The sequence below is a fragment of the Scomber japonicus genome, chromosome 18 (assembly GCF_027409825.1).
Source record: "Scomber japonicus isolate fScoJap1 chromosome 18, fScoJap1.pri, whole genome shotgun sequence".
In the NCBI taxonomy this organism is placed as follows: domain Eukaryota; kingdom Metazoa; phylum Chordata; class Actinopteri; order Scombriformes; family Scombridae; genus Scomber; species Scomber japonicus.
In genome coordinates, this window is record NC_070595.1 from 7745532 (window position 1) to 8006963 (window position 261432).

Below are 261432 nucleotides of genomic sequence, written 5' to 3' on the forward strand. Positions count from 1 at the left end.
TACTCTTCCACCCTTTCAGTCAGGCTCTGTGGTGCAATCTGCAGTGCTGTTTGTGACTGAGTAGTCAAACTCTGCCCCCTGCTGACCAAATCACAGTACTGCACAGATAATAAAGATGTTTGTCTTTAAATATTCAGACCTGGATGCTACAAGTCTGACACATTCCCTCCAGGTTTCTGTTTTCTTGGTTACTAGGTTAATGTTTTGAACTAATAAAACACATTTAGTCACAGCTGAAATATTGAAACTGGTCGGAACCAGTACTTGCTCTTTTCTCTCTATTTCATGTGCTCAAACACAGCAGACAATATTACAAGCAATTACATTTTATGGTCAAAGACCAAGGAATGTTTCCTGTATTATGATGAAGCTTACTTAGCTTGCTAATTCTAAATATAATACATAATACATAAAATATAAATGTAATTATAGGTTACCCTAAATTTAGCCAGAGCCAAAACCACTGTGGTTAGTGTGTAAAGTAACAAACGTACCCTTACTCAGGATTTGGGTTTACAGAGAAATGTGACAGTTTAGCCTTATGAGAATAACATGGAACAACCTTAATATCTACTATTCATTAATCCATTTTTGTTGCTTATCTGGGACAGAATTGTGGGCTGCATCAGACTGAGTGAGGAAATGCAGACATCATTCACCCCAGCAACACCCTCCAGCTCCTCCTGGGGGATCCCAAGGTGTTCCCAGAGCCAGAATAGATATGTAATCCCTCCACCATGTTCTGGGTCAGCCCCAGGGTCCTATCAGTTGGAAGTGCCTGGAACAGCCAGGAGGCATTCTAAACAGGTGCCCAAATCACCTCAGCTGGCTCATTTTAATGTGAGCTGTGGCTCTACTCCGAACTCCCCCCGGATGTCCGAACTCCTCACACTAGCCAAGACACTCTCTGGAGGACACTCATTATAGTCACCTCTATCCGTGACCCATGAGGCAATCCTGAGGTCCCCAAACTGGACACCCTTCTTCCTGCTGCACATTAAGATTATGTCCATGAAAATAAAAAACAGAATCAATGGAGACAAGGGAGAAATCTGGTGGAGCCCAACACCCACTGAGAACAACTCTGGCTCACTGCCGATAATACAGACACAGCTCTCACTGCGGTTACATAAGGACAGAATGGCTGGAATAAACCCTGCTTCCCCTTCCTGAGTCGCCTGACGGTTTGCCAGAATTTTGAAGCCAACTGAAAGTCCTCCATGACCTCACCAAACTCCTCAAACACAAAGGTTTTTGTCTCAGCAACTACCTGAGCTTCTGCCCGGTTGACCCTTCATTACCCTTCTGCTGTTTCAGGAGACCCCTGGGCCAACCAAACCAGTCATGGACCTGGTGTCCACGACCTTCGGCTACAACTCTGAGCAGCTGCCCCCACAACTGAGTGGGTCCTCAACATAGCCCACTCAGACTCCATGTCCCCAATGCAGGAGAAATTCTTCTGATGTCTACCGTATCATCCTAATAATAAGTTGATCAAAAAAAGAGAGCGACAAAAGATAATATTAATGAAGAGATGTTGATTTAATTTCAATTTCTAAATATATTTTAAAGCCTTCATGCTGAAGACAAACATCTTCCTTGAAGATAGCAGGTTGTAGTAATAATACTTCACCTCTTTCTCCTATGAAGGGAGACAGTTTGACATCATTCCCTATTTTGCTACCTTGTCCACAGGTACTTTCCATCAATGCATTTAAATTCAATCCTAAGCGTACACTTGCTGCACCATTGTTAATTCTCAAAATGTAATCGTCATTTACTGCTTTTTGCAATTATACTTCAATACAGTTCTTCCCCTTTTAATAGATGTAAAATGATGTCCACAAAATGATAATGAATCTGTCCAAAACACAATACTCAACACTGCTCACTTGAGTAAACTATTGAGTGTGTATTATGTATGTATTATTTGATGAGTGATGGATTTCAGACACAAGCAGAGAACACAACAGCCCCAACACTGACTGTGTCTAAAGAATATTTTGTTATACAGGAGCAGCCACTTGTATGCGCTGAAATTCATGTCAATACAATACCTAATATCTGAGCAATTATTACAATCTATGGTGAAACTAGATCATCTTACTGCAATGTCAAGTAGAAAAGAAAAATGTTTATGGACTATATTTGGAAATGTTTGTTGGACCAGTTGAATCCTATATTAAGGTGGGTGGAATTAAATGTTGTGTAACCAAGAAGCCATGCACTAAGAAATTGTAGAGGCACGAATGAATGGCTTTATTGATGATAATAAATCAAACCCTTTATAGACCAGTTAACAATAAATTTCAAGTAGCTCCTTCACAAGAAGGTCACTCCAATGCACCAAAGTCCACTTATGAACAACTTGTTACCAGATTAGAGCTCTTCTCAGGGCTTGATTGACTCTCCTGTTGCAGGAGGAACAATTTATTTTACATACTGTATAGAGTTTTGTGACATTATGTAACTCCCAGCAAAGTTCACACAGCTCCAGTCTCACTAGAGGTCTAATCAGCCAGAGTAAATTAAATTACTTGTATGTGTGCATGTTGGGTCATTTACATTTACAACTGAGGATGATAACGGATCTTAGAAAGATATGTAGGAGTAATTTTGATCATATAATTTTGTTTGCGTACATTTGTGTTTGTGTCTGTTTGTGCACGACTCTAACTGGTTAATCTAACTCCTCATGAAGGGTAAAACCTCTTTATTCACTTTACATGTATAATAAATCATGAATAAGACAATAACAATAAGAAAAACAAGATTACAGTGTCTAATTTTACCTGAAACTGTGACTTCATGATGATAATTGTCATTGCACCTTTTCAGAAGTTGCTGAGGAGAGACACAAGAACAGTTTAGAATATACAATGTTGTACATCTACATGTTTTTTTTGTCTTTGTCCCAAATGTTAAAATAATCCAGCACATTTGAATGTCTTTAGAGAAACCTCCACCTCCCCCATTTTTGCAAAGTTCATCTACAATCTATGGTAGATCAGCAACTATGTTGATGATCGATTAATTGTTTTGATTCCTTTTGTAAGAGGAACATTTCCAAATTCTCTCCTTCCAGCTTTTTAAAAATGTGAATATTTTCTGGTTTCTTTAGTCTTCTATGATAATCAACTAAATATTCTATGGTTATGGACTTTTGGTCTAGGCCAGGGGTTTTCAAAGTCTGAGACTGTGGGCGTCCCGTCACACAAAGCTTGGCACAAAAAGGCACCTGCCAACCCCTCCTTAGGTTTGCTCAATTCCTGAATACCTATAGGATCATGATTATATTATTTGATCCCAGAAACACTCAACAAATGAACCAAGATAGCGTTGCTGTTTTACGTACTTCATACTATACACCTAATACATAAAAAGTCTGTCCTCAGACATTTATTAGTTTCTAACTCTGTTAAAGTGGGAAAAACAGTAAAATCACCCAAACTACTGCATCTCTGAACTACCCATTTAACCAAATCTATGTGATCTCCTTTCATTAACTAATGTAATGACTGATGTAATACTTCTTTCACTTTCATTCATTGAGCCTCCTCTGAAACTGTTTGGAGCCCCCGTGGGGAAGCCCACCTCCCACGTTGAAAGCCTCAGTAATAAATGATAAAATTACATGATTATCTTAAAAGGAGTGGTGTTATATTGGAGATATCTTGAATTACACTGTTCCTTACCTGTTAGCCTGTAGTTGCAGACATCTTGGATTAGTATTTTTACTGCTTATACATGATTGTGACTATTTTAACTCATTAGTAGAAATGTATAATGTGTTTAATGGAAGGTGACATATGTTGGAGGCGCTTGCCATATTCGCGTTTTACGACACGAGATCTCGCAGATTTCCACAGAGCTTTTTTTTTTCTCTCAGCAGCAACTTGTCACCAAAGATGGCGATTTGCTGAGTGCTCATGGATACACACATTTCTCGGCTAGTTGTTATCTTATCAGAAACGACAACTTTAGAAGCAAATTAACTGCTTAGCGAGCAACTATTTTTCCATCTGAAGCACAGCTGAAGCAGCCGCCGCTACCATGCAGATCACGCTAAAAACACTGCAGCAGCAGACAATTCAAGTGGAGATAGACCCCGAACAAACGGTGAGTAGCTATCAGCTACCAGCTAACTTTAGCCACTAGCTGCGGGAACTGTGTCTTAACTTTGCGCGTAGACCCTATAGCTTCAATTGATATTGACAAGTAAGACAAATGTATATATATTTGGCTAAAGGGGTACCCAGAATAAGTCACGCGTTTCCATGTTAGCATCCCACTTATTAGCAAGTGTTAGCTAGTTAGCTCGCTAGCTGCCCGTTAACAAAGTCATTGCGACGGGATGACAACGAGTATCTCGTCGTTTCAAGTTTGCGTGTTACTTTGCTTTCAGTGCTTTCCCTTAATATCTTATGTGAACTAGATTGAAACGCGACAACCAGTGAGTTGGAGGCAAAAGTGGCCACAACGCTATTATTGCTAATGCTAATGCTTATGACACTGCTAATTACGCTTAGCCTTATTGGCAGCGAGCCTGGCTAAGAGAACATGAGTTAGCACTTCACTACTTGTTATCCACACAATACTCCCGCTTTATAATACTGCTAAATTTCAACTTGAATTTTACTTAGCGTAACTTGAGCCTCGTCCGTATGTGTGATACACTGAAATGAATGAAGCCAGAGTGAATGCTCACTTCTGAATCAGCTTTATTGGCCAATATGTTTACGCATACAGGGTTGACTCCAGTTTAGTGGTTTTTAATATGCGCGCACACATAAACAACACTACAATCTAAAGAAATATACACACAATATGTATATACAGGTGAAATGGTTTCAGTGAACTGTAAACAGGACACAAATAGTGAAAAGAGATCAAACAGTGCAGAGTCTTCCTGGCTGTCAAGTTAATGACATTGTCAATGGTTCATTTAGATAGATTTTTTCATAGGTCATATGACTTGACAAGGTCAGAGATCAAAGTGGAAGATTGCCATCTAACACAGAGTAGAGGGATAATCACGCTCAGGAGTCTGTTTGCATGTTGATGGTAATGGAGTCTGTTCCTCTCTTCGTTATCAGGTGAAGGCCTTGAAAGAGAAGATAGAAGCAGAGAGAGGAAAAGACAACTTTCCTGTATCTGGGCAAAAGCTCATATATGCAGGGAAAATCCTGCAAGATGACACACCGATTAAGGACTACAAAATCGATGAGAAGAATTTTGTTGTAGTGATGGTGTCCAAGGTGAGATGATTTCATAATACTTAACATGTGACATTAGCTTTTATAGGATGATGATATGAATTTTATCCTACTTTTTAAAGCGTTTTACTCTTAAGTTGCTAGTCTAACTGGTCTTTAACTGGCTATAAAGGCTAAGCCTGCAGCAGCCGCCTCGCCTCCTGTCTCAGAAGCACCCAAGCCCCCTGTACAGGACTCTGGCTCCACGTCAACAGCTGTCCCGGCCACAACCCCAGCTTCAGCCCCCGCCGCAACCCCCGCAGCTGTCCCCATTCCCCCCGAGGAGGCCAAAGAGGAGCCCAGCGCCGCAGCCACAGAACCACAACAACCAGCCAGGTAGCTGTCAGCTATATAAGATTCAAGAGTTGCTGTCATATTAGAAACAGCGGCACAATTGCAAATTAACTGAAGTTCTTTTTAAGTAGAATTCAAAATAAAATAAAAATGATTTACAATATTTTTCAGTGGTACACTTGAGCTGTGGTATGACAGTTAGGTGACCTTTCTCATCCTGTGTTTCATTCATTTATAATAAACTCTTTATATTACAAGTCTACTGTCTAGTGTCAACTCTCCTGTCAGTTTAATATGAATTTGTAGCATCCACCATGTGCACAGTTACCACAGCACTGTTTACTGTGCAGTGATTCTATTAACTGGGACTATGCAGGTGGCCTTGATCTGTCACCCAGATTTATTTTAATAAGTAATTGTTCAACACAAGTCCTTCAGAGGGTAGGATTCAAGAACATAACATCATATCATACGGTACCTCTTTTATTTAATAGCTTACACTATGTTAAGTTGAACACAATAGATCAACTGTAAATGTAACTTATTATTTATGTAATTACATCAATTAAATCGTTTCTTCAGAGTCATAGACGTTTTTTGTAAGTTGATTTTTTTCCCCATTACTTCTGTGTTGTAGCTCCAGTGGTGCGGGTCAGGGCTTGGATGCCTCTTCAGCGTTGGGTAAGTCCTTAATAAATCAGTCAGGCTCGAGTCAAATGTAACACAACAGCAGCTGGAATGGAGCTCTAATGGTCTCAGTGCAGTAGTTTGGCTATTTGTTGTTAAATGCAAATAGTACAACAGAGGCTGTAAATGTAAATCCAGGGTTTTACTCCTGTGCCAGATATTGTTACTGCTGTCAGTTGGGGATTTTACAAGCTGCAGTGCCATACATAATATCACTTCTAAATTTAGCCTGTGACAAAAGTATGCGCCCCTTATTGTGGTACCACAGAGAGCTAAGGGACTTCCCGCTTGGGCTCCTCATGCGTAGATGATGTACATAGCAGAGTATGTAGGAGTGTGGGTCATGCTGCTATTTAGGCCCAATTTGTATGTTTGAATGATATCAAATGTCTTGCTTTTTTCTGATGTCTGTTAGTGGAAATCGAAGGCTTAGTCATGTTGCTATAGTTAAATCTTTGAAATGCTGTCCACCAAGTTCAGCGACCTCATGGCAGGCAAAGTTTGGAATTGTTCAAATTAGCTATTTAAGTTCAGCATTTAATGTCAGTTTTTTTGGCACTAGCTACATCTAAATATTTCTTACAAGGGGAATAATATAAAAATAGACTTCCTGTTGACACATGTCTAAAGTGGTAACTTTGCAAATATTGAAAATATGTCGGGTCAATAACCATGTCTTCTGTGTGTTTGTGTTTTCAGTGACTGGAGCCGAGTACGAGGCGATGCTGACAGAGATCATGTCCATGGGTTACGAGAGGGAGAGAGTGGTGGCAGCACTACGGGCCAGTTTCAACAACCCCCACAGAGCTGTGGAGTACCTTCTCACTGTGCGTCTCTCTCTCACTCTCTCACTCACACACACACACACACACACACAGAGAAATGAATGGCTATATTTCAAGAGCACCACTGTTTAAATCAACTAAATGATCCCTGAAGTCTCCTAACTTGCGTCAAAAGGAAGAACCACATCTCCCCAACTCACTGGCCTCCCTCCACTGGTTACCAGACAACTCTACAGATGATTTTGAGTTTAGTTTTCTTTGGACCTCTATTTATGTTTCTGACCCCCCTCAGCACATAGTCCAGGTCTGAATCCATCAGATCTTCTGCCAAGAGTGAAGTTGTGTTGAGACTGAAAACAGCAAAACAAAACTGTAAATTGAACAAACAGTCAAATTATCACCTTATTTAGACTTCTGTCTGCACCTTAGCGTGTGGTGTTGGTTTCAGTCTTAGTTAGAATTTAAATGACTCTCCGGTGGTCTGCCAGCTGCTGTCAATCAATCACGTGTGCAACCCTCTCACCTCGCCATCCTGCTGACACAAAAAGGAGCATTTCTGATATTTCTGCAAAGACCTTTCCTTATTTGAATAAAATAAATCTATTATAAATATTTAAGAAAATAGCTGACTATGAAAACACGACTGTAAGCCTGTTATTTAAGTGTATGTAAACACACTGATTGAGTCTTGACACAGAGCTGCTGAAAAAAGTAAACAAAGGATTTTCCGAAAGGTTAAACCTGGCTATGTGACATCATCCAGAAAGTAAAAAACAGTCATGTTTACCGTTTCATCTTCAGAACAACAACCCTACTGTCACCTGTTGTTTGGTCTGAACTTGACATCAGACTAAGGCTGCTCAATTAACCGAAATTTGATCGTGATTACGATTTAGGGACCAAACGATCTCAAAACTAATAAAATCGAGGGGAAACGATTTTTAATAATAATGAGATAGCGGTCAATAACAAAGGTTTTATTTTGAAAAGCTTAGACAGGAAGCCACCGGAGCTCCATTAGTTGTAAATAAAATAAAAGTGCAGAGTTTCCAGCCTGCGTCAGACGATGCTGAGTTTACTGACTAATTATTAAAAACCAGGATGTGATGTGTGAACTATCGTCATGGTAACTCGCTTAAGCGGCAGATAAGAGGCTGCTGCTTGGAGAGAAAATTAATTAAACCGAATGGACAAGAAATGTCCAATAAATGTCTAATAAATGCAGCATGTTTCTAAAGTTAAAAAAAAAATCGTTTTAATAATCATGATTTCAATTTTGACCCAAATAATCGTGATTATAATTTTTTTCCATAATCGAGCAGCCCTACATCAGACTGTGGAAAACCATCACTGACAAGTCTTTCTTTTCTCTTGGATTTTTATAAATATATATTACAAGTTATTGATTGAAGTCATTTGATCAGTGAGTTTGTCATATTGTGATCAGACTGTAGTAATCTAATATATAGAAATAATGAAATCTACTAAAAATCTAATAGAAAACAGCCTCTGCTCTGTTCCTGCATGTTTTCTATATCATACCTTCACACATCTCACTGAGCTCCTCAAACACCAGCTGCCACTACTCTGCTTTGTCTAGTTGCTACTTCTACAAACAAGTCACATTTTGAAAGGAGATGACTAACCGAGCTGATGGTCATGATATGAATCATTATGAGCCGCTCTGTGTGTCATGATTTAGTATTAGTGTAATTAATCTAGTGCAGTGGTGACAGAAGAGCTCTGTTCTTCTTAAACTGAAATTATGATCTCTGTATATGTGAGGGTCCGCTATTATCTGTATAATGTATATTTTGTCAGGTTCTGTGTGACGGAACATGTTGTGACAGTACAGACCATCCACGCTGTCTTCCTGTGGACGCTGATCTACTGCACATGTGTGGAACGCTTCCTCCCAGCAGAAAACAGTATAAAGAGAACTGCTCGGTCTCCCTTCATTAGGGGAGAAAAAACCAATACGGCTGTAAATAAAACAATTGTCCCAAAGTCCCAGTTCTCTGTCTGCACTGTGGCTGTAGCGTAAACTACCCACCACATCCACACACTAAAAGACACATGGGTACCACTGTGTTCACCGCTGCCTGACGTTTACAGTACAGCAGTATTTAATTCAGCCGGGGGAGCCACACACATGTTGCAGCTAATTTATGAAGGCGGTGTGATGCTGACAGGAAAGTTAGCGAAAGCCAACATAAAGTGAGTTATGCTATTGTTAACCGCTAATGTGACTTGAGCCCAGATGACATGTGTACATCGAGCGAATATGTTCACTTCTAATTGCCAAACGTCCATGTGCTTGACACATGTCACACATTTGGGTTTGTTCATGCTCTTTGGCAGCACGTGTGTGTGTGTGTGTGTGTGTGTGTGTGTGTGTGTGTATGTATGTGTATGTGTGTTTCATAGTTGTATTGTTGTTGTTTTTTCAGGGTATCCCCAGCAGCCCGGTCCAGGAGACTAATCCCCCGGTGCAGGCCCCCGCATCTGGACCCACAGAAGCTCCATCTCTAGCAGAAGGTGAGACACACAACTCATTCTGAGCTAAATGTAGATCCAGTTATTTACACGTCTCCGGCTCTCTGCGCTGTCTAAATATTAAACACTCATACTGGTTGAGTGTGAATTCTGTCAATCTCTGGCAAACATCCCACATTTACTCTCAGCTTCAAATAGTATCCATGCATCAGCACTATACATTTACACACCTGCATGCTGCTGCAGGATTCAGATAAGATACATTTTAGACAACTAAAATACTAGTTATTGCCTCACTTGGCACAGCAGTGACTCATCATATGACTCATTAGTCAGTGAATGTGTGGATTGCTGTTAAACCTGTTAGATATCATCCAGCCTGCACCTGTGTTTGATATGTTATCACTGGTTGTTGTGGCCACTGGCTTCTGTGAGAGTGGATCAAAGCTGCATGTTTGGAGGACTCCTGCAGGGATTTATGATCAGCATGGATACCTTGTGTATACATAAATGCATATATGAATATTTGCCCCTTACTTATCATTATTAATTATGTTGTTCATCACCAGGAGAGAACCCTCTGGCATTCCTGCGGACCCAGCCCCAGTTTCTGCACATGAGACAGGCCATCCAGCAGAACCCCGCTCTGCTACCAGCTCTCCTCCAGCAGCTAGGCAGGGAGAACCCTCAACTTTTACAGGTAACACACACACTTAATATGTTCAGGATGTTTCCCCTCTGGCCATCTCTACTTAAATATCAGGTTATTTTTTTCTGTGCACTCGCTCCCTCAGTGCAGTTAACATGGCTTCTTTATCTCAAATCTTCTCATCAGCAAATCAGTCAGCATCAGGAGCTCTTCATCCAGATGCTGAACGAGCCAGTAGGAGAGGGGGGAGACGCGCCGGAGGTCGGAGAGCTGGGGGCGGCAGGGGAGGAGGGCGCGCCCGTCAACTACATCCAGGTCACACCTCAGGAGAAGGAAGCCATCGAAAGGGTGAGTGACGAGTGACGAGTGAAGATCATAATACGTCTTTTTTTCTCCCTTTTTTATAAAAAAGTAAGTTGAAGACTGTGTGGAGTTTTTTTTTAAACGTCTTCCTCTCTTCTCTCTCTGTTCTTCATCTTCTTTATGTGTCCTTCTTGACTGTGAGCAGTTAAAAGCGTTGGGTTTCCCTGAGGCTCTGGTGATCCAGGCCTACTTTGCCTGCGAGAAGAACGAGAACCTGGCGGCCAACTTTCTCCTCAACCAGGGACTGGAAGACGACTGAGCGAGCAGAGATTACTGCCTTCCTGCTCCTCCCTCCTACACCACCCCCCCTCCCTCCCCCCTCTTCAAAGACTGCACCCCCCCAACCCTCCCCCCCTCAAATTTACTGTACAGCTACCAACCTCAGCTCAACCCAACAAGGAGGGGAGGAAAGGGGAGGGCCAGCAGGAGGGAGGGAGGGGAGGGAAGGATGGTGGGGAAAGGGGGTGGTGGGAAGGGAAGGGAAGGGGTGGGTTGTGGGGGCATGGCAGGGGTTGGCGGGGGAGGTGGGTTGGGGTCGGGTGTTACACGCTTATGAACACAAAGCGGAAGTCGCGTGCAGAAAAGGTCAGACTCATTAGATTATTGGTGGCGGAGGGGTGGGGGGGGGGGGGGGGGTGAAAAAGTGGACGAAAAGCAAAAAAAAAAAAATATCCACGTGAATTCCAATGGAATGTGTGGGGGTTCGTTTAGAGGGGGACAGGACAGGGGAGGGGGACCTATCATTTTTTTTTTTGATTTTAGACGCGCTTTGTGAACATTAGGGGAAGGGGAGCGACATGGGGAGGGAGGGAGGGAGGGAGGGGGGAGGGGCTGAAGGGGTTCTGCGACGAGTGTGCGTGCGTATGTGTGTGTGCGAGTACATGTCCGCGTGCCTGTGCAGATGGATGCGATACAGTTAAAGCTGAAAAAAAAACAAGAAGAAGAAAGAAAGCAAAACAAAAGTAATCAATTTGCATTATCTAAGTTTGTTAATGCTGTAGCTGGATTGTATGGAAGCACATTCTCCTCACTGCACTTCTACGACATTATCAGTGTGTGTAACTTGCTTGTGTGTACCTCTGTAAGCCTCTCTCGTTATGTTACGTCCAATAATGAAAAATTGGCAGAGAAGGACTTCTTGACCGTGCTGCCCTTTTTTTTTTTTTTTTTTTTTTTTCTTTGTCTGATATGATGTTGCTGGGGGAGGGAGGAGGAAGGGGTAAAAGAAACGGGAACTAAACTGACACATAAGTATCTGGTCATTCTTTTTTCACTTTGTTACCACCTTCCATCTGTCCTGCCGTGGCGTGACAGCCAATCAGAATCCCTGCAAACACCGTGCCTGTCTGTTTAGGTAACTTTTAAAATCTGGTGCTAATCAACACTACCCACCAAACATCTACTGTGCAACTTACAAGCATCAGATTTTTATCCTTCTACTAGTAAGATTGAAACAAGCAGCAGCTAAGCAGTCAAAGCAGTTTTTACAGTCTACAGAAACGTGCACAGTGAAATTCTTGATTATCAGTAGATGCAAAAAAAACGCAATAAAAAACATAAAAAACCCAAAACTCTCTGCAACTTATCCGTTGTTCACAAAAACAGCCGTCGCTCTTCTTTCTCTTTTTAGATCGTCCTCAGTCTGTGGGACGTTTCTTTCTTAACTGACGCTCTGACAACTTAACTACTTAACCAAAATGATTCAACGCCCGCACACTTAAACATAAAGGTGTCATCTGCAAATATGTTATTGCAGGTAAATGTGTGTTACTGCTCGGTGAGGTCTAAAAACATCAGCATGTGGGTTTGTTTTTAACAGTGTCACATGTGATATCAAATCAGCAGGATCACACAACCATGTCTGTTTTGTTTTTTTTCTCTTTATTTTTCTTTTATTTGTCAATTCTTAACAGGTCCCGAAAGATGAGTTAAGAATAAACAACTTTATACAGTTCTATGGTTACCGCCATGTATTTGTACTAACATGCCTGGTGTGTCTAGAAAAAGCAGATTTTTTTTTTTTTTTTGCTTTCAGATGTTCCAAAAGCTGAAGCTGAAGGGTAAAAGAGGGGTTCTAAACAGTCCCCTCCCCCCTCTCTATAGAATCTGGAATCAAATCCATCTCTAATTTCTTTTAGAAGATAAACATACTGTATCTTATCTTCCCAAATAAAAAAGCAGTTTGATTTGATTGAATTTGCGTGCTTACAAAGCTTAGATTAAGTTCTGAAATAAAAAGAAAAATGGAGCTAAATTAACTTTGTAATTCTTCTTTGGGATTGTCTAATTTGCTTTACATTAAATGGCCAATACAGCTACTTATGCTCAATTTACAGCAAATATATGCACAGATAACAGATTGATTGTGCACATTGAGGCTCAACTACACACAAAAACATGTATGAAGAGAGGATCTAATTCTACTGTATGTGCAGATGGGCTGATGACTGTATCATGAAGCTTGGCCTGGTTGAAGTGTGTGAGGTGAGGATGTGCGGCAACTTGTTTTTGACTGCTAATGTGGGTCCATGAACAGACGATAACTGTATAAGGAAAAAAAAAAACTCCAACTCATTGTGTATGTGTGAAGGCAGTTTGTACTGACAACTGTCCTACAGCATCAACATGATCTTAGACTATGCTGTGCTATATTAAATATCAGCAGTCTTTCAGGCCTTTGACTCTTTGTGCCTTATTAGTGTCATCAATACATCTCATTCACAGTCTGAATACTCACCTGGTCAACAGGGGCCTGCAGCACTGTGGCCCTCTGGTGGATTAATGTGGTCCTGCTATCCCAGGATGCCATGGAGTAAAGTCAGGGTGCACCATTTATGTGTGAAATCAGTATTAGTTTCCACTTAAACTGATTTGTACATGAACTAAGAAACCTAGAACAACATGATGCAAACATGGCACCACCATAATAAGTAAGATAAGGTCAAAATACCTAAAAATTGAAGAAGTAAAACTATACGAATGAATGAACTTACTGCTTCTCACTGGCTACATGCTCATTTGAAACCTTCTAGTCTCCAGAAATGAGTTGTGTCTAAACAATTCATCCTTCTACCTGGAAAGTTTCTTGTGCTTCCATTCCCAGAGGGCCACATAAAGAAAGAGAGCTGGCAAAGGTATTAGCAATAAGACAATTTAAATGCTAATTGAATAATGAATCGCCATTTAGAGTAAAAAAATCAGCTATAATTAAGATATATGGTACAAGGATTAGCCAGTTCAAACCTGTAGTCATTGATTTAGTAGGCCTCTTGAGAGCTTCACAAGCTATAAACACAACACTTACATATTATCACCTGATAAAGCTGATGAGGTGAACATGTTGGCAAACTGCATCTTTACACATTCAGCTGACATAGCACAGCATTAAGTTGGATAATGACTGGTGTTTTGCTCCCAATGAAAGGATGTAAGTGCAGCTGTTTAGGTCTCCAACTCCTGAGGGAAACATTTGCCTCTTTAGCTTAAACGCACCTCTATTTTCACTAGCTAATTGCTAACTTAATCTAACATTTGGTATTGGACGTGTAGCATTTCTCAGGGCTTTCTCACCGACAATAATTGCATGATGCATCTTCAAAGTACGTGAATGAGAACAGGCAGACTGAACTTAAACTGTAACGTTACAGGAAGTCAAAACAAAGTGCTGTAAGAAGTGGAAATGCTGTGTCGAGCTGAGAGGAAGTGAACTGGATTGAGTCAACATTTTCTAGGAATTTGTCATCGGGAGCAATGATTAATCACATTATACATAGAACTTTGACTCAGTGTGCATGTAGAAATATCCAGAAGTGCACCTTTAAAGGTATATTTTCTACCTCAGAATACAACTGCTACTTCATTTTTAAAAAGAGCCTAATATCACAGTTCAGCACACTTTCTACTTTCTTACTGCAACAATCTGATAAACAGGAAATGCCGGCAAATAACTGGTTGAAAATAGTTTTAATAGTCATTTATTTGTAGTTTGCTGTTGTAAACACACTGAGTTCTAGAAATGGGCCAGACTCAGATCCAGGTTCCTGATAATCATAACTAATATAGTCATAAACATTATGGGTAACAGCTGATCCAGGGGTTCATCCAACTGTCTTCACAAGGTTGTTGGAAAGTAACAAAGTACTGTTGCCTAAAAACTATTGAGAGGTACTTCTCTTACTTTATAATTTCACTCCACTACATTAACTTGACATCTGTACTTAGTTCTCATATTAAGAGGTTCCATTAAAAAGGGGGCCTCATCTCTTTGGCTTGTGACTTCTTCCTGTGGCCTTTTATCACAATTAAGATGTGTATGAGTTGTTAGCAGTTCCAGTGAAGCGGCGTTTCCCCACGAAAACCTGATTATTATGAGGTTAAGTTATCCCATATTTCACTAAAAAGTAAATATTGGATGAAGTCCCCCCCCAAAAAATAAATACTCATTTCTATGGTAAGGTCTGTTTTTTCTTCTTTCCTACCTCATTAATTATCTCCATTCACAGTGTGGTCCATTATTTTGCAGATTAAGCACTTTTGTACAGCAAGATGTTGGAAATCTTCTAGCACTACTGTTCCAGCCAGTAAAGTGTACTTCTCTGTAGTCTGTAGCACTGGAGCCGCTGACACCAACACACTTAATAAACTAATTAAGAAGACTTGCTCTGTAATTGGCTGCAAACCAGACATTTTTGAAGTAGTGGTGGAGAGGAGGACACTGAACACTGCTCATCCACCGCTGAACTACCAATGAGAGTCGACACAGGCAGGTTACAGTCAAGAACATCCTTTTATTCAATCAAGTGTTGCTCTTTTCAAACTGTTTTTTATTATTATTATGGAAAAGAAACTGTAATTAACACATGCATTTCACCATGGGCTCTGGGAGGTGTGTCTGAGGATGGGAGGCTGATGCGAAGGGGAGGAGGAAGAAGAGGAGGAAGAGGAGGAGGAGGAGGAGCACCAGTGATGGGAGGGGTTACAGGTCAGAGGTGAGGGGTTCGGCCGGCCAGGGGGGCTCAGTCTACACGTCACTAAACACGGCCCGACGTCCTACAAAACGTGTTAAAAACAAACAAAGCCAAAAGGAACATAAAAACGGCGGACGGCCAGGCCACAGGGCCAGACTGGGCTCTCTCGCTCTCTTGAACGGTGCAGGTGCATTAATCTGTTGACACCCTCCCTTAACAACACACACACGCATGCACACACACACACGCACACACACACACTCTCTCTCTCTCTGCTCCCTGCAACCTGTTCATCTCTGATATGGCTTCTCATCTGTGGCGCTTTCATTTGTCAAGGCTTGATTGATAATACTGCTGCTGGCTTCATTTGCTTGATGAAGAAAAAAAATAAAAAGTTGCATATATGCTAAATAATTTTTTTTTTTTTTTTTGCAGGGCACAAATCTGTCATTAAAACCTGCACTCGTTTGTTTTTTTGCTGGTGGAATTTGAAGGTGCTTTTTTTTTTTTCTTCTTTCTTTTTCTTCTATAAGTCACCAAAGTAGCTTTTTTTTTGGAGCCATACCACTTTGGTCAACTTGATTTTAGAATGGCGGTGAATCAATGTGTAACATTTCTCATGATTGTGCTAAATCTGAGCCTTTTTTTTTTTAAAGTCTCCCCGCTGTGGAACCAGTCCGCTTGATAAGGTGCTTCGAGTCATTTCAGTTTTTTTTCTTTTTTCTTTTTTAAATAGCTGGTCTCATTCAACCACTAGAAAGGTGCATAATTGACGGTCTCAATGCAGCGCCTTAATGCTGCCTAAGATACTCAGTAAAAATGACAAAAAAAAAAAAAAAATAGAGATATCAATAAGCAAATCCAAATTCAATTATAAAAAAATAAATAGATAGAAACAAGGATTACAAACAAACCTGCCTATACTAGCAGTCCTACTGGCCGTCACCCTCACCACCATAGTGCTGTAGCCTCTCCACCACTGTGAAGGATTGATTTGTCCTCTGCTGCTCCCAGGAGGGAGGAAGAGGAGGAGGAGGTGGGGGGGTAAGGTGTGTGTGTGAGAGAGTGGGGGGGGGGGGGGGGGGTTGCTATTTCATTTACCCCTCTGCTCTGACAGCCCCCGTCCTCAGCGCAGCCCAGAGCCCGGTGGTGTAACTTGTTCACTTACATTAGCTGTTGAATGGAGAAGCTGAAGAAGATGGGTATGGTAATACAATGTGAAGCATACAGACAAGAATAACATGTGAGCTAACTGCATTCTGCTCAGACAAAAAAATCTTTGAGTATTCTTTTTTTTTTCCTTTTTTTTGTTTTTTTGTTTTTTAAAACCCCGCCGTTCAGAGAAAGGGAAAAAAGGAGAAAGGTGGGGGGGAGGGAGGAAGGGAGGGAGGGAAGGAAGGAAGGAAGGAGGGAAGGAGGGAGGAGAAGGGGGGTGGTGGAGAAGGAGAAGAAGGAGAAGGAGAAGGTTACGCGGCTACAGACTACTCCAGTGTCCAAGATAGACAGAAGACAAGATACAGAGGAAGAGAAGCGTCTTTTTTTTTTGGGCTTTTTTTTCTGCTTTTCTTAATTATTCAACAATAAAAATAGGAACTAAATCACACCAATTTCCTTTAGTACTATGTATACTGCTTTAAAAAGCTCGAAGAAGAGGAAGAGAAAGAAGTGGATATAGAAGTATGAAGGAGGGGACTTTTTTTTCTTTTGAGATGGGCACTCAGGAGTACAAGATGGAATCTGTGAACAAAAGGCACTTTTTAGGGACAACCTTTAAGATGCTCTGAGTCTATAACACTACATCACCAAACAAATATTTATAATCATTTACAGTGGGAGATGGGGAATCGGAAGGGGGGGGGAAGAGGGGAAGTGTGTGTGTATGTGTGTGTATGTGTGTGTTTATGTGTGTGTGTGTGTATGGGGGGGGGAGGGGGGTTCATTTAGTTAGTGAATTGATGACAGCACCACTCTGAGCTGGTTCTCTCTCTCCATCAACCAGATAGACGTTTACACCAAATAGAAAAACTAGCCAGACAAGACAAATTATCATTTTTCTTTTCTTTTTCTTTTTCTTAAAATTGGGAATCCGTACTTGTGCATCTCCCAAAATTGGGGAAGATCTTGTCTTTGTCCCATGTTAGGGTCACTTGTGTTGGATACAAGTGTGTGGTGTAAAGGTTGGTGGGGAAAAATGCCTTTTGTCACAACAACCTTTTCATACAATGAACCCCTCCCCCCTCGGTAAATACAAAAAAGAGAAATAGAATAATGCATGTTTTCCTAAAATTTGCTTTTATGATAACACTTAATTTTGTTTATTATTATTTATGTATAATAGAGATTGAATGTACTTTATTCTTTAGAAAGCACCAGTTTTTATAGTGATATATATTTTGAGTTGCAAAATTGTTCCTTCAGCCCTCCCACATGTTGAAAACAAATCACTAGAAATGACGTTTTTTCTTAAAAAAGTGATAAAAGAAAAAAAATGAATAAACAAAATAGGAAATTAATAACAATTTCCCCAAACTTACTTACAAAGACTGGGATTTTTTTCTCTCTGCCCTTATATTTAGAGTCCCAGAGCATGTGGACTTGAAAAACAGACAAAAAAAAAAAACCTCAGAGGGTTTTCCCTCTTTTCTCGCAACACCCTCAAACAATCGCTAACAAACAAACACAATTCCTCTACCAAGGCATTGCACATGGCTCAATCAACATACATCATTTAGGTTCAAGAACAATACTTCCCATCAAAACAAGAAAGAAAAAAACAACACCTAATCTGTTCTTTTTTTTAGAATTTTTTTTAGATCCTCGACTACGTTATCGTCACTGTGGTTGAATCTATTGTTGCGTTTGTTGCCATGGATTTTCTTTTTTCTTTCATGTCGTTTAATGCGAGTGTGAGTTTTAGAGACTGGTACTTTTAAGCTCAAATCAGCTGTTTTCGAGATGTGCGATGTTCGCCATGCTTCAAAAAATAACTAGACTGCCACAGAGCTTATCTTGCAAATAAAAAAAATGTATATATCTATAAATATATATGTGTATTATATATAAAGATGCTTGCGATTATCTAGTGAGCTGTCGCCGTTTTTTCCTCTCCTGACATAGATTTTTTTTCACCATTCACTATAGCTTATATGTGAGAAAAAGAACCTGAATTCATGTTTGACAAATTGCATAATGGGAATACAGAGGCACTTCCATAGATTAGAAAAGAAATCACCTTAGCCATCGTTAAGTCAGCAGAGCTAGTTCTCTCTACGAAGCTGATGAGATGGTCGCCAGTCGTTTGGCCAACTATGTTGTTTCCCTGCAGTGAAGAACATGGCCAGGCAGTCCAGTTATTTTGTGAGGTTGGATGGGTGGTTTTGAAATTGAACTTTTCATGTTTATCAGGAAATAAGTGAGTCAGTCTGAATATACGTACGGGCTTGTGATATAAAACCATTAAAAGCATAAAAGGCCTCCTCAGATTGTCTACGTTTAAGACTTCCCTTTGAATTCAGTCGGGCAGGGCGGTGTGTGTGTTTGCGTTAATCGTGAGTGGTCTTCATAAATCGGTGTGTTTAAGAAGTGGCGATCTGTGCTCTACAAGTGGTGGTCGAATCTAATGTCGTTCTCGACTAAAAAAAGAAAACTCACAAGGTTGGCTGGCATGATTGTTTTAGTGCAGTTTTGATCATTAAGGGCTCATCGATTCACAATAGCTAGAGGGGGGTGGGGGGAGTGCTGGTGTGTGTGTGTCGGTGGGAGGTGGATTACCATAGCAACCAATATCCTTTACCTGATCCTGTGCACCCCTAATTACAAGAACAAAAAAAAAAAAAAAAAAAACTAAGTGGGCACATGGGTGATCCTCTTACTGCTAGCCTAGAGGCCCTCGTTCCCTCTCTCCGAAACAGCCAGATATGTCACATATTCATTTTGCTCCGCAGTGTGGCTCCCTCTGCTCTTGGAGCAGCGGCCCGTCTGGGAGTGTAAACAACAGGGTAAACTTTAGGGAGACAGAAAGAAGAGCAACTCTCTCTTTTACTCTGGGTCCCATCTTCAGCAACCTTTCCCTCCATTGTTCTGCTTTTTTCTATCAATCATTATCAATCATATCACCACCGCTACCCACCAGCCGTGCCTGGGTCAAATAGTAGGTTTTTCTTGACCAGTATAATGGTTCAGCAGCCGAGGTCCCAGGAAAAAAAAAGGTTCCTGTGATTGTCAAAACCTTGTGTTGTGTCGCCCTACAGTACGATATGTGGCAAATATGTTATCTGGCACTGAGAACAAACAAACCATGTTAATGGAAAGGTATGACAGTTCTAGTAAATATGCTCATTCAACTTTCTTGTCAAGAGTTAGATGAGAAGATTGTTACCACTCTCATGCCTGTATGTAAATATGAAAATACTATAAGTAGTTGGTTAGCTTAGCTTAGCATAGAAAATGGGAACAGGGGAAGCAGCTAGCATGGCTCTGTGCAAATTTAACACAATATGCCTGCTAGCACCTCTAAAACCCACTAATAAACATGTTATATTGTTTAATTCATACAAAAAACAAGTAAAAATGACAATTTGCAGCTTTTGGTTATGTGCCAGAATATTTCTTGGCTGGGACTAGTTGCCTGGTCTCCACCTTAAGTAAAATCGCAAATTGTTGTCTCTACATTTGAACTTTTGTACATATTAAGCACATTAAATGTAACATTAATGAGTTTTAGAGGTGCTAACAGGCGCATTTTGTTACCTTAAGACAGAGCCAGGCTAGCCGTGTCCTCGGCTTCTAGTCTTTATGCTAAGCTAAGCTAAGCAGCTGCTAGCAGTGGCTTTATATTTAGCACACACACAAGACAGTTGTATCAATCTTCTCGTCTAATTCTTTGTAAGAAAGTGAAAGTGCTTATTTCCCAAAATGTCAAACATTTAAGTTTTTGCAAGTACTATTTGATCACGGGTCAGCTAACCACCCTGCTTCAACGTCCCACTTCTTACTGTGTTTCTCTATAAGGTGCTGTCATTCAAATACAAAACAATTATAAAATAGTACAAATCCAAAAGGAATAAATTCAAATAAGAGAACACACAAGAGATAACAAAATCATTCATCTACATTACAAGAGGGCAAAGGGGGAACCAATAGCTGCTGTCTATAGTCGTGGAAACTGTCATAAATGATGTGCGCACACTGATTTTCAGTATGTGTGTGTGGGTTGTAGGTTTAGATATCTAATCAAATAGGTAGAGAGAGTTCACTGGGCTTACCGTATGTGCATATAAAATGAAAATATAATAATACAAACACCACCACCTATAAATACTACAATCTAAATGGTGAGACTGGGCAACTGTGTGTTTTCAATTGTACAAACATGCTGTGGTCATGGCACAGATTGTGTGATCGTTCTGATTGGACTTCCCGGTACAAAGTGATTGTTGCACGGGGATATGTGAGAATGAGCGGAGGCCAATGATTTGTCGAACTGACGATGGGGATTGAGGACACGTGAAGGCTTCTTGTACCTTGGTTTTTCCTCTTTAAAACTCTTAATAGGCAAGTATGGTTTACCTCCCATGCCTTGTAGGTAAATAGTGCACATCGTTAAGATTAGTGTTAATTGATTCAGCTTGTAGTGCAACCCTTAATCAAGATATGTTTTGGCATGGTCTCTCTCTAGTTAGTAGTAGGGTGAAGGGGGTTTTATAGAGTCAATGTTCATTCAGAGGGAGAGTAACATTGGGCAATTTGATTTAGTTTTGGGTGATGACAGACATCACAGGAGCATGGACTGCAGCTTTCATTGGAAACCAAATTTGTGTCTTTGCTTTGATCAGGCTGTGGATTCATCATCGGGGGTCAAGCTGTGTAGCTGAAATGTTTAATCTGTGTGGTGGAAACCTGATTTTGTTGGACAGTTGATTTTTGTAGCCATTCGTTGCACAATGCGTCCTTGTGAAGTAGGAGAAGTTGACCGCTTTTTCCTCCTCAGGTTCCTCCTGCGTTGCTGCCATGTTGTGCTGGTTCATTGGTTTCAGGAGAGATACCTGCTAGCTGCTTGCTGCCGTTTGTCCCCTTATCCTCCACTATCCTTGCATCCTCGTGTCCATCCGTTCATCTTTCCATCTATCCATCCTTGCTCGAAACGGGTCCTCCCTCTGACTGGGTAAATGAGTCCAGAGTTCCTCTAAAAGCGTCATGCTGCTGAATTTTCCTGCGTTGCTTGGTTATATTTTATGTTAGGTGAGACATACTGTAAGGGCCGGTCGGTGGGTCGGTTGGAGGACAATTATCATCCTGCGGGTTGTTTCTCTGTTTTTCTATTTCCGATTGTAAAGAAAGAATTCTAGTTGCTGGTTTGCACACAGATCTTGTCAGAGGAACCAAGACTGAAAAAGAAATTGGAAAAAGGGTGGGGGTGGGTGGGGATAGTGGTGGGAATGGGGGGGAGATTACATTAGAGTCAAAACCGGTAAGATGTGCACACATGTACATACACAAAGAGTGAAAAACATACCAGCAACACCCTAACCGTGTCAGAAAATACTTCTTTTTTTTGTTGAAAAGGAACACTGTACATTAATCAACATTCAAACAAATGTAAATGTACACGAGTTAGCAATAGGGCTACTTTTCATTAGTAACATGAGTGGACAGGATCCAGTAGCAGATGATTCATGTACTTGGCTCATTGATGAAAAGCCAGAGGCACAAGCCTGTGTACATAAAAATGTAAGGAGACAAATTCATTTTACGATGCGTGATATTTTACGATTTGTGGTCAGTGTGAACACCCGTAGCAAGCTAAAAGGCTCATTGTGACAATGTTATCATACTATTGTATTGCAAGTAATGTTTACCAGGTTTACCGTCTTAGTTTAGACGGTAAACATCAACCTCTGGGGATACTAATAGCACCATAATCCACTGTCGAAACAATCCACTTTTGGTTTATACTGCTTGTGTGTAATCTCCTGACAGCCCACAATCATATACAAAAACACATATTTAAGACTTTTGTGAGTGAAATCTAACTTTTAATGCATTCTAAGGCCCTTATTTTGAGAAAACTGAATTTAGTGCTTTTTCAGACATTGCAAGACAAGTAGATGACCTGTAATTAGGTGTTGAGATATTTCAGTCCGGACCAAAGAGGTGGACTGACTGAGTTAGAGGCTGGCACTGCCATTTGTAGAGCAACGCTGCCAACGTGTCTCGTAAAAAGATGTAATGTAGTAACAAGACAACATCTCAAAAAGCACTATGACAGATTTCAACTACAGAAACTGTTGTAGTGCAAGGTATTTTTGTCATTTTGTCCCTGTAAATGACTCTGTACACTATGTTCATGGAGGTTTCTACAGTTCTTAATTACAGTGAGTGACAGACCAGTCCTCTGGGCCACCAGCCCAGCTACTGCCACCAATTCTGTCCATTTTTGGAGTGAAGTACAGTATGTCTTGAATTTGGCCAAGCACTGAGTGGCTCCTAATGGTCAAGCAGCAGCAGGAGGATAGCAGTCTGGCGCTCCCTGTCACTTGCACCATCTTCACGTTGGCTTTCTCCCGCTCAGCGTGAGCAGGGAGCAGAAATGGGTCACCGTCGCTGTTGTTGGCTGCCCTTCTTGGCCTGCATGATCTAGCACTGTGGGCCAATGTGCCAACATTCTAGAAGTCAAGCCTTGGAAACTACTCTGAGCCTCCAGGGAAGCAGCCTTTTGTTTTGTTTGACTCTAACAGGTCGCATGAATACCCCCCTTCTGCCCTTCTCAGCTACCCTACTCCCCTGGGCACTGTCCCAGCAGGCCTTGGGCATTGTAACTTCTCCCTTCTTAGTTACTCTGCCTCTCTCTCTGCTTCTGTGTATGCTCTTACTAACGCACACACCGACACACACACACACAATCCATCTATCTCCCGTGAACACTCCCACTAAATCCTTGGCAGCAGACAGTGACCACCCTCTTTTCTTTCCTGGCCCCCCACCCTTACCCCCTCTCGAGCAACCCCTTCTCAAATTCAAGATCAACTGGCTATGACATCATGTCTGGTTGCCAGGGGTAACGAGACGGCCCGGGACGTGACTTCTGTAAGTGCCGAAACTCTGTCGCTCTGTTCCCTCCATTTCCGTCTCCTCTCTGCCCCGTCAGTATCTTGTTTTTCCTCTCCCCTGGCTGCAGCATCTTTCTTTTGCCACTAGAGGGCACCTGGAGCCCATCATTACCAATATGAACTATCCATCCTTTCCTGTATTCACTGGATACACACTTCTGACAAGATTTTTGTCTAGTAATCAATCTTTTTTTTTTTGTGGATCATTATTCTTTCAGTGTCAATTTCTGAGAGGCATGTGCAAACAATTAATGCTGTGTGTTTTGAAAAGTAAAACCATACTTCAGACATTATGTCTCCCTCAGCATCAAGCCTCAATTAGCTTTATAAGAAAAGCAAAGCAGGATATAAAGGAAAGCATGTGTGAAACAGAAACAGACGTTTATCCAAGATACACTACATGGCCGAGAAATATGTAGATAGCCATGTCCTATTATTTATTTGTGTTTATACTGTTTTTTCGGTGGGGGTAACACTTCAGGTACCAGTGAAACTTCCAGATTTGGGAAGTCCAATTTGAGTAAAAGATCCATGAAGTAGACGGTTTATCGGATGCCAAAAAGCGTACAACTATTCAGAGGTCAATAGTAGAAATACAGCATTCTTCTAACAAAGTAGTCTACCAGATATCTGTGCTTACATGTATTTGATTGGTGTTGTGGAAAAAGTTGCTGGACTACCCTGTGTTTTTTTGGTGGAGTCCTCTGTGTTGGCAACCCCACTGCATTACCGAACCAGCCAAATGAATGAGCAGGGTTGCGTTATTTCACACAGGGCTGAAGTTGGTCTAAATGTGACCTTATTGCACAACCTCAGTGGTCAACCTCACTAATATTCTTGTTTCTGAATGAGAGTAAATCCCTGCAGTCAGGTTCCAAAATCTTGTGGAAAGCTTTCCCAGATAAGTGGAGGCTGACAACAACATATCAAACACTTTATGGTTTTGGAATGAAATGCTCAACAACCACTTTTTATGGCAGTAAAATGTGGTTGTCCATATACATTAAGATGTGTATAACACCCTGGGATGATAAGAAGAGTCAGAGTTATAGTAGGTCATTCAGAGTAATCGTATATTAGTAACAAAGAAGGCATTAGGAAAATGAGTAAGACTCTCCTAAAAGTGGTGGAGAAAAGGAAATAAAGAGTGCAACGAGAAAGAGAGAAAGGGGATTAAAGAGTGGAGTATAACGAGTGGAGGGGCAGAAAAGAGCAGGAACGGGAAATGGAAAGGGAAGAAAAGTGAGAGAACGGAGGGCAGAGAAACAAGGGAGGGATCAGCAGAGCAGTTTCAGATGGTTTCCATGTGTTGAGGAGCAAAGCTGAGCTGGCTCCAGGCGGGTGTGGTTGGACACTAATGAGAAAAGTACTGGTGGTAATGGAGGAGGCATATGAACGAGGCGCGGAGTGGTGAAGGGAAGGAACAGAGAAGGTGAAAGAGGGAGAAAGTAAAAGGCAGAGACAGAGAAGATTAATAAGAGGGAGGGAGGACAGTGGAGGAGGACAAAGCTAAAAAAGAGAGGGAAACTGAAGTAGGGGAGAGGGGAAAGAGAACGGAAAAGAAAGGAGGAAGATTAGAGGTAGCAAGGAGAGGGAGTGAAAAAGGCGGCGAGGGAGAGGGCCTGCTGCCTGAAGGGTAGGCTCCATATGTGCCAAATAAACAGTTGAGCACATATGGTAAACCACACACGTACAGTAAAATACAGATGTACAAATGCACACATTGATGGTGCGCTGTGGGATGGTGTGAGAGGAGAGGTGGAGGAAACTCAGCAGCAGGTTTTTAGGGAGTGAGGGAATAAGAAATATTTTGGCGGGCATCCATACAGTTAATACGTTTCCTGAGTTTGACCAGTAATCACAATCAAAACAGACGAGTTTCCTCCCCGCTTTAAACACGCGGAGACAAACTGTCAGTACTGTATGTTCTTATCCCTATACTCCTACCTGTGTCTGCTGCGGGATGTTCAGAAAGTTGTTGTCCCGTGATCCGATGCCGACAAACCTGTTGGGAGCTGTGGCGCCTGGCGTGGAGTATGCTAAAGAAACAGAATAAGAAGAGAAGAAGACATTAGTGTGCACCAAGTCAGCACTGCATTACTCTGTTCAATCTTATAGTAATAGATCCATATTTTAGGAAACACCTTTTGCTTTTTTACTAAAAGTTAGCTAAGAAGATTGATAACACTGTGTGTGTGTGTGTGTGTGTGTGTGTGTGTAGTAAATATAAGGCCAGCAACAGGTTAGCTTAGCTTAGCATAACGACTGAAAACAGAGGAAAGGGCTAACTTAGCTCTCAAGGTAACACAAATATTGTTACTACCACCTCTAAAGCCCCCACCACAGTGTAAAAAGGACAATTTGTACACATTAAATCAGAGAGTTAGATGAAAAGATTCATATCTGTACTGTAAATGTGACGCTATAGCCAGCAGCCAGGTTAGCTTAGCTAAGCATAAAGACTGAAAATAAAAGGGAAACAGCTAGTCTGGCTCTGTCCAAAAAAATCCATCTGTATTTATAATGCTCTCTAACATGTTATAATTTACTTGTTCAATCTGCACTAAAAACCAAAGTGTAAAAAGGAGACTCCAGAAAGTAACTGCTCCTGGCCAAGAAATAGTCTGACCGCCTATAAAACCACAACATGTGTTTTTTGCACTTTGGTTTTTGTATGGATTAAAGAAACAAGATATAATGTGTTAATTAGAGAGCTTTAGAGGTGCTGCCAGGAGGGTTTCGCTCACTAAAATAACCTAAAAGACTGCCGGCTATAGCTTCATATTTGCCATAAAGACACTGAACTTCTCCTCTACCTCCCAGTAGGTACATTTCAAACTATTCCTTTAACATGTAATGGCGTTCAGTAAACCTACTTGATCTGTGAATTTCAGATACACGCATTTCGTACGACAGAAAGTACCACTTTATATCATTGAGGTCATCAAAACCCCATAAAGAAGTTTGCCAAAATCTGGAATGCAAATTTAGATGTCCCAGAGAGAGCACTGAGGATTAAATATCCTGTTGATTAACTCAGTTGGAAGTGATTGAGCACACCAGAATCCTGACATTGAGGATCAGTCAGGGACATTTAAAACCCAATGGCATCAAAGTCTCTGACAAATTTAGGGCAGTTTGAGGTACCCAACGGACTCCAGAATTTGAATCTCTCTGAGGATTCAGGCTGCTGTGTGCAGACTTGTGCATATGAAAGTCTGTTTGTGTGGGAGAGAGACAGAAAGGATAAGACGAAGAGAGACAGAAGAGACTTTGAAGAGTCAATGGCATGGACATATACAGTATACATCCATGTATTTCTAAGAATTGGGATAACATACATAAGACATAAAAGACTTTGAGACACTGACTGGGGGGTAAAACGAAAACACTAAATTTGAAGGAAAGCTAAAAAAAAAATAAAAATAAAAATAAAAATGCTCCATCCAGTGCCCCTCCTATCTCAGGTGAGGAAGACAAATGTGTTGTGACACAAAGTCCCACGATTGGACTGAAATCACTCCACCTTAAATAAACACCCTATTCTACTTAACAGTCACCAAACATACAAAATAAAACCCCACCAAGAAGCTAAAATCAGCTCAAGCAAAAGGAAAATATGACGGAAATTATTCCACCAATGTCCCACTTTCTATTGGAATGTTTTGGAGTCCTTAAAAATTAACTGCCCTAAATTTGTGCCCTTCACAGATAAGAATTAATGATCAAAATCTCAAAGTTTGAAGTTTTTCACCAGGTTTGCTGATGAGTCCAGCAGGGGGAAGAAAGGAGTATTTAGAAGGAGCTGGGGTGGTGATGCAGCTTCCACACCAGAGAACGCAGAACAGACTCAACATGTAGAGCCAGTCAAACTGACGGGGGGCCTATTACGGAACCCAGATGTGCACCACAGAAGTTCATTGTGACGGACCTTTCTCACCAAACCTCTGGCGGCCTTGATCTACTCTCGTGAGCTTCCATAGTCCTCCAAAGGTTAAGGGAGGTGTGATGTTGGGTACACAGGAACAATGATGGCACGGAGTCGAAGGAAGAACAATGGCAGGGGTCTTTTCACTGAAGAGGGTTGAGGGTTTTGTTTTGTGTTTTTTTTTTTTTTTTTTTAATAGATTTTTTTATGGTTGGTTTGGTTTTGATAACGGTCTCTGCGGGGTCACTTACACGGTGATGCGGGCGATGAGAGTCCGCCGTCAGGGGGCGTGCTGTTGGGTTTAGAGTCGGGCATAGGGAGGGGCACTGGGCGGGCCACTGGGGGAGGTGGAGGCAGCAAGAAGGAGCCTGGCATTTTGCTCTGGCCGCTCCCGTTTGGCTGCAGACAACACAAATAGGGTCAGGAGGGCGACATGCGGCAATCCGCAGACACGGAATGAAAAGAGGACGCAGCTTTGGGAGGCCAGGTCCAAAAAAATTAATCCATGACGAAGGAGGAAGGGGAGGAAGCGATGGTGGAAGGAGGGAGAGGAGGTGGTGGGAAACAACAACCAAAGGGATGATGTATGTGGAACGGCATCTTTTATGGAGGTGTGAAAAATAATAATCACCACAGGGTTTGATAAGAGTGGGTGAGACTGGTGAGAGGTTCCACAAGGGTGGGCCGTGGTAGGTCGAGGAGGTGTGGAGGAGGGAAGTGAGCAAATTATTTGATTGGGTTCGTCCAGAAGATGGCAAGAAATCAAAACCATGGGAGAATACTCTTCTACACAAGCACAACACCATCAACAATACCAGCACCAAACAACCAAACTCCAACTAAAATCGTAACAGCTAGAGATGAAAACAGAAACACGATGACACAACACAGGACGGGTATGCTTGACTGAAGTGTGCTGTGACTGATTCACTCTCGTGCTGATGGCTGTAACTTCTGAGGGGTTGGGTGGAGCAAAAAATAAATAAAAAAGGGGGGAGGATGGGGAACGTCAGGGTCTGAAACAGCAAACGGCAAAATGACATCGACAAGACAGTAACAAAGATTTGTAGACCAGCTGAATAAACAAATGACTAGTGTGTTCACATGTGTCAGGGTAGGCTTTGGGCTGTTTTGCTGTGTATTTCTCTATATTGTATGTGGATAAGCTTTTGGCATGCACTGTCCACTGAAAGTTATGATATTTCATATAATTATAGTCATTTGCACTGTGGAACCATGCAAACAAATGTGCTCAGTATAATTGAGACTGCTGACCTTTCTAAGATAGTAATACATGGAAGCAAGAAAGGTACAATTCTATTAGTAACCAATTTGCTTTGAAATTCAACCACTAATAATTCTCATGCAGCCTTAACATTTAGAGCATTTAAATATGTTACTTTGAAAAAAGTTTAATTTCCTCTCTTTAAAATTTCCAGAAAGTACTTTTTAAGTTATAAAATTTCAAAATCTTTTAAAAGTTTTTTTTAAGGTTGATCAATTCAGCCAAATTGTGTCCAGCATTCACAAAACTCTAATTTGATCAAATTCAATTAGTCTAATTCTAAAAATAAATAAAAATGTTTGTTTTAAATTAAATTGGTTAAACTCAGAAACAGAGCTTCTAAATGAAAAACTGAAACATCTGGGCTGTTTGAGGATAAACCAAACAAGCCTGGAGGTATTGATGAGACCTCCGTGCTATGAGGTTACGTCTTGGTGGTCACATGATCCGAGAAAGAAAAATTCTGCTGGGTGACTGGAAATGCTCAGACTTTCTGAATATGCTGAATGTGGATTTCTTTCTTTGTTTTTCTTTATTGCACCACTTTTAAAAAATGATGGAAATTAAATAAGTGAGGATTTCATACATTCATATGGTTTGTCAGTATGTGGTTTTCAAAGTAAAATATTTCAGTTTCCAACATTTTGAGGTATTTTAATTTCAGCATTAATAAGCTGTTTTTTAAAATTCAAATATTTTGGTCCTTTTTTGCTTCCATACTCACACTTTTCCGCTAGCATACGTCTTTATTTTTCTACTCTCAGTGGTAAGTTAGTATCTTTTGGAATTGCTATGACACTTTTATGAGCTTCATAAATTGTTACTTTCAGAAAAATCTTTTACAGTCCTGCAAATACTAATGCAAGCTAGGTGCAAGCTGTGGCACATCTGCATTTTCTTTATGACATCATTTCAAGGTAGTAATCCTCTTCCTCCTCTCTGGCGGTCAGTCTTACCTGTCCGGCGGCCTGCCCCGAGCCATCAGCACAGACAAACTGCACAAATTCCTTCAGGGGATCCTGTCCAGGGTGGTGGTGGTAGCGGATGGTTGGGTGGGTGAAATAGGGGCTAGACTGCTGGATGATGGAGGGAGATGGGAAGTGCAGGGCCGAGGCTGAAGCACGGGGACTCCCTGCGAAAAGAGACGTTTGTGTTAGAGGAACACGAGCAGAGAAAGATGAGAGGGAGAGAGAGAGAGAGAGAGAGAGAGAGAGAGAGAGAGAGAGAGAGAGAGAGAGAGAGAGAGAGAGAGAGAGAGAGAGAGAGAGAGAGAGAGAGAGAGAGAGAGAGAGAGAGAGCGAGAGGAGGACATGAACCACTGAATTCTTACATATTCTTACAGATGGGACAGATGTATTAAGTGATTAATGAATGATAGCAAGATCACATCACAACTGGAAACCATAAAGTTTAGACCTTGTATTAAAATGTAGAACATGAAAAGAATGTTGTTTTTCCAAGAAAAGCTGATTTCAAGTTAATAGCTATTAAGGGCATTGCTCATAATGTTTTATGATCACGCCAGTAAATCTATACAGCTTTATGGAGGAGATTTACACACACATTGCATTCATATGTGCACACTCAGCGACCACATAGCAAGTCAACACCGTTTACTTATGCACATGCACAGGTTCACACACACTGCACACACCTGAATATACACAGATTTAATAGATGAAATCACTACATTTAAAAAAAAAAAGAAAAAGCACAAAGAGATCATTGAGCACTGTCTTAAATTAGCAGGTCTTAATGCCTGCATACCCATGTGCTGTTTTGAGGGTGTGATTCATTGGCACTGATGTTATTTGACATTCTGATGGTAAAGCCGTTTTTTTATCTGACTCATGTTGTTTCTATGACAGACTTAATCTGTATATTCCTGCTGTATGTCTAAATTGGTTGGGTTTTTTTTCTTATAATGAGCTTTGGAGCATCATATCTGCACATATATGTGGTGTGTGTCTGTGTATGACAGGTGCGGGGATACAAAATATGTGAATAATTAATAAATAAGCAGCTAATAAGCTTATAAAAAATGTTTTGCTTCACAAGAAAAGAACAAGGAACATGGACCAAACAGAGCTGTTTGGTCCATGTGTATGTGTGTGAGGTGTGAGAGGGGAGCAGTTGGTTAAGCCTTACTACCAAACACAAAGCCCTCTCTGTCAGACCTATATCCATTACTAAATCTCCTTGATTTGTATTAGAAGCCTGTTCTCCTCTTAGCTGTGCCAGTCTCACAACCCGCCACCCCCGCCCCCCATCCTACCCAGGCCCCCCAGCTGCCCATGTAGGGCTGCCAACACTCTTTGGTGCTTGCATCTTATACATTGTGTGTGCGAGTGCACTTCATAAGGGTGCCAACCCTGGTGCTTTACCCCCTAGACAGAGGCCTATGCCTCTGAGCCTAGCAACACCTTGCTCCCATGCCAGGCTGCCTGCTCCCCTAGTGGAGCTGTCTCCCTGCTCCTATAGTCCCCTAACTAATCCCATTAGAGGCTGGGTGAAGGCCAAACACTCTGGGGGTATGGGGGCGGGTTAGGGATGGGATAGAGTAGTGGTGATTGGAGGAGACAGGGTCAGAGGGAATCCCTACACCCCTACCTTCTCTCTCCTCCTTCTAGAGGACAGCTGAATGTGGTTGAAGGGACAAACTCCGCCAAAACCATCTCCTTGCACCACCACCGCTGCTAGTGGCTAGCCCTAGCATGCTCCCATAAATCCCCTTGGATCATGTCTTCCACAAAGAACAACAACAACGCTGATGATGTGGTAAGCACTTTCACGCCAGCATGGGAACAACCCCAACATGCGCTCTGTAAGAGTTTGTGTACAAAGAAACAAATCACAACTATATAAATCACAACTGCTGGCCAAAAAGAGCATGAGATATTGTGTGCACATGTGTGCATGTCAGTGTGGACTTGGATATGTGTGTGGAGATTGGATTTGCTGTAGCTACATCTCAAGAGGCACAGGGTCTGTCAACAACCACGGAGGAGGGTTTAATGACACAGCGGTCAAACTCATTGCTTCACATCTGCTCAGTGGCTTAAAAAGCCTTTGATGTAGGCTAGCTACACAGAACTAAAGCACATGGGTAATTATCTCCAGCGAGCTCCTTCACTGGGTGAGTTCACAAATGTGTCCTTTCCAGAAAGTAGAAGGAAGCCTCTTTCTCGATCTGTGCAGTGATGATAAAATTAAGAGAGTGGTGATTTATTGTCATAGCTCCTTCGGCTCTATTTGATATCTGATGTTATCATGAGCTGCTTGCTTTTAGCCTGCTGGAATATCAGCTGGGTCACACATCGCCTCAGAGCAACAATTTTCTGCTCTTTCCAGTGTGAAGAGTAAAAACATGTGCTTACTCACAGTGGAATCAATTAGGAGATCCCATAGTGTAAAGAAAAGAAAGTTCATCAAATATAAAGAATATCAATATATAAAGAAGAAGTAGAAAAGGACTACAAAGAAGATAGAGAATAATGAAATAGAAAGACCCACGATCGGATCAGCCTCTTTGGGGGGCAAAAATTAGTTGCACCAAGTCCCTTCCCACATTCTATGCAAAATGTACAGTAGTCCTGTATTATTGAAGGCAAATTGATACAGATATGCATCATGTGAGCACTGTGTCAAGTATTTTGACGCAGGGACCCCATTAACCCCAAAGATGAGGCTTCAGGACCCAATTTAAAGGTGCACTCCATTGATTTTACACATAAAGTTCAGTTTGCTAGTTATGAGGAGAACTACTCAGCCTGTGGAAACTGTTGTATAATATCTTGTGTGGAAGTGGAGGAAGCCCTCCTGAGTGTCATAAAAATTGAACATGACGCTTAGTTTGAGCTTGAGGCTTAAAATGTTCTCACAAACTAGACGTGTGGAGTGGATCTAATAAAAGACACAACTCAATTGCTTATGGGAATGGTAGGATCCTGTGTTTTTCAAGCATGACCCAAACTACAGAGTAACACTCAGGATAATTCAGCATTGTATGTTTTGAATTATTGTGAGTCCGCAGCCTTGAAACACTGCAACACTTTGGGGTACCCTTTACAGTCCTGCTCATACTGCACCATACTTACTTTATTGATGAACAGTCCCAAATTCCTACAGAAAATTACAATTCATCATATTACCACATACCAGTTGTCACACGGTGAACCCTTTGGGGCTTTTGGGGCCTCTGGAGATCTTGGGGTCCCAGGCAGTTGCCTACTTTAACCAGCCTGGTTAGGACCCATGCCAAAATTTTGTGAATATTCACTAAAGGCATAGATCAGTCAAGTGATATACCATAACTTACAAATGTATACCAAGAAAGTGCACCAAAATTCAAGATTTTAATAATGCTGTTCAGTCATCTTTAGTATTTAAAATATTCCACTCTAATAAAATAAACATAAAATGTATATATTTAGGTTTGCTTATTTTATTTTAGGCTAGTTGGGAAATTTTAAATAGTTATTAACCATACTTATTTATTATACCTTTAAATGCATCATTACTTATTAGCATTGCATTATTAGGTCTTCATTTTGTCTTGACATCTACAAACTTTGACTTGTTGCAGAAATTGTCTATGAGTAAGCAACACTTGATTACAGACAGTTCCTATGAACATGTAACACCTCCTGAAGTGTGCGGTCAGAACAGTTCCCATCATAAAGGACAACTGACACTCGTGCAGTTAGAGAAGTGACAGAACAGGCCGCAGCAACCACCTTGATAGAAAGAAGAAAGTCATCTACAGAGATGAGATCTAGACATGAACGACCACCGACCATCCACCAACAGACAGGCGCAGAAAAAAGTCACACACCCACACCCAGACTCCCTATAGAGCTCCGTCGGCACCCTTGACCTGCACCCTGATGAGGCCAGAACAGGCGGAGGAGGAGGCGGAGGTGAGCACAGCTATACCTGCCAGCTTTAAAAAAAAAAAAAAATCCAAGCCACTCTCATCTCCCAAAGACAACGCTCCCATCTTTGTGCCGGTGGAGGGGGGCGGGCGGGTGGGGGTGGGGGAGTGGAGGGGTAGGGGTGGGGGGGTGGGTGGGGAGTTGTAGGTCCTGAAGTAGTTGAGGTGGGTGGGTAGGAGGAGATGGTGAGGAGGGGAGAGGAGGAGAGGGCGATCAAGGGAGGGGAGGGATCGGGAGCTGGGTTGGTCTCACCTGGTCTCACTCCCGCCAGCATTGGCAGTGGGTGGTGGGTGAACGCCATGCGGGGGGACCTCGTCTGGGAGGACAGGGCGCTGAAATCGAATTTCCCCGGCTTCTTAAGAGAACCAGGCGATGAGAGTCCTGGTAAAAAAAGGGGATCAACAAAATGGCAGAACAGAGACGAGGTTTTAATTAAACATGGCTGCGTTTGCTTACTTTGACTCTAAAAAGAAAAAAAAAAAAAAAAAAAAACTTATCAAGACTTTTTTTTTTTAATTTACAAGAATCGAATGATTATGATCGACTGAAATCAATGGATTGATCAATTGATTCATTCATTGATTCGTTGATTGGTTTAACATACAGATGGGTCGACTAATCTCACTGTCCAATAGTAGTCTGATACGTTTGGGTACAGTCAGCGGGCTGTACCATGTCTGTCAGATTCAGGGGTGACAAGGTGTTGGGGTTGAGCGGGAGGACGGGCATTGAGGGCAGGGTCCGATGAGAGGCCATGTTTTAAAGCAGCAGGGGGGGCCGGGGAGGGGTTTAGAGTGAAGGAGGGGGGTTGATGGGAGAGAGCGGGGGGTGGGGTGGGGGGCACAGTGTCAGGAGAGAGAAGAGCTGGGAGATGCGATGGCGGTCCAACTATGGTCGCCGCTGTAGTGCGACATCGAGAGCCATTGAAAATCGATTGGAAGATGGCTCCTCTTTGTGAAGCCTTTTTAAAAAAAAATAGCAGATCCGAACTAATCTGACTGATCCCAGACCAGGATGATCTCATAGCACCCCCCGACGGTCCATCCTGGTTTTAAAAGAAAGCAGCTACAGAGCGGCGCGGGAACACAGTCAACAAAACACGCCGAGCAAACTACAGCACTCACTGCAAGTTGTCAGGATGCCTCTTTAGAATGAATGGGATTTTGGACGGACTCATATCTGGGGCAGACTGTGTTTTTCCAAGCCAAAGCCAGCATGAGCTACACCACTACATATAGCTGCAGAAGAGCGTGCCAAAACATACATCAATGGATTCCTCTGATGTAGTGCCCTTATGCTTATCTGACTGTCAGGTATTTTATGATTCTGCCTTTAAGACATACAGTATTTCATTTAAAAAAAAAAATTAAAAAAAAAGGAGCTTGACTTCACACACACATACACACACACACACACACACACAAGCTGTTCAGGCTGGGTGGCGAGCACCGGGCAAACTGCCAGTAAAGGCTGGATGGGAGAGCTGCAGAGAGATGGAAGGAGTTAAGCGGTGGAGGAGCGGTGACGGCATGGCCGACACACATAGACAAACATTAAAGTGTCCCCCTCTGTCTATAAATGTCGTCTGAGGCTGAAGGACTGCATGAAATATCCCTCAGTTTGGTAAAAACGGGCACACTAAGTATAGGCCGGGCTCACCAGCGGACCAGAAACATGGCCAAAAGTGTGAGAGCTACAGATAAAAGAGGTTCTCTTCTGTGATCAAGGCCTCGTGCGGTGGGCACTGAGGGAATTTATTTTGATGTATGGTAATCCAAAGGCGCAATTTAGAATTTCAGGGTTTGAGGAGCAGCGCCAAATGGTGTATTTGACCTCTGCTGGGAACCACAACGTTGAATATAAGATGAAATAAAAGGCTGGAAAAGAACAATCCATAAAACAGAGAATGATGAGGAAGTGAAAGTATAGAGAAGTACATCAGCGAGGATACACAGACCTCATTATACTTTCTTCTGGAACATACTGTGCTTGTGTATTGTTTGCATCAGATTTGCTTGAAGAAGAAAAAAAAAAATACAGCGATAAACAACCTTGGCAAGCAAAAGCCTCATAAAGCACTAAACGACACAATATTCACACATATAAAACAAACACACTCAAATAAAGACGTGGGTAATTTCACCATGGCCCAAAGAGATGTGGAAATAGATTTTATGAGCTCAGCGTATAAAGTCTAGCAGAGCAGATTTCTGAAAAGCTTTTTTTTTTTTTAATGCTACACTGGGAAATGTTTTTTATCACTATTTACCCACAATGCTCATAGGCAGCATGGGCGCAGCTGTGCTTGTGTGGGCACCGATAAGTATAGAAAAAAAAAAAAGGTGGGCGCCGGCTCTTGTGTTCAGCGAGGCACGTCATGTGACTCCACATGTAGGTGGGAGGAGCGGACACAGTAATCATTTTTATTTACTGTTGGAGAGTTTTGTTGTTCTGTTAAAATGTTATATGTTTGTAATTCCATGTGTTTTAATGACAAGATACTTCATACACTGTGAGTGGGTTTTTTTTTTACCATTTGGGCTGCTTTAGTGAGAAATGATGCAACAATTCCTACTTTCTCTTCAGATATAGATAAAATAAGACATAAAGTGACCTATATAGTATGTACTGTATGTGTATTTCACACATAGAAATTCATTCTGGGCAAAAAGGTCAGTGATGTTGCATTGTAGGTAACGAGTCACTGAGTCAACACCCTTATAATAAAGGAATAGATGAACATTTGCTTCAGACAGTGCATTAGTAGCATAGGTTTGTCATCCATATGGCTCAGATATTTCACTTCCTATAATGTGTTTTGAATCTTGCTTGGTAATATATTACAACCTATATAAGCTATTTATTGTACAGTGGGTTCACCTGCTGCTGCTGCAATGCATAACTTTAAGGAGCAGAGTAACCTTTCCTCTACAACAGCTGATAGTAAAAACAGAGTTCTACTGTCAAACTCTATATCATGGATGGAATGAGAAGAAAACTTTTGATATCCATGGGGGGGGGGGGGGGCTTTAAAAAATGAAAAGTAACAGTACTCATTATGCAAAAAGGCCACTTTCCTAGTATTATGATATCTATATTACATTATTGCATATAAAGCTATTGTTGATGCATATTTGTGTAGTAAGTAGAACTATTATTATAAAGGGGCACTATACCATAAGAAGTACTACTCAGTGGGTGGAAACAGGTGTGTGTCTTCTATGGGTCTGGAGGTGGGGCGGTGGGCCTAATGATGTCATAGTGATGTCTTCAGGTTCATCTCAGCTTAGCCATGAGAAAGCTTTCATTGCAATCATAAGTGGAGATCAAGGAGGTAAGGGTTGTCTAATGAAAGGTTTCTGTGTGGTTGCATTATGGGAAATGTAGGATATAGAGACTTTTGGAGCTTGACCCATACTACAGACTATAAGTCAGAGTATCTCTGCCTCTGCTGTTCAATATTTACCATTCCTTGTTTTTACTCTGTCTCTTATGAGTGCAGTAACTTTATGGAAGTGCAATACTAAATCAATGGAGTGCCCCTTTAACGACGTATTATACACTGTGTTAGTATTTGTGTGTAAAGCGTTGTAACTAGGCAGTATAGCTATCACATAAAAGTAGAAGAGTAACAAGCACAATATTAGCCTCTGAAATATAGCAGACATAAAATAAACTGTTTTACTATTGTAATTGTTAATACACACAGTTTTATATGGAGAATGTGTAATGTGACAATAAAGACAAACTGAATCCCAACATGTTGTGCCTCCACTTCCTCTGTGGCACATATAGCAGGGATGACTGTGTGCCATCACCATCATAAGTTCAATTATAACCAGCTTATTATGCATAAACAGCCTTAAATTATACATATTGTTTTTAGTCTCTGTGATATTCCCTAATTAGTTGCTATCTTGCTGAAATATCTGGTGCTATGTGGCTTCTCAGTGAGGAGCAGCAAATGAGACCCAGATGCCCAATGAAAGCTTTGTCTGATAAAGCTAACAGAAGTTACTCTGATCTCTCTCTTAATCTGTGTGTGTGTGTGTTTGTGTGTGTATATGTGTGTGTGAGCATACACACACACACAAACACACACATACACACACAGTTGTTTGTTCTACATTATTTCTGTGTCCTGCTCCTGGCACACTGCACAAGCAGACTGGCAGCCAATTGCTCCCATGACCCTCTAGTCTTGCCACGCTAACAAGCTGGCGACCACACAAACCCCTATCTGTCACAGAACGGGTCCGCGCACACACACACACACACGCACAAAATTCACACGCTCGTCACTCAGGTTAGCAAGAAACAACAATGTACATTAACAGAAACTGTGTCCCTCGTTAACTGACTGCCTCACACACCATTAGCACCTATAAACACTGAGGTATTGTGCTTCAGGCAAAGCAAGGACACCTTTGCAACACCGCAGCCACACACACACACACACACACACACACACACATATCACAGTTTTATACCCGTGACACCAGATAATTAGCTGAAAAGTCTCTGTCAGTATCACACATACTTAGGAAAAACCTTCCTGAAATCCCCCCCCCATCCTCCTCCACCTCCTCCTCCTCCTCTCCCCCACCTCCTTACAGTACAGTTGATAAGCAGCTTTTTTCCCGCCGCTGAGCAGCAGGAGCAAGCAGGCAAGAAGGAGAGAACGGAGCAGAGCGGAGCGGGAGACAGCGGACTTAATGATGAATTACATGATCACCTGCTATGCCTCAGAGCTTTTCATTCAGGTAGAGAATCACCTCCGGAGCAGGCAGAGGTGGAGGCCCTTCCCTCCTCCTCCTCCTGTCCTCCGCCCCTCCTCTCCTCTCTCCTCTCTTCTCCTCTCCTCTCCTCGTCTCTCACTCCCAACACCACCACCACCATCACCAGAACAGATGTCTGCTGTAACCCAGTAGCTCCCTTCGCTGTCGACACATGGAGGCGCCATCTGGACCGGAACGTTGCTCCTCTTCAGATTGGGGATGTGTGTGTATGTGTGTGTGTAAATGTAAATCAGAGAAAAAGACTGTGCTTAAATTTAGTTTTTTTTTTCTTCTCCCCCCGCGTGCACACCCGCATACCATTTGTAAATGTGCGTGTTAGTGAGTAAGCATGTCTCGGAGACAGAAGGCTCCTTGTGCGTCGATGACACACCTGAGTGCCTTTAGTCGTGTTTGTTTGGGTCGTGTGCTGTTTTTTTCTGAGGTGGGTTGAGTCAGGCCTTACGGCAGGTGGGGACGTCGCTCGTCGTCTCTGTCTAAACAAGCGGGGCTGGATGGAGCCGGCTAATGCTTCTACTCAACAATCCCTCTTTCACACACACACACACACACACCCCTCCACTCTCCTCCTCCTCCCCCTCCTCCTTCTCCTCTACGTCTTTCATCGCTTGCCTTCTCTCTGAGGCCTCGACAGCAAAATTACAGCACCCGGAGCACTTAGCTGCATGTTGTTGACAAATTCACACCGCCTCGAAAAACTGTGTTTGCATTCATGTGGTGTGTCACAACAAAGCGGCTGTTGAATATGATAATGCACATAGTTACACATTTAAAATACAGTGGACTTGGAGTCAGACAGTGTGTGTCAGTGTTTTTTTTTTTCTTCTTTCTTTTATCGCACCAGGGATGTCTTTATCCTCTCCAAGATGTCTGATTTATTTCACAGATTTACAACAACATCTTTGAGGCAGACAAGGCGGTGAATGTTATGGAGCTACTGGGCTACCAAAAGGCTTTGGTAAACCCACAATGGACAACAGCAGACATCTGGTAGAAACACAACCCCACCCAGTGGCAGCATAGCCAGAGAACAAGACACAAGAGAAGGATGGAGAGGAGGAGAGAGAAGAGGAGGAGAGAGGAGGAGAGAGGAGAGGAAAAAAGAGAGGAGAGGAGAAAGGAGAGGAGAGCAGCTCAGAGAATCCACAGGAATTGCAAACAAACTTTACAAAAAAAGACAGAGCGAGAGAGAGAGAGAGACAGAGAGAGAGAGAGAGAGAGAGAGAGAGACAGAGAGAGATATGTATACAAGTTGAGGGTGGTGTGAGTTGAAGTAGAGCATGTATACATGTACACAGTATAATGTTTAATGTTGTTCTAACCATGGTAAGGAAACTGCACTCCATCGCTCTCATGCTTAATCTTCCTCTCCTGCACACTGGCCAAATGGTGCTGCACTGAAAGGCCAAACAGGGGAGAAGGGAAGAGTTAACAATGGAAGAGGGGAGGGGGGAAAAAAAGACAGAGAGTAAAAAGAGATGGAAAGAATGAGAGGGAGAGAAAAGAGGTGGCGGTTAAATAATAGGCAATCGGGGGATTTTAATGTTATATAGTGCAGCAAGTGTCGCTGGCGGTATTAAAATGGCAGCATGTGAGTGGGAGTGAGTTACACAGTTAAATCGGAAAATACATGAAAATTTAGCAATTTAACAGAATCCCCCGAAGTCAAATACTACACCCGAGAGATATGCATGAAGTCTATTAAAAACACATTTGACATGTTACCCATACTCATGATGGTTAAAAGTGCTGTAAGCCAAAGGGTGAGTGGTTATGATCTCAGAGGTGAATGGGTGATTACACTGGCTCGGCTCTGCTGTGATACTTAGGAAGATAAAAGAGAAGGATTTGGATGTTAAAATGGCATTTTGGGAAATAAGCTTATTGGCTGTCTTGCCAAGAGTTAGATTGAAGGATTGATACCTCTCTTGTGTCTGTCTGTGCAGTAAATATGAGGCTACTGCCAGCAGTTGGTTAGTTAAGGTTAATGTAAAGGCTGGGAGCAGCTCGCCTGGCACTGCCCAAAGGTAACGAAATCAGCCTATGAGCACCTTTAATGTTGCCTTTACACAGAAAGTGCTTCAGCTGCAATCTTTAGCCTGCTAGCATTTAACTAGCGCATAAACATGGAGGTAATTACATGGACGCAACTACATGGAGGTAACTACAGTAGCACATACCCATGGTGTTAAACTACAGTAGCACGTCCATAGAGGTAACTACTAATTGTGTGTTGAGGCCTGAGCACTCAAACTGTGCCTAAACGCATCCTGTGTAAACAGACAAATATAGAGCTAGCCGCTACTGCTGCTCTGCTAACATGCTACTCATCCTAGTCTCCTGCATGCAGGAGTCACATGAATTCTTCTCATAATGATTAAGTGTATTTCCCAAAATGTTAGACTATTATTTTATTATGATATATAGAAGAACAGAACAAATAAACATGCCACTACACTAGCCTGAAATATTTTGTTTTTCTTAATAGCTTTACTCAGACAGTTAGCTTAACTCTAATGACCAAAATCAAAACACAGACAGGGATAATTCAATGGGATTTTTTATATTGTACTCATTGTCTGTTCATTATTGTTGTTGTTTGATGGTTATGTGGTTACTGCTGGCTATACAACAAATTGCCCCTCGGGGATAATAAAGATATCCTTGATCCTTGATAGACTTTACAATCACACACTCACACACAGACACACACACACACACACATACATAAGCTACACGCAATCCTGGAGTCACACTCAATAAATGTTAGTGCTAACGGAAAACAAAAAAAATCCGTCTATGCTACTCTTCTCACTGACAAGTCAGACAACAAACACTATAAACAGTTCAGTATGCTCAGTTTGTGGTCTGGATAAAAGGTCAGTTCAGCCAGAACAAAAAAGAGACTCGTATTTTATTTGCCAAAGTTTTGAGATATACGTCAGTAAGACTTCTGCCTCCACCCCATCACAACAGTGGTGTGATGCTCATATAAAAAAATAAAACGTTAGACTGGAAAAACTCCACAGTAACATGCCATTTGAGAAACAATGTTCCAGCCTCTCAGGATGATCTTCAGACCTCACTGTGGACATTTTTTCATAATGATATTTTTTTTGTTTAATTTGAAAATAGTCTCCAATGTAGACTGTTCACAGTGAGGTCTATGGGTGGGACACTGTTTTCTATACAGAGACGCTGCTGTTGAATTTGTCCAATGTCATGTTTCAATGCTTTTGGCAACACAAGTAGCATTTCTGTCTCTTCCATTGTACTGGGGTGTTGGCTGAAGGTTCGGCGACAGCAATCTAAAATCCCCTGAAAATAAAACCAAAACTATTTGCATGGTCAAACCACGAGAAGTAACTGAGAAAAAATTTGCTTTTAATGTCTTTTAGGCTAAACTGGCCCTTTAAGTTCCTGCTGCATGTGAGAGAAGATGCTATAACCTGACCGAGCATACTGACGGTTCCTCTACTTCAGACAGGCCTTGCTCTGCTCGGAGGGGTTTGGGGGGGGCTTATATATTAGGTATACGGTTGTAAGTGGAATTGTAAGTGGAAGTGGGTGAGAAAGAGAGTGGGCGTGATGGTGGGGGGAGGGGGGCAAGTGATGAAGAGACGGGTCAACACAGCTCAGAGGAAAAAAGGGGGTGTGTTGGTGGAAGGAGGAGATGGTGGAGGAGTCGAGCTGGGGCTTTTGGTCCATGTCAAGTCAGTCAGTGCAAAATCAACTGTGTTGAAATATAAAGGCATAGTTCAACATGTTGGGAAACATGCTTATTTGTGTTTTTACTGAGAGGTAGATGAGAAGATTGACACTGCTGGCATGCCTGTACGATAAATGCGAGGCTTCAGCTGACAGCTGGTTAGCTTAGCTTAGCATTAAGACAGGATAAAATGGGATGGGGAAAGAGCTCACCTGGCTCAATCTAGGTAACAAGACTTGCCTACCAGCACCTCTACAGTTTACTAATGAATACATTATATATCTCTTTTGTTTAATCTATCCAACCAAACTAAAATGTCAAGAAGTCACTGCACCCAGTAAAGAAAACCCTATAAAATCACATCATCATATTTTTACACTTATATAGATGTAACATTGTTAATTAATGAGCTTTAGAGATGCTGGAAGGCAGATTTTGTTACCTTTGGACATCATGAGGCTCGCTGTTTCCCTATGTTTACAGTCTTTATGGTAAGCTAGGCTAAATTGTTGTTGAGCAGTGACATATTTAGTGTCAGTCTTCCTATCTCACTCTTGGCAATAAAGTAAATAAGCATATTTCCCAATATGTCAAACTATTCCTTTAACATTAGAGTGAAATATTTGAGTATTTCAGAGTGAAATATTGAGGTTTTCAAATTCAATGTAAAGCCAATACAAGCCTAAAGAGAAGCATATTTTTTCTTTTTTAATGTGACTTATAAATCTGTTAATTGTTTCAACCTCTGTGTGACTTGATGTGGACCTCGGCCCAGCTCCTGGAGAGGCAGAATCTGATGGAAAGCTTATGGCGGAATTACCTGCATCTACATCATTAGGCCAACCGCTGGACTGAGAGCTGCTGCCAGCCGCCGGGGAACGGCCTGAGTAGAAGACATCGTCCACCGGGCTCTCCATCTCGCTGTCGTCAATGGACTTGCGCTTGTTGGAGCTGAGAGGAAAGGAAAAGAGAGGAAGGAGTTTGTTTAGTTTAAGAATGAGAAGTATAATGAGGTTAGAGGGATGTCTTTTGTTTTTATTGTTTCGTTTTACTTGAACTTGCATGTTAGCTTAAATGCCAAAAAGGCACAGAGAAATGCACACGTATCATTTGAGGGACAATCGAGGACAAATGTGAGTGCTTATTTCCCCTGGAGTCAGGCATGTGTCTGCATAAAATCAAGAGGAATGAAAATTCAAAATGTCAAGGTTTCCCTTCAATGTTTTGTTTTCATATTATGTTTTCGCCACGGGGGACAAAGCAACACAACTGGAGACAGCCAGACAAACATAAGGCCGGAATTTATTCAACATGCTGTATCCATACTGGCCTCGAGCAGCCGCACGCTAAAAAACTCAAGCGCAGAAAGTGTGTACAGTGATGCTGGAATGCCTTCTTGTGCACGTTTGCAGATTCTTATAGACTCATACATCTGTGACCAATAAAATAAAGGGGGTTGTGAACATACAGCGTTTCACCGCGGATCCCAAAATGTTTACATGTGTGCGCTCTGGGTGTGTGTATCTGTGCGACAGCGTGCGTGTGTGGCTTTTGTGCAAAGTGTGATGCAGGGGTCTGTGTTACATTAGTATCAAGGGAGATATTCTGTAATGTGTAACTACCTCCGTGGGAGACTTGCATAAAGCTCCATTTCAGTCCTGCAGCGTAAGATGAGCGGGAGAGAGGACGACGGAGGGAGTCGGGGGAAAAAAAAAAAAAAACGGAGACAAAAGACACAAACACAGACAGTGTGACGGACAGATCGGTGGGAAAAATGAGAGGGAATGAGGAGGATTAGCAGTGAAGAAGGGAAAAAAGGGGAGGGGGGAGAAAAAAGGGAGAGAAAGAGCACAATCAAAAAGCAGAGCAAGCTAAGCATCAAGAATACATTAGACTTAAAGAGGTTAGAGAATTAAGAAATGAAGAATATTAGTACAGGAGAAAATACATTGTGAGCATGTGTGTATTTTTAGTGTTTAGCATGTGTGTGTGTCTGTGTGTACCTGGTGGAAGGGGTGGAGGTGATGGAACGCCGTCCCAGGGTCACCTGGTTGATGTTATAGTAGCCAGGGCTGTCCAGATCAGCCAAGGAGAAGTTGGGACCGGTCGCTGTAGCCACTGGAGCTGAGAAATGCACACAAACAAACACACACACACACACAAGAAGAGACACATCACATATACATATAATACATATATTAACAAAAACAAATCAGCTACATACTGTAAATAATGACTTTATTTTCTTGAAGGATGACAGGTGTTATTCTATTTTTTTTTTTTTTATTGTTAGAAATTGCCATGAAAAGACCAAATCAAAAATGTGTTAAAGGTGCCAGTATACTCGGCCAATGGTAATGGTAAACCCCCTTTCTCCTAAACCTTTCCAACAAAAATTTGTACGATTTTCCAAAATGAGATCGACTTGAACATCTCTCTCTAGCTCCGTTTTTTCTTTCGTCACAGAATCGTTCATATCACTTTTCACGTGAAATAAAATTAAAACACTATGAATGTCTTCCAGGAGACCCTGTTTGAAAATGTGCACTATTATCTACATATTTCAATGTTCACAGGGTCAGTTATTCACATTTCACTCTTTCTTTAAGCGTGACCAAGCACTCCAAATTGCAATAAAACACTTTTGACTTCCGATGTGGTTTAACAACATTTCGTACGAACTATTTTCGAGCCGCCACTTAGCCCAGCCGGTCTCTCATGACTTTTCCGTCTTCCCTTCTCCGTTTTGTGGCTGTCGGCCTCAAAAAGCCTTTTTCGTTTCTACTTCACATGTCAATCTTTCAAAGTGGCTCACGAATATATAGTTAATTACAGCTGGGCAGTGTAGTTTTAACGTTACACAAACAGTGCGTTCGTTGGGGACTATTTTCAGCGGCGGATTAAAACACATTCGGTGCACTGGTGAGTATTTAAGTATTTACAGCGGCAGGGCGGTGTATGTAGGCCTGACTCAAATAAACTACAGTATCCATGTTCATCATAATAATAAAAGAACATGTCATTTGGTGTGGCTCACTCATGTTTTTGAGGACAATAATGGACTTCTGTGGTGCAGAAGAAGACACTATATGAACCTTTTCATTATTTTGACAGTAAAGAAAATATAGAATATCACCAACCTTGTGTTTAAAGTGTAATTTATCCCAAAAAAGTAAACCCTCCCAACCAAAAATGTATATTCTTTGTATATAAGGAATGCCACTGTGTATAATTTTGCTATTAAGGTGTTATAACATATAACATAAGTGACTGTCCGAAGTGTGATGACAGGAAGAATGTGTTGTCTATCGTGTCAAGAGTTTGATGAGGAAATTATAGCTGTGACTCACTCTGTGACACGCGGACCAGCTCGGCTACGTTCCACACCCCTGAAGTCACAAAGCAGTCCTGGAAACTCAAGTGGCCTGGGTAAAAAACAGAGAGAGAGGGGAGGAGAGAGAGAGAGAGAGGAGTGTGTGAGGAAGGGGACTACAGGGTAGATGCATATACCAAACATGCAGAAAATTACATGTGCACATGGATGCACACACAGTACGGTACAGAATTCATCAGTACACACACACACACACACACACACACACACACACACACACAAAGGGAGCTGAAAAACATGTGTGTGGAAAGGCTCGACACACTGCTGGTGTCATCCAGTGGGACCATGTGTTTTCTATAAGATACAACAGGCCTTTTGGTTTGGACATTGTTTTTTACTGTTGACAGTTCAACACACGCAACCAATCAGGTCGATGAAGAGAATACAATCTCCACACAGACAGCTGTATCATGTAGCGTGCGCTGCGTGTTATGATCTTTATGTATATAACATGCACATGTATATCAAAGCATATATGTAGGGGTATAATAATGCGTAACAGGTATTTGACCAGTAATAAATACACGCACACACACATGCACGCAAACACATACACATATTCTTGTACTTTTATTGTTATGAGTCCATTAATACTGTAACCTCAACCTTAAAAGAAAAAAAATGGTTTAGTACAACTTGGATGTTAATTTCACATCTCTGGCCATCTTATCGATGAATTATGACCACTACTTTATACTTACCAGAGTAATTGCTGAGATGTGGGAACACGATGACATTGCTACAGCAAAGTAGCCAAGTTCATGCATCATGAAGCACTGGCTTTTGTTTCTGCTTCCAAATAAGTCTGACTCATCAGAGAGTTTGTTAAAAACCTGTACGTTAGCCTGACTGCTCAAGTTTCTTGTCCTGTCTGACTCTCTTAAGCTAATTTACTGTATTCCCAGGGGATAGCAATGACCTGTCATTATTAATAACAGGAATTACAGCAAAAACTTCAGTAAAGACCTGAGTCTCTTTACACTTTAAACCCTTTTGACTAACATCCACTCTTCTAACCTTCATTTTAACATGTATTTTTATATGTTTCTACCTTTAAAGCTATCTATACAGTAGATGATATTTTGTACTAATAATGAATCACATGACTAGTTTTTGTGAAAGTAGAGTAGTGATGAACTCACAGAAAATTCAATTGTGTTGTTCCCCACTTCTCTATATACTGTAGCTTTACAGCTTCCTCTGTTTTCCTCTAAAAAGCCTGTGTAAGCTATGCTAAAGTTAGCAACTAGCTGGAAAACATTGTAGACTGAGAGCCAAATATTTCCTTTAAGAGTTATTGGAAACACAAACAGAGCTAAAAAAAAAAAGAGAGAGAGTGAATATTGGACTTATATTTGCTAACACAGCTTCAAATATATGCTAATGTTATGTTGTACTATGTGTCTGCTGGATGTGTAAAAAGGCAACTGTTAGCTAACACGTTAGCCATGAAATCTTAAAGGTGATACTCAGCTAAATGCTACGTCTATTCTTAAATCTGACCTGAACTTAGGATAGCTGATTGATCTGAAATAGGTTCTCATGAGGCCAAATGTACTAAAACACACACACACACACACACACACACACACACTTCAGTCAACATTGACATTCTTTATAATGCAGGTATCCTGTGTAGTTCTTAAACTATGTTTGTGCTCCTGCAATACAGCGTGTGTGCCTCTCTAAGTGAAGTTTGTTGTTCAGTGTAGTCTATAATGTCCACATCCATGATATCCACGTCTATATGATGTGTGTATAAATCCACACCCTTCCTCCTTCCACCCCTCTCTCCCTCTTTTATTCCATCCCTCTCTCCAACTGTCCATCACTTCTCTCCTCAATGTCCTCTTTACCCCCTCACCTCTCATTTTCTTTTCAAACCCCCACCCCACCCGCCCTTTCGCTTTTCTCCCCTTCTCAAACCCCCTCCCCCCACCCCCACCACCCCTTTCTCTTTTCACTCCATCCCTGTCCGGGTTAACCGCAGCGGGGACAGCGCATGAGGTCAGTGCTCTGCTCAGCAGCGGCCATGTGGTTCCCATCTTCCAATAACGTCAGTGTGATTTATGAGTGGCCCGCCACAATCCCAGCACAGCCCCACGCTACAGTACCATCAGCTTTCCTTACCATAATAAACCTCGACCCAACTCTGCCGGGACACACTCGCACACACAGAGGGCTGTATGGAGGAGTAGTGTGCGTACATGTGCGTGTGTGTTAGCCTCTGTAGAGATGACTGCATGTATGAACGGGGCTGTTTGACACATTTTGAACGATCAGCTTGACACACATTGTATATAGCAACTTACCATTTGGTGGGGGCTTGACGTCTGTGTCTCCTTGCTGGTTTGAGCTGTCTGATTGTCCTGATTGTTCTGAAACAGAGAGAGAAAGAGAGAAAAGAAGTCATGGTTAGTCAGGTGGACAGATGTCTGGACACTACCCAAGGTGAGGGGGCAGGTTAGCATCAGAGGGAACTCTTCAGAAAACTCGATGGGAAATGGCGCCTTCTTTCATTCTTTCCACTGAGGAGAGACAGACATGGGACCGAGATTAAAGATGGCTGCATATTTCCGCTCAGGTTGAGCCTCGGTTGAAAGTCATAAAACGGCAAATCAAAAAGTTAATATCCTTACTGCTGGAGTCTGCCACGCTGCAGAAATTGTTTTTCCAACTTACTCGAAATAGAAATAGACGAGTTCAGTTTGGAGTGTCTTTTAAACTTTTTATACTTTTTGTTTTTGCTTTTTTCGCTCCGTTCACTCTTTCTACACTTTTTTTTCCTAAGCTCTACCACCCACTCAGACATACACCCACACTATTTTTGTTAAAAAGTGAAAGTTCAATAGAGTGTTTAAGGTCTCTTTTAAGTTCAGGGCATTGCTTGGATCACCTTTACAGAACCACTCATGTCTCTTTTTGTACATTTCTTTCAGGGACTCCCGTTCAAAACGTCCACACACACTATTTTAGGCCTGTGACAGAGTAATTTGGGTTAAGCGGTCCAAAAGAAGAAACCTCAGCTTCTCCCGCTGGTGACTTCTAAGTTGAAGGGTGATTGTACAATGTACATTTTTGGGTTGTAGGAATTTGTTTGGATTGCATCTCTTGTGTGTGTTTACCTAACATCTATAGGGGTGGGCGGGCAGGCAGAGAGCCGCCGGCTTCTGCTAGTTTTGTTTGGCCTGCTGGCTGCCATTCTTCTTCAGATGCGTAATGCAGCCTCGTGGAGTTTTATGGTTGTATCATATATACCATTCAGGCCAATTACCCCACAGTGCTGAAGCTTTAAGGCCGTCCTGGGCCAAGTCTCCCTTCGCCCGAGCGTGGCCCCCTCTCACAGCCAGTACTAGGCCCCCCGATCTCAATGTCCTCTAAGCCCAAATCAGCGTCCTAATCTTGGGTGGCATTAGAGAAGTACGTGCCAACAAAACTGCTGCACTATTCACCCCGTCTGCCCGATGCCAAAACCAAGAAAACAAAAAGAAGACAAACAAAAATCACCTCATCACTCTGGGTCAAGAAGAAAGAGGGGAAACACACATGGATAGAGTTTCTTTTTTTTCTTTTTTCCCTCGCAAACACTCTTCACTCATTCTGCCCGAGTTAAGAGTCCATCTTCACGTCTTCCTCCCTCAATTCCTCCCTCTCTCTGCTTCTCTTTCTCTCTCGTGCTGTCGCTCTGTGGAATCCTGGCAGCCATCTTAGCGCTTGGCAGCCATCTTAGCTTTGGCGGTACCCATGCATTCCTGCTAGCTGACGGCACACCCACACACACACACACACACACACACACACACACACACACAAATAGACACACACATGCTTGCAAAGCACACTCTCTCTCTCACACACACACACACTCTCACACACATACAGACCCAGTGGTCTTAAAGATAAAAAGACCTACAGAGGATATGCAATGCTAACCGAGTGAAGATAAAACCACCGGGATGTTTGTCTGCAATCCTGCGAGTGTCGTGTTGCCCGTCTGATAGCATTTTATTGAGTGTACGAGTGCAATGAAATTGAGAGACGATCACAGATGTCAGACACACTTATAAAGTATAAAGGAGGACTGAAACAGCAAAATGAGGGAATCATTCGATGATGAACTGAGAATAAACGAAGCCCGGGGGCCTTTCTTATCGCCGCAGCCTTCAAAAACCCGACAATTCTGATCATGCGTTTCACGACGAGCACGAACCGTTAAAACCTGTAACGCCTCTGAAAAAGAAATATCTCCCTTAAACACTATGTGACAGTTTCCAAGCCAAAAAATTCAGGGCCTAGTTGTCATGACAACAGGAATAGCACACCACAGTTAAGTCCCTAATGATGAGTGGTTGTCGAAGCCTGTGTGTGCATATGTGTCGCTGTTTGCCGGCAATTAGTTAGAATGAAGATAGTAATATAGGCAATTGGCGTTGGCTCAATTTGTTGTTTTGTGTAAGTATTTCTTGGCACCGAACAGAGCGGCGGCCGCTGTGCTGCACTATAATGAGGCTTTACTTTATCAGTTTTTCCTGCATTTTATGGTGTTGAATCAATGGCAGTTATATTATCAACTAAATGTCTGAACTTGGTTTTCAAGATGTGAGAAGAGATTGATCTTTTTCAAATGGAAATGGTAGAAGATCGACTTTCAGATCAGTTTAAATGGAGCGATCTTAAGCTCCACTGCGAGCTGCCATCTAAGTGAAATATCTACAATGCTGGTTTTTAATGTGTTGCCTCTGGACGAGAGTTGTGAGCAGATCAACTGACGAGTGATGTTTTCCTTCTCTGATTGTTTCATTTGAAGGATTTTGGAGCAATAAAAAGGTGGAAGTGAGCAGTGTGAATGTTTTCCTTTCAAATCCGTTTAATCATTTGGTGACACTCCAGACTTCTTTTTTTTTTTTTTTGAGTCCTGACCCTCATGTTGAGAAGCGTTGTTCTACAACAATGAATGGTTTGTTGAGTATATAGTGCTGCAACCTAATGGCTTGAATTCACTTTCAATAATGATGATGGCCCAGTTTTTGCGGCCAAAAATGATGCTGATGAGAGCATCGAAACTTAAACGAAACAAAAACTTGAGCTGAAACACCCAACAGTCTGTAAAGGTGAGGGGAACTGCAGTCAGGTGATAATTTTCTACGGGCTTGTTGCTAGGGGCAACCTCTTTCACACTGCACATCATTTTTACCCTTTTTAAAAATACGAATATTCATCCCAGCTGCTTTGAATGCACCACTCCATTTGGGTTTGCTGTAATAGTTATTTTTTGCCTTCTTTTATTAATTATGCCTATGACTCTTCTTACTAAGTGGCAGTAATGAGCGCACTTCAAACCAACCACTACTGAATCTCAAAACAGGAAGGAGCAGCATTGTCTCCTGTGCATAGATGGGACCTCACACCCCAATCTCCTGGCAATCATTTCAAAAAGGTCCCGCCTGTCCATCTGTCTCAATAAGTACATCTATTACGGGTACAACAAGACAGACTCTGGAGATGCATGTTTATTTACAGGCATGGCAACACACAGGTGAGCATTAGCAGTGAGTATATGATGTACAGGTGGTGTTAAAGTTACCGAGAGGCTCTCAGCGGTTGTGTGCTGAGTGACTGCAGGTGTGGAACAATTATACCCCTTGAAGAATGAAAAGTGGGTTTTCATTCTTGCGGTGCATCACGCCATTTATCCCCTGATTGCGTTATCACCTCATCCTGTCTTTTAAGTGCACCTCCCTCTCCATTCCCTTTATTTAATCTGCACTACACCTGCACTAACAACTGGTTCTGTTGTTTTGTTGATGTGTGTGTGTGGATGGTGTGGTGCATTCTGTTTTCTTCTTTACATGAAGGTGCAAAGCTTTACTGAAGGGTTGTCAAATTAAATGCATACATTCCATGTCTCCAGATGGTCTGATAACCACTTTATTTACATGTATTTACATCTATTTTGACTAATTATCGACAGACTGATGAGGTAGAAGGAATGGAAACAGGAGAGTGAATAATGCTAATCTTTACAGTTGTATGTATTTTTAAGTTGATGGAGGAGAAAGAAAGGGAGTATTAGCTTACTGATTCTGACAGCTGAAGTGAAATTATAGGCTAATATAAACAGAATTAACTGATTTCAACTGATTGTTAGCTGGCACGGAAATACTTTTAGATATTGATAAAAAAAACACACACATTTCCTTCACATTTGTCTCACTAAAAAAATGAAGGGACATGCCAAGAAGTGCTTTCATTCTTAAAATCTCACTGAAATACTATTTGCCAACAACTACACTTTGCATGTATCTAAACCACTATTAAAATGCTGGTCAAATGTTCTCATTTTTTGTAAAAACAACAACAAATTGATTTCCTGGAAAACTGCTTTCATTTTTGGTATTGGAACATTGAACTACCTCATGCAGTGAACTATCTTGGACTATATGGAACATTAAACTATCTTGGACTATGTGGACCATTGAACAGTCTTGGACTATCTTGAATGTTGAACTATCCTGGATTATGTGGACCATTGAACAATCTTGGACTACCTGTAACACTGAACTATCTAGGACTATCTGGAACACTGAACTATCTAGGACTATGTGGAACACTGAACTATCTAGGACTATCTGGAACACTGAACTATCTAGGACTATCTGGAACACTGAACTATCTAGGACTATCTGGAACACTGAACTATCTAGGACTATCTGGAACACTGAACTATCTAGGACTATCTGGAACACTGAACTATCTAGGACTATCTGGAACACTGAACTATCTAGGACTATTTGGAACACTGAACTATCTAGGACTATTTGGAACACTGAACTATCTAGGACTATCTTGAACACTGAACTAACTATCTTGGACTACCTGGAACACTGAACTAACTATCTTGGACTATCTGGAACACTGAACTCTCTAGGACTATCTGGAACACTGAACTAACTATCTTGGACTATCTGGAACACTGAACTCTCTAGGACTATCTGGAACACTGAACTAACTATCTTGGACTATCTGGAACACTGAACTCTCTAGGACTATCTGGAACACTGAACTAACTATCTTGGACTATCTGGAACACTGAACTAACTATCTTGGACTATCTGGAACATTGAACTATCTTGGGCTATTCAGAACATTGAATTTTATATTCAAACAGAATGACATATTTAAATAATTGGGGTAGCAGTGGCATTACCTTAGTCGTATGGATGAACATGGTAATATTTTCTCTATGTATTACTATTATTATGAATATGCAGTATGGCTCACAGATTGGATGAAACGGTGTTACAATCCACATATATGAAACCATTTCAATCTAAATCTATTTACTGGTAGTCAACCGAATTTCATTTATTTGATAATAAGTAAAGGTTTGGTTTTTCGGTATTTGGTATCATCTTTTATTATGATCAATTTAATCATTTTTGTTTAAGTTCTATTTGAGGGCAGAATTCTGTCCATCATTCCCCTGTACTGTTTATTCCAATAAATCACACATTTGGCCAACTCATGATGTCTGCTGACTGTGGCTACATGTGTGCAGGTACAATATGTGTATGTACATGTTTACCAGTGAAGCTGCTGCCATTTCTACATGCACACATGTGTATTAAGGGGTTTGTGTGTGTAGTCCTTGGCAGGGCTACAAGTATACATGTAAATATATTATTCATGTAAATGTGTGTGTGTGTGTGTGTGTATGTGTCCATTAGGTGTCCGGAGGTGCCTTTACAGGAATAATGTGAGCTAGGGGGGGTGCATCAAAAGGACAAGAGATGCTCTACTCCCACTGTGAACAATGGTGAGGCTGTGTATTATTACTATTATCCCTCTGCTACTGCTGAAGCTCTATAGACCACCAGCAGGGACGAATCAGTGCCAGCAGGCATCTCTTGTCCCCACAGGCCTGTGTGCATACGCCCACACCTATAACATACACACACACACACACACACACGTTACACACAGGCATCACAGGCATGACACTGGCTGGGATAACCACAAGAGCATTTATTAAAATGCTGGTTCAGATGATTGCATGTACACACTGAACATGGATACACATGCCTCCAAAGCACACACACACACACACACACACACACACACACACTCACAAACACACACTCACACACAAACGTTTAAATACAGATGAATCACCCTTATCTCGTGCACACAGTCGCCCCAAGGCCCCCTGCACACGCCCCGACAGAGATAATACAGCATAGACACACACACACACACAGGCCATCAAATATACCATGCAATCGCCCTAAACACACACACACACACACACACACACACACACACACACACACACACACACACAGTCAGTTCATTTTGTTGCATGGTCAATATACAATCTCTGCTGATATACTCCAAGTTTGTGAGCACAAGTTAACACCGGTTATACATTTATCACACTGCAGAGGCTAATATACACAGAAGCTAATAACTCACACCCAGGCTAATGTACACACATCCAAAATCACACTTACTCAATCGCTCCATTCATCATATACACACACAGACCTGGAAACAACACAACGCCACGCACTCATACACTCACACAAACACAAGTGCAAATCATTAAGAGACACTTGAATGTAAAATTACATACACATGCTCGCTCGCGGGCGGCCGCTGCCAGTGCTAATGGACTCATTTACCGTGCGCATATTCATATACGAGCGCACACTGCACACACACACACTGCATTTTTTTTGTTTTGTTTTTGTTGTTGTCGCTAATTTACCAAACAGCTCAGAGTGTTTGTTTGTGCATCACGAGCACACGTGAACAAACAGGCCCTCTGTAATCTAATGCGCACTAACTGAAGGGGGATTTTTCAGGCTTGGTGATAGACTGTATTAAAAAAAAAAAAACGACATCATCTCCGGTCCAACACCCGCTTTGGATGTTAAACTTGACGACGGTTGGAAGGAGGGAACTCACTCGAGCGTGCACTTTTTTTTATTAGCGGGTTATCCTCATATTCAGAGTTTAAAACTAGCTTAAAATGGACACGGCTCATTTGATTCCAATGAAAAATTGCTCTCAGATGCATTTTCTTTAATATTTCCTTCTGCGGATCGTTACATGTGCGGATAGAGAGAAGAAGCAGAGCTGTACCTGCCTACACTCAAGTAGCTCATCTGAAAAATAAAACATATCCTCCTGACCAGATTGACACAAACAAACACACACACACACATGCACACACACACACACACACACACACACACACAAGCAGGCTGACACACACTGGGCAGATATTTTTAGCGAAGGACAGAAGGTGGGTCGAATATAAATACAAAACAGCTGTCCAGATGTTGCTGAAATTCCTTAGAGTTTTGCGTCTGATTCTGCATCGATGTGTGCGGCTGGATGCGTGAGTGAGAATGACAGAAGGCAACAGTAAAAAGGCTTAAAGCAGCACAGCAATCCTCTATTACTGACAACATTTAAAAGGATCAGTTCTGTTTATTTCAGCTTGGGTCTTAATTTTGGAGCTTTTGTAATCATTTCTATTAGTGATAATAGCAATGGACTGCCCAAAGTAATCACTGATTTGGCAAAGAACATGAGCGATCATCTACTCTGTAAAGACCAAGCTACATGTATCTTTATGTGTTTTTCACTACTTTGTTGAGTTTTTAAGGAATGAACAACCATATTTGGAAAAAAAGCTACTCCCTGATTTAAAATTAGGGAGGAAGAAGGATTGTAAATTTTGAGGAGAGTTCAATGAGATGCATGATACCACTCTCGTGCCTGTACCAGTAAATATGAAGGAAGCACCAGTTAGTTTGGATTAGTATTAAGACTGGAAACAGTGGGAAACAGGATGTGTTAAAAGCTTGCAAATGAACACATTATATCTTGTTTGTTTAATCTATACAAAAATGTGTGAAAATAGTCTTACAAGGCGTTTATGTGCTCAACTATTTCCTGGGCGTACATACAACACACAAGGGAAATAACACCAGTCAAGATGAAAAAAACCTTCCTGGTTAGAAATGTTTTTAAGCATGGAGTCTCTGTGCTGTTGTCAGATAGTTAAGAAAGTGTGTTCCACTCCTATAAACAGTAAACTCTGAGCGCTTTCTAAAAAGTCACAAATCAGGGGTGTGGAGTGTAAAAAATGTGGGTATTTAACATTGTGGGTAAGGAGGCTGTAATAAGTGTTATTGAGCTGCATTATGGGAAGTGTAGGATGCAGCCATAAGAGTTTCTGTCTGCATCTGCTACAACTATTGTATTCATAAAAAAAATGTTCCGGCTGTTCCAAGCGCACGCCTCTCTTCATGGTATGCCAAGGCAGCATTAATTCAGCACGCTGCTTCAATGGTCGGTGTTTAGGATCTACTGGTGATTGTGGTAACTGGTGACTTTAGGCCGAGTGCATTGTGGTTGCTAGTAGAGACGGCAGCTGTTGAAAACACACTGCACGACACTGCTCTGCTCACTCCTTGTTATTCTTAATGTGGGAAACAAAATTTATAGATTAGCAGTGTAGCAGATTTTATACCATTATATTCTGTTAGAAAATTGACCCATATTCACATTAAACCTAACCTGCTGTGTCACTGTGGACGTTGTCTTAATGCAACATATACTGACACTGATAACACAATAACACAGTTGACAGACTAATAGTACTCCATAGTGGATAGCAGCCTATTAGTCATGTAATCAGTGAACAGCTCTCACAACATTTGATTCTAAAGTATCAAAGTCATGGATGTATAATTAGATCTTATAATACATCCATAATCAAAGCAGATTAGTGGTTGGGCCACATGTTCTACTGACAGTAATGTCAAATCCTTCATGAAACACACTCTAACTTTAAGTGTGTTTCTTAAAGTTTCATTTATAAACTTAGTAAAACAAAACTAATCTGATGATTGTTCATGAAACGTGTAATTAAAGTAAAATTAAGAAGTTATTTTATTGAGAACTCTTAGTGTTTTCAGCATCTGCCGTCACTATGAGCAACCATGATGCACTGAGCCTGCAGTTACTGTACCAGTTCATAATGTCAGTTCAGCTGCTGATGTGTTCATCTCATTGCACACAAACTCCTGAAATGTAATCACTTCTGCCACAAAGTCCTCCTTCAAGTCCAGCTCATATTTTTATTGTCCTTTTTGATGTCTTTACTAGACAAGTTTTTACAAAGAGTGTTGAAGCAAAGCGAGAGGACTCACTCCTACTCATATCCTCCCCCTGCATCACAGGTAGCCAACGCTCCTACATCATGTTACTGTTTTTTTTTTTTTTTTTAAGCTCATGTCTCGTCAGGCTTGAAGCCAAAGGATCAAACCTCCTTTAGCCCGTGCATTAAGGCGCCACTGGACGCAGAGCATGCAAAAACACATGCAACTGCACAGATTCGTCAGTCAAGCCTACAGCCTGTGACCCCTTTGACTCCGTGTCTCTGCCTCCACCCTCTGAGCGCTGTGTCATTTAAGGATAGCGGCGCAGACATGGTTCACTTCACAGTCAAATGATAGGGGCCTCTCGCTCCGACTGCGGACAAATCCACCACTGTTCTCTCCCTCTTTCGTTTCCGTCTCGCCTCTCGCCCTCCCCGCTCTCTCTCTCTCTCTCTTCTCTCTCTCTCTCTCTCGAGCTGCAACCCTCCCGTGTTCCTGAGTGCAGTCTGTGTGTGTAGGACTTGTGGCGGGCTGGGCGTGCAGGTCCAAACCCTGTCATTCCCAGCGGAGTGTGTGGGTACCGGCAGCGGCTCGGTCTCAGGCTCTGGGTTAATGTGGGAATCCAGCTGTGGTGTTGCGTCCATACGTCTCTACCCAGATGTGACAGGGAAGGGGGGGGGGGGGGGGGGGGGGGGGCTAGAGGTTTGAGACGAGGCAGGCCTGATTGGACTGCAGTGTGTATGCATATGGAGGCTTGGAATAGAGCTATACGTTTACACAGAAACACTAAATATAATGCAGTGTTTCTGCACAGCTGCATGCTGATGGATGTAAAGCAGAACTGCTTTGACTGACTGATATATATAAATACACTATATACACATGAGTGTGTTTGGGTTTTTAGCGTGTGGCTGCGCAGGCTCACCCCCTTACTCAACTGCTCCCCAATCTTCCCAACCCCCCCCCCCCCCCCCCCAATTCACCAGCCTCTGGATAAAGAAACCAAACAGCCTCCCCAATTGGGTTTCGCTTAAGAGGTTTATCGGTATGTTGCTAAACATTCTGACCTTTTTTTTTAATCTTTAATGCGCTTAAAATGTTCCAAACCCTCCTAATCCCCACAGCTATCCCACACAGATGTTCACTCGGCTCTTTTATTGGACTTCATTTCAACCTCTCTCTTTTTTTTTTTCTTCTTTCTTTTTCTTCTCCTCCTCCTCCACCACCTCCTTCATATCCTCTCTCCACGTCCCTCTTCTCTTCCCCTCCTCCTACGTTTTCACTCGTTGATTTGTTTCCGGGGTTTTTTTTTTTCTTCATAAAAACTACTCATCGCCCTCAGATCAGAACCCCCCCACACACACACACACACACACACACACACACCAGCACCAGCACCAGAGCACCACCACCCCCGTGCTTCAATCTTCTACAAGCAAAGCTCATTCTGACCCAGGATTTTTTTTTTAAGCCAGTGGCTCTTAGTGGACACTCTGTGAGTAATGATGGTACAGTGTATGTCCCGTGTATGACCCTGCTTCACTGGGGCTGCCTTTACAGTTTAAAAAAAAAAAGAAGAAGAAGAAGAAAAAAAAAAAAAGAGGATGCCACTTCCTCTAAGAAGGTGCCTCTGAATATTTCATGCCAATTTGTTTTCATTAGATAATGTACAGTTGAGCGTAACAAGATAATAACAGGGGATGTGATGGAGATTGTGGTTACGCAGTGTTCCTGCTGAGCTATTAGGACATCCTGAGCAGCCGCTTCAGCTGCCACACAACTGACTCATCCACTTTGCCTCTTGCCCTTACATTAACTTACATCCTAACATCACATTTTATTCACTTATTTTGTTTTGGATTGTTTTGTCACTTCTGGAAAGGGGGGGGGGGGGGGGGTCGGATCTCGTTGAGTGGTGGCACATGATGTCTGTGTTGGGATTTTTTTTTTTTTAAATTAAAAACTGCTCGCTTCCTAACTGGAACGACGGCTCGTTTACTGTCAATGGGCCGGCTTGTTTTTTTGCTTACGAATCAAGATTGCAGCAATAACACCGGGGTTTGTTTTTTTGTTGTTGTTGTTTGTTTTTTTCTGTTTTGACATGGATTTCCCCCCTTTTTACTATTTAGGCGCCCTCCTGAGAAGTTTATTTGGCCTCCGTATTCACGCCCTACCTACTAAACCAGCAGCTTCCCATTCTGGCAATTCCTCCAGCACTATGGCGGTGTCAACAAAACAGCAGATACGAGCTTGTTGGATTGCAGCCCTTTTTTTTTTTTTTTTGACACTCTAAACCATCAATCCAGTTCTATGTAATCAATCTTTGTCCTCTTCATCCACTGTTTAAGTGACAATAGAGCATCTCTGTGTAGTTCAGTGAATGTCTGGTATGTAACTCCGTGTGACAGCACAGCATGGGCCGATGTGATTAATTGTGAAATGTGTTTCTGCGCTGGTAGTGCTGAAGTGTGAATGTGTGGGAGGAAGACTATAAATACACCACTCTGGCTTCGGATGTGAGATTGTGTCTTATGTATATGTTTATGATAGTGTATACGTGCAAAAAAGATTCTGGGGAGCACATGTTGAGGCGCAGTTGGAGATAAGCGTGTAAACATCTGTGACTGACAGGCTGAGCAGCGGCGTGTGGGAGGGAGACGGCGTTTCTTTTATTAAAACGCGTAAAAAGCTCGTGTTGGGTATATAACGGTTTTTCGTGGGTGAGTTTCCACGTGCGCGCCCCCCCATGCCAGCGCGTGCGTCCACGTAGGGGGAAAGTTCAATAAATTGAGAGAGATGATTCTGCGTTAGATGCACATCTGTGTTTCTGTTTTCTTTTTTTCTCCTCGTTGTCAGTATGTGTGTGTGTGTGAGTAAGAGAGAGAGTGTGTGTGAGTGTGAGTGTGTGTGTGTGTGTGCGCTGCGTGGCCGCCTGGCCCGAGCCCTGTGCCAGCAAGGAGCAGGTGTGGGGAGGCAGCCCTGCATTGCCCGTTGCCCATCTGCGTGGCCGTCTGTGTGCCGCCTGCGCCCTCTCTGTGCCAACGCCACACAGAGCCGGGGAGCCAGGGGGTGAGAGGGGGGGGTGAGAAGGGGTGAGAGGGGCCTAAAGGGAATCAACCATGGGAGAGAGAGGAGGGCAGGGGGTAGAAGGATGGAGGGGTGTGTGTATGTGTGTGTGTGTGTGTGTGTGTGTGGGGGTGAGGGGCGGCTGGCTGGCTGCCCATGTATACCCCCCCCTCCCCTGCTCTCCTCCTCCTCTCTCCCTCTGCCCTGTTTCTTTTATCTTTTATCTGTGCCTATGCTGATGAGCTGTGATGTACAGGCAGAGATGGACAGAGAGGGAGACACAGACACAGACAGAGAAAAAGTCTGCTTGTTCTCAGGGTACTAAAGCGTTTACTGAACAGAAAGAGACTGATTTGTTTATTTAAAAAAAAACATTTAAATGAGGCAGTTCTTCAGAGCTCTTACGAACACTCTGTCAGAGAGTAATGTCGACTTTTTTTTCTCCCCAGCCGAATCTGGTTTAGAAGCTTCTCCACCGTCACCGTCCAAACGCTCACATTGAACTGAGAAATGCATATGGAGGGGTGTCGTTGCTCCATTTGGCCAGCAGATGTCACTTGTTGGCAACGGGGCACGAGCGCAGCCAACACATGCTAAAGAAATCTGCCTCTCACAGGGGGGAAGAGAGAGCAGTGGGAAAGATTTCAGCAGGGCTGCCATGGCTTTAGTGAGAAAGGGAGGGTGTGTGTGTGTGTGTGTGTGGGGTGGGGTTGGGGGGGGTTTAGAGCTGAAAGCTCTCTGGCATATCTTGCTTTAGTCAAAAAAAAGTCCTACCAATGAACAAAATATCTGTGGCTCTAAAACTCTTACTCTACTTAACTCTCATTTTCAACACAAATCCTGCAGGGTTTCTCATGCTGGACATATTACACATCAGGGTTCCTCCACACCCCCACACCCCCACACCCCCCCACCCCCCACCCCTCAAGAAAAATAACCTTTAATGTAAGCTTGCTGGTTTATTTCCATTTTCTCCTCTTTTTTGTGTTCCTGATTACATCTCCGATCCATGCTTGATAATATGGAGTCACAGCTGGTCTGACGACATAGACAATAAACACACTACTGAGAAACACTCAAAGACCTTCCTTTTTTTCTGCTGGCATGCTTGTTTGAACTGCGCTGATGATTTGTGTATATTAAGTTTCATGCAAACAGAGCTGAGTAGAAAATGTATAGCATGGAGGCTCACTGCTCTGAGTGAAAGACGTGAGCCAGTTTCCCATGTTGTGATATACATGTATGTGTGTGTGTGTGTATGTGTGTGTGTGTGTGTGTGTGGCGGGGTTTGGGTGCAAGTGGGAATGGGGGATCATGTGATGCCAGTCTTTGCCAGAGACCAGGGGTAGAGTGGTAGAGAAGGAGGAGGGGGGTAGGGATATAGTGAGAAAAGGCAGAAAAAAAAGGGGGAGTGGGGGGGGGGGCAGACAGGAGAGAAGTAGAGACATGGAAAAGATAGAGAAAGTGAATAAGAGAGGGGAAGAAAGGGGGAGACACAGAGAGAGAGAGAGAGAGAGAGAGAGAGAGAGAGAGAGAGAGAGAGAGAGAGAGAGAGAGAGAGAGAGAGAGAGGGAAAGAGTGATAGACTGAGAGAGAGAGAAAAGGGGAAAAGGGGGGGCTCGAGGGGGGATTGTGAGAGCTGTGGGAACATTTGGCCTCGCCAAGAAAGACGTGAGCAGAGAGAATAAAAGAAGGAATGAGAAAGAAAGAGAGACTTGTTGGCAGAGCGGCGGAGGAGAGTAGAGGAGGGCATGAGATTGGGAAGGGGGGAGGGGGGGTTGAAAGCGGTGTACAGTGGGCACCAGCTACTAGCACTACAGGGGAGACGAGGAAACGCAAACACACAGGCATAAACACACTCAGCGACACGTTTCCTAAAAGTACAGGCACTGAGAGGCTGGGGGCCATCACTCTGTTACCAGCCAATTATTCTGACACAAACTATTCTCACAGTATCTCCTCTAATACATCACATCACCATGGATGGAAACGGGCGTGCTGTGATGTGCGGGCTTATCTCAGAAGGCGGGGGGGTGATCGCGGCGGCCTGCCACTCAAAACATTATGAGAACTTGACCTAAAGAACTTTTGGCTATTGGCTGTTTTATCACCAATCCCCGCTGTGTCACTTCCCCTCTGGACCTAGACACCCAGATCACCAGGGTCCCCTAAAAAGCCTTACACTCATTATGTGTCAGTTGGTTTGTCTGTGCCCTTACACTCCCTGCCCTTATCACAATATGAAATGATAAGAGCCTTAAAGCTTCTATAATCAACATATTTCTTACATTAACAAGGGATTAAATGACTGTGTGTAATGTGAACACACACAGTGACTAACCCACTGAGTATTATCACATGACTGCAGTTCTCCTACGGAGAGTTTTAGCCTTTTGTTTTGGTTTTAACTCCCGCAAATTGAATGTTTTGGTTCATCACATTAGTGTACTTTGTATCTCAGCAGGCAGCTGGTATTTTCAGGGAAAGCGCTGTGTACGCTACCTGCAACTCACTGGGGAATATAGTGGAGTGTTTAGCTGCTAAAGAGTCATATTTCCCTCAGGAGTCGGAGGAGACCAAAACAGAGCTTAAAAAAAAAAAAGAGTGAATATTAGACTTCACCAAGAGGATACAAATGTGACTCCAAATGAATAATGTTGTTGTGTGTCTGCTCAGTGTGTAAATAGTGTTTGCTAACGTTGCTGTATGAACTTTAAAAGATGATAATATGTTGTTGCACCACTATGTAATAGCCAAAAATAACCAAGAAAGAGCAATTAACACAGGTTTAGACAGTGAAATTAAAAAAAAGTTGTAATTAAATAAGTTCTTCTGTCCCTGTTAATTTTATTATTTAGTTCATATAATATTCATATAAGTCTGTTTCTCCTTTTATTCCTCTATGACTCATCTCAAACGCAGGACAGTAATACACCAAAGTACTTATATAGGTTAAGCTGAGCAGTATGGATGGAATCACAATAATGCTATCAACAGAGATTTTCATACTTTTATATGTGTAAGTCCAAACCTTAAGTAACTCATTTTGTTTCTTATGTAAGCACAGTCACAATATGGCTAAATCACTGCATCATGATATACTTTGGTTGAAAGTCAGTGACAATAATATTGACTTGTCCTAAAGCTTTATACAGTGGTAATGATATACTTTGCACTATGATGTATAAAGATAGTACAAAGAAAAGTGTCTTTTAACATTTTGACTGTTTGACACTGAAAGGCAGGCTTCACGCTTCACAGCAAAATGTTGTTTGACTTGTGTACAAGCAGTATTCAAATCATTAAAAGATGTCATCGCGAGAGAACATTATGTCACTCTTCACACATTTTAACATACTGTCAACAAAATATTACTCAAATTACAAGACAATATTGTTTGCATCACGCTTTTTATTTACACCATCAGGCCTTCAGTGGGATCCAGGCCCAAGCCAGAAAACACTAATGATTTATTTTGGGTTTGTGAACTATACAAATAAATGCTCCCAAATCTATCTGGGGCTTGGAGGACGTGTTTTATGAGGGTTGTAAAACTCCACACAAACACATAAAGCAGGCCAGTAAAAATAATGTGTGCTCTGCATAAATGCTCATTTGGACTAATGAATTAGGGGAGCGATGAATGGCTGTGTAAAAATCCACATCCTCTCCGGGTGATGCCAGTGGAGGCGTGATGTGTGATTTGTATGATTTTTTGAGGAAGTGTGTGTTGCGGAGACGTGCGTGTTGAAGGACGGCGAGTGTGTCGCTGTTAATGTACAATATGCAGATTTCAGCAATTCCTTTGTGTGCGTGACCGAAGCTGCTCGTCCTCTACCCTTTCAATCCAGGTCAAATCAGGACAGTGAGGGGAAACACACGTAAACAAGCACACGTACACACACTGCTTGCCTAACCTTAACCTAACCCCAACCGTAACTGACCCAAAAATCACAAATCAGCCTTTTTTTTTTAAACCAGTTTGAGGACATGACTTTTATCCCCAATTGGACAAGCCGTATCCAATTAACTTCTCCGAAATGTGTCCCTGAAAGTAGCCTATGATAGATCCCCCCCCTCCCACACATGCACACACGCCCACACACAGCACCCAATAGTGCCCTAGTGAACTTAGGAGGTGATCTGCACCCTCTTGAGAAGGCGGAGAGGCTTTCCCACGAAAACCGGAAAGACGTCCAAAATCTGTGTTTCTGGGGAAGGAACAGCCAGATCTGCATACCTACATCATGAACTTAAGATTTATTCTTTCAGCTGACTTAGAGGGAGAGAGGAGGAGGAGGAGGAGGAGAAAGGCAGAGACAGACAGACACAGAGAGAGGGAGAGAGAGAGAGAGAGAAAGCGTTGGAGAGTAGCAGATGAGGCCTGAGAAAAAACAATCAGCCAAATGAGGGCACAGATATAGTAGAAAGGCAACCTTTGACCACCAGCTGTCTGGGAGTCACCGCCCAGCCGCATTTGTCAGTCTGTGTCCCCGGTTGAACCCGGCCCAAGGGTCAGTGGCTCCCGGCGCAGCCACGTGTTTGTGTAGTTTGTTTCCGTGAGTGCGCACACACTGCTGCGTCGCCAGTCTTCCAGTGTTTGTGTGCGTGCCCGTGCGTACGAGCTGTCTGCTATCTGTGTCAAAGCTGGCTTTATCTCTCAGGCAGATAAGGTGAGTAAACAACTGCCCTAGCCTTCCTGGCTCCGGTGTGCTAGCTAGCCTACGAGCTGATAAATTCCTTCACCAGATGTTCCCCAGTATCAGGCTCAGAGTAGCGGTACAGGCTTCAGGCGAGTCCCAGGCTCCAGCTGCAGCCAGGGCCTGATACAGAAAAAGCCTACTACAGTGATAGTACAGTGAATACAACACTTAATCTGTGTTAATATAACCACCAGTAGAGTGCAGGTTGCTGCTGAAGCCTCATATATTGAGGTGCACGATCCCATTGATAGCATAATTGAATCAAAAGGCATGTCCATACATGTCACACATACAGGATTAGCCTAGTTTGCATAGCTTATTGCTTCACTCAGGCTCTCCCTCGGTCAAGCTGATAATTGGAGATTTATTTTGACTATCTATCAATCCATCTATTAACTTATTAACCCAGATAAAAAGCTTTAAAACCTTCCTTCCTCCCTCTCGACAGAATCAACACGGCGAAAAAAGAGATTAAAGCGGTGCCAATCCACTTAGCGAGTTCCACCTAATGCATAAAAACATATTCATCAATAAGCATCGCTAACCTCAGCCTTATTATCTCCAGGCACAGACTGTGCGTGCTCAAGTGCTGCACTTTCAAATCTGACCTTGTTTGAAAAGCTGACATGCAGTGAATGTGAATAACAGATAATAAATAATAATAAAATAAAAGTGAGGGAAAATATATGCATGTGATAAAATGAGGAAATAGAATTGGGTCAAATATTCATACAGTTAGTATCAGTCTCCAGTAAATCCTCTTTGGTAAAATGACCTCATAAGAGCTGAATAATGACGTCACATCCGACTAGCTGCTTATTTAGCATTTGAAAAAAAATAAGCGTGTCCCTGCTCATATTTTAGGACAAATTGATTCCAGTACAGCAGCTGGTATTAATACATATTTGAGATTTTAACTTTATAAAGCAATGTTTATTTTGTGAGCAGGGCTAAAACTACAGCTCTCATGGAAATCTACCAGCACAGGTACTTCAACCTTATCTGATGTCGTCCGTATCTGTAAATCTCTTGCAAACGCTCTCTTCTTAAGTCATTTCTTTGACCCTCTAGGTGTAATCTCTGCTGTCTAAAACCTCAAACACCATCCAGTCCTCTTTATCCTGCTGTGACATTTAACCCCTGATAGTCTGGAGGCTTATGGGAAATGTTGTTTCCTTGTTGAAACATATGGAGTGAACATGACATACTGTTAAGAAGGCTGGATTTGTAGTTATTTATGGTTTTACAAATGTCAATAGCATTTTGAGTGTGGTTTTCTTACTTATGGAAGAGCAGCCGGAAGTCCTGCTTTCACTTTGGCTCTCTACACTAACTTGTATAGAATTAAAGCACCTTTTTTTTATTCAGATGAGTTCTTTGCCATGGTAACACATTATTTTCATTTTCATGCACTACATCCATGCTAATTCCCGTGAACTCTTTGCCAAACATACCGAGGCAAAAATGACCATTAAATATGTGACAGTCAGTGGGAACCTTCTGTCAGTGTCATCTGCCTGTGTAAAGAGATGACATGTCAGCGCAGTGGCTGCTGTCTTGCCTATGGCTCTGTGGTTTTAAACGGAGAGGATGTTGAAGTTGAGGGGCAGACCAGAGGGGCCTGCATCTGTTTGGCAGTCGCTCAGAAATGTCTAGCGTTTCACACTACGCCTCTGGGATCGTTGGCCTAGTCGAGCCAGAAGTTTATGAAAAACAGAGAGAGAGAGAAAAAAAAGGGGTAGGAGGGGGGGGGGACCAGGAAGGAGAGAACAGCGAGGGGGTGAAGTGATGGAGCGCCAACGAGAAGGGGAAGAATGAGCTAGATGACACGAGAGGACAGAAAGAGAGATAGCGGAGAGGAGGAGGTTCGACAGCTGAAATGAGAAAGGGAACCACTTTAGATGATGATGTGATGTTTTCCATTCGGCCTGCAGTGTGTGTGTGTGTGTGTGTGTGTGTGGAGAGGCTCTCCTGTGGCCCCCGAGGAGCCTGAGGGCCCTGCTGGGATCTGTGAGTGGATTCAGGTGAGGAACAGGTGCGGTCACACATTTAAACACATGCTTGTGCAAACACACACCCAGACTGTTGTAATCACACAGTGTGAACAAAGGACAATGGTACCAAAGTTTAAACCGTGAGTGCGGGGATGCGAGGACTGTGTATGTATATTTTATGTACCGTAGGCACACACACACATACGAATGACTGTATGTTCTCTGGATTAACATGTGACAGGCGGTCCTGCCTTCAGTCAAGCCCAGTCCTCCACAACAAACCCGCTTCCCCAGAGTCTGATCCTTGGTTTGGTCCCAGTCTCAGCTGTCACCATGCCTGCACTGTCTGCCTCCTGTCAGCTTCACTGGGAAAATACGTAACGATTTACAGCCATAACATAGAGTATATACACACACACACACACTTCAGACAGCATACAGCTTTCTCTAATAGGCAGGCCAGATGAACGGCCTTTTACTTTTATTGTGCTATTAAAAACTGTTTTTTATGATAAAGAAAGGGAATGTGAACATTAGGGTTAAGAAGTTTGAGACGCCCATTTAGTTAATTGAAGTGACGTTGAAGTAATTTGAATTAATCATGAGGTTTTTATGTGACTTCCTGGAGGAGAGACTGTACATATTGTTGGGTACATAACCACGGATAAGCTACATAAGGTAAGGAAGATACCTTACATGTATACATATATCTACTTGGATTTGGTTACACCTGGTATTCATAAATTCATCACTCAGTTCATGTGTAAAGTCCTTTGTTAGTAACTTCAAGCTAGTTTGATCTACCTAGTAAGTTAGGTTGCACCATCACAACTTAAACAATACGTTAGCTAGTTAAGACTTTACTGGTGTGTTACTTGATTACAGTATGTGGATGGAAAGTTATAGTAGTATCACAAGCTGTAATATAACGGCTAATAATTTATTTCATATGTACATATATGTGTTACAGACATAGAAGTATTCATGCAGTGTAGAACTAATAATGCCAATGTAAGTAATGCTATGTAGTCTTTTCCTCTGACGTCATTAGCTTTAACATTTTAATAATTTGATGTGTGTTGTGTTATTTTTGTAAATGTTATTAAAAATCTACCAAAGTTACATCCTTTCCTAACTTTTTATCAAGTTTAATCAAGGTCTGAAGTGTTAACCGTATTTCTCAGTCTTTTACTCTTGAATCTCAACAGGTAGCAAACTATTGTTAGCTTTGCCAGCTAGCAACACAACAGCTATGCCTCATAATTAATGCTACTGGTTCCAAATTTGTAGTAACAACTAATCTTTACATATAGTGCAGCCGGTTTTCATTTAGTGACGTGTAAATCTCCACTTAGACCTTATACAGTAAGTTTGAATTTGAAATACTAGAACAAAAAAACTGAAGTATATAGTGTTTATGTACAGATAGAGGCATATCAGAATATTTTGAGCATAAACCACAGTACCAAAAAGCTTAAACAATCACAGGAAAGAATTTAAAATGCAATTTACTTTACTCCTCTGTGACTGCCAACCTTCTTGACCTAAACCGAATGTAATAATCCCCGCCCATCTGGTATCTCGGGCAGGTTCAAGCACATTGTCGTCATTTCTATAAATGACTCGGCTCCAGCCTTTGCGTATACGTAGTATTCCACACGGCTCCGACTTCAATAAAAAGATCACACGGGTCAACATCGGGTCATGTGAGCTGAGACTGCTATCTTTCTGCACGTGACCGTTAATTCTGTTGTTTTGCTGAGCCGTGTTCATCCAATAAAACAATCAAGGGGAACGTATTTATAAGGACCCCTAGAAGCAATATGAGCTTGGCCTCTTCTGCTCAGGTTTGGATCTGCTGTTAGACCCTCCTCAGCGAGTGTGTGAGCTTACTCAGGCCTGCAGGAGGGAGGTGGCAGCGTGTTTATTTTACTGTGGGCTGTATCTGGCCATCATTATCTCACACTGCAGCTGTAAACAGATGCTTGCGGCCCACTCGGCTGCAATAGCGCGTCTGGGCTGAGGCTGAGGCTGCAGCGGGGCTGGGGAAAGACGATCTAAGGATGCTGATGTCAGAGAGGCATGAGAGCGGCGACAGACTGTGGCGAAAGTTGGGGTGAGGTTGAGATTCAATCCGGGGACGAGAACAGAGCTGATTTTGAGGTTAGGGGAGGGGGGGGGCGACTGTTATTTCGACAGCTGGCACTAGCGATGGAGCAAGGAGCTGGGACCATGGGTTTGAGACGGGGGCCTGGTGCTTTTGGCCTCTCTGCGGCCCGCAATATTATCACACCAAAAGAAAGGTTGTTTTGTAATGGTCATAACACAGGGGGAAGCCATATCAGTTCAAGATGCTCTTGCCGGAAAGCTCAACAAACACAGAGCCGCGTGGCCTAAACAAACTGCTGTGGAAAGAACAGAGAGGGGGGAAGAAACCGAGAAAAAAAGGGTAAGAGGAGGAGGGGGGGGGGGAGGGCGGGGGGGGGGTGAGAGAGAGAAATGAAATGGCGTCTCTGTTAGTTACAGTTAGGAGAGGGAGAGAAAAAGAGAGAGAGAGAGAGTGGGATCTGCTGCTTTTTTGACTTTAATCAAAAGCAGAGACGCTCTGCAGTGGAAAAAAGCATGACGAAAAGCAAAGTTTACATGAGCTAAAGGCAGAGAGGGAGAGGCGGGGGGGGGGGGGGAGACGGGCAGAGACAAACAGACAACTACTGACGAACAGCTGCGCCGAGCACTTCACTGACGGAGCGGGCGAGGGAGAAAGAGGACGAAAAAGAAGGGGGGAAGAAGAGAGAGAAAGAGAAAGAGAGAGCTAGCCTAGTTACAAAAATGGAAAGTCCACATTTTAGCGCAGTATGGAAATATGGTCCTCATTTCATGATTCAATTCCCGCTCCCCTCCCTTTTTCCCTCCCTCTCTAACTACCCCTTTCCCTACCATGCTCTCTTTTGCAGCTGCAGCCGGGGTTATAAAAGCCTGTTAAAACACAGGAAGACCAGTAAAATGGATTGAAAAATAGCAGGAGGGAGGTCTTGGGAGGAGCCAGGCGTGGGGGGGAACGGAGTAACTATGGGGAGTGAAAACTTGATAGAGAAGAAGAGGGGGAGTGGGGGAGTGGGGGTGATAAATGAAAGTCTAAACAGAAAAGTGGTGTAAACTTCAATTGTTGTAAACTTTACAGATGTGTGCTGCTTGTGAATTAACTGGGTTCATTCAACTTTTATTGCGGTATAAACGCGAAATGTTGATGAAATCTTACAGAACTTTTAGAGCTGGACGCTGTGTGTGTGTGTGTGTGTGTGTGTGTGTGTTTGTGTGTGTGTGTGTGTGTGTGTCTAAACTCATGAGCAGCAGCGAAAACTTCCCTCCAAGACACACTACTACTTCTTCTTCTGCTGACTCTCTGAATATAAAGAACAGTCTTGTGCTTTGCCAAAACACACCATCATCCTCCACGTCCATCCCTCACTTTAATCTCAAACTCATCTTCTCCTTCATCCCTTCCTCATCCCTCCGTTGCGTGCACAGTAAGAACACGCGGTGTTTTTTAAGGGGCCTCGTTGCAAAGCTTCTTGTCGACTTGTCTGAATTGACGACGAGGAGCGACCCGGTCAGCTGCGGTCTCGGCGGCCGTGTATAAGGGGCTCATCCCGTCCTCGTCTCCCGTGTCTTCCCCCCTCAAGCAAGCCTAATCCCAGCGGCTTTACATCTTAAAACTCAACCCCCCCACCCACCCCCTTCCAGCTCAGGACCAGCGCCAGGGAGAAATTAAAAATTGTGCCCTAAGAAGCTGAGGAATCGGACTTTTCTCTACGGAAACTGACGTTAACCCCGCTGACATTACACATCCTATAACACGCAGCATATCAAAGCCCCCATCAGCTCTGCCCACATATGCTCCTCTGCTTCTTCCCATGTCCTCAAATCACACTCTGATACCTCTACCTTCATCTGTGGGGGGGGGGGGTTTCTCTTCACTTCAGTCCCGCGATCCGTTATTTTCTCTACTTATTCCTCTCTCCCTCTCTCTCTCTCTCCTTCATCAGGTCGTACCCCGTTTTTCTCCACAATTCACTTCCCTCCCTCGCTCAAATCACCAAGTTAGGCCAGGCAGTTCATTATTTCAAATTTACGGCCTGTCCGTTTGGCCTGCCTCAAGGAGGAATAAAATCAGGCTTTGGTTGGCGTGGTGATCTGGGGCCAAACCCAAAACTCCTCCTCCTACGCTTTTACAGTTTAATATAAAGTCATATCAAATTAAATTTAACGAATAAAAAAACAAAAAAAAAAAAGGCTCCCCTGTGTGCCAAGAGCTCTACGTTACCAAAGCACACACACGCACACACACTTCAAACACAGTGCGTACGGCACATACGCACATGCAACTCAACACGAAACTGCCCTCTGCCCTCTTTAAGGGAAATAACTCAATTTAGTGTGTGAGAGCGTGTGTACGTGTGTGAGAGAGTGTGTGTGTGTGTGTGTGTGTGTGTCTATGAGACTGAGAATCATTCATCTAGTGGAAAAAAGCATAAATCTGGAGACATAAAAATAACATGTATGAGCACTTACTCTTGGTACTAACCGAAAATAGATGGTAACATCATGTAACTGTATGTACATGTGGAGGAGTACCATAAATATGGATGTGTGTGTGTGTGATGTGTGTGTGTGTGTATTGACCCACATCTATTAACCCGCCGCCAACACTGCCACTGAATAGAATAGAGAAGGCTGTATTTTAAATGGATCAGGCTCCATGGTAATACAAAATAATGATGCTTGCGCTATATCAAGGCCCTCAAAGCCTTCCTATCCCTACATGCTCATAGGCCCTTTGGGGATTTCAGCCATTTGAAAATATTTTAAAGAGGCCTGATTGCCCCCAGCTCAGCGGCTCAGAGAAGCCTTAAAACCCTGCAGCTAAATCCTGGGGTTATGTAAGGTAAAGCCCTAAATCTCACAGCGCCTGATGTTACATATTACTGTAATTGCATATGAAAAAAAAAAAAAAAAAAAAAAACAGAAGGAAAAAAATACAGGATGGGGTGGGGGGTGAAGAAATGCAGAGAAATCGGACTTTGGGGGCTGTGGTGAAGAGGAGGAAAGGAGGAGGAAAGGAAAGGAAATGAGGGAGGTGTGAGAGGATGGATGGAGCTGTGTGGAAAGAGGAAAGATGAAATCAGGACCTGAACGAGTGAGTGGGAGGGGTACTTCTTCAACACACTGGGGTCCATGAGAAGCAAACTTTTCTTTTCTCTTTTTCACTTCTGCTGCTGCTGCTTTATCGTAACGCTGACCCCCCCCCCCCCCCCCCCCCCCCTCTCTGCAGACGGGAGCGGGCTCCGAGGGAAAGTTATGAGCGCCGGCCAAAACCGTGGACTAAAAAGGAAATCCAATAAAACTTAGTCTGCATTTATCATCTGTCCACCTTATATCGTCTGTCATCTTCCACTCTGAATCCTCCGGGGGCCAGATAGAAACAGGCCTACACATGTAAACACAAATGCAGCGCCTGAGAAGACCATTAAAAAGAAACCCACCGTGTCGCCTTCCACTCTTATCCCCCCCCCCCCCCACACCACCACCTTTTTTTCCGTGTCTGTACCTAGTTTTCGATTTTTGTTTGTGTTTTTTTTTTCCTGTGCGTCTTTCTTTGCGTTCGTCCCTGCATGTATGAATCCGAAATGTGTGTGCAGAGGCGGATAAGACAGTTAACATTATAATCACGCTGCATGATGCAAGGCGACGTCTGGAGATGTAAACAGGCTTTAGAGTCACTCACGAGGAGTTTTTGTAAAAAAAAAAAAAAAAAAAGAAAAGGGGCGGGTGGGGGGCTTTATAAAGCATGCAGCGCCTGGAGGCAAATAGGGTCTGAGACACTTGATTGTGATAGCAAATGTTAAAAAACATCTTTAAATCTGCCAACGCAAAAATGAAGGCTTTCGATATTTGCAGTGGCTGAAAGTGCGGCTAAATCTTTGCTCTTTTTCTGATGTACAAAAAAGGAGCACTTTATTTTAATTATTGTTTTGAGTAACAAAAATGTGATGTAAGGGCTAAGTTGAAGCCCGTAGAGACTTAGAAGAATAGACCTAAATGAAAAAGGGAAAGTAATTGTTTGAGATTGTGCCTCGGAGAAAGCGTCCCCAAAGCGGGACCCACACCGCCTTACAGCCATGTAACCCAGTCTGTTGTTATGCCCATTAAACATCATAATGAAATCAAGCCTGCATTACCACTGGCACCAGGGACTGGATTATACCTCACTGTGGATTAGAGGGCAGTCTGCGGCGCACAAACTCGAGGAAGGAAGGAAGGGAGGAAGGCTGGATGGAGGGAGCGAAGGGAAGGGAAGGGAAGAAGAAGAAGAAGAAGAAGAAGGTTGAAGGAAGCGGGTGTGGGATAAATGCCGCTCACGTAGATCACTCGCCGTTTTGTCTGTGTCATTGGCCGCCGTCCAAGAGGAGGCCGGTCGACAAAAGGGACTGTGAAAGGAGGAGAGACTGTAATGTGCACTTGCTGTGTAATGGCTGGAGATGTCAGGTAAAATGAGCCTCTGGGTTATGTCGCTATGGTGTAGGAGCCACGAGGTCAGAGAGGAGCTGTGTGTCAGATGGTGCTCTTACACCTGAGGATGACAGATAAGCTATGAAGGTGCTAACGCTCTTTATTGGTTTTAAGGAAAATGAGTGATGTGCTCTCACTCCTGAGTAAACGCTTCAGTCTGCTCCGCACGAACAAGGACATGTTGTCTTCAAAAAAAGAAGCACAATGTGTCACCTGACCGTGTCTAAAGGCAAAAGTATTTAAATCTGGCTCACGATTTAACTGTTTGGATTCACTGTCATAGCAACATTTTTAACAGCAGATGTTTTCAGTGAAACAGCTCTAAAAACACACATTGGATCCTTCCTGCACTAGCCCCAGAGATAAAGTTAGTGACTAGCTAGTGAGCTTTTAGCAGTTTAAGAGCTGGATATCAGGAGTTGGCACAGAGCAAACACATTGAATAGTGTTCTTATAATCATCAGGTGGACACAAACATGACTCCAAGTAATGCAAATGTTGCATCATGTCTGCTGGATGTGAAAAAGCCACTGTTTGATAGCACACTCATGTTTGCTTCATGATCACATTTATACACATTAACTTAATGTGAAGCAATTGATGAAGTAGATGCAATCCCCTTTGAATTACATACACAGCTATGAATCAAATGAAGGTTGCAACTCCCAAATGTGACTAAAATATGAACAAATCTATTGTGTGAATGTTATTTTTCAACTAAAGTCATTTTTAAATCTATCTGCCCTTCCCTTTTCCTCCCCATCTTGTGCATCATCCTGAAACTCTTTTCTCTCTCTCTCTCTCTCTCTCTCTCTCTCTCTCTCTCTCCTTCGGCGCTCTCTTTCTCCGAGCGCTGCTGCCAACATGTGATTTCACTTATCTTCCAGTGAAATTAGAGTGGAGAAGAACAGACTAATGGTCATCTCTCTGTCTCTGCCTCTTTTCCTCCTCTCTCTCCTCACCGTGGCAGCCCTTGATGAAAGGACCTGTATATTTTGCTTTAGTTTCAAATTCCGCTGCCCGAAAAAACTGCAGATGTGGACTGCTCGCCACACCTACACAAAAATGCTGGACTGAAAAAAAAAAACAAAAAAAAAACTAAGCAGTACAGACAAAGAGTGGGAGAAGGATCTGTAGCTCCCCTCTCTTTTTCTTGTTAACACAAGATGAGCTCCTGTCTATCCCATGTGCCTTCTGAAGGGGTGCTGACATGTCCCCTGGCCCCACACTGAACACCATAGAGATCATAAGTAGAAGTCTCAGCCCACTTAACTAAAAAAGTTAGTTCATGTTTAGCCTTTGGAGCTCTAATACCTCCAATAAAGCTTGTCTTGTATTACCACACCTCCCGAGTGAAGAAATAAGTTCCACGCCACCACTCTGGCCTGAACAGATATGGAATTCCCAGATGTGCAAACATGCTGAGCCAGCACGATCGGGTCACCATTTGAGCGATAACACTAACATGTCAGTCATCATCTCTGTCCTCCTCTGCTTTCTATTGGTCCCAGAGAGGGTCTGGTGCTGTCTTCAAGGAACGGTAATAGTGATCAGAGAATCCCAGTGCGCTGTGGGCTCCCTCTGTCATCTCTGCTCTCCTTCCTCACATCCCTTTGGTGCGTTTATGAGCCATGGAGACGCAGTCCCACATCTGCGTCAGCCATCATCCCTAGAGTCAGGGGTCAGGAGATCTCCAGAACGTTTTGGAACAATCGCCAGAATGAACTGCTGTGATGTGGGGTTTAGAAAATGAATGTAATACAATCTATTCTAGAGATGGAAGTTCACGTTACGAGGGAATGCTGCCGTTTCGGGCAAAATCCTTTTTCTTTTTTCTTTTTTCCTTAACGCATTTAAGTCAAGTGAATTATCAGCAGGGGAAAGATGATTTTGGCTGAAATGATTCAGCCCATGAGAGTGAGGACAGACAGCCAAACAAGACAGAGCCAATGATCCATTTATTAGAACCAGCAGACTTCCCTGGTCCCCAAATGTAAAGAACGTACACACACTAGGGTAAAACAAAACATGCGTAGATTCTCACAGCAGTATATTTTCAGGCTAGCACTACATAGCCAAAGCCCTACAGCACCAAGCTGAATATAAATCTCTTTACAGGTGTAGCACTAAAACTACGTCAAATACAGAATATTTAGGCCATCTGGTCCCTCATCCCAAAACTCAGAGATAATACTGGACCTATTCATCCTGAAGCAGGCGTGCATGCCTCTCTAAGATTGATACTCTGTATATAAAGAGTTTGCAGGGTGGTAGATATTTGATAGCATTTATTAAACAAAGATTACAAGAGGAAAAGTGTAAAGAATTGATTTAACAAAGTGTCAGTATTGTCTAATGTAAGCTGCAATTGTTAGCATGTCTGGATAACTAGCCTAATTAAACAGTGTTTTAAATTGAATGACTAAATAATTACCTTTGCGAGACGAACAAAGTATATTGCGAACTTTCTACGCTGTGACTCACAGAGTAACGTTATCATAGTAGCTAACGGAGCAGCAGAGAGGCTGTAGAATCAACATTAATACTAACACAGCAGAGCACCCTGCCTCTCCCTCATACAGGCAGGAGATGCTTTCAAATGAATGAATGAATGAATGAAAGCAGTTAACTGGTTAAAACTAAAAAGGCAGCAGACCATTTATCATATCTGCCAGTTCTGCTTCGTATTATATTTCAATGGACGCCATTTCAAGAACATCAGTGAATGCTTTGGCACACAGTATACTGGAGCAAGAGACTGAAAATAGAGCCCCCTTTTTTTCAGTTTTGGCTACCTCCGTCTGAAATCATGGACCTATCATTTTTTTTTAAATTACAAAAAATTGCGAGAGGTAAATCTGCCACTATTATCACTGTGTGCTGTATATGTGTGGAAGAATGGAAAGCTCGACAGCGGTAACTAGATCTAGATCATTGTCAACTGTTGAGTTTGGTTACAGAAAAAACTCCAAAAATGAATTGTATTCCGAGTCCTCGAACACTCCTGCGCTGATTCACGGCTCCCCAGGTGTTGTGAGAGAGAGCGCTCACACACTGAAGGAAAACTTAGTGCAGGAAGTACCTCACTAATAGTAACCCCACTGGGATCGTAAGATAAAAAGGCAGGGGAGAAGCAGAGCAAAGGACACAGCGAGCAAAGGAAAGAGAGGGAGGAAAAGACTGAGGAACGGCTGCTAATGCTTTCTGCAGAAACTGGCTCCTGAATGTTCCTGTAATTGGTGCGATCTGAGAAGTTGGATCTTTCCATTTCGACTCTCTGTCCCGTCTTTCTTCTCCTCCACCACCTCCTCCTCCTCCTCCTGTTCTTTTTCCTTCTCCTCTTTCACCTCTTCCTCATCCTTTAACCTACAGGAAGCCCGCTGGCAAGGTTTTTTCAAATCCTCTGTCTCCTTCGTTTAGTGAAACCAAGTTAAATGGGAACCACAGCGTAGGAATAGTAACGTTGGACCGGAGTGAAAAACGTTACCCTCGGAGGAAGGCCCTGATTATTCCAATCAAAATGTTAAGTCAGCACAGTTCGAAATGAGGGCAGAAAAAAGCCAAGATCAACGTCAGTGAAGAAACACAGGTGGCAATTTCATGATCACCTCCTACAACATTTTCCACATGGGCTCTACTTTTAAACTTCCTTAATGTGTTACTTACATAGCCAATAGTCTGTACTAGCAACCCAGCTGCAGCAGACTGAACTGCCTCCAGAGGCTCCTCTCTATACAGTAACCTGAACTGTCTGCCTCTGCGGTCTAGTGTTTAGACTAGTCTTTTTATTTTATTTGATTGCAGATAGCGTCCCGTTACGTAAATGTCAGAACAACCTTCTTTAATTGCACCAGTTTAGTAGACTGTGTGTTAATGCAACGAGCGGCGGCCGTGTCCCTCTGGGGCCAGACTGAGAGGGCCTCCCAGGCGTGAGCACCTTTAAGACCTATGGCTTTACAGCTGAAAGAAAAGAGATAAGCTTGCTTAGCGGAGCATAAAGACTACCTACACACCGTTCTGAGGAGGGGACTTATGGGGATTATTCGCCAGCTATATGATCCGTTGATGACCATACGTGTGTGTGTGTGTGTGTGTGTGTGTGTTAAGCCAAACACCAATACGCAACATTTGCTTTGTTACTATACAGTGAAGGGGGAAGAGGGAGGGGGCTGCGCTGAGGGCTGAGGGCTGAGGAAGGGCTCTGTTTGAGGGTTTTTTTCCATAGCAGTGTTCATATGATAGCTGAGTTTGGGTACTACTAACAAAACATGTAAATCCTGTTGTTTTTTTAATATTTGGTTGCTTCCATAGCAGCTGGACAAGAACTTTGCCTGATTAAATAAGCAAAAGCCTGATTTGAATGAAATATCTGATCAAAACTAAGTTAAACAAAATAAAAATAAAAAAGATTATGACTAAGCACAACAACTTTTGGTACTGGACTTTCTTGATCTACTCTGACTGATGGACACATTTCAGTCGGTACTGGTATCCTGGTGGAATGGAGGTCTAAAGGGTTAGGGTTAGTGTAGCTGGGGGCCTTCATTACATGACATCTCCCCATTTCCTGTCCCCTCTCTCTACTCTGATATAAAGTAAAGGCTCCCAAAAAAGTATTGATATTTCATATATTGAAGTCGTGTGAAAAAGCTATTGGTAATATTTTAGCTTGTGAACCTCCTCTGTCTGTAAAGGATCATCCAATTCCCCCAACAAGCTCGCCTGACCTCCAGCTCTGATTCTGTCCCCAATCAAAAAAGCACAACCTCGTCTTTTAATCCAGCTCCATAATCACAAATTCTCCCGCTCGTGTCGGCCTGGCCTCGCTGGCCCTTCGGTGAGCTCTGTGCAGAGCGTGCGGGGGCTTGAGCGCGCAAACCCTCGTATTACAGCAAATGAATATCTCTGCTGATTAAATCATTAAGGAGCTTTTTTCTCCCCTCTCTCTCTCTCTCTATCTCTCTCTCTCTCTCCCCTGCTAAAACCCTGTCCTCTAAAATGTGCTCCCTTGCTTCCGTTCCTGTCCCTCCCCGTTGTAGATCTGGAGTTAGTGACAGGATGGAGTAGGGGTTAGAGATGGTGGGGGATTAACTTGTTTGGGCTGTCCGTAGGCTCAAAACACTAAGCGCTCAATCACTCAATCACCGGGATCCACACGCTCACTGGGACTTAGCCTCACAGATCCCGCTGACATTGACCGTGGTAGGAACGCTAAATCTATCTGCTTCCCGAGTTGACCCGCATAGCCACCGATGATCCCGTATCTCTATCTGTATTGACCAATTTTCCATCACTATCAGCAGCTTGCCACGGAGGATGATATCAAACAGAAAGAAAGAGAGAGGGAGAGGAGGGAGGGAGGGAGGTAGAGCAGGTAGGTACAGGATTACAGGCTTTTTGTTTCTCTGCTTTTTTTAAAGCACATTTTCTAAAACTGTAATACTCAAAAGAGACGAGGGAAAAAAAACAAGAGAGGACGTTTGATCCAAATTGGCAGATTGTTCGGACTCAAAAAGACACTTTCGGGACTCATCAAAGAGTAATCGGCGTGATGGCAGTCCTTTCTTCTACGGAGGCCATCGAACGTCTCCGTTAGCATCTCACGCTTCTCTCAGGCCTTTATGTGCCCCCTTTCGTGTCCCCCAACGTACTCAAGAGTGCTCTCCACTGCCAGCAGCTTACACACTTGTTTCATTAAAAAAGACTGAATAAAAACATAATAACTTCAGCTCTTTTTTTTCTTTCCTCCCTCTGTTATTCTTACATTCTCTCACAGGCCCAACAGACAGGCCAAAAGGTGCTTTTTTTTGGGGGGGGGGGGTTTAATGAGAAGAATTGTGTGTATGAAAGAAGGAGAGTAATAATAGACAGGAATAGCCAAAGTCTAGAAGTTCAACCCATAAATATCATATTGACCCCCCCTCCCCCCTCCTCCTCCTCTCAAGACACCTCATATAACGCACTCCAGTCGCCTCCGCTCTACACACAGGACGGGACATCCGTGGAAATGACCTCTCAGACGAAAGATAAGAGGGCTAATTTCTGATAACTGGTCTGCTCCACCATGCTCCAACACCTATCCTTAACCAGAGAGCTGATCTCAATCTCTAACACTGCTGCTGGGTCACTACACTGTGCACACACACAGACACACACACACACACACAGAGTATAGGAAACATCAGGCAATGATTAAGCTAATGTAGCTGTCTAACAAACAGAGAAATACTGAAAGCAATTCAACTGTGTGACGGGACTTTTTATTGTCCAAAAAGCTTTATTGTCCAAACCTTGAGGAAAAATTGCCTTGATGAGAGCGAACTGTTGATTCAGGGATCCGGCCAACCACACCGAGCGGTATGGCCAAGTCCTGCGAGTCGGGTCGTTATTTATTTTCGTATTATTAGCAGGGTTATTAAATTTTCTTCTTTATCAACACTTGTCTTAGGGCTTCGCCTGCCTCGTCTTTAAATGTATATCCATGCTTTTATTTATAAGCATCTTTATCTAAACATCTTATCTTTATTATCTGACAGTGAGCACTTGTGCTGCTGAGCTATTAGTTTTCTGGAACCCTTTTTTTCCCCCTCTTCTCGTCGCTAACGTTGCTCCTTAAACACTCTGAGTTATTGAGGGGGATTCTCCTTTTTCTCATATACATGCAGTTACCCTTATTCTTTTGTGGGTTGCAGCCCATGTGGGGAAAAGTAAAGAAAAAAAAAACAATGAGATAGGGAGGACGAGGAGGGGCGGGAGGGAGGGAGGGAGGGAGGCGGCGGTAGAAGAGGAAACTAATGCGAGGGGAGAAATCTTGGAGAGCCGGAGGTGAGAAAAGATCAAGTTGAGGGGTTTAGGAGGAGAGGGGAGAGAGATGGAGGAGGAGAGCAAACGGAGCGGCGCTGGTGTCTGTTTTCCCTCTGGCTGGTGATGGGCGACTGCAGCCAGCATAAACACATGCCTTCATGGCTCACACATTTCCTGCTTCACTCCACATCCCAGCGCTGGGCCACACAGGCTCAGGACACCGCAGCGACTTGTGTGTGTGTGTGAGCGAGAGAGAGAGAGAGAGAGAGAGAGAGAGAGTGTGTGTGTGTGTGTATTTGCATGCATGCATGTACGGTATGCATGCTCACTGCTCTTGCGGTTATAGCATGGACTCACCGTTTGCGCACGTCTTTCTGGTATCATCACAACTCTACGTGCGAGTGTGTGGACATGCACACACACACACACACACGTATATATATGCACATTTAAAAAAAAATCCCACACATGTCCCAGCTGAATGTAAAGGAAGATATATTTCACATTGGGCTTTGAGGGAGGAAACAAGGCTTATTCCCATCTGATTCTAACATATGTGGTTTAACAGGCATTAACACTATTCATCTCCTTACTTGTTGGCTTACTTCTCCTCCCACGGGCGAGATATCTTAATGTGTCGCGCTCTTCCTCTCTCTTTATGGTACGAGCGTGTGCACGTGTATGTGTGTGTGTGTGTGTGTGTGTGTTGCATCATTCTGCTACTTTAAGGGGGAGTGTAGCAGCAAGGTTGCCTGATATGTTGATTCTACACAGCTCTTTTCATCTATAGAGCGCCTCTTTTCATCTACGGCGAGAACCTCCTCTGTCACCTTTCAGTGTAAAATCCGGCAGAAAGAGAGATTTTAAGACACAATGGCGACAGGTAGAGAGAGAGAGAGAGAGCAAGGGGGAGTGTGGGAGATTGGGAGACGAAGGAAGAAGGGGGGAAAAAAGGGAAGATGGATCGAGGAGAAAGGGAACCAGAGAGAGACGTGGGGAAAGTGAACCAAAAGAGGGGGGAAGGAGGATTGCGAGGGTCCTCGCAATCTATCATCCTGCAGAGACACTTCCCGAGAAAGGGACGGGACTTTTTTCCTTTCTCTCCCCCCCCCCCTTCCAGTCGCTCCGTCTTACGGGCAGCATGAGCCTGCTGTTAACCGGAAAAGACATTACCGGTCAAGCTCCAGCTGTGTCCTCTTCTGTCCTAAACTCTGAGGCTTACATGCTTAATTTTAGGTGTTAATTTGAGAAAAAGCAGAGGGGACTTATTTGGGAAAGCTGTTCTCACCCATCCAAGAAAGTCAGTATAAATTTGGAGCAAAAAAAAAAAAAAAAAAAGGCTCACTGAGGCAAGTCGTTCCCTCTCTTCTTGGTAAATGGGGTGTAAAACAGGCCCGGTGCTGAAAGTGGCTGTAACCCTGAAGGAGATGATTATCTGGGGCTAATTTCACCCATAGTGGGGTTCTGAGTATCCCTTAAGGATGATTTAAGGGTTTTACAGACACTATACTGGATGAGTTGTCCCTGAAGTGCTTTAACAAGACGATCACGGGCTTCATTCGGCCTTGACGTCAAGAAATTGAGCTAAGGAGGAACAAAACGAGAAGTTGACTGCGTTTCATCTCAACGTCACCCCTAATAGAGGCTGCAACAAGGCCTGGGGAGTCTAACCAGTTGAATAAAATACCAGCCGGGACCCATACACACACACACACACACACACACTCTCTCTGTCTTTGTGTCTCACTGCTGTGCAAACACACCAGCGAAAGAAAGTCTCCCAACCTGTGTAATCATGTAACAACGTGTATTAAGTACGTTAGCTAAGCTCATTAGTGTACGCCAGAAGAAACCCGATCGTCCGCCGGCCTATCAGCTTACGAGAAAATTAATATGCGTCACACAAACTCTCTCATGTGACATTTTGACTTTTCTTTCTCTACCGCCCCCCTCCTCTCTTTCCCGCTCTCTCTCTCTCTCTCTGTCTGCTTTTCATTCTGCCTGTAGCCTCCTAATAGCTCAAGTGAGGTCATAGTTTTTGCAGAATGCACCGAGTAACCCCTGTCTGTGTGTCTTTGCATATGTATGCGTGCATATATGCATTATGTCTGTGCATGCATAAAAGTGTGTGTGTGTGTGAGAGTGTGTGTATTTCTCCTGTGGGCCCAGAGCAACTGTGCGCAGCTCTGTGCTGAGCAGTGAGCAGTGGGCTGTTTCAGGCTGCGGTCTAAGTTCAATAAGCCAGGTTTGACATATGCTAGCATTCTGTACAAACACTGTCCAGTGGTTGGCCCTGCACTCTAACCCTGCTATTATGACTGCTGTGTGTGTGTGTGTGTGTGTGTGTGTGTGTGTGTGTGTGTGTGTGTGTGTGTGTGTGTGTGTGTGTGTGTGTGTGTGTGTGTGTTCCTGTTACAGAGAGAAGCAAGAGAAAAAGAAAGGCAAAAATGAGAGATGGCAGCTTAGAAAAATACAGTAAAACCAGAGAGTCCAGAGAGTATAGCCCTAAAACCCTAAAAAATGTTATAATGTTCTTCCACAATAACTGAGTGAGTTGCTGGGTCTGGTGTCATGGTAGGACAGACTAAATATAGACAGGAGAAGAAGAAGACAGCTCGGTCCAAAGACCAGCAGGTGGACTCGTACATAAAGAGGGTTATCACAGGTACAGCGAGGGAGGTGAAGATAACCACACACCTGAGCGACAGAGCTTACAACCTCCCTCCCTCCTCCCCCCTGCTGCTTTGTTTTGTCTGCCTTGAAGTGCATTGTGGGCGAAGCAATGTGACTACCCCGCCCCTCAGCGCCAGACAAGACAAGATTATCAAAAGATAACATGACCTTTTCCTTCCTTTTTTTCCTTCTTTTTTAAAAATGACCTATCCTCCTCTTCACCCGTACAGCCAGGGGAAGGATGCATGCTTTTGTTATGAAAAAAAGAAAACCAGCCCGCAACGTTTTAAACCTGGGATCTTGATATACTGTGTAATGAAATTCGCCAAATGGAAAAAGTGAATTGGTTTAGTGGTCTGAGAAACCAGCGATGATGTTAATCCACAGAATTAACTGTACTTTGCTGTACTGCTGCTCTAATCTAATTGACCGGCGAAGGCCATCAGATAAAAGCCCCATCCTGTGTGCATCCGCATCCTGTGAGTTCGCTCTCGTCTGCCCGCCATCCTACCTTGACATCCTGCCCGCCTGCACCTTCTCTCTCTCTCTACTAACTTACCTGCCCACCTAACAGACTGTCTGGCTAACAAAATCGCCCCCGCCTGCTACTGCCGCTGCTACTTTTTCCCTTACGTTACAACCTGCCTAACTCCTCGCTTGTCTCGCTAACTGACTCCCAGACATTGGCTACACTCTGTCTTAGTGGTTGGTTCTCCCATAAAGAGCTACAGAGTGTCAGCCTGCTTTCCCTGCCAGCTTGCTGCTCCCATAAGGAATGAGGGACCAATCTCATTAGGGGAAGATTAGGCCAACATCTGTTTGCTGTCCCGATGCCACCGCTGCTGCTGCTGCTGCTGCTGTGGAGCTATGATGAGTGCTAATGCCACTGCCGGGGTATTGTACCAGCTAACATGCACACAAACACACCCACTTTCCACACAATCTAAGCTGTTATGAGATACTAATCACCGCTGTCATTGGCTTGGAGTGGGAGACTTAGCAGTGGCCAGACCAAGTGTGTATGTGTGTTGTCTTTGTTCTACTGTATGGTCCAAGCCCACAAACAAGACCCAAAACACCCAAGAGAGATGAGTAACAGACCGAAGACAGAACCCAAACAGCTAGCAGTGTTATGAGAGAGAGAGAGAGAGAGAGAGAGAGAGAGAGCGAGAGAGAGAGAGAGAGAGAGGAGAAAAAAAGCAACAAGTGAGTAAGAGACAGAACAGGGGAGGGATGGAGGAAGGGATTGAGGGAGAAAGGGAAACACGTGAGGAGGTTAAATGTAACAGAGGGTTTATTGTTTGTGGTTCTTCGGGGAGGGAACGAGCGAGAGCGAGTGAGAGAAGGAGGGAAAGGGAGCAGGACGAAAGGGGGAGGAGGGAGACAGTGGGAACAGTGGGAACAGTGCGTTGGCAGAGGAGAGAACTTGAGGCAGACCTGCTTCAGTCTGTGGAGCGGGGACCTTCCTAGCGAACAAACAGCAACATAATCAGACTAATGCCGCTCAGGAGACGCCCAGCGACACTGAGAAATGTGAAGAAAACGGCTATGGCACAAGATTAAAACACTCTGTAATAAGGCTTTCAACTTTCCACGCTCGCAGACTATACACAAAACACACCCCGAGCATGTGTTTGTCAGGCTAAGTATTGATACTTGGTCCTGGATCTCACAGAAGTAGTACATTTCATCTGATAACACTTATTTTCATTATCAATAAATTGGTCGACTTTTTTCTCGATTAGATGATTAGTTGTATTGTCTATAAAATGGGGGAAAACATCAATCACTGAATGTCTTGTGTTTTGCCAACCAGCAGTCCATAGCCTAGAGATACTCAGTTTACTGTCATGGAGCTAAAGAAACCTGAGAAACGTTTCTGATTACTTACATTCATTAAACACAAACTCAACGGGTGGAAGGGAATCTTTTTAGCAGCTGTTAAAGACATAGTTTAATATGCGGAGAATTACGCTTTTCCTTTAAGAGAGTTTGATAACAATGTCATTTTTGTCTGTAAAGTAAGGGGCAATTACCTTAGCTTAGCATATAGACTAAAGAAAACCGCTAGCCTGTTCAGTCCAAAGTTCACAAACGCACCTAGCAACAATAAATGTCACTACTTGCATCTTGGTTGTGTTTCATTCATTCACAAGAAGAAAAGTAACAACTAATAACTAATAATTTTTTCCATACAGATTAAAAAACAGTCCCAATATGTAACTTACTGAGCTTGAGAAGTATTATTAAGTATATTTCAGAACGCTATAAAGAGACAGGCTAGTTGCTAATCTTTATGTTAAGCTAGGCTAACTGCCTCCCAAAGCTAAAGCCACTTTGGATAAGGTAGCGCTATTTAGCATCAGACTCAATATGTAACTTAGTGAGCTTGAGAAGTATTGGCAAATATATTTTTAATGTTGTAAAGAGCAAGGCTAGCCATTCCCTCCTGTTTCTAGTCTTTATGCTAAGCTAGACTACTGAAGCTAAAGTTAAGTCACTTTTGACAAGATAGTGGTATTTAGCTAAGTTTAACAGCAGTAGACACAATATGTTACTTAATGAGCTTGAGAAGTGTTAGTAAGTATATTTTGGAACACTATAAAGAGCCTCGAGTCTTAATGCTAAGCTAAGCTAATAATATCCTTAAGTTAAAGATAAATCATTTTGGATAAGGTAGCGGCAACATTTGCAGCTATGTTTATTGGAAGTCACATTTCTATGCTAAGAGGAAATTGTGTTAATGTTTTGTGACAAAGTTATCTTAACTCAAGGTCCATTTATTAGTTGTTTTGGAGCTTTTAACAACATCTCCAGGTCTTCGTCGGCCAATAAAACTAGCTTGATTTTTACTACTTCATACGTGCCTGACATACTTTTTCTTCTAAGTAGATTGCCCCCCAGTCAGTTTGTATTGTCAACATTCTTCCTATAAGTTATTTTGGTAAGTCCTACTTCTGTATGATGAAAGTGAATCATGGTTAGACCTCCGGGCCAACAACTTCGTGTCGTCTTCTTTAAATCTTCTAACAAGCATCATATTCTGCTGTGACTCAGGGACCAGTATGCTTACATGGAAAAGCCACACACACACGCACACACACACACACACACACACACACTTCCTCGTCAGCAGCAGGAAGACAACCCGGCAGATAATGATCTGCGTAGGGCTGAGTGGTCTCTCTTTCTCTCTGTCTCCCTCTCTAACTCTTGCACTTACTCGTTTTCGCTCTCCGTCTCTGACAGATTTTAAGTAAATACCAGCAAACAAGCAATTATTTCTGGCAGCCTGGGCCCCTTCTCCCTTCCAAAAGACATGGAGCAGAGGGAGAGGGGGTGGATGAAATCACCCTAACAGATGTGATTTAAATCAATATTACATTATATGTGCCTTTATTTATTTAAAAAAAAAAAAAACGTAACACAGGGAACGAAACCAAAAAGGGCCCAGTTGATGACTGCTGCCCTTCACTTGACGGAATAATTGCTTTTAATACATCAGGGTTTTTCATATTTTAATTTCCTCGTACCCCCTGCTTGTCCTTCTTCTCTGTTCCTCCAGGTCTGAGCAATCCCCCCGATGTTAAAATAATATCAAGGAGAAAAAAAAAAAAATCAGCCGAGCTGTCAAACGTTAGAGTTTTAACACAAACCATCTGGTGGAACGATGGAGGTAAACAGGCGCAAACAGAACTGGGGCTGGGGAGAGGAAGAGGAGGGGTTGAGAGAGAGGCAGCTGAGGGAGGAGAAAAGAAGCAGAGATCTTGAGAGCGGAGATGGGGTGAGATAAGCCGAATGTTAAGGAGGAGGAGTTGGAGTAATGGGAGATAGAGCAAAGAGGAGGAGGAGGGGAGAAAAAATGGAAGGGAATCTCGATGGGAAAAGGTGGAGGATGAAGAGGTGGAGGAAGGGGAAAGACGGATGATTGGGAGGGGAGGGTGACAAACATGTAGTCTGGGAACAAATTAAGGTGTTGTAGTTGAGACTTGACAGAAGGAGAGGAGGAGTGGGAGCTTCAAACACTCTTCTGTGTTGTATCCATTATAACAGAATACAGGACAATAGGAGGGCTTCATTCCAAAAAAACGCTATAAAAACCCTGATGAATTCAAAAAAGTTCACTCACAATAATTGTAACACTAAACACATCTCATTAAAACTTTTAAAGAAGTAGAAGGCACCGGTTTGTTGTTGCAGGATAGTCAGTTTAAACATTCAAAGCCAAAGGTCACTCGTGCTCCAACACCTGAACATTCCACCTTCATACATGTAACACACACTACTCTCTGTACTCGCACTGAATGCCGGCGTTGGACTTAAATTCGGAATTCCAGAATCATTCAATATAATTCCAAGAGATACTGGACTGCACTGTAAGTAGCACTAAAGGTTCAGGTCACATGATATAAAACAGAAGAAGAATGGGAGAGGAGACGTGTTTCAGGAGTTGAGACAGGTGTGAGAGAGAAGTCTGGAAACATATCAGTACCATGGTACTATATCTTACCTTTTGTTGGGACAGCAGCAGCAGCAGCAGCAGCACAGGAACAGAAACATGGAAAGAGAAAAAAAAAGACTGGAATTAGCATTATGGGTTCAGAAAAAGAAAAAAAAACAACTGTCTGCTCATGTGGAATGAGTGGGAAAGCACTCACCAGTAGAAGTAGATAGTGACATTGTTGTTACAGGCTCACAAAACTGTCTTAAAGGTAGACTGGGGCACCATTTACGTAGCTTTAATACAGATGTTTTCCCCCTGTGTTAAACTACTACATTCCTTTGGATTATGAACATTTGGAACGGATAAGATGAAGAAGAAGATATATATTATATTGAAAATGTAGCATGTTAAATTTCTCTCAAGGTTTGAGGATTGGTTCAAAAAAGGTGAAATGCACTGCATCATAGAGGTAGCAGACCTAGAAAGGTGTAAAGGCCCACTTGAAACAACTGGATTAAGTTTGTGGAGCTAATGAAGATGCTTCCTTAGAGGTGGAAGCAATATTTAGTTTTCAGCAATGCTAGCTGTGTGGTTTGGTTGGTCAACCACTTTGGCCTAGAATGAAGTATAACTCACTGTTTGATGGATTGGCACCACATTTTATACAGATGTTCATGGCCCTCAGGGGATGAAGTCTTTGGTGATCCCCTTAACTTTTCCTCCAGTGAGGCAAACATTTGTGATTTTGGTGAAACATCTCAACAACTATTGGATGGATTATCATGAAACATGGTACATGTTAACTTTTGTTGATCCCTGATTTCTGCTTTAGTGCCATCATCAGTCAAAGACTTTGGTTTATACCAGCAAAACCAATGACAATCCTTCATCTCCTACTGTTCTTTGTGTTTGGTGCCACTTAGCAAATATTATCACGCTGACAGACTAAACTAAGATGTTTAACATGACAAATATTATATCTGGTAAACATCAGCATGCTGCCATAGTCACTGTGAGCAAGTACAGCCTCACAGAGCTGTAAACTCTTAGTCCTGTATTTTTTCTAGAGGGAACAATGCTTCTAAGTAATCGATTGAGGTCCAGTGTGTTGACATGATTTGGGTCTGCTATCCAGCCAGTGTTTGCTAGGAAAGGCTCCAACAGCCACACAACAAGGAAAAGGATTAAATAATTAGAAGAAATGAATGAGTGAATAATCTCTGTTTTCAACAGGTACAAAGAATGCGTTGGTGTATTTGTCACAGCTCAGTAACACATGTATTCATGATGTCAGTGCCTCCCCCCCTCCCCTCTCTTCTATCCCTCCTTGTGGTGGCATGGCCCCTGTCAGGTGACACAGGAGCTGATGAGGCCTGACAGAAGGTCACTGACCTCACTTCCTACTCTAATTGGTCCTGGGTGATAAACCAACACCCCCCCATTCCCCCCCGTCCCATGGGTGTTGGAGGCTTTTGGGGGCTTGGTGGAGCTAAGGAGGAGCGAGGGGTAGCGGAGTGGGGAGAGAAACGGAGGTCTAGCGAGGCCTCTTCTAACTCGAGCATTTGGTAATACGCTAATTAATTTTAAGAGTTCGGCATTCCCCTCTCTGGCCCTCACTAGAAACAGATGTTACACTGGGAGGGAGGGGGGAGAGGGGCAGCGGCAGCCGCCGTGGGTGATACGACGAACACAGATACAGATCTCCAGAACAGGAGAGGAAAAGAAAGAAGAGGGCGACAGAGTAACACGGAGAAGGAATGTTTTACAAAGGATCTGAGTCATTTTGTTGCCCCCCCCCCCCAAAAAAAAACACACACACACTCTGACAGGTGAAGCGGATGACAGTGCAATTTCACACCTCACTGAGCGAACGACAGATTCTCCCGTGTTAGCGAGGAGGAGAACAAAACATCCTCCTGAGAAGCTGCACACGTGCCCACATGTGCAACACACACGCACGCACACACGCACACACACACACACACACACACGCGGAAACAATGCAATAGAATCTTTCTGTTCACACTTGTGGGTTACACTGGCAGAAAAAATACAATAGCCTATTCATGAGATGTGTGTGTGTGTGTGTGTGTGTACAATGACATGTGTGTCACAGAAACAGAGAAGTGTGTGTGTGTGTGTGTGTGTGTGTGTGTGTATGTGTGTGGGGCATTTGAACTTAATAAAGACACAGTGCGCCGGGACAGTCGACACATCACATTCATATGTTAAGTTGTCACATCTGAGCAGGGCGGCAGTGAGTGCAGGAGATAGAGAGTTTTTTTCCTCTAATGTGTCAGTGAGATCTGGAAGTGATCTGTGGCCCTGACGGGGGGTGTGGTGGGGGCTGCATATATATGTGTGTGTGTGTGGTGTGTGTGTTGGGGGTGGTTAGAGGGATTTAAGGGGGTAAGGGGGCGGTGGGGAGGGCCAGGGAGGCCCAGTTGTTGTAACCTCTGACCTTTCGGCACGCTCCAGGGCCTCCCAGAAGCCACTTCAAATGCGCCCTGCATGGGAGCCCCCTGTGCCACGGAGAGAAAGAGGGAAAAAAGAAAGAGTGGGGAGTGCGAGACTCAGCTGTCATCGCTGTCACCGAGCTGCATGTGCACTAAAAAACCCCTACTCACAAAACAAGCGCACTCTATTTGTTTCTGTCCTCCTGTTAACCACAAGTCCTTATGATACTTTTCGTCACTTTTGGACAAGTTGCTGTACTGTGCATACGTTCTCACACTGATTTGACTGACGTACCACTCCTCATAACTTCTAGATTCTTTATTAAGCATCATTTTGTTCACTTCCCGCAAATTCAGCCTGAAATATTTGGTATCTTTACAAAATTTGGAATCTCCCAAGTTCTGAAACAAAGTTTGGCTGCACAGCATGAGTTTGTAATGACTGGCTCGCTGGCAGGTCAGAAGGGGTTAAGGGGTTAATTCCACTTGAAACACTGCGGTCATGCACTCTCCCCGAGGTCATGGCCCTAATTAGTGTTGTCTCTCTTTTTTTCCCTTTCCTCCTCTCCTCCCAAAACTCTTCCTCATCCTGCTCTTGGACTGGATTCTCCTCAGTGTTGCAAAGCTTCACACACACGCCACAAACTGTACTAAAAAAACCAGCCATGACCTCAGCCCAGCTCCCCCTCTCCTCCCCGCTGCCCTGCCGAGCGTCAGACGTCAAACAACAAACTCCCATCTTCGCTTGTCTTTCTCCTCTCAGTTTTGCCTTAGCGTGTGTGGTCTGATTAGTCAGACCCCTGTGGTTTAGCTCTGACCCAGGGAGTATGCAGAGCAGGCAGGCGCCCCAGCACGGGCGGGCGAGTGGGTGGAGGCTCGGGGGCAGTTTGATGAGAGGGATCGTGCCAGCATGAGGAAACGCGATATCATCCGTGATCTGTCGGCCTCCGGCGAGAAAGCGGAGCCAGAGCGGCGTTTTGTCAAGCCAACCGCCCCCCCCGCTTTAGTTGATCCTCCAATTCTTCCCATAACCCTGGCGGCTATTTCTGACCTGTGTAAAAACCACCTGACAGTTGACGGGAAACTGTCATCAATCTTCTTGACTGAGGCGCACACAACACGCACACACACACACTTTGTACAAACATATACATCAGCATACGGTAAATGTTGCATGCACCATATTGATCCAATACACATATGGGGATTCCCGTCCAACTTTAGCCTCCTACAACAGTAGCATACACTTCCAAGAGTCTGAGGGCGGAGGAGGAGCGGGTGAGGGGGAGATGGGGGGGGGGGGGGGGGGGGTTGCTCATTTACTTTGGCTGTGTCAGCAGGCAGCAGCCACCTTGGCCAGACCAAAGTCTTCCTGGGTCTCTCCTGGCCCAGGGTGCTGTAACAAAGCAGTAACAGCTAGAAGGAGAGAGAAACTAGGAGGAGAAGGAGAAAACTGGTGGGAGTGCTGAATTCAAGTACACATTTTGAGGTACTGTGCTTGACCATTTCAATACAACTTTATACCTCTACTCCACTACATTCCACAGGGAAATATTCTACTTCTATCTCAACTATATTTATCTGACAGCTACAGTTACTAATGACTTTGCAGATGAAGATGTCAAATTGACAAACTTCAGCCATGCTAGCAGCTCTTTGAGACTGTACTAAACAGTACTTCTCATTAAATCCTACCATCAGCACATGAACACTCACAAAGGCAATGCTAACATGTAGGAATAAAGTTTATCATGTTCGCCATCTTAGCTGAATGTGTTGGCATGCTAACATTTAGTAAGAAGTTATTTGGTCACAACAAGTATTGGATTAATTACAGTTTGGACCTGATCTTGGTGCTAGATCTAAAGTCAGGGAACACCATAGTGATTACAAATCACCCTGAACAAGGTAGGAATGTGTGTACCATTAAATCATGCTAATAGCACGTCTACATTCCTAAATAGTAACAAAATATGATACACTGTTAAGAATTTAACTACCCAAGAGTATATCTAAACTACTCTCATCTAAAATATTAAGATGCTGCTTACAAGTTTAAAGCCCCATGAAATGAAAAACACATTTTCACAGCTTTAATCCTGTGTGCCTGTGTTAGCTGTTCAGTTATCTCTTGTTACATGCTAAATATATGTAACGTAAATGTGTTTTACATCTACATTCCTTTCTTTTCTCTTCCTGTAAAATGTTTAAACGACTCATCCTGCACTCAGGGGTGTTTACAAAACTTCGTCCAATCAAATATGACTTTGGGTGAGTAGCTAGCCACAGCGGTCATATAAAACCACACTTCACTATTTGTTGGCTGTGGTAGCTAACAGAACAATATGGATGTAGATAGTTAGAGATGTGTGTTTGCATATCAGTGGGTAAGAACTTCCAGAAGAATGTTTCTGAGGTCCAATTCATTCATCTCATGATCCTCATGTTCCTCATGATCTAACAACAGGTGTGTTTGGAGCCGACAGTCCTCTGTGGCTCCGTTTCTCTCTGCAGCTCCTTATGCTCTAAACTCTGTAAGTCCCACCCACTTTTAGTGGTCCAATCAAATGCAAAGGATTTGATTTAAATCTTTCATGTAACTGTACACTGCTCATATGTTCTGTTTCACTTGTGATAAAACAATCATCTGATATAACAATACAAATCTTTGCATAATTTTTCTACTTTTGATACTTTAAGAGCATTAAGAGCTGCTGATATGTTACTTGATTGAAATGTAATGTGATTCAGTATTATTACATCATGGTATTTCATAACAAACAAAGAGAAGGAGAGGCCCCACCAAGCACCTACTAGACTGTATCCCTATTTGTAGTTTCTCTGCACAGTTCGAAAAGCAGCAGTCCTCGAGGCCAAAGAGAACAAATTCACGATGCAGATCATTAGGGTGATACAAGAGCTCAGATATGGAGGAAACAAGTGAAAGGAGTAAGAGTTGTTTTTGACTAAACGTGATTGTAATGATGTTATCACACTGAGGGGCTTGAGACTAGTCCAGCCTGGAAGAAACACACACACACACACACACACTCATACACACATGGCGCAAGAGGCGATTGTGTGGTCAGAGAGGAGGAGGAGGGGGGCGGGAGAGAAGATTTTAGTCACTTAGTCCTTCATTTCCTGTGAAGGCACGCTAAAGAATTCAGCAATGTGCTGCGAGTGTTTCACAAACAACTGCTGGCCATATTGGTGATCACAGCTGGCAGCGTTCCCCGATCGGGGTTGATTCGGGCTCGACACTCGACAGATTGAGCCGCGCGAGCCTCTGTGTGCTCACCATCGCACATGTTCGAACTGTCATACCAGTCGTCTGCTCGGATCTCTCTCTCTCTCTCCCTCTCTCTCTCTCTCAATCCCTCTTCCTCTCTGTGCACACACGCGTACGCACACGCGGCGAAATATTGACACAAGCTGCCGGGAGCGAGGTTGATTTTTGTGCAGCAAAACGCAGAAAGAAGGCCTCGTTTTTCAATCGCTCGAAATCTTGGCCTCTGGTTCTGTTTTGCTTAATGTCTTTGCTGCTTTTTTTTTTTTTTTTTTTGTGCTGGGCCCCGAATGCGTAACACATGCTAAACGTGTGCGCTCGTGATAATGTAAGGGGAATCTGAATAGGAGGCGATAGCAAGCTGTTACGCATGCTTTTTGCAGGGGGCCTTGGGATGCTGATTTCGTCTCTCTCTCTCCTCCGGTCGAGTTTCATGGCCGCGTAAGATTAAGAGGAAACAGGTCTTCAGCTTGGACCTCCAGATTATCAGTTTCTCTGTAAATACAGACCCTGGAGAATATCCCAGCGACCTATAATGACAGACACCATAAATTCTGGAGTCAATGAGCCTAACAAATGTTAACAATGCAGCTCCTCTCGCTGTCGCCCCCTTTTTCAGCCCCCAACCGCCGGGACCATTGTAGCAATTAGTATAATGAATGTGGTTTTGCTGGTAGGTAATCACATACTGTATGGCGCAGCCCCCTCTCCCCACATACGGGCGCTCGGCTATGAATGCTTTGGTTTCATTACAGTCGCCTGAAAAAAGGAAAAAAAAAAAAAATCCACTCACTCCCACTTGCTTTTCCCTCTCTCTTTCTCTTCCTCGCGAGCTCGCCTCCTAACTCCTACACCCTTCCTTTCCGCTCTGTTCAAATCTAAACAAAAGACACATCTGGTCTGTCTCTTACCCCCCTTTTCTCCCCTCTCGCTTTCTTTCTCTTTAACTCCCTCCTTGTTTCTACTCTCCCGAGTCTTTTTCAACTATTTCTATCAGCGTTAAGAGCAGCACTTTGTTGGTGGGAAGAGCCGGGTGAAGGAGCTTTGTTAGAAGGGTCAACCACTCGACTTAAAGACTGTCGCTTTGGAGTCCGACGCGCTGTGAAAGACGACCACTGTATCCGCCGACCTCATGTATACAAACTCCTGGCTGACTGTATAATAATCTGCCTTTCTCAAAAGCGTTTATGTGTCCAACACTGGTTTATACATGGTAGGATTTGCTAAAAAAGGCAACAGGGTTTGAAAAGTGGGACTTCCAACGCTGGCTACATCTGTTTCAAAGTGTGTCACAAGCAGAAATTTGGGGGACGGAGATGGGGGGGTGGGGGTGGGGGTGGGGGTGTTACTGCTCAGGTTTAGAAGTATTGATTCTCTTCTCAAAAGATAACCTCCTTCATCCGCTGTGCCTAGTCAGAGCCCTCGGGGAGTCTCTGCTTTCCACCAGCCCTACTGACACCATCACCTACACAAATGGAGCTGAAAGTGTGCAAAAAAAGAGAGGAGGTTTTCAACTACAGATGTGCATAAAAATGTACACATTTTACAGTAAATCTCCACCTGTATGTGCCACCTTTGACCCTACACTCTCACGCTGAGCATCACACTCACGTCCACTTCAGGGTTCAGTTATCAAGCCGTCTATCTGGCTTTCTCAGCGGGGTCGTACGGGTCACTGTGACTCACAAACTGCCTCGCTTTTTCTTTTTTCTTTTTTTTTTTTTGCCTCATGAGCTGTCAAACTCCAGCCTCACATCTGGACCCAAGGTGCTATTGTCAAGCAAGCAATCCTCTTCTGCTTTTTTTTTTTTTTTTTTTTGCTGCCTTGTCTCTCACTTTTTTTTCACTCCTTTACTTAACCATATATCTCTCGTTTTCTCGCTCTCTTCCCAGCCATCTCTCTCTCTCTCTCTCTCTCTCTCTCTCTCTCTCACTCTCTCGATTTCTCCCTCCCTCCCTCGGTTTTTATATAGAAAAACATTCCTGGTGTTCTACTCGGCTCCAGTGAAACCTGGTGCTTATTTTCAGTGCCCTAAATTGATAGCAAATGTGAGGACAGATCCCTCCTCTCGTTCACTCTTCCCTCCCTCTCTCTCTCTCGCAGCCCCCCCCCCCCTCCTCCTCCCCTTTTTGGCATTAACAGTGAGGATACGTGGAACATTTTTTGTGACCATATTGAACCCTGGGGTTTTATGTTTTTGAAGGTGTTCTCCTTTATATTTAACTGCATGTGTTTTTGCTGAATTTTCTAGGGGGAGAGAAAGTCTACAGCCTGAGAGTCTCCTTGAGAGCAAGACTGAGTCATAGACTTTTTGTTTTTCAATAAGCCCCCCACTGCACCGTGGAAACCAAACCTGGTTAGCCTCAGCTGTCTTTACCCATAATTCAACAATCCCAGTGTGTTTGTTTTCTCTTTCTGCCTCTCTCTCTCTCTCTCTCTCTCTCTCTTTCGCTCACCCCCCCTTTTGCTCTCTCCCTCTCTCTCTCTGACTCTGTAAGTGAAACCCTAACTGCACCCTTCATTTTGATGCAGCCAACTGAGTTCTGCTGGACCAAAATGCCCTCTATTGTTATGGATGTGCGCCGTGGAGAGAAACTGAGCCTCGTAGATGGTCCCCTCTGTGGGTGAAGCCTGTAATGGTTTTGATTAGAAAATGGGGGGAAGAAAACCCAGTCAGCTCCTTGTGAAGTCTGTTTTTGTTTCAGAATGCAAACCTTTGGACTTTGTGGGCAAATGCGAAGGTTTCGCTTGTAACTTTAATAAACCGGCTTGTAAACTATGTAAACCTTAAAAATGCCATTTGTTTTTCCCCTTCTCTCATGTGTTCAGACAATCAAGCACCTAGCCACCGTAACGCCCAGTTCGGTCACGCTCGCGATGACTCTTCCGTTCGTCAGTCAGTCATGTGGCTACACTAATTTATGTCTCACTTGTCGCTGCAACACCAGTGACGCCGCTGCCTGTCATCGCTTTGTAAATATCTGCCGACACAACACAGGCACACAGTCAAAGAGAAGTGTAGCAATGTGAGAGCTAGCTGGTAAGCTAACGGTACACTTATTTTCTTCCGTTAGCTCTTTCCAACTGAAAAAATATATCAAATTGGATGAAATGATGTTGACAATCAGTTTGCTTTTCCAAAAAACTACATGAGGCAGTAGCTGAATGGAGTCATGAAGGAAAATATTAATAGTAGACACACCTAGTAAAAAAGAAACAAAAACAAAGAAACTCTACGCAGTTTTTAGCCGCATTTAGCTAACGGTTTTGCTTTTCCATGCCACATTTTTACTATTTGGTTGCATCTCACCGCACCATTTAAACCATTGGCAGCTGTTTCTAGCAAACAAGGTTAAAATATGCTGACTTTAAAGCTTGTGTCTGGATGTGTATGAAGGCAACTGTTTGCTAACGGTAAAGTCATTTCAGGGCTGTGAGAGAGTTTCTGCGAGTTTTATTCCTTCTGCCCCCTAGTGTCCAAAACTCACTTCATCCAGCCTCTGCTAATCCCTGTAGTCCAAGCTAGAGGACGGTGGTAGGCTAGCTGGTGGTTGTTGAGCTCTGCACGGATGGAGAGCCAGGCCTGCCTGTTTGTATTGGCCAACTTTCAGCATTCCACATGTCTTTGTGATTTTCAGCTCCCTGACCTCAGGAGACCCTCCACGCTACTGTAAGTTATACTCACACCAGGAGCACATGGACCAAGGAGGAACGCTGAAATCCTATTGGTCCTTGTCTGCTTTCTAAATGCACATATAATGGAAAAAAAAACACTGGAGCTGTCACAGCGAATCAACTTTGACTCTGAAATACACAGTGATGATTTCTCTGAATTCATTAATATAAGGATCACTGACATCTCTCTCTCTTTAAGGAAAGGCAGCTCTCTTTTATGATTTTTTTTTCGTATGAAGTTAACATCTCTGGCAACAGCTCATTACTTTTCAAAGACCTTTTAACAGTGCTGCTATATAGCTTAAAGTATAGGAAATGATGAATGTCAGCACTTTCAACATTGGAAATAAATCTAATGAGTTATTATGTTACTCCTAAAATATAAATGATGAAAGTACAGCTATTGAAGATAACTAGCTTTTCTTGGTATCTAATACAATCAATCATTTAAATCTACAGTTGCGCTGAATTGTGTAAGAAGTGAAAATGAGTGCAGCTAAAATTATGACCCACAGCTACAGTTGTCTGAACAGTGGAGATGAGAAGATGGAAGCTGTGTGTTGAAATTCCCCACCGGTGCACCAAATGAAACAGTAAGTCGGAGGCTACTGTGTGTCACTGAGCCTGCAATTACCCATGTGGGCTGTATCTTTGCTCTAACGCATTGTTAGCAGGGCTAGTCATGGGGCTTCCAACGAAAATGAAATTAGGAGCTAACAAAGTTAGAGGTGCTAATTACAGACTCACGCTAACTGCCTGGTCAGGGGAAAGGGAACAGTCGGATTCCATCTCACTTCTGGATGTCTCTTAATTTAATTCTCTCTAACTAAATATGACACCCTGTCCAGTGCCTGGACACAGTTCATTGACTGTACAAGCAGATTCTGTCATTGTATGTTGGCATAACATTGTCAGTGTCACCTTGCCCCACTGCTCCACATTCGTCACCTCAATTGACCCGGCAGTCTGTTGAGCAACATAACAGGGAGAAGCAAAGTGCTCATAGTGCATCGAAACTGTCACTGTGTGCGTATGTGTGTGTGTTAAGCAGAGTCTGAGGTAAGCAGTAGAATAAACAAGATACAGAAATGAGAGAATGTGGCAAGTTTCCCTAAAAAATGAGAAGATGTTGGGTGCACACACAAGATTAGGAGACGCATAAGTGATTAGGTTGGGGGGGTTGTTTATAGCCAAATTAAGGAACAAGTAGGGCCTTGGGGTTGATCTAAACAGGATTTACCTGTTGCTGTCCCGAGGTGACTCACTTGACTCACAAACCCAACACTGCCGCAGGACGTAAACTCCCAAAGACCTCATTAATTAAGGTGAAGAAATACTAAAAATGTGTGTGCCTGTGTGCGTATGTTTGTGTACAATCTTATAGCCTATCAGAGCAGGGTTGAATCCAGGTTAGTTGGACTTTGTTCTAGATGCTTTCACCTCTCATCTAAGGGGCAAAGTTTTCCTGATGTAGGAAACTGACCGCACAGCCAAACACAAGAAAAGCAATTTATAGTGTGCAGCCCAATGCAGTGAGGAATGCACATACTGGTACTATGGGGAATCTAAATAATCATTAAACAAACGCATGACTCAACACAGGAGGGCCAACTCCTCTGGTCAAGATTCAGCAGTCTACCTACACCTGGAAGATAAGAGACACTCTTTCAACATACATTTTTGGATAGGGAGGACAGATACCATCTCTCAACAGAGAAGGAGGTTTACAACATCACTTATACCCCATCTACAATGCTGTCCTTTCATCCCTTCCCAAGAGACTTAACTACTATTCACATTTGGCCTCATGTGACATCTCCAATGACTGTATGCACTTGGTCTCAGGTGACTGCAACGACTGTTATATCATTACAACAGCCAGGAGCACTAACGAACCAAATGGTATTAATGACTTTGATTATGACCCCACAGATGTTAAATACCTGGGACTTCCCACCAGTCAGTTAGACGTGAAGAAGACCCTTGAATGACAGGTGAAATATCTTCAATATATATATATATACATATATATCTACACCAACTCCATACTTCCTTGATTCAACCCTCCTTTGATAACTATGACCTGGAATCTTCATACATCTCCTTGTACACAAAGTATCTCTCTACATATGGGTTCTTGTATTCAAATATCTGACTCCGACACCCCAAATCAGCATTTAATGAACCCCCAGAAACTTTCAATTCAAGGTAATTTCTTCAACATTCTTAGATGTATATGTTACAGTCCTACTCATTCCTCTAACAGAAAAGTCTCTGTAACAGCAGCATGAACCTGATCACCCCATACTGTATCCCCTTGCCTGAGGGAGGCTACAAGATTCAGTTGGTCTGGTTTATTCAAAGTCAGTCAGTAGAATAATAAATTCCAACCTATAAAAAACAAATCATAATGTCATAAATCCTCAAAGCAAAACAGTAAGGTGACAGGTGAAAGGTGGAGCAGTGCAGGCAAAAAGTAGAACGTTCTTGTGAGCATCGGGTCTGCCCCTGACTAAACTAGTGTTTGAATTTCACATGTTACAACACAGGCCTCGACATATAAACACATGCAGAGCACACTCATCAGCGGGTCATGGTGGGATGTCACACTGCAGTAACCAACCCTATTATTCAAAAAACCAAAAACAATAACTGTCAGCCACAATCGACGAAGCTGGGAACAACGCTTGGATGGGCTCCATCTACCCAGTTCGTACCTCTGCAAATGGAGACCAAATTGTCTGCATCTCCCCCCGCCCCCGCCCCCCTCATTCGACCGAAGAACACTCCTATATCCGCCCTTTGCCCTGGGGATGTGTGTCAGGATGGTTTACACACTAAAAACAAACAGGCGTCCCATTGCAACAGCAAGAGAAATGGATGTGGGTTTGGACGAGGTGGGAGACAGGAGGGAGGAGGGATGGAGTGGAAAGAAGGAGGATCAGGGAACACATGAGGGAGAGAGAAGGAGAAGCAGGGGAGGGGAGGGGAGGGGAGGAAGGGGGTATTGTAGAGCAAGAGAGTGAAAGTTGTCATAAAAACGACAATAAGAGGCCTCAGTGCCACCCAGTGACCACATCAAGGCTTCTGTAATGACAGGCTGTGCAGAACACATGTCGACCCGAGTGGTGGAGTGTGTGTGTTTGTTGACGCGTGTGTGCCCTTCTGTCACTGCTAAAAAATGACTTCGTTAACCGAGTAATATTATTCTCAGCATGGACACATGCACAGTACATCATCCATACCACAAAACAACACTCGACAGGCACATAGTGTACACATCCAGCCTTTAATTTAGACTGCACTGCTACACTTCTCTACTGTTTGTAGGGCAATTTGAAAAACTTAGCCTCTCATACTGTACTGGTTTTGCTTGTGACCTTGCAGGTTACAGCCTCAGTATGGACATGAGTGGTGTGGTTCAACCAACAAGTGGTTTTCCTTCTGAGACTGTTTTATTTGAAGTTCTTGAAAAGGTAACATTATCCCACATTTCACAGGAAAATGTCAAGAAATATTAAACAACATGTTGAAAAAATAAACCTTATTTTGTGAAGCAGATTTTTTTTTCCCCTTACCCATTTAACCAGATCTTTCTTGGGAATCTAAACCCTATGTTGGTAACCACCAGTCGAGCAGATTTAATCACAAACTGAAAGGCTTTTCACCACTAGGCCTATTAGAGAGCTTCCCTCCTCTCTTGCACTGGATGTGCACATCCCTACGAAATCAGAGCTCTGCCAATTTGCAAGATGCATATAAAGCTTTGAATGGTGAGGGCAGTTTACCAGGCTGTGAAGTAGGAATGATCATAGTCCACGACTATAATAGTGGAAAAACTACTACAGCTTGTCGCCCTGCTGCTGCTGCTTTTAATGCCCTGAACTTAACATAATGTTTTTACCTTCTGAAGCGTCACCATGTTTAGTTAATATTGTGCAAAGAAGACGTTTCCAAGAAAGATTATTTTGTTGTTAGCCAGGAATGAGTCATACCTGATCTGCTGCCTGGTAAATATACTTCTAAATGCCCTAAGTGCACTCATTGGTGCACAAGTACGTACATAAATAATACCATTCATTACCTAAGTATTTCATAAACCTTGGTACAAGCCTTAGAGAACAGATTGCCATCTGCCTGCTGTGTAAGATAAAATCACATTGGACATAAACTGTAACAGCACTGGACTCTATAAGGCGGATGGTTGGACAACTTTCATTGAAGCTCATGTGACTGACAAGCGCTACAATGCTACAACAAACTCCTGCACCAGACCCGTGACATCACATTCTGTTCTGGTTCTGAGACCTTTTTCATGGCAGACATTTTGACTTGTCACAGCAGGAGGAGACCAGGTGGAACTCACGGTTCAGATCTATTTGTGTCCCATGAAGACATACCATTGAGCCTTAATACACAACAGCAGACGCCTAAAACTGGCTGCAACCATTATTAATGTAACTAATTACACCTGTGCTTCTCCTGCTGTGACATGTTAAGATGTCCCTCATGAAAAAGGTCTACTTTGTTTCCACCCCTTTAAGCGAGGCCACTGTGTCCTCAGGTGACATTTATGGGATGATGGTAAATCCCAAACCAAAGGGTAACAGCAAACTGCATCAGTGATGTGCCTATCTGAAGTTTGCGAACATTAACCAGACTTAGTAAGACTGTAGCAGCAAATCCTATGGGTGTACTGAAATCAGAGGGTGTTTTTTATTGCTAATGAATCAAACTTTTTATTTGTAATGGGCAAAATGTGTTATTTCTCCTCTCAAAAGCTGAATACTGTAGTCTTACTAATAAGAAAAGCTGCAGTGACCGCACATGTTTTCCATCCGTTCCTAAAGGCAAAAATCAGCCTTGACATCACTGATTGGGGTGGGGTCGGACATTCAACAAATGCAGGTTTCTGCCTGTAAAGAGCAACTCAAGAACAGTTTCCTACCTCGTGTTGTCTCCAGTAGATTTAACATTTAACTTTTTTGCTCAAGTTTATATCTACAATTTTGCCTTAGAAAGGGTTGACCAATACTAGCCAGAGGACACAAGTGGTTCTCGAAATGTCTATCGGTCCATTCAAGGACATAGAGAACTGGCTTTTTACTAGTGCAGAGCATCCTCCTGTCTAGGATGATAGTGCGTTAGGCTATCGTGCTAATTGAAGCAGCCCACGTCTGCAGGCTGGACACTGGCATTGCTGCAGATGCCCTCACACCAAATGTCACAGGCATGTGCGGTGCACCTGGCATCTATGTTCAGGGCAAGTTGTACAGCTCTATACAGAGAAAAAGAAACAGGAGCTTACAACGAAAGATGCCAAGAAACAGTTGAGAGATATTCCAAGAAAAACCTGAGCCTTTCCAAAATAAAATCAGCACAGTTTCACCCCGGTGTGTGATAAACTGCGTGTGTAGGACACGGCTGTTTACCAGAGCAGACCTGGACAAAGAAAGCCAGACAGGCAGCGGTGGAGCGATTGGAGGGACCTGAGCCCAGGAGAGAAAATCCTGTTCTTTTTCACAAACACCTTGTAGAAAAAAAAAAGTAAAAAAAAAAAAAAAGAAGCCTGACCACAAAAGAAGCTCTGTGCTCGAGGCTATTTCAGTTAAGAGTTCTAGCCAGGACAGATCCACTGAGAGCGAGGCGAGATGGAAAGAGAGAAAGAGAAAAGGGAGCTTTATTTGGTTAACAACTTCCACGAATCAGTATGGGGGAAGAATGTGTGTAATTTGGCACTGTTTGTTTTGCATTAGGATATAAAATATGTCGGGATTACTTCATCACACATCTAAAGCCCAATGAAAAGGAGACGGGCGAGAGTCTAGAGGAGGGGAACCACAGTTTTTTGTAAGTTGGGTTTTGGGTAACATCAAATGGGTCTCACTGGGACGAAGGCCTCAGCATAGCACAGTCAGCGGCTGAACGACGGCCTCAAATGATCTACAGTAAATGCTCTTTTCTATATAAAGTATCCAAAAGTGAAATTGAAGATTGTGGGTTTCGTGTATCGATTGTGACATCCCTTGTGTGGGATGGTGAAATAGCAAGCTCTCTCTTTGTGTAAGCCATCTTTAGTTTACTAGGATAATCGTAGCTCTTATCACAAGGATTTCCCCACGTAGCTGCCTGGTGTGTAGTTTGAATCCATGCCCAAAGACAAAATCTTTCAGTCCATCAAAGGGGCGGTGAAAAAAAAAGCAGAAAACTTGGCCTCGGAGTAATCACATTAGCAAGTATGTTTAGGTCCTGGTGGAGACTCTGGACCAAGGTAGTGGGGATAATGGGACCGTTCCTGATGCCTTCGGTGTGAATGGGATCTTTTTAGGGTCGCTTTTACAGCCAGGCCAGAAGGGAAAGTAAACTCAGATGAAAAGAACAGAAACAACAATAAAAAAGAGCAGGCACATGAAGAAAAAAAAAAAAAAAAAAAAAAGCAAAGCAGGGATCTGAGATGCTCTCAGGGCCAAAACCGCAGATAAAAATCTAACCGCAGAATGAAGGCCAGATTGCTCTAATTCACTGTCATCTCAAGTATTTTTTTTTTTTTTTGCTCCGCATAGAGAGAGAGAGAGAGAAAGAGAGGGACAGAGAAAGCAGTGGAGAGCCCCCCCATTCTTCCCTCCCCCGTCCGCCCACACCCACTCCTCTCCTCCATTCAGATTTACTGCTCTTAAATTGTTAGCCCTCTGCTTTTAATGGCCATCTCTAGATCATCAGCTCTTAAAATAAACACCGGGGTTTGGATTACCTTCTCTATCACCGTTCCGCTGAAGCAGAACACACTCGCAGGGGACTGTGCCTCGCTAACCCCCCCCCCCCCCCCACACACCCACCCACCCACCTCCACCTCCTCCTGTCTTTATGTTAATTCTCTTGGTGCGCTCCTCTGTACTGTCTGGGGTTGCTGGAGGAGAGCCTCGCATTAAAAGCTGAGAGCAGCAGAAGAATCGAAACTCAAGTAGGGCTCAGGAGCAGGGTGGTCTGCAGTCTAATAATACACCAATCAGATGTTACCGCACAAAGGGCAAATAACAGAGTAGATGAGCTCTATTGCTGCTGCTGCTGCTGCTGGTGGTGGTGGTGCTGGTGGTGGTGAAGGGATACAAGAGAGAGAGAGAGAGTGAAAAAAACCTACTAATAAGTGTAATTGTGATACTCAGCTACCACCCCCCAATTTCAAATCATTAGCAGATCGTTCCTAAGCAGAACGGGATTTTGGGCAAATTTCAAGATCATATGGTTTTATAACTTTCTAACTTCTGCTGCGACAGATTGCACCCAGTTAAACACCAGTGAGGGGGACCCGGTCGGGGGGGGGGGGGGGGGGGGGGGGGGACCTCACCCTTTTTCTCGGGGGCGGCTCACCCAACACGAACAGTCCAATATCTAATCTCCGGTTCCAGCTGGGTCGTGTCGGTCATAGCGTGTATATTTTTATCTGTGTTTGCTTGAAACTGCGTTATGTGTGTACATACATGGACCACAGGCATCAGGTGTGAAGTGGGTTCAGGTGCTGGGTGAGAGCGAAGGGAGATGGGGGGGGGGGTAGTAGAGGGGTATCGGGTGAGTCCGGAGAGAGGACGCTCATATGCGTTTGTTGTCGCTCGGCCTGCTTCTACGGCACACATGAGCGTACGCATGCATACACACACACACACACACACACACACACACACACACACATACACACACACACACACACACTCTCTATCATGTACATACAAACAACTACTAAAAAAAGCTATTTCACACACTTCACTCCTATGGACTTAAAGGGAGCCACTGGGGATGTCAGCTTAATCTTTTAAGAGGAAAAGCAGATTGCGTTTGAAAGAAATGAAAGGGGAAGAGACGCAGGCTCGTGTTTGTGAATGTTAATTCAACTCACAACTGTTGTAGTGAACACACAGTGCTTATACTGTAGTTAAGGTTTTGTGTTAAGGCTCTGGTTTTTGTTCCTCCCCACAGAGTGTGTTTAAGACTGCAGAGAGAGAGACAAAGATTGGGGAGTGAAGATAACAAATCTCCTCCATGGGAAACAATCAAGAGGCTACAGGTGGATGAGAAGGGTGGAGCAGCTTCAGATTATGAAGAAGTAAGAAAGTGAAAGGAGTTTGGCAGCTTAAATAAACCGTGCACAAATCTACACTCCCTTTTTTTTAGTGTTCCACTTAACCCTTACGTTCTGTTTAGGTGATTGAAGAGCCCGCGCTCTCTTTACCAGCTCAAAAACACACTGACTATTCCTTTAACAGCTTCATACTTGATTTTAGGAACGTAAACGCCTTTCAACATGATTTTAAACCGATGACGTTTCAGAAGTGTGCTGCATTGTTAAATACAATGGCTTTTCTTATCTTCTATGTCTAATGGAACGCTACCCTTCTGAAGCCCAGATAACTATGTTTGCATTTCTGTATCATTTTAGAGCAGTTTGTGTCACGTATTGAGACCTTTGTGGGGCGTAACTGACCCTAACATACATGGGTATACCAAGTGGCACACTCAGTTTGTGGCAAAGGAAAGGATCACCACTTCAGTATTTTTCTACATTTCAGGTTATAATAAGACCAGAAAAGAGAAGAAGATTTGATTTTAGTATTTATTTTTAGTATTGTTATAATTTTACACAAAGAGAAGTGGGGAATTTAATCTTCAAGGCTGAGGAGTCTCTTCCTTCACAAGCTCCTCTGATTTTTAAATCATAATCTATATCTGAGCTGCCATCTCAAAAAGGTACTTAGAGCTTCTTAGAGGATAAAACTCATGTGTAAGCCCTGTGGACTGAACTAAGCTGTACAAAATGTGTGAATAACATTAAGGGAAAAAAACTGCTCTAAAATTACAGTTTGACATTTTCATCTCACTTGGTCCACATCCAGTGACAAGTGTTTTATATATCCAGAAATACTATATCATAACGTCAAGCAAATCTAATATCCTTTCTTTCTCTCAAAGGAATATACATTATTCCTTTGAATGTAAAAAAAAAAAAAAATCACATTCTGACTGAAAAAATGTTGACATGCAGTGAGTGTGCAGCAGCTGCATGTATATGATGTCTACTTATCCATGTGAGTGTGGGGATGCCCTCTATAGAGTGAAAGTGATCTGAGTGAATTCCTCTGGCAGAGCTCAACGCTCTGGTTGCCCACACAGTGGGCTGCAGTGCCACGGAAACGGCCCAGCACTGCATGGCAACTCACCGTGCCAACCAGGCCAGTCGCTGACACTCCTTGGATAACACCCAGGAAAGGTACACTGAGAAGAAAAAAAAAAAAAAAAAGCAGCTACGTGGCCATGGCAACTCTATTCATCAGCCTTTCTGGACAGATACAGTAAGTCCATTTAGCCAGTGGAGCATGATAGCTTAGTGTGTTAGGAGCTTTAAGGTGACACATAACTTTTTTTTTTCTTCAATGCAACAAAACTAAATTGTGCCGTCACGTGTAGAAAATGTGCAAATGTGTCCCTCTGATAAATCAATCCAAACTATGCAATTTCTTCAACTTCTTTCCCCCTGATCTGCTCCATATTTTTATTGCTCACCAGAGAGAGGGGGGGAAAGAAAAAACATGTCTTGTTTTCCTATCTTTTATGAAATGTATGCATCGAAGCTGCCAATAAGGATTCAAATGAGTCTGAAATTATAGACGAGAGAGTTGAGCGCTGACAGTTGACGGGTATAATGAGGACGCTACATCCAAAATGATGCATGTGAAATGGAGCCGGCCTGTCCCACATGAAGAGCAAACAGAGAAAAGTGAGTGAACGTGTCAGGTGATTTGGTGATTTTTTTTTTTTTTTTTTTTTTTTTTGAACGGGAGCCCGGTAGCTGGACGGAGCTTCTGCCCTGGAGAGGGTCTTCAGTGGATTGTGTGAAGGAGGGAGGAATCTGATGGCAGAGTTGTGAAGCAAAAAGTGATGTGAGGGAGGAGGAAGGAAATAAATAAATAAATCACAAAACACAGTCTTTCCTTTATTCTCTCTGACGGCTTGTTCAAAGTGTAAATCCCTCTCTTCATTTTCTTTGTCCCCCGCCTGAGCTCCGTATTTGCTGCTCAGCTGCTGGGAGACGTGGCGAGCTTTATTTATTCATCCATCTCTCATTAATCTGAACATTTGCACCGACAAACGCGGAAGTAGTGGCAATAGCGCCTAGTTTACACCCTCCTTCCCCTGACTATTGACTCCAGGGGAACGCAACGAGTCTCGATGCCTTTTAAAAGGGTTGACGGAGGAGAGAAAAAGGGGAGCAGACACCCAGGTGCACCTGCAGACGCACACACACACACACACTCAAACGCAGGCTGCCTGAATGCCTGAACTTCGCAACTTATTTAAATGCATCACAGACAAGTTAATTAGACAAATTAGTCTGATTAAAAACGTTTAAAACTACGAGTTGAGCCGGAACAGCTGTTGGAATAAACAGAAAATAATGAAGAAAAGGATATTTCTACTTGGACTGTACATTAAAAGTCAATAGCTTTATCCCATAGGGCGCTCCGCAATGGGAACAGGACCCCCCACCCCTGCGACCCCATATATTCTCTCTGTTATTTCAGGGAACAAAAGCAGGGCTCTCGAGGCCATGGGTGGATCCATGAAAGGAAGAAAGGAGTTGTGCTCCTGGTCCTGGCTGAATAGAGGCCTTTCACACTTAGAGAGGCCTGTTTACTCTCCCTCAATAATGGCTCTAATTTTCTGATCATTATTGAGTAATTCCATCCACCCCCACGCCCAGCGTTTAACGCTTTCTCCCATCACTCACGGCACCACGTTCCTCTGAAAAAAGGGCCCCCGGGGGTCTCTGTCCTGAATGATGTACAATACATGTCCTTCAAATCCTCCTAAATCCTGACTGCCATTTCCTGCTCTGCCTGTGAAGAACACCTGAGGACTTTTAGTGAGAAACTGAAGGAAACACAAATGGAAAAAATTGCATTTGCGGAGGGAAATCATTCATAGTTGTTAATTTGGCCGTAACCTTTTTTTTTTCCACCCACATGTGGATTCATTCTGTCCTCTGATTGGAGAGGAGCTGCGCTTTATCCTCCATTTTGTTTTGGACCTGAATCCACAGCAGCACCATCACACTGAGTAACAATATTCGCTCTGCTAAAAAAAACAAGCCGGTGGAAAATATTTTGAAGGAAGGAAACAAAAAAAAAAAAAGAGGAAAAAGATTAAGTCCAGTAATACGATAGCCATTTTTATATTTTACTCAACACGCCGACGCGAAATCTAAACAAAAAAATACGAGCTCTACGTTTAACTGTCGAGCTTCGTTTTTTTTTTTTTTCCCGGTGCTGCCCGCTGTGAGAAAGCATCCACAGTAGAGGTGGTAGGGGGGCGTAAGGGGACGCGCAGAGGGGAAGAAGTGTTAAACGAAAACAAGGATATGGGGGGAAAAATGTTAAAATGAGAGAGGGAGAAAAGGATCAGAAGGAGAGAAGTTGGCAGAGACTGTGTGTCGGTTTGAAAAGCTGGCACCTTCTAAACAGAGCTGCAGCTTTGGGTGCCAAACGCTGCCAACCAGCCCCACTAGCCTGAATATCTGCCCTCCCTCTCTCTTTGTTTTCAGCATGGCATTTTGCATCATCTTTATTCTACGCTTTTCTTTTTACTTTATATCAGTGCTCAATATCATCCTAAAAGCAATGACTGACGTTTATTACCGTTAAACGACGGGATAAATAACGCAGGAGAGGGGAAAATGTCTTTAAAAAAAAGGGGGGAGACGTTTATTCGTCTATTCATTATTAGTGCTTCATTTCAAGGATTTTATTTGGGTTATTTTATTTAAGAGGATTTTGTTTGCGTATAATTGCTCTGGAATAAAGCGCAGCTCGAGTTTGAGACGGTTTGAAATAAAAGTAAGAAATTTAAAAAAAAAAAATGTAAAAAGCACAGAAGAGCGAAGGAGAAGGTTAGAGAGGAGGGAGGGCGAAGGGGGGGTTTGTACTCGGCGGTGTCGCGGTGTTCCTGTGCCGTTTTTTCCGTATGGAAAGAGCTGTCCCAATTACAGGGCAGTCTCCCCCGTGCTCTGCTCCACTGGACCGAGGGAACAAGGCGCAAGGAGGACTGATCAGAATCTGGCTGGCTGGGAACCGGCCCAGAAAAAAGAACGCCTCTCTCCCTCTTCCTCTCTCCTCTTCCTTTTTTTCTCCCCACTCTCTCTGTTCTGCTGTCCCTCACCTCTCCTCTCTTCTCTCCTCCTGCTCTTTGCCCCTCGGCTCAGGCGGCAGAGAAGCCAAGCCTGCGTGGGTATACGTATGTTTTTAGGGGGACGGACAGATTTCAGGCCTGGCGCCTGTACAGAGAAAGAGAGGACTGGTCGTGCAAATTCACACGCTGAAACCGAACGGTGTTAGAGACCAAAAATAACACACAAAAGAAAAGCGGGGGGTGGGGGGGAGGGGGGGGCTGGAGGGGATATGTGCGTATTTTGTGTTTCTGTCATTTTGTTCTTTTTTAAAAAGCCGTTGAGGAAACACAGGAGCATAAATACAGCAAACGCTCCACAGATAAAAAGCTATAACAAGGGTTGACTCGCTTATTTATTTTATTGCATGTGTTCACTATATTCATTAATGTGGTTTTTAATGCGTATTATTAAGCTATTTAATTACTGGAGGAATGAATAGATTTTTGTTTGCTACATATCTTTAACTATTTGCTAATGAAAGAAGAAAAAACCTGCAGCAGAATTAGAAAAAAAAGAAAAAAAAAGTGAGCTGCTAAATTGCTAAAAAGAGACACCATAACATTTATTTATTAACCTTAATTATACAAATAATTAAAAATCACTGTACAGTGAAATTAGGAAATAAAGCTAATCCATGTCACCCACAATAGGCACTTTCTGGTACAAGGAATTTTTCTATTTGCAAAGCTAAGACCTGACCTTTGTTTCAAGATTGAACTTAATTCAATCATATACTCTAGTCTTTTGTGTATCTGTTCCAGTGTTACTCACTAAACTGGATAATTACAGAGAATATGAAGCGGGTTGGACTGCTACCAAACCCGTGGAGCTGCTCAGCGGTCGGACCTATATAGAGAGGTGAAAGTTGGGGAGAAATTGGTAAAAGGAGGTCAGGGGATCGGGGGGCCGAGCATCAGCGGAACGGTTCGCGTCTCTTTCTCTCTGATTTATTTGGAAGCCCTATCACACTGGAATAATCTGTTTACCAGCAATTCCTTACACTCCGCATACTCCACTCTTCTTTTCTGTCCCTCTTCCTCTACAACACACACACACACACACACACACACATAGACGCTGCAGACAAGCAACTGGAAAAACTGGGGGCTCTGAAAATGGGCCAAGCATGGGCGGTTGGAGGCCCCTATGCCTCAGTGCATATTAAATCACAACAGTGTCACTGACACTGTCCCATCATGAGAGGGGCTTGCCGAAGCTCAAACTTTATTGGGCACATTATTTCAAATGACAACAAAGCGTAAGAAAAGTTTCCGTTGAAAGTGTCGGACCAGCAGTGTTTTTCACACCAGATGAATGTGGCTCCCTCGGCGCCGACACTCTCCATTTCTCTGTCGGCCCGGGTTACGGACCGGTGCCAGAACACTGGAGCACAATTCTGCTCCCCGTCCAGAAATCCTCCGCTCCGCACAACGCGCTCAGCCAAATAAAAGAAGAGTGAGAGATTTTTTTTTTTTTTTTTTGCCCTCCCCCCCCTCCCCTCCACTCTTTTCATCAATAACGATTCCACTCTTTTCTTCTCCTGCAACCACTCAGCAACTTACTGGGTGAAAAAACAAACACGGTTTGATTATACGAGCGTTACTGCTCTGACACATTCTGGTAACCAAACGAGGCCACAATGCATAGACTCCATAAACCATCACACACACACACACACACACACACGCTTAGACATCTCGGTGTGTAAAAAACAAAACAACAAATCCCACTGTGTCCTGTTTGGTCTCCTCTTCATTATGTAACTGCATCTGATAACGTTACCTCCTTTTGAAGCTCAGGATATTGGGCAAAGCAGATAAGATGTGTTTGATGGATTAGTGTGATGTGAAGGCGTTAAGTCTCTCGGTCTGGCCGTCTGTCTGCCTGTCCATTCCTCTCTTTGTTCGCCTCTATTAAAAGACACTCTCTTGGCCATTTGTAATGTGGGGAATACGCACACAGACACACTGATGGGTAAATGAACATCTCCTTAAGGTTGCACAGTCTCACCAGAGCGGCGTGGAGATATGGTGCGGTCTGGCACACGCACACACACACACACACACACACACACACACACACAGAGAGTGTTGGCTTTGGGACCTGGCTCAGGCACCTCTCTGGTTCGTCTGTCTCCAGCACACAGTACAGATATGGAGGCTGCGCTCTCAGAAACATCTTTTTATCATAACAGCTCGAGTAATGAAAGCCGTATGAGGCAGCTCCAGGTCCAAACATGACTAATGCTGGAACTGTGCGGATTCGTCAGACTGACAAATACGGAACACGTCGCTCGAAAAACATGACCTGATCCGGGGTCTCTAGGTGGAGAAAAAAGGCCCACGGCAGCGCCCAACTGGCGAGCCAGACTTTTTTTGTTTTTTTTTTCTTTCCCTGCGTTTCGACAGACATGTGATCAAAGATGAGATCAGATCCCCTCCGCTCCCCTCCTCACTCTTTTCCTATCTCCTTCACTTCCTGCACATCCCTGAACCATTATTGTTATCATCATCAGATGCAGCAGAATCGGTGAAAAGAAAATGAACACTTTTGGGGTCGACTCTCATCAAGCCCATGACAATTATATCATCCTGTGTGTGTGTCTGTGTGTGTGTGTCTGTGTGAGTGTGTGTGAAGCCAGGTATTTGTCTAAAGAAAACGATGGGGCTGGTTTTTTTTGGTAGAGAAACTTTGCAGCTGTGGAGCAGAAGTGCAGATCAGAGTGAAGCTCTGCCCTGCTGGAGTGGCTTTGATCTGTCCCAGCTAGCCTGCCTGCACTGCCCCGCCTGGAAGGCCCAAGTCTATAATTGGACAAAAGCAGAGACACATAGTGTACTGTAGGGAAGCAGAAACAGAGGAGGGTGGTGCTGGTGGGGGGGTAGTATCTCCTGTCCTGTCCTGTCAATCACGCCGCTTGAAAGCAGAGCCCCCCCCCTTCCTCCCCCCGCAGCTGGCGACAGTGACATCAGTGGGACAAGAGAAGTGAAACAGTGCGGTGGGGACGGGCCGGCCGAGGCGGCTGCGATCCAATCATCAGGCCTGGCAACTGATGGCTTCCGCAAGACACAGACACCCTGGAATGGGGGAGCTAAGAATAAAACTGTAACGCTGCCACCCCAAAGGTTAGAATGGAGTCACGCTCTGTCTGTCTGTCTGTCTGTCCTCTGTAAACTCTGGTTAACCCCAACCGGCCCTCCTAAAAAACAATGCGATCTGAGCTCACGAAGGTGGATGTTGTGGGTTGGTTTTTTGGGGTTTTTTTAGTTGTTTTTTTCTTGGAGTGATTTCCTCACATCCTCTCTCTGTTCCACTCTGGTCGTGTATGTGCAAGATGCTCCGCAGACCGCTTTTTGATGTTGCTGTGGAAAATCTGAGCGGGATCAGAATTAAGAGACCTTCTCTCCCTCCCACAACACTGGACTCGCGCCTCTGTTGGCAGATGCGGCTCTGCGGTCGAAATACGCCAGGCTCGGATGCGGTGCGTCACATAGGTGGGGCGGAGCAGCGTTTTTTGGGGATTTTTTTTTGTTTTTTTTTAACCTGCTACACAGACTTTGTCTTTGTGGCGTGTGGTGGCGTGCCAGCCATTGAGTTTTGCCAAGTGATAACGCGGTGTATGCAGGGTTTGGAAGCGTAGGCTATATTAGGTGTTACCGTATTAATTCAATAGATGCTTTTTAAGCTACAGCATCATGGATTCACATTGATCTGATTGATTCATTTTAATGTGCAATGTAAAAATAAAGAGCCACAATGTTGCACTGCTGCGTCACATTGCCTCTAGTGCAATGAGCTATTCATTTCAATCATTTTTGAACAGATTGTGCTCATTTTTTACACAGATCTACGTAGTTTTTACCAGTTGGAGCTACGTAGCCTCGCTTAGAGAGAAGAAAACAGAACAATTAAGATGAGCAGCATGATCTGCTCATACCTGGCTTCTGTGGTCAGTGTAGCAGCTTACTTTAATATAATGGAAGCACTCTGTTATGGGCCTTATACAGCTGTAGTGTAGCGGCCCGTTCATGCCTGGTGTATTTCGGCTGTGGGCGCATTGAGCGTTTTTAGACAAAAGATGAGAAACACAAAAATGAACAATACTACACTAAAGACAAAACACAAGCTTTTTTCCCTAATTTAAAAAAAATGCTTCTAGTCAATTGAGAAAATGTGTGTGTTCACTCCAGTGAAAAATACAGATAGTTGAAACAGATAAAATCAAGAATTTTCATATATGTACTACAAAAAAAAAAGACAAAAGTGATGCAAACACGCAGCAGACAGATGAAGGCTAGTGCAGAGTATGTACGGGCGGTTGAGTGGCTGCTGAATCCTGGCAGCGGGTAAATAAAGGCTTTACTCCGAGGGGCACCAGGCTGCGCTGGGAGCTAATCTGAGCCGCGGTTCGCCACGGCGCATTGTGGAACAGGAAGAAGCGCTCACGGAGGCCCCGCAAACTCAAGCCGAGTTACACACTGGGCTGAAAGGAGCCTGGCATGGGGTACTCTGTCACAGAGGAACGCTGCACCTCCCTGCCAAGGAGAAGAATTAAGCCCCTGTAACTGTATGCCAGTCTGTGGTAAGAGAGCCCGGGATAATAATAACAAGGGGCAGAAGAAGAAGAAGGGGTCTGTAACTATAGTGTGTGTGTGTGTGAGTGTGTGTGTGTGAGAGGGGAGGGACAGTCACACCTGAATCCACCTGCAAGCTCCTGGATGCTGGAAACATGCCAGCTGACTGGACTGTAAATAAAGAGTAACTAAATGATGAAGGGCAAAAAAAAAGAATGTGTTTGCACTTTTATCAAATTGTAATTGAATACTATTCAAAGTGTAGTCACAGCTAATATGAAGTATTTACAGTGTAGCTGGGCTTCAATAGTAAATACACAGCATTCCACTCAATTACTCTACTGCTGCTTTAACTAGTCACATGTCACATATAGGTTCAAACAAATATGAAGCTTGAGTGACAAACAGCACCTGTGCAACCATTACCATACATTTCATTGGTTGATAGACTTTTTTTTTTTCCTTCTCTCTCCATTTTTTAAAAGTGAATCACAAAGCGTCCACACACACCGAAACAAACCAGGTCTGCTGCTGATGTTTGTGCAGTAATACCCCACTAATTATGATATACTTCAAATATAATTACGCCTGCTATAAATGAGTATAGCTAAATATTACGTTGTAGTTTTACATCAGCAATAAAAACACTGTTAGTAAATGAATATCACAATGTTCATTTAGTAATACCAGTTAAGTATTGCTGTTGAGTAAATCATTCCTACTTAAATATAGTAAATCTACTAATGGCTCAAATCAATATGACTTTTTCCCCCGTTGAGCTCAACCTGAACCATTATGTTTCACAATGTGGGTCGTTTTCCAGCAGCGCCTGCAGGTTTGCAGACGTTACACTAAAATATTTTTTTTCACCCTCCTCTACTTTAAGTTTACGGTCGCAGCAGGAAACATGTGTGCCGAAGATGGAAAAATAAAACATCTCATAAACAAACAGAGGCAGAGCCACGCTGTCATAAACAGAAAACTCTCAACTTGTGTGTGTGTGTGTGTGTGTGTGTGTCTGTGTGTGTGGTGTGTGTGTGTTCGGTATAATGGTATGAAATACGTACAAAGCTGCTTGGGTGAGTTGTGTATGTGGGAGAGCTCCTGTGTCTGGAAGTGTGTCTGGAAGTGTGTGTGTGTGTGTGTGTGTGTGTGTGTGTGTGTGTGTGCTGGCCGGTGGAGGAAAGCAGAGCAGAGTGGCGTTGAGGCTGAGGAGGCTGAGGCTGCAGACAGGCTGACTCTCCCTGCCTCCTAAACTACCTGGGACTGGGCCAGCTGTCACTGCGTTCTCCAGACCACCACACACACACACACACACACACACACACACACACACACACACACACACAAAACAGCCCGCAGACACACACACACACACACACACTCACATACACCGCTACTGACACACACCAATCTCACAACAACATACACATGGATTACAGACACATGACAAACTGCCACACACATGCTCCTCTCTCACACACACACACACACACACGTGCAGATAAACAGGTTTGCAGATGCTTTTGTTTACAGACGGCGCTGGGAAACATGCACATTTGGATTTAGACAAATTTGCCCACAAATACTTGAACAAATGTACCAACGCAAACATATCTCTAGGTAAACACAGGTTTTAAGCCTTACTGTCAAATTCTCTGAATCTCTTTAAACCAGATAGAAACGTCTAACTTAGGAGTTGGGTTTTTTTTTGTTTTGTTTTTTTAAACATTTACACTGCGCAGACTGTCCCTTTAAATTCATATCTTAGTCCTGAGTGTGTTTGTTATGTTTATCAAAGCCTGGCTCTGGTGTACGTTGAAGGGCACTCCAGTCTGCAGCTCACATGCCAGAGTGTGTACGACACCGACTGACCTATGTGTGTGTGTGTGTGTGTGTGTGTGCGTGCTGTATGTGTAATTACAGCTGGGTCTGTCCCACGTACCTGGTGTGTGGACGAAGTAGGCCAGGTAGAGGTCCAGCTCCTTCACTGTCACTCCAATGTGGTGCGGCTGGACACACAGGCCGTGGTTGGAGCACTGCGGCGACTTGACCAGCCGCTCCCCGTCCGTGCTCTCCAGGGGGCTGCCCTTGAACAGGATGACCATCACCAGGTCCAGCCGCCACACCTTGTCGGCCTGGCGGAGGCAGTCGATGCGGCGGATCTTGCCCTTCTGGTCGGGGTTGGACAGCACGCAGCAGGGGGGCTTCTTCCCTGTGATGGTGAGCACAAAGTCCTCACGGAACTCGGGCCGGATGTCCTTGCGGAGCTTGGCCAGCAGGCGCGAGGCCCACTTCTGCTTGATCTCTGGCTTCTCCCCCAGCAGTTCGTCCTTCACCGCGCGTTCTTCGTCCTTGGTCATCCTCTTTTCGTGCTTCTTGAAGTACTTGCGCTTACGGGCCTGCAGGTTGAACCAGGTGTAGGAGAAGGCACGGACATGGGGGAGGAGGGCCTCAATGAAGGGATGAAATTCATCCTGGAGGGAGAGAGAGAGAGAGACAAAGGTGAGGCGTCTGGAGGCTTAAATAAAACATGATTTCAAAATAAAATAGTTTATATAGTAGAGGGCATGCAATCTAAAAAATAAAGCTTTAAAAACATGTAGGCATTTTTTAATGAAAAAAGAGGCATTAGTTTAACAGTAAAACTAATAAAATATCAGATAATACAGTTATTATATTGTAATAGTTAGTATAATCAAATTATTATAATTAAATATCAATTCAAAATATAATAACATAGTTTAGTAAAATATTAAAATTCAAAAAAAGCTATTAAAATAAATATTCTAATCTAAAATGTAATATTTGATCATTATTTCCATTCTGATAACATAAATAAAGGTGCAGCAATAAAGAGGAAAATTCAGCTTAACTCAGCTTTAAAGAGTTAATTTGCCTTCTTTTTCCACCAAGAAACACCAAAAAAACAAAAAAACATTCAAGACAAACAAACTACGAAACGCATGAAACTGAAAAATCTAACTGAAAAAACAAAAAGCTGAGGCAAGCTGCGCTCCCGGATTCCCTTGCTGTAAAGAAAAAAAAGGAGAGAAGTTATTCTGCTGTACCGTAATACCTTCACTACATATCTCTGGGCAACAAAGCCCAGATCTCGCCATAGTGTTCCTGTGCCAGGGTTGCCACACACCGGTCGCTCACCACCACCACCACCGCCAAGCTTTGCCGCCACAAGACCACTGTTGAAATGCGCTGCTAAAAGATCAGCCATTACCATTCCCCCCTATCTCTGCGACCATGCAACAACAAAAAAAAAATAAGGGAGCTCCAACCAGACTCACATTTCCACAACAAACTGAAAGCAGACAGAAATCACCACAGAAAACCACACTGCTAGAAGAAGACAGACGGCCTGGTAGTTACCATTTTGCACTCTCATCATAAATTTGGCACAGCGTTTAAAGTGAAAAAAAAAAAAAAAAAAAAATCTCCTGCACCAGTTTTTTTTTTTTTTTTTTTTTTCTCCTCCCGCGCTCCCCAATGTAAAGCAAGTGTTGGTTTTGGCAGGGTTTGGAGAATTAGCAGATGAAAAAAAAAAAAGGAAAAAACTTGTGTGTGGTGGTGGGGGTTGTTGTAAAAAAATATAATAATTAGCAGAATATGCTGCTCAGTTTAAAAAAAAAAAAAAAAAAAAAAAAAGCGGGCCAAAGTTTGAAACCAAAAACAAGAATAAAAATTAAAAATACCCCCCAAGATTTGTTATAAGGACGGAGAAAATTCACGTTTGGCTGCAGCAGGACCACGGCCAGCAGCTCATTAGACAAAAGCAGAAAAAACGACAACGTCTATAAAAGAGATTTAAAAAAAAAAAAAAAAAAAACTTAGCAGAAAAATTGGAAAAGTAAAAATAGAAACGTTAACGTGGGAGAAGGAAAAAAAAGAGAAGTTCGGGGATAGATGCACTTAAAATAAACAGTCCTTTGTGCTTTCCAAAATTTTTTTTAAAAAAAGAACCTTGATATATGAAAAAAAAAATCCTTGGCAAAGTGTAATTGGTAGTGGTGTCTGTTCTGATCCCTGGGCCCGGCGCAAGACTCACACACACACTTTCGCGCGCACACACACACACAGATGGGGGGGCCAGGGAGAGCAGAGCACAGAATAGGGAAGAAAAAAAAAAAAAAAAATAGAGAGAGCCGAATCAATGTTGGACGAGCGCATACGACCGCTGGCAAAGCCGAGTGCTGCTTCTTTTTTCCCCTTTTCTCTCCAACTCTCTCTCTTTCTCTTTCTGTTTCTCGCTCGCCGTCTCTCGTCCTCTCCACGTTCTTTCCCTAACCATTGCTTGAGCCTTTGCCAACACGAGTAGGGCCCACCTATTTGGCAACAAGATGCCTGTAGCCCAGCCAATGCGTTAGCTTCAAGAGCTGAAAGGGAGGGAAAAGAGAAAGAGGGAGGGAGGGAGAGAGGGGCGAGGAGGAGGAGGGGAGGAGGAAGGGGGGGGAGGAGGGTGTAGTGGCAATGAGAGGGAGATAGCGAGAGCGCGCAGCAATAGAGAGAGAGAGAGAGAGAGAGAGAGAGAGAGAGAGCAGGAGGGAGCAGGTGGGAGTGCAAGAGAGAGAGACAGAGACAGAGAGAGAGAGAGAGAGAGAGAGAGAGAGAGAGAGAGAGAGAGAGAAAGAGAGAGAGAGAGAGAGAGAGAGAGCGCAGCCTTGTTCGACGCCGCGCAATTTGCCAAATCGACAAGTTCCACTCTGACACGAAGGCAAAGTTCAGGGGAGCGAGTCTTCTCCTGCACCAATCCCCGCAGCCCTCAGCCTGCCTCCATCTTTACTATGGCCGCCATCGCCTCGTCTCCCCCTAACAACCCCCCCACCCCACCCCTCCATCCCCTACAAACACACACACACACACACCCGCCCTCCTCTGAGCCTCTCTCTGTCTCCCTCTCTCTCTCTCTCTCTCCCTGCTTGCATAATGCCACCTTGGCAGAGGATGGCAAAGAGAGGACACACAGCTTCAGAATCCCTCCAGACCCCACCACCGGCAGCTGCTCGTGGGTTTTTACCACAGCAAACAAAGAGGGAGAAACAAACCCAGGCAGCCACACTCCTACTGACTGCACGCACACCACACACATAAATGAATGACAAGATGATTTAGAGGCACGGATACAGTAGTGGAGGAGGGGGTGGGGGGGGCATGCAAAATACAGAAATGGTTACAACACAACAGGCGGGCGGCAGGCGGCGGGGGAGAGAATTTGCTTCTGCGAAGGCGAAGCAGAGCAGAGCAGAGGAGGAACGGTCAAGTAAAGAGTGTGTGTGTGTGGGGATGTGTCCCGCCCAACCAATCCAAAATTCGCTCTGCGCTTCCTCCTGAGCCGTCCCCCCCCCCTCCCACCACCACCAACACCACCTTCACTTCCACCCCAGGAGGCTTCGGCGGTCGGTCTGTGAGTGGCGACGGCTGCCATGTTGCCTCATGGTAGAGCGTGTCATTCAGGGTTGCACCTGCTCCGCAGACAGCTAGTCTGAGAGGCTCCGGTGCAGCTCGAGTGCTGCTGGATCGCAGGGCTAGTGGCGGCGGCGGTGGAGCCAACCCCCCCCACCCAAAATAAAAACTACAAACAGAAACATGAACATGAGGAGAAACTGATAGTGTGCAGTTCTGTCAACATTCACAACTCAAAGGAAACAAAACCTTCATGAACCAAACTGATCTATAATTGTTTCCACTTTATAATATTACAAATCATAAATTGCTTCTCTTTTTTCAAGATAACCACTCTATTGTACTGTAAGTGCTGTCACAATGTCCAAAAAATCCAGAGATTAGACTGTGCCCGCTCATAGGCCAAGTCTGAATTTCAAAACAATGGCAGACAGCATAGACTGGGACTGGGTCTTGTGGTTTCACTTCTCATTGAATCAAAGCAGAGCTGCATTATGCACAGCCAGGCACCACCACCACCACCACCACCATCATGTCTCTCTAATACACACCAGTCATCCCAGTCATCCATCCATTTCAGCTCCATCACACACCAGCCTGACCAAACCCTGCCTCTCACCCATCATCCTGCTCACACAGTGAGGAACACACCTCCACGCTCACCCCTCCCTGTCGCTTTGTGTGTCATTGACCGATGCCAAAGTTTGATGCATGGGTTAGATAAAGCAACAAAAGGAAGCTAGTGAACAAAAAAAAGGGTAGTGGGGGGGGTTCGCAATTGTCATTGGGAACATTGGGAACATTATTCCACCTGCGCTGCTGCAGAAAACATCCAGGAGGACCTAGCGGCAGACGATATATAACTGGCACTTGAATGTGACTCCCGCGTGTGTCTGTCTTTCAAGTAAAATTAAAGCTTCCTGCCGTGACCCTGCCAAAATGCAAATAAAGCTGCATTCAAATGTCACTGGAATTTGACTACAAGCAGGGGTGGAAGGGAGGAGGAGGAGGATGGGGGGGTTCAAGTCAGTTTTCCTTAGCTATGCCTGAAAAAAACAAAAAGTCACATATTTACATGTTCCAAGAATAACTGTGATGCAGGTTTTTTTTTTAAGTGCCAAATCTGGAAGGAGAAAAAAAAAACCTGTGTATGTGGATGTGCATGTGTTCACTATCTGCCTCACACACAGCACAGCACAGGCCTGTAATGCTCAGCTATTGAAATACAGACTATATAGGTTATCCGAGGAACATAAATGCATCATGGAAAGTGCGTTTGGGTTAATCTTCTTACCTGGGAATTAAATTAGGGGGACAAATGCGCTTTGGCCTTTAGCTTTAATTCGGGATTATTATCAATTAGCAGTGGGGGCTGTCGCTGTTTTTCCTTCTATGTTTTTTTTGTTGTTGTTTTTTTAACAAGCTTATAGCGACGGGAGCGTTAAATACCTGCTCACCTGCAGCTTCCGGTGTCGCGTCTAATTGCCTTCAGCTTCAAAATCCCGCCAGTTTAAAAAAAACCGCGCCTGATTGGTTCAAATTTAAGGCTGAAAACTACAAAATAAATGTCAAACAACCCCTTCGCGAGTCATTCTAATAGACTAACATTCAACCCAATTAAAGTCATGGATTATTCTCCACCAGTACGTCTCTGTGGCCGCACCCCTCCCCTCCCCAAATATCACCCGGGCCCCGTTAATAAGACGCAAAAAAAAAGAAGCCAAAAACAATTAAACATGCACCATCATTCTCTCTCTTCTCTCAGAGCTACTTAAAATATACTGAATAGTTAAAAAACAGAGTGAAGACATCATCTGCGGAGACTGCCAGGAATAATATAAAAAAGATGGAGGAAAAAAAAAAAAAAAAGAGACAACTCCCGCAGGCGACACGTAAACGCGCCACCGTCACTGTAAAACCCGCCGTTAGTGTCTATAAGAGATAAATGTACTATCAAAGATCAGAAACCACCATTTTAAAAGGTTTTAGTTGCTGATATTAAAGCCTGAGATAATCTCTTCTTTAAATTACATGTATTCTATCAAAATAAAAGGCAAGGCCCAGTTAAAAAAGACTGTTAAATCACGTATTATGATATATTAAATATCATTCTGGTATTATTCCGCCTTTAATTTGTAGGAGCGTCAATTTTAATTTTATTTACGTGTTTCGTCATCATTGCAATTTTAGCTGAACCTAAACCAGACAAAAGAAATGATGCTCAAGTCCTTTATTTCTCTATTCTCTGCACGTCTGACCGAGACTGTGGAGCTGGCTGCCAACTTCAGATTAACTCTTTCAGTGAGGAGAGAAAAAGGGTCTTTACTCATGGAGGAAAAAAAAAAAGAAAAGCAGCATTTTCAGCTTCAGCTCCGTCTGAATGAACAGACAAGAGTCCATCCATTAAAACAGCTGATATCTTTGCATAAAGAGCCATTTAGCCGGTTATGATCCCTTTATTAGCTGTTGTTAGATATCAGGCTATTTAACGCCTTCATCATTTATATTATTCTGTGTATTTATTAGATATACTAGTCAAAAATAGATAAAGAAACAATACTGCATTATATGTATTTAAAGAAATGTTTTCATTTGTAGGTAAAATGTTGTTTTTCCATTCATTTCAATTCAGTTTAATGTGGAACAATCTGAAATGTCAGATTACCAATATTGTGATAAAATATGATTTTTAAAATATATTATATGATAAAAAAAATCAGGCTATTTCATCACATATCTGAGTATTATTACTAATGCTTTCAATACATTAATAAAGACTTTATAAAGCAGGTAGCAGGAGGCCGTCCGATGTTCTTCATATTCCTAAACGCAAGCAGATCAAATGAGTGAAATTAAAATGAAAGAGCATCTATCGCCTCTATCTATCTATCTATGTTTAGTTTGGGGCAACATTCTGGTCTGATTTTGTAGAATTGATGGTAGTAAAAGTGAGCTTTGCACCGAAATCCAAATCCCCAAGTCCAATAATCAAAACTCTGGCACACAGAAATGCTTTTTTTTTTGTTTTGTTTGTTTTGTTATTATAACTCTTTGGCTTGAATGTTTTGTTTTTCCAACCAACACTGAAATGTTTCATCGAAATAATTTAAACCATTTCCAATTCCTGGAATATGAACAATTTACGTGATTTTCTCGTTCGTCACCTCTAAACTTTTAAAACATCGACCAAACTCGTATAGTGAAGAAAAAAGAAAAAAAAAGTCTTTCTCTTTCTGACCCATAATGCTCAGCAGCAGGTCTCTCCCGCCCCTGCTTTGTCCCGCCTCCGTCCTGTGATACCTGACCTCGCCGCATCTCATTAGACCAATTAAACCGAGGTCTGTGTAACCTGAGGGCCTCCAGGCTGCCTGGCCCTTCATTAACGCCGCTCTGTGCTGGTGGGGCCTCGGCTCTGTCCTCTCCTGCCCAGCTGAGTGTCCCTGACCCTGGACGGAGTCTGACGCCGGTTCCCCCTGACCCCGCCTCGGACCGCTGACAGAGAGCCAGGTCGGAGGAAGGTGGCCAGCCAGGGTTAGGAGGGACGGAGAGGAGAGGCAGAGAGATTCAATCATTCGCTTAAGAGTGTAAAGATGCTGGAAGGCCTGTGTGAGAGTCAGGCTTCTGCTTTACGTCCATGACTTTTAAACACATGCTATAGATACATATAGATTCCTGCCAAGCGCCTTTGTCATTAATTTAATTTGCAGGTAAGGAGATTAACCGAAACACTCTTTCCATGACGGGTTTATGTTAGTCGGGTCGCCTAAAAGAGAGCGTATTGTAGTACCTGAGCATTACAGGCCTGGTGTGGTGAGGCAGAGAGTGGAGACACGCTTGCTGTGGTTTTGTGCTGTAATCAGAACAAGCTACAGTGCCTGCCGCCTGACCCTCCATTGTTATCACACGCACAGCAATCATTCCTGTTAATCATTTGTTCCTAAAAAAAACAAGCTGATGGAGACACGGGATTATGTGTTTTTTTATTTTTTAAAGACAGGAGGAGGTGTGGAGGGGGGGACAAAAGGGGGGGGGGGGGGGTACACACCAGAACAGTCACCGCTCCGTTACTGTGGCGAGCGACTGATGCGTAAAAGATTCACGGAGCTCAGAGCCCCAGCGTTGGGGTTTGCACTTATCTGAGTTCACAAACCAGCAACGTTACTATGTGTGAAAAATCTGCAAGCAATTTGCGGTGGCTGCGTGCTAACGTGCCCGTGGGGTGGGCCTTGTGTATGTGTGTGTGTGTGTGTGTGTGTGGAGGGGTGGGTGGTGGGGGGGGGGGGACCAGCCGAGGAAGAGGCACGCACGGCACATTCCAGTCCCACAAAAGGGGCTCCGCTGCCTGGCTGCACTGCAAAACGGGCTGGGGCCTTCCATCCAACCTCTGGGTCTGGAGCTTCTAGTTTATACCCACAAAAAAAAAACCTGCCATCACCCCCATACAATCACCCACCCACCCACCCACGCAACTAACATCTACATCAGCTACAGTATCACATATTTCAGCTAGTTGGCTGACATGGAGACGATAAAGATTAAAACTTAAAAGGGCAAATCAAAAGTACACAGCACAGGCATGAATTCACAGGAGGAAACAATGGAGGTTTTGTGTGTTGAAATATAAACTAAATAAAAAAGCAACATCTTATCTGTAACTGCTCTAAAAGTAATGAGATCAAGGTAAACTTACTCCAGATTACTGCAGGCTATTTGGTTTTTGGTTGGGTTTTTTTTTTTTTTTTTTTTTTTTGCGATACTCCTTAGAGTTTAATAAACCACTATTTGTTCCTGCTCGAGGAGGTGTAACGCATGCTGAGACACGCAGATGTTCTTGGATGAAGTTGACACTATTGATGAGTGGGGGCAGGAGGAGGTGGAGGAAGGTGGAGGAGTGCGCTGATGTATATTCCACCCTAAAACGGCGTGCTCTAATCACATTGATAGCGGTGATGTCACGCTTTGTGTGTCTAGACTCATGTATGAAATCCAGGTTTTCCTTGTGTGTGTGTGTGTGTGTGTGTGACCTCCGATGCCTCATGACACACTTTTTTTTTTGCACACATGAATGCAAACTTTTTCTCACACACACAACTTTAAAGCATCATCCCTCAACCGCCTGCAGAGCCACCCGCCGCTGTCTAGAAAGAATGTGCTGTTTGAATGAAGGAACCGCCCTGCATCTCGCTAACCTTTGTGTGTGTGTGTGTGTGTGTGTGTGTGTGTGTGTGTGAGTGCACGTGAGTGACTGGCCATGCTGGGGCAGGCCGACTCAGCACCACAACAGCCATGACTGAGTGTTTTCTCACTGTGCCAGCCAACAGACTACTGCTGCTCACACTGCTGCCAGTGCACACTGAGTAACCAAGACACTAGTGACTGCACTAAGACGTTATGCCCCCCACCCCCACCCCCACCCCACCGCCCCCTTTCTTTTTTTTACTCCTTAGATTTAAATACGATGCTAATAAGATGGTAAGATGGTGGGTTGTAAAAAAAAAAAAATTAAATATATATATATATATATAAATAAATGAGCCGGCCTGTGTCGACTATTTCACCAACCTACAATTTATTGCTTGAAAAAGTAAGATTAAGATCCAAACACTAAGCCTGCCAAAGTGGCTGGTAAGAGGAGACAAACTTACCAAACCACAGCCAGCTTTTTAGCAGCGTTTGGCTAACGGCGGGCGTTAATTTTCTACTTTGGTTTTTTTTTTAAAAAGGGGGGAAAAAGCAACTCTGTAATCGGTAAACACGGAGCGCCTGGCCTGCAACAAAGAAATGCATTTAACAAATTCATTCTCTTTGATTCTGCATCCCAGCTCTGGCTTGATGGAAGGCCATACATTTTTGATGAAAACGTCAGAAACGTTTTATCACAGTAGGAGTGAGATATCATATGAGTTTAACAGTATAGAAGCAGTCAGTGCCGTGTAGCTTTCACTGTATAGAAATATGAATATATATATAATTACACATACACACTCAACGTGGTCTTTGATGTAGTTGGTTTGATACTTGGTTAACATGCCTCAGACAGAATTACGAGCACGCTGATTTATCAATAGACTCATAGAAGAGCGATGTTACACCATCACCTCTATTGTGCAAAGATCCCCTCGCATAATCGTTTGGAATTAGAATTTCAACACAGCCCCCGAATGAAAAGGATCTCCAGGTTCATGTGTTAACTTGCCGCTTAACAAAGCTGTAGGGCTTTACGCCGCTTTTTCAAAAGAGACGAGTGTGAAATGCCAAAGTCAGCCTTTCACACGCGGCTGGGAGAAGAAAGTGAGCTGAAACGACACGGTTGTTGTTTTCCAAACCTGAGACGGGAGTTGCACTCGAGCAGAACGCCGCTGTTTGTTGCCTGTTTGAAGGTAAACCTGCCTGCAAACAGCGGCGTTACACTAAATATGATTTGACAGATCCTCTTGATTCTCTGAAACCCACACCGGCTATTAATTCCTCTGTTTTCTTTTTTTTTTTTTTTTTCTACTCCGCCCTCCGCTCGCCAGGTGCAGGAAGTTTGGGAGTGCGCAGATTTACGAGCGAGTTAACACTCCTAAAAGCCTCAGCTGGTGTCAGATTGTATCTTGTTGTACATTGTTAAAACACATCACGATACATTACCTTTAAGCTAAATTCACTCATTGACCTCAAACTGGATTTTCCGATTTACTGATCGACTCTGATTAGCGATGAAACAACTGCTTGATTACAGTACTTTGAAAATACTGGAGGTTTTTTTTTGCTTTTTTTTCCCTTTAAAGCTTTAAAGTTGAAAACATCTAACAGAATCACATATATATTCTGTATTATAGTGCTCCAGCTCTTCATTGAAGCTACATGGTGTTAACATTGAATGAAATATTCAAACCTAACTAGTGATTGAAAGTCAACTCAAATTTGATATATATGTATTTACTTGATTATTTCCATTATATGCTACTTTACACTTTTACTCCACTACAGTTTTTTTTACAGCTATACTTTACACATTATGAATATACATTTTTAAAAACCAGTATAAGCTTAGAAAGATTAGATATAAAAGTCCACTAAATCAATACACATTTGTGTTTTTAGGGTTAGGGTTATCTCACAACCTTAAGATTTATCTTGTGAGCCTTTGAGGGAGCCTGAACCATAAGTTGGGAACCATAGTATCTAAATATACTGTAAATCTAGCTCCAACTCTACCAGCTACAACAGTAAAATGCTGCTCACACTCTCAATCTAATAATATAGTAAGACTTCTATTAATCACAATGGACTTGGAATGCAGAGCCTCTACTTGTAATGAATTGGTTTTACTATCTTGCACTACAGGATCTGTCTTCTATCAAGTAGAAATATACCAGGCATTTGCTGGTTTAATAACATCACATCCCCACTTTTAATTAGCACCCACAGAGGCCTTAATTGGAGTTATCAAGGTTTGTGGTGGCGGCGGGTTTGCGTGCACGATGCTCTTAGTGGTCATAATGACGGCAGGGTGGCCAGCTATGTGGACAGCGCCAAGACTCTGTATATACAGCTCGTATGGATGGTCCAGGGCCAGAAATAACAGGCCCGCCGCTAAATAATCGTCCCCTTTCACTTCCTACGAGCATGACATCACCAGAACCGCAGTGTAGTGGCACGAGAGGGGAACGGCAGTGTTTGTGGCTCTGAGAGACAGAAGGTAGAAAGACACACGGACGCATCACCATCATCTTTGTGTAATTGCTTGTACGTTTCGAATGAGGCGTCGAGCGAAAATCGACCGACCGACTCGTCCAACGTCGGGCGGGTCGGGTGCATGTGGATACCGAACGGAGACAAAGGCGGACTTGGAACTTTCCCCCCCACACTAAAAACCGCCCGATGTTCTGATTGCATACAACACAAACTCCCAAAGACGTATGTGAAGCGACAATCACTGAGCGGGCCAAGACAGAAAAAAAAAAACTCCTGTCTGAATAAAGGCTCGGGGAAAAGTAAAGCCCACTACTTATGCAGTGTTGAACGCTTTGCAATCAGGCAAATAAAGGGGCAATCTAGCACACAATCAAACTAGAGATTTAGCCTGCTCTCCTGCCAACAGCGAGGGACCTCCTCTTTCTGAACAAGGGATGCACTATTGACTACACCCCCCGCTCTCTCTCTCTCTCTCTCTCTCTCCCTGTCTCTCTCTCCAGTCTTCCCTCTCTGCCAGTCTGAAAGGCGTGATGCCAACCTTTTCCACCATTGGGCATGCTGCCCTGCCCTTTATGCAAATGCTATGCCGCCATCCCTAACTCACAACCCCCACTGTCTCGCCCTCCACGTCTGTGCACCCCCTCCCCTCCACCCCCCACCCCCACCCCTCCTCTTCATGGCCTCCTGTCTATATATTCTTTTTTATCTTTATGCTTTTCCATTTAAATGAGGCAACATACTGAGCTTAAGCCATAGCCATGAGTTATTAATTAAACCTCGATGATCTGAGGTCCTTGCCTGATCTCCAACGAAAAAAAGAGGAGGAAAAACAAAACAAAAAGAAAACCAAAAAAAAAAAAAGAGTACGGTGCGCAGCCTCGTGGGCCTTTACTTTGTTCGCTGCCCTCCGTTGGGCAAAAAATGCACCGACCAGGGGCAAATATTTGACAGAGGTGTGGTTGTATGTGTCTGTACGAGCCCTGATAAAGAAGGACATCTCCTGGCAAAAGGAATAAAATAAAGACAAAGAGCGGGCGCGAGCGGAAAAGGGAAGGGGGTGAAAAAAATAAACTGAAAGAAATAATTAAAAAGAAGAAGTCAGTCGCTCGCTATTTGCATTACATTTACATTCATTAAGACGTCTTTAGAAGCATATTTAGTGATGGATGCTCCTTTTAAACTGCCGGGTCACATAACTGGAGTCACTTTGATATCATTTGAGCTTGTAGAGGAAAATAAAAAGGGTTCATATCAAGGGGGGGGGGGATTACACAGAGTTAACACTACAAGGCTTTTTTTATTTATGAGACTGTGGAAGAAGTGAACAAAAGCACAATGAAGAGGGTAATAAACTTATTGCTAGCTTCAATGAGGAGGGGTTAATAATGTGACTGAAGGGAGAGTCAATCATGGCTACCATTGACAGGCGAGTTTCACAAGTTGGCACAGAGGCTGAATAAACAGGAAGGGTTATTAAATTAGTAAATGAGAAAGAGAGAGAGAGAGAGAGAAAGAGAAAGAGAAAGAGAGAGAGACTCCTGAGCAGAGACAGAGAATTAAGAGAACTGCAATTAGTGAGAGTGATTTATAAAGATGGATAAAGTGTGAAGGAAAGATATGGAGGTTAATAAATGGATCCAAAAAAAAAGAGAGCGTTTTTGGAGGGGGGGCGGGAGGGGGCGGGGGGTGAGAGGGTTAACAAAGTGGGCTGGAGGCTGAAGGAAGAGCCCTGCTAATGCTGTTAAAGCAGAGCTTCCGCTTCTGCCGTAGGGGCGAGTGTCGAGCCTCACAAACAGGGGCGCACGGGTCCAACACACAAGCCGGACGGATTCTGAGCCCGCACACACACACACACACACACACACACACATACACACACACATATACACACATATATACACACACACACACACCACAGGAAAAGGAGCTCGGGCCTAATACAAACACAGCGCGACCAGACGCTCACATGCATGTATACACAAACACTACTGTCTCCTTATATGCCCCGAGTACATGAGGACATGTGGTGTGTGCTGTGCTAAGAGACTGAAGACAAAAATGGTCATCCAACTACTTCATGTGTCACGTAGGGAACACGACAAAAAGACGACGGGATCTTTGCTTACGTGGAGACACAAACAAAAAACACAAGTGTGAACAGGTCTCTCTTGCGAACCAGATTGTGATCTTGGTTTCTTTTTTCTCTCCTCCCCAGATAAACAAACAAAAAGGCCTCCAAACCTTAACAGTGCACACCGGCCGGCGGCTTCCAAGCTTTATAGCCCGTGACCCTTTCAAAATAAAGCAAATGGCTACCAGTTCAGTTACAGATTTGTTTTGATTCGTCGGATAATCGTTTTGTCCCAAAACTGTCAGAAAGTAGTGAAAAATATCCGTTCAAGTTCCCCACAGTCTAGAGTTACATCTCTAAATGTCGAGATTTGTCTGACTGAAACTGAATCTCTTTGGGTTTTGGAGTGTTGGACGATGAAAAGCTATAAATCATCACATCTGAGAAGGTGAAGCCAGCTCATAATTTTTAGTTTGGCTTAAAAAAAAATGACTAAAAGGATTATTCAGCTATCCAAATAGTTGACTGATCAATTAATTGAAAGGTTTTAGGAGGTAAAACACAAGAAATAAAGAATAACCTATCCTGTCCTATCATGTCATGACCCCTTCTGTTAATCCAGCAACCTCCTTGTTGGGGTTCTGACCCAACAACCCCCCCGCCTCTTCCACCCCCAGCTTGGGAAACCGCTGGTCTAGACCAACAACTCCGCACCGCAACAATCCCTATACACAAACATGGAGCCTTATTTCCCAAGCTCTCCACACAATGGCCGTTCTAATCTTCCTGAGAGAGGATAGACAAATAAACAAAACCAAACAGGTTGGTGGAGGGAGAGTTAAGACTTAAACACCCTTTCCTCTTTTTGGTGAATGCCACAAAGCGCACACACACACACACACACACATACACTCAGACACACACACATCCCTTTCCCCTCTTCCTATGCGGACTTCCTCGTCTGAAGTTTACAGTAATAAAGTTTTCAAAACCGCGTCGCTGTGCCAGTAAGTGACGGCAGGCAGCAGTGAGAGACGTGAGAGGTTAAGGAGGGTGAAGGGAGGCAAAACAAAGGATAGACAGGAAACCATAAAAGCCTCATCCACGGTAAACAACGTTTTCAGTTTAAAAAGGTCTGAAGGGGCATCAATTACCTCTTACAAATGACTCTGACTTGAAACGAGACAGATCCTCTCTAACTGATTTATTTTCTTTTTTTACACATAATTAGATAATAAGATAAGAAAAAGAAAGGAGGGCATAGCGCAAGTCGTCTCCGCTAGTTGGTACATGCATCTGTGTACTGTTTACAACGCTGAACTCATGGCACGAGCGTCATGACAACCTTCAAATGCAATTAGGTCCTCAGCGTCAACACATTTACAACAACAATAAAAGGTTACGACGCAAAGGAAAACAGATATCACGAGAAATATCAGGATATATTAGGCCGTAATTGGCTTCTATCAGGGGCCGAAGCCAATCGCGGATCGGTGAAAAATAGAATGTGTGTGTCTGTGCATGTGCGGTGGAAGGAGGGGAGGGGAGGGTAAGGGAGAGAGAGAGAGAGAGAGAGAGAGTGAGAGAGAGAGAGGGAGGGGAAGAGGGAAATGAATGAGGCCTTTTCTTACAAGCAAGGGCCCAGATCAGAGCTCCTAACTATGGGATTTGGTGCTGTTGCCTTTCTCCCCCTGGAGGGAGTAATTAGGTTAGGGAGGACAACTGCCGCATTGTTTTAACAGAGGAGGGATTGTGCAGGCCAAAGTCCCACCAGCAACATGCTTCCCTCACAACAAAAATGCCAAACGGATTCTGCGGCGCTCGGACACACACACACGCACGCACAAAGAGACGAGAAAAGTTTTTTTGGGGGGGTTCCTCTGTCAAGTTTCTCACACACAGAGAGAAAGGGAGTGAGAGAGAGAGAGAGAGAGAGAGAGAGAGAGAGAGAGAGAGAGAGAGAGAGAGAGAGAGAGAGAGAGAGAGAGATCTGACTTTTTTTTTTTTGGTGCAGCTCAAGCTTTTGGTACTGTGTGTATCCTATGAAATGTCAAATATAGTCCAGCAGTGTCAGATATCCTCTTGTGTTGTTGCAGTTGTGGGATTCTTCTTTTTTTTTTGCGGGACTTGGGCTCCCTTTCTGTGTTACTGCGTCTCTCTCTCTCTCTCTCTCTCTCTCTCTCTCTCTCTCTCTCTGCGCTGTATCCAGAGGCTTGGCAACACGCACCGCTCCTAACTAGTATAATATGGTTATGATGCATTTGCATTCCTTCCAATCCCTTAGGAAATACAATACGCCTATATCGTCTGTTTTAATCACGGTCTGCTTCCAAGGAAAGTAAAAGGAGAATACAAACAGCCGCTGCTATAAAGAGCCTTTCTCAAATATACATCAAGTTCGTTTAAATACATCCTCCGCTGATTGATAGAGAGTAAATCAAACAAATCGTGCTGCTCGAAAAAATAAAAGGACATGGAGTGCTCCCCGGTCTACTGTATTTACAACACACAGACTATGGCCTCTTTCATTCCCGCCCATTTCCCCCTTCTCTTCGTTCTTTTTTCTTTCTTTCAATGCTTTGTGCTGTATTTCTTCCTTTATTTCTCGCTGTAATCTCTCGTCCTTTTATTTTTCCGAGCCGAGAGAAGGAAAATATCGCTGCTGTTGTTGTTTCACTCCTCTACACCATTCTCCCATTCTCAAGGCCTTCACAGCTCCTCCAAGTATTAAAGAGAGAGAGAGAGAGAGAGAGAGAGAGAGAGAGAGAGAGAGAGAGAAAAAAAAAAGGCACCATAATATGCACCTCTGCATACCCGCCCACACCATCCCTATTCACTTTCATCATAAATCTCCACAGCCTGGCTGCAATATAGAGTCAATTTGTGGTCCCCTCATGAGTCCTAACTCCTAGCTTGGAAATACTTTCATTCAGGTGTGCAGATGGAAGAGAAAAAAACAAGGCAGAGGGATTTTTTTTTAAATTTTTTTGTTTTTTTTAAGTATAAATGTGTGTGAATTGATATGTGAGTCTAGCAGACAGATCCATAAAGCCTATGAGAGTCTTTTTCCCAAAATGCAGCTTGCCACAGGTGCCGGAGATGATTGTGCTTTATTCCAGATGATGACCATAATGAGCCCAGTTTAAGTTTCAGGGAGGTTTTCTTCTTCTTCTTCTTCTTCTTCTTTCTTCTCAAGCGTGCTGAAGAGACTGACAGCAGCTTGACACGTCAGACCGGCAGACCGCTCTCCGGGTCCGTTCCCGCCATGTTTTTTAACAGGAAGACTGCGCCCCACAAAAGAGGAGCGGCGCACACTGTTTCTCCATTACGTTTCGCAGGCGATCCCATCACACACACACACACACACAAAAAGGAGCTTCTTGCGTGAATATTATTCAGACAATATGCAGAGTACATCATCGGAGTGATTCATACTGTCGTGATGAGTGTTTGAAGGGTAAGAAAGTGTCTCGCTCCCGTGAACTCCCAGTTAAATCTGCTCCATCTGTGTTTTATATTTTAGCGGTGACGTGAAATCCTCGTCCTGCGCCGAATTTTCCAGTCAAATATACAACTTTCCATGTAATGCACACTAATCCTGAAGCTATTTCTCTGAGCCTAAACAGAGCAGAAAGTTTATATCTGAATTCCCTCGCAGAGTACGGTGCAGCTGTAGCAGGGGATAGTAGTTAACTGGCTGCCTGGGCCAAAAGGAGAAGCCACAGAGTTGTGTTTGAGTATAACCCTGAGCCCTTGCTTGGCCTCTTGTCTCTTCTACTGAACTCTACTCTACTCTTGATCTCTGCTTTTTCGTCTGTCTCTCTTTTTTCTTTTTTCTAACAAAGGTCTATTTAACTCTACTGTACTCTGCTTGACTGTGAAGGGGGTCTCCGATAGCCTTCGGGGCCCTGCAGCACCAGCCAGACAAACACAAGTCACAAGCAGCACAGAGCGCACACTCATAACCCCCCCACCCCCACCCCTCCACCTCCCGACACATGCACGGATACTTCCACACAAACAGAGTCGGTTAATAACACACAAACTCCCGCCTTCCAGCTCTGTTTGCTCACAGCTGCCAGGCCTCCTTCAGAGTTCATCTGAGGTAAAGATATGTTATATTATGCAACGGAGTATAGATTTTCCACCCTTGGCCCCGTGCCAATTTCCTGCTCCGAAGAGCAAGCTCTGGCGCTTTGTTCCCTAGGGTGACAGCTATTCCTTGCCGGACGGGGTGGCCGAATTAGATACACAGACACAAACGGATAAGGAAGGTAACAGGAAGAAATGAAATGGAACAAGAGTCCAAGCCAGCAAAGTAAGAGAGTAAGAAAAGCTAAAGAGAGACAAAGACAGTCCTAAAGGTGTAGTTATATGTGATTCTTGTCCTTTTTAAAACTTCAAATCCTCCCTCTCCATTTACTCTATGTCTTTTTTCTCTGGCTCTTGAAATCAGGTCACAACTGTTTTCATTACTGTTTGACTTGCGGGTTCATAAGCCTCCGAGCGTCAACGTTCCTCCACCCACCCCCAAGACAGGAAAAGATTTTCCCTCCAACATTAACCCAATAAATGCCTATTAAGCCCGAGCACAACCTTTAAAAGCTGTGTTCCTGCTGAAAGGAAAGAAAAGTAGATTTAAAATGTTTATGCTTAAGTTTAAGTCGTAGATATAATCACTGCTGGGCTCATAATCTCATCTGTCAAATAGCTGATGGCGGATTATACTCCTGCGTGGTCACTGGCTCCACATACTCAGGACACTGCACTGTTGGGACTATTTAGCCTCAGCTACACCATGAGGTAATGCAGCATGATGATGAAAGAAGGCCTCGGGAAACAGTTGAGGTACAATCAGTGAGCCAATCAATGCCTCTTTATCCGGCGTCTACTTAAAAGAAAGCCCAAAAAAAAGAAGAAAAAAAGCGGTGAAAAGATGATAAATGCCATGACATCATGGAGTGGCGTCACTGCGTGATGTCATCCTTTTTGTCGATTGAGCAATCTCCGCCACCGCCGCCACCTACAAATGAACTGAGGCCTGATGAAGTCTTTGTCCTTTGTGTCCGAATGATTGTAATCGCCTCTTGAGGTTACACCAGGTGTACAGAGATATTTGTTTAGCTTGGTATGAAAGGATGGAGGGATAGAACACAGAGGGGGATCGTAGATGGGTCGCTAAGTGAATGTAGGTGTATGTTTTGCTGGCCGCCTTTTTCAGAAGTACTTCTGCAGTTGCCAGGCAGTACATGGACAGACTGTTGGGTGGCTTAACTAATTTGAAAAAGGTAGAAATTATGATTTTGGTAAATGGTTGAAATATATCTGAAATAGATCAATAGAATGAATATGAGTTTGAATAAGTAGGTAACTGTAATGCAAACATTTGAAATACTTAGTTACAAGTGACAAACTGATCAAATAGGCAGCTAAATGTAGTGGATACAATTTGAAAAACACAGCTAAAATGATGGATAAAAAGGTGACAAACTTAGCTAAAGAAAGGTGGAAGATTTAGCTAAAGAAAGGTGAAAGACTTAGCTAAAAGTAACATGTAGCTAAATGTAGTAGATACAATTTGAAACACATAGTTGGAAGTGAAAACTTAGCTAAAGAAAGATGAAAGACTTAGCTAAAGAAAGGTAGCCAAAAATAACAGGAAACCAAATGTAGTGGTTAAAATTGGAAACACATAGCTAGAAGTGAAAGACTTAGCTAAAGAAAGCTAAAAGTAACAGGTAGCTAAATATAGTGGATACAATTTGAAACACATAGCAGAAGTGACGGATAAACAGGTAAAAGACTAAAAGTAACGGGTACATGCATGGTGAAAAAGATAAAAATGACAGGACAGTTTGCCAAAAGTAAAGAATAAATAGCAAAAACAGCTCATGCTAATAGCTAATGGTCATATATAAGCAGCTAAAACATACAACTTCTGCCACTCCAAGGTAGTAGTACGAATGCAAGATTGTATGATAAAAAAAACTCTTGTAATAATCCACTTTTATATAATTTAAAGTGTTAAATAACATTATATTTAACATCCCTACAAATGAACACATTTGGAACATGACAGTTGGTGTTGTTGACGAGGTTCTCAAGTTCATGGGAGGAAAAGGACTGCGTCACATACACACACACACACACACACACACACACACACACACTCTATACAGCTGTAAAGCCGTCATACTGAGTGTGACTTTTTTTATTTGCTGAAAGAATGCACACCTGTGCCTCTCGTATGATTAAGCACGCGCAGGTGCGTTATGCGTGAATCACAACAAAATATAGCTTGTATACGTAGTTACAATGGACTCACATTATAATCCACATGTGGAAAGGGTTTGTTTCTGAATGGGTAGGAGAAAAACGCTGCCACAAGTCTTATTCACGAGATGATAATTTGTGTCGGCGTCCCATGTTTGTGTGAATGTCTGCATCTGCCAATTTTTTTTCTTCCTAATTTACATATTTATTTATTTTTCAGATAGGGAGCGCATGTCTGAGAGACGGAATGAAATGGAAAGTCAGCCTGGGGAAAGTCTGTGAAGAGAAAGCTGTAGTCGGACAGACAGAGAGAGAGAGAGAGAGTGAAAGAGTGGAATGGTGCTCAGATTTCATCCAGATTAATCTGGAAGCTTTGTAATGAGGGGTCTACTGTATATATTTAGCCGGTGCAGTGAGATGTAGGTCAGACGGACAGGCAGGACAGGCCAAACAACATGCCCAGATTGCCCACACTGAAGTGACCTTGAGTGGGCTGTCAATGATCTGCAACAACAACTCTCTATCTATTTCTGTTGACCTGTGACAGACTGATACAATGGCTTTTGCACGCTCCGGGTCAGAAGTTTGGAGCCCTTACGTGTTACGGCAGGGAAGGGGGGGGGGGCACAAAAGATCTCGGAAACTCAATAACATAGAGTCTGCCCGTACAGAAACGTTACTTGTTGATTAAAAAGGGAGAGCGGTGAATGAATTACTGTCAACGTTCGTTCTGTGTGTTGATACTGGCGTTAGTTCAAATTTACTCAATGCGAGAACAAAGCATGCTCAGAAACATTTCTCTGTCCTCTGCAGCAGCAGACGCACAACAAAACTACACTAAATGTACAACGTTTTTCACTTTATGCTCCGCCGTGTGGTTTTATTGACTGAAATCCTTTATGGCAGTGACAGCCCAGTGCTACTGGCTTTTATACTAGAAGCTTTGGCAAAAAAAAATAATTTATCCACGATTCCCTATTTTGCAATCATAAATTTACATGTGACAGACAAAGCTAGATTAACACAAAACAGCTTCTTCTCTCTGGATCCACTGTTTCACATTTGAAGTTAGCTTTAAAGTCACTTTCCGCTTGCTTATTGTTGGATGTCTGAGCTTCACTGTTCTGAGTCTGACACTAATAAGGCTGTTTTCACATCCATCAGCTGACACAACTTAAATATGAGTATGTACAAGCATGATTTGTGACATCACATCTAGTTTGGAAGCCAATCACGATCCAGTATGCAACTTATATAAGTTTGATGTTGATATTTGAAGTCTTGAGTGCACATATAGACGTTTCAGTGAAGTAGGAGCCCAGCAGTTAACCTTTAAAATGAACTATATTTGCATGTTCATTGATTTGGATTGTTTTAATGAGGGAGAATGAATGTTTTTATGAATTTCTCACTAGTTTAACAGAATTTTTTTGTGTGTGAAAACTATATCAAACACATATTTTTTTAATCAATCATTCAAGATGATTTTTTTATGTGTGTTCAGACATTTGTAGAGGGGGGTCTTTAAAGTAACGCAAAACACTCATCAATCCTAAATGATGCTACACTTACAAGACGCAACATCTGTTCAAAACTAAGTGAATCCCGGGAGGAGGAAGAGAGGGAGGAAGAGGAGGAGGAGGAGGAGTACAGAGGGGAAGTTTTGCAGGGCCAGAGGAAGAAATACGAGCGTGTGCCTCGTGGTGTGTCTGTGTAAAACCCGAGCTGCCACTCCCTCTCTCTCTCTCTCTCTCTCTCTCTCTCTCTCTCTCTCGTACAAACACTGTGGATTTCTCTCTCCCTCATCTCGTCTTTTTCGCGTACACAAACAGCACGTGTGTGTGTGTGTGTATCACCGCAAAAAACACCTTCTCCTCCATCGCCCTGTCGGATCGGTTGCTGCAGCTTTCCAAATACCCACATAATGGCGGCACTGTTATTTAGATTTATGACTCAAAATCTGGGGGGAAAAAAAAAAATAGAACACGCTGTACTGATGTCTGAAGCTCAGCTATGACAAAGCTCTCAAATATTCACTGATGCATTTCGCTCTTCTGCTCTTGGTTTGTTCTGGTTAAGGCTCACTTTGTCGTGGTGGTTTCTAAATTGAGCCCCCCCCCCCCCCCCCTCTCTTTATACACTCTAACACCCCTCCCCTAACCCCCCACCCCTTTTCTCTCTGCTCTCATATTGTACACTAAGTATTTTGTCTTCCTCTGTATATTCTAGCTCAATTATGTAATTTAGCACCGTGTGTGTGTTCAGTAGCCATGGCAACGGCACAACATATCGGCGACCACAGAACCGCGCTGGGGCCTCGGGCACTGCCAGGGTTGTGCCAAAGACTAATCCATGCCAGAGGTGACATGAGCGAAAGGAAAAGTGAGGCGGCTTTGGAGACAACATGACACACACACACATGCAAGAAAATCACACACACACTCACTCACTCACACACACACTCACTCACACACACACACACAGAGCGACAGACACACCAGCGTATTACTCTCTCCTCTCACTCCTCGCCTTTCCTTTTAAAACACAAGCGCACACTCTGGATATCCTCCCATTCTTCTTGGCTGGAGCCTCCCATGGCAATAGCAGGAATCCATTCTCCACGGATGCTGGGACAGCTGTGCTGATATTGAATGAGACACAGTTGGTTTCTGCCTCTCTCTGCATGCAGCTCGAGATAAAAAACTACATGCTCCTTAATTCGAATCTATATCGCTTCCTGCCAAAAAAAAAAAAAAAAAAAAAAAATTTAAAAAGCGCCCTGCTCATCTCGTCTTTGTCTCCGCCACTGAAGACAGCTCGGAATTCTTTGCTAAAATTGCCGTAAATTTGCTCCTGCTGACGCACGGTGTGGGCCCCTGCCCCCCCCCACCACCGCCCCCCCCCCCCCAACCCCCACCCCACCCCAGTCACCAGCTGACAATGAACACAGAAAAATGTATATTACTGACAAAGACGTTAATCAACAGAAACCTTCATAAGCCTTTCAATTATATGCTTGGGAAAAGGGAAAATACAGTGTGTGTGCTCTGAATGCAAATAATCCACAACATGCTACCAATTTTGAAGCTGCGAAGATAACAAAAAAGCTTCTGTGCCAGTTCCATATTTGAAGCTCTGGGACGTCGTTGCAGGGGCTACCTCCTTTTGGAGGCCTTTAACTGGCGCCAATGGGAGGAGAGGCGTGATACGCATCGCATATGCACACAAACGCCACCTGAAATGAACTGTGCATAAGTGTCTATTAACGGTGGCAGGGGGTTTATTTAAGCTGTAACTGTAACTTGGTGGCGTGGCATGAATGAATAAGTAAAAAGGAACACGCTGTCCCGAGCAGGCGGCTGGCATTATGACCTCCTGGTGTCCCATGATGAGGGGGGAAAAGATCCGGCGCAGCTTGTATACGCCACAAAACAGCAACGGCGGCCAATGAGGGACTCCGATTTCACCCGTATACACTTTGCTGTCCTCCTCTCTCCCTCTCTCTCTCTCTCTCTCTCTCTCTCTCTCCCTCTCTTTCATACACGTGCGCTCTCGCAACTCAGCTACAAGTGAGCACAATAGATCAGCCCTACCTGTCAATCAAATGCACTATGAGTTCACTCTCCTGCCCGGTGGCCAAAAACAGACCGCTTAACTGGCTGCAGGGTCACTTTTTCCCCCCCGCCCGCACACACACACACACACACACACACACACAATCCACTTCTCTTTGCTATTTGGTGTCACTGAATTACACTGGCTGTATATATAGAATTAAGTCAATTACAGTTGTGCACCACTGAACCAAAACCCACAGTGAAATCATAATTCAATATACCTATCTGAGAAATTCAATACAGGCAGTAAGACCTATTCTTAACTTCTTGCAATGTGACTTGTGATGCTTTTCGAATGGCTTTTTTTTTGGGGGGGGGGGGGGGGGGGGGTGTAGCAGGCTAATCCAGTGATAACCACTCACAGGCCTAACTGGCATAAAGACATGGCACCAAAGGTTTTAGGTGCATGTTTTATCTGGAGGTAGGAGTTGTTTGTTTGTTTGTGTGTGTATGTGTGTGTGTGTGTGTGTGTATGTATATATGTGTGTGTGTGTATGTGTGTGTCCATGGCCCTGCACACGCATGCATGCATGTGTGTGTCTTTAATTCTGAAATATCCAACATTTCTGTTTATTCAGACTGCGGTTCCATCAGATTTTAATCCTCTGAACAGCTGTTCCAACTCATTTTCCAGGCCTTGGGAAGAGACACAGAGAGAGAGAGAGAGAGAGAGAGAGAGAGAGAGCAGAGGGGAGGGAGAGGAGGTGTATGTCTATGTGTGTGTGTGTATGTGTGTGTAGAGGGGGTGTTTAAGGCCACCTCACCAAATAAGTGTAAATGTAAAGTTAATGGCAGGGCAGTCCAAATATTGATTACATTCATTTTTTAATTCGATTTTCACACGAAAACAAACGAGCTCATGCTTTTTTCCCACCCCCCCTCCTTTAACACTGCTTTGATGTTTTCACTGAAAACACTGCTGTCTGATAGCGAGTGATAAGAATTGGCGGTGACGTAAGAAAAATATAATACATCCTCTTGGAGCAACATATAGCCCTGATAAAGAAAATGACGCGTCTCAGAGCGGGAACACGAAGCAATAAGTCAGGCGCGCTGAGACGGGTTGACCTTAAAGTGAAAGGTGACTTCTGACCATGAGAGAGAAAGAGAGAGAGAGAGAAAGAGAGAGAGGGAGGGGGGGCTGGAAAAAAAACATTTCTCATAGCCTGTCACAAGTGTTCAAATAAATCGAAAATGATGTGTCCGATAATTGGCCTACTCGAAAACAAAAGGAAATTTACGGCATGAGAAAGGCGCAAGGCCTCATTATAAAGCAATCAAGGTCGCATCCACTGCTGCTGTTTCATTATATAAAAAAACATTACATAGCTTTAAAAGCTTCAAATTTAACATGTAAAAGTAAGCATTTAAAAAAAATTAAAGGCTTGCATCTCTTTTTTTTAAAACACTTGTAAATCCAAATTACGGAAGCCGCTGCGCACACCGGAGTTAACACGGCTGGGATGTAATATTTGTAATCCATCTATCCCTATTTCCTCAACTACGATGTGATATTTTCCTCTACACAGATTAAAACAACACATGTTTGAAAGATAATTTTTTTTTTAAAGAAGAAGAAGAAGAAGTGTCCCGCAGAAGCAGCAGCAGCCAGTTTTTGGAGCTGCTGTCTTTGCGCTGCTTTGCAAACCCACAAAAAAAAAATAGAAGGAGAAAAAAAAAAGTGTCGTCTGGTCAGAGCATATTGCCAGTGACAGGCTACAACATACACACAGAGAAGGAAGAAGAAAAAAAAGCAAGTTTTCATGGTGTGTGTGCAAAAAGAACAGAAGATGTGTCCTCTTTTTCCTGCGCGGGCCTATAAGTGTGCAGCTGCGGGTCAGCCTGAGTGAGTGAGTGTGTGGCCCTGCAGGAGTATCACAAAAAACATTAGAATAAAGAAGAAAAAGGAATTTCAAAAAAAAAAAAAAAAGAAGAAGAATTATAAAAAAAAAACAGACACACACCTAATGCTGAATAAATAGGGACAGGACTTACCACTAAGGCATTGTTTAGAAGGTGAGTAGGGTAATACTTTAGTGTTGAGAGGGTGTTAAGAGGCGAGGAGAGCAGGGGTCAGCGTCCAGGCGGGCAGAGGGGGGCAGAGGGAAGGAATAAGTTAAAATGTCGCACCAGTGAAAAACAAGTCTGAGATGACAACATTACGAGCTGAAGTAGTGAACACATTCTTTTTTTCTTTTTTTTAAATGCAGTGAAACAAAAGAGAGGAGGGGGAGAAAACAGTTTTTTAGAAGTGCAGCTTCACTCTGGCCTGCATGGAGCGACTTTTTTAAGGAAGGGGAAAAAGCAACAAAAATGTAGAAAAAAATAAATAATAAATAAAATCATCAGTTCAAAATGACAGGAGGAAAATTATATTAAAAGACAGTATGAACAGGAGGAGTGCAAATATGTGTTTAGAGGCTTTAAAGGTGTTTTTAAATGGAGTGTGAAATTAAACATGTGAGACCCTGTTGACAAAGTGGTAGCTGCTATTTTTATTTTTATTTTAAAAACTAAATATAGATTTGATTTTCATCCCTGACACACTAGAAGTCACACACAGCAAACACACACACACACACACACACACATTCCTCTCCTCTCATGGCTCCCTCCGCAATTTGCCTCCATTACGCAGCGTCCGTCACATCCCAGCACGCTGCTTCTCTCCAGCACTGCTTCTTTTTTTAAAATCACAGTTAATAATTCATTCGATTGTTTACAATTGTTGCCATATCCTAGGTCCAAGCTCGATTTTTTTTAAATTATTAACAGCAATTAAATAAACAAAATGTGCCTTTCCGTCTGCAGACAGAGCTGCGAGGGAATGCTGTGTGCGCGCGCGTGTGTGTGCGTGCACGCGTGTGTGTGTGTGTGGAGAGAGAGACAGAAGGAGAGAGTGAGTGAAAGAGGCACGGGGTGGGAAGTTGTTTCTTATCTGCATAATACACACACGTGGGTGCACAACTTTTTCTTCTTTTCTTTTTTTAATGACAAGAAACATGTAATTACGGTATGAGATGCATTCACAGACATTATGATACAATATTACATGTTGCAAACGCGCAGCTACACTTTACTCTGCAAGTTAACCCTGATGTGCAACATGTGTATTGCATTACAGCGTGTGAGCCTCTGTTGTTAATTACTTTTAATTAAGATATACTTGAGCAGCAAAATATAAAGTCATTTTGTTTAGAGATTAGCTGCTGTGTAACAATCTCATTATATTTATCATTTCTATATAAAGACTTAGAAAGGCCTGTTTGGATATACAGGCCACACACAGTGTAAAGAGCTTTAAAGAATAAAAAAAAAGTACATGCAAGTAATTTAAAACACATAACATGTTATAATCTATAAGAAATAACGCTCCTCACTGTCATTTTGACCAATCTGCTTCTATTTTCCTTCCATCTCTGAGTTACAGTCTGTCACTTTCACCCTCTGAGTGTCACACTCATCACACTTAAGTAGCCCTATAATAGCCTCTTCAATAAAATGAAGAATTAAGGGGAAATAATAATAATAATAATAAAAAACTCCTTTCCCTTTCCAGTGTCAACGAGAGGACGGCATCATGCTTCTGCTAATGTTTGTAAAATGGGAAGCAGACATGAGCAGTGTGCCCGAGTGGAGAGAAGGGGGGAAAGAAAGAGAGAGAGAGAGAGAAAGAGAGAGAAAGAAAGAAGGGAGGCTGAGGACATCCTGCAAGCCTCTGGTAGCAGTCGTCAGAGCAGGCATATGATGGGAGGAAAAGTCTTTTAATAAAACCACTGTAAAAATGAGGAATGAATTACACATCAAATGGGCCCTGGCAGTCCACTGTCAGACGAAGCCAATGAGGGATAAACAAGTCTGCTTTATAAGAGTAAAAAGGCTTCCAGCAGCTGGAACATGGGCAGGTTATTGCCACCGGCTTGGCTTAATAAGTAGATTAACAAGAAGATAATTCAAAATGTGATAGAGCGTCGAGAAAAGAGGCTTCATTTAAGGAAACATTTAAAACTAGAGATTTTTCCACCCCTTTTTTTTTAAATTTAAGGATTTTATTTAGCTTTGGAACACACATTCTGGTGAGATCGCATATCGGGACGCTTCACTTTTTTTAGAAAAGATACAGATTCATAGTGTGAACAGGAAGCTGATGTGAGCATGTTAGATTTTCAAATTTTTTTTAACATGTTGAAATGTGATATTTTTTATACAGATGTGTTGCAAATAGAGCTCACTGGGAAAAAAAAAGTTGTGCGAGCAGCTTTAAATTTAACCAAAGCTTGCTCTCGCTCACCGTTCTTAAAGTTGTCATTTTAAGCTTGAGATTTAATGCTTTAAATTTAGCTTTTTTTGGAGGCAAATTGTCAGTAAAATATGATCCAGCACAGGAAATTAAAATAGCTCCAAATATGACTGAACAGCAACTATAAATGAGTCCAAAAACTTACATTTAATACATGTGCTGCCATTTTACTCTCAGTGTATCAGCTCAGCTTTTCTCAGTAAGCATATTTTGAAATGTCCTATAATTTACTACACAACAAGTTAAACAACAAATGAACAATAATAAAAGACTTGTGTCAAATATGATGTGCATTTAGAGGGATAAATTCTAAGGACTGAGCGGTCATTTTTTTAGCCTCTATTCTGCACACGAACAGCTGGAAAAAAGTCAAGACCGGTGTGTCAAAGTGCAGGATTAGGATGGTGCTTCAAAATTTAAGGTGCAGCTCTACCTGCAGCAAGGTGTTAGAGGAAGTAATCGCATATATTAAATACTCTTGACAATCACTCTTGGACGTGCTAGTCTAAATAAACTGAGAAAACACAACATGTTGCTGCTTGTGTAAAAAAAAAAAAGAAAAAGAAAGAAGAAAAGCAAAAAAAAAAAAAAAAAAGCCAGAGCCCTGTCTATGTGTGTGTGTGTCAGAGTATGTGTGTGTGTGTGTGTATGTGTGTGTGTGTAGTGACGACCAGGAAAAGGGGGGGGAAAAAACACAGAAGCTGAAGTGTAAATATAAAATAAATATAGCTCCTGTATCTGCTGTTAACCTGTACGTGTTGCATTCAAGTGCAAAAACTTGTAAAAAATAGTCAACTGGTGTAACAGAGCGTCTCTTCACTTATTCACATTTATAGACTAATTGTACACACACGCACACGCGCACGTACACACACACACACACGATGACAAACACACACAAACACATACACACACACACACACACACACACACACACACCAACTCCAAACTCTCGCTTCTCTCGGTCTGAGCTCCACATGAAAGCAGCCCCTGAAGGCGGTGCGCCCTTGCTCTCCTGCAACTCCTCTCAGCGGCCAAAACTCTCAGCGAGCCTCGACCGTTTGGAAAAAATCGAAACGTCAGTAATATCCACTTCCAGTCCACAATCCGCCTGTCTATCCCTGCGCCTCTCTCGCCTTTCTCCTCCCTCCTACAGGCTTCCCCTCCTTCTTTTTTTTATATGAAATACATTTCGGGAGAAGCGCCATTTTTCCTCTCCAAAACCATGTGCGATGAAAACGCACAAGAAAGTTTTTCTCCGGTTGGAGACGCGCTCCGACGCGGGACGGAGCGTCGCAGAGTTGAGGTGAAGTTTCACGCAGAGACAGGTAGCGGAAAAGACGCTCTGATACAAACAAACAAACAGTTAAATAATAACACACACTCTCACACATACACACATACAGAGAGAGAGAGAGAGAGAGAGAGAGAGAGAAGCAGCGCAATAAAAAAAAAAAAAAGAAAGAAAGAAAGCCAGCGTCTCCACTGCGCTAAACAAACCCAAACAATGAAATAAGATAAGACAATTTACCTGTGTCAAGCAGTACGGGGAGTACATGGTTATTTTTAGAAAGGAGAATTGGAGAGCTTATTTAAGTTGGATGGAAGCTCGGTGTGGTGCTGCATTGCAATCGCTCGCCGTCCTGTTTCTCTCACTCCATGCTGCAGCTTACAGTAACCCCGCCTAGAAAGTGAAAGCTTGCACAAACTTTCAGGGAAAAAACTTTGCCTCCCACCCCTTCTCCTCTCCTCTTGCAGGACTTTTTAGCGCTCTCCTCTTTGTAACCAACTCTCCTGCTAGAGGCGGCATTTTTTTTTTTACATTTTTGAAGTCATTATAGATTCATCAAGGTGTCGCCGGCAGAGATTTTTTACTGATATGAGATTTTAAAATATAAATAGGTCTATATATGTGTGTGTGTGTGTGTGTGTGTGTTTTGATTAATCTTCGACGGCTGTGTGAGCCGCTACGCAGGCTGTACCCGCGCGTCCCCACATCTTTTCCATGGTAATGTTACGCTTTAGTTGTGTTTACTGACCCGTCATGACACGTTATGGAAATGCAGATAATAATCAGAAGGTACGAATCGTTCATTATTAGCTTATATAAGATGTGTAGTTACACGCTGTGGTTGTACTCATGACTTGAAGACGTAAACGCACCATCAGAACGGATCAGAGTGGTGCAACAGCTGCGAGGCATAAAGAGTAGCTTCATATATATATAAGCTATATATATATATTCATCATATATATATGTATATAGATAGATAGATAGATAGATAGAGAGAGAGAGCGATAGATTGAGAGAGAGAGAGAGAGAGAGAGAGAGAGAGAGAGAGAGCAAACATTTTGCAGCTTATGTTATAAGAAGTAAGTCCATATCAGTTGCATGAAATGTGTTCATATGTTCTCGTTGCCTGGCGTGTGGATTTCACCTGGGTTAGATCTCAAGTTTGCACATGGATTTTTTTTTAATACTTTAAATTCACTTGCAGACATTTGAATCAATGCATTATTTCATCACGGCTGTAAAGCAGAAGCCTATTTATTTACTGAACCATACTTGACCCAGCCTGGAAGTCATAACTGTACTTTAAAGCCAGTGAAGTGAGTCCAAGCCAAACAGTTACTGCTGCATTCACTGTGAAGTCGAAAAGAGAAAACTACCAAACAGTGAGGACAGACGTATAATTACAGCTTCTGAGCAGTATCAAAATACTAAATTGGGGTGTGTGTGTGTTTGTGTGTGTGTGTGTGTGTGATTGTGAGGGAGCAGGGACTCTCTCTTTTTTGTCTCTCTCACACACACACACACACACACACACACGCACACATACATACAAACAGTAGTGAGTGATACATATATCACATAAAAGTCATAAAGTGAAGTTTCTTGGAGCCGATCCCGAGTGTGGTACGGAGGGAATTTGGGTGGGAGTGAAGTCATTGTAAAGAAGCGGAGCTGAAATTTTGGGGCCTGACATCGGAGTCCCACAGATTTATGAGGCCTACTGCTTGTGCATTTATACCGCAAGCCTCTGCAGGCGAAACAAAGAGATCTGGGCTCTGTGTGGCCAATTACTGCACGCAGCCAGATACGCGAGCCAGAGACGCAGGCAGGCGGGCAGGGAGGAGAGAAAGTGTGTGGTCAGGAGTGTATGTACGCCACAAAAACCCCTAACCTCCTGTCCTCGCCGCCGCACGAGGTTATAACACCAGCATTCCTTTCTGTGAATACGATACACTGCTAATATGAAACACACACACACACACACACACACACACACACACATATGGACACACCCAAAAAACAGAGCATGCACCTTTTAGTTCCTCTTTTTGGCAGGTGAACTGACTCTAGAACCTGCAACTTTTCAAAGGCTTTTCTATTGTTTTCTAGTCTTTTTGCTCACTTTTTTTGCAGCAGCAGAAGTCATTAAAAGCAGCGCGAGTGCAAAAGGTTACAGAGAGTGGTTAGACGGGGATCAAAATCCCCCTCCTTTATAGAGTCGACTTGCATGCAACACACGCAAACACTCCTCTGCCGTGGCTCCTTAAATGAGCCACACATTTAGTGGTCTGTGTGAGTAAATCTCTCATTAAGTAACACATGGTAGAGCCATATGCTACGGTTGGTGGGTCTGCTGCGGCTCTGCTTTTTCACACACTTTCGAATATACATATTTACCACTGCTGCCGAGCGGCCAGCGCTGTAATGACTTCGCCCACCGGCTCGTGTTGCTGTTATACATTTGCATTTGGAACCGATGGCGTTGGTTTTGAGAATGATCAGACGAGTCCGATAGGTGGATGTCTGGAGTTTGTTTTGTTTTTTTTGCGGCTTCGCCTCTTTGCTGAACAGGTTGTTCAAGGGTGACGCTGACCGCACATTTGCCTGATATGACTACGGTGTTATGACACAACCTGGGTGATGATACCACACCTGGCTCTGTGTCTATCTCTCTCTATTGTTATAAAAGGGAGATGGAATACAGCAGAAAGGGGAGATAAGCAAAAGTGCGGTTGTGCTGTTTAGCTGGCGTTAGTTACAATTGTGGTTTCCAAATCTAAAAAGTGGAGGGAGGGGGGTGGGGGTGGGGGGGCTGAGGACCCGGCGAAAGAATCCAAAGGTCACAAGATCACAATAATTTCTGCCTTCAACTCGAGTCCTTAGAGTCTTATGTTCTTAAAAATAACAAGTGAAAAACTCTACAAGTGCAAGAATATTTCTGCTTTTTTCCACTTTTTTTTTTCTCCCTTCTAGTTTCATTTTTCTTCTTCTGCCTGCTTTCAGGACACAGACACTAATTTCCAGCAAATTCTTGAAAGCAGTTGAAAGGGGTTTCGAAGCTCTCCCTGAACGTGCAGAAATTCCACTTGTAAGAAAAGACGGTTTTTGGGGTTTTTTTAAAAAAAAAGAAAGAGAGAAATGATACGATGGAGATTTTTCACGGGAGGATTAAAAAAAAAAAGCAAAAATTATATGTTTTTTTTTCTTCTTCTTCTTCTTTAGGCTTCTGAAAAAAACCATGAAATTTGAACAATCTTGAGTAAGGAAGCTCATAACTCCAAAACTAAGGCCAGAACTCATTACGAGGTCTTCATTATAACAGTGACAAGCTAATTAAAAATTAAAAGAAGTTTGGAGCTACTTTTTTTTTTTTTTTTTATAGGACTGCACCATCCTTCTCCACCACTACTAAAAACAGAGTGTTAAATTCAAAAAATTCCATTTGGTTTTAATAGACCTTAATCGCACTGTCATCCTCCAGGAGAACCCTGACATACAGAAAGAAAGAAAGACAGAGAAACAGAGAGAGGAGGGGAAGTGGGGGTGGGGGAGGGGGGGGCGGGGGGGTTTGACGGTGATGCACTTTAAGCACGTTAAATAGTGGACCTCCTGGTGAGAAGTTGGAGGTGGACACCCTCCTGTGGATGTTCTTGAACTCGCTGCCCCTGGAATCCAATACGGCCGCAACCCGAACGCTCCTCCCCTCTCCGCAACTCTCCTCTACCAGCCGAGCTACTCAATTACAGCCATAATGGTTCATTTCTGAACCCCGGGACACACGATACACTGTAGCAACCCAGATTCTCTGTGAGACTTGGCGTAAAGTCTTAACTCTGGGAAACAAAGACTGTATAGCCTAGAAAAAAAAACAAAAAAAAACTGGCTCCCACCTCATTAACAATCACATTTTCAGTCATCCACAGACCCCCCCCCCCACACCCTCACCCATCCCCACTCCTCTGTTTTTATTACCATTTTATATCACGTCGATCGTTGTAAATCCACTGCGCTCGCTTGCTGTTCATTTTTTCTTCTCTCCTTTTTTCTTTTTAATTTTAAAGCTTGCTCACTTTCTTCAACTTTCTGTTCTGTTTTTGGTCTTCGTTTTTGTGTTGTTTTTTTTATACATCGAGGCATGCGGCACATTATCGTCATCATTTTCATTCCCGTGAGGCGAGGGCCGCTTTGGTGAAGTTGCAAAGAAAGCCCCCCGCCCCCCCACATACACACCCCCTTTTTTCTTCTTAAATGTGCGTGTGGAAATAATGATTGTAATGGTTTGCAGCTGAGTAGAGGGAGCTGTGAATGACATTATGATTGTGGTGCAATTACCGAGAGCATGAAAACAGACTGTCAGTCATAGTAATGAGTAATGACTCAAATAACACATTTAATAACAACGTGAATAATAATGAGAAAAATAATAATAATAATAATAATAATAATGATAATAATAATAATAATAAATGCGTACCCTGTATGAATCTGATACTACAAAGCATTCAGGCATTCCAGGACCTCTGGAGGGTTCTTCATTCAACAGAAAGGTTTCGGTTGCCTGAAATGTAAAAAAAAAACAAAACATTTATTCATTAGTTGACACTGTCTTTCGGTTCGGAGAACGTAAAAACACACACGGAAACGCTGGCTGCAAAGCTGTAAATGTATTACACTCATCCTGATGCTTCTACAATGAGCTGTTTCATAATAATCATTCTCAAGTCCCACCACCACAGATCTACGGGAGAAACAGTGTCTTTCATCTATACACGCCACACACACACACACGGTCCTTGGTGTGTGTGAGTGTGTGTGTGTTGCCTGCCTGAGCCCATATGTTGTGCAGGCCTGAGGCCCGGCCCTGCCAGTCACCGCCACTTGAATGGGGAGCAAAGTGTTTAGCTGCCGTAGCAGGGCACAATACTGCAACACAATGGCATTTCCTGTCGCTGCCATTTCACCTGCATGGTCACTTTTCTGTCAGCAAGCACTGATTCAGCACAAATCATTCACACACACACACACACACACACACACACACTACACATCAGGCACATACATCTGCTCATATACACACACAGACACACACAAACACACACACAGACTCTTGGCTGCTCTGCAGACCCTACATTGCATTCACTGATAGATGCAGCTAAAGTATTTATTCGAAGTGTTTGTTTCTATTCAGCACAGTTCATTTGTATGCTGTGGGACACGCCAGCAGAGACTTGGGCTCTGAATGAGGATCCATTGCAGCTCTGCTGTCAATTGAGGCAGCCAGGCCAGACAACACGGACGGGAGGGAACCACAGACTGAGGATCTGGATCGGAGATGGGAGTTATGCCTAGTTAGCTCGCCCCCGGCTATTACTTTTTAGTCCAAACTGGTACAAATTTGTTTTCGCCAGGCTAAATTCAAATGTCTGCTTTGGAAATCAATTAAACCTGTGAGGCGAGGGATAAAAATTGCTAGGTAAATGAAAATAACTCTGATTCCGTGAGTTAGGGAGAAAGAAGTTTACTCACATTGGGACCAGGAGACTTAAGTTAAGCTGCTGGATAGAGGACAGGAGGAGAAATAATCCTATTTTCCAGAACTATACGTTCTTGATCTCTCAACATACCTTAAGCAGAAACAAACACAGACCCAAAAACAGGAACAAACATTGCTCGTAGCGAGCAGCAGAAATGTAAAGTTATACTATTTAAACTGTCATGTGAGGTAAACCATTTTTGAGGGAATTCAAACAGACATTAGGTTACTTAAGCATTTACATATGCAAGGACGCACACACATACACACACGCAGTGACACAGGATTGCACTTGAACAAATACATGCACAGACACATGCATAAACACACAGCACTATAATAAGTCCCAGACTCGGGCTAACCAAGCTGCGGCTGGAGACACAGGCTATTCATATCCTTCAGAATGAGAGGTTACAGCTCGAGTCTTTTCCCCTTCCCTTTTACTGTAACACTGGAAGGGCATCTGTGTGTGTGTGTGTGTGATTTCACTCTATTTCTACAGCTAAAGGTCTTGAAGGCAGATTGATTAACATAAGATTAACATTGGTTTTGTTTAGCGTAGCCTGTCTCGCTCCCAATGAGTTTAGCTCAAGCCGCATGGAGCGTGCAGTGGGTTAAACAAAGTTAGAATTCAAGTCATCCAAGCGACTAAGAAAACACTACTCGTGGCATTCAGCCTCAGCATCCAACTCCTGGCCTGTCATCATTAATATGTGGGGAAACGCGGGAGGAAAACCATTTGAAACCATTTGTCCCGCTAAATGGTGCCCTTGTCAAGCTCCCTGGGCTTTCTGTTAAGCTCTTAAACTGCCCGGTCCAGCTGAAGGATATATTTTACTCTGTTGATAATCACAGAGTAGAGCAGAACAGGGCACGTTGGTAGTTCTTGCTCGCCTCTCTTTGACAGGTTTTAGTCGTTTAAAGTTGAAAAATGATCTGGCCCCCGCCGCGGGACGACCAAGTTCCAGCTCAAGGTGACGAAACTCTAATAAATAAACGTGGGTCAGCTGATGAATGAAGCATCTTTCCCGCCTCTGTCTGTCTCACAACACACCGAGAGAGGCATCATTTGTTTCAAGGCTTGATTGTTTGATGTAGCTCCCTGCAGCACTGGCCCCCTTTTCCCACTCTGTCAGTTTTTTTTTTTTTTTTAATGGAGCATGGTATCAATTATATATAAATGCGTTTTTCTATATATATGCAGCATATGCCCAATCCATATGGCCGGCCTAGAGCTAAAATGTACGCAGAGCCATGTGTAATTAACACATAAAAAGCTCTAGAGATCATTTGATGTCTGGGACTTCTTTTGGGTGACCAACATGGTAGGTATGATTTATTAAAGGAATTGTTCAACATTTAAGTGAAATATGCTTTTGTGCAATCTTTATACAAGTTAACTGACAAGATTGATGTTACTTTCATGACTGTGAGTTCAAAGTAGAGTCATTTGTGACCTCAGCACTCTGTAGGTTACTGATGGGTGTTTTGGTTACACCATGGACGTTATAAAGAGAACTGGATACAGTGTTGGAGTGCTTGTTCATTCCTGTGAAACACGGCCAGGCCAGCTACTTGCTATGTAGCCCTCTCGCTAACTTGAATTGGGATAAAACAATTCGATCGTGTAGCTCTCGGATAGTGATAGTGATAGTGATAGGTATCATTTCACAGGGGTTGTGACATTCAAAGAATTTAAGCTGATTTACAGATGTCTCTTTATCAATGTAAGTCTATGGGGAAAAAGGTCTTTTTGGGACCAATAGCATCATATTGGTGTTGTGATTACATGTTTGGCCGCAATGTCAAATAGGCTTTAAAAGCTCTGCATTGTTCTTGAGGGCTTACGTTACACAGCCTTTCCAATGACATCCTTAGTTGCCGTTTTATATATTTTTATAATGACATCAAAGGATTAAGTGTAACGTTAAGGGGCTCGCTCATACTTTTGAACCCACATGTTACCTAACCCTGCATATTACCTCAGATTTATGGAGCTTTTTAACATTTTTCAGCTCTTTGCTTTGGTTTTCTAGCCGCAATTTTACTGTTTTGTTTCACCATCACCGCTCTCCAGAGGGTCATTTCCAGCATTTTTCAGCAAAAAAAGATCTACAAGCCTAAGGTACTGCTAGGTCCCAACAAACAAAGTTAACAATTAGCTTGTGAACATAGTGGAAAATTTAGCAGCTAAAGACGGTTTTTTTTAAGCAGTTTATCAAGATCAAATACAAAGCTAACCACTGCAGGTTTACAGGTTGAAGCTGACATTGGATAACAGGTAAAAACAAACAGGTAATGCTATGTTGCAGAAACTAAAATATGGAGTGCTGAGGTCACAAATGAGGCTAAGAACAGAGCTGGAGAAAATAGGTGTTTAGCCTAGCTTAGCATAAAGACTAGCAGCAGAGAGAAGCAACTATCCTGGCTGTAAAAGTGAACATCGACTACCAGCACCTGCAAAGCTGTACGTATTTTGTTTTATTTATCCAATACGTCAGTATGAATGAAAAAAAAATCATGTTGCCAAACCTGGCAACTTCTCTGTCACGACAAACTTCAATTAGCGGTGCCGAGTTGTTGCTCTCAGAGAAATAGTTAAATTATGTAACGTCCCCTAAGACCACAAATTGTTTTCACATTCCGGTGTTGATTAGTCAGCCTTGCAGGTGTTAATGTGGGCATACTTTCCAACTCTGATAGAGCAAAGCTAGTTGTTTCCTCTTGTTTGCAATCTTTATGCTAAACTAGGCTATGCTAGGTCTAAGAAAGAAGCGAATGAGCGCATTTCCTTAAGTGTTAAACTATTTCATTAAGTTTGTTGAGCTTGACAATTTGCCAACACACACTTACAGACATGCAGATAAACCTATTGGTGGACAATACAGGTTTTGCTGAGAGTAAACATCAATCTTGATGTCTACAGTACCTCAGCTGCACTCCTTCCTGCTCACTTCTCATTGATAAACACATATACAATAAGTCAGATCTGAAGGAGGATGCTCAAATTGGCTGTGTTTCATGGCATTGGATTAATCAGAGCACATATACATATGGCCCACCCCTCCCTGTCTCTCTCTCTCTTTCTCTCTCATTCTGTTGTTCATAAACAGACACACACACACACACACACACACACATACAAGCAGCACAGAAACCACCTGGGTTCCCGAACAATCCGTAAGAGGCAGGTATCCTCACAATCACTGATTAACAGCCCCATGATTATTCCGATACGGCGTCCTAATCATCTGCAGCACCGACTCTTAAAGCTCTACGGTTTTCTGGAGCATCGGAGACGAAGCTGCAGCCGACATCCTAGCCGGTCCCACCTCATTCAGCCCTTAATTGTATCCTCATTCTTCACCTGGTAACAAGCTAACAAACCTGTGCAGATGTGGCAAGCACATCAAAGGGAGGGAGGGGAGGGTGAAGGGAGGGGGAACTTGTTTGTAGAAAAAAATGTGTGGGGGAATATGAAAGAGGAGGGGGGGGGGGGATTTAAGTTGTGTGAGCCCAAGCCAGCGCCACCTCAGGGAGAAATGCTGGAAAAATGTGATTTTTTACACCTGCATCTCAGGAGGTGAGGAATAAGAGACAGGGAGCGGGGGAGGCGGTAATTAGAGGTGTGTGTGTGTGTGTGTGTGTGTGTGTGTGTGTGTAGTATGTTTCTGGGGCTTGCCACTGGTTCTTTTTCAGCATTCAATTTGGTACGATGCATTCAATGCCAGATTATTAAAAATGCTAAACCTGGTTACCAATGAAAAAAAAAAGTGTTGAAAATTTAAACAAATATGCTAATATTGTTACAGTGATAAATAGCTGGCAAGCTCTGTTTAATGAATAATGCTATTGGCTCTAATTCCTCATTAAGGCCCTAAAGAGGAGAGCGAAGAGAGAAAATACATGTATTGTTGTTGTGATTTTTTTAATTTTTTTATTCAAATTAAACTCAGAAGGCAGGAGATACCAACACCTTCCCAAATTAAGTAGATTGAGATTACTCGGTTACACAGCTGGTGTGCAGTCTGGGGTGTCTTGTGATACCAATTAATGTGAGGGGTTAAGTCTTGATAAAGTAATTGAGGCAGGCTTAGAAATGAGATGGAAGAGTTAGGAGTTGTTATGAGATCAGGCTGAGCTTGATGAGAGAAAGTAAGCAGAAATATCCATCTTCATGTCATATTTCCATTAAAACAAGCTAAACAAATCTGCCTGATTGAACTGAATTGTTGCGTTCTGTTGTTACAGGGTCATATCATTCTCATGCTTTACAGTATATCCAGATATAATTCTGAAACTCTAGTGGGAAGAAGACCTCACTGTTTTTCTCTTCACTACTCACTGAAACAAGTCATGAAGATGTATACTTGCGGTGCAGGGTAGGCATGCTGCTCAAGGGACCCTGCTGCTTTCACCTTGCACAAAGTGCCATCCATCACAGCCCTTTTGAACCAAGATTACCATTCATCTTTTCAAGAGCAAGCGCTCCATAAGAGGAGGTACTACACATGAAAACAGCTTTCTGTCCCTGAGAGTGTCTGTTTTAATTGAAATAGAAGAAAAGAGAAAACCCAAAAAGGACAAAAAAAAACCCCCACTTTGATTTACAATTGTTTCAAGGTGACCCTGAATCCAGCTGACATAGAATATTGGCAAAACAACTGGAGCAACTTCTGTGCTTTCTTTTTTTTTGTTTCAGTTTTAGTTGACCTTTGCCTTGTGAATCCTTAAGTTTGTGTCTGCTTTTGGAGATGAAAATTACTCATTAAACACAGTCCACACTCATTAACCTGCCAATTAAAGGGGCACTCCACCAGTTTTATATCTAAAAAAGGTCAGATTACTCATCATGAAGAGTTCTACTGTCATGTGAAAACAGTAGAACTCTAACTTCAAAAAGCAAGCAGAAAAAGCTGCAGAAGAAGAGTTTGGAAGACGTGGGACATTTAACAGGCAGGGAAGGTTTTATCGAACATGCTTTTGAGTTGCATTATGGGAATTGTAGGAGCCAGATTCCTCTTAAGAAGGCTTGGCTAATAGGAAGAAATAAAAATCAGGATATCTCGACATCTGCTGCACCGATTTTGACCATTAAAAAAAAAAAATCTTACCCTCAGAGATCTTTCAACTTAACGAAAATGCAGGAAGACCCCCGTTAAGTCTTGTTTTTCGGTGTCTACCAGTCGCTCGGAAAACAATCCATAACTAACTTTTCATTTAGTGCAACATAGATATCACATTAAAGGCGCACAATATAGCCTTCGTGCTAAACTATGCTAAAAAAGTTACCGCTTTAAAAAACAACAATCAACTTGACGGACCCATCTGAGCTCACTATCCTAATATTTACGCTGTTTGAGCGTATATCAGACTTTCCATCTTTAAACTATGGCAAATGCTTACACGCCGCATAAGCTATCATAGCCTCCTTGAAGCCTTATTTATTTTTCCAGGGAGATGTCAAGGCCAGGACAAACATAATAGCATAATATTCTGTATACAGTGAGGGATGACATCACTGGCAGCAACAGCCAAGAGGCAGATCACAGAAAGACTGGAAAACCGCTTGTCTGATCATCATGTGGCAGGCAGCACATACACACACACAGACACACACAGATTGAAACACACAAACAGAGAGGGATACAATTGCCCCAAGTATTTACACAGAACCGCATGATTACTGTATTTGTTTCTCATATCGCACACATGCTGACCACGGGGAGAGGGAGTGGTGGACACTTTCAATTTACACATATGCTTGAAACATGGCTAATAACGCTCATTACCAAGGTTTAATACGTCTGTAAACTATAATATGCGACCAAACATTTTAAGTGTTTTAAAGTGTGTATTTGTGCGTCAGAGCTGGAGCATCAGCCTCCAGGGAAGTTAACTGACATTGATTGACAGATGCCCCCAGTGCCTTCTGACTAAACTTACATGCAACTGAAATGTTTGGCATGAATTCACAATATAGCTTTTCCTTGCTAAAAAAAAATATTAAAAAATAAAAAAAAGAGGTGAGCTGCTATAAGTAGGAGAATAACAAGTCAAGATAATCCCATGTGAGGCCTGTCCTGAATTCTGTATCATTTTTACTGATGAGCTTCTTGGGCAGCTGCCATGTCAGTGAGGATGCTCGTAAACAAATAATTATTCATACTAATAATCTTCCATATTCATGTGCAAATAAGATCCCTTCCTGGTATCTAAGCAGCTTCAAGGTTGTATGTAGGAGGTTCCCCTAACTATCGCCTGACTTGACTCATTTCGTGCCAAAAGAAAAAGAAAAAAAAACATAGAAAAAATAAATCTATCAGAGGGTCAAGGATGTGTGAGTTACATATCATAAATCTCTATAAAAACAGATTTCAGACTTTCATTTACTACAAGGACTGCATTCAAATGCGTGTTCATGTCACATCCTCACAGGGAATGCATTTGCCAATTTGAACAAATATCCTCCTTTGGGGCAGATGGGGATAAAATTAAGAACAAAAATAAAGTTTTGCTTTCAAAAGTAAATCTGCTCAGCCAATTCCAATTATCAGCCAACCACAAATAAAAAAAAATAGTTTTTAAAAAAGGGACCCCATTCCCATGTCAACTATCACAAACTTCTGCTTTGTGATGTCACATGATTTCATTGAATTGCACAAATAAATCACATGCGTAATGAAGGAATTGGTCTAAACCGCTGTGCGTAATTACGCACAAATCAAATAGGCACATAATTGAATGTTGGCGCAAACAAGAAGTTCCATCTACTTATAGCCAAGTTTCCACGGGTTGTTAAACTTTGCTTTTAGGTAAGATTCGCGCTCTGGGAGCTCTTCGCATGTCAGTAACCTTTTTAACACACGGTCCAGTGTGACGTCTCCTGATTAGCTGCTTACACCGTATGATATGTGATAGCGCGTATCATATATGTGGCTAAAAATAGGCTACTGACAGGCCCTCGTCAGAGACCTCTGCAACGAGAGGAGTCATGCTCTCCATAGGAATAAAACAGCAGAAGGCAGTGGACATCGGGCGGTGAACTGAGAGGGCTGGACACTGATTTGGCCAGGCAACATGTTTTGTAACGGTTACAAAAAGCTGTAATACGTTTCCTTAACAGCAACATCATTTAAAATGTATATAGCATATTCAGCAAGGCAAACACTACTTATTAAAAATAACATTATAGCATAATAAGTCTTAATTGTGACAGTAAACATAGGTAGGTGGAGGGACTTGGCACGCATTGTGGTGACTGTTACCCATTAGCTACACAAGTAAATACTAACACACACAAGAATTATAAGTGGGTAAACTCAGCCCACTAAAGTTTACATTAAAGTTCTTTCTGTATGTCATTAAATCTATGAACAACTACAATGAATCTGAAAGCTGACTGCATAAATGAGCAAATTATTGGTTTACATAGCACGTACCATTGTGGTGTAGGGAAGTGTGCCAAACACTCTCAAAGACCCATTTTCCACTCTGAAAAGTTCGGCTTCCAAAAAAAGTGTGTGGGAGAGAGAAAACTGCTCGGTTTCTTGTTCAGCTGGGCCTTATACCGGAAGCAAAAGAGCCCTAACACACGGCCTGCTGCCCGGTAAACATTTTCTTTCTTTTTTTTTGCAATTCGTAGTCAACTGTTCTCGGTCAAGGCAAAAGAGAACAAGAGCTGTATAATCCAAGTTGCCTGCTTCCCGACTTCTTCAGACAAGGTGTTTATGCTCGGTTTCGACCCGTGATATTTCCATGAAAATCGTCGGTGTCAAGGCTGTGGTCTCCTGTCAGTACGCACGGTCCTCTCTCCAGTCTGTCCCGGTACCGTAATGTCCACCGAGACGCCGCGCTCTGCGCCACCGACAGAGTCACCGTGTGAGCCCGAGTGACAGAGCAGGAGTCTGGCTGTGCACCGACAGTAAGTAGCCTGCACTCTCTGCTTACGCGCTCACCAAATCAGCTGTTGCTCCTGCAAAAAAAAAGGGACGACACCGCGCGCTTTCCCCTTGTGCATGCTCCGGCTTCGCTCTCCTGAATAAAAGTGGAGTTCCTCCCCGGTGCTCCTCCACCTGTTCCTCAGTGTCCGGAGAAAGTTGCGGAGAGAACGGCGTCAGAAACAAGAGTCAGCATGTGGCGGCTCGGTTGTCGCGACATCAGAGACATCAGACTGTAGCGGGACTTGGGTGGGCAAAGCCAGCCGGTGTTGTCCACGGAGGCTGCAGACAATAACGAGGAGGTGAAACGTGCGTCTTTCCCTGTGTTATCTGCGCGAGACGCGGAGCAGCCAAAAGAAAAAAAAAAGAGTAAACAAAACGCTAGAAGTGAAACACACACACACACACACACACACACACACGCACCAGTCAGGACGTGCGGTGTGTCTCCTGCGGCCGCGGCCGGAGAAGCGGAGCGGAGGGCTGGTGAATTATTAATAACCAGAGCGGTTCACAGTCTGTCGTGTTCAGTGAGTGAGTAACCAGGGCGGCAGCTGGGGGTTTAGAGGAATTAAATACCGGCTCAGAGTAAACCATGGACGCAGGGGATTAGTAGCTCTCACCGGCAACAGTGTACGGGCAGCTCGGGGCCGACAGACAGGGCGGGAGGGAGCAGAGGGGGGAAGGTTATGAAAAACCCAAATATTTTCTGAGAGTGTGAAAAGCAAGCTGTAATCGTTTATTGCAAACTTAATATTCAGCTCAAATGGATGGAGGCGTGCACGTGCAGACTCGCGTGGTGAAAGCTCACCTGCAGCAGGTGGACACTATCTAAAACAAAGAAACTGGGAATACAATCATTCTCTTGATATCATATTTTTAAATAATGTGATTACGGTTTGAGAAAAAGAAGCAGTGCAATGTTTTGAAGCTGTATCATCTGACTCACTCTTGCCTGCTGATACCAAGCTTCATGGATTTCTCTTAGAAAGGTAATAAGTGGTTAAACGGAGTGGAGGCGGGTTAAAGCTTTACCCAACAATGACTTAATTCACACAGAGCTGTATTATGATATTGCCTTCAGGTGGGGAAAAATATGAGAACATTCAGTGGTCATTAATCTGACATGTAGACTTGTGTGGAAGATTTAAAACACCTGTATCTTCCATGTTTCCTCCCCCTCTCTACGCGCAGCCGTCAGTGTGAAGTGAACTGCCAAAGTCACACCATATCATTTAGTGTGTTTTTATAGCTTCCATTCAAGGTGGACCTGTGTTTATTTAGTCATGAATAAAGCAACAAGATACGTTAGAGGGAGAAAGAGCAGGTGCGTGACTCCTGGCTGTGAGTATGAACGCAATATTTAATCACGACAAATATCAAATTAGCCTCGGATATTCAGATGGAATTTCAGCAGACACGCCTTCCAACAGTTCCGGCCTGTGCATGAATAAATTACCGAGGAAAGCATTTTGGACCTGTTTTTTTTTTTTTTTTTTTTCATAAATGGAGAAACGCAGCAATTCGCAGGATTGCGCAAATGCCCACGTCACGCGACAAAATGATGAGCACTGGCACAAAAAAAAAGGAAAAAAAGGACTCCACCTGCCGCCAAATTTGTCTGTATTGGTTTAACTTTATCACTTTAGAAACAGACAAATAAAAAAAGCTTATGGGCTCAGCGTTGTGCTTTAAAGAGAGGCAGGCAGCTAAAATATTTAAGCAGCTTGAAGCTCTAAATGTTTGACCAGATTCTAGGTTTTCATCTCCAATCACACAAAATATAAAGCTAATTAAATACCTTCCATAAAAAGATTATAGACATACAGATTATGAGGCTAGCATTTAAAAAAAAATCAGGTAATTCTAATTCAGATATACTTTGGAATAAATCATAAGTAATATTAAGGAAACAGATGAATATCTCAAGTTTCACTGAGCTTATAATTCTGTCAGTAGGATGAGAGAGAGACTTTCTGTTTTCTACAAGTTTTCCATTTTGCTTTTATACAGCAACTTTCAGCAATATTCCACAAGCAGCTATTCATCTCACACTGTTGCATTAGATGATTATTTCATATGAAACTAATGTTAATTAATGTGTAATGAAATATATTAGACTTTTCTTGCTCTTTAATTTATCACAGCAGGCTCTTTTTCATATTTAGAACATTTAATAACTAACTATTCTATTCTGTAATTGTAAGAAAACTAAAATAAAGTAAAAACATGTGACTATGCGTAGTTTTAAATGATTTTCCAAGCACAATAAAATACAACAAATATTTACAATAGATGAGTTTAGGCCTCTGGTTTTCTATTTTTAACTTAAATTGTCTGATGAGAATTTTAAAGTAACATAACACAGCTTTTGAACAGAGGAGATAAATGTATTATTGTTACATTTTATATTTACTGCTAAAATGGTCACAAAGCATGAAGAATGTGTCAGATTACTCATGTGTTCCTTTTATTTGATTTTGTTTCATTTCTTCTATTTTTAAGCCAGGCTGCAACATTTAAGGCCCAAATTCTCTTAGATTTCAGCCATGAATCATGAATTAGCAGTGTTGAATATAACAGCTTTTTAAAATATGACTGATTCATTATTTAGATGCTAAATAGCAGTGTGTGTGTGTGTGTGTGTGTGTGTGTGTGTGTGTGGCCTAATCAAGTGAGCGGCCTGCAGAGGAGGCAAAGTCTGCAGCTTGTATCCACTTCAGGCCTTTACGAGCACACTCATTTGTTTGCTCCAGTGTGTGTTCGACGGCTTTTAAGCGCCACCACGAACACACACATCCTGTCTGTAAAATCTAAAATGTTTTAAAAGGCTGAAAAGTTTAATGTAATAAACTCAGAAATACTGTTTAAGCAGGGATAAAATGTGGGTTAAGATCCACACACACACACACACACACACACACACACACAGGTCTTACTCCTCTGATACTAACTGGTTTGGGGCAGTTGATTCATTTGACTTATTTTATTAACCTGACCTCATGTTTGACCTTAAAATGCTGACTGTGTTTATTATCTATTTCTTTAAACTGTATCTTTTCTTTGTGAGGATTTAAAATCATCACTTTATTCTATTAATCTGCTTCCAGATAAATTCTTATAAAAGATAAGAGTTTATTTAACAGGAAAAAGTCAACACTTTAGGAAATGTGAGCTAAAGAATGAATGTGTCTGAATGTAACATTAATTTAGAAAGACTAAAAGTTCACTTGATTATTTTGTTCTTCTAATTACAGAGAAATCACTATTTATAGTTTTAAGAGGCAGTCATTTGGTAGAGAAGTGCGTTAAGATCAAGGCGTTAAATCTCTGACTCTAAACTAGGCCATGACGTCTAATAGCATCTCCAAAACCTCTAAACCCGCTTACACAGCCTAAAAGTACGAGGACGAGGGGAGCAATCACTGGACCGCTAAACCATTCCATCCTCAGTGTGTGTGTCCAATGTCCCTTTTATTTGACACGAATGGGTGTGGAAATGTTTTGCACTCTAAAACTATAGCGGATCCTACCAGGAGTCCCTGCAGGATCAAATGTGTTGGGTGTCTGCACCTTCCACACATGTGATGCATCATTTCGCTCTATATATTTGTCTAAACGGCAGACTTGCGCTCATTTGCAAAGTCCCTTTTCTTTAGGTCTCTCCTCTCCCGGTCCTATACCGTCTCTCCCTGGAGGGTTTACACAAAGTGGGAAACAAAAGTTCCACTAGGCAACGGCCCGTCGAGGAATGCTGACCTTGGCAAGGCCAGTGGAACCGGCCCGAAACACGGCCATTCTCCCATTTCTTTTGGTTTGAATTAAGACGCGTTTGACCTGCGCCAGCTTCCAAGAGGTGCCATGGTGGTTTAGAGAGCATGCTGGAGCTGCTGCTGCACTGCCTGGAAAGAGCCTGCTGCAGCCCTAACATCAAGTTTGAAGGAGTGCAGTGAAGATATAAGCATCAGTAGCACCTTTTACTACATGTAAAATAATTAATTACAAGTAAAAAGGCTTCTTTCAAAATGTACTTAAACTAAAGGAATAAACTATCCAAAGTTAAATTGAATGGTCACACTGTTATATTATTTAGTATATTTTAACATTTTATATTACTGTGGATGTCTTCATGTGTAAAAGCTGTATTTAAATGTTGCAGCTGGTCAGGATGGAGCACATTTTAACTTCCGTATAAGCTGTCAGTGTGCAGTAGTGTGTTCTAGTTTAGATGCTGATCAGATGTTCTGGATGTAAAATCCTGAGCAGCAAAGTAACAGCTGTAGATATCAAATAAATGAAGCAATGAGTAAAAAGTACATTTACCTCTGAATTGTAGCACATTCAAAGTAGAAAGTAGCATTTGATAGAAACACTACATCTATGTAATTATTTCCCAACACTGCAAAATGTAAAGAAGTTCATCTTAAATTAAAAAAACCAAACGGAAAATATCATAAATGTTTATTTAATATTGTTCTAATTATAACTAAGAGGATAAAAATCAGGTTTAAAATAGAGGGTGAATTAAAATAAGCTCAGTACGAACAGACTAATGCAAGTTTCTATTACTAAAGAAACATACTGAGATAGTAAACTCACTATAGAGGACAAACACACACAGTCCTACAGCCACAATGAAATCATTTTAGATGGAGTTTATAGTAGATGAGTGTCTCCATCACTCCACTGCACTCACTATTACACGCTAAAGATAAAAAAAATATAAACAAAATAACCAAAAGAGCATGATTCACCCTGATGAAGGTCTAATGAATGAAAGCTTGGATTTACAGTATATTATTCAATGCTTACACAGGACCTATAGAGCCTTTAACAATACAGATCACTACATTTAAACATACTAAAATATTAAAGACTGAAAAAATATTCTAAAAACTCAAAACAGTACAATATGAGTACATAATTGGTTAGGAATGACAAGGTGAAGTCTATTAAACTTTAGAAAATAAGGACATGACAGTTATATAGTTCATTCATTATATGGGCTCATTAATTATATATTTATTTCACTCTTTTTCAATCTAATCTTCAGTAAGCTCTGGAGACAGGTTGTGTTTTGGATTAAATCATTCTATAAGATTCCTTTACCTGCACCATTCATCAAATAACTTGTGATGTTGAAACGCAGGAAGTGTTTCTATATTTCTCCACAGCTTAGATTATAGATCAATTCATCCGTGAAAGTAACTGAATCCTGCGGGCTCTTTGAAATACAGGTGGAGGCTTAATTAGTTCAGTTTAGAAAGTGTACTTAATTACCAAAAAGACCCTTGAGAAAGTGTGTCGGGCCCCTTTGTACATGAAAGTAGGAGAGCGTAGTTGAGCGGGATTAGATTTAAAGTCACGTACTTCAAATGTAGAAGTGTTTACTGAGGAGAGAACAAAGCTGGTTATTTGATTAAAGATCTTATAGGTAGGACAAACAGTAGCTTTCTGACTACACTATACCTTACAGGAGAGCCGTAAGCACCTTTTATTGTTAATGTCTTTGCTCTGCAGTGATATGTGACAAAGAAATCATGACTACCTCGTGCACAGGTTCCGAAAATTAATAAATAATTACGCAAGTGACAAATTTAGACTCACAACTTGCACACTTTTGATCACGGTGTGGTATTCTCACGTGCAATCGATTGCATTAACGAAAGATAGCGTGGTTTCTAAAGCGGACGCGCACACACACACACACACATACACAAACCGCAACAACATCCACCTGCAGGGCTGAGCGGTGAGATTAGCAACACCTGATGGAAAAGGATGATTGGTGGAGCCTCGGGCCCCGCGGACCGCTGATTGGCTCAGCGGAGGATCTGGCGAGTGTGTGGTTTTTTTTCCGTGTGTGTGTGCGAGCTTGCCTGGATCTCTCAGGGTATCCCACACTCCCCTGCCTTATCAGGCGGCTACACGGCACCGCTAGAGGAGTGCTGCTCTCAGGAGGGCAGGGCTACCAGCACACCGCTTATCTTCTACCGGCAAGGAGGGTTTATAGGTCTGATTAACTCACTGTTTGTATGTGCTGTGTGTATGGGAAAAGAAGAGAGAGAGAGAGAGAGAGAGAGCGGTGCGGTGTGTAATTGTGTATTGTCCATGTGTGTGTGTGTGTGTGTGCTCGTGGATGCAGTGGTGGCTGGTTGAGTGGATCTGAGTGTGAGAAAGGTGTTTACTCAAGTGCAGTAAGTGTGCATGGGCAAACATGTGCCGCTCGGCGAGCTGCGACAATCACAGAGCCCCACACACACACACACACACACACACACACACGCATAAACCAAACCCCTCTTGTTACTTCACTGAATCGTGGCTCCTCAGAGGCGCCTCAGAATAACACGAAAGCTCTCTGTCGTATGAGGGTCGAGTGCTGTAAAGCTACACAGCGCCCTTCAAAAGCTCTCCCTCTCCCTGTGATGCATTACAAAGCTCCCAACTTTCAAAAAAAAAAAAAAAAATCTCCCTCCCTTTTGTAAAAATCGATATCAAAAATTGTGCCATTTGTCACCATGGTGATTGAAACGCAGGCATCACTCACCCCCCCCCCCCCCCCTCGGGTGATGTGATTCGCTCTGGTTTGGGTCCAGCCGGGCCAGTACCACCAGAGAGTTGGGGGGGTGGGGGTGTAGGGTAGGGAGAGTAAAAAATGAAGAGAGGAGGTAAAGAGAGAGTATGGTCAACCCCCCCCCCCGCCCCCCTCCTCCTCCTTTTCTCCCACCCTCACAGGAGAAAGCAGGGGCTGCTATAATCTCTTTTCCTGGCGCTCCATGAAAGAGAGAGGAAGAGCCACTAGAGCCTTGGTCCGCTTAGATCTGCTGCCCCTCACCCTCAACTGTCTATCTTCTATCTGCCATCTCTCTCTCTCTCTGTCTCTTCATCCTACGCTCTGCTCATCCTGGATCTCCCATGTGGTCACACCTCACCGTTTATCCGCTTGTGGAGTATCAATGCTCACGCTTACTGTTGCTGATTGTGTCGCTGCCTGTTTCCACTGTTTTTGTGTAAATGTTCTGATTCAAAAGTACAAAAGGAAGCTGTGTTTCTCTCTCTCCCTCTCTCTCTTCGTTTTCCCATGCTCTCTTCTTACCGCGCTAACTCTTTCACACCTCTGAGAGGAGGGGTATCGTTTTATGGATCCCTGCCACTCAGTCTGCTTCCCCTCCCCTCCCCTCTCTCCGTCTGCCTCCGTTTCCCATACTCTTCCATCACTTTTCCATGTGTCTCCCCTATCCTTCCTCCCCTATGTTTCCTCCTTCCTTCTTCTTTTCTCCTTTCCTTTCATTCTTTTCTTTTTTTCTTTTTTTTTTTTTACAATGGGTGGAGTCTCCTCTGTGGTGCCATTTTCTGTTTGGTAGTACATCCAAGAGGAACATGAATATTCATGACTAATCCACTCTGCACCCTCCATCCCTACCACCCCCCCCCCCCCAACTCGGCCCTGTAGTCGGAGGCAACACTTGGTGGTGGCACATGGCGAGACAGCTGTTGCGAACCAAGCCAGGCATCTGTGCAGTGGGAGAGTACGAGGAGAAGGGAATCCAAAAGGGAGAGAAAGTGAACCAGAAAACACTGTTAGAAGCAGATAAAGAGAGAGATAGCGGGACATGGCAGAGCCGGGGGGGGGGGGGGGGGGTGATGTAGAGATGTGTGTGCTGATAGAGGGGTGAGGATGGTAAGTAACAGGCAGTGGTTTTTGGGGGGCATCTGGGTAAAGGAGAGCCAGACAGACAGAAGGAACGGGGCGGTGGCGAGGTCACCCGGGTGAAAAGGAAGGGGAAGAGCCAGACGGAGGGAAATGGGCACCGATGGGAGGGTCTGTCTGGGGACGGAGAGGGAGACAGATTGAAAGAAGATGGCAGAGAGCGAGACAGAGAAAGGGGGGGGGGGTGGAGGGGCAGGAGGGGGCATCTGAACATTAGAGACAAAAACCTGTGAAGGCACAGTGGGAGACACATACACACACACACACACACACACACACACACACACACACACCTGACTTTCATGCTTGTGTAGAAAAAGACGACCTCAGGATTTTAGAAAATGTTGATTCTGAATTCCCCAAGAGGACACGGACAACTTTTTTGAAAAATTGGGATTGGCTAGCAGCCAAACTTAATTTTTAATTTCAACATTTAACATTTTATTTTTTGCAATTGTAATCATCCTGCATTATGGTGTAGAAGTTGTTCCAAAGCTACCTTTACTCTGCCTGAATGCAACAATTTAACACATTAATTATAGAATCTGTCTCAAATTAGTTAAGTATTTATATCGCTATTACTGCAGGCATATCAAAAAAAAAAAAGACAAAAGATGTTTTCTTCATTTCATAAGATTTTAACCATTTTTGATTCTGGTGTGATATGGAATGCTGTTATATCTACAGGCTTGGGCAAGTCCTTCAAAATGTAGCAGCCGGAGGAAGAAAATCACTTTGTTTGAACAGCTTGTGTCCACACTAAAGCTATAACCTGTGATGACGGCTGGGAATGCACTGATGTGGAAAGAAAATAAACTAAAGGTGGATTCACTGTCACCTGTTTGATGATCATCATGTGGAAAATATCACTACATTCTGCTATTTTGTAGCAACATTATTGATTCACATACTCTTACTGTATGCACATATAACGTAAATCCTCAGTTTGTTTCATTCATGTGGCTGCTTTAAAGGAGCACTCGACCAATTCTACACAAACATAGAAGCTTATTTGTCAGGAGGAGTGCTCAGCCTTTAGAAACCTGTGTATAATGTGGTTCTTGTGGAGCTGGAGTAGTTCGACGCTGTTAAAAAAAACAAACCATGATGATGTCATTATGATGTCATCAGGTTTATATTAGGCTTGAGACTTTAAACACAAAGTCTGCATTACAAACTAGAGACGTGGGATTTGGAAGAGAGAAAGGACCTAGGAGGCTGAGGCTCTTATGAAAGACATGATCCAGTTGCACTATGGGAAATGTAGGAACCAGCATGTATACACATTGACCCATACTAGGAATTTAAAGTCTGGGGATCTCGACCTCTGATGCATCAATTTTAACTTTTCCTCCTGTGAGTCCCCCAACTTTACAGAAGCACAATACTAAATCACTGATAAATTCTTATAAATCTGCATCTTTGTCTCAGAGCAAAATCACGAGAGAAAAAAAATCTTAACAAATGAACAAGCTTTATGTAAACTATAAAATTCTGGACATGATAATAATCCCACTGATCTGTTCCTGACACCGCCTGGCTTTGTGAATCATGGAGCTGAGACCCTGCGTGTCCACAGACGGAGGGGGAATGCTCCTTTGCCAGTCATGCCCAGCCTGTGCCCCCTCTCTCTGTCCCCCCCACCCTCCTCCCCTGTAGCACCCTGTAACCCTTCCACCCCTCCTCCTCCTCCTCTCCCCGCTCTTCATCTCCTGCATCCCTGCATGGGGCCCCAGCTCTGGCTGCCGTCCCTCCTTTTACTCCCCCTCTCCCTCCCCCCATCTATCTATCTCTCTCTCTCTCTCTTTCTCTCCCCCCCTTCCTCCTACTCTCTCACCCCCACCCAGGCAGAGAGGGGTCTAGTTGTGCCCTACATAGCAGTGAGCGCAGCAGGCTGGCGCTGAGAGAAACCCTCGGGTTTACAAACTGTGTCAGGCCTCGAGACGCCTCCTGTGATCAACACCAACGGCCACATGAGGGGGAAATAATAAAGCGACGGCTACCGAGAGATCGGCGTGATTGATGTTGTCAATATGTGAGATCTGGAATATAAACGAGCTCTCTGATCTCATCCAAACTGTGGATGTTTGTGTCGGGGAAAAAAAAGCTGAAGGTCAAAAAAGCGCAGAAGTCACTGCAGCGATTACAACTCCAAATTCACATTATTTGGCAGCCAGACTGTGTATTAAAAGGTAAAAAAAAGTCATCAAAACATATAAAATGATCAAATCTGAAGTAATGTGGGCAACAATGCTGCACCACAGGTAAGTAGTCTACTGAATGATAGTCAAACATCTGGTACACTTTAAAAATGAGGAAAAACAAACCCAACTGCCTAACTGTGTTGCCTTAAAAGTGTATCATGGCCTTAATAAAATTCATAATCATTTCCTCCAGTGGCAAAAACAGGTTTTAATTAAAAACTCACATCCTCTGGGATAAGCCCTAGATATCTTTGATGGAGTCAATCATTAATGCGTTCACCCAAATTATCTTGTGATTAGACTATAAGAGGAAAGTGCATTTTGCATTTTTGGGAAGGGGGGGGGGGGGGTATCCCTGTTACAACTTGCAGAATTTGGTCAAATGTACATTTAAATATACTGTATCACTTCATTCAGGTTCACACCGCTGAATATTCTCCACAAGGATGCTTCACTTAAAGTAGACACTGACTGACTTTACAGTTGGTTTTACTGTGGCCTCAGGGCACCAAACACCTTGTATACTCACACACACACGGGCACACACACACACATACACACACACACACATACACACACAGAGTAAATGACTGAACGGTCTGTCTTTGCAGTGTGGAAACATGCAGCGTGCAAAACATGTAGAGTAAACATTATGTCACATTCTGCAGCGGAGGGATATTCCACCCAAACACCGAGATGACTACTGAGTGCAAAAGAGAGAAAAGGAGAATTCAATGAAGAAGAAAAAAAAGACAGGGAGAGAGAGAGAGAGAGAGAGAGAGAGAGAGAGATAGAGAGAGAGAGAGAGAAAACAGACATAGAGGGATCGATCGAGACAGAATGAGGGAGAGACAGGGAGCGTCCGTCCTACCATCCACCATGACCTGGCAGAGAAGTCATAACACAGCTGCCACCTGAGCCCGGGGTCACTCTGCCTCTCCCACGCCATTCCACACTGCCACGCTGCCTCCCACGCCAGAATCCTCTTCCTGGGACTGCTGATAAATATATAAATATATATTAAAAAAACACAGTCAATGAGGGGGGAAAAACACGGATGGAGTCACCAATCAGGAGCTATCTGTTACCAGGATGCTGCTGCAGCATGAGTGATAGAGAGGGGTGTGTGTATGTGTGGGTATATACTGTATGTATGCTCTGGTGTGTGTGTGTGTGTGTGTGTGTGTGTGTGTGTGTGTGTATGTTTGGAGGGAGAGAGGGACACAGACACAGAAATGCCACGGAGCCCTCTCCAAGCAGCTGTGCCTCTCGCTTCGCCAGTCCAACTGCTCCCGATGCCATGTGCACACTCGCCGAGCCACCAACTCTGCACCAAACACTAAGGTGAATGCTCGAACGGGCGCTCACACACAAACACACACACACACAGAGCGTCTTGCACAAACACACACGTGCGGTTCAGTCATATCTTCGCAGTGTAGTATGCGCTGTATGTTTCTGACGATTGTAAAAACAATCACTTCTATCGGCTTGTGTTCTGTGCTGATATACATGTTCCAGGAGGCCCCGAGCCAAGCTCAGATGTGGGAGCCAGGTTACTGAAGGGCTTCTATTGGACACTCAGCAGAGCAGGTCACAGCTGGAAACAATGCTTATAACATGTACATGTATCCTTCTCTCATTGATAGTGCTCTGTTACATCAGCTCAGCTCTCTGTCAGCCATCATAGTAAAACACCACATTGGAATATCTGGTTAGCTCTTACGTTTGGCCAATGAAACTTCCATAAATGTAATACACATATTTATAACTTCATAATTTATTGCTGAAGATTTGAGGAAATATTTGTAATTTTTTCACATTTTCACATGTTTTATTGTATTTTAAGCTGTTACTATACAGTAGTCACTTTTACTCATGGTGGTCTGACATTCTTTTCACTCGACCCTGTTTTATTCACCTCCCCACTGCTTCACTACACTGGGTTGATAGTTGTGGGGTGCATGTGTGGTAATGTAACATGCACCTTAGTAAGCTGAGGTGTGATGAATTACTTGTAGTTGGGGTCATTTTCATCTGAGGTATCAGTTTACCCATCCAGTGTCTGTTGGACATTTCTGATGTGTATCTATCAGTCTCGTTAACACTACATAAGAAATAAAGAACACCTATACTAAAATGAAGACCATGTACAACTGTCAAAAGTATATCAATGTATAGTCTTCTAAATTCAAAGTACACTTATCATTAAATTTTTTAAATGGCAAACATTACAGTAAGAGTCTCTCTCTCTCTAAAAACATGCTACATAGCTACTGACCTAAGCTGTTAAGGTACACAACTACTATGCCATACTAATACACCAACAACTACTGCATAGCCATGCTAACTAGTTAAAAGTATGTTGATGTGACTGTAACACCAGGTTGTCTTTATCGTATTTGCAACAAAATGTGTAAACAATATGTAAGACAGCAACACTAAGTCAGTGATAACAGTTTTTAAAATAAAGACTAAATATTTTCTGTAATGTCAAAATCAATTGTAAATTGTATAATCAAATGTAAAACAGTCTTTCTCTGTAAAATAGGAGCAACAGCAGTAGGCTAATAGCTGAGGGGTTATGCTAATACGGGCTAACACCTCAGTGGTGATACTAATAATGAGTACAGTATATATACTTAACAGAAAAAATCAATAAGGTAAAGACTAAGTAAAAACTAATTACAGTGAGAGGATATAAAGATACTGTATCCTCAAGAAAGTAGGGTGCGTTCTGGCCATACATACACAACACTGTCAAATTCATTAGTTTATTCTACAAAGCTACTTGGCTATGATAATACACCTACAACAACTACTGCACAGTCATGCTAGCTGGCTAAAAGTATGCTAATGTTACTGTATTCACTAATTGCAAATTAAATGCGTAAACAATATGTAAAACAGCAGCACGAATTTAATAACAGCATTTTTTTTAAATAAAAACTATAAATACTTTACGTATTACATGTAAAAAGGGGTTCTGTGTAAGGTAGGCTGACAGCAGTAGGCAAATAGCTGAAGGGTGATGCTAATGTGGGCTAACAGCTCAGTGGTGATGCTAATGCTAATTAGATGCCCTATAGACAGTAGGTTGCACTCTGGCCAAACATAAACAACACGGTCTAATTTATTAGTTTATTCCATGAAGCCAGCACCATAAAGTTTGTGTTAAGTGTGTAGTTGACTAACTTACCATCATCCTACTATCATTGGAGAGCAAGATGTTTATCAGTCCGCCTGTCAGTCCGTCCGTTCACCTTTCTCCAACCCCCGCCACCTCCTCCAAGGTTCAGAGAGCCAGCCATTGCACATGGCAGTTTTTTCGCATTTCATTTCATGTCAACTTCAATTTATATTTCAATGATATGTCTGCAGTTAGACTTTTTATTTGGTACTCCGGAGCTACAGCCACCTAGGCCTTTTTTTCATCCTGTGACGTAAATGCGTAGGGGCGTGAACGGAGGGAGGAGATGATCACAATATTTTCAACATGCCTAACAAAAGCAAATCACTGTTGGAAAATACATACTCGCGATGCCTCCAAACGCCGCATGACATTAACGCAGGGTGGCGAAAAATCCAGAGAAGTCAGGTAAGAAACCACAAAACACAATCCACACAGTAGCTAATGCTAATGCTGCAGTTTGTTAACTACTCACCCATACAGCCTTCCATGTCCTTCCGCGACATGAATTCACGCATTATGTTCCTTTTTGTCTCAGGGTTAAGATCCGTTTGGTTCCAGAGTTAGATAATAACTCGCCTAACCAAAACTTTGATTTATGAACGAGGGTGATCATGTTGTAACCAGGAATACATGCGCTGCACACACCCACATTCACTCACTCACACACACACACACACACACACACACACTCGCACTTTTGGTGGTGGTAGAGTCTTACCAGCAGTTATTACTTAGATTTTTGTTTTTAACAAATGACTGTTTTCATTAGCACTGTTTCATTTCACTAGATCATCCTTCACAATGTGATTATGCATGTAAAGCCTAACCTTTTCATGCGTTGTGTCCACTATATTACAATTTAGTCTGTGTGTCATAGCCTATTTAAACATTTTTCAGAAATCCCATTTTCAATATATATTGACTTTGTTAACCAGTGGTGTGTCATCATGCATTAACTAATTTTAACAAAACTGTCTTGACTTTTCAGCAGTGTGCTGTGAGGACTGTTGCCACAGAATGAGACAGCAGAGGTCATTGGAACCACCTGCAGCTACAGGTACTCATACCTTCTGATTAACCCTTTCAGACATTTGCCCGTAACCAACATGTGGCTCCTGGTTATGTATAACTAATTTCAGACAACATTCTGCCTTTTAAGGTTAATGATGAATGGCAGCTCAGCAGTGGAAAACAACAGACAAAACCAGACAGAGGAATCAAAACTTTAGCATGGACAGCTCCACACCAACTCACACATGCAGGGCACATACTTACTGTGACCTTCATATACAAATATACATTCTTCTCACTGCTTTAATCTATGAGCGTGTGTCTTTTGGCAAGTAAACATACTGCAGCACCCACCGGGCGCATTGTTCTAGTCCATCTTATTTGCATTGGACACTGAGGGATTCACTCATTCTCTTGGGGATTAACCTCTACCCCAAACAACAAGTTTGTCAATGTTTCCTATGTTAGGACATTACGGATAACATGTACACATCTTCTTTTTGATTAGAAAGGTTATCTAGATTAAGTCATTGATCAATATCTTATAACTTTGTCTAGAGAGGAGGGGCCCCCTGTATAAAAGGCAACCATGGACCCAGCTTTCGTTTTCTGTTGTTTTACTGAGTTTCCTCATGTTTTTTTTTTTTTTTTACTTTTTTATGAAAAACAAGGTTTTCTAAGTTTATTTGTTTTATGTTTTTTTTTTTTTTTTGTAAATAGTTTTTTTTCCAGCAACTCATTCCAAAACCAGCACGAACTGCTTTTGTTTATCTAGCGTTAAAATAAACACACACTGGTGAAGATTACTCCTGCCTCTATGTGTCCTTTCACCACCACCACTTGACCAACCCTTAAAACAACATGTTGAATATTTCCACAAAGTACTAGGAACAAAATGGAAGAAAAAAAAACAGCCTAACCGGGTCACTTTAGACTAATCTAAGGGTTAAACACCTTCTCAGTGGTTTCCATGCCTTTCTGCCCCACTGTTTTAAATATGTGTTGCGCCAATTTTGTGGTTTGCTATAAATCTACCACATGTCATCTTTCACGATGGCCACCTGTGCTAAAAACAGATTGTTTATACTCGAGTTGATTTTTAAAAAAAGAAAAAAGAAACCTCAACCAAATAGTTTTTAGTAGCGTTCACATCACCACACAGACATGATGTTTCTCTTCTCCTCATTGTGTGCATGCAAACCAAAGGGAAGTCTGTTGCTTATGAACATAATAAAAACAAGCGAAAGTCATTTTCTTCTGTGGTATAAACAGTTAGTCATTTCACATGCGGACAGCATTATTGTGGATTTTATTTAGTCATGCCTATTATAGAGAATAAAAAGAAACGTCTGAGAGCAAAATTGGGTTTGCCCTTTTGTTTGAGTTCTGTGCTCAATCCAATGGAACGGCGGATTTTATCTGATGCATTGTATCTATTTGATCAATCCGCATGTCTTTGCTAACATACGATGCTGTCTTTATTTATCTGTGTCTATGCACGGATGCTTTGTCCCTCAGCCTCTCTCTCTCTCTCTCTCTCTCTCTCTCTCTCTCTCTCTCTCTCTCTCTCTCTCTCAGGCTGTCTGTCTCCCTCGCCTTTCCTCAATGGCCTACATACCTGCCAGCCTGTCCGTCTGTCTTCCTCTCTGGTTAAATCTGTCTGTCCTGGTGCAGTCAGACAACACAGACCTGTATGTTTATGTATGGGTTCATTAACATGCATTGACAGCTTGTGAAGGAGAGTGCCATTAACATCGCATGTATTCCCAAGTGGTGATCCTGCAGTGAGTGTTGCGCTCCTCCGTGTGTTTTACATGCTTAGTGGGTGACTGTAGTAAAGGAGGGGAGGGGAGAGGAGGGGAGGGGGGGTGTGTGGGACTAGTGGCAATTACAGGGACAGTTATAGTGTGATAGCCCGCTCGACGGGCCACGCTTGGCATGATTCCTTTTTTTAAGGGAGTTTAAAAGCACTAGACGGAGGCCCTATTGTGTGACCCTCGTCTCTGTGCCTCCTCCTCCTCCTCCCCTTCCACACCTCCTCTGCTGCATCCGTCGCTTGCTTCCAGTCATGATTCAACGCTGTTTTTTTAATCTCGCCAGGCCTCAGCGGGGCCTAAAAGCACAGGGACTGGGCGCAATGCCTAGATGACCCCCGGTAATATGGAAATGGATAGAGCAACCCCACTCACAGTCCCTCATGGACCCAACTCACACACACACACACACACACACACACACACACACACACACACACAAACACACACACACAAACACACACACACTAAGGTACCTACATTAGTACACATGCAGCCCGTTGACTTTTAATTTTCCATCAGAGCCTTTTCACCTGAAATATCCCTGCCAGCAGAGCAGCACTGTATTGGAGCCATTGCCCTCTTTGGAGCCCTTTTGTCCCCCTGCTCCCTCTACCTCTGCAGAAAGGCCGGTGTTATGTAACTGCACCAGATTCCCTCCTGCATGCTCACATCACAGGTCAAGAGCTCACGCTGATAATTTTTAGTGAAGTGCACCACTCTGAAAAGTTTCAGATAGAAGAGTCTGGCCAAGCATGCACCGCACAGGTTTTTGCACACTTAACTGTAGATTTGGCGCAGTTGCACGCCATTCAGCAAGAGTGTTTGCAAAGTTCTGTCCTAATGAAGTTACACGGCCTTCCCGAGTCAGAGCCCACTGTGGGTTTCTGATCTGTAACCATCCAGCATCATTTTTCCACTCAAGGCTAAATTTATGCTCGAGAGGCAGGATACACAAAAACTCCAAAGTTTACCCTCTCCCCCGCTCTGCCTCACACACTCCCGTCGTAATTTGTCTGCCCACTGGTTTCACTTATTAAGTTTCAAAAGGTTTCTGGGCAACGTGGTTTGAGAAAGGGAAAAAAAAGGAGCCATGGCATTTTTTTGGCACACCGCTCTGCCCGTCTTGCCCAGAACGAGGAGGTTACCATGGCATCAGTGGGCACCTCATAAAGCAGACCATTGTTGGTGCTGGTGTGTGTGTGTGTGTGTGTGTGTGTGTGTGTGTGTGTGTGTGTGTGTGTGTGTGTGTGTGTGTGTGTGTGTGTGTGTGTGTGTGTGTATGCATGTATGTGTGTATGTGTGCCACATTGAGTTGCATGGCAACAACCTCTGGGCACCACCACCGCTAGCAAGAAGCTCAAATCTTGCACAGGGCAGTGCCAGCCTGCAATGCAATATAAACATGAGTCTTTTCAATCAGTTTGATTCTGACTTCTTCTCTACCTGCCTGTCTGTTTATTCATCATCTGTCTTTCATCTCCTCCCACACACTCCACACACATAATTTTCCACCTAAGATGTAGTCTTTGGCACTTGAAAAGAGAAAGAAAGATGCCATAATTGTTTCTCAGATCATGATTTATCATTTCCAAACACAATAGCAACGGGTTATCAAAGGTTATCAAATCAGGAATGATCTGAAGTAGGTTTTTTTCTATCTCACTATGCAGACAGCGGTGTGTGCAGATTTTCATTAGAGCAAGAAAATTACTGAGAAACATGCACTGCATGCGTAAAGAGTGGCCGCCATAATTCGAAAATGAGCCCGCAATCTAAAATAACCTGAGGGGGGAAAACAGAAACGTTTAATTTTCTTGTCTTTTCTAGTCAGATCCATTAACCGAGAAAGGGTATGATACAGGTTTGTTTGTAATTGTTTCAGTTCCAAATAGCCCAAAACACTAAGTTACTATGTGTGAAAATCTGGACACAATTTGTGGTTCCCCTTGGAAAAAAAATGAGAGGAGGGGAAGGAAAGGAGCTATTTTCAGTTTATAAAAGTTTTGGTGGGAGTTGAAACGCGCGGGTGACAACAACCTTTGACAGGTGTAGCTCTCTGGCTCACTGCAACCTTTGTGTTGAAGTTCAGGCCTGAATGTGTGTGTGTGGTGTAGTGTTATGAGCTGCAGGTTAAACAGAGACAGTGTAAAGTAAGACGTGGGTCCTCTGGCGCACTCTGCTGGTGGGTTTGGAGAACTACAGCGCTTTAATCCTTGAGAAGAAAGGGTTTTGGGCATTAAAGAATTAGTGAAAGCACTTTATAATAAGGGTTGTGATGATTTATGGATGCATCATGAATTCTTGTTAATGACCAATGAAAAATTATCAAGTCTCTATGAGCTCATATGATTAGTTAGAACATTTAATTAATGATTGTTAACTCACAGTTGCTTAATATGTTCATTTTTAGCCAATGTCATGATATTAGCTGGAGTCCAAGCAGAATTAGTAGCTGTTGTCATAGAAATACAAGGCTGTTTTTATCAAACCGGTGGTCATGTGATTGCATGACCCAATGGTCAACAGACACAAGTTAAACAGTGATTATCAGATTTCTGACACAAAATTAATATCCAGTTTTTCTTTAACACTTCATCACAATGTGAACTTTATGCTCAACATATTCTTGCATCCACTTTTATATATAAATATATTTTTATAGGTTTTAGTGCAGCATTAAATTATGTGTTGCACTTACAAAAATATAGTAACACAATAAAATAAAACACACATTCCACCCATGAGCTCATCAATATGACATAAACAAAGACTTTTAGATCATGCTGAAAACGATATCGTCATGTATATGTTTGCATCTCATTATCTGCTTCATATATCAGTGAAAACAGGTACTGCTGTGCTTTCACCTTCACTGAGGCTTGTAGGAGTCTTAAATGTTCTTCTCTATGTCACTGGAATTCAGCTAATTTGGTGGCATATGTTATAAATTACTATATCTAACTGTGACTAAATCATGCATTATTTAAGCATATTTTTGTACCCTTGTTATAAAGTGGTACTTAATTGCTCATAAATGTAGCTCTATTTCTTTTTGAGCACTCGTGCATTATTGAATGTCACATTGTTATAGTGATTTCTGAGGCACAGAGTCATACTAGAAAAATACTTTGCATAAAAGCCCTGTAATAATCATAAAATGATACACTGTATGCAATAAATATAACAGCATTCCTTGTGGCTACAAAAAGGAAACATCACATGCTGGTTTTACCTCTTCTAGCCCCAAACACTATAAATCACACACACATTCATTTTTATATTTCTTTTTAAAGATTTTTTTCATGTTTTTTTCTGTATTACAGGCCACCACTCTTTGTCACATGGCTCAGATGGTTTAAAACCATATGAATGAATTATAACCTTGAATTTCTGCAGCAGACAAAATGCTCACAAAGTTTTGATCTCAAGCAAAGTCAAGGTCCTTGCAAGTAGATTTTTGTACTGCACAGAAATAAATGTGGCTGCCCAGAAGGACTGAAAACACCATTAAAAAGGATCCTAAAACTATGGTATGTAAGGTTGTTGCGATCAGCAGTAAATGAGCTTAAACATGTTAAAGCACCAGTATGGTCTTGTGAAGGACAGTGCCCTGAGAGGATTCAACATGATCTCAACTTATATATGCAGCCACCTGGAACAGACTTCCTCATTTGCCAAATATATGCCATGTTTAGCCTGGGCAAGCCTGGCTGCTCCGAGTGCATGTGAATGTATGTGTGTGTGTGTGTGTGTGTGTGTGTGTGTGTGTGTGTGTGAGTGAGTGTGTGCGTTGTCAGGTCTGTTACTGTGGTGCTCGTTTGGTCCTCTGCTGTTGTGCAGCATGTGGCCCACAGATTAACGCTTTAAATGAGACTCTCTCCTGTTCTCAATGCCCCCTCTGTTTGCTTACAAGGACTGGGTGAGACAGAGTGGAAGGATTTGAGAGGGTTTTTGTATCTCCTCCTATTCAGAGGGGAGGGGGGGCATCCTATTATGACTGAAAAGCTAAGGGAGGGCATGGTCACAAAGGGTTAAAACCTGAGAGTGTCTTTTTTTGGCATAATATGCAGAATTGGCTTTTTTTTTTTTTAAAGACATGTGGAAAACGGCTCCAAACAGATTTTAGTGTAAGACAGGTGCCAGCTCTGCCATCTGCTTTCAGTTTTACCTCCCTCTCTCTCTCACTCTCTCTCTGCTCTCAGCCGATCCCCTCCTCTCTCTCTCTCACTCTCTCTCTCTCTCTCTCTCTCTCCACAATCCCGATTCATCCATCTCTCTCTCTCTCTCTCTCTCTCCCTCTCTCTCCTTTTCCCCTTTTCCACCAATCGCATCAGTTTGACACCCTCCTCATCATATGCTGGCATACACCCTTTAGGTACCTGGAAGAAATTAAAAGTAGGGAGAAATCAAATCAAAGAGAAATTTATTATCTTCAGGTATGGCACCCAAAATGCTGGGTATTAAATGTGCTAGTGTATGCATGGGTGGATTATAGGACAGGCCTACTGAGCGCAGGGTCAGCAGGTTCAGTGAGACTCTCTGTTTGAAGTGACTGTTAACAAGATTTAGTTTTTCAATGCTGAGTATCTGCCAATTTTTTCCCTCTGCATTAGGCGGTTGCACAGTGCATACTTAACCTACAGAAAACTTAATAAAGCAAATTAAATGTTTGATACAGTACAGCCCTGCTAAGACAATAAAACGTGCACTACAGGTTTTAATCATGATCATTTCTTTTAATGTTCTGTGTGCATCTGTGCTGTTTTTGTCTTCAACATGAACAAAATATTGAGGTCATTTACAGCTAACTTTCAACATGTTGAATTTTACACTATAACAAATATATAGCTTAAACTTATTGATAGGCTCCATTATTGCAGAACCAATTGGAGTAAAATCTATATCTCAGTTATTATGTGATAGGTGCAAATTCGCTGAAAGGTCATTTGCTCATTCATTTTCATTTTGTCCAACAGTGTTATGTGATCATTGGCTCTAGATGTTTTTAGGGTGTTTAAACAGAACCAGATTTGCTCTTGGCAAGTTTTGGCTTATCTGAGATGAGAAATAGTTTTTCATCCATCCATCAACAAGCACTGATACGGAGCAAAGTTACACTCAAATAAATGTTTACTGTTAGAATGGAAAATTGTGGAAAATTTGGACATTATTTTGACATTCATTCATTCATTCATTATGTTTTATAAAAATGGTTAAACAATATGCTTTTTAACTATAGATTATGTTTGGGGGCCTTTCTTTGAATTTTTCTATTCTTACATTCTATTTAATGATATTTACACAAGTGTGTTTACCTTTCATCCACTGAATAAATACATGCTTTTTTAAGGGGTCTCCTTTTTTAAACATTTTTTGTATTTCTTTTAATTGTGTGTATGAAATGGGATAAAACAAACGGTTTCCCTGCTCCATGTAAGCAGCACTTTTATTACAAAAATACAGCTTTGTTATGTTGTGATGTTCTGAATAATTAGCTAACATGCTGGAAAAAGTCTTTTTTTAATTTCACTGTGGCTTTGACACATGTACTGTTCCATTTTTAATTTCCATTCCTCTCAGGACACTCACAACATAATGCACAAAAAAGCTGATTCATACTGTCAAGACAAGAAAAACTTCCAAAATGTTGCTGAAAAATGGATTGTATAGGAGGTGGGCCTTTTACAGCCTGTCCATGCACACACACACACACACACACACACACACACACACACACACACACACACAAGTACCACCTGTACATACATAAAGGTATGCATGTAACGGTTAGAGTGTTCCTCTTCCCTTCAATGTCTTTTATTAGGAAACATAGAGCGAGCAGAGACAGCAGCTGCCAGATCCTGGAAAGCTTTAGGACGTTAAACCGATGCAGCATACAGACCTGCTCCTGCATGAAACGTGTTGAAAGCATGTTAAATTCTCATGTGCAACGTGTACTCCCAAAAACCTTAAAAGGGAGGAAGAAAAAGAAGGAGCGAGCATGTTGCTTTTTTGGAAAAGACGCAATTTCTTGTGAAAAATATCACTTTTAATGGCCAACTAGATGACTTATGAAAATACATAAAAGTGAAAACATATTGTTGGCTCCACTCACTGCTGCTTCCACAGGCCTCATTTACAGTGCGGCGCCTGAGCCGTGTCGCTGGGCTCAGAAATGTGGAGCTTTAACCTGGTGGTTTCTTGCTGGAATGAGGCCGCTGCTAATGAGCCCATTAGGACAAAGGTGAGTTCTAAACGAGCGGAAAGAAAAGTAAACAAGCCAGGTGACAAATTGCAAATAAGCCAACATCAAATAGGCTAGATGGGGATTCTGTTCACGAATGCAAACTTGTTCTCCCGGTCTACACAAGAAAACCAGTGACCATCAGTGTTGTAAAGAGTTGTTGAGACTGGGGTTTTTGTTTCGGAGACTCTTACAGCACGCAGGTGCTCTTTTCAAAGGCAGTGCTCTCCGCCAGCCACTTCTTGGCTGCTGTTGAATGTTGGGCTCCCAGGGTGTTTGTTTGGGTTCCTTTTTGTATGCTTACTGTCTATGCCTGCTTGATACCTATTCCTCTTTCCTTCTGTTATTTAAGTGCACAGTTTTTTTTAAGAGAACGCTTGTAAGGCTTTTTAGAAAATATATAACTTGCTTACAAAGACAGCAGGTCAGTTTTTCCATTCATAAAAAGAAAAAGAAAAGAACCGACGGGAGATTTAAACACAAGTTCACAAGCCGTAGCAGGCCTAAAAAAACCTGCACAGTTCATCACTATAAATCTATATGTTACAGATTTCATAGCGGGTTCTAAGGATAAATGATGTCTTCTTCTCTGAAACATTATGAGTTAAGACCTCAATTAAAACAAGGTTTTTCAGTTTCACACTACATTTAAATCCTGCCTGTGATTTTGGCCCACAATCTTTCAATGTGTGTGTGTGTATGTGTGTGTGTGTGAATTCATCAGTGTGTCAGATGGAGCCGGTTGTGCCAGGCAGCCGGGCAGCAGTGGTGCCACTCTGTGTGGCCAGGGCACAGTGTGTCCTCTCAGCTGCTGTTTCGAATACACAACTAACTTGACAGCAGCATCCTCGCTCATTCACCACAGCAGATGGTAGTGAGCTTGCTATTCGCGCGTGCGTGTGTTTGCCCATTTCTTTGGAGAGGCAGCTGTGGGTAGGCAAAGCTTTGCCCGCTGCTGTGTCCAGTTTCGTGTTCAGGCGCACCCAGCGACACAGAATAGGACAATTAAAATAAAATTCTGGAGTGTGAAAGGTCAGAGATGCTCTCGGCTGAGGCTTGTGTAAAATTCTCCCGTATCACTCCACATCATCCAGAGAGGCTGCGGCCAGTTTCACTGGAGAGCAGGCTAATCCTTGAGATTATATCCCTGCATGGTAGACAATGAGCATATTGTTGTGATCTTGTTGGCGTAATCCAGCTCAGTACCATGTGCAATAGACAGCAACGCTCTCCAGAGAACTGCAGCGGTGAATAATACACTGTCCAGTCTTAGCACGGCAATCCATCTGTCACCAGCTCTCTGTGTCTGAAAATATCTTCACTCAAATCAGATCAGAGAGCAGCGCTCAGTGTGTGTTTCTGTCATATAACTCACTGCTGTGTTTTAGAGACAAGGTGTAAATATTACTCAGTTTCTAGGGTGTATTATTATCAATGTGGTTGAGTTCATTTTTATTTGTGATGATGCCAAAATGCAAACTACAAATTTTACCCCAGAAGGACCCCAACATGATCCAGCCATTCAAGTCTCCTGGAGTCTAATATGAACATGATTTCAGTTTTGGTCATAACCACGAGCGCACAGAGAGGAGTTAGATTAAAAATGAGGATGGGGTGAAGCCATCTGTTTTGTGGTAAAAATCTGAGAGACAGAGGAAGGAATCTGGAGCAGCCAGGCTCATAAAGAAACGGCAGACTCAGGCCAAATTGTCAGTCAGTCAGTAGATGAGATGTCATGCTAGCCAGACATGCTAGACAGGCGGGCGGCGTTGCCTGAGGAAGAATCCTACTATTTAATGTGGCTCGGCAACCCAGCTGATTCACCACTACACCATCCAGTCTAATAGGTTTTGTACTGGTGAATCACTCCAGGTTTCCTTAATGGAAAAGCCAAACATACTGCTCTAACATTGGGTGACAAGGGCACCTTGGGTTTGCAGATGTTCACGCAGATGACAGATGGCGCCGGCGCAGCTAAGGGAGCAACGGGAACGATGTCTGCGCCAGGCTGGTGCCACATGAACCCCCTCTCCCTCCTAAATTCCCCCTCTGTACTGCAGAGTCCCCCATCCCAAAATCTCCAAAATGAGAGGCGTGTAGTTGTATGAATATGTCTGTGTGTATCTCTGTCTGAATATGAATGTGCACATGCGGTGACTCAGCACCCTGTGGTCATAGCTCAAAGGACACACAAGCTGTAACAAAATGTGCGTCCCATGTGTTTGGATCACAGGTCGACTCAGATGACAGTTTGGTCCTTGGATCTTTCAGTAACCGCTTTATCACATGGAGAGGTCAAAGGAAGCTCATGAGGTCAAACTGAGCTTTGCTACATCTGTCAAGCTTTCCATTCTTGAGGGCACGTATTATTTAAAATTAAATGGCAGATTTATCTTTAGAATTATCTTTTTTTCTCTCCTTCTTTTTAATGGCAGACCAAAGTAGGCTTCTCATATCTGGCCAGCAGCTGAAATTTCAAGTGTCTTTCAGATTTTATTAGCCGTAGCTAGTTAATTAACTAAGCTAATGTTTGGTCCATGAATTTGCTGAAAACACAGCCTGGTTGTCTTTTTAATGTTTCAAATTTGTTTTAACAACATAAACCCAATAAAGTGGTCGTAACTATGCACTCAATAGCTACAGACATGATATGCTAAACAAAACTAAGGCTAAAGCTACATGTACCAGGCAGAAAGTTAGCATACAGTTTAGTGACATAGCTTCCTTGCTTGTTCATATTTTTAAACAGTATGTCTCAATTTTAATAGGCTTTAGGCTAAAGTTAGCTTGGTTTGCTGGTGTGTAATTTAAATGGGAGCATGACAGAGCAGCTAACATTAGCTTTAACTTTTCTTGTATCCAGGACTGGCTTCCACAGTGTTGGGAAATACTACACAGTACACAATGTGACTTGTAACCTGTCTTTTTTTTTATTTTACACTTTTGCTCTTGTGTTTTTGATTTAGAAAGGTTAAAAAATAAAGGACTCCAAACTCTTTCAATACTGTATATCATTCTTACTACACAGTCCCATGAAATCCAACACTTGATAGAGCTGTCAAACTGTTATGATTAGGTTATTTCTTTTCTGGTGAAAGGTTAATTGAATGAATTTTCTGGAGGATTAGTTGTTCCAAAAGCATCTTCTCTTTCACCGACTGAGTTGAAAATCTCCAAAAGAAAACAATAACTCCACATTGAACTCCAGCACCATAGATGTTGGTGTCATATTATCCCCTAACTGCACTATCAGCGGTCACTACCGTGGAAATTCTGCATCAAAGAAGCGTATTCAGCGCCTTTGGCAGGATATTTCATAGAAACCAATGACATTTCACAACAATGCCAACTGGAAGTGCAAACAGTGATCGCTCTGTTGAGCAAGTGATAGCACTTAAAGCCTGACTGTAGTAGTGGAAGAAAGCCTAGTGATTAGATCATGTGGTGCCAATGTGCAGAATGAGGCATTCAGTGTGGTACTTTTCTTTTATACAGATGACAGCAACAACACTGCTGCGTTAGTGTAAATGTGCAATAAGCTCTCACTTCAGACTCAATTAAAGTCTATCAGTAAAAAGTGGAATTTGATATAAACATCGACTCTTCATGCAGACAGATTAGGAGCGCTGGAACCTCAGGAAGCCGCAGAGAAGAGGAGGGTGGCTGTGAACAGGTAGAGCTGATAATTACCTCCATTCATCTTCACCGGACCCCGGCACTGTTTTATGAAGGTGCATCTGAGTGCAGGCCCACATTTGATGAATCTCCCCTTAAATTAGCAGTCACCAGTGGATTGAGAGCCTCCATCATTCCGTATGCTCCCATTCATCATCTCATTAGGACCCCGGGCTGAGCTGCGCAGGGCCTAAGGACTCCCAAAGAGAAAGGAGAAACTATGAGCTCCATCATAACTAAACATTTTGGGGCTGGTATCATCATTGTTTACAAATCTGTCAAATCGGGCACATACACATTTTTTTCTAAACTGCAATCTGTTCGATTTCCCAGACCATTTGATCATTTGTAGGAGAAAAAAAATCTTAATGTATCAGAGGCAGAGAGTGGCACAGTTGTTTACTACCGTGGGAATCCGGTGCTATTACAGACCAGGAACAAATGCCAAATCCTTATGTAAACCCAGTGCGTGTATATGTTTCTAAAATGTATTTCTCTTCAGGTGTTTACATGAGCGTGAGATATAAAGATTTGTGATGCACGATAATTTGGTTAAAATGTTACAGCCATTATGTGACAGGGAATGCAGTGGGAGTCCAGGGAGTCCCAGCTTGCCATTTTTACTGCACTCTTTGCTGCAAAGTGAGCAGAAATAAAAGCTCTCTGGTGACACCCCCCTCCTCCACCTCTCTATCATCCCTTTGCCCAGGTGGATGAGTCTTTTTAGAAAGCCACAGTCACCCCTGCATTTTTCCACAGTGGAGAATGCAGTAGGGCATAGAGACCCCCTCCCAACCCCACTCAAAACCCACCCCCGTCGCGCTCCAAACGCATCACTAACCAGATCTCCATGTGGTACATCCATTACCGTAAAATACTCTGCTGCTCCCCACTGAAAGCTCACCATCCTCTGCCTTCCCTCACATATCAGCCCAGCACCACCACCATCCTAACGCCATTCCCTCTGCACCAACCCCAGCCCCCCCTCCCTCTTCTGTATAAGACCGCTTACGCTGGCAGTTCTGAATTGGGCTAAGTCCAAGTTTAACATTAGTGGGGGGCGGTTGGGGTGTTTAAAAAGCAGCCTGCAGAGAGCTGCAAGAGTGATCACAGCCGTGACTTACGCTCCAGTGAAAAAAACTCTGCACATGACTACACTCCTCAGATTGCTTTGTTGTGAGCACAATGGTCGGGGTTTTTTTTAAACCACAAATTGAGAAATCAGTAATGCCCTACAAACTCGCAGATTGTACATGTTTAAGGAGTAAGCTTAAAGTTCTCTATGGGTAATTTACAGTATATATCTCTGCCAAGGACAACATTAGTTACCTTTGGATTATTCATTTCTGTGTGATGTTCCTGTGGAAAGCTGTAATTCATCACCAGCACTGTGGGGACTCGTCTTACCAAGGAGACTTTTTTTTAATGTCCTTTTTTTTCCTTTTACTTTGTGCAGTATAGCCACAGTGTGCTGTCATTACCAGGAAATGGAGATATTTTGGGGCTCAGCTCTCTTTTATTTGGATTTTGTCCTCATCCCTTGTTCTGGGGAAATGCTGACAAATCGAATTCTTGGTGCCAAATTCTGAGTAAAACCCTGTCATTGTTTAAGGCCAACAAAACAGTGGTTCATTTAGTCTCAATTTATTGTGATTTCGTCTTTGTGTCAACAAATAGTAATGCTGGCTTGGCATGTTGCTTCATAGGAAAGATGAAACCAAACCAGGGCTCTCTCTGCACGTGTGTGTGAGAGTGAGACAGAGAGAGAGAGGGAGAGAGAGAGAGAGAAAGAGTGAAAGTATTTGAAGAATAAAATCTATTTTTTGGTGAAATCCCTTGATAATTATTGGTTAAACAAAACACGACTGCTCAGTAATTTATCACATTACCACATTACATACAGTATGCCCGACATTTTTTGTGCAGTTCATAGCCAACAAAAAGTAAAAGTATGAATTCTGCAAGGCATTAATAGTGACTAAACTTCAGCTGCACAGGGCTCCACTCGTGAACTTTGATAACAGGATTAAATGAGTGCAATGAGGAAAAGGTCACTGACACTATAGTTTATGGTTAAATTAAAGTTCCTGTAATTTAAGCATACATACAAGAATGTGGAGATGTTAAAATTGAATTAGATGCCCCACATTGATGGCTAGAGGTGATGATCTTGTTTAGTTTAGTTTATGAGAAAGATTACCTAATTGAAACAATTCATTGCCATATTGATTAATTGAGAAATAATTGAATGCAATAAAGTTATAGACTTATTTCCAATATCGTCCTGGAAATAAAGAAAACAAAGATGCAAGAGTCCAGGTGACTATAGGCAACAACCTCCTACCAACAAAATAGCACAATAATTACACAATAAATGACTTAAAAATTATAACTAGAATGATGGTGAATCTAAGTTTCCCATGGGCCATAACTGGTCCTTCTTTTTACAATCATGGTGGTCACTCATCACTTTAATAGCCAAAGTAACCTCTAATTCCTGGCACCACAGACCTTGGTACACTGAAAGGTTTTGCTTTGACAGATTTACTTGGTCTGGTATGACCAGTAGCTTATGACAATAACTCATATTTGCTCGTGTTAGCAAGCTTTATATAGATATTACTGTGTAAATGACATTACTTTAGCTGAATTTTCATCTTTTTTAACTTATGATACTGCTAAATGCTAAACTAGATTTGAGCATTGAACAGATTTCAATGGCTTTACAAAGGTAAAACAGGGAGTACATTTATTGAATGGCTATCTCTCAAACAATAACACATAGTGTAACAGCAACATAAGAATGGTGAACTTAGCAAACTAATTCGGTATCAGCTACACAGTATTTATCTAAAGTTTGCTAACAGTAGCCAACATAACTTACTGGTTATACTAGTACAGCTGCAGCAGTAAAAACTTTGAATATGTTGAATTGAGCCAGGATGCGTTTTATTGCTTTTGAATTCAACTTTTCAGTTGTGAGAGAATAAATGTATTATTAAAAGTTACATACTCTCACTTTAAACCTTGGCAATCCCTAGCTGGCAACACTAATAGTAATTTGGGAATGAGTTACTCAAACTCTACCAAGGTGGTCTTTGAGATACTCAAAGGATCTGTCGTTCTACATATTATGTACTGCACTGAGCTGTAGTGTACGTCTCCATTACCGTACGCATTGGAATTGCTGTTTGCCAACATGTGCTCTTGGTTTCAAGTCCAGCACAACTCTGTTGTTCTGAGAGATCTACAGTTTGTCTGTAAGTGAGCAGATGTGGAGGGCCGAGGTGTGCTGGGCTGTGTGTCTACAGTTCAACGTAACAAATATACCAAAACCACCAAAAAACTGAGCAGATACTCATACCACTGATGCTACTATATCAAATATGAATGTACGATTCTATAAAAATGAAATGCATCTGTAAAGACGAATGCCAGTTCAAGTATGAATAGAGTGATAATTCAGGTGAGCATGTTCTATATAACTTCCCTAAACGTGTTTACCACACCAGCCATCCCTCCTACTCACATACTCACTCAGAAATAGACCTGTCATCTTGCCACTATCCCCTTATCGTCTAACTGCTAACAAGCCTATTTGCCTGTGACTGACGTTGATGTGATCCCTAAAGCCCCGGGCTTGGCACCATAGCTCCTAAGCCAAATTAAGCCTCTGTCATGCCCACCCCCACCTCCAGCCTAGTGCAACCCCTGCCATGGGAACCCTAAATCTTTAATGACGATGGAGAGCTTTGCGCGCTCCCACGACACAAAAGCGATGACATCTGTCTCTGTAAGTGCTGCACTCCAGAGCAACCCCATTTGTTCTATCTGCGCTTCTTGAAAAGAAATCAAATATAAAAGTTGAGGGAGGGCGGAGGCTGCTAAAAGAGGAAGGAGGAGGTGGGGCAAAGGAGGTTAAAACAAAGATCCTTTCTTTCAAGGAAAGTTTATACCCCGGCCCAGTGGTCCCGAAATGTTCAAAGAAGGTGTTAAAAGAGTCTCAGCTCCCCTCCTTGTTCTGGTGCTCTGGCTCCAGCCCACCTGCTCGCAACTACTTCCATGTCAACGGGGATGTTGAGTGAAAAACATCGCCCCCTCCTCCCACCACTTAATTTAACCCCTGGAAGTCAAAGTCACTGAGAGCGCTTTTGAAAATGATTCATTTAAGAGGCAATGGGCCTTTGAGCTTTAGTCAACATAATTCTTTAGTAGTGTACGTTAGAAAAATACTTTCTTTTGAAATACTACGAAATGAACATGCTTGAAAGAGCTTCTGGCAAGCCACACAGAGAAAGAGCATTTACTTAGTGACGCTGCTTCAAAGAAATGGAAATGATGTATAGTAGAGCTGCAGTGATTAGTCGATCAATCAATTTGTTTTTGGTAATTTTTCAAGAAACAAAGTCCAATTCTTTTGGATTCTAGATCCTCAAAATGTGAATATCATTTGGTTTCCTTAGTCTTCCATGACAGTAGACTGAATCTCTTTGTGTTATGGACAAAGCAAGACCTTTGAGGGTGTCTTTGTGGGCTTTGGGAAACGGTGATCGAAACTTTTCACCATTTTTTTTACATTGTATAGATCAAACAACTAATTGATTAATTGAGAAAATAACAGCAAATCGATTAATAGATGAATAATTTCAGCCCTGTTATCATCTATTAAATTCTGTTTTATTGTCACATTTATGACACAATAGTTTTTATGTGAATTGAATCCCCTTTTTGAGTTAGTGGCATGATTAGAGCATGTCAGTCTAATTATAGTTAACCATTGAAGAATTTTTTGAGTGTGTCTTCACACATCAGTCATGTATCCATATGAACAGGTACTCCTGTTCCTCCTGTTCATACTGGCTATTAAAAGATCTCCTTCAATATCTTTTTAGCATCAAATTCCTTCTTTGTGTTTCCCTGTTGAGCTGTGGAAGAAGTATAGTAATAAAAAGAGAGACTTTAGCACTAAAAAGGCTGAAGTTTCATATTAGCTTCAGATAAACCTTTTAATATATTTTTGCACAGAAGGAGTTTGGCCCCTATCCCTTACATTATAAGTGCATTATGAAAGGATCTTCTATGGAATGGTCAGTATGAACAGGAGGAATGAGTACAGCAAGAAAACATATTTCAATGTTCATTTGGGCTCTTGACTGTTGTTTTAAAACAGACTTGAAAAACTGTGAATCTGTCCTTTAAATCTATGAAACCACGCTCAGTGAAAGCTCATCTGCAGACACATATTGCATCATTGAAATTTATATATGTGGCACCAATCTGGTTAAGAATAGATTATGGTAGTGTGGTGTAAGGCTCAGCAGCCAAGACTGTGCTGTCAGACCTGGATGTTATTCAGACTCGTGCTCTGAGGATTTGCCTAGGGGCAGTGAAAACAGCACCACTGTGTGCTCTTCAAGTTGAGGCAGCAGAAAAGCCACTGTGGCTCTGTAGGAAACACCTGATGGCCAAGTACTGGATACATCTAAGAGAACACAAAGATAGTCATCATACTAAGATGGTCTTGGAGGTTTACTGGGAGAGGGAAAAAGTACAAAAAAAGCAAGTGTTAGATGGTAAGGACAAAGCACAAAAACTGAATTTTGTTCAATTGTGTTGTGGCCTGTGAGACCAGTCCAGATGTTCCAAAATGCTTGTGTGGACATGGAACTGCTGAATATTAATCACAGGAATAAAAGAGCAGCAGATCTAGTTAAGGAATATTCCAGATGTCGGGACAGGAACTACAGTGATAATATTCAGCTTTTCCTTTGACAGATGGGTCAAAGGATCCACTAAGAGCACCAGATATATTATATGATATATTGTGTGAGTTGTTACTTACCAGTGCAAAGTCGTCCAGTCAGGAAAAAACATGAAGATCATCTGGGTACCAGCACACTCAGAAATCCCGGGAAATGAGAAAGTAGACAAGAGAATAAGTGGATATTAATATTAAACATTTGGAAGGAAATAATAAAACAATGGCAGCAGCTTTGGGATAGTGCAACAAGAGGAAGGAATTTACATGAAATAGCCAGCAAAATCAGTATCAGGAAAAAGAGAGAGTGGAGCACGTCCTTACTTCATGCAGGTAATATGAAAAGGAGTGAAGGGCATTGCTTACAGGTCTACTGATATTTAGATTATTGAGAGTAACTGGAGTAATTACAACACTGTAATAGATTTGGACAGTGGATGATTAAATCCAGAAGGAGGCAGTAATGCAATTTAGAGGACGCCAACTGTCGTAAAAACCCTAAGGAGAAGAAGAAGAAAAAAACAGGCGTTATTGCAGCTACCTATGACTTTGCCCGGGGTCCTTCTTGTGTGTACCCTGCACGGAAAGATGGCGGTGTCCGTGCTGTCCTGGAGGACAGCGGTGTTTTGTAGGAGTTTAAAGGGGATTTCGTCTTCAAAAGCTGTCATTCCTGCGCATTCATTATTACAGACAGCGTCTTATAACCCGAAACCTCTCAGACTGAACCTCCGTGACCCTTATATCCCAGACAAAAACAGCGAGAAGACACCGGCGTGGCAGCGGACGGCCCACTATGATGGGAAGCTGTTCGGACGGTACGGATCAGCGTCAGGCATCGAGCCGGCCTCGCTGTGGCCCAGCCATGAACAGCTGGACAGGGTCGTGGCAGAGGAGAACGAGTGGCACCCTCCGTTAGAGGTGATGCTGAAGAACATCAATGCCAAGCAGAGGGAGGAAACCGAGAAACGCCTGGCAAAGTAAGGGCTGCTAACTGAGCTAATGCTAGTGTGTCAATTATCGGACAGCTCATTGAAACAAGCCGTGTCTGAGGGTCTCCTGACTCCAGACTATCTTATCTTATTTTAAGTGTATTAACTCAGTGAACTCACGTTGAGCCCGACCGATATATTGTTCAATATTGACCCTTTACAGATATGTCGGTATGTGTTGTGTGATATGCACCGATATATATATATAAAGTCATTAGGCAACATTTTATGTATATCTGATCCTTTTCCTGAATTCAAGTTTTATATACATGGACATATTTTTTGTTCCTGTCTTTCTTTTTTTGGCGTTTTATTTATTTCTAATTATTAAATTCCCAGAGAAGCTTACTGTTTCAGTACAGTGGTTAAATTGTAAAATATCATGCCTCCACTACATATCCTTATCTCAAGTGTGAAAAAATTGTGTGTTACATCAGAATTGTTTTACTTTCTTCTATTGGTATTGGCATCCGTCCTAAAAATCCAGTATTGGTCAGGCTATAATTAGCTATGAAGGTTACACATTATAATCACAGGATTAAATATCTGAATGTTATGAAAGCAAATGGAAACAATTCAAATGTGCTCCCACACACACAATAGCAACTGTTGGAAATGTGCAGCTAACGCAATACAAAGAGATGACTGGATCTATATGGATATATATTTTTAAAAGACCAATATATATATATATATATATATATATATATATATATATATATATATATATATATATATAAAATGTACTTTAATGCCAAAGGGAAATTTAAATATTACAGCAGCCAACAATTAAGTAAGAACAAATGCAATGAAAGACAACGCTAAGGTCAGCTTCAGGTGTTTTGCTTTATCTGTGGTTGTCGTGGTGATGGCAGCTGTCGTCAACAGGAAGCATTCACATTTCTTTCAATGTGGAAAAACATAGAATAGCTCTTTCTGATTGAGGATAATGAAAGTAAGATGGACCACAGCTGCACTGCCAATATGTTTACAGTTTGTTTCTCACATTACAAGATATGTTAGAAGTGGTGAGTGATTCTTGCTTAAACTTACACAAACTAGTTAGCTTAGATATTAAACACAGATTAGAATGTATTCAAAAGGCTTTTAAGAGGACACCTACGTGAAAGTCACCAGTTAACATGGTCACCAGGTAAACCGAAACACCGGTTCAGGGTTAAGGTCAATATTAATAAGGAAAAATAAATAATGATATTTAGTGGCTGGTTCTTTGGGTCCCCCCCCCCCCCCCCCCCCCCCAACACTTACACTTGTAATGAAATGTTAGACATTATAGTAAAAGTATTAATGGGTTTTTGAAACCTTTTTATAAGAACAGAAAAAAGGGCGATTTCACTGATTTCTCCCATCCAAACCCCATCAGACCAGGTCCAGATCAAAAACCACTATAGTTGGACTTGTCAAATCTGGACTTGATTAACAAAGAGACTCCAGACTCATTAAAACACAGTTTCAGATTTGTGATCCTATTTGTGGAAACTGAAAAAAAGAGCAATTTCACAACTGTTTCTCCATCCAGACCACATTACACCAGGTCCAAATCTAAAACCACTCTACACAGACTCTTTAAATCTGGATTAGATTACAAAGGTTCAACAAGTCAAAATATAGTGGTTTTGGTCTGGATGGTGGAATTCCCCACTTTCTGTGTTCATGAGCAAAATAAAAGTTTAACAAATCTGAAAGTAGGTTTAAACAGCTCAAGACTTTTACTACGATGTCTAATTTTTATGTTTATGATTTATGTTTCCCTTAACTTTCTCCTTAACCCTGAATCAGACGCTAAGTGTAAACAAGAACATAATGTTCAGTTGGATATTACTATAGTAGTAAGATGCATGATTATCCATGGATCAAAATGAATTTCAACCTGGACAACCTACACAGGGTATATACATATAACAGCAGCATATACTCAAAGTGATGGAGAATGTGATATATAATAAAATAAAAATCACTGTACAGACTGATTGCAGCTGGCTGGAATGACTTCCTGTAGCGTTCCCTGTCAGAGAAGAGCTTTAGAAGTCTCTGAAAGTGTTCCACTGTTTGACCAGCAGCTCATGGAGGGGATCCAAGATGTTCTCCATTGTGTTTAATAGTTTTGGGCAGCATACTCCTCTCTAAAAACCCCACACATTTAGTCCAATGTTTGAAGGGTTTCTGTCATTATTGCTTCATCTGTTCCTTCTGGTTGCGTACAAAAGTGGAAAATAAATTTGCAGAGATATTCCAAGAATAAATTGGAAAGCTAGAATTTGTGAAGCAAAATAGTGAAAATAAAATTCCTGCCAAATTTCAGAGTGATGAAATCTCTCTGTGGGCCAGCAGACTTTTCTGTCTCTCTTTGTTGAAAGACTGTAAACATGCAGAGCTCCTTACTCTACAGACATGGACTGATCTGATGAAATATTACCTGGTGACAGAGAAGATACAGATCAAATCAATTTAAGGTGCCCTGTGGAGATACTCACCTCAAATAACACGTTGGAGCAGCTTTTTGTAATGACTAGGAACTGTTTTGTTGGTCATGTTTACAGATGAGTAAAGGACAGGTTCACAATTTTTGTTCAAGTCTATCTTAAAACAGTCAGGTGCCTTTATGAAAGGGATGGACTTTAATTAATTTAAATATTCCAGTAGTAGTAATGGAACATATTCACCAGGGTTCAAAATTCACTTTTTTGTCCACTAGCCAAACGGTTTGTAAACGTTCAGAATGTGACCAGTTATTTAATATATCACCATTCTTGTTTGACTGGTGAGTGACGCAAATCTGTCAGCCAATTGCATATTTTACAACATGTTGCTGGTGCTAATTTTATGCCCTTGTAGTCACCATGTCAGTTTTGTGTGTTGACATGCTAACATTTGCTTACATGTAAAGTAGCACTAAATGTAAAGACAGGTGGGAATATCATTAGTTTTGAAAGGTTTAAACCAGTAATGTCCAATGAGTGCTAGACTGCCCATTATATAACAATGCATCACACACCGTATTAACATCTGTAATATTAAACTTTTCCCTTTCCATTGCAGAGAGAAGCTCATAGCAGCAAATATGGCCAAAATGCCCAAGATGATAGCCGACTGGCGCAAAGAGAAGCGCGATTCCAAACTGAAGCTAAAAGAGGAGAGGTCCCGCCGCGAGATGCTGCTGGCCGAGGCCAAAGCCCGCTTCGGCTTCGCTGTGGACCCCCGCAGCCCGAAGTTCTTGCAAATGGTCGCAGAAATCGAAAAGGAAGAGAAGAAGAAGAGGAAAATTATGAAACGCAGAGTGAGAGAGGAGCAGCAGGGAGCGATGGCTCCTGTCACACCTCCCGCTGCCTCCTCATAGTCTTGGACTGCGTCACTGTAGACGTAATTAACTATGAGACTTTGGTCTATTTGTGTTTTAATGACACAAGAAAGCAGTTTATCCCTTGTTTCATGTTACCTGATCACACCAGGATTAAAGACAAACCATCCATTCTTTTCTTATGTGAAAAAGAACATGTTGTCCATACTGGTTTGCTGCTTTGTGCATATTTGTTGATTTTTCATGACCTGTATGTATTTAACAGAAATAAATATATGTCTGTGCAGACTTTAATTTCAAGCTTGACTGCCTTTGTCTAAAATACTTCCAAAGAAAGATGATTAATGTTACACTGTGGCTATCTACTGATAGACCTGTCACAATTGTCACATTATCGACTTATCATACAATAACATAATTATCGACATCATCATCATCTATGGACTTATCGTATGATACATGGACATGGCCTTGATCATTTTTTTTTTTTTTTTAAGTATATTTTTTGGGCTTTTTGGACAGGTAAGTGAAGAGAGACAGGAAACTGGAGGCAGAGAGGGGAATGACATGCAGGATAGGACCGCTCGGTGCAATATTCAAACCGGGGTCGCCTGCAGCGAGCACTGTAGCCTCAACACATGGGGCGGGTGCTCTACCCACTGAGCTATGCTCAACCGTGGCCTTGATCATTTTTTACCTCAATATTGCCACACTTCACATTAGCAGCTAGGAGTCTATTTATGTCATATTGGCAAAGCAAGTAGTGTCCTCCATTCCTCACTGTGCACGTCCTGAGTGGAGACTGCGGAGGCGAGCAGCGCCTCTTATATGGAATTAAAGGTAAATAACTCTGTCCCAACCCATAATGGCAGTCTGTTTTTACAGAAGCGTAGCGCCGACTCTCCAATTCCACCCCCCACCTGCCTTGCATTATTATGCTACAATATTATCATATCATTGGTATAAAATGATCTTCAAATGACAACAATATTGTTCATGATTATTTCTGAGACAATATATTGTCCAATCAAAGTAGTCATGGTGACAGGCCTACCTACAGAATGCTCCTAGCTTTTGTATGATTTAGGAGAAAACACAGTAATTTATACACAGAATTTATTTGTTAATTTATGTAAAAATAATTTTTGTACAGATAAAATTTTTTGGAAAGTGCACGCACTGATCCAGATTTGTCCAAACACTGAATTTCGATGGATACAAACACACCAAGATGAGGAGCAAAGTGCTGTGACCCACAATCACAATGTGTCAGGGAGCATAAAACATTGGCCATTGGTCACACATGAATTCAAGCCAGTGAACTAAAATAATTCATACGTTTTTGTATCATGTAAAAAAACATCCTCATTTTTAAACATGTTGCTACAGCACAGTATGCCTCCATGTAAAGGTTCTTTCAGTCCAACTAAAATATACTAGTCATCACTATACGTTTCATTACATCATGAACATTTCTTACATTTAGTATTTAGAGTGGATTTCAATCAATTGTTGATTAAGGTTTAGTGTTCTTTAATTTTCATTGTAAACAATAAAAACATTGTCCATAAAATTAAATATCTACTTTATATACACTCAAGTCTGTTCAAAGGCAGTGAAGTTGAAGGTCTGTTAGCTCAAAATGTCAAAATCCACTTGACACTTTTCTGCTCTTGGAAGCCAGTCTGGGAAAGATGGACTGAATATTCTACCAGGTAATACCTTTGTTCAATGATATGTTAGTCCAGACTGTGACACAGCAAAGGCAGAAAAGGTACACCTGAACAAATACCCAGTATTTACTCTTTGAACTTGGATATAGGTTCAAAAACTTGATATCAGCTTAAAAACAACCAAAAAAGCTTTTTGAGGGCAATGGAGAAGTCCGGTGTGACGAGCGTTTCCGATCATGGAGAATTCCTTCTTACAGATGAGTGTCCTCATCCTCACAAGCCTGCAGTTTGGCCAGAGCGGCATGTACTCTGAACTGCGTACGAGATTCCATCGAGTAGTCTTTGTAGTCTCCTCTGCAAGTAGAAACAGAAGGGGATGCTTAATTTGTGCTACACATTAATCAAAGTTCATCAGTGGTAGATGAAATGGAGATTTCACAACACTTTTAAGAACAACTGTACTGAATGTTACTTGCTTTGCACGTGAGAATTATTGCATTAAAGTAATAGTTATAAGTAACAGTATTTACCATTGACACCTGTAATATAACGGTTATCAGTCTTGAAGAACCCATATTTTCACTCCCTGTCAGTACATAACATTTGTTTTAGACTATCAGATCTACATGTAACAGGCAGACAGCGACCTCTAGTGTTTTATTAATGGTCATACACCAAGCAATTGTTGCATAAACCCAACCAGTCATGTATTAAAGACTCTGTGAAACTTCATCAATGTAATGACTAATAACGTGGTGATACATTATTTCTTGGCCAGGAGAGATATAACTTGTTGATTAAAGACCTTCAGAGGTGTTTGTGCATGGATTTTGTCACTTATGTAAAGAACTAGGCTACCTTGCTTCAATCTTGTCATCCAAGTCTAGAAAAGAAAGCAAATAAGAATGTTTAATTAATAAAGTAGTATGTATTTCAAGGGTTTTGTGATGAAAGTTGTTTTCTGATCATTATCTCTGCTTTGCAGTGCTTAAACTGGGCCAGTACTTCATATTTCGGCATATAGGTATTTAAGATTTTAGTACTGTTACTTATTTATCACTACATACACATACACAGAATGTTTGCACTCATGGTTTAGTTTTTGTTAAGTGTTGGGCCTGTTCACTTGCTCAATCAAGGCACAAGAGGAAGCGAACATGAGCAGCTGTGTGAGGTACAGTATTTGGTCTACTTCAGTTGGAAGACTGCTGAATAATCCCGACCAAAATCCTCTCTCCATAAACGGTCTGCACAGAACCTGGCAGACAGTAGAGGTAACATGTTTGATATTGTGTGCACATGCTTAATTGGTGTTTCACAGTATTCTCCAAATGTTCCATGTTGGCTTTGCAGGCTGTTATTTTAGTATACGCGAGATCTTTTTAACTCCAAAATACTGCATGTTTGCATCAGTGAGGGAGCTATAAACGAGTTACTTACTTGGCCTTTTGCAGCAGTTTAATAGCTTCGTCCTTTCTGCCTTGGTCAATGTAGAGCAGGCTGAGCTCCACCAGAGCGTTGGGCACCAGGTAGTGATCAAACTTGATCTTCTTCTCACTGAGAATCCACAGAAACAGTCAAATTAACTGTTACCATCACACATTTCATTATAACCATATGGACTGTACTGTATGTGATATACTGGTAGGTAAATTAACTTTCGAAACACGGTTCTCACAACTTGAAACCCTCATAAACAAGTTAGTAACACGTAAGTTTAACAGAGGGATGTCACTGTTGACTGCCATGCAAATATTCCTTGCATGCCAAGATAATTTTGTAATTACTAAGCAAACATCACACTGTCAATACATCCATTATATCAAGTTATCCTTAGACACAAGGACAGGCTGCAGGTATCATTTTAATAAAAACCTGAAAGCCTTTTTGGGACAGTTTGGGACCTGTTCATGATTATTACTGGTGTGAGAATGGCAAGTTTTGGTTGTCTCCTGACCCTAAATCAACTTTTCACATGCAGTGTTAAAATATTACAATGTTTCTGAGATAAATGGATTCTCACAAAAAGTTTGTCTGTGTGGTAATGAATGACCTGCATTTGAAATGAAAACCTCACCTAGAATACACTTTGTTGAAGCATTCCTCAGCAGCCTGGAGATGACCCTGGTTCTTCATACACAGACCCTTCAGCAGGTTGATCACACAACGGTCATCCACCGTATACTCATTTTCTGTAGGAGGATGGAGCGGATACCATCAGCACAACCCACACCACAGCACCTGCACAGATCTCACACTCTGAGTTATATTTAAAGTTGAGGTGGGGTTATGATTTGTGATGTTGTATTACCAGGAGACTCCAGCAGAGTGCGCTCTGCCTCCACTAAAGTCTGCATCATGCCTTCAGTTAGCTCTGGTCGTTTGCTGATCACCCTGAAACCGTTCCACATGTACATCATCTCCTAAAAGGAAGCAGTAAATGCTGTTGAAAGGCTTTGTGACTCAAACATACTCCCCATTTTATGTGTGTTGTGTGTGAAGCTTTACCAGCACTGGCACTGGCAACTTGATTGGGCAGAAACCCTTGTAGCGTCTAGCTTTCCGGATAGCAAACTTCTCAGTCGGTTGAGACTTCCCAGCTATCTTCTGCTTGAAGGTGGGCACTAGTCTAAAGGTGCAGGACAAGAATAAAGACACATTTAGAGGCAAGACACAGGGTCTGAGTTAGTGGAACAGAGCCTAAAGGTTCTGCTACATTAGATTTTTTGATCCTTTGAGGGTTGTGCAAAAAGCTGTAAAAACAACAGTGACATATCATCGCTTTATGAAGTTGCATCTTTACACATCCATCAGTTTGGAGGTGTGTTTCTTTCTACCTAATGAGTCGGAAGTCTAATATTCACTTCCCTTTTAGTTTTGTTTTCCAGTCTCCCCTAACCCTTTAAGTAAATATGTGGCTGTATAGCTGCTAAATACTTTATGTAGATGCAAACTTTGTGTGTCCACAGTCTGGTGCAGAGTACAGTGGGTTTATCAGAGCTTTTTCAATGAAAATAGCTGCCCAAAAAATTTATTGATGTAGCTTTAACAATGCATTCGTATGTACATGATTGCTACGCTGCATATTCTCCGTTACTTTGGAGTGTAGGTTAGGCTTGCCCTGAGGGAATTAACACTGTATGTTCGAAAGATTCAATAATTAAGCCCATGAATGGTGGGGAAGTATATCAGGATGTGAAGCAAGGCCAGCAACAAATTCTGCACCAATGACAACAATGGCAGAATGTTCTGAAAGGAAATAAATCTGCACTGTTAGCACTGCTTGATTCTCTGTCATGATAACAACATTAACATTTGAGTAACCTCTTTATGGTTACTTTATGTAAATTCAAAAATTTGACGACTGATGATTCAGCAAATAGCTGCATATTGATGTTAAATAAAAGATATAGCCATAAACCATAAACTATGGGTGGGGACATTGGACTTTAACCAGTACATACATTTAAACATATTTCATTGCTGCTGTAAAAAGAATATTAAGTAAATACATTTAACTCCTTCCTTCCAACTCTTTCACGTACCATTCCCATCTCCCATCCCAGATTCTTGGATCTTGTGTGATGCTAACATGCATTACTTGCCTGGCTGCACAGAAAACCTCAGTCCAATAGTTTTTCAGTTTTGGGCATGACCAAAATATATGTGTATAGTTGACCACCACTAACTGAGGATACAAAACCCCAAATTCATTAAAAAAGGTTGAGTCTTGCTATGATGCTACTTATGCAATGAAATGTTTTTACCTTTCTAACCTCTTCTATGGCAAGGATTTGTGTATGTTTCGTCTTTATTTTTACTCACTTATATATCAATTATTGTGTTTATTTCTATTTTTTAAACTTATTTTACACATCTTCCATGTTATCTTACAGTTCAAATTGAGTACTAACATGTGTGATATGATATTTAATGGGTGGCTTGTTTTCATGTTTATAATGAGCAGTACTGGGTGGAGTAGTACAAATGCGCATGAAATCATGATGATGTGTCAAGGAGGAAGGATGTATTATTTTTGCATTACTTCTGTATTGTATTTTACTGTATTTCTACAATCTGTACCCTGCCAAAATAAAAAGAAAAAAGAAAAAAAAAAGACTATTACAGTGTGTGTGTGTGTGTGTGTGTGTGTGTGTGTGTGTGTGTGTGTGTGTGTGTTTTTACCTAAAGAGGTCTACCTCATCCTCCCCAAAAGGCCTGGACTCATCATTAGGCAGCATGCTGAGGTAAGCGGCTTTCATGTAAACATACATTGCCTATGAAAGAGAGAATCACCAAAAACAGGGTTTAGGTTTAGTTAGTTTTTTTAAAGTTTTGACTCGATCATAACAAGAATGCCTCTCCTCGTCTGTACCTTGGACCAGCGGCTCTCCTTGCTCAGTAGGTCTGCATAGAAGTAGGCCATCTTCCATGCTCGCTTATAGGTGAAGCACCACATCAGCTCCCAGTAGCACATGTGATGGAACTCCTTCCACGCCTGCTGGGCCTTGCAGCCATCTTCGAAAAGAGCCACCGCCTGGTAGAACGGCGACATTACATCAGATGGTAGAACAATGGACTTGTGATGCTGCCGTTGATGCATGGTGTGTGTTAAATATTAACATCAGATTGAAATACTGTATTAAGAGCCACAGTGATTCATTTACTCCCACAAAAGGTATCACCACTTACAATAATGTGTGAGAACAAAAGGCTCTTTGGCACATATTAAAAGCAATAAATGTACAAGAAATAAAATATAAGTGCTCATACTATCTTAATAAAAGTAAGCTGTGGTCCCGAAACATTTTATGACACACCTCATCAATGTTTCCTTTGATTTCTTCAGTCCGGCCTGCAAAGAAGAGGAATATCGCTCCCTGGACAGCAGAGAAAAAAAAACCAGTTCCTTTAATTAGATTGAAGTGTCAAAAATAGCTCAGCATTAAATGTCAGCTGTTCAATTCTCATCCATCTGACAGTACACGCTTCATATAGCAATTATTCTTAGTGTTTAATCAAGACATTTCCAATGGGGCTTGGTACACATTGTGTCAAGAGAGTTGAGTTTGTTCTCTGGGATGGGCAGGTATATAGGTAAAAGGTGGAGTGGGAACATGGATTGTGAATCTACAGGAATGTGAGTCAGGTGGAGTGGTGGCATGATGGGAGATGGCGTCAGGATTCTGGGAGTGAGAAGAAGGCGGACCGAGGGAGCGGACCAAATAAAGGTTATCAGGGTGTGGGACATTCGGAGTGCGTAAGTGGACGACGCAAGGAAAGGCAAAGAGGAACAAAAATACAACAATGAGAGTGTGCTGACATAAGATGCAAAGACGGTGCAAAGAAAACAGAAAGAGAAGAACAATGACGTGAAGAAGTTTAGGTGGCAGTTGAAGAAAAGAGAACAGAAGTGAGGAACTGGCAACAGATGAGCAAGAATAGATGTGCTTTCAAATACAAAACACCAAGAAAACAAGAACAAAGCCTGAATTTAGAGGCAATAAATGATCATTCTGGTTTATCACTACTTTTTTTGTAGTTTTGGCTGTTGTCTCTATCAGTTATCATAGAATTGGAGTCACTTGTGTAGATGTGGGAACACCCGGTGGCATTGCTAACACAAAATTCACCAGGGCAAAACTCAGACAGATTGGAAATATGCCAACAGTTTATTCAAGATGAGCTAAACCACTTTATTTGCAGGCTAAACTTGTTATGAGAGCACCTGAGGTGTTAGAAACCATCCCTTATTGCAAGTTGAACAAGGAAGTAGCCACTCTTTCTAAGAAATGTCGCTATGTTCTGAGATCTCAGCAATGACTTTGGTGATCACAATCTTGTCATAGCTGATAGAAATATAAAAAAAAAACAGAATATGCCATCCAGCACCTCGCTAACTGACACGTTGCATCTTCAGTAGACCAGTTTTATTGTAAAAACCAGACGTGGTGTTTTACATTTACATGTGCTATTTTGAATTTCTTTGCCTGGGCCAGTAATTTGCCTGACAAGCTCACAGTCACATAGCTCCACGAAATGATTTTATTACCATTGGATGGAGCCAGAAAAGCTGTTTCCAGCTTATGTGCGAAACTAAAAACTGGAGCCACATCTTTACATGTGTGCTATTAATATACTCTATCCAACACTCACAGAAAGCAAATAAGCCTATTTCCCAAAGTGTTGACCATTGCTTTAAAAGGATGTTCTCCGTCTGATATGAGGTACACAAATATCTAGATGACTTGCCAGTGTTATCTTGTTTTTCTCCGATCTGGGGCAATGACCTTTTTAGCCCTGCCAAAAATGATTTGGGATTTAAAAGTTGGCTAAAAAAGGGTGTAACTAAGCTTTTGGACCTTTATAAAGACAATACTTTGTCATCATTTGACGATCTAAAGGCAAAGTTCAATTTCCCAAACAAACACTTCTTTAAGTACTTGCAGCTTAGGAGTTTTATTTTGTCTCGCCTAAATCACTCAGTGCAACAACCTCAATTTTCCATACTAGAATCATTTTCTATGCAGAACTGTTTCGGTAAGGGGCGGGTTGCCCAAATATATAAAGTTTTGGTAAATAACAATAAAGATAATTCAGAGAGAAGGAGACAGGACTGGATACGAGATTTAAACGAAGAAATATCACAGGAAGAATGGGGCACTGTATGCTCCGAGGCCCAATCACAGACCATCAATACCCGGTTGCGCCTGATCCAATACAAATGGATAATGAGACTATACACTACCCCGGTAAAATTGAACAGATTTAACCCTCAGATTCCAGATCTTTGTTTCAAGTGCAGTGAATATCTAGGTACATTGTTCCATTGTTTATGGGAATGTGACGAAATTCAGAAATTTTGGAGACGGGTGATACATTATATCTCACAGATTACCTCTACTTTGATCCCTTTGAACCCCAAATTGTGTGTTTTGGGTGTATATCCTGTTAATTGTATTTTGAATAGCGGGGAGTTTAAGATGGTAGATTTGTGTCTTCTTCAGGCCAGACGTTCAATTGCTATGTGCTGGAAGAATGTTAAAGGTCCTACCCTCTGCCTTTGGCTGAGAAATCTAACATCAAGTCTGGCTCTGGAAAGACTCACCTATATTATCAGGAGGAAGACATCTGCATTTAATGACATTTGGGAAAGATTTTTGAATTTTGTCAAACATGGAGATATTGATGATGCTTTGTAAATGAGAGTGTATATGTGAGGTGGAGTGATGTGTTAGTTTGATACAATATGGGGATAAAAGTAAATGTCCAATGAGTTATGCTGCCTGTTTGTATGGGGAAGTTCATATGTTTTGTTGAGTGGATGTTGTCATATGTCTACATGGTTGTTATAACGATGTGTCTTAATGCAAAACTCTAATAAAGACATGTTTAAAAAAAAAAAAAAAGGATGTTCTCCTTTTAAACTGAGGGAGTTGACATAATGAAAAAAATGAGAAAAGGGGAAGGAAAATGATAATGATAATGAAGAAGAAAAAAATACTCAAACAGTCAATACAACAGCAACAGACCCAGTGACCGTTAGTCCCCAGCACAGTATAAGTAATGCTCCAAAAATGCTGGATCCTACATTTCCCCATCAAGGTTATTTCTCAGGCTCCTCTAGAGCCACAGAAAACATACAACAATTTGCACCAGCTAAGTACAACCATTACTAGTAATCTAACATTCATGTGATAATTGGTACGACTCCCCTTGATGGAAAAGTGGTATGATTCGACTGGCTGGCTGCTTTGTTTACCAAAAATGACTGTATTTTTGTAATGGCTAATTTCTGTAAAGAATACTTTCGATATGCTTAATATATCCTTCAGCCCAGTGACTGAGGCAGAATAACAGCTCTCACACGCAGAAAGAAAGTGATTTATTCCACTCACCCGAGGGTAGCGGAGCCGGAAAGGTTTCAATAGCCTCTCAGCTTCAACCACCTCTCCTTCGCCCGTTCCTGAGAGGAAAGACATTGATAGGATATATAAAATATAATAAATCATACAGACATCTTCCCAGGACTTTTTGACACAACCAGCATCATCTGGCGGTCAGATGTACCTACCTAGTATGAATGTGAGAAAGGTGTAGTAGCAGAGCAGTAGCAAGGCACACAGCATGGAGCGCAGATTCATCCCGGTAGCGCCATCGTGCAGCAGAGACAGACCATACTCCTAAAACAGCAAAACATCCATGAGTGATTTCCTGTGTCAGTTTATGAGCAAATACATAATGGAGGAGATTTAAATTTAAATATAATCCCACCTTGTCTCCAGAGAAGCCTGCAAACTCCAATAGTTTGAGTATCCGAGGAGGAAATAGAGAAAGTGTCTGTAAATAAAGAAGATCTGATGAGCTGAGAGGTCCAAACACAAGATTACACACAACACATAGACAACCAGTGGTGTTTTAATGTACTCTACATATGTTGCATACCAGATTAAATGCCCCTATTCCAAAAGCTATTCCTCCTTCTAAGTGAATGTGGCTGGGTCCTTTGAGACAGTGGTGAGATTTTATGAAGGAGTGCAGTTCTCTGGATGATAAAAGAAGATTAAGTCATAAACACAACTCAACAATAATAGACTAATAATACAAACTGTAGCACAATGAGAAGTGACTATGCAAAAAAACCCAACAAAACTTAAAGGGGTACTCCAGTGGTTTATTTACTATGTCCACAAAGTTACGCAGTTTGTGAAATGGTCAAATCCAAGGCAGCAGAGGTTGAGATATATTGATTTTAAATCCATTGTATAGCCAAAACTCTAAAAGCACAGGGAACTACATTTCCCATAATCACTCACTAACATCTTTCATTAGACGTCCTTTAAACGCCAAACTTTCTAAGTGTATCTGAGGCTTTCTGCTGGCAAATTGTTCTCTCTGTAATGCTGTCTCCAAGCACAAACTGAGATAATCCTGATGACATCACCATGACATCATCAGGGTTTTTTAAGTTGGTTCATTTTTCAGTTCCTTCCAAAACTACAGATAATACTATAAAACTGTTTTCAGAGGCAGAAAAGTACTCCTCGTGATGAGTAAACTCAACTTTATAAGTAAAATAGGTGAAGTGCCCCTTTAATAATAACAAATAACAAATAGGCATACATTTTAACGACTGCAGTAAGTAAATGGGCATCAAATACAATCAAATAATGCTCACACTGACATTAACATAATATACATCCTGTTTTTCTTTGATTACTTACTTGTAAATCAGGTAACTGTTTCGTACTTTGATCCCTCCTTTGATAAAACTCACCATGTTCTCATCCTGCAAAATATATAAAAAAATATATATATATGTTTAATGCAGTCATTTGAATTGAAGGTGTTTAAATTGTATTTTTAATGCTATACATTTGTTGGACTTTTTGGAAAACAGACACTGGATAGGGTGGAAACTTTGGCATGCTGAATATATCAAGTATGTGATGAGTTCATTTCTGTGTTTTCAAAAGTGCATTAGCCTACTGCACCTGTAGGAATGTGAGAGCTGCTCTTTGGAGTTGGCACTCTGCAAAACATACTTCTGCATGGAGCTGCTCTGCAAAAACATATCCACACACATTAAGTTATAAAGAACATACTTGTATTCAACAAACAATAAACTATAAAATCCATTGATCTACCAAACAAAAACATTCACACAGAAAGTATACATGGCTGCTGTGTACTAGTTAAACTGATATCTCTTCAGCAGAGCAGGTTGAGGCCTGGTATTTCTGCGTACATTTACTTCCTGTAGTACCGGTTGTATGCAGATACAAGGAAGATCTGATTTCAAGTGTCACTTCCGCTAACAGTGTTGACGATCATGTATACTAAATAATTCAAGAAAAGTAAAGTGTGTACAGGCTGTGAAAATAAATCTCTCTTGGGTCAATGAAGACTATCCACCCAATGTGGTGAAACCATAGTTAAATCTGACATTCATGTTTTATTTTATTATTGATTTAGTTTATTTACTTGTTTGTATCTGCTTTCCCTTCAAACTACGTCATCCTTATCTCTACAGGTGTTGATTTCCTACAATTCCCAGAACGCAATTCAACAACCAAAACTGATTAATGTACTACCATGTTCACATCATATGGATGGGTTTGGAATTTGACACTCGACCTGTTTTACATGTTATCCTTAGTTATCTGTTAGAATAAGGAAACAATATATACAAACTGTTTTCGGATGGATTTCACTTATAACTGCAGGGGATGTTGTTTTACCTTCAGTTAGTGATTCGCCTGCTGGCTTGTTAGCCAAACCTGAGGATTTCCGTCGAAACCTGAAACAACATTTCAGTATCAACAAAAGACATTGTGTTACTGCTGCTAGTGTGATAACTCCATATTTTCTGACACAGCAATCAACCATTCTTGCTATCTATAACAGTCACTATATTCTCTCATGCAAACACAGTCAAATGGGTAGGATGGTCTGACACAGGCCTGTTGGCCATGTAAATGCACTTGTGTAAATTTGCCTCTTATGGCTTGGGAGAAGAGTTTGCAGCACTTAAGAGAATACAGTTGGGTGTTTTAAAAGCTGGGAACACTATAAAATGAGTAACAATAAAACTGCTGAAAATAATCTACATTCACAAGACATCCCGACCTCTGACACACCTCCCGGGCACTCTTCATGGTATTTCCTGCATTGTTGATGTCGTCATGCTGAAAAGTCATCATGGCCTGCATTTCCAGCACTGTGGCGTAGATTAGAGCATGGTACATACTCTCTTTCACTCTACATAAGAAACGAGAGTCTCAGGATCAACAACATACGGATCATACAAAAGGCAAAGTGTGTAGAATATGTACCATAACCAATATGTACATTCCTTTTGAGAAAAGATAAGAATAAATATCTTGTTCTATTCATTCTTCCTATCCTATCTCCTCTATCGTCCCGGTGTGTCATGTACATGGTGTTTATTTTGCAGGGCAGCCTTTCTGCTGGCTGTTGAATCAGTCAGACCTTGGGCGTCAGCTTCAGCAAACACTTCATATCCTGGAGGACTGAAGCCTACCAGGTCCACCCTTGTGTCTTGGCTGACAGGAAGTTCACTACTTAGCATTTCACACAACTTAAGTTTCTCAGCATTACCCGAGGCCACATAGCCTACTGCTGACATCACACTACAACACACCGCTATGAATGTGCTAAAACAAAGTAGTAGACTACAACTTCACAGTCAAACATTAAAGCCCCTTTAGAGCCAGGCATGACTCAGGGTTATTGTGTTACCTTGGTCGCAGCCTCTCCAGGCTCTCATTGAAGTGGTTGTTAAGGAAGAGATCTAAGGCCTCCATACACTCATCCAGACTCTCTTTCAGGGTCATCTGTGAGGAGCTGCTGCACAAATACAAACATAGATAAAATACATGCAAAGAAAAAATGCAAATGTGACTAAATGACGTGTGCTCTGGTGGGTGATTGGTAATGCCGAGTCAGCAACACCACCGGACACACATGATAAACATACAGGATCCATATTTTGAATGCAAATTTGAGTTTGCTTACAGTAATAAGCACCGGTGTGACGCAATTGGACCACCATCACACAATGTGCTGTTGTATTTGTGGTATATCCTTAGTCATGTGATCAAAATTAAAGTTCAATCAATAACCTATCAGTGCTGATTGGAGTTGCTGACTAGAAAATACGCTCCGCACTCACTTAAAGCATATAAATATGAGCCCTCAATAGCAACTTTAAATGATCTGGCATTATTAAAAGACATAGTTAAACGAAGAAAACAAGAGATGGAAACTGGTTGTTAAGGTTTGCTGGTGCAGGTGAGAGGAATTTTCTTTTCATTTCCTCCTTTTTTTTGCCAAGTTTCACATAATCTTACCAGCTGATCCAAAGAGCGCATAAACAGGTTACCCAGCCAAGATATAAACGCCGTGATGACACCAAGTCAAACTTTTGGCGTGTAAAGAACATTTTTTTAGTTGCCAATACTCACTTTTCTGCAGCATTTGCTTCTTTCCCATTGGACATGTTCTCTCTCACCAGGCGGCGTGCCCCAACACCTGTTAGGAGCTCAGCGGCACTCGCAGAAAATCAAGATGCATTCACCGCGTATACTGTGAACACCAGCTTTCAGATGAGTCCAACCACGAAGTTGGTATCAAGTTACACAGACTTTGTATCCTGGTAGTTTAATTCACACAGTGCTCGGAGGTAGAGGCATGCGTTCATCTGTGCAGTTTGAGTGTGCGCAACAGAGGCGCATCTGACTCCTCCTCTGATCTGTGACGGCGCTGCCACGCACAGTGAGCTGTGAATCATAGGATCAGGTGGGATGAGTCCATAGCTTTTAAGTCAGTCCTAAAACAACAGTCAAGTGCCCAAGTGAACATTGACATGCTGTTCTTGTTGTAATCATTCCTCCTGTTCATACTGAGCATTAAGAAACCCCTTCATAATGCACTTACAATGTAAGTGATGGAGTCCAAAAACCACAGTCCTCCTTCTGTGCAAAAATGTATTAATTTATCTGAAGGTAATATGAAGCTTCAGACACCCAAAGGAGTCAAATCAAATAGATATGTTTCAAGGTAACAGTCTTTTTATTGTTAAAGTGCCTCTTTTTGTTACTATATAGCAGGCGAACAAGGAAACACTGTCAGAGGAAACAGAGGAAAATAAAATCAAGTTTACTCATGAATTACATTTGAAAAAAAAAAACAGAGTTAGCCTAAGTGCTGTACAACAACATAAAGAAAATACAACAACAACATGGCAACAGTGAAAACGCAGTCGAGATAACATGACAATACTATAACAAAAAATAAGTGAAGGAACAAGTGAAACATAAAACCTTAAGGAGGCTCAGAGGCCTGGGAAAACTTGATAGTGTCTAAAGAGGGGGAACACTTGGTTAAAAATAGTAACCTGCTCCAAAGTTTTGGGGCAGTTACTGCCAATGCACGATCACCCTTATTGAGGGACAGCCAGTTTGAGACATCTGGGGCTGGAAAGACGAGCTGGCAGTGGAGGAGCTCAGGTATGTACTGGAGGGCCAGGCTGTATAAAACTATAAAAACAAATACAACCTTAAATTCAGTCCTATACTTGACAGGTAGCCAATGCAGGGAAGCCAGTAGCTGTGATCCTGTCTCTCTTCCTGGTATCAGCTAGCCTAGCAACAGCATTCTGCACCAGTTTGCAAGAGAGACAAGGATGACTGGCTAATACACAAATAAAGAGCACTATAGTAATCAAGCCCAGAGTAAATTAAGGCCTTTGTGACAACCTTCAGGTCATTAAATGAGAGGAACGGTTTGAGTTTGGTGATATTTCTTAGCTCGAAAAAGCAACCTTTCACAACAGTGGGTTAGGGTTAGTTATTTGTAAAAGTTTAAAGATGGGTCAAAGGTGAAACCAAAATTTCTGGCATGGGCATGAAGGTTAGGAGCCAGGGACTCCAAGTGATTAGCTAACTATACCCCAGCAGTTTTTTTATTTGACATCTTGGAGGCAGTCAAAGAGGGACCTAACTGTGTTGTTGTTATTATCACAAGTTCTAATGGGAGATAGAGTGTCATCTGTGTGGCAATGATAGGAGATATTGTAAGTTATGAAGATACTACAGCCTATAGGGAGCATACATAAGGTATATAATGTGGGTGCTAAAATAGAGCCGAGGTATTTCACAAATGATGATGGGAGGAGACAAGGAGAAGAGGTTTCTAGTTTTACAAAAAAAGATCTATCTGTTAGGTAGGAGGCATTCACTATCCAATACCGATCTATTGCTCGAGACAGTGCAGGAGAATAGTATGGTCAACTGTATTGAAGGCGGAGCAAAGGTCTGATAGGATAAGTATGTCACTTTTATCAGAGTCAAGACACAGCAGTAGATCATTGGAGACTTAAAGTAGAGCTGACTTGGTGCTGTGACATGCCTTGAAGCCTGGCCAAAATTTCTCCATAATACTGTTATTTTCTAAAAAGGACAGGAACTGAGAATAAACCAGTTGTCCATGACCTAAAATAAAAATGGCAATGTTGAAATAGACTGTACTCTATTTAGAACAGTTCCATCAAGATTATGCTTTTTAATTATGGGATGTATTGCTGCATATTTAAAGCAAGAGGGAACAGAACCATTGGCTAGACTACAGTTTAAGGTGAGTGAAATTGTAGGACCTACAATGTGGAACACATCCTTTAACAGGCATGTGGAAACAATGTCCAGGGAATAACTAGTCTGCTTAGTGTGAGAGACTATGTCTCTTGTAAGGGAAATAGGCTCATACTCACTTAGGACAGCAGAGCAAGGATGGAGGACAGAGGGGTCGAAGGCAGGAGGTGAAATAGCTGATGGAATGTAATCAATTTTACCAATGAAAAAGTTTAGAAATGAATTACAAGTAATGGTGGTTGGCACAGGGAATGTAGCAGCAGGTTTAGGACTGTATTCGTTTTGTCAAATAATACTTTGGAAGAGTGTGAATTTCTGGAAACAATGTCAACAAAGCATGTTGCCCTCATTGTCTTGATAGATTGCTGATAATTAACAAGACAGCTTTGCATATGTCATATGATTTAAAGCCTCCATTTTCTCCAGATTACACAGGGTCGCCTGTAAAGAGGAAGCAGAGAGACTGTTTTTGTTTACAGCTTTGAAAATGCCACATGACTACGAAAACCTGCCTGCCTCAATAGCTTAATTAGGGATACCAACAGTAGGGGGAGTTCTTACATGAAACAGTACTCTGAAGTGGCACTGTAGAGGAAAAGGAAAGCACTGCTGTGTGGAAATGCTTTACAAAGGGATCTTCTAATGGTCAGCAAACAATGATAACAGCAGATGATAATAGCAAAAAACAAAACAAAAAACAAACAATAACCAAAAAGGTTTTAATCTTACTCTATGGGCACAGTATTGCACTGAATTCAAGGCAAACTTTAAAATATGTGAATCTGTCTTTTGATTTATTTCCCCCTGTTTAACTGGGGGATGCCATTTTTTCAAGCTTCCAAACTTAAGTATATAATTTCCTAGCCATTAACTTAGTTAAATGTGGGCTGTATTTTGTGGGTTCCACATGGTTTCAGTAACATGGGCCCCATATGTGAAGCCCACGTGGGCTGACTGTATGAGCCCCATAAAGCATGTGGGCTAAGCAGACATGGGCATATATAGCGCAAAATGTATTGGCCCCATATTGTTTTAGAAACATGGGCCCCACATGTGAAATGTGGCCCTATTTAAGGTCCATTCTGATCCCACTTAGATCCCCTTTGGACAAACATATGGGGCCTACATGGGTCTTGCCCAGTTGGGCCCCACCTGAAACCCAGTCAGAACCCACTTGTACCCCATATGGGCAAACACAGGTGAGGCCACCATGGAAACTATGGACAAACCCACTTGGGACCCATATTTGCAGCCCAAATTTAACCCTTATGAGGCCCACATGGACATGCTGGCTGGGTTATCTCACATTGTTGGTAAATAACATGACATATATGTGAAAAGTCAGTTTAGTATGAGCTTTGCTTTACTTTGGGGACTGGGAGGCCAGATGAATCAATACTGAATGTAACATATTTGCTCAAACATGATGACAAACTGGCATCGTTTTCAGATGTAAAATGTTAGCCTGCCACGCAGGTCAGTAGTCAATCAATCAATCTTTATTTTTATAGCGCCAAATTACAACAAAATCATCTCAAGGCACTTTACACATAGAGCAGGTTCTAAACCGAACTCTAGTAGTAGATTCACTTTGTTCTTAATTCACATGTAATGCTAAAGGACTGTCACTTGGGGGCAGTATTGTCATATTTATATTAAATATGGACTCATTGTTTGGCAGAAGCGCTTAAATTTAGCTCTTATATCCACGGTGTATTCATTGTCTTGCATTCTACTTACAGCATAGATACATCAAAAATTACCCATCTATTCCTCCACTTATGTTGTATTTGCTCACATGAAGCCAATCTGGCGCTATTTTGTCTTTAAGATATGTAAAATTAGACCGTCTCACAGGTCAGTCTTAGATTCAGTCTTAGATACACCAGCTGTACAGCAGCTCAGAGGAAAGCACTCCAGAGGGTCATCACCACCGCCCAAAAGATCATCGGCTGCCTACTCTCCACACTGAAAGACCTCCACCACTCCCGTTGCCAGAAAAAAGCCCAAAATATCATAAAAGACATTTCACACCCCGGACACTCACTGTTTGAACTGCTGCCATCTGGGAAACGAAACAGACTCATGAAAACAAGGACAAACAGACTCAAACAGCTTTTACCCAACAGCAATAACCACTCTCATCAAAAACAGGAGCTAATGTGCAACAACAAACATGATTGTATGTTGATGAATATTCTTGTAATGTCCGTGTGTTGATGTATGTGTGGAGGGGTGAATGTGTCTAGATATATATTTATTTTATTTTATTTAATTTTAATTTTATTTTATTTATTATTTTTTAGTTAATTTATTTTATATACGATGCACTGACTGGAGAGCACTTTTAATTTCGTTGTACTAACCCTGTACCTGGTGACAATGACAATAAAGATCTATTCTATTCTATTCACATTTAATACTACAGTACTTGGGGGCAGTATTGTCATATGTTTTAAGGTCATGTATGGGTAATTCACATAAATGTAGGAAGATATTAAATATCTAAAAACAGCGACATGTTGTGTTCCACATTTAACCAAACCATGATCTTTCCTTCATGTAATCCTTGTACATCCTTGTGGCCTTAATGTAAACACATACAGGGTGCAGTGATCTGATCAACCACTCTGAAACTTTGTGGGCAGATTAGGTGTGTGCTGTTGTTGAAAGAGATTCTGAAAAGATTCTGAAATTCTGAAAAAGATGGTAGAATGGAGGAATATATATGAATGCAACTTTATTTATGGACACGTCCACAGGTCCACATCACCAAAAACAAAATAAAATAAAACACAAGCCAATACAAGGACAAGACAGTATAAATATACACAGGGTTAAAACAAATACAGACATCATTACTTATATTTGTATTCATTTAATCGCACCATGAATCTGTACATTAACTTCCTTTACACAGCATGAAAGGTGGGGTCATTGTTAAAAACAAATGTGTGATTAGCACTCGTCCATCTTTGCATCATTGTATGCAACCTGAAGCTTCTTCATTTTTGCTTTGCTGTAATTGCACCAAAGCTGAACTGTATAGAGTAGAGTACAATATGCTTTTACATCATCCATACACATGTGAAATTTGCAGTCAGCATATTTGCTTGTGCATACATCTTGCAACATTGATGCTGCAAATCATCATCATGACATAGTTCATCCCTGATTGTGTCCCAAATATTTTACTTCATTTAACACATGATCCTCCTTGGTTTTAAAAATCATGACAACACTCTTTTTAGGATTGAATTTGATGTCATACTGCATACCATAATCTGAGCAGATTCTGAGCAGTTGCTGTAATCCAGCACTGTAAGGAAATATGACAACTAAATCATCAGCCCATTGTACAGCCAGCCTTATACTCTTTTAGCTCTTTAGAAAGATCACCCATGTACATATTGAATAAGATGGGTGACAAGATTCCACCTTGTTGAACCCCACTGGTCATTAAAAAGGGCACAGCTATACTACTACTACATCTCACTTGCATGGTTTGATGTGAATACCAAAAATACACGATCCTTATGAGATATGGAGGGACCCCATGTTCCATTAGTTTAGTGAATAGTTTACTATGCTTGATTTGGTCAAATGCTTTGGATGTGTCAAGAAAACATAAATATTGAAGTATTATGTCTTCTATACTTCCTTTAGTGCATACACATGTCTATGCCGTGTTTATTTTTAAAACCAAATTGATTGTCAGTGGTTATCACATATTCTTGAAGCCTGTCCAATAGATTTCATTATAATACTTAAGAAAGCATGCTAGCCAGAGCAATTGGTCTATACTTTTCTATGCTAGATATCATGTCTTTAATAACAAGCACTTATAACACATACAACATAGAATCAGGTAGTATGCCATGCATCAACAATCCAGAAAAACACTAGGCAAGTAACACTGAGATCCTATGACTGGCATATTTCCGTTTGATTGATTAATTGTTCAATCAATCAATTAATCAATCAATCAATGTTCTGCTGTTATTTGATCAAGGCCACATTCTTTGTTCACTGTCAATTTGTTAATGGCATAAGACATTTCATCAGGTCTGCTTACCACACTATTGTTGTCAAAGATGTCATCAACATTACATTAATCACTCTTAAAACAGTTAACAATGTCCCTATAATGTTTCCTTCATAGTTCAGCAATATTTTCAGAACCAGTAACCCCATCAATACTGGATGGCAATGGTGTCTGACTGTTGTTGATGATCTTAATTTCCCTCCAGAATTCCTTCTTTTTCATGTGTTAACTAAGTTACATCCAACAGCAACCTGAAAATCCATATGTACCTCATATCAATCTCAAGTATAGTCTCTAATCACAGCAGTATAGCTGCTACTAGAGGTAGAAGCAGCAGCTCTAGGTTTGGGTTTGCTTCTAGGTTTGAAGAAATTGATTTATTGTACAACATCAAGGTCTAAGTAGTGTGAACGTAATGTAGGTCAAACTGTGAGATTTAGTCAGCAGCAGCACATTATTCATGAACCAATTAACAGAGTTAAGTCACCCTCATGATAGCTTTAAAAAAACTGTGTGGCACACTGGCACTAGTGGAACATGTTGCTGGGGTGGGACCTCAGGTAGGGGTCTGACAGACACATGTCAATTCTCCTCAGTCTGTCTCTGGACCGCTGAGCAGACTGTTCCATAGCAAGTCAGTGTGCAGCCAGCCTACTTTGACACAGCTTGCCATGACAACAATCCTTGTTGTGATTTTCCATTGAAAGAGGGAGTGCACAGTTCAGAGTTCTACAGAATGAGTCAACTTTTGGCAAGAGGTGCACATATTTCAGAGTTGTGTATCATAGAGAGACTAGCCAATTACAGGTTAGCTGCTGGTGCATCACTGTGCCATGCAGTACCCACGCACCTGACTGTTGGATGGAGGATAATAAAAGGTTTTGATTGGTTAACAGGCAACTTGTCACGCACGCACACAGACGTTCATAGTGACCTTGTTTGAAACCATTTGAGGGTCTGTATCACATTAATTCACATTACTTATCATTCAGCGTCTGTGAGTGAAGTGTGATGTTGAACCTTTACTGAATCTTGTCTGAGGACACAGCAGTGTATTACACTCTACTGAGCAATGACTGGTTCTTTTTTTGCAATATGTCCCCCACACATTGTGTTGTGTACTCACTGATGTATGTTGTGCTGGACGTTTAGCTCTTAATCACCCGTGGAAACCCGCACATTGTCCGTGCGTAAAACCCGCACCTTTGTGATCAAGTTACTTTTTTTCTTTTCTCTTTTTCTATGTGTGTGTGGAGGTTTCCTCGTTTGTTGGTCAGAACTACAGCAGTGTATCCAAGTTAACATCATTTGATATCCTTCTTAAATGTTGTTTTCTAATTCCTAACCAATCAAATCCCACGTGTCTGTAATAATGTGTAAATAAAGTTGAAATGAAGTGAATGAAATAAACATGAAACAACAGAATGACACAACAGCAATATTTGTGAAAATGATTCAGTGTTTTTATTGACAGACTGAAAGCTTGACAGAAGAAAACCCGCTTCAACAAATGCTTGGTTGAATATTTCTCAGCTTGTCATCTTCATCAGCAGTGTTGTCTATGAATACACCAGCAGAGCGCAGTCTCTGTGTTGTCCTTGTTGTGGTTGAATCTCCTGTAGAGGTTGGACTACATTTCACTGTGGTTCCTCCCCTTCAGTACTGTGATTGTGTCATCTCTCCGCACATTTTCTCTGTGAGGCTGTTTGTTGAAATGAAAGCAAAGTTCTCACAGTCCTCACGGAAGAATCTCTCCGCTCTTGTCGCTGTGTCCACACTCTGCTACTCCAAGTCTGTCACTCCTGTTCAACATTACATTCAACAGTCCACTGATGGATATGAAAAGAAGTCTCTCTCCGCCGCTGGAAATGATGAAAACCACTTCTCCAGTCGCCTCTCGGCGCAGCTCCGCATCAAACCGAGACACCAAAAAACGGAGAAAGACAAATGTCTGTTGCAGTGAACCTATCACCATTCTTCTGACTCGATCCATAATGTACTGAGCTGGAATTGAAGTTTCTATTGTAGGCAAGTTCATATATTTTTTGGACCCAGGCTTTCTGTGAAGAATCAGTCAAGGCATGGACTCTTATAGCATACTGTACATTATCGGTTTAGGCATGTTCGTCACTTTATCCCGACATGTATTCCGAAAAATTGATAGCACCGTGGTGCACCTCGCAACTTGCGAGGGGCACTGGGTGAGTGGTATCAATTTTTCGGATCAGTCTGTAATAATGTGTAAATAATCTTGAAATAATATAAACATGTCATTTTGTATATCCGGTGTTTTCTTTTCTTTTGGGCATTGTGCTGAAGGTTGTCAGTGGAAAATGAAGTTAAGCATAACAGCAATATTTATGAAATATATTCGGACATGATGATTTCTTTCTAATATTTTAAAAGAGAAGTAAGCTGTGATCAAGCGCAATGGTGCGGGTTTTACGCACGGACAATGTGCCGGACATCTTTCATTATAGTTGTGTTTTTACTTAACAAATACATTAATATATTAAACAACAATATACAAATGATCTCACAAACAGGTAATTTGAGTTAAAGACAAATGTTTATTATATTTATTATTGATTGATTATTTAAAATTGATAGGACCACCCATTGCCCCTCGCAACTTGTGAGGAACACTGGGTGGTGCTAATCATTTTTCAGAACCGAAAATATATGCTTTAAGCGTCCATGACTTGGCTGATACTTCATAGAAAGCCTGGGTCCCGAAATGTATTCCGAAAAATTGATACCACCCACCCAGTGTTCCCCAAAAATATTTCCGGTGTGATGACCTGCCTATACCGAAAATGTATTCCGAAAAATTGATGCCACCCACCCAGTGCCCCCCAAAAATATTTCCGGTGTGATGACCTGCCTGTACCAGAGACACTTTGCCTATACCGAAAATGTATTCCGAAAAAGTGATAGAACACAGGTTTTGAGGAGCACTGGGTGGTATCAATTTTTTGGAATATATTTCGGGACCCAGGCTTTCTATGAAGAATCATCCAAGTCATGGACTCTTAAAGCAAATATTTTCAGTTCTGAAAAATTGATAGCACCACCCAGTGCTCCTTACAAGTTGCGAGAGGCAATGGGTGGCACATTGTCCGTGCGTAAAACCCGCACCATTGCGCTTGATCACAGCTTACTTCTCTTTTAAAATATTAGAAAGAAATCATCATAGCCGAATATATTTCATAAATATTGCTGTTATGCTTAACTTCATTTTCCACTGACCACTTTCAGCACAATGCCCAAAAGAAAAGAAAACACCACGGTGCTATCAATTTTTCGGAATACATGTCGGGATAAAGTGACGAACATGCCTAAACCGATAATGTATGCTATAAGAGTCCATGCCTTGACTGATTCTTCACAGAAAGCCTGGGTCCAAAAACTATATGAACTTGCCTACAATAGAAACTTCAATTCCAGCTCAGTACATTATGGATCGAGTCAGAAGAATGGTGATAGGTTCACTGCAACAGACATTTGTCTTTCTCCGTTTTTTGGTGTCTCGGTTTGATGCGGAGCTGCGCCGAGAGGCGACTGGAGAAGTAGTTTTCATCATTTCCAGCGGCGGAGAGAGACTTCTTTTCATATCCATCAGTGGACTGTTGAATGTAATGTTGAACAGGAGTGACAGACTTGGAGTAGCAGAGTGTGGACACAGCGACAAGAGCGGAGAGATTCTTCCGTGAGGACTGTGAGAACTTTGCTCTCATTTCAACAAACAGCCTCACAGAGAAAATGTGCGGAGAGATGACACAATCACAGTACTGAAGGGGAGGAACCACAGTGAAATGTAGTCCAACCTCTACAGGAGATTCAACCACAACAAGGACAACACAGAGACTGCGCTCTGCTGGTGTATTCATAGACAACACTGCTGATGAAGATGACAAGCTGAGAAATATTCAACCAACCATTTGTTGAAGCAGGTTTTCTTCTGTCAAGCTTTCAGTCTGTCAATAAAAACACTGAATCATTTTCACAAATACTGCTGTTGTGTCATTCTGTTGTTTCATGTTTATTTCATTCACTTCATTTCAACTTTATTTACACATTATTACAGACACGTGGGATTTTTTATAAGTCAGGAATTAGAAAACAACATTTGAGAAGGATATCAAATGATGTTAACTTGGATACACTGCTGTAGTTCTGAAAAAAACGAGGAAACCTCCACACACACATAGAAAAAGAGAAAAGAAAAAAGTAGCCTGATCACCATAGTGCGGGTTTTACGCACGGACAATGTGCGGGTTGGTTGAATCTCCTGTCGAGGTTTTCACTGTGGTTCCTCCCCTCCAGTATTGTGATTGTGTCATCTCTCCGCACATTTTCTCTGTGAGGCTGTTTGTTGGATATGACAACAAGTCTGTGTCCGCCACGGGAAATTATGACAACCAGTCCTGCAGTCTCCTCTCGACTCAGCTCTGCATCAAACCGAGACACCAAAACCCGGAGAAAGAAAAATGTCTGCTGCAGTGAACCTATCATCACTCTTCTGACTCGATCTATAATTTACTGAGCTGGAATTGAAGTATTTATTGTATTTTACATCTTTTTTGGGATCCAGGATTTCTATTAAGAATCAGTCAAGTCATGGACTCTTAAAGCATACATTTCAATTTAGTCAGATCATCACACCAGAAACGTATTCCGAAAAAGTGATAGAAGCACACAGTGCTCCTCGCAAGTTGCGAGGGGCACAACGGTGCTATCAATTTTTCGGAAAATCAATTTCCACATAAAGTCTGACGATCAAGTTTGGGCCTAAACCGAACATGTATACACTAACCTCTAGTCTCTCTATCACACACAGCTCGATTGAAAGAAGAAGTACACATAGTTCAGTGTTCCTCTGATTACATCAACTGCTGGTATCATTCTGACTGCTGCTGGCAGCACATGAGCGATTATTCGGGAGAAGCACACATTTCAGAGCTGCGTTACTGAACCTTGTCTGAGGACACAGCAGTGTATTACACTCTACTGAGCAATGACCGGATCTTTCTACCAGGGACGTGCACATGATTATAGAGGGGCAGGGGCTCAAACTCAGAAAAGGGAAATTAATGTAAAATTAAAAAATAAAGTGCTAATAGAAAGGTAACTACTTAGCTGTGTGTCCTGTGTAGGTGAAAGTGATGAAATTGTCATTTCTTTTGTGTCAACAAATTATTGTCAACATGAGTTCATTCACATTATCAAAGTCACAATAAACTTTATATCTAAACCTCGGACCTGTACTTCAGACCTGAAGTGAGCAGCAGCACATTATTCATGAACCAATTAACAGAGTTAAGTCACCCTCATGATAGCTTTAAAAAACTGTGTGGCACACTGGCACTAGTGGAACATGTTGCTGGGGTGGGACCTCAGGTAGGGGTCTGACAGACACATGTCAATTCTCCTCAGTCTGTCTCTGGACCGCTGAGCAGACTGTTGCATAGCAAGTCAGTGTGCAGCCAGCCTACTTCGACACAGCTCGCCATGACAACAATCCTTGTTGTGATTTTCCATTGAAAGAGGGAGTGCACAGTTCAGAATTCTACAGAGTCAACTGTTGGCAAGAGGTGCACATATTTCAGAGTTGTGTATCATAGAGAGACTAGCCAATTACAGGTTAGCTGCTGGTGCATCACTGTGCCATGCAGTACCCACGCACCTGACTGTTGGATGGAGGATAATAAAAGGTTTTGATTGGTTAACAGGCAACTTGTCACGCACGCACACAGACGTTCATAGTGACCTTGTTTGAAACCATTTGAGGGTCTGTATCACATTAATTCACATTACTTATCATTCAGCGTCTGTGAGTGAAGTGTGATGTTGAACCTTTACTGAATCTTGTCTGAGGACACAGCAGTGTATTACACTCTACTGAGCAATGACTGGTTCTTTTTTTGCAATATGTCCCCCACACATTGTGTTGTGTACTCACTGATGTATGTTGTGCTGGACGTTTAGCTCTTAATCACCCGTGGAAACCCGCACATTGTCCGTGCGTAAAACCCGCACCTTTGTGATCAAGTTACTTTTTTTCTTTTCTCTTTTTCTATGTGTGTGTGGAGGTTTCCTCGTTTGTTGGTCAGAACTACAGCAGTGTATCCAAGTTAACATCATTTGATATCCTTCTTAAATGTTGTTTTCTAATTCCTAACCAATCAAATCCCACGTGTCTGTAATAATGTGTAAATAAAGTTGAAATGAAGTGAATGAAATAAACATGAAACAACAGAATGACACAACAGCAATATTTGTGAAAATGATTCAGTGTTTTTATTGACAGACTGAAAGCTTGACAGAAGAAAACCCGCTTCAACAAATGCTTGGTTGAATATTTCTCAGCTTGTCATCTTCATCAGCAGTGTTGTCTATGAATACACCAGCAGAGCGCAGTCTCTGTGTTGTCCTTGTTGTGGTTGAATCTCCTGTAGAGGTTGGACTACATTTCACTGTGGTTCCTCCCCTTCAGTACTGTGATTGTGTCATCTCTCCGCACATTTTCTCTGTGAGGCTGTTTGTTGAAATGAAAGCAAAGTTCTCACAGTCCTCACGGAAGAATCTCTCCGCTCTTGTCGCTGTGTCCACACTCTGCTACTCCAAGTCTGTCACTCCTGTTCAACATTACATTCAACAGTCCACTGATGGATATGAAAAGAAGTCTCTCTCCGCCGCTGGAAATGATGAAAACCACTTCTCCAGTCGCCTCTCGGCGCAGCTCCGCATCAAACCGAGACACCAAAAAACGGAGAAAGACAAATGTCTGTTGCAGTGAACCTATCACCATTCTTCTGACTCGATCCATAATGTACTGAGCTGGAATTGAAGTTTCTATTGTAGGCAAGTTCATATATTTTTTGGACCCAGGCTTTCTGTGAAGAATCAGTCAAGGCATGGACTCTTATAGCATACTGTACATTATCGGTTTAGGCATGTTCGTCACTTTATCCCGACATGTATTCCGAAAAATTGATAGCACCGTGGTGCACCTCGCAACTTGCGAGGGGCACTGGGTGAGTGGTATCAATTTTTCGGATCAGTCTGTAATAATGTGTAAATAATCTTGAAATAATATAAACATGTCATTTTGTATATCCGGTGTTTTCTTTTCTTTTGGGCATTGTGCTGAAGGTTGTCAGTGGAAAATGAAGTTAAGCATAACAGCAATATTTATGAAATATATTCGGACATGATGATTTCTTTCTAATATTTTAAAAGAGAAGTAAGCTGTGATCAAGCGCAATGGTGCGGGTTTTACGCACGGACAATGTGCCGGACATCTTTCATTATAGTTGTGTTTTTACTTAACAAATACATTAATATATTAAACAACAATATACAAATGATCTCACAAACAGGTAATTTGAGTTAAAGACTAATGTTTATTATATTTATTATTGATTGATTATTTAAAATTGATAGGACCACCCATTGCCCCTCGCAACTTGTGAGGAACACTGGGTGGTGCTAATCATTTTTCAGAACCGAAAATATATGCTTTAAGCGTCCATGACTTGGCTGATACTTCATAGAAAGCCTGGGTCCCGAAATGTATTCCGAAAAATTGATACCACCCACCCAGTGTTCCCCAAAAATATTTCCGGTGTGATGACCTGCCTATACCGAAAATGTATTCCGAAATATTGATGCCACCCACCCAGTGCCCCCCAAAAATATTTCCGGTGTGATGACCTGCCTATACCGAAAATGTATTCCGAAAAATTGATGCCACCCACCCAGTGCTCCCCAAAAATATTTCCGGTGTGATGACCTGCCTATACCGAAAATGTATTCCGAAAAATTGATGCCACCCACCCAGTGCCCCCCAAAAATATTTCCGGTGTGATGACCTGCCTGTACCAGAGACACTTTGCCTATACCGAAAATGTATTCCGAAAAATTGATGCCACCCACCCAGTGCTCCCCAAAAATATTTCCGGTGTGATGACCTGCCTATACCAGAGACACTTTGCCTATACCGAAAATGTATTCCGAAAAAGTGATAGAACACAGGTTTTGAGGAGCACTGGGTGGTATCATTTTTTTGGAATATATTTCGGGACCCAGGCTTTCTATGAAGAATCATCCAAGTCATGGACTCTTAAAGCAAATATTTTCAGTTCTGAAAAATTGATAGCACCACCCAGTGCTCCTTACAAGTTGCGAGAGGCAATGGGTGGCACATTGTCCGTGCGTAAAACCCGCACCATTGCGCTTGATCACAGCTTACTTCTCTTTTAAAATATTAGAAAGAAATCATCATGTCCGAATATATTTCATAAATATTGCTGTTATGCTTAACTTCATTTTCCACTGACCACTTTCAGCACAATGCCCAAAAGAAAAGAAAACACCACGGTGCTATCAATTTTTCGGAATACATGTCGGGATAAAGTGACGAACATGCCTAAACCGATAATGTATGCTATAAGAGTCCATGCCTTGACTGATTCTTCACAGAAAGCCTGGGTCCAAAAACTATATGAACTTGCCTACAATAGAAACTTCAATTCCAGCTCAGTACATTATGGATCGAGTCAGAAGAATGGTGATAGGTTCACTGCAACAGACATTTGTCTTTCTCCGTTTTTTGGTGTCTCGGTTTGATGCGGAGCTGCGCCGAGAGGCGACTGGAGAAGTGGTTTTCATCATTTCCAGCGGCGGAGAGAGACTTCTTTTCATATCCATCAGTGGACTGTTGAATGTAATGTTGAACAGGAGTGACAGACTTGGAGTAGCAGAGTGTGGACACAGCGACAAGAGCGGAGAGATTCTTCTGTGAGGACTGTGAGAACTTTGCTCTCATTTCAACAAACAGCCTCACAGAGAAAATGCGCGGAGAGATGACACAATCACAGTACTGGAGGGGAGGAACCACAGTGAAATGTAGTCCAACCTCTACAGGAGATTCAACCACAACAAGGACAACACAGAGACTGCGCTCTGCTGGTGTATTCATAGACAACACTGCTGATGAAGATGACAAGCTGAGAAATATTCAACCAAGCATTTGTTGAAGCGGGTTTTCTTCTGTCAAGCTTTCAGTCTGTCAATAAAAACACTGAATCATTTTCACAAATACTGCTGTTGTGTCATTCTGTTGTTTCATGTTTATTTCATTCACTTCATTTCAACTTTATTTACACATTATTACAGACACGTGGGATTTTTTATAAGTCAGGAATTAGAAAACAACATTTGAGAAGGATATCAAATGATGTTAACTTGGATACACTGCTGTAGTTCTGAAAAAAACGAGGAAACCTCCACACACACATAGAAAAAGAGAAAAGAAAAAAGTAGCCTGATCACCATAGTGCGGGTTTTACGCACGGACAATGTGCGGGTTGGTTGAATCTCCTGTCGAGGTTTTCACTGTGGTTCCTCCCCTCCAGTATTGTGATTGTGTCATCTCTCCGCACATTTTCTCTGTGAGGCTGTTTGTTGGATATGACAACAAGTCTGTGTCCGCCGCGGGAAATTATGACAACCAGTCCTGCAGTCTCCTCTCGACTCAGCTCTGCATCAAACCGAGACACCAAAACCCGGAGAAAGAAAAATGTCTGCTGCAGTGAACCTATCATCACTCTTCTGACTCGATCTATAATTTACTGAGCTGGAATTGAAGTATTTATTGTATTTTACATCTTTTTTGGGATCCAGGATTTCTATTAAGAATCAGTCAAGTCATGGACTCTTAAAGCATACATTTCAATTTAGTCAGATCATCACACCAGAAACGTATTCCGAAAAAGTGATAGAAGCACACAGTGCTCCTCGCCAGTTGCGAGGGGCACAACGGTGCTATCAATTTTTCGGAAAATCAATTTCCACATAAAGTCTGACGATCAAGTTTGGGCCTAAACCGAACATGTATACACTAACCTCTAGTCTCTCTATCACACACAGCTCGATTGAAAGAAGAAGTACACATAGTTCAGTGTTCCTCTGATTACATCAACTGCTGGTATCATTCTGACTGCTGCTGGCAGCACATGAGCGATTATTCGGGAGAAGCACACATTTCAGAGCTGCGTTACTGAACCTTGTCTGAGGACACAGCAGTGTATTACACTCTACTGAGCAATGACCGGATCTTTCTACCAGGGACGTGCACATGATTATAGAGGGGCAGGGGCTCAAACTCAGAAAAGGGAAATTAATGTAAAATTAAAAAATAAAGTGCTAATAGAAAGGTAACTACTTAGCTGTGTGTCCTGTGTAGGTGAAAGTGATGAAATTGTCATTTCTTTTGTGTCAACAAATTATTGTCAACATGAGTTCATTCACATTATCAAAGTCACAATAAACTTTATATCTAAACCTCGGACCTGTACTTCAGACCTGAAGTGAGCAGCAGCACATTATTCATGAACCAATTAACAGAGTTAAGTCACCCTCATGATAGCTTTAAAAAACTGTGTGGCACACTGGCACTAGTGGAACATGTTGCTGGGGTGGGACCTCAGGTAGGGGTCTGACAGACACATGTCAATTCTCCTCAGTCTGTCTCTGGACCGCTGAGCAGACTGTTGCATAGCAAGTCAGTGTGCAGCCAGCCTACTTCGACACAGCTCGCCATGACAACAATCCTTGTTGTGATTTTCCATTGAAAGAGGGAGTGCACAGTTCAGAATTCTACAGAGTCAACTGTTGGCAAGAGGTGCACATATTTCAGAGTTGTGTATCATAGAGAGACTAGCCAATTACAGGTTAGCTGCTGGTGCATCACTGTGCCATGCAGTACCCACGCACCTGACTGTTGGATGGAGGATAATAAAAGGTTTTGATTGGTTAACAGGCAACTTGTCACGCACGCACACAGACGTTCATAGTGACCTTGTTTGAAACCATTTGAGGGTCTGTATCACATTAATTCACATTACTTATCATTCAGCGTCTGTGAGGGAAGTGTGATGTTGAACCTTTACTGAATCTTGTCTGAGGACACAGCAGTGTATTACACTCTACTGAGCAATGACTGGTTCTTTTTTTGCAATATGTCCCCCACACATTGTGTTGTGTACTCATTGATGTATGTTGTGCTGGACGTTTAGCTCTTAATCACCCATGGAAACCCGCACATTGTCCGTGCGTAAAACCCGCACCTTTGTGATCAAGCTACTTTTTTCTTTTCTCGTTTTCTATGTGTGTGTGGAGGTTTCCTCGTTTGTTGTTCAGAAGTACAGCAGTGTATCCAAGTTAACATCATTTGATATCCTTCTTAAATGTTATTTTGTAATTCCTAACCGTTCAAATCCCACGTGTCTGTAATAATATGTAAATAAAGTTGAAATGAAGTGAATGAAATAAACATGAAACAACAGAATGACACAACAGCAGTATTTGTGAAAATGATTCAGTGTTTTTATTGACAGACTGAAAGCTTGACAGAAGAAAACCCGCTTCAACAAATGGTTGGTTGAATATTTCTCAGCTTGTCATCTTCATCAGCAGTGTTGTCTATGAATACACCAGCAGAGCGCAGTCTCTGTGTTGTCCTTGTTGTGGTTGAATCTCCTGTAGAGGTTGGACTACATTTCACTGTGGTTCCTCCCCTCCAGTACTGTGATTGTGTCATCTCTCCGCACATTTTCTCTGTGAGGCTGTTTGTTCAAATGAAAGCAAAGTTCTCACAGTCCTCACGGAAGAATCTCTCCGCTCTTGTCGCTGTGTCCACACTCTGCTACTCCAAGTCTGTCACTCCTGTTCAACATTACATTCAACAGTCCACTGATGGATATGAAAAGAAGTCTCTCTCCGCCGCTGAAAATGATGAAAACCACTTCTCCAGTCGCCTCTCGGCGCAGCTCCGCATCAAACCGAGACACCAAAAAACGGAGAAAGACAAATGTCTGTTGCAGTGAACCTATCACCATTCTTCTGACTCGATCCATAATGTACTGAGCTGGAATTGAAGTTTCTATTGTAGGCAAGTTCATATATTTTTGGACTCAGGCTTTCTGTGAAGAATCAGTCAAGGCATGGACTCTTATAGCATACTGTACATTATCGGTTTAGGCATGTTCGTCACTTTATCCCGACATGTATTCCGAAAAATTGATAGCACCGTGGTGCACCTCGCAACTTGCGAGGGGCACTGGGTGAGTGGTATCAATTTTTCGGATCAGTCTGTAATAATGTGTAAATAATCTTGAAATAATATAAACATGTCATTTTGTATATCCGGTGTTTTCTTTTCTTTTGGGCATTGTGCTGAAGGTTGTCAGTGGAAAATGAAGTTAAGCATAACAGCAATATTTATGAAATATATTCGGACATGATAATTTCTTTCTAATATTTTAAAAGAGAAGTAAGCTGTGATCAAGCGCAATGGTGCGGGTTTTACGCACGGACAATGTGCCGGACATCTTTCATTATAGTTGTGTTTTTACTTAACAAATACATTAATATATTAAACAACAATATACAAATGATCTCACAAACAGGTAATTTGAGTTAAAGACAAATGTTTATTATATTTATTATTGATTGATTATTTAAAATTGATAGGACCACCCATTGCCCCTCGCAACTTGTGAGGAACAATGGGTGGTGCTAATCATTTTTCAGAACCGAAAATATATGCTTTAAGCGTCCATGACTTGGCTGATACTTCATAGAAAGCCTGGGTCCCGAAATGTATTCCGAAAAATTGATGCCACCCACCCAGTGATCCCCAAAAATATTTCCGGTGTGATGACCTGCCTATACCGAAAATGTATACTGAAAAATTGATGCCACCCACCCAGTGCCCCCCAAAAATATTTCCGGTGTGATGACCTGCCTATACCGAAAATGTATTCCGAAAAATTGATGCCACCCACCCAGTGCTCCCCAAAAATATTTCCGGTGTGATGACCTGCCTATACCGAAAATGTATTCCGAAAAATTGATGCCACCCACCCAGTGCTCCCCAAAAATATTTCCGGTGTGATGACCTGCCTATACCGAAAATGTATTCCGAAAAATTGATGCCACCCACCCAGTGCTCCCCAAAAATATTTGCGGTGTGATGACCTGCCTATACCGAAAATGTATTCCGAAAAATTGATGCCACCCACCCAGTGCTCCCCAAAAATATTTCCGGTGTGATGACCTGCCTATACCGAAAATGTATACTGAAAAATTGATGCCACCCACCCAGTGCCCCCCAAAAATATTTCCGGTGTGATGACCTGCCTGTACCAGAGACACTTTGCCTATACCGAAAATGTATTCCGAAAAATTGATGCCACCCACCCAGTGCTCCCCAAAAATATTTCCGGTGTGATGACCTGCCTATACCAGAGACACTTTGCCTATACCGAAAATGTATTCCGAAAAAGTGATAGAACACAGGTTTTGAGGAGCACTGGGTGGTATCAATTTTTTGGAATATATTTCGGGACCCAGGCTTTCTATGAAGAATCATCCAAGTCATGGACTCTTAAAGCAAATATTTTCAGTTCTGAAAAATTGATAGCACCACCCAGTGCTCCTTACAAGTTGCGAGAGGCAATGGGTGGCACATTGTCCGTGCGTAAAACCCGCACCATTGCGCTTGATCACAGCTTACTTCTCTTTTAAAATATTAGAAAGAAATCATCATGTCCGAATATATTTCATAAATATTGCTGTTATGCTTAACTTCATTTTCCACTGACCACTTTCAGCACAATGCCCAAAAGAAAAGAAAACACCACGGTGCTATCAATTTTTCGGAATACATGTCGGGATAAAGTGACGAACATGCCTAAACCGATAATGTATGCTATAAGAGTCCATGCCTTGACTGATTCTTCACAGAAAGCCTGGGTCCAAAAACTATATGAACTTGCCTACAATAGAAACTTCAATTCCAGCTCAGTACATTATGGATCGAGTCAGAAGAATGGTGATAGGTTCACTGCAACAGACATTTGTCTTTCTCCGTTTTTTGGTGTCTCGGTTTGATGCGGAGCTGCGCCGAGAGGCGACTGGAGAAGTGGTTTTCATCATTTCCAGCGGCGGAGAGAGACTTCTTTTCATATCCATCAGTGGACTGTTGAATGTAATGTTGAACAGGAGTGACAGACTTGGAGTAGCAGAGTGTGGACACAGCGACAAGAGCGGAGAGATTCTTCTGTGAGGACTGTGAGAACTTTGCTCTCATTTCAACAAACAGCCTCACAGAGAAAATGCGCGGAGAGATGACACAATCACAGTACTGAAGGGGAGGAACCACAGTGAAATGTAGTCCAACCTCTACAGGAGATTCAACCACAACAAGGACAACACAGAGACTGCGCTCTGCTGGTGTATTCATAGACAACACTGCTGATGAAGATGACAAGCTGAGAAATATTCAACCAAGCATTTGTTGAAGCGGGTTTTCTTCTGTCAAGCTTTCAGTCTGTCAATAAAAACACTGAATCATTTTCACAAATACTGCTGTTGTGTCATTCTGTTGTTTCATGTTTATTTCATTCACTTCATTTCAACTTTATTTACACATTATTACAGACACGTGGGATTTTTTATAAGTCAGGAATTAGAAAACAACATTTGAGAAGGATATCAAATGATGTTAACTTGGATACACTGCTGTAGTTCTGAAAAAAACGAGGAAACCTCCACACACACATAGAAAAAGAGAAAAGAAAAAAGTAGCCTGATCACCATAGTGCGGGTTTTACGCACGGACAATGTGCGGGTTGGTTGAATCTCCTGTCGAGGTTTTCACTGTGGTTCCTCCCCTCCAGTATTGTGATTGTGTCATCTCTCCGCACATTTTCTCTGTGAGGCTGTTTGTTGGATATGACAACAAGTCTGTGTCCGCCACGGGAAATTATGACAACCAGTCCTGCAGTCTCCTCTCGACTCAGCTCTGCATCAAACCGAGACACCAAAACCCGGAGAAAGAAAAATGTCTGCTGCAGTGAACCTATCATCACTCTTCTGACTCGATCTATAATTTACTGAGCTGGAATTGAAGTATTTATTGTATTTTACATCTTTTTTGGGATCCAGGATTTCTATTAAGAATCAGTCAAGTCATGGACTCTTAAAGCATACATTTCAATTTAGTCAGATCATCACACCAGAAACGTATTCCGAAAAAGTGATAGAAGCACACAGTGCTCCTCGCAAGTTGCGAGGGGCACAACGGTGCTATCAATTTTTCGGAAAATCAATTTCCACATAAAGTCTGACGATCAAGTTTGGGCCTAAACCGAACATGTATACACTAACCTCTAGTCTCTCTATCACACACAGCTCGATTGAAAGAAGAAGTACACATAGTTCAGTGTTCCTCTGATTACATCAACTGCTGGTATCATTCTGACTGCTGCTGGCAGCACATGAGCGATTATTCGGGAGAAGCACACATTTCAGAGCTGCGTTACTGAACCTTGTCTGAGGACACAGCAGTGTATTACACTCTACTGAGCAATGACCGGATCTTTCTACCAGGGACGTGCACATGATTATAGAGGGGCAGGGGCTCAAACTCAGAAAAGGGAAATTAATGTAAAATTAAAAAATAAAGTGCTAATAGAAAGGTAACTACTTAGCTGTGTGTCCTGTGTAGGTGAAAGTGATGAAATTGTCATTTCTTTTGTGTCAACAAATTATTGTCAACATGAGTTCATTCACATTATCAAAGTCACAATAAACTTTATATCTAAACCTCGGACCTGTACTTCAGACCTGAAGTGAGCAGCAGCACATTATTCATGAACCAATTAACAGAGTTAAGTCACCCTCATGATAGCTTTAAAAAACTGTGTGGCACACTGGCACTAGTGGAACATGTTGCTGGGGTGGGACCTCAGGTAGGGGTCTGACAGACACATGTCAATTCTCCTCAGTCTGTCTCTGGACCGCTGAGCAGACTGTTGCATAGCAAGTCAGTGTGCAGCCAGCCTACTTCGACACAGCTCGCCATGACAACAATCCTTGTTGTGATTTTCCATTGAAAGAGGGAGTGCACAGTTCAGAATTCTACAGAGTCAACTGTTGGCAAGAGGTGCACATATTTCAGAGTTGTGTATCATAGAGAGACTAGCCAATTACAGGTTAGCTGCTGGTGCATCACTGTGCCATGCAGCACCCACGCACCTGACTGTTGGATGGAGGATAATAAAAGGTTTTGATTGGTTAACAGGCAACTTGTCACGCACGCACACAGACGTTCATAGTGACCTTGTTTGAAACCATTTGAGGGTCTGTATCACATTAATTCACATTACTTATCATTCAGCGTCTGTGAGTGAAGTGTGATGTTGAACCTTTACTGAATCTTGTCTGAGGACACAGCAGTGTATTACACTCTACTGAGCAATGACTGGTTCTTTTTTTGCAATATGTCCCCCACACATTGTGTTGTGTACTCATTGATGTATGTTGTGCTGGACGTTTAGCTCTTAATCACCCATGGAAACCCGCACATTGTCCGTGCGTAAAACCCGCACCTTTGTGATCAAGCTACTTTTTTCTTTTCTCGTTTTCTATGTGTGTGTGGAGGTTTCCTCGTTTGTTGTTCAGAAGTACAGCAGTGTATCCAAGTTAACATCATTTGATATCCTTCTTAAATGTTATTTTGTAATTCCTAACCGTTCAAATCCCACGTGTCTGTAATAATATGTAAATAAAGTTGAAATGAAGTGAATGAAATAAACATGAAACAACAGAATGACACAACAGCAGTATTTGTGAAAATGATTCAGTGTTTTTATTGACAGACTGAAAGCTTGACAGAAGAAAACCCGCTTCAACAAATGGTTGGTTGAATATTTCTCAGCTTGTCATCTTCATCAGCAGTGTTGTCTATGAATACACCAGCAGAGCGCAGTCTCTGTGTTGTCCTTGTTGTGGTTGAATCTCCTGTAGAGGTTGGACTACATTTCACTGTGGTTCCTCCCCTTCAGTACTGTGATTGTGTCATCTCTCCGCACATTTTCTCTGTGAGGCTGTTTGTTGAAATGAAAGCAAAGTTCTCACAGTCCTCACGGAAGAATCTCTCCGCTCTTGTCGCTGTGTCCACACTCTGCTACTCCAAGTCTGTCACTCCTGTTCAACATTACATTCAACAGTCCACTGATGGATATGAAAAGAAGTCTCTCTCCGCCGCTGGAAATGATGAAAACCACTTCTCCAGTCGCCTCTCGGCGCAGCTCCGCATCAAACCGAGACACCAAAAAACGGAGAAAGACAAATGTCTGTTGCAGTGAACCTATCACCATTCTTCTGACTCGATCCATAATGTACTGAGCTGGAATTGAAGTTTCTATTGTAGGCAAGTTCATATATTTTTTGGACCCAGGCTTTCTGTGAAGAATCAGTCAAGGCATGGACTCTTATAGCATACTGTACATTATCGGTTTAGGCATGTTCGTCACTTTATCCCGACATGTATTCCGAAAAATTGATAGCACCGTGGTGCACCTCGCAACTTGCGAGGGGCACTGGGTGAGTGGTATCAATTTTTCGGATCAGTCTGTAATAATGTGTAAATAATCTTGAAATAATATAAACATGTCATTTTGTATATCCGGTGTTTTCTTTTCTTTTGGGCATTGTGCTGAAGGTTGTCAGTGGAAAATGAAGTTAAGCATAACAGCAATATTTATGAAATATATTCGGACATGATGATTTCTTTCTAATATTTTAAAAGAGAAGTAAGCTGTGATCAAGCGCAATGGTGCGGGTTTTACGCACGGACAATGTGCCGGACATCTTTCATTATAGTTGTGTTTTTACTTAACAAATACATTAATATATTAAACAACAATATACAAATGATCTCACAAACAGGTAATTTGAGTTAAAGACTAATGTTTATTATATTTATTATTGATTGATTATTTAAAATTGATAGGACCACCCATTGCCCCTCGCAACTTGTGAGGAACACTGGGTGGTGCTAATCATTTTTCAGAACCGAAAATATATGCTTTAAGCGTCCATGACTTGGCTGATACTTCATAGAAAGCCTGGGTCCCGAAATGTATTCCGAAAAATTGATACCACCCACCCAGTGTTCCCCAAAAATATTTCCGGTGTGATGACCTGCCTATACCGAAAATGTATTCCGAAATATTGATGCCACCCACCCAGTGCTCCCCAAAAATATTTCCGGTGTGATGACCTGCCTATACCGAAAATGTATTCCGAAAAATTGATGCCACCCACCCAGTGCTCCCCAAAAATATTTCCGGTGTGATGACCTGCCTATACCGAAAATGTATTCCGAAAAATTGATGCCACCCACCCAGTGCCCCCCAAAAATATTTCCGGTGTGATGACCTGCCTATACCGAAAATGTATTCCGAAAAATTGATGCCACCCACCCAGTGCTCCCCAAAAATATTTCCGGTGTGATGACCTGCCTATACCAGAGACACTTTGCCTATACCGAAAATGTATTCCGAAAAAGTGATAGAACACAGGTTTTGAGGAGCACTGGGTGGTATCAATTTTTTGGAATATATTTCGGGACCCAGGCTTTCTATGAAGAATCATCCAAGTCATGGACTCTTAAAGCAAATATTTTCAGTTCTGAAAAATTGATAGCACCACCCAGTGCTCCTTACAAGTTGCGAGAGGCAATGGGTGGCACATTGTCCGTGCGTAAAACCCGCACCATTGCGCTTGATCACAGCTTACTTCTCTTTTAAAATATTAGAAAGAAATCATCATGTCCGAATATATTTCATAAATATTGCTGTTATGCTTAACTTCATTTTCCACTGACCACTTTCAGCACAATGCCCAAAAGAAAAGAAAACACCACGGTGCTATCAATTTTTCGGAATACATGTCGGGATAAAGTGACGAACATGCCTAAACCGATAATGTATGCTATAAGAGTCCATGCCTTGACTGATTCTTCACAGAAAGCCTGGGTCCAAAAACTATATGAACTTGCCTACAATAGAAACTTCAATTCCAGCTCAGTACATTATGGATCGAGTCAGAAGAATGGTGATAGGTTCACTGCAACAGACATTTGTCTTTCTCCGTTTTTTGGTGTCTCGGTTTGATGCGGAGCTGCGCCGAGAGGCGACTGGAGAAGTGGTTTTCATCATTTCCAGCGGCGGAGAGAGACTTCTTTTCATATCCATCAGTGGACTGTTGAATGTAATGTTGAACAGGAGTGACAGACTTGGAGTAGCAGAGTGTGGACACAGCGACAAGAGCGGAGAGATTCTTCTGTGAGGACTGTGAGAACTTTGCTCTCATTTCAACAAACAGCCTCACAGAGAAAATGCGCGGAGAGATGACACAATCACAGTACTGGAGGGGAGGAACCACAGTGAAATGTAGTCCAACCTCTACAGGAGATTCAACCACAACAAGGACAACACAGAGACTGCGCTCTGCTGGTGTATTCATAGACAACACTGCTGATGAAGATGACAAGCTGAGAAATATTCAACCAAGCATTTGTTGAAGCGGGTTTTCTTCTGTCAAGCTTTCAGTCTGTCAATAAAAACACTGAATCATTTTCACAAATACTGCTGTTGTGTCATTCTGTTGTTTCATGTTTATTTCATTCACTTCATTTCAACTTTATTTACACATTATTACAGACACGTGGGATTTTTTATAAGTCAGGAATTAGAAAACAACATTTGAGAAGGATATCAAATGATGTTAACTTGGATACACTGCTGTAGTTCTGAAAAAAACGAGGAAACCTCCACACACACATAGAAAAAGAGAAAAGAAAAAAGTAGCCTGATCACCATAGTGCGGGTTTTACGCACGGACAATGTGCGGGTTGGTTGAATCTCCTGTCGAGGTTTTCACTGTGGTTCCTCCCCTCCAGTATTGTGATTGTGTCATCTCTCCGCACATTTTCTCTGTGAGGCTGTTTGTTGGATATGACAACAAGTCTGTGTCCGCCGCGGGAAATTATGACAACCAGTCCTGCAGTCTCCTCTCGACTCAGCTCTGCATCAAACCGAGACACCAAAACCCGGAGAAAGAAAAATGTCTGCTGCAGTGAACCTATCATCACTCTTCTGACTCGATCTATAATTTACTGAGCTGGAATTGAAGTATTTATTGTATTTTACATCTTTTTTGGGATCCAGGATTTCTATTAAGAATCAGTCAAGTCATGGACTCTTAAAGCATACATTTCAATTTAGTCAGATCATCACACCAGAAACGTATTCCGAAAAAGTGATAGAAGCACACAGTGCTCCTCGCCAGTTGCGAGGGGCACAACGGTGCTATCAATTTTTCGGAAAATCAATTTCCACATAAAGTCTGACGATCAAGTTTGGGCCTAAACCGAACATGTATACACTAACCTCTAGTCTCTCTATCACACACAGCTCGATTGAAAGAAGAAGTACACATAGTTCAGTGTTCCTCTGATTACATCAACTGCTGGTATCATTCTGACTGCTGCTGGCAGCACATGAGCGATTATTCGGGAGAAGCACACATTTCAGAGCTGCGTTACTGAACCTTGTCTGAGGACACAGCAGTGTATTACACTCTACTGAGCAATGACCGGATCTTTCTACCAGGGACGTGCACATGATTATAGAGGGGCAGGGGCTCAAACTCAGAAAAGGGAAATTAATGTAAAATTAAAAAATAAAGTGCTAATAGAAAGGTAACTACTTAGCTGTGTGTCCTGTGTAGGTGAAAGTGATGAAATTGTCATTTCTTTTGTGTCAACAAATTATTGTCAACATGAGTTCATTCACATTATCAAAGTCACAATAAACTTTATATCTAAACCTCGGACCTGTACTTCAGACCTGAAGTGAGCAGCAGCACATTATTCATGAACCAATTAACAGAGTTAAGTCACCCTCATGATAGCTTTAAAAAACTGTGTGGCACACTGGCACTAGTGGAACATGTTGCTGGGGTGGGACCTCAGGTAGGGGTCTGACAGACACATGTCAATTCTCCTCAGTCTGTCTCTGGACCGCTGAGCAGACTGTTGCATAGCAAGTCAGTGTGCAGCCAGCCTACTTCGACACAGCTCGCCATGACAACAATCCTTGTTGTGATTTTCCATTGAAAGAGGGAGTGCACAGTTCAGAATTCTACAGAGTCAACTGTTGGCAAGAGGTGCACATATTTCAGAGTTGTGTATCATAGAGAGACTAGCCAATTACAGGTTAGCTGCTGGTGCATCACTGTGCCATGCAGTACCCACGCACCTGACTGTTGGATGGAGGATAATAAAAGGTTTTGATTGGTTAACAGGCAACTTGTCACGCACGCACACAGACGTTCATAGTGACCTTGTTTGAAACCATTTGAGGGTCTGTATCACATTAATTCACATTACTTATCATTCAGCGTCTGTGAGGGAAGTGTGATGTTGAACCTTTACTGAATCTTGTCTGAGGACACAGCAGTGTATTACACTCTACTGAGCAATGACTGGTTCTTTTTTTGCAATATGTCCCCCACACATTGTGTTGTGTACTCATTGATGTATGTTGTGCTGGACGTTTAGCTCTTAATCACCCATGGAAACCCGCACATTGTCCGTGCGTAAAACCCGCACCTTTGTGATCAAGCTACTTTTTTCTTTTCTCGTTTTCTATGTGTGTGTGGAGGTTTCCTCGTTTGTTGTTCAGAAGTACAGCAGTGTATCCAAGTTAACATCATTTGATATCCTTCTTAAATGTTATTTTGTAATTCCTAACCGTTCAAATCCCACGTGTCTGTAATAATATGTAAATAAAGTTGAAATGAAGTGAATGAAATAAACATGAAACAACAGAATGACACAACAGCAGTATTTGTGAAAATGATTCAGTGTTTTTATTGACAGACTGAAAGCTTGACAGAAGAAAACCCGCTTCAACAAATGGTTGGTTGAATATTTCTCAGCTTGTCATCTTCATCAGCAGTGTTGTCTATGAATACACCAGCAGAGCGCAGTCTCTGTGTTGTCCTTGTTGTGGTTGAATCTCCTGTAGAGGTTGGACTACATTTCACTGTGGTTCCTCCCCTCCAGTACTGTGATTGTGTCATCTCTCCGCACATTTTCTCTGTGAGGCTGTTTGTTCAAATGAAAGCAAAGTTCTCACAGTCCTCACGGAAGAATCTCTCCGCTCTTGTCGCTGTGTCCACACTCTGCTACTCCAAGTCTGTCACTCCTGTTCAACATTACATTCAACAGTCCACTGATGGATATGAAAAGAAGTCTCTCTCCGCCGCTGAAAATGATGAAAACCACTTCTCCAGTCGCCTCTCGGCGCAGCTCCGCATCAAACCGAGACACCAAAAAACGGAGAAAGACAAATGTCTGTTGCAGTGAACCTATCACCATTCTTCTGACTCGATCCATAATGTACTGAGCTGGAATTGAAGTTTCTATTGTAGGCAAGTTCATATATTTTTGGACTCAGGCTTTCTGTGAAGAATCAGTCAAGGCATGGACTCTTATAGCATACTGTACATTATCGGTTTAGGCATGTTCGTCACTTTATCCCGACATGTATTCCGAAAAATTGATAGCACCGTGGTGCACCTCGCAACTTGCGAGGGGCACTGGGTGAGTGGTATCAATTTTTCGGATCAGTCTGTAATAATGTGTAAATAATCTTGAAATAATATAAACATGTCATTTTGTATATCCGGTGTTTTCTTTTCTTTTGGGCATTGTGCTGAAGGTTGTCAGTGGAAAATGAAGTTAAGCATAACAGCAATATTTATGAAATATATTCGGACATGATGATTTCTTTCTAATATTTTAAAAGAGAAGTAAGCTGTGATCAAGCGCAATGGTGCGGGTTTTACGCACGGACAATGTGCCGGACATCTTTCATTATAGTTGTGTTTTTACTTAACAAATACATTAATATATTAAACAACAATATACAAATGATCTCACAAACAGGTAATTTGAGTTAAAGACAAATGTTTATTATATTTATTATTGATTGATTATTTAAAATTGATAGGACCACCCATTGCCCCTCGCAACTTGTGAGGAACACTGGGTGGTGCTAATCATTTTTCAGAACCGAAAATATATGCTTTAAGCGTCCATGACTTGGCTGATACTTCATAGAAAGCCTGGGTCCCGAAATGTATTCCGAAAAATTGATACCACCCACCCAGTGTTCCCCAAAAATATTTCCGGTGTGATGACCTGCCTATACCGAAAATGTATACTGAAAAATTGATGCCACCCACCCAGTGCCCCCCAAAAATATTTCCGGTGTGATGACCTGCCTATACCGAAAATGTATTCCGAAAAATTGATGCCACCCACCCAGTGCTCCCCAAAAATATTTCCGGTGTGATGACCTGCCTATACCGAAAATGTATTCCGAAAAATTGATGCCACCCACCCAGTGCTCCCCAAAAATATTTCCGGTGTGATGACCTGCCTATACCGAAAATGTATACTGAAAAATTGATGCCACCCACCCAGTGCCCCCCAAAAATATTTCCGGTGTGATGACCTGCCTGTACCAGAGACACTTTGCCTATACCGAAAATGTATTCCGAAAAATTGATGCCACCCACCCAGTGCTCCCCAAAAATATTTCCGGTGTGATGACCTGCCTATACCAGAGACACTTTGCCTATACCGAAAATGTATTCCGAAAAAGTGATAGAACACAGGTTTTGAGGAGCACTGGGTGGTATCAATTTTTTGGAATATATTTCGGGACCCAGGCTTTCTATGAAGAATCATCCAAGTCATGGACTCTTAAAGCAAATATTTTCAGTTCTGAAAAATTGATAGCACCACCCAGTGCTCCTTACAAGTTGCGAGAGGCAATGGGTGGCACATTGTCCGTGCGTAAAACCCGCACCATTGCGCTTGATCACAGCTTACTTCTCTTTTAAAATATTAGAAAGAAATCATCATGTCCGAATATATTTCATAAATATTGCTGTTATGCTTAACTTCATTTTCCACTGACCACTTTCAGCACAATGCCCAAAAGAAAAGAAAACACCACGGTGCTATCAATTTTTCGGAATACATGTCGGGATAAAGTGACGAACATGCCTAAACCGATAATGTATGCTATAAGAGTCCATGCCTTGACTGATTCTTCACAGAAAGCCTGGGTCCAAAAACTATATGAACTTGCCTACAATAGAAACTTCAATTCCAGCTCAGTACATTATGGATCGAGTCAGAAGAATGGTGATAGGTTCACTGCAACAGACATTTGTCTTTCTCCGTTTTTTGGTGTCTCGGTTTGATGCGGAGCTGCGCCGAGAGGCGACTGGAGAAGTGGTTTTCATCATTTCCAGCGGCGGAGAGAGACTTCTTTTCATATCCATCAGTGGACTGTTGAATGTAATGTTGAACAGGAGTGACAGACTTGGAGTAGCAGAGTGTGGACACAGCGACAAGAGCGGAGAGATTCTTCCGTGAGGACTGTGAGAACTTTGCTTTCATTTCAACAAACAGCCTCACAGAGAAAATGTGCGGAGAGATGACACAATCACAGTACTGAAGGGGAGGAACCACAGTGAAATGTAGTCCAACCTCTACAGGAGATTCAACCACAACAAGGACAACACAGAGACTGCGCTCTGCTGGTGTATTCATAGACAACACTGCTGATGAAGATGACAAGCTGAGAAATATCCAACCAACCATTTGTTGAAGCGGGTTTTCTTCTGTCAAGCTTTCAGTCTGTCAATAAAAACACTGAATCATTTTCACAAATACTGCTGTTGTGTCATTCTGTTGTTTCATGTTTATTTCATTCACTTCATTTCAACTTTATTTACACATTATTACAGACACGTGGGATTTTTTATAAGTCAGGAATTAGAAAACAACATTTGAGAAGGATATCAAATGATGTTAACTTGGATACACTGCTGTAGTTCTGAAAAAAACGAGGAAACCTCCACACACACATTGAAAAAGAGAAAAGAAAAAAGTAGCCTGATCACCATAGTGCGGGTTTTACGCACGGACAGTGTGCAGGTTCGTTGAATCTCCTGTCGAGGTTTTCACTGTGGTTCCTCCCCTCCAGTATTGTGATTGTGTCATCTCTCCGCACATTTTCTCTGTGAGGCTGTTTGTTTAAATGAAAGCAAAGTTCTCACAGTCCTCACGGCTTTTTTTAAGCAATGTATTTGCACATTCCTGTTCTTGAATCTCAAACATGGACAATTTTCTGGTTCACTGCAATGAATTAGAAGTCAGTGAACATCTAACATGTCACCAAATATACTTATTTCACATTATTCTTTAAAACATTCAGTAACATAAAAGGCAGCACACAACTGTATAGAAGTTGAAACAGTAGTATATGAAGCATTGAAACGTAATGGTGTATTTTGACGAAGGGACTCTGTCTTTAAAGGAGAAGAAATGAGGCAGCGGTGTGGGTAGAGAATGTGTGTGTGAGGAGCAGGAGTAGCTGGGAGGCTTTTACTGAATGCTCGGGACTTTCCAAGTTTCAAGGCCATGACCCAGAATAGCTTGTATATGAACCGAGTGAAGTGTATGGGAGGAGTTGAGTACTTTTCCACAAGAAACCACACACCCCGGGAAGATGTTTTGCTATAAAAAGGGGACACTGCCGCTGTATGTTGGACCATTTTATCATAGACTTCGTCTGTGTGATGGTCTCGGGTTTTACTGCCAATAAAACTCTACTGCGCTAAACCTTGAAGACGCCAGGTGATTTTTGAACAACCGACAAGAATCTGATCGACCAATTTAACCCCACAATTCCTCCCCTCCTGTCCTACTGTGATTGTGCCATCCTGTGATACGGTGATACTCTCCGCACATTTTCTCTATGAGGCTGTTGGTTGAAATGAGAACAAAGTTCCCACAGTCCTCACGGAAGAATCTCTCCGCTCCGACTCTGACACTGATGGCTGTCACAAGTTTGACTTGCTATGAAACAGTCCGCTCCGCAGCTCAGACACAGTCTAAGGAGTATTGACACCCGCCAATCGTGCGTTCCGGTTGTATTCGCAAGTCGAAATTTCTGAGATTAAAGTCGGAACCTTTCAGAAGGCTGCTTTTGTGTAACAGCGTTTAAAAATATCCTCACAGTGAGTGTGTGTTCTCTAAAGTTGATCTGCTCTCTCATCACTTGGTTCGTGAATGATGTGCCGCTGCGTTACAACACGAACGTTCATGTTATAACGTGAAACTTCAAAATCCACAGTGACACACAACTTCAACGGAGCTCGTCGTCAGTCGATCGACTTAAAGTTCTATTGGGATTCGAATAAACGCAAAACCCATAGAATGGATGGCACGAAACGATATATCACTACTGTGCTCCAGCAGGCATTGCAGCGTCTTCATAACTACGTTTCCCGGTTTGAAATCAGGCTGGGCGTTGAACAGCCACACGGTCTTGTTGTTACAGTACTTCGTGACGGAGTGAGAATCGCTATGATATTCATCACCGACCTGCTGGCGCGAAATTCTCCCGATGCAGTACAGGACGTGGTTTAACCTATGAAGTCTATGGGTTTAACACGAGGCTGTGCCAGCTGCGCTTCGATTATACTATACATGTAGCTACATCTCCACAATATAGGAAGAGTCGATTAATGACATGGAGATGTTAAAACGGGTCCGAAACGCGCATATTTACAAAGCAAGACCTTCTCGTATGATGTGATCACCTCAGATTGAAACAGCGACGGGGTTTGTGCCAACGTCCTACTGTCGGTACTGTCGCGCTACTCAGGGATTTTCTCGAAAGTTCATCCATCCCTCAGTTCACTGTAGTGAAACTGAACTGTGTGCGCCTCCGAAGTAATCGCTCATGTGCTGCCAGCATAGTAATCTGTAGAAAAACTGTGGAAGCTGCTTTAACAAGTGCTGCTATGAAAACATCAAATCTATCCCAAGGATTGCCCTCTTAACGTGAAAATAACATCAATAAAATAATACCAATGACCTTGTTCAAGAAATCATTTCTGTGTACAATTCTAACCTGAAAGACTGTTTGTGTGGTACAATCAGACTGGTTATAAATCGCAGGGTGTGCTGATATGTTGGTGCCTGCACACTTTGCGACCTTTGCTCTGACATAAACAAACGGCTTCAAATGAAAGTCGGCAGAAAAGTTGATACAATCACATGACTGGAGGACAGGAGGCGGAATGATTTCAACCACTGTAGATGACTAATGTACAAACTGCACGCTGCTGCTGGTGTACTTACGGACCAATAGTTGATAGTATGACAAGTTCAGACATCAGAAATATCTTCAACCTTGTGGCAGTTTTTTAATAGACACAGCTCTGTCTATTGGAGGGTCCATGTTGAACAGGAAACATATTTGACTTTGTTTCGTTTATCTGTTTCTTTATCTCTCTTTGTTTATTCTAGACCAAAATGATTTTATAGAACTGTTTTATTTTCGTAAGGCTGATGTCCGTTCGATGTTAATACATATATGGCAACGAAGAGAGCTCAAATTACTGTGTGCCTTTTTCAATGACCTCTTTATTGTATTCGATGTTAAGAGTTAATATTTAGTGGAATTTACACGAGCCTTATGTTTGAATACGAACTGTCATTTTGTTCGTTTTGAATAGATTTTAAGATTTTACTGTTCACTTTCATAGCACGTCTGGGTCTGGCTCCAAGCTACATATAGCAGAAATGTTGACCCCATACTGTATGAGACACCCAGCAGTCTTAGATCCTCAGGTGGGACCCTTCTGGCTGTTCCCAAGTCGAGGCTTAAATCTAAAGGTGGGCCCCTCGCCTTTGGAACGAGCTGTCTGAGGAAATACTTCTTTTAAATCACTTCTAAAAACTCATTTCTCTACAGACTTGCTTTAATGAGATGTCGCTTGTTTGTTGTTAGTCTTTTTATTTATTTGTCTATTTATTTATTTATTTTTCATCGTCTCCTTCCTGCACTTCATTGACTTCTACTTTCATCTTGTTAATGTTGGCTTGGTTACTGCTCTCTGTGTTGTACTGCCTTTGCTTTGTCTGTCAAAGCACTTTGTCTTGTTATCTTGTTATTATTATTATTATTACTAATACTATTATTTGATAGAGGCTAATGTTTAAGAAGGGAAAACTTTCGTTGAGGGGTCAAATATTGTTATTGAAAGGCCAAATGTATCCAGTATTTGCGTCGCACTGCTGTAAGGGTTGGATTAAAAAAAAGAGATCAATTAAAAATAAATAAATATATAATAATAATAATAACAAAACAAAACAAAACAGGTCAAATAAACCCTGTACACCGACTTTATATCCCAGTCACGCTCAGGTCACCCTGGTAACCAGACATGTCTGCAAAAAGATTTCTTTTATGTTGCATCTTAAAGAAACTAATGAAACTACTGAAACGAAATAATAAAACAATCTCCCTCCCCATTTACTATCATTTCATTCGTTCATTTTCCTGCAGTAAAGCGAAGATATTAACCTGCTTTGAGTAAACATATGACAACAGAAGAGCGATTACAATACGGCCATAAAGATGCAGTACAGGAGCAATTTGGAAAGGCATTACAGGAAAAACGCTAAAATGTGCCATGACCAGCACTGAGCTTAAATTAATTTAGAAGATGTGTACTCAAGTAGAATAATTTCACAAATGCCTTATCATTATTTTATTAGCCGACTTTATTTTATAATAATCTGACGAATTGACCATTTAAAGCAGGGGGAACACATTCTGACAGTTCCCCCTCTGTTTAACATGAAGGGAGGCTCACACATCTTTCAAATTCATATTGCTGACTTCTTTCACCACAACAGATAAGTCCTGTAATTTTCAGGCTGATATCATTACATTTGACCATTTAAAGCAGGGGGAACGCATCCTGACAGCTTGAAATACTGCTGTCAGGTACTGTTCCCCCTCTGTTTAACATGAAGGGAGGTTCAGACAAGAAGTAAAGGTTTCAATAAAATTAAACAAAAGATAAATAGTGTATAATTACTTTTTAGAACATAAAATTATTATTCAAAATCAATCAATGCTAAATTAAATGGCAACATGTGCAATATTTAACAAATATCAACAAAAACATCAAAATAATTAAAAAAATGAAACATTCAAAATCAAGGAAAAATAAAATGTCAATAGAAAATTTCTTTCCTTTAGCATGCTGTGCATACAAGTTTTTCATCTGTATTTGGCCTTCCAACACATGCATGGTGGAACCACCGTCCACAGGCATCACAGGATATCTGTAGTGCAAAAACATTAACATTAGAACACTGCATGAAATATTTAAAGAAAACTTGGAAAAACAATAATATATTTAATATTGGCAAAACGATTTTTTTTTTGCTCCCGATGATGGGATGTTTTCGAAAATATCTTCTTAATGGCAAGTGTAAATTACATGAGTAAATGAGTAAAATAGATACAAACACAGGACCACATTATATACATAAAATATAATACCCATGTCAGCTCTGCCTCTTCACTATCATCAGCACTTTCCTCCCCACATCTGAAGCATATGTTTGTCAGATCGTCTGTCACAAAAAAGGAAAAGTATTTGAAGAGGGCAACATTTGTGAGGACAAGATGATTTCTTTTGATCAATTGTATTTTTTATAATTTTCAGAGACAATAACCTGAGTAGTCAAAGATGTTTTCATTTACAACTTGTTGGGTAGAGTCTAATATATAACTTCCCAGATTCCCGAAGAAGAGTTGTGGCAATCTGCCAGCGTAACTCTGCCACATCATTTGGGCCAGCAGGGAATTTGACCTCTTCATTGTTCAAGATTTTCTCTATGAACTGAGATTAAAAAACAAGTTATCATTTACCTACACATACAAATCTAAATATATAGTTTGGGAAGCACCACTTTATATGCACATCATGGAGCAGAAATGGATTTTTTTTTCATATCTTGATGGCAAAAACCCCACAAGAGGTGCTGTCTGGTTGGTGTGGATGAGGCACTGTGTCCAGTGTGTTTCCATCTGCCCAAATCCCTTTCTTCATCATGAATGCTCTAAAAACCAAAAATATGTTTAAATATATTTACTTGATTTATTGACTTAAACGTCATACAAGCATCACATTATATTTGTTATAAGATGTAAAGTGCTAATAGAGGAGCACAAGAAAATACTATTACCAATTCCTCAGTCATCAAAATAGAAGAAAGATAAGAATAAGAAAACTCTTGTCCTTCCTGAAACAACCGGATTTCTAAAAGAAAAAATTCCACTAATTTTGTGCCTATGCACCTGTGTAATATTCATCTATAATGTTGCAAGCGAGAACTTGGCATTGTACATGTTTGACATATACATCTGCATTTAGACCTTTAGTCATTTCATGTCTGCAATTGTTCTCCTGCCCACCAGCAGTACTTATTATATTTCTTCTGGCTGATATTCACGATACTTCACATACATGCACATGCTTCTCATGATCCTTAACATTTCAGTAACTGTTTCTGGTTTTGTTTGTCTGCCTGAGCAAATGTCATCCCTTGAAGTTCATTGTTTGTCTTAAGTGCTAACCAGTTGTTTGACATTATTGTAAGGTATTCCAATTGCAATTAAGCATTATGACAGGTATTACATGTTTTGTTAAAATATGTAATAAAATGTAATTCTGACATATGAAAATGAAAATCACAGCTCAAACTTTTCAAATGAGATACAGACATTTTTTTACATATTTTTTTGTCATTTGTTTGACAGATTTCATGGACACCAACATGATTTACTACACATTTCCTTTATGATGTGTAGATGCATCTATAGTAATATGTGACAAGTGGGTCATATTAAATCTGAAGCTATAATTATAGTGTACCTGGTTACATCCTGGCACCTTTTCAGCTTGGCTGTATTTTCTCCAAGTGAATCTCACAGGAGTGTCCTGTTTTCAGATGGATATATTACCTGTATGCAAAATAAAGACCAAAGATTATTGTACATACAATACGTTTGTCCACTATATTGACATTTGAAAAAACACTGCTGGGCATGGTCTTGAAAAATACAAAAGAGCTCTACTGTATGTGGTCTCAAACAACAACTACTTTGATATCAAGGTGCAAGAAGAATAGTTTACAGAGCTGAACATAAGTCTAAAAAAATACATCACTTGATCTGTTACTGTATGGTATACTGTATGTAAGATGTCAATATGTGCTCTCTGTTATGAATTCTCCAAGTCAAAGGACATTTATGTATTCATGATTATATTTTGAAGTGGGTGGTTTATTATGAAGGCAGTTTATGCAGTTCCTCTTCTTTTACTCACGTTCTCCACTCGACATGTTTACAGCGGTGCAGCAGTCACTGACGATGTAAGTTGTGTTCATAGGGAAGTGAAATGAGAGTGTACATGTTACTTACCTCTTCTGATTGTGTTGTTAGCTGCTGGTGTATATTTGCACTCTTCGAAAGTCCGTTTTTTTTACTTGTTAGCATGATCGCGATTTAGCATCATTTAAGCTCAGTTGTGTGTATGGCTGTTAAAGGTAGGGTTGGTAATCCTGTTCAGAAACACTTTTTGTTATACTGGGAGAAATGGTCCTTCTATTATGAAAGGTATCAATACATTATGGCTTTAGAAAAAGGAACGGAAAAAATCTGAGCTCTGTAGCGGCCACAGGACTGATAAAACCCCGACCAATCCGAGCCGTTCGGTGCGAACAGAAAAAACCAATCAGGTGGCTTCATGTCTAGTTTTGCTTCCGCATACAGTATACGCCCCGCCCCCCTCTCTCCCTGCCTACTGCGCGCGTGCACAGTCTTCACCTGTCGCTGTTGCCAGAAAAACCAGCACACCTCTCTGCAGAACTACCGAATACGGATGTAATATTTATGTAAGAGCAATGGCTGAGAAAATACCACTTGCACGTCTACTTGTAACGGCTCGTCCAGAGAAAAGGGGAAGAAAGAGAAGCCGGAGGAGGAAAGGACTGCTAATAAAAAGGCTCTGGATAAAGCAAGAGGTCAAACAAGAATCAACATCGGAGTAGCATTTGAGCGGTGGAGACAACTGAGGGATCTGAAGGGCCTGAACAGTGATGCCGAGGTTGCTCTCTTTCTGTTGGACAGGTAATGATTTGTTTTGCTTCGGGGAGGATTTGTTATATATATGTAAGTTATGCTAACGTAGCTACTTTTGTAGCTTGTATTAGCGTAATGCTAATATTAGCTTTGCTGTGTGTTTAAAACGGGTCGGTGACGCCAGTATTGAATAGATTAGTATATTATTTTGAAAGATATTAATCTACACTAGTCGTCAGTATCTGCATTATTATTGTGATAAAAAGACCTACGTATATTGGCTTTTACACGTTACAACTGTGGTGATGTAGCTCATTTATGTTTTCATAGCCATGAGAAGGACCGATCAACCTCGACGCCGTTAAACACGGATTGATGAGACCCCCTCTCCCTCCAGTTCAACTATTGTTTCTGAGTCTCTGTCCGACCGGTGAGTTCAACTTGCTGCTGCTATGAATATGTCTTTGGGATATAAATATCTGTCTTTCATATCTAGCTTTTTCTGTTTTATGTGCCTCAAAGTGCCATTTGAGGTACTTCAGAAAACAGCATTATTGCACATACAATATGTGTTATCAGTGATATCTGCTATATCATTATACAGACATTGAGTAAATGTTAGTGATGGCCTGAGGATAAAACCTGTCCTTCACCTTAGGAGGTCCAGCACTTCACACTGAGTTGTTAACAACAACAACAACCATCAACACTAAAATAAAACACAGCTAGCATAAGTTGTACCTCTAACTGTGTGTGGTGTTGGTGGAGTAATTGATCATGCTACAAGCTTGTCTATGGACTATACTCTGGTAGATGCTATGCAGAGAGGATAGAAACAAACTGAGGATCTTCTCAACAGTTTATATCAATCTTTATGCTCCTTTGGTCCAACTGCCAAACCCAAGACTTCTATTTCTACATATAAAAAGTTCTGTGTTTTGTCCTCTATGAATGAAGGGTAAATGTAGGTTGACAGTATTTTCTAATTTTGTAATCTTCACAGAGATGACGTGATGAGATGATGTTAATTCTTCAACTGGTTTGAGCAGACATCTGTCCCTCCCCCAGCCCAGCCATTACTGCAGCTACCCCCCTCGTTGACACCTCTAGTATGCTACCCCCACTAAGCTCAAAAGCATACAGCTTTTGCAGACCCAACTCAGCAGAGGCCTAGGTGAGTTTTCTTACAATATTGTAGTTTGATGAAGACGTTCTAACATAATTATGTGCAAAATAAATGGGAAATAAAGCTCTAAGTATTCTTATTCTTTGATTATCTCAAAAATGTATTCATTATTGTCAGATGTGTAATTGTGATATTCTTCCTAAAGGTAAATCAGTGCCAAAGGAGTAGATCACCACCGCTGACAAATACTCCCTACACACAGCCTGACCTGTCTGCCTTACCTGGAAACACCTTTTCCAATGTGTAGATACACTCATGTTGAAAATGTACACATTATGTAACAATTATGTAACAATAAAAAGGGTTATACCAATTTTGTTGTAATTATTCTGTAATCACTTATTTTTAATGTGGTGGTGAGAAAATATATTGCTTCTGTTGCAGAAATAGTCAAATGAAAGGCATTCATCATTTTCAATTTTTTATTAAAAACTGACAAAATATAAATAAAAGACCAAATTTAAAATGTAAAATGTATACGTCCAGGTGAGGGTTAGGGTTAGGAAGCAGGTTGTTGCTCACAGCACTTTTTTTCTAGATCTGTGGGCATCTCACAGCACTTCCCGGACACACACCATGTAGGTAGACGTGGAGCTGGAGGGCCTGGTGGAGGAGCATCTGCAGGACATCAAACATGAGGCTTGGGTCTCTTGATCTGAAGCAACTGATGAGATTCTTCCAATCTCAGTCGTTCAATTCTAGCCTGTAAAAAATAGTTCATCAAGAAGATTAGACTCTCACCATCTTGTCCTTTATTATTACTAATATTGTAATTTCATTTATTATATTTTTGGTATGTTGCCGGACCAGAGTTAAAAGTTTCATGTGTTTATATTATAGTATTATATTCTTTAACAGTTTATGAATGACAATAAACTCAGAAGTGTTGTGTTCGCTGTAAATGGCAGGTCATTGTTTACAGTTCTTGATAATGTTGAGATCAGGAAAAAAAGAGGCTATTTTAGAAAGGCTACCTGCTCATCTGCAATTCTTTGAGCTTGCAGATTCTCCACTCGTTGAATATCCTCATCTTGTAAAAGCTCTCCGGTCGCAGTCCGGCTTGCTCCACGTCCTTGACCTCAAGTTCCTCGGCCTCTGCCCCTTGCACCCCCTCTAGCACGGCCTCCTCTGGCTCTAGCACGACCGCGTCCCCTTGGAGCTGAAGACGTGCTCGGTTCAGGACTGTAGCTCGGGTCTGAGCCAGTGCTCTCATCGTGTAACCTCTAACAATGAAACAACAAACATAGCGTTAGCCTAATAGCATGTGTCTAACTGTTTTTTATAGAAAAATTGAGATACTGGCCCAAATTGACTTTCCTAACACTTCTGCATCAGCCTGCATAATTGTCAATAAAAAACATAGCAGAAATGCTACGTGACTAATAAAAACATAAAATACACGTTTGTCAGTGAAAAACACGTAACAATTATTACAATGTAATTTAGCTGATGGGTCTGAATCCAGCCGTATCCTTGGGGAGATTCAGCAGATTCAGACCCGGGTCCCGGATCTGAATCTGCACAGACTGATGTGCTATAAAACAAACAAAAAAACATAATAGTATAGTTTACTTACAGGTAAATGAGACATGAGACTGTTTGGTTGTTGTCCAAAATACTTGGAAATGGCTAGCTCGTAGCTCTCCTCTCCTCCCTGCAGCAGTGTGCGCGTTCCAGTTTGTGGGGGCGTGGCTTGGACGGACTCACTGACGGGAGGGGGAGCAGCGGGGTTGAGCTTAGAGGAGGCAGGAGGAGGTGCTATTTTCAAATCTTGCTAGCTCTGTTGCTAGCTTTCCAACATTACCAACCCTACCTTTAACTTTCATATTACCCCAGTTTACATGTAGATGCTGCATGATTCAGGGTTAAAGCAGGACTTATGAATATTAGATGATTGATACTGATATAAATGTATTTTTATTTACTGTGAAGTATTATTCACTGTATTTAATTTACAGCAGTATACAATGATAAATCAGTCCTTTATTTCTTGTTATAATTTCAGAAACTGCTCTGTACCCAGAATACATCGTTGTACCCGTACAGTTCTACAGTAAACAATTTAAACTCAACTCTACTGATGTCCTGCATGCTTTCTGACCGAAGCCCTGCAGTGGTCAATTAGGCAAACATCAGCATCAGAGGTCGCATTCCTCAACAAAGGTCCTTCGAGCCGGATAATTGACTACTGCAGAATGTCATCAGAGGAAGATACAGCACCCCCCCTCATACTGATTCACAAGAGCGACAGTCAAGGCAGCGCCGTACACCCAAACACCTTGCCTTGAGTACATCCTTGCCTACAACCCTCATAGGCCTGCCCTTTCCTCCTACCCCGACGACGGAGAGCATGAGGAGCGGAGAAGAACAGCGACCACAGCAGACAGTGGACAAGCAGATGCAATTTCTCCTCTTGGTGCAGGAAGAGCCTCACGCAGCTCTAACCGAGGTGACCCATTGAGCACCACATCACTCAAACAGTTCGTTGAATCCATATTCAATAGCGAACGAGGAAAAAGCGTAAATGGCTGAAATCACTCATAAACTCCGTCAGTATGAACATCGACAACGTCGTCGACAAGAGCTACTGGAGCACATCACATCATTCCTACAAGAAGAAGAGGAGAATGAAGAGACTCACAAGGCAAAAGGTGCCACGCCCACTCAAGTACAAATACAGTCCCCACTCTACCTCCCTACCTTTGTTCACTCTCCAAGGCCCTCCCCTTCAGCAGAGAAGCATGTGCATCACACGAAGTCTCACACTGAAAGACACACACCAGCAAATGTGATTTCAACATTAGAGAGAGAAGCTGAGCTGAGAGACTACACCTCTGTGGTATTAAACGAGAGAGCAAAATCTGCATTCACACCAATACATCCAAACTCTCCTCCACCTCAATTCCCCTCAATCTATAGTCTACCTCAATATGCACCTGTGCTATCATCTGTAGTGCCACCTCAATCACTGCCATTTGCCCCAGTAGTGACCAACACCTCCCCAGCTGGTCAGTCACAGTTCCCAATAAGCCAGACTACAGCTCCACACAACTTTAGTTCGCAACCACGCTCCATATATGGTGTGCCCAAACCCAAAACCCCAGATTTCACTACAGATAGTGAAAAGGCTAACCTGAAGTTAGCCTTGGATAACCTGCTCGAACCTTATCCTGAACTGAATGAAAAATACAAATACCATGTGCTACTTGAACACCTCAAGCTTCCAGAGGCACAGATGATTGGCCAGTCCTGTAGACATGATTAATTCCCATACACAGCAGCCATGCAGGCATTACAGCTTCAGTATGGTCAGCCGCACCAACTAGCGCAGAGCGAATTGGCAGCTATCCTGACTGCACCTGATGTGAAGTCTGGAGATGCACGCACCTTCCAGAGCTTCGCTCTCAGAGTCCATCTCCTAGTCAGTATGCTACTCTCCTTAGAGGGACCTCAAGGGATGGAACTCAACTGCTGCTCCCATGATGACCGCTTACTCAGTAAGCTACCCAAATACCCCAGAGATGGGTTCATCAAATATCTCCAGCTACAGGGAAAGCTTAACACCACAAGTCTCAACCCCTACAACCTACAAGACTTAAATGGTTGGCTTCAAGGTAAAGCTCAGCAGCAGCGCCTGTCAAACAGACTAGTACAGCGCTATCAACTGGAGAAACCTGCTAGCAATGGGAAGGAGAAAATCCCATATAGGGGCAAAGGACAAAGTGTAGCTGTGTACCATGGGGCAGATCCCATTCAGCCAAACACCTACAGCAAACCTACGTCATCTAGTGGCAAGAAACCCTTTAAAGTGCACTGCCTCTTCTGTGACAGCAAAGAACATTACATCAGTCGCTGCCCCAGCATTAAAGTGCAATCAGCAACCGAGCTAGATAGGTGGATAGCAGAAGGGAAACGCTGCTGGAAGTGTGCACGTGCACACACACCTGAGTCTTGCAACCTCAAGAAACCTTGCAGTGACTGTGGTGACATCCATCTCCAAGTGCTCCACAGCGTTGCTCAGTGTCGTTCCACCGACCTACAATCAAGAACCTCAGAGAGTCGAGTATATTTGACACCCAGCACAACCTCCAGAAAAGTGCTCCTGAAGGTGGTTCCTGTCCTGCTGCACAACAATTCCCATTCAGTAGAAACCTTCGCCATATTAGATGATGGAGCACAATGGACTATGATCTTACCAACAGCTGTCCAACAGCTCCGGCTGAATGGTGAGTCTGAGACCCTCACTCTACGCACTGTACAGACAGATGTCACACACCTCCAAGGGTCAAAGGTTAACTTCGAGATCTCCCCCAAAGGCAACCCACAGAAGAGGTTCAAAGTACAGGGAGCATTTACAGCAGCAGGGTTAGATATAGTGGAGCAAACCTACCCTGTACAGATGCTTCAAAAACGACATTCTCACCTGCGAGGAATACCGTTAAAGTCATTCCACAAAGTACGGCCACTAGTGTTGCTTGGCTCAGATCACGTGCACCTCATTACAGCCACCGAGCCAACCCGCAGAGGATCCAACGGTGGACCCATAGCCATCCACACTGCCCTAGGATGGGCCCTGCAAGGGACAGAGAGGTGTGTGCCAGAACAAACACCAGTGCAACAATGCCTTCCCACCTCATTTGCCAGCCCAGAAGATCTCCTGTATCGGAATGTCGAGAGGTTATGGCAACTCGATGCCATAAGTACCTTACCGAAATGAGAAAATGGTTGTACGCTCTCGTGAGGACCAGGATGCCATGAATCTTCTGGAAACAAAAACGCAGCGACTGGAAGTTGAAAGAGTCTGCCGCTATGCAACCCCTCTCCTGAGGAAACTAGGAGCACCCAAGCTTAACAGTTCCACCCATTCAGTCATGGCTCACCTGAGGGCTACAGAGAAGCGACTCAAGAGGGAACCGGAGAGAACAGCAGTTTACTCAGCTGAGATCAACAAACTCATCAATGCTGGGTACGTCAAGAAGCTTCAACCTAAGGAGGTGGAACAGTCTGCAGAAGCATGGTATCTCCCCCCAACAACAAATCACGCCTGGTCTTCAATGGTTCATTTCTGCATCAAAACGTCTCCCTGAATGAGCAGCTCTTACCTGGGCCTACACTGGGTCCATCGCTGGTAGGTGTCCTCATCCGATTCAGGCAGCACCAGATTGCAGTGTGCAGCGACATCCGTGCAATGTTTCACCAAATCTGCCTGCTGCCTGAAGACAGACCACTCCGTCGGTTCATCTGGAGGGACATGCGATGCGAAGACCCACCAGAGGTGTACGAATGGCAGGTGCTACCATTTGGCACAATGAGCAGCCCATGCTGTGCTATCTACACCCTGCAGCAACATGCTCGTAACCACCAAGACAGCTACCCTGAAGTGCTACAGTCAGTGCATCAGAGCTTCTATGTTGACGACTGCCTAGAAAGCTTTCCCACCATATCTACAGCCGAGCAAAGAGGTAACCAACTGCGTACTTTATTGGCAGAAGGAGGATTCGACCTCAGGCAGTGGGCCAGTAATCGACCAACGGTGGTAGCCCACCTTCCCACCGACGCCAGATCATCAGCTACAGAGCAGTGGCTGAGCCAGAGTCGTACAGACCCACTCGAACCCACCTTAGGCCTGAGATGGAACTGTGCCGCTGACACCCTTGGATATCAGTATCGGATCATTGAACACTATACACTGAGGATGAGGACGGCTTATCAAGTGCTAGCCAGTCAATATGACCCTCTAGGGTTCATGGTGCCATTTACAACCCGAGCCAAAGTGTTAATCCAGCAGCTTTGGTCCAAGCAAAGGGGTTGGGATGATCCTGACCTACCTCCTGCCCTCCAAGAAGCTTGGGAAACCTGGGAGAGCGAGCTGAAACATCTTAAACATCTTAACAGTGTATCTATTCCCCACTGTTATTCGCCACAAAGGTATAGATGCAAAGTGTGATCTGCATATCTTTTGTGACGCTTCGGAGCGAGCATATGGAGCAGTAGCTTACCTTACGGTCGATGCAGGAGACACCATCCACACCTCCATTGTGATGGCTAGGTCTAGGGTTGCTCCCAAGCGACAACAGTCCATACCCCGCTTAGAACTCTGCGCAGCACTAGCCGGAGCTCAACTGTCTAAGCTCCTAGAGACTGAGATGATGCTCCCCATTCGACAAACAGTTCTGTGGTCCGACTCTACCACAGTATTGGAGTGGCTTCAATCGGATTCCTGTCGATATAAGGTGTTCGTCGGAACCCGTGTGTCCGAGATCCAAGAACTGACTGACCGACAAGCTTGGCGGTACATTGACAGCCCAAACAATCCGGCTGACGATATAACGAGGGGAAAATCACTGCTGGAGTTAGCAAGACCTGGTCGCTGGAGTCAAGGAGTTCCGGAGTGGGACGCTGCAACATGTCTCATCCGCATGGGTGGAATGTTGCGTAGATTGCGGAACTCAAGCGTAGGGGAGATCCACCCTATTGTGCTTGACTCAAGGCACCCAGCTGTGAAACTTCTCATCAAAGACTTGGATGAACGGCTACTGCACCCAGGCACAGAACGGGTCTACACTGAGTTACGGAGACAGTATTGGATCCTGCGGGGACAACAGGCCATCCGACACCACCAACTCAACTGCTCCACCTGTCAGCGCTAGAGAGCTCAGCCAAAGGTGCCGCAGATGGCATATCTGCCCCCGCAACGCTTAAGACTTCTCTGTCCACCCTTCTATTCAACCGGCGTTGACTCTCAATAGCTGAAAAATCAATACTTACAACCAGGAACCAGTGATGGTGTTCATGGACAACACCAAAGAGCACATCATAATGTGTGGGATTTCATTGAAAAAGTTTAAATACAAAAGCTTTGACTTGCAAGCCATCAACATCAACTTACTCTTACCAGAATATGTGACAAGACAGTCCGCAACTAACCCTGAATCGTGGAAAATGTCCTTTCCATAATGAGGTGATTGCAAAAGTATCCATATGAAGCTCCTTCCCCTTAGATGTGGCATTGTGGCGATGCGCCAGCATGGTCAAGTAAGCATTTATGACCTAGTAAAATTGATTTGCAATTGTTAACACTGCTTAAAATGTACAATTAACAATTATTTTATTCAGACATATTCCACGTGTTAATTAGTAGTAATAGGAATTACTTTTCAAATGTATTTTGGTAATTATATTTCACAAAAGAAAAACAACATATTTTACCTCACTTTCAAGCTCCAATCCAGGTGCTGTTTGGCCAATGTCCCAGTAAAACACCTTATATGAAGCAATTTTAGACAGCAGGACATTGGCCTTCAGACCGTCCCAGGCATCCTTCACACCTAGGCAAGGCAAGGCAAGGCAAGGCAGCTTTATTTATATAGCGCATTTCATGCCCAGGGGCACCTCAGTGTGCTTAACATAAAAACAAACATTTAACAGCATAAGACATGAAAAACATGTATATTGAAAAATAAAAACAAAACCCAATAATAGTAAAAACATGGAAACATAATTTTCCAGACCACATAAACAATAATTTAACACTGTCTCTTCCATAGGTTCTTGTAATGTATTCTACCTAAATGAAATAAGCACAGTGTTACATAAAAATCTAGTATGTTATGAACTGTGTTTTTTACATTAAAACAGAATTCAATATTCTGAAACATACATTTTTCAATATTGCCCGGGGCTAAGGCTGTGACAGCGGCAGAGCCTGACGCAGGAGCAGCTGCTTAGCCTGTTGGTGGCGCAGGAGCTGTTGGTGGTGCCAGGGCCGGGGCTGTTGGTGGTGCTTGGGCTGGAGGTGGCAGGGCTGCTGGGGGTGCCATGGCCGGGGCTGTTGGTGGTGCTTGGGCCGGAGGTGGCAGGGCTGCTGGGGGTGCCAGGGCCGGGACTGTTGGTGGTGCTTGGGCCGGAGGTGGCAGGGCTGCTGGGGGTTTTAGGGCCGGTTGTGATTTTTGAAGATTTCGTGGTATTATTGGCTATGGTGTTTTATAAATTCGAAGGTGATCGATATTGACCTTTGGGAGTAGCTGGTTGCCAGACTGCAGGTCTGCACTCTTCTTATCGATAGCAACGATAGTAAATGGACCAATCCAGCTTTTGTCCAGCTTCCCACCCTTTCGTTGCTGACTGCGAATATTTTTTCACAGCACCTTGTCTCCCACCTGAAAACATGCCTGTTTTGCCGATTTAGGCATTCTGTATTTATTTTGGGCAGTGGCTATGTTTTCACGCACCATATTGTAAATAGCATCCTGCCTTTTAATGGCCTCCGACACCACCTCCTGGTCAAGGTCATTTTCCACGCTTATGTCAATCTGTAAAAGAGAATTTTAATTTTCTTTTTGTTATTGTTATTGCTTTGCTGTTTCCGTGATTAGACTATATGTGTGAAGGAGACAAATGTAGCAATGGGTTGATTAACTGTAAGTAACAACCCCAAAGCATTTCTGATCACCGTAACTATAACGGTAAGTATATTATTGTTAGCATAGTCTTTTTACAACCTTGAATAAAAATAAGCAATAAGTATGACTTTGGTAATGAATATCTCATTAAAATTACATATTTCCAACAATGTCAAAAAAAAATAGATTATGTCCCCTGGACACAAATGGACACTTGCCTTCTACTAAAAACTATAGACTTTTCCTTGGTCACAAAATATTAATGTACTGTGCATATTACTTATTTATTGTATAGCGTGGAATATACATTGACACTGATTCTCAATTAACTATAGTTTTTCAATTGTTTCAATTTATTAAACTAAGAATTAACTGTCGATGTCCTACACTGAGCCAACCTGGTATTCCTCCGGAACCTCACACGGCAGGCGGACCTCTATCCCAAACAGGAGGAAGAATGGGGAGAACTTAGTCGTTATGTGCTTCTTGGTCCTCAGCCCAAACATCACAGCATCCAGGTAATTGTCCCAACTATCTGGACATTCATTGACAAGTTTGCACAGTGCCCTGAAAAGTATTATCATATAAATAGGTAGGCCACCTTGTTTCAAATACATTTTCAGTTCACAATATCATATATATATTCAACATTACATGTATCAACAAAGATATACACAGTAAAAGCAATATAATTACAGCACTGTTACCTCTGTATTGTTCCATTTAATTTGTCCACAAGCCCATTGGTTTGTGGATGGTAAGGAGCACAAAGGCTGTGCTGAATCCCCAGAGTTTTGCAGACCTCATTGTTAAGCTGTTGGCAAACAATAATAAGCACATTATCATTTGTTTGAATCAAATAACTTTTAGCCTAATGATTCACTGCAAAAAAATATTACTTCATATGCAAATAAATGTGAGATATGTGAGATCATCTCACTCACATACAGTACATGTAAACATTATCTAAAAATACATCAAAATTTATGTTACAACGTACTTAACATTCAACAAACCTCATTGACGAACTCTCGTCCCTGGTCGGTTAAGATCCTTTTTGGGGCTCCAAATGGATAAAAAATAATAATAAAATATAAGATTCAAAGACTAAAGTAAAATGTTGTTTATCACTTGTATGGGGATGAACTCTGTCTCCTGCTTTAGTGTTGAAGCACTGGCCTGGCATTCGATACATTCTCCAACCTGGAAGACAATATGTTAACAGTGAACTTCTGTATTATTAGAAGGAAGCAATGATGTGCGGTCAGGGTAGGCAGGGTAGGCACTGCCTACCCTGGCCAAAGGCCAAAAATACAAGACAAAGTGACATTTAATTAAAATAGTTTACAAACTCAATCTTGTCACAATTTGTAATTGAAAATGCGAAATTGTTACAATCAGATACGTCAGATATTTATGTCAGTCAGAAATTCCATTCCGTCATTTCCGAGTCCGACATAATGTCCACCATTGAACGTTTATAAAATTTCAGCAGGCTGGATTACCAGCAAAAAATGCTTATCATCCAGCAAGGCAGGCGTACACCTCCTCTCCGTGACCTTCAGCAGCGTAAGGGACCAAAAATCGTCCGGTCATTTCAACCGGAGTGGTACTCTCGGAAAGAGTGGCTGTGTGGATGTGAAGCTAGCAGCAAACTTTTCTGCTTTCCTTGTCTTCTCTTCTGAAAAGAGAGGGATAACGTGTGGGTAGGTCCTGGCTACAGTGATTTAAACAACTTGCCTACAGCTATAACTAAGCATGAGTGATCGAGTGCCCATATTCAACACCAAATTGCGGTCAAAACTTTCGGAAAATGCACTCCGATCAGCCTTGCTTTAAATGAGGCTAATCGACTGCAAGTCTCTGTGCACAAGGCCAAGGTGCGGGAAAACCGGGAGATCCTCAAGGACTTAATACGTGCTACGTATTTTTTGGCTAAGCAGGAGCTAGCATTTCGGGGGAATGATGAGAGTGAGGGCTCCAGTAACCGAGGCAACTATGTGGAACTGTTGAACGTCCTTGCCGAGAAAGATGAACGATTGGAAACTCATTTGCAAGTTTCCACGGTTTTTACTGGCACATGTAACCGGATCCAGAACGACCTTATTCAGGCAGTGAGTGAGACTCTCCGTCATGATATTCAAGTGGAGGTAAATGCAGCCCCTTTTGTGTCTGTGCAAGTGGATGAGACAACTGATGCCACAAATAAAGCTCAACTCTCCGTCATATTAAGGTACGTCAACCAAAGTGAGGTAAAAGAGGCTTTTTTGGGCTTTACTGACGTTAGCAGTGACCGCAAAGCAGCCACTATAACTGAGTATATCTTGGCCATTTTGGAGTCCTACAACTGCACTACTAAACTCGTTGCTCAAACGTATGATGGGGCTGCTGTGATGGCATCTCAGCTGAACGGAGTTCAAGCAAAGATAAAGGAAGTTGTGAAACACCGGATACCTCGGGCCGCTCCCACGAGATGGAGTTCACATTCAAGGTTGGTCCAAGCTGTAAACCTTTACAATGCCGAACTTAAGCACATGTTCCATCTCATTACGGAAAATCCTGTTGCATGGGATGATCAAACACACAAGATGTCTGGGGTATGATGCCTGGCTGTCAAAAACATCCACCTGTTTCCTCTTGATGGTGTATGGAGACATTTTTAACCTCACTGATGGACTTTTTTCTGTTCTCCAAAACAAGTCCATGGACATTTTTTTTCCTGTCAAAGGATCAATGACACAATGGCTGTTCTACACCGCCAGAGAGGGGATTTTGAGTCGTTCTATGCCAAGTTTGAGGAGAAGTGTCAACTGTTGGGCCTGACAGATCCATCCACAAGGAATGTACAGCCAATCAAAGAACATACGCGGGGGTTGTTCCACAACATCTATGACAGCCATCTTCAACTCATTCCACAAAGGGCCATGTGGCTGCAGGTTTTCATTCCAACCAAGCAGGAGCACACATGCACACCAATCAGCTGACTGAAGAGTGAGTTCAGCTGATTAAATGAATTGAGCCAGGTGTGCTCCTGCTTGGTTGGAATGAAAACCAAGCATTCCAGCATTACTGCTGTAATAGTTTAAAGAAAACCACCTTCATAGTGGTGGGATTTATACAGTATCAATAACTTTTAATGTATTTTCACTTACCATCAAGTGTGTATTCCGATGCCCTTCTTCGAATCACATATTTTTCAGATTTAGTAGCACCCTCTGGGTAGCTACCAGATGATTTATGCTCCACAATTTGGTTATAAATGTCTGGATTCATTTTCCTTGCAGGACAAGATATAACATGGAGTTAATTGAGAATTTGGAAACTTAATGTAGACAAGTAGTTAGTCTGTTTCATTGTTTTTAAGAGATCACATTCATAGGACTTAAAACTTCTGTCTTCTAGGATGACAATGATCTGAATCATATGCTAGGACCTTCACTGTCACAAGATCTCAACGCTGAACACCTATGGGAGATATTGGACCGACGTGTGAGACAGCGTTCTCCACCGCCATCATTAACACACCAAATGAGATACTATGATTTGGAAGAATGGTGTTCATCCTTCCAGTAGAGTTCAGAGACTGTAGAGTCAATACCAAGGAGCACTGAAACTTATCTGGTCATGAAATCAGGGGCGCCGCTAGGGATTTTGGGCCTAATGAAAAGAATATTTTCAGGGCCCCCTAACACACCGGCAAAATTTTTTGATGCTATTTTACATACAATTATGCATTTTAATGGTATTTCTGACTATCATTACCAGAAGAGGATCCTGGACCTGGCTCTGTAGAGTGCACATGACATACATTAATTATATAGTATTTCCGATAATATAACTATTTGTAATAGCATAGTCACAGTCAACATGTAAACTTCTCTGATTGGACTGAGAGCAGTCACCCCAGTCTGCTGCACACACCACAGATGTTCTCCTCTGTTCTTACTGCACGTCTTCTATTTCATTTTTAAAAAGGGTTTATGCTTTTTAAACCATTAAAATTGTTCAAAATGACTTTTATTTCATTCATTTTAATTAATCTTTCCCATAACAGATTCACCTTTGTATTGTTTTGAAACTGTAGTAAAATGTATTATTATTATTATTATTATTATTATTCTTGTTATTATTTTAACACACACAGCTGCTCACCTCCTTCCTCATGTGGGGGCACTGGGGCCGGTTCAGGGGCAGTGGAAGTTGGGGGCTGACAGACAGCTGCTGGTGCACTTGACTCTATTCAGAATGAAGCATCATTTTGACAGAGGGGAGATCAACTATTATTGAATAAGAACAGCTTGATAAATGTTTGACTGGATTGATTATTTAACTAATATAGCAGTAAAATGTAAAAATCCAGAGTTTTCTTGAGCTAACATGGTGAGAAAAGTGAGCTAGCTTATAGACCACAGACAGGGACAAAGTTAATATTCCATAACTTTCCACCACAACTAACAAACACACCTTTTAAAAAAAATATTGGGTGACATATTGTCGACCCTTCAACTCCTTCTCCTCTCTTAATTTCTTTTCTTTTTTGGCTGCCTGTTTTGAGGCATACTGCCGTCTCCTCCTCCTTGCCCCTGTGGCTGTGTGACAGACCGCTGGTGAGCTACCTGCAGCTGATCCAGTCGGACTGAACCATTTTACATAAATAGAGAGGGGGGGGGGGGGGGGGGACCTGCAGGCGTTGATGTTTCGAAAACAAATAAGGTTATTGTTGTTACCAGGGCATTGAAAATAAAACATGAGTGATTATATGTTAGTTAATAACTTAGTGTCATTATTTTTTCTGTATTATAATTTCATCATCATTAGGGGCCTCTCTGGGCCCCCCTCAATCATGGGCCCCTAGAATCCGTCTCCTTTACCATTACCCTTTTCGGCGCCCCAGCATGAAATGATGACGAACACGATTAATTAGAGAGAATAAGATGAAATAACTTTGTCTTGGTAACTTACAGTATCAGAGCAAGATTTGATCCATTTCTAATAAGTCATCATGCCTGCAGTTATGAATTTCATTTAGAATGTAAAACAAACACAAAAGACAGAAAGCAGTAGGGGCATTTTCCACAATTTGGCCACTCAAAAGTACTGACTGCTCACCATGGATTGGGAGGAACCGTCTGCCATCTTGTGGACATATATTGTAATCGCAGTCTGCACAGGTGGAAATATGACCATGGATGCTATTGAACACATATGAAAGTGTAACGGGAAACTCTTTATTTAGTGCAGTGATGATGCTCAGCCAACAGATTACCTGATGATATACAATGATATCTCTATTACAGTCTAGTCAAAAACGTTTCACGGTAACTCAGGGGACCATTGTCGTGTTTGTACAAGTCTTGTATGGTATTGACATGTTTGACATGCTTGTGTTTGTCAGAAGGCCTCTTGTGCCACCTCGTGGTTGTACTCTGGTACTGCGCTGAATTTTCTTTGAGAAATCCTCAAGGAGAAATACCTAGTCTTTGATCTCTTTATGTTAATGTTTACAAATTGTTACCATGAACACATTTTATTAGAGATTACGTTTATATTTTGATATCTGGTTTTTGGTTTATATCATTTGTTGCCTAATTCTTAGAGTTAATTGAGCTGATGATGAGAAAAAGACGGTGTGTCAGTCTCAACCAGTGTGTAATTTCAGGGTTGTTTCTATCCTTTTTAATGAAGCTGAAGTTACACATTGTTATAATAAGGTTAGTTGGACAGCTAAAGCTCAAAGCTGTTGGGGGATAGAACATGAATAGCTTATTTATTTATGTACTGTGTTTGCCATATTGACTGCACTGTATTATTTACTTGTGGAGCCATATTGTATCAAATCTGTCTATCTTTTGGTTTTGCTTTATTGCTTCACACCACAAAAAACATAATGCTTCTTCTCTGGCCTCAGTTAAGAAATTGCACAAGCAAAGGATGGGTTCACGGGTCAAAACAATCATCAGATGGTCTGTGTTATCATTCGTCCTAATAATTAACATATTATGGGCGATGAAACTGCACACTGCACTGTCCTTGTTCTGAGATGTTTCAAAGTTGATCTGAAGGTAAAATGAGACAAACACAAAAAAGAAAGCCTATTGTACCTTTGTACCTTTTTTAACTTCCACCAAATTTCAGAATATCCCTATTAGGAAGGGATATCTTAATGGTCAGAATAAACAGGGAAAGCTAATTCAGTAAACAAAAACGGTTTCACTGTACATATGGGTGCTTAACTATTGTTTTAAGACAGACTTGAAAACTTGTTGTCTAGAGTTGCCGTAAAAATGAATGAGCATCTGCTTTGAGAGGTGCCTGTTCAGACAGGCATGTTAGCTATTGTACTTTACTTATATTAACCCACACACTCACACGTAAACCCCCAGCATGAGGAAGTTTCTTTCCAGTCCATAAAGCAGCAAAAGAAGCCAGAGTCCAAAGTGATCACAGCTAACTCATGTAGATAAAGTACAGATTTTGGACTCAAAGCTTTGGTGGCAGCTGCTTATTAAATTCAGCCCACTTATCTAAAATTGAGGGTAAATAATATTTGCTCAGTGACACATTAACACTTACACTCTTACATTTATCAAACTAAATAAACCAACACAATTAGCTTGATCATAATTCAGCTGCATTGTGTATGTGGTGAATGTTATCTTGCCC

At 42.2% G+C, this 261432-nt stretch overlaps 4 protein-coding genes across 15 annotated transcripts; 2 read left to right on the plus strand and 2 right to left on the minus strand.

Annotated features, from left to right (window-relative positions):
* The first annotated feature begins 3895 nt into the window (after positions 1-3895).
* rad23aa (RAD23 homolog A, nucleotide excision repair protein a) lies at positions 3896-10983 on the plus strand. Its single transcript, XM_053338403.1, has 9 exons — positions 3896-4119; positions 5097-5258; positions 5389-5591; positions 6187-6230; positions 6936-7063; positions 9472-9559; positions 10087-10217; positions 10353-10514; positions 10675-10983. Exons 1-9 carry the CDS (start codon positions 4054-4056, stop codon positions 10786-10788), a joined length of 1098 nt encoding a protein of 365 aa, XP_053194378.1. The 5' UTR covers positions 3896-4053; the 3' UTR covers positions 10789-10983.
* A 4313-nt stretch (positions 10984-15296) lies between these two features.
* Positions 15297-157536, minus strand: nfixb (nuclear factor I/Xb). 12 transcript variants are annotated; one of them, XM_053338391.1, is made up of 14 exons: positions 156913-157536; positions 148412-148495; positions 140339-140374; positions 115230-115761; positions 47963-48028; positions 45607-45681; positions 44260-44380; positions 43879-43914; positions 43077-43207; positions 39870-39944; positions 34004-34132; positions 29774-29949; positions 25552-25643; positions 15297-21882 (listed from the first exon to the last, which is right to left on the minus strand). In XM_053338391.1, exons 1-13 carry the CDS (start codon positions 156913-156915, stop codon positions 25572-25574), a joined length of 1536 nt encoding a protein of 511 aa, XP_053194366.1. In that variant the 5' UTR covers positions 156916-157536; the 3' UTR covers positions 15297-21882; positions 25552-25571. The 12 variants fall into 12 exon arrangements, with proteins under 12 accessions (XP_053194366.1, XP_053194368.1, XP_053194369.1 ...); XM_053338393.1 differs by lacking the exon at positions 140339-140374; XM_053338394.1 differs by lacking the exons at positions 148412-148495; positions 156913-157536 and adding an exon at positions 144175-144320.
* A 32069-nt stretch (positions 157537-189605) lies between these two features.
* gadd45gip1 (growth arrest and DNA-damage-inducible, gamma interacting protein 1) lies at positions 189606-193597 on the plus strand. The gene is made up of 2 exons (XM_053338433.1): positions 189606-190003; positions 193076-193597. The coding sequence occupies exons 1-2, from the start codon at positions 189615-189617 to the stop codon at positions 193371-193373; spliced, it is 687 nt and encodes a 228-aa protein (XP_053194408.1). The 5' UTR covers positions 189606-189614; the 3' UTR covers positions 193374-193597.
* A 1158-nt stretch (positions 193598-194755) lies between these two features.
* zgc:158403 (tetratricopeptide repeat protein 39A) lies at positions 194756-207196 on the minus strand. The gene is made up of 18 exons (XM_053338095.1): positions 206995-207196; positions 206270-206377; positions 205637-205768; positions 205249-205307; positions 204502-204569; positions 204232-204296; positions 203453-203552; positions 203282-203347; positions 203082-203190; positions 202906-202973; positions 199828-199887; positions 199383-199544; positions 199193-199284; positions 197516-197636; positions 197319-197430; positions 197085-197199; positions 196448-196564; positions 194756-195361 (listed from the first exon to the last, which is right to left on the minus strand). Exons 1-18 carry the CDS (start codon positions 207027-207029, stop codon positions 195259-195261), a joined length of 1692 nt encoding a protein of 563 aa, XP_053194070.1. The 5' UTR covers positions 207030-207196; the 3' UTR covers positions 194756-195258.
* Positions 207197-261432: the final 54236 nt, after the last annotated feature.

What these genes read in the sequence shown, in the direction of transcription:
- gadd45gip1 (XM_053338433.1), top strand. Translation starts at nt 189,615, where the DNA reads ATGGCGGTGTCCGTGCTGTCCTGGAGGACAGCGGTGTTTTGTAGGAGT. An exon ending in ACCGAGAAACGCCTGGCAAA is followed by an intron (nt 190,004 to 193,075) that starts GTAAGGGCTGCT and finishes TTTCCATTGCAG; the next exon opens with AGAGAAGCTCATAGCAGCAA.
- rad23aa (XM_053338403.1), top strand. Translation starts at nt 4,054, where the DNA reads ATGCAGATCACGCTAAAAACACTGCAGCAGCAGACAATTCAAGTGGAG. An exon ending in AGATAGACCCCGAACAAACG is followed by an intron (nt 4,120 to 5,096) that starts GTGAGTAGCTAT and finishes CTTCGTTATCAG; the next exon opens with GTGAAGGCCTTGAAAGAGAA. An exon ending in CTGTGGAGTACCTTCTCACT is followed by an intron (nt 7,064 to 9,471) that starts GTGCGTCTCTCT and finishes TTGTTTTTTCAG; the next exon opens with GGTATCCCCAGCAGCCCGGT.
- zgc:158403 (XM_053338095.1), bottom strand. Translation starts at nt 207,029, where the DNA reads ATGTCCAATGGGAAAGAAGCAAATGCTGCAGAAAA. An exon ending in AGTTGCCAGTGCCAGTGCTG is followed by an intron (nt 197,431 to 197,515) that starts GTAAAGCTTCAC and finishes GCTTCCTTTTAG; the next exon opens with GAGATGATGTACATGTGGAA. An exon ending in AAACTGCTGCAAAAGGCCAA is followed by an intron (nt 195,362 to 196,447) that starts GTAAGTAACTCG and finishes TTCTACTTGCAG; the next exon opens with AGGAGACTACAAAGACTACT.
- nfixb (XM_053338390.1), bottom strand. Translation starts at nt 116,522, where the DNA reads ATGGTAATGGCTGATCTTTTAGCAGCGCATTTCAACAGTGGTCTTGTG. An exon ending in CTACTTCGTCCACACACCAG is followed by an intron (nt 48,029 to 115,229) that starts GTACGTGGGACA and finishes TCTCTGTTTCAG; the next exon opens with AACAATCAGGACAATCAGAC. An exon ending in AGTGCAGTTTCCTTACCATG is followed by an intron (nt 34,133 to 39,869) that starts GTTAGAACAACA and finishes TTTTTTTACCAG; the next exon opens with GACTCTCATCGCCTGGTTCT.